This window comes from Aulonocara sp. 'chitande type north' Nkhata Bay, linkage group LG18 (assembly GCF_057382095.1).
Source record: "Aulonocara sp. 'chitande type north' Nkhata Bay isolate Kocher_YH1m ecotype deep benthic linkage group LG18, A_spYH_male_GT1.1, whole genome shotgun sequence".
Taxonomy (NCBI): domain Eukaryota; kingdom Metazoa; phylum Chordata; class Actinopteri; order Cichliformes; family Cichlidae; genus Aulonocara; species Aulonocara sp. 'chitande type north' Nkhata Bay.
This window is the reverse complement of record NC_141361.1, coordinates 13089128-13377485: the sequence shown is the minus strand read 5'-3', so window position 1 is coordinate 13377485 and position 288358 is coordinate 13089128. Positions and strand designations below refer to the sequence as shown.

Genomic DNA, 288358 nt, shown 5'->3' with positions numbered 1-288358 from the left:
GGCATTCCTTATGCAACTCGGGCCTTCTAAAACAAGTTCCTACCAGGAGGTTCACTGACTCAATGACGTCCAGGAAGACCTCATTTTTCCTGTACTTGATACCCTCTGACCTCCAGGAGACAGCGTTGGTGACTGTGGCGGGGGGTCGCGGGGCTCCAGTGTCTAGCTTGTGGCCCTCCTGAGTTATGTATCTGAGAGACAAAAAAATGTAAACAGGAGAAAAACCTGAGAAAAGGGGAAATTAACTGTCTGAGATGGCGAGTTCCCAGAAAACATCAAAGAAGAACAGAGATTGTTGATTTTATGAGGGAGGATTGTCTGACTTATTACTGTACTCATGTGGGGGAAATCCAGAGTTGGTTTGCTGCACGTCTACATCACTCACTTTTGAAAGACTAAACGGTCATTTACAGTCGTTTATGGTGATGACAGTAAGATCTTTTTGACTTGTAGGTATGCAGAAATGACGGGATAATACCACAAGGGAAAGCGCAAACTGTAAAAATCGGACATAAATAAATAAAACAATCAAATATGCTTTTTAGCACAGTGATTTGCACTGATTGAAAACCTGAGAAAATGTCATCGGGAAATTAGCAGTTAAAGCAGTAATGATTACAAATGACAGGAATTTGGCTGCATTCAGCCGCAGGTAAAACGATCTCTGTTTAAGATCTACTGTTTTTTCCACTGAGATTAGATGCACTTTATTGTTTGAGTGATTACAGTGTTTTTTTATTCAGGAAACTTCGGGGCTGTTGGTTTTTTTGTACTACGAAGGTCAATCACTTCTTAACAGGTTACGTAGCCAGGGTAACTTGTGCTGCGAACCAAACCTGCCCCAAAACAGGTTATGTCTGAGATTAAAGACCAACCTGAGAAATCCTCACCTACTGACCAAGCCGGTCTCTGGAAATTAGCGTCAGCATTCCTTAAAGACCCCTTATATTTCTGTGCACGTATAGTAGGAGCATCAAAAGTATTTTTTTTTCCTTACATGCCATTTTATTCCTTGATTTTTTTCCCCTATGATCCTAAAACTTGATACCCATTTGTAGGCATACGTAGGTTTAAGGCTATGTTTGAATTTCATTTTTGATTTTATTCACTGCTCGTTCTCAGCCAGCAGCTGAAAGGATAAAACTGTCTGTTAAACATTAATTTAATGAAATACTCAATTATAATCCACCAGATTCTCCTGCGTCATAATGACAAACATCCAGCTTTCAAATAGGATCAACTTTATTTATAAAGCAAATCTTGACCAAAGCGCTTAAAGGGCTCTAACATTCGCACGGTGCTTTTAATACTAATCTACTGTACAGTGGTTTTCCTCTCACACACACACACACACACACACACACCCACGGCTCTCGCTCAGTTAGCTTTGTAATAGCCTGCCGACGTGTCTGCAGCAGCTGTGTTACTTTCAGTCTGTATCATGTGCTTAACGTCTTTGCATTTTTCCCATAGTTACGCTTTATCTACCGTTACAGATTCCTCAGCCTCTCGTCACATGCTTCCAATAACGCCCGATTCATGTCAACACATAGGGGAAAGTCTGGCTTACTGAGCAAGTTGATAACTGGCTTCACATGACTGCTTATCACGATTGCTAATGTTATGGTAAGTGAATCCAGATAAGGAAGAGATAGCCTGGCTTTGTTGAACTCATTGTGTTTGAGGCCCAGTTGTTTATCAGCAACAGCTGTCTTAGTATGGTTAGCTCAAAAAGCACCCTAAAGTTAATTTCCAATAATCTTGTCGTTTATTCAGGCAGCACAGTGATTCAGCGATTAGCGCTGGTTCAGGCTCAGCTGGGCGCATTCTGTGTATGTTTTCTCTGAGTGCTCCAGAGACGTGCGGTATGATCTGGACAGGTCACCAGTCCATCACAGAGACATCCAACCATTCAAACTTACATTGACACCTTAAAGCCAATTCAGAATCACCAGTTAACCTAACAAGTTAACAACCTAACAAGTTAACAACCTAACCTATGTCTTTTGGACTGTGGGAGGAAGGCTCCACACACGAGCCAGTCAGCAGGTGAACTGAAACCCAGAGCCTTCTTCTTAAACTGAAATAAACTGGTTTCAAAAACATTTTATTTTTGATTAACTTTGCAGCTGTACAGATGTCAGACCTACACTGTAAAGTGCAGCATTATATCATGGAGATTATTTTGTCTTTTATTACAAGCCCAATTCTAAAAGTTGGGATGCTGTGTAAAATATAAAACCCCCCAGAATGCAGCGATCTGCAAATCTCATAAACCCACATTTTATTCACAACACAACGTAGAAAACACACCAAAGGTTTAGCTCTGAGTGAATTTGATGGCAGCAATAAGTCGAAAAATAAAGTTGGGATGAGGCAACAAAAGAGTGGGAATTAAGTGGCACTAAAAAGAAACGTCTGAAGGAAAATTTTGCAACTAATGAGGTTAACCGGCTACATGATCAGGTATTAAAAGAACATCATAAAAACACAGAGCTTGTCTGACATCATCAAACTCAAAATTTTAATTTCAACCTTTTTTTTCTTAAGATTTTCACAGATTAAACATTTGGTAAGAACCCAGATTTTCCTGTGAATAAAATCTGGGTTCATGAGATTTGAAAAAAAATCACTTTTTACTATCTTGTTTACATTTTACACAACATTTCAACTTTTGGTTAGCCCTCCCAATTGTAGGATTCAGGGGTATCAATCAATACTGGTATCAATGAAAGACTATTAATAAGTTTTCAGTCTTGGATGAGTACCTCAACCTGCTCTGTATACCTCATTGAAAACAGACTAGGTTCACGTTTAGAGAGTCTGCCATGTTGTATGGTTTCTAAAGAACTTTTTCGTAGCCACCACAACCTCTCCTACACACATTTAAAGGGTGAGCCCAAGGGTATTCATATGGTTGCGATCTGCAGTTTCACCACTAGATGGCAGTAATTTGCTTCTTATAACTGTTACAGTATGCTAGGAGCCCCATGACTTTGCTTATATATGTTTTAGTTATGAATAACTAAAATGTTATTTTACACATTTGAGTTTCTTTGGTGTAAGAATAAAAATGGACCCATGACCCTGAAAATCCAGCACTTATGAACCCTCATGTTACCTGCAGTGAGACAGCAGCTAAGAGGATACTCACTCTTGGAGAATTTTGCTGTCAGTGGTCTGAGGATAGCCAAAGTCCATCAGCTCATCCATGAGCTCATATATGATAACAAAGTTGTCTCTAATGCTCTCCTCCTCTAATTCTTTGAAATACTCTGAAAAAACCTAAAACAACACAAATAAACACGTTGCACTTGTAGCAAAAGTATATGCATGTGTTATTGTTATTAACTAAAAGCTGGTGAATAATTAAATCATACCTGAACAATTTTGTACAAGAAAGAGAAAACCAGGGAGACGCTGGCATTTTTTTTGGATGTTGCAACCACTGATGTGGCGTGTGTTAAGAAGTGTAACTACAGGACAGAGAGTAAGTACAACACATGCACACCGTAAATGTTGATGTGTTTTGAGGATTAATAAGGATACAGTAGAGATTATTGTGTTTGATCCACATGAAACGGACGCCGCCATGAGCCAGAATTGGTGATAGCGTGCCCTCTTCCTCTTTGTCCATCAGAAGGGTCATGAAGTGCTCAATCTCTGACATATCCACATCTCCCCGATAATTTCGGCACACCAAGACCTGAAAGAGAAAAACAGCACATGTGCAGCTTTCATTAATATCAGTAAGTCACTGTATTTTCACATTAAAGCTCAAAACATGCGTTGCTGCCCAAAAAAGAAAAGAAAAGGCATGAGTATATTCACTGTATCTCAGAATGTATGTAAAGCCAGGGCAGTATATAGCAACAATATCATCATAACAACAGATATTTACATCTCCATATGTGCAGGCAATCTCCTTCACACCAAACACTTAAAGTTTTTTTTTATTTAAAAGGGATTCACGTGTTATTATTACACCTGCAAGGCTAAAGCAGAGACGTGGGTGGAAACTAAATACAGGTAAACCTGATACCTTAGGAATTTTTCATGCCCTTTATGTCTTTTCCACTTTTCCATTGATTTAGTCGGATTCAAAACCGACTGTTCGTGTAAATCACAAAGCATCATCACAAGCCCCCGGGCTGTAAATTCAGTGTACAACTCCCTGCTGCTAACAGCTGGTCCCCTGGCTGTTAGTCATCGGGTTACATTTTTATTCAACGCTATCGCCTGACATCACTCCAGGTGACACCTGTCATATAAATTGAAAATTGCTGACTTTCGTTACAAGGTAAACCCTCTAAATTGCAGTGTGAACCGTTGAAGATACGCTAGCTGCTCGCTGCAGACTGAGCCGCATTATAATCTGTCAAGCAAGAATGTGCTAGCTAGGCTAACCTTAGCTTAGCATCGCCCCTCCACTGTTACTTTACCTTTCCCTTCAAATCCAAGACGTACACGGCGCTCGCAGACATCTTGAACTTATTTACACGAGCCCAGCTAAGCTCGTTATCAGTTGATAATGTTGGCGAAAACTAGTTCAGTGCTAAAAATCAAAGAACAGACTTCCATTCATAATACTGAAAAGAAGAACACAACCCTTCCCCTTTTCTTAACACTCTACATTCGCAAGGAGCGCCCCCTGTGGAATAGGAGGGAGCACTACAAGTCTCTGGCATCCTTTTTTTTTTAAAACAAAAAACATTTTATGGTTAAGTCAGTAAGACAGGAACTTAATTTAGATCATTATTAAATAATCTATATGGTAACAACAACAACAACAATAATAAAATTATAAAATAATAATAATAATAATAATAATGACCTTTAAAAACAGGGCTTATGCTTAATTATCTCACCCTTTTAAAATAATTATTAGTCTTTGAGGTAACCAAACAGCCTGCATATAAGCTGGAGTCATGATGGAGTGTAAACCAGTCTGGTGTGTAATCATGCCACTGATCATGCCACCTACTGTCATTGTTGTCATGTTCACATCCATGATAGAAACTGCTGCTCATGTCTTATCTCACTTTTGCTGACATGCTGTGAGATTCTTGATAGAATCTGAGAACACAACAAAAAGATCCGGAAGATTGAAACTGGCAAAGATGGCTAAATGCTGATTAGACATTTCCATGCAAACATGCCAGTATAAACATCTTAGCAATCTCATAGTTTCTGGTTTGTGTTATCCTGTATGCTGACACCAACTTTGCTTTAGTATTGTAGCTCCATCTTCTGGATTGATGTGTCACACATGTTTTACGATACATAATGATCACCACAAGATAGCACCGTTTTCAACTGTTTTAGTGTCCAACAGAATAAAGTGCAGCAGTGGGTCTTAATTAAATATGACAGCATCAAACAATTCAACATTTGTTATATAATAAAATACATGTTTTCATATTTATTACTAGTAAGTTAACTTGTCGATTACTTTGAATAGTTTAGATTTTAGGGGTGCACTGGTCAACACTGTCATCTCACAGCTTCAAATCTGTGAGGTTCCATATTCTACATTTGCAAAGACATGCATGTGAAGTTAGCTGGTGATTTTAAATTAGCTGCAGTTGTGAAGGTGACAGTTGGCAGTTGTCTGTGTCAGGCCTGTAATGGAGCGGCATAGGCTCCAGGCCTAAGAGGTTTCAGTTTAATTTCAGGCACTTGTGTTGGAAGGTGAATGATTTGCATTTCTGCTTAATTTCAAAGATCTGATGATGTCAAAATAGGAGTCAATACATGACACAACGAAAAGCTTTTATTTATAAACCATGGCTTTGTGCATATGGTGCCTTTAGGGTCACTTTAAACCACACCAACTGACTTCCTCAGAGGTGAAACACAAGGAGAAGTCCTGCTGTTTAATATACAAAAAATATAATGCTTATTAATGTGTCAGTGTGTCAAATTACACAAAGCTACTGCAGTGATATTGGAAGCATTACAGGCTTAGTATTAAGATAACAGAAGCCTGAGAGCTTGTTCAAGTGTGCTAACCCAAACAAACACACTTGGCTAAATTTGCATTCCCAGCTAATAGAGGTAGCTGAAGAGAGGACAATACAAAAATGCATTGTGGGTGAAAATAAAGCTGTACACAGTCCCACTTTCTACTGGTTTTGCACCTCTGCCTTTGGTATGAAAAGAATCTCAGCTGTGGGTTTGAGCAGCCCGACTGTCATCCTAATGCAAATGATCATCGTACTAATTACAACAGCTGATGTGAAAGGATGAAATGGCATCCCAGCAACAAATACTGACATCATCAGAGGTTAAAACACCCATGAAACACAAGTAGAAGTCCTGCTGTTTCGTATCATCTAAAAATATAATGCTTATTACTGTGTCGGTTTATAATGCACAAACCTACTGCAGTGATTAGGGAGTATTACACGTTTATTATTAAATTAAACTAAATCCAGGATCCTGCTTCAGTGCACGACTCCAAACAGCTGGTGTTTGTTCTTCTTTTTTAATTGATTTTTAGCACCCAGTCTCGGAGTCTTGGAGTGACTCTTTCAGCTGTGGGCTTGCGTACGAACACTGCACCCTGTCACGGTGACAAATCTCTCATCCCTTGGCTGGAGCGATGGAGTCTACACATTGTCAGAAGTCACAGATACAACTGGACTGGACTGAGTTACACAGCCAAATATAACAGACTGCTGCTTCCCTCAACCACTTCCATACTTTCTACGTGCTGTTTGTGTCTCGTTTATAGACATGTTTGTACAGAACCCTCATAGATCAAGAGAGCTGATATGTTTACTCTGGCTGACAAATCGGTTTGTCTCACTCTGAGTCAATGCATCACCCAGGTGTTACATTTGATTGTACAGGTATTCCCACCGTAAATCCTTTGAGTAGTATATGTTCTTTATTGTGTCATCAAACAGAGTACATAAAGCACAACTGCTTTTGTAAGTAAAATGAGTCCACCATTATGACAAATCCATGACATCAGCCATTTAAGACTTCTAAAAGAGTGCTAGTTTGTGTCCTTTGTGGTACTGCTCATGTAAACTTTAATCTGTTCCACCATTCCCATAGCTTTGTGATTTATACTTAGCAGGACTTTGACTCTACTCCCAAGGCGATACTGTGGCTTTTGGGGGAGTTTTTACCATACAAGGAGAAGAGGAGTTTAGCTGGGTTTCCTGTGGGAGGGTTCTGATTTCTCTCACTCCACTTCTGATTCTCTCTCTCTCTCTCTCTCTCTGATATCTCCTGTCCTATCTCTTTCTGTTCCCCTGCACAGGTTCTGCTCCAAACCTGCTTTCTCATCACAAGAAAGCGTGAACAGCGTCCTGAATATCATTTAGTGAAAGATCTTCCAAATTCCCTGATTGCAAACGTGAATGCAATTGTGTAACCATAACACTTTGTGCAACTGGCATTCTGACACACCAAATAAGGTGCACAGTCACTACCAACACTGAATGTAATGATGTAAGCTTGTGTTAACTCCAGGATCTTGAAGCTATCAAACTGCCACCACGTTTGTAAACCTCTGCCTAAAAAGGCTCCTGCGTGCTCAAATCCTGCTGGTCTCTTACTCAGAACGCAAAGAAAAGATTGAAATTCCTACAACCATATTCCATCAACTTTCCTCAACGTTACCCTGGAAAAGCCCAAAAGGCCAACTCAAAACTAAAAGAAAGAAAAACAAACACAGCAGACAGTTTTTTGTTTGACAGATTTCTTTATCCAGTCTTAACCAGCTCTAACTTCAGCTTTGTGATCACACCTTTTTTTGGTTCATGTGGGCCCAAAATTACTGAACACACAAAGGAGCTCTGTTCCTTCAGCATACCTGGAATAATGTACATTCCGGTAACACACGGCTTTCCCCAGACAGCAATTCTCCTCAGACTCAGATGGCCTGAAACACAGACTCTCAGGTTTATACAATGCTGTCTTTACCAGAGCTTGGCCAAAATAGTGTCTGTATAAAGACTAATAACAACCAAGATGATGCATGCTGCAGCTGCGCCAGTGCAACGTGAACAACAAGAGATGCATTAGTCCAAGTTTATCTTGAGATGTCACTTAAATGGCCACGGCAAGACGCACCGTTCTTCGAGTTTGTGTGTAATCTTTATTTTTAGCCAGGGCAGCTGGCACAGAAGGGCTGAAAGAAAGCAGACAGGCTTATATGCGCCTCCCAGTTACTAAAGCCATATCCATGTTTTCTTTTGTTTTTCTTTGCCTTTCCTGGGGAGTTTTTAATTTTTCACTTAACAATCTACAAATAATGTGCAATTTAGTAAAAACAAAAACAAAAAATGTCTTTTAAAGATCTCATAAGTGCATAAGTGCACCAAATTCCTGGAATCCGTCTTGAGTTATATCTCCCAGTCAACTTTTTTATTTAGTGCGCCTTACAAATTGGAGAAAACAGATCTAAGTACAGATCTGTCAAACCAATAGTAATTAAGAGGATCTTAATTGCACTGGACCTGTGGTTTATGTCTGTGTATCCTGACTGCAATGCTGTGGCTGCCTGACGTGGATCACATGCAGACAGCTCTTTCCCCCAAATTTTCTTTGGCTGGATCATTTTCCATACAGCCCTTTTTCATTCAGCGCTAGAATGAAAACTATGTCCCTTTCTAACCAACTCTGGTATTAACATCAATTTGAACATTCCTAAGTAAGAACACAGGCATATAGATAGACCAAAGAGAGGCGAGAAGCCGCAAAAATTATTAATGTGAACAATTTCCCTTTTGAAGTTTGTGAGTTCTTGGTCATTCTCCTGCTTTTTATCTGCATAAAAATCCAAACAAGGACATAGGCTGGTCAATGCTGAAATGGCTACACCATGCTGTCCCTCCAAAGAACATTTGAGAGGTGAAGTTTAGATTAGGGATGGGGTGGGGGCAACAGTAAGTTCTAGAGGAGCCAAAGTGGGGAGTGGCGAAAGGGGTAACCGGTGGGAAAGGGCTGTCACTGGGGACTAGGGCTGTCTCCAAACCTCCTGTCAAGTTTAAATCACATACAGCTCCACCGACTCTCAGTCTGCATCCTCCTCTCCTGTGCTCGCTCGCTCCGAGCTCCCTCCTCTCTGCATCTGCCAGTTGCGCTCCCTGTCAACCTTGTGAGGGCTCCTGTGAGGCGTCTTCCTCTGAACATCTGCAGCAGCTTTTCCCCGTAACGAACTACAAAACTTCATTTTCTAAAGATCTCAAGACGCTGACACCCAACAGTCACCATGGAGGCCATCAAGAAGAAGATGCAGATGCTGAAGCTGGACAAGGAGAACGCCATCGACAGGGCGGAACAGGCCGAGACCGACAAGAAGGAGGCGGAAGATAAAAGCAAGCAGGTGACGCGTGGCTCATGAGTTTAATGTTTAATACAGGAATATTAAAATGTCACAGCATATTTACAACAAATGAAGTAAATGCATCACACATGCATAAATTAATTTTAATAATTACTTTTTTCCAAAATATGGGGAATCTTCTTTGTCAAAAAATGTGGACATTTTCAATATCAGGATTATATATCTAAATGTATCTGTGAAGTTACTCATACCAGTTGTATTACAACATCATTGCGTTATTGTGTTGTTGTTTTTTTCACTTTTCCTATAATAGTTTTTTTTTAATAGTTTTTGATTTATTTTTGTTGCTAAAGTTCAGTCATAATCTAAAATACTAAATAAGAACACCAAAGCACAATTTACAGATTGCTGATATATTTCTCAGCAGGACTAAATGCTGAATCACAGGGATCAGTTGATACTGAGCTCCTTGTTCTGCAGTAGGAGACGGTGGAGGATATCCACAGAGATGGCTGTGACAAGAGCTAGGCTTATTATCCGAACTGAATCAAAGGAAAAGCTGCCAGGTTAAAACAGACCTATAGAATATCACGGTCTGACTCTGGCAGCATCCTTATCAGAAGTGAAGTTTGTATAATATAAAACCTCATAAATTTCTGTGCCCCCATATTTGGCGCCGCAGCGCTCAAGCCACAGACAGGATGATGTGTCCCAGCCAAACTTAATGACAGTGTACTTTAATTTCATACAAACAAAATAGAATCTGGAGATGCAATAGGATATCTGAGGTTTCTAAATAGAGGCAATTATCACACAGTGGGAGATGGTGTCCTCATTAACGTGGTATGAAAGGAATGTTAGAGAGCAGCAAGTTAGAGAAACTCGGACAAAGCCAGGATGAAGGATCGAGCAAGTGGAAAGTGTAAATATCCACTCTCTGGTAGCTAATGCCATAACAACTCCCTCAGAGAGCACAGGGAGCATCAGTTGTCACTGGCACTGCACATATGGACCCTCAGCATGTCTTCAGGAGCAAAGAACAGTCAGCATGAAATCCTAGAAGATTATGCAGAGCTCTTTAGTTTGTTGGGATGGCTGCAGCTCAAATAGTGCTAAGAGATGCTTTCTTTGCTATTCTTGGCATGACGAGTAGACTTTCAGAGTGCAGTTAGGCTGACGAAAGGCACTGAAAATACACAAAACTGCATGCAAAATTAACATCTATTACACACAACATCAGGCACAGACTCCAGCGGCAATTAAAGGATTGGGCCACCCAGACTCTGCAGCTATGTGTCTTTTCAGAAGGAACCTCCTAGTTACCTCACATAATCTACAGGCTTCATGGTGAATGTTTGACTCTGGAGCTTTTTAAGTGGAAAGAATAACCCGGATTAAAATAACAGCACGCATGTATTTGTTGAGAGGAGCTAGCTGTAGTCCAAAATCATGCACCCACTACGTATTTTCACCTCCTTATCTTCAAGTGAAATTCATCTTTCTGAAATACATCAGGATTATCCCAAAATAGCATTTAAGTGATCTGTAAAAGATCTATCGCCCACTACTGCTTTCTGTCATATACCAGAATTTCCTCATACTCACTTTAACTGAACAAAAATCTATATTTGATTCCTGACTTTCTCTCACATCTGCCTTTTCTCAGCTGGAGGATGAGCTGCTCGCTCTGCAGAAGAAACTGAAGGGAACAGAAGATGAACTGGACAAGTACTCCGAGGCCCTGAAGGATGCTCAGGAGAAACTGGAACTGTCGGAGAAGAAGGCCACAGACGTGAGTTCACCACCAAGACGCCATCGGAAAGGCATTATTACAGTGGAACCCCACAGCTTTTAAAATATCAGTATCAAATACTTCATATGGACTGAAATAGATATCACTCTATGAGAGGGGAAAAGGGGACCAGTAACATGGACACACATTCCTCTCTGTCAAAGCTGGTTTAAACAAAATCATTGGCTAAAGTGCTTGACTCAGATGAAGAGTTGCCTCTTATGCTTACATAACCCAAAAAAGGAAATGTCTGGACTCGCCCAATAGTTTAGTGCAGCTCGGTTGTTTCTAAAGTGCAAAATATGAACGTGAAGTGATTAAATCACTGACGGTCATACATAAAATAATACATATTGAAATAGGATAGGAATAAAAGAAGACATGAAAGGTTGTTACTTTAAAGAACTGCCTTGAGATTAAATTAAAAAAAAAATCCACCCCAATGTAAACTAATAACCCAGAAATCCTGAATTGATTATCATGCATCTTCTAACCCAGACCGTGGAGATAATCACAGAGTTATTGGTGGTTCACTGAGGTCTGTAGCTGAGCTATTTGTCAAGCACAGACACAACTTGGCCAGCCTGTTACCGACCAAAGAATTTCAGGAATGCAGCCTAAGCAAACAGAGAACCCCGTACTGCAGTTTCTAATGAAATCAATGCTTTGGCCTTTTTTGGGGCTGAGACGTTATTCTCTCCTCAGTCTAGCCTTTACAGTAACATACCTAGGCAGTGTGCAATGCTGAATGACTGCCGACCTTTGGAGACCATCTACATTTATGTCATGTATTTATTGCTTAAACATATCCTTTCCAGGAAAATGATGGGAATCTAACTCGGGATTATGCCTTATCACAAACAAAATAAATCCGGACACAGACTTGACTTAGTTTGCTTTTGGGAGTGAATCGTGACCAATATAATAATATTGATCTGACACTGGGAATGAAAAGAGTGGTTTTGAGGGTGGCTTGTGGACATTCTCTTCCCTTCAAGTCTGTGAAGTTTTCAGGAGGATTTGGAAAGTGTTTCAACTTCACAAAGCAGGTAAAAATCTGAGCTGAAGTAAGTGAGACGATCTCAAAGGTTAGAGGTGATAACAGGATTTTATTCCTCTGATGGTTTATCAGGTGGCCACAAATACTTTTTAGCTTCTTTCATACATATAAATGTAGTAAAAGAACGAAAACGTGAGGGGGAGGAAGAGTAGGAGGCAAATGGGGGCGATGAAGAAATGTGTCGCCACCCGATGGCTGCAGGTCATGTCTGCAACCAAATCAATTTACATTCCACGCCACTGCAGGTCAACAACCCCTAGTGAAAAGGATTATTACGGCCCCACCCCACCCTTGACCCTCCTCCTCCTCCACTAGAAGTAAATCTTTGGACTTTTGATTCCGGTCCTTTGATACAGTTTACAACCTGCTCCTCTCTCCTTCACCATCCCCCACTGACATTTACTTTCCTTCCTTTTCTCTCTCAGACAACCAAATCCAATCACACGATGATCCCTTAGACGTGATTCACGCTTTATCTAACAGCAGACAAATAACACAGTGCACTTCCTCTGCCTTCAGTCCGTGCAGTTGCAACACCTTCACTTTGCCATATAAGTCCACAATAGAAAACCCTGGCCCCACAAAAAAGTGACTTTACACACCTCCTTTGTGGAGGAAAAAAAAACGTCCCACATTCCCCTCCTAAATCCTGTGATGTCATCTGAGACAGGCTTCTTCACATGATTGGAGGATCTCGTCATAAATTTCCTGAAAACTCCCAGCCCTTTTTTTCCGCCGTCCCAGCACCGCACCTCCCTGATTTCCTGCCCGAGAAAAGATTTCCACAGAGCCTGCAACTTTGAGGCGAATTCATAACTTAAGTGTCTCGATTGCCGGTTCAGACGAATCCCCGTTTAAAGAAACCAAACAGTCGGAATTATGGAAGCCGTGAAGAAGAAAATCCAAGCCCTCCAGCAGCAAGTTGATGAGGCTGAAGATCGCGCACTGGCAGTACAAAAGGAGCTGGAAACTGAACGGGAACTGCGCGAAAAAGTGAGATCAGTTTGCATTTAGTCCAACTTGAAGTGAACTTCTTTTAATTTTTGTCTTGATCTGTAATTCCAGCAAACCGGTTGAGCATCTTCACTGTAATCTGGGACTGAAGCGTTTACGCACTCCTGAGAGCTGGACTTGCAAAGTAGCGGTAATAATAACGCACCTAACGCGCGAAATAAAAACCGGAACCTCTGTATACAGATTACAGTAAAAAATAAATAAATCTGTAGTTATTTTCTATACAGTCGTTACAGAGACAAGTTGAAACATCGCTGTGTCGACATTCCTCTGCAGACTTTTGTTCGGCTGTGTTATCTAACTCCAGCCCGCCCCATATATCTACCAAAGCACCAAGAAATGCTGCAAGAGTCCCCGATGTTACATTAACTGTCAGTGTGGTTGTTTGACGGTAAAGAAAATGTTAAATTGAAGGTTTTTAAAGGGTACAATCTTACAGTTACACTTCTTGTCAATCATTCAAAACTTATTCTTTTTTTTTTCTCCCTCCCTTCGCCCTTTGAGCTTTTTGATTGAATAACAGCTGACACACCGTCCATCTGAAAAGGTGCCCGGAATCCTCCTTCCTGTTCCTCTTGAGCCTCTGCACAGGAAGGAGAGAGCAGGCATGGTTATCTGCGCTATCAGTGCTGTGGGAAACGGGCTGAGGAGAAGAAAGCTGGTGTCCCCCAAACATGCTTTGGTTTACACTACAAAAGTGAAGACAGCTGTAAAATATCAGATGCCAGCATGTTTATTTAAAAAAAAAAAAGCTGTCACTGCGTTATCCTGTGTCAACATATTAGTAAAGCAGGTAGCCAGGCTGCAAAGTCCACAACTCATCAAAGTCACTAAGGCTGAAAAAGCAAATGAAACGCAAGGACCTGATCTTGACATCTTCTTAAAGCCATGAATGAAAGGGGGGGGGGATTATAGTGTAGCTTCAAAATAGATGAATGGATAAGCAGTTTTCAGCATTGAGCGTAAGTGGTAACCTTCCTGTTTTGGCTGCATTCATGTTTCCTTCCTGGCCTCTGACCTGCGACCTCCCTATCTCTCTCAATCTGTGGCTACAGGCTGAGGGCGAAGTAGCATCGCTGAACCGCAGGATCCAGCTGGTGGAGGAGGAGTTGGACCGTGCTCAGGAGAGACTGGGCACAGCCCTGCAGAAGCTGGAGGAGGCCGAGAAGGCCGCAGATGAGAGCGAAAGGTGAAAATCAGCATAGATCTGTAGATTCAGATGTATTTGTTACTGCTGTGAGTCACTGTGTGTTTTAATGTTAAGTGAAAGTTCTACACAGCCCACCGTCTTGAAGTTAACTATCACGAGCGTTTGCTGTTACCATGCAGATAGGCTTCAGCCTATTTCATGTGGCACAAAAAAAACTGAGCAAGCACACAAGTGAACTGGCTGAAATCACCCTCACTTGCTCATTTTCATTGGCTGGAAGTAGTGAGGGAAGCCTATTGGAATGTGTTGTTCATTCCCTCAGAGTGGAAATAAAGTTTGCTTGACTTAAAAAAAAAAAAAAAAGAGTAAAATAAATGAAAGCAATACTTTGTAAAACTTTGTAAAGTTTGAAGTTTTCAAGGAAAAATCAAAAACAGCAATAGCACAAAAACTAGAGGCTTAAACAGAACAGTAAGGTAAATGGCCATTAAATGGCCCATGGCCCATCGGAACTGAAGCAGGAAGGCTTGATAACAGAACTGTATACAGAGCCATACAAGTCACAGTGTGATACAAAGATAGAGAATCCCATTAGTGCAGTGAATAGATGCCATTGCCTGTCAGTGAAATTTGACAGGTAAAAAATAACTGTTGGAAATGCAAAGTTGGTGGTTACTGAGTTAAGTCAGCTTTTAGTGAGTCTCCCAGATAACCTCTGCAATGTCGAGTGTCTTTATGGTCTTGTTGGACTAAATGTTCGGCATCGTTTCCATCTTTAGAGGCATGAAGGTGATTGAGAACAGAGCCATGAAAGACGAGGAGAAGATGGAGATCCAGGAGATGCAGCTCAAAGAAGCCAAACACATTGCCGAGGAAGCCGACCGCAAATACGAGGAGGTATGAACGGACGGATTGTATTTATTTTTTTGTGAGATGTCGCTTCAGCTGATGTTCAACTGTGATTTCGTTCCAGGTCGCTCGTAAACTGGTCATCCTCGAGGGTGAGCTGGAGAGGGCAGAAGAGAGGGCAGAAATTGCAGAACTGTAAGGAGAAATTCAGTGCAGTTATTCTCACCACAATATGTGAATTTTAAATATATTCTAAGCAAGTTATTGGAAAAAAAAAACATCTTTTCTTTCTTTCAGCAAGTGCGGTGACCTGGAAGAAGAGCTTAAGAATGTTACCAACAACCTCAAGTCTCTAGAGGCTCAGTCTGAGAAGGTAAGCTCACTATCATAAAACACCTTCACACATCCACACTCATCACTGTCACCCAATACAGCCACTCAACAGGATCGGCAGCACATTAAGTGCCTTTTTTTCGTGCTCACATTCACTATTTGCATCCTCATCTCGACTACCATCACCTAAAAAACAGGGGAAGTACCCTGGTCATCCTAAAATGGCACAAACAAAGTTGTTTGCTTTTCTTTGTCTGCATAGTACTCTGAGAAAGAAGACAAATACGAGGAGGAGATTAAAGTCCTGAATGACAGACTTAAAGAGGTAAATTCATTCCCTCTGCTTAAGCTGAACCTGTGTTTTCTGAGGTAAGCTTTGCATATATATTTCAATGTGTTTACTGTTTGAAAAAGGCGGAAACCCGTGCAGAATTCGCAGAAAGGACAGTGGCTAAGCTGGAAAAGACCATAGATGACTTAGAAGGTATGCTTTCTTTCAGCCCTCATATTCTACCCTACACTCCTTCTTGTAATAAATCTTTAACTTTCTGCTCTGATTTCTCTCTTTTTCCAATTTCCCCTTCATGGCCTGCACACTTTTTCCTCTCAACCTCCTGTGTCCTGCTTACTCTGCCTTTTGACCTGCAGATGAACTGTACACTCAGAAGCTGAAATTCAAGGCTATCAGCGAGGAGCTGGATAATGCCCTCAATGATATGAACACCTTGTAAACCCTGCACTCTGCCGACTTTGCATCTTTAGAAGCACTTTGTCTCTTTTATTCCTTTGCATTCAGAGTTCCCTTCTCCTTCTTTTTGCATTAAACTGAAGCTTAATAAAGACCTTTTTATCTTTTACACTGCCTTCTGTCATTCACTGCAATCTGCTCTTCATCACTTTGCAGCTGTTTCTGCATTTTTCTCACTATGAGGCTAACAATTTTACAGTTACCTGACAAACAGTTATATTATATATTTCCTGCTGCTTTTCATTACAGAGAACCTATCACACGCAAAAGAAGAAAACATAGGCATGCACCAAGTCCTGGACCAAACACTGCAGGAGCTCAATAGCTTGTAAAATGCCAAGAAGAACATCAAATAAGTTAAAAAAACAAAAAAAACAAACAACAACTTTGTAAAAGATATTTTCTACATGCCATCCATTTTTTTTTGCAATTTCACTCTTAATTTGTAAAACACATGTAGCCCTTTTATGTATTTATGGTCCTTTTTGTTCCTTTTCCTTTTTAAAAAAATGGTTTTGGGTCCACATGATTTCAGTATTGGTGCTAGGAATTGTGTTGTAGACCAAACTCTGTGCACAAATAAAACTGATGATGACGACGGTGTTAATGCTGCTGCTGATGTTTTGTCATGTCTGCGAGCCAGTTTCAACACATCTATAAACCGTTCCTGGGAAAAGAGCTCACCCTTCAGTTTACATGTGCTGGCATGCACACTGTCCTCTCTGTGCTAGGACAGCAGCTTTTTTTCTTTTTCTTTTTTTTTTCTTTTGCAGATACTGAATCTCTTCTTTCACAACAGTAGTGCCACTGAGTGCTATAATCAAGAAATGGCACAACCGCATGAGGTTAATACTAAAGATGTTATCAGAGTATAAGTGCGTCCTCAAACTTCTTATCGAGCTTCTTGTGACTGTGAGCTTTAAAATAAACAGTTCCAGTTGCTTTATGCTGTACAGTAAAGATAATTACTGAGCAATAAATGAAAAGTTAAAGACTACATCCTCAACATTAAACCTCCACATTGTGCAACAATTACTCACTATTAGAAACACGATCCAACTCTGCATCAAGACTTATTGGCTTCAGCACAAAGTGTTGCAAAATCGTGTGAGTCTTGTTAACAGACCATGACAGAGGCCAGGCAGTAAAGAAGGCTGTGTGATCTGATGGAAAGTTTTGGAAACAACGGTTTTCGAGACGCTTCAAAATGCATTAACACAAAAAAGAAAAGTCCTACAATTCAGTTAGATTTAAAAAAAGAAAAAAAAAACCTTCACAACAACGAGATTAGTGTTCACTATCAATCAATCAAATCCTTATTTCAAACACATCAAGTGTTAAGACACATTAAAACAAATGAAAATGAACTCAAATAAAACTATTATATTCATTCAAAAGAGTGGTCAATTTTTTGAATTGACCACTTCCCATTCAAAAAAGGAGTAGGAGGAAGCAAATACTTATTAATCCCTACCACTATAGCTCATCACTTATCTGTTTTAATCATATAGTCTAATGTATACATATATGTTATAAATAAATATACCTATCTAATACACAGTCCCTCGTTACATGTATATATATCTTTATAAATGGATCTATAATTCTTTTTACTACACCTATCAAAAAAATTATATGTCATTGAATACAATTAGACCTTCTTAATGTACAATATAATATTTAACACCACTATGCATTAATGTTATTAATATAAAAATAAGGCTCCTTAAGACATGGATGCACAAAAACACTTTTTCTCTCTCCTGGTTACTAAACTAAACCACAATTCCTGGCTTATGCTATACGCCTATACCGTCTAAATAAACATGTTCACACAGAAACAGATGAATATGACTGTTCACTCAACTCGCTTTTAAATGCAACTTTTACTTTAAACAGCTATTAAAAAAAGATAAACCAGGTAAAATAATTATTGTTGTTTTGTAATAATTTAGTTGTTTTGCCTTTCATCTTTACAGTTTCCTTTTTCACGTTTACTCTACTTTCCAACCTCATTAGAAGTCCTAATTGACCCTTTTTTAGGCTGTGGTAATTTGCATTTTTTTTCTTTTGTTGAATTGTAATTCAAATGGAAGTTGCTTTTTTAATTAATGAACACAAATTTCCCTTGATTTCCAAGTATACCGAAATGTAAGAACCAATGTAATCCTGTAGTAGTAGTATTAATGTCAGTAAATGCTTTGAGTTGAAGCTGACAGCAACTCAAATAACCACTCATTGCAACCAAGGTATGCAGAGTAGCACCAGACATCAAGTCTTGAAGCAGATGGGCTACAGCAGCATAGGACCACAACAGGTGCCTCTCCTGTCAGCTGAGGATGGGAAACTGAGGATACAGTTTACACAGGCTCACCAAAACTGGACAACAGACAACTGGGAAAGTATTGCCTGCCATTGTTTGAATGCCAACCCTGCCTGTCTAGGTTGCTGGTGTTGCTGTCCATGTCCATCCATTAATGCCGTGTCAATCCCTTAATTTGTGTACCCAGCTGGATAATACATCATGTCACAAAGCTCAGATCATCTCAAACTGTTTTTTTTTTTTGGATATGACAATAAGTTCACTGTATTCAAATGGCCTCCACAGTCCTCAGCTCTCAATCTGGGTAGAGCAATTTGGGTTGTAGTGGAACCCAAAAATGGAGATTCACGTCATGAACCTGTAGCTGACAAATCTGCAGCAACTTTGTGAATTTGAACCAAAATCTCTGGGGAATGTTTGGAGCACATTGCTAAATCTATGCCGTGAAGAATGAAAGCAATTCAAAAAGCAAAAAAGAAACCCAAACTGGTCCTAGCAAGGTGTACATAATAAAATGGCAAGAACAAAACTTTATATTGAATTAAGGCTATAGTTATACAGTAGAGTAACAAGTACAGTAGATTTAAAAAAAAAAGCATAAAGTAGCACAGGTTAAATAAGTCACAATTATAACCTGGTCTACCTTAAGTAAGCCAACAATCTAAAGGCCTCACGGTCACAGTCTGAAACGCTGTTGAATTCCGGGCCAGCAGGGGGCGTCATTCCAGCTCATTTACATTGCTTCTTTGCCGGGCGGGATTTCCGCAATAATATCAAGTATGGCGAAAACATACGACTATTTGTTTAAATTACTGTTAATCGGAGACTCTGGTGTCGGGAAGACCTGCGTCCTGTTCAGGTTTTCGGAAGACGCCTTCAATTCAACGTTTATCTCAACTATAGGTGAGTATTTGGGGGGAAACAAAACCGAGCCATTCTCTGTTTACAGTACGTCAATGGGCTTCCTCGGTGAGGCCGTCTACTTGCTGGATTTCAGCAGAAGGAACTAGTTTCTCTTTTACATTGATATAGGCGGAATGTGTATTTGCTAAAGTAGCAGCAGTACGATTGACTAGTTAATTCAGTGTAGTGAAGTGAAGCACTGATAACCTTTGTTTGTACGTGTGGCGCATGTTTAAGCAGAAATGTTTTGTTGTATAATAACCTGATGCCGGGTTGCTAACCAAGACGGTTAGCCGAGTGGCACATTAGCCGTTTGGCTCCGTCTACATTCTTGGAAGACATACGAAACACGGATATTTGGTGTAATGGTTGTTTATGATCATATTCCTGTAGCTTATTGGCAGCCCGTTGGTGTTATTTTTCTTGCTGAAAAAGTAGACTTAGCCAATGTTGACAGCTAGAGCCGAGCTACTAAGCTATCGTTATGATTTGACATTCATGTTGGGTTTTTATTTTAATCGCAGGCATTGATTTCAAGATTAGGACAATAGAGCTTGACGGCAAGAAGATAAAGTTACAAATATGGTAAGTTTAATGCTGGACATGTGACATAATTTTGCCGACAATGTTTTGTATTTGTCATTGTTTTAATTTAGTTTTAATACACATTTAGTGTTGGTTGATTTTTTTTTTCAAATAATTATTTTCAGTATTTTACACTATGTATATACACTTTACAAGCTCTAGTTTAATACTTGAGTTCACTGCTTATGTGCTTCTTATACATTATCAGTGATAAGAATCACAGATGTAATCATTTTTAAAATTAATGTGTTTTAACCACTACCACTTTTTCCATGAGTGGACATTACATTGCATGGTTTGCAATGGATAATATGCCTCCACCTCACCCTAACTCTAGCATCCTCATTTTCTGCTACACCAAACCCCTTTTATGACCTTCACTAGATCCATTAATCTTCTCTGAGGTCTTCCTCTTTTCCTCCTGACTAACAGCTCTATATTTAACATGCTTTGCCCAATTTCAACTATTCCTCCAGTGCACATGGCAAAACCGTTTCCTTTTTGTCTTTGTAATAGTGTGTTCTAGTTAAAGTTGGCAGATGGAATTTACATCTGAACTGTTCCCTCAAGTCAGATTTTGAGCTCGGAAAGTTGGAGGAGCCTCAGAAAAACCAGGCTTAACAATTCAAGATGGCAACCATGAACCGTAGTAAAATTGTAATACTTGTGTAATATTTGTGACTCGCTAAATTAGAACACTGACCAGGTTGTATCCATGAACCTGCTACAGCAGCAGCTCTACTTTGATAAGTAGCTAAACAAATCCTGTTGTTGCTCCAACTTGACTACTGGAGCATGCTCAGCTCAGGATTTACATCTCTCTTGATGCAAATGAAGTGCAGCATAACTTTGTCTCTAAACCGCTCAAATCTGAGCTGTCTCTCTGATGTAGTCATATATAAACCTGTTCCTCAAGATCACTTTCAGCTCTGCCACCTCCAGCTTTGCCTCCTGTGTTTTTGCTAGTGACATCATCCTCAAACCATTGTTCTTGTATAAACTTTCCCTTTCACTAATGCCACTATGCTTCTGTTACAAATCACCCCAACACTCATCTCCACCCACTCCACCTTGCCTAAACGCTCGTCTTCATCTCTCTCATAAACTGTCCAGTGTTTTGGATGGTTCACCCCAGGTGTTTCAACTTATCCAGCTTTACTACCTCTGCTCTTCACTGTTATGTTATGTCCTCCTCTCATTCACACATGTATTCTATCTTGCTTCAGTGACTTGCAATCCTTTTCTCTTCACTGCATACCTCCACCTTTCCAAGTTCTCTTTGGCTTCCTCCCAACTCTCACTACAGATCACAGTGTTGTCTGTGAACATTGTAGTCTACAGAGACTTCAGATAGGAGTGTATGTAGAATAAAAGAAATACATTTTAATGTAATTTACACAAAAAATAAAGCCACATAACTTCCAGACTTTAATAAAGAGGGCTAAAGTCAGTTATTAGCAGACCACCTGTTAGGCTTTTTGCTTCAGTGTAGTGCCATATTTGGCTTCTACCGTTAATGTTACCTGGCTAGCTAGGAGTACCCAATTGTAATCCTAGCTAGCATAATTTAAATTTGACAATTATTGTAAGGTTGCAGATATTAGTATTATAGCTTGTTTATGTTGAAGAAAGTTTTGTGTGCCGAGATGTTTTCCTTGAATTTATTATTTGTTACATTAATGCACTGTTGCAGACTTAATACAGTTACCCACAAGCACTACACAGTAGTAATATACTGTATGCTGGTGTTTTGCTTCTGTACCAATGAAGAGGTATTTAAAAAGCCCGTTACATGTATGTTGGATGTGTTTATACACTGCCAGCTCTATATCAGCCTGTTCAACTAGCGAGTTTAAGATAACTGTTTCATCAGTTTTAATATACATTTAGTGTATTAGCTGTCATGCTTGATATTAGTTAGAAATTTGTGTTAACTTTTCTAATAATTTCCACAAACATTCAATTTGATATTTTGTCCTTAAGCTTTCAGATAACTAATGATGTTTTTTCTTTAGGGATACAGCTGGTCAGGAACGCTTCCGAACAATCACAACAGCCTACTACAGAGGTGCAATGGTGGGTATCTTCACATGCTGACAGACAGATGTGATTTACATCCTCTTTCCTGTTGAAGGTGCAGCTTCACCTGCATTTATTTATGATTGTACTGCTCTTTACAGGGCATCATGCTCGTCTACGACATCACAAACGAAAAATCCTTTGAAAATATCAAGAACTGGATAAGGAATATAGAAGAGGTACATTCTGGTCCAAATATAAACTCATCCACTTATGTTCTACCCATCAAAAGTCTGTATGGTATCATGTACTGTTTTAAAATTCAAACTCTTCTAATCCAGCATGCGTCAGCGGACGTTGAGAAGATGGTCCTTGGCAACAAATGTGACATCAATGACAAACGGCAGGTGTCCAAAGAGATGGGGGAAAAGGTGAGAAGCTTGACAGATGCATGGTCTCACATAATCTTCTCCAAAGAGTCATTTTCATGTAGTCACACAGTGAGCTCTCCCTGTGGGGAGGAATGGTTGGCTGTTCTTGCAGTTTCAGGTTCACCAGCACAAACACACAGTGAAACTGAGAGGAGAGAAGAGAAACTAGTGTTTCTGCCACTGTAAAGTTACATTAAGATCTAGTTTAAAATCAGTCCAACAGAAAGACATGTTATCATTCTGTTTTCTTGCGTCTGTGTGCATTCACATCTGGGATATCCATGATTTTACAAAAGTGTTTCTTCCTTGTTTTTATTATTGCCTGGTTGGATTTAATGCACTTTTACTACCTGTAGGTGGCAGTAAAACATCGGCTAGGTTTTAAACGACAGGGTGCACTACCAAGTACCATGTGCCAGACTGAGGTTATATGTCGCTGTAATATGCAAAGCCAATCATTATTACAGCCATCAAAGGGTCTTTTATGGATTAAATGCATATAACAAATGGAAACGAGGTAAAGCTAGCATGGTGAAAAGTCTGACACAGCTGTTTATAGTCATTTAAAAGCAGTTTCCAACTATTGGAAAATAGGCGACTTGTTCCTAGTTAATGTTAAATAGCGTGCTTGCTTGAAATGCCCATCCTTAATACACATGCATCTGAGTTAGGGTTGGTTACATGCAGGGGTTACTGTAAGTACATTTTATATAAATTTACTTCATTGATGGAAACCAACAAGTAGCCGTGTCATTTCCACCTAGATCATCAATCGAGGGGGAATCTTAGTCATTATTGCAATGTTAAAGTAATATGCTTTGAATAAAAGTGTCAGCAGAATTTTTTTTAAAGCTTTATTTATTTGTTTATTTATTTCAGCTTGCACTAGAGTATGGAATAAAGTTCATGGAGACCAGCGCAAAGTCCAACATCAACGTGGAAAATGTAAGCACTTTGTCAGCTAGAACACATGGCACAGTTAATTTGATACGTCATGTAAACATTCAGTTCAGTTTTATTTATATGGCGCTAAATCACAACAGTATTTGCCTCCAGAAAAACCCCAAAACATGTCACCTGCTTGTGTCTAATATTGATGTCATCTTTCGTGGTTAGAAAGCAAAGCTCCCATATGCACAAAATTAAGAACCTTGTTGGTGATAACTGGACTTTTCGTCCCAAAGCCAGTTGTGCCAAATGGCTGCCCCTCGCTGACCTGTTTCTGCTGGAGGTTTCTTCCTGTTAGAAGGGAGTTTTTCCTTCCCACTGTTAGCAAGTGCTTGCTCAAAAGAGGTCGTTTGATTTTTTTGGGGGTTTCTCTCTATTATTTTTGTGTCTTCACCCTATAATATAAGCACCTTGAGGCGACTGTTGTTGTTACTGTTTGGCACTATATAAATAAAATTGAATCTAATTGAACCTTGTGACTATTAGGTCCAGCTGCCTTAAATTCTTGAGTTGAATTTACGGTAGATGAAGATTAGAATTTTGAAAGCATGCTTTTCTGTTTCACAGGCGTTTTTGATGCTGGCCAGAGACATCAAATCAAAAATGGACACAAAATTGGTAAGGATAAAACTGTGAGGAAAATGATCAGCAGCTCTTGTGGCTCGCTTTATGGAATGTTTTTGCGTTTTTCCAGCTTGTGGAAAACTGTGCAGCAGATGACAGTGTTTTGACTTGTCTTTTGTTTTTCTTTGTTGTTTTTGCTGCAGGAGGGCAACACACCGCAAGGAAGCAGTCAGGGCGTAAAGATCTCAGAGCCTCAGAAAAAGACCAGCTTCTTCCGCTGTAGCCTACTCTGAGGACTGAGGCCTTTCATACTGACTGGACATAAATAGACTGTTCTTGCTCTTAGCACTTCCTCCCCCTTTCTCTCCAGCTATGGTCAGTCCTAAAAGCCCACGTAAGCCATTATATTGTCAGTAAATGGAGGACTTCCCCTCCTTGCTTCCTCTTCTGAAAGCTTCCAGAGTTTCATCTTTTCCATTTTAAGGATAAATGTTGACTTCATGAGTCATGGTGCTCTGCTGGTTGGAGGACTCAGCCAGGAGCATTATCCAGATGTTCCATTTAACACAAAGGAATGGGCTCTTACTCCAGAGTTAGTCTCTTCATTATCCTCACTCACTCATTCACACAACCGGTAGCAGAACCAGGGATGAGAAGTCATTAATAGTTTGTGGACTGGATTACAAATGTGATATATTTAGATCTATTTTTAATAGCACTCTGTCCCTTTTTTTATGTGACAAATTTCAACCAGAGGCTGATGAGCTTGAAATGCTGTGAAACAGAGCTGTACAGGTTTCCTTTTCACTGTCAGTCAAGGATCAGACAGAATGAGCTGAGAGCACTGCTCTTGTTGTCCTTGACAATCATTTTTTTGTGACTGAAAATGATTACTCCACCATTGGTGCATTCTCCTCCTTTCAGTGAGTGATGAAGAGGAATATATTATCTTAAACTACAGTTTAGGTTTTTGTCATTCTAATGATGAAAATGCAAATACTCTGTTTAGGAACATTTCTTGATGTAGCAAATGACCAGTCTTAAATTTGTAATAATAGGATTACTGTGACAATGAGACCTTAATTTATAGTTTGAAATCACAGCCTGTTTGAAGCCACTAAAGATGTCCTAAAATAATCAGTTTATTGTCACATGAGGCAGAAAAGCAGCAATCTCATTTATTTGAGATGCTGCACTTATTGGTATTTATCTTGAAAAATGACTTTTTAAACGATTTATTATTGAAGTTTGTTTCTCTCCTTTGGTCTGTCGCCTCAGCTCTTCTTTAAAATAGATTGATGTCTGAATTTTTCCTGTCAGCTCTTAGTCGCAGTTAAGCTGAATGACGTCTCTGGTTGTTTGATGAGCAGTTAAAATCACTTGAAGTTTCACACTGTAAGCCCCTTCTGCCCCTTCCCTGCTGTCATGCAGCTCTCCTTGCACTTTACCAGTAAATTGTGGTTTGTGTGTAGTCTGTGCCAAGTGATAGTTTTGCAATACAGTACAGCTATAAATTTCTTTTGCTCCTTTTGAGTCTTGGTAATATAAAGGACATATATTACCAACATTTTACAACACCCAAAGGACTTGATCTCCTCTGGTAGTTCACAGCTAGCAGTCCACTGCCCTGTTATTAGTTCTCTTAAAAACGTTTCCTTCCTCAGACTGAGTTATTTCAGCATATATCTGCGTGTAAAAGATAAGTCTTTCAGCCTCTCTTTTTTTTATACTACTGTGCTTGCCAACCCGTAGTTTAAAAGTAATATTTTATGAGTTTACATAGAGATGGCTTGAATTAAGCTAAAGATGGCCCTGTTTGGGGTATTCTGGATCCTTTTACAGGTTTGTTTTTCCCCATTGTGGACATTAGATCTGACAGCTAGGTGGCGCCAGAAGCACACGGTGCATCTTAGGTAACTGCCAAACTTCAAATATGAATCAGTATTTTATTAGAGACAGCTAATCTGGGGAGTGTGATGCAATTATGTACACTCCACCTGTGTTGAACTTAGATGTGGATTCTCAGTCTGTTTCCATTGTTTCTATGTTTATGTCAGTCTTAAAATCAAGTTCCTACATGCACAGTATTGAGGGACAATATGTTTCATGCACCTTTTGTAATATCAAATAATTTGGGACCTCATGAATACCATGGCCATTTGTCTTAACCACTAGTAATCTATTCTGTCATAGGTGAGCTATGCATTGTGAATCTCGGACCTGTGCGTGTGTGTAATGTACTTTTTTTTCAGACATACCTACAGAGCTGTACGGTTGAATGTATGGGCTTTTTGTTATTTTTGTTTTGTGTCAGTCACTGAGCCAAAAAGAGAGGACACGCTCCGTTTATTTAAAGCTGCATTGGTGCATCAGTGCAGGTGAAACTTAGCACAGCGGGGTACTGTTGAGCGGGAAGAGAGCGGGTGTCGAACTGTGAAGACGGCACCGTTTTGTTCGAGCTTTAAGTCATAAACAGAAACATAGGGAGCAAACTTTTATGGGACTCGAGCTGTATAATTTTTTTCTGAAATATGATACTTCCTCTTTGATTTTGTTTTTAAGTCATATCTTTTGTTTTCTTGAAATGTTTCCCTTTTTACAGCCATATTTTATTCCATTAGTGTGAAGTACACAGGGACAATAATAGGAAAAATCAACAAAACATTGTAAATATCACTAAAAAGTAGGTCTGCTTAAATTGTACTGTACTTTCTAAACCCATATAAAATGTATCTACAATTTTGTAGATATGTGAACTTTTGATTTAATAAAATAAGGTTATAAAACTAACCTTGTGCGTTTCAGTTCAGTGGCTTTATTGGCTGGATGTCACAGGAAACTATCAGTTTACCCACTGACTGCTTTCATGACAAATGGCTCTCCTATTATTGGCTCACTGGAATATTCTGGCGTGTTTATTGTTTATTGTCCAGTGTAACTGAACCCCTTTTGATACAAGACACAAATCCACTGTTGATAATCATAGCTAATGAGCCTTGTCTTGAGGGATTGGCCGAAGCCTCCACCTGATGAAAGATCTGCAGTCACAGCATGACTGTTGTTGTTTCTGTAAGAGAAAAACTGGACATGGACTCCTTAAAGAATGCCAGAACAATGATTTTGGTCATTTTATTTATTTTTACATTTAAAAAAAAATGATGAAGATGTGAAGATGACAGGATTTCATTCTGAAGTATTTCCAGTCCATCCTTTGGGGCTATTCCAGGTAGCAAATGTAGAGAATTGCTTCATTTGCTTATATCCTTATATGAAAAGTGCTGTGAACAGAAAGCACTTCTCATTACGAAAGTCAGCAAAAGGACAATATTCTATATTAGAGTCAATAGTTATAACCAAATAACACATCTAGTCCTTGTTGATGGGTTTACATGTTATTGTAAATGTTTACTGCTGGTTTACCTGAGGAAGTCCGGAGCTCTAACAATCATGTGCTGAAAATCTTCGAGTGACAGACGGCCATCATTGTCCAGGTCGGCCTCATCGATCACCTTCTCGCACACCATCCTCACCTCGTCTTCTGTCAGCTCGTTACGAGTCAGCTTGTTCAGCGTCTTCTCCAGGTCTGACTTGCAGATGAAGTCATCGTTGTTGAAATCTTACAGAAAAAATAAATAAATAAAAAAATATCAACAGGTCAAATAATACATCAGTTAATGAATTATTCAACTTAAGCCTTTTTGTGTCTTTGTTGGCTGTAAATTGAACATGTTTTAGACTAATCTGGTTGGACAAAAGACAGTTTTTAATATATTGTTTTGGACAAATGTGGAACTAAAGCTAACAACTTTTTTTTTTCACCTTATATTTTGTTAATGTGGCTGAAATATTTAGTGTATGATTAATTTAATGAAGAAAAGCAGGCTGTTTTTTCTTATCCTTTTCATTATAGTGTAACTACGTCACCCTTGTTAGTCTGAATAAGGAATGAAAAGTTCTCGTGTGTAGTTTCACAAGTTGTCAGCTGTCTTTTTTTTTTAACCGAGGCTTTGACGAGCTGGTATATGATCCTAAACTTTCCATTCCCCATCTGCTGTGTTTACCGATCCATAACCCTTCAGGATGAATATATATTACTGCTGATGATTTCATCGTACATTTTTTGCACAATAATCAGTTTCGTTTTACTGACAAACCGCTTCTTTAAATGCTGCAAGTTTCAAGATGTGTTTAACGCCCACTCTTCTGTCTGGGATGTTGGAAACCAAACATCCTCTTTCACAACTCAAATCAGGTGCAGAAAATCCAGCGGTATATCTGCATGGCTCTAACATTAAATTTGCCCTTATTCTAACTAATAATGAGCTTAAGTCAATGCTGTTTTCTGCAGTTTAACGTATAGCAATTTTGTTTCCATGATTGCCTTTTGCAAACAGATGTAAACAGTGCATTTAAGTTGAAATATCTCCTTATTTGGTGTAAAATGTTAACATTTAAATGTATTTTTTCAGCTTGCAGTGGCAGTAGGAAGGGTTATTCACATACTTTGTTATGTACCGTGTGTAGTAAAGTATGCACAGTATGATTTGTGAAACTGCAAAAATGTAAAAATTGGTTGGAATTAACATTGGTTTTAAAGAAAAAAACAAAAACAATGACAAGCATCCTTGATTTATGAAGATTTTACCATAAATTTTGAAAGCATAGTAGGCCTTGAGGTCCCGTGGAGCCATCTCACTGAGGACAGAAAACATGTCCAAGAAGTCGTCCAGTGTCATGTTTCCCTCGCCATCCTCAGAGAAAACCTCAGCGATCCTCTGTCGAAACGGGTTGTCCTAAACAAACAGTCAAAGCATGAACACACAAATGTTCAGCACAACTAACTTCTGCCTGTTCGATGTGATGCAGTTTAGTCCTGTTCTAACAAAATTGTGCTGTTTGTGATTTTACTTCAGTTTTGTTTTTCTATTTGAAATCCAATAAAGTCATAAAATTATCTTTAGTAATAAAAACAGCTTGGAAAAAGTGGCAACCTCGGGCGTGACCCTGATCGTGACCGGCTCACTCTCCCTTTCTTGGGGCATGTCAGTGACCAGCTTGTTAACACACCTGTTTACCTTGCTGTCACTGAGTAAAGAGGCATATAATTGACCTATTTCCACCAAGTGTGTCCTCTGGGACCCACCAACATCCTTCAAGTTTAAAGGAGTCAGGTAACATATAACCGCTCAAAGAATTCTGTCGATTAATTGGTCATTAATTATGGATTGGGAACACAGGGAGAGAGCGCGGGTCTGCAGGGCGTGTGCGGACCAGTGCAGCGGGACTACCTTCAGCTCTGGCATGCTGCCAATCAGCTCATATGGTAACTTCACATCTGGGTGGTTGGTGTAGTCAAGAGGAACGAGCTGCGGTGCCAAATCCCGATAGCGGTGGAAGAGTCTAGGAAAGGTTTAAAAAATTTACTATCAATATTGAATTACAAGATATGTCCTATAATATGTAGAGTTACACTTTAAAGGGACAAGGAAAAGTTAGAAAGGAAAAGTTAAGTTAAGAACTTGCTTTTCAGCTACGGACACTATTTTGAAAACAGAAAACATTCAACTTATACACTTTCCAGCACAATAAAAATAGCCTGTGATCTCAGTGGCAGTCTGCCCCACATCAAGACAGGTGTCCTGATAGTCTAGTTTAGAGTTACAGTATGGTATTGTGCAGAATAGAACAAAATTCAGCTCTGTCAAGCATGCTACATAAGCAATGACTCAGGAAATTAATGAGATCTGACACAACTTATCCTGAGTCCATGTTTAGTTTGATCTTTTCTGCACTGGAGGGATGTCATAAAGCAGGAAGTATAAACAAAATAACTGAAGTAATGTAGGCTCACCTCAGAATTTCCTTTCTTGTGAAATATGTACAGTCCTGTAAATGCAATTTAAATTCAATGTGAGCTGTTTGCATACAGTGATGTGTATAATCTTTACTCAGTAATAGCAATACATCAATAAAAGACACTTATTTTTACACAATATTGGTAAAGTAGAGAAGTAAACATGCAGTTTTTGGAAACAAATTATGAATTGCTTACAAAACAGGCAAAATGATCTCTGTCTGTCTATTACGATTATTATTATCATGTATCAGCATGTTGTGGTGATGTTGCGGTGGATCAAAGCAGTGAAATTTAATAATTTTTTTTAAATGGCAATTATTTTTGTGTAAATATTAATGTTTCTCCAACATTTCTCCATTACATTAGCACCAAAAATCAAATGAAAAACTTTATTTATAAATGCCTTACTTGCCATTTACCATTTATTTACCATATGACATCTCTAACTTTGCACCTCAAATTACTTCTGAGAGTTTTCTTTTCATCAAAATGATGCAAGTCAAAAGCAAATCCAGTCATCACACAATATCAGGAAAACACTGACTCTGAATGTCAGGAAGTGCTGCACCACATGGGACTGGATCCCTTTCTTTTTTGCTAATAAAAAGTATGAAGAGGTCTGATTAATCTTGTTTGTAGATGTTAAGCTAATACTGATAATGGTAGCTCCATTCATTCTGAGTGAGCCTTATCAATTAATTGATAAAGAAACATGAGTGATACCAACCTGATAGGCATCTAGCTGCTGTGCCGTAAAGATGGTTTGTTTATTTCCCATGTCTGAGTGCAGAAACACAGAGTCTCAGGTCCATCGCTGCTCCGGCATCAAGTCCTTTTTTAAAGTGGGTATGCTAGTTATGAAATACTCCGACAAAGGGAAGCCAGAGCCAAAGAGGAGATCAGGTGTCTGGCTGCACTGGGGCCCTTTGGTCCCCACTATAATGGAGGCATTTCATCGTTTTCTCCGTTGTGAATAGAAACCCCTTTGACAGTGAATAAGGGCTGTCGTCCAGCATCATGCCAAGTGGTATCAACCCCCTTTGGTGGCACACTATGGCCAACGCCTTGTTCGCCACTCAGGTTACACTCTTTAGAGACAGGGTTTTGTAGTGGGCAAATAGAGTTTTTGATGTGAGACAAGTTTTGTTTCAGTTGAGAACTTAATTGTTGTGAGTGTATATCTATCTATCTATCTATCTATCTATCTATCTATCTATCTATCTATCTATCTATCTATCTATCTATCTATCTATCTATCTATCTATCTATCTATCTATCTATCTATCTATCTATCTATCTGGTGGTAGACTTCCGCAGGCACAAGCATTCTCCACTGCAACCACTGAACATCCAAGGTATGGACATTGAGGCTGTGGACAGCTACAGGTACCTTGGTGTTCATCTGAACAATAGACTGGACTGGACTCATAACTCAGACGCCCTCTACAGGAAAGGGCAGAGCAGGCTGTACCTGCTGCGGAGACTCAGGTCGTTTGGAGTGGAGGGCCCACTCCTGAAGAAATTCTATGACTCTGTTGTGGCTTCTGCTATCTTTTATGGCGTGGTCTGCTGGGGCGGCAGCATCTCTGCTGGGGACAGGAAGAGACTGAACAGGGTGATCCGAAGGGCCAGCTCTGTTCTAGGATGCCCTCTGGACCCAGTGGAGGTGGTGAGTGACAGGAGAACGGCGGCTAAGCTGTCATCCCTGATGGACAACATCTCCCACCCCATGCAGCAGACTGTGACAGCACTGAGCAGCTCCTTCAGTGGGAGACTGCGGCACCCACGGTGTGGGACGGAGAGATTTCGCAGGTCTTTCCTCCCCACTGCTGTCAGACTCCATAATAAAGACTTTAACTGATCAAGCACACACATCCATACATATGCAATAATACTAAGTGCAATAATCCTTTCTGTCATCGTTGTATTTTTACTCAGTTGTATATAGTATTTGTATTTGTATTCTATTTTTATCTTATTGTATATTTATTTTATTTTATTCTACTGTATATAGTATTTTATTTTATTCTATTCTGTACAGTTGTGTACTGTATTTATTCTTATTGTATTCTAATTTTTGCCTCATAACTTTTGCACTGTCCACTTCCTGCTGTGACAAAACAAATTTCCCACGTGTGGGACTAATAAAGGTTATCTTATCTTATCTTATCTTATCTATAGATATAGATATAGATATAGATATATAAGCAAGTTTTGAAGTGTTTTAGGTTTTAAGTGTTCCAGAGCTCACTTAAAACTGAACTTGTGTTGACTTGTGTGCACACAAAATGAGTTCAGAAACACCTTGAGGCACAGACATAAAACTTCCCTTTGATCCTGCAATTATGATTTATAATAGCAGGTGTACAGCATCAACTTTACCTCACTCTATTCCAGGTAGGATGAGTAATAAGGATGAAACTTACCAGAACAACCAGTGATTGCAGTCATAAAAATAAAGGCTCAATAAAGGCTAAACCTTTTGGGTCATATATTTTATTTTGAAAAATCCACATCTATCTCCAACAACCTGAGATTCTTTGGTCCCGTTAGAGACCCCAAAGAACAATTTCAATGATGCTTCCATTATAGAAAATATTGTGTTTTTTGCCTTCCATACCACATGATTCACCACATCATAATTTAGGTCAGACACCAATGCTTATGACGCACAGCATAAACACCTATGAGCTGTTATAAGACATTAAATGAACAAAGACATTACATCAGTCTATTTCTTAGAAAGCTTCCTAACACTTTGACTTTAGCTTGTGTTGCGTTTTATAGGAGGTCACAGAGAGCTGTGCCATCTTACAGCTGAACACATACCTTACTGTACTGATGGGGCATCTTTAAAGGACTCTCTATTTATAGTCCAGAATATCCTGTCTTTTTTCTAATCCTCCTATTTCCTGAGCATCTTTAGGAATGTCTTTTTTTAAGAGGATGGTTTGTAGGAGGATGGCCTTTTGCTACTACACTATAAACAATCATGATTGTGCTCACTGGACCCAAAGGGAAACCCCTTTGGACATCAGTGCCCTCTAGAGGTGAAAAGGAAGATGTCCAGTGGGCTAGTGGAAGCCTCTTGTTTATAAAGTTGAATATACTCAGTGCAGATGAATGACATAAGATAAGATGCCTTCACTGTCATTACATATACAGTAATATTGCAAGTGGTGTAATAGTGACATAAAAAAATGTATTACATGCATCCATGTATACATGATAATGCAACCGTAGCTTAAACTATTTAGAGATACTGAATTCTGATGAGCCTGATCTAGCACAACATTATGAGATTACTTTTCTCAAAAAGAGGACCCACAGAAACACTTCTAAAAGGCAAAAGATGAGCTTTAATACAGATTTTCGAAAACTTACAAAAGTCCACAGAGCTGGAAAACATGGGGGGCATTGTAATCATACCAGGTCTACAAGTTAACTTTATACTTTACAAAAAGATTAAAAGCCTGTTTTGTTTTTCATATTTCGTTTGTTAGATTTTTTGTGTTTTGGTGGTTGGGTCTCAAAAGAATTGTGAAGCTTTGTAAAGCCTCACAAATGATGCAACAAACTGATGCAAGGGCCAATAAACAAGACTTTCATTTACAATATTTACAATATATATCCCAACACAAAACATAAAAAATACAGATAAAATACAGAAAAATACAGATTTACAAATTTATTTAACATTCCTTTGATTATTTAATATCATTTCAATTACTTTCATATATTATAATTTATCATTATTTACATATACTACAGTGTCACATGTAGGATTGGCCACATAATAGTTTCCAGGGTCAGCTGACCAAGCTCTGTTTACAATGTTTACAGTTTTTAATCTTCGCAGCCCGATACCAGTGACTAGTTAATGTTAGTGGCACCCACAGCTTCCAGCCACCATGTCATTATACTGTTTTAAAACCACATTCTCATCATCATCAAAGAAGAGCAAGTTGATGGAAAAGAGCTTGTCTGGCACACAGCACGGCGTCTCAATGCCTTTCACCAGCTTCAAGGCATTGATGATGGACTGGACAGTGGCGTGGTTGGTTGGTTTCATGGTCTGACCCAGAGGAAAGGGGCAGGAGCCTTTGCAATAGTAAGCGTTGTAACCCTTTGGTGATACGATCCAGCCCGACCAGCCGATCTCCTCGAAGTCTACATTTAGGGGAAACCGCTGGCAGTGCGTGGCTGCACCGTCTGCATCGTAGCCCAGAGATCGAGCGCTACGGGAAGGTGGACCGGACATGGGAGTCTGGGGCAGGTTGGACGTTTCTGCTGTATCATCTGAATCTGGAGAAAGAAATCCACCGTTTTAAAAATGCAATTTTTGAACTGTTACGAAGTACATTCCATAAACAGAAGAGGAAGCAGTGACACACAAGCAGAAGTAGAAGTTTGAATGTAGAGTGCAAAGAAATATAACATCTAAAGCCCTTAAGTGGGACACACAAAACACTGAGAGCTTCATTTTTCATCAAGTTGTTGAATTGTAAGCATACTCCCAGTCAGTCACAGGCCAGTTGTACGTGAGTGTTTCCTTCATAAGCATGCTAAATAATGGTTGCACATGTGGATGGAAATATATTCAGCACTGACCTCAGTGGACATTTAGTTCAGTCGTCCATTAAAACTAAAACTAAGGCTGTTGTGCTTATGAATATAGAGACTGGAGGCTGGTTTCCCTTTAACCACTGTAAATCTTATCCACACGGCTACTATCTTCACTTAATATTAATATCACTGGGAGTAACTGACATTAAAGTAGAAATCTCACCTTTGCTCTCAAGAGGATTAGAGTAGCGGCCATCATCAGTAAAGAGAACCAGCATGGGCTGTTTGCTGTGATGGTGGTGGCGCCCTGAGGCAAAGCGGATCAGTTTTTTATCCATTTGGCTCCCTCCCAGTGTCCGAACCACCACTTGAAGTCCCAGGTTTGTGCCCTCATCAACCATCCAGGAGCGCACCTTCAGGAAGAAGGTCATAAGTTTATTTCAGCACTCTACACTGTCCAGTGTAGTTCAAAGCAGATCTTTGTGGGCTTTAAAGAGGTGGTGATACTTACTGCATGCGTGATTGTGAAGACTTCCCAACCAGAGGAGTGCACTGGGATAAGTCGAGAGGAAAGCAGCTTCTTCTGCGTAAAATTGGTTTTGCTGGTGTCAAACAGCTGATAAACACTGACCTGAAAGAGCCAAATTAATGTAGATAGAATTAGAAACAGCCATTCAGCCACGCGGGTTTAAATACTGGTCTAGAGCTGGTCTACATACCTGGCTGAAGTGATGTCTGTTGAACGTCAAGGGTGCCTGAGGTCTCAGCTTATAAAGATGGAGCTCTGCAGCAAGAATCTTCTCTGTTCTTGCGACCATTGACAAATTGAAGCTGAACTCCACCTGATCACTGTACACTGCAATAGAAATGAGAGGATTAGGGCTCAAATCAGAGTGTCTTCCAAAGCAGCCATCCTGGCACGCATGCGGGGACACATCAGATCTTACATTTATCAAAGAAGCTGCGCACGGTATTCCCCTCCAGAAGATGCGGATCCTTGGTCACACCGTCCACGTCGGCTACCGCGTTGTACAAATCAAGCATGTACTGAGGGGGCTGTTTGTGTCCATGAATCACAGGGGGGTCGTCCATCCCGAAAACCTCCAAAAGTCTCTTTATAGCAGCTGAGCGGACTTCCTCGGACTCTGTCGCGGGAGTGAACGAGTTCTCCGGGTAGTGGAGCGACACGGCAGCGGCCGTGCACAGCAGTGCGGCGAAGCTGATGACAAACTTCAGCATATTTGTCGGTGAGTAAATTCCCGGTGAGCCAAGTCTTCGATCTGCGAGCTGCGTGGAGTGACAGTGGGATCCTTGAAGGCCGACTTTTATATCAAATGCCCCCGTTTCCTCTCCAGTACCGCCAGGCCCTCAGTAAACAGCAGTAAAGATGCTATTTGGTCGCAAATGTAAATCAGCAATGAGCGAATGTAAACGCAGACTAATGGGGGCGTTAAAAGGTGTGAACTTTCCATTCAGCCTGCGTCTGGCAATAAAGGCTCGAATAAACTACCCTCAGCCTACGAAAAGTTTAAATTCTCACTGAAAATACAGTGTATTGTTGAGTATGTTGTATAATGCATATTTAATAACCAGCAGCCTGGATGATTTTATTAGAGGCAAAAATCGAAACTTGAAGGTGGAATACCTCGGAGGTGATGTCTTGAGGACATGCACTCACAGTGGGGGGTTAACTGCGCCTAAATGAATCAGTTAATTTGGAATAGCGGGCGCAGTGTGTTAGGTGAAAAAACCATTACGTTGACAAAAAAGGCAAGTGTCGCCGGGAACACTCTGTGAGATTTACATAAGCGCTGGTTCAGCTGGATGATCGCCACATTTGCGGTTTATGTTTTTTGAAAAAGCGCCACAGTATTTTTCTGAGCCAATCAGACCAATCGAAATCATTTTTATTGCACAAATGAGTTATTGTCTGCAACATGACTATGACTGTTATTTGTTTTTGAGCTCTCACTCCTCACTGCGAGGCAAGTGGAACGGATTCTGCAGGTTTCTTCCACATTAAGTCGAATAAATAAAATCAATTCAGTTCATTTTTCTGATTTTATATTCAGGAGTAATCAACATCATCTTCTTCCACAAAGAAATATTATTTACATATTTCAACTGTAGATGGATTTAGGTCTAAATTATGCGTTAAACATATTATTTCAGAGTTTCTAGGAAACCATTTGCTCCCATTGATCTTTATGCACGATTAACCGCAAAACGCAAACTGAGGCCAAAAAGAGAAATTTGTTTCCCTCGCTGTAATAAACACGTAAAAGATCAAAGTTTTTCTGCATGACACCTTGCAGGCAGGTCATAAAACGTTTCTTTAGATGACAAAGTGGAGTGTTCACATGTTGGTATTAAAACAAAGCGCTACTTGCACGTGTTTTTTCAAAGGGACATTTGCAAAGTTGTTTTTCTTTCTCTTTTTTTTGCGCCTCTTTTCCAGGCTTCACCAAAGCTTCTTATTGGAAAAGAAAAAGAAAAAAAAACGTTAAATGTTTTATGATGCATCTGGAGAAGAACACAGACCCAAATATATTTATATTACATCATGACATTATTAGAATTAGAATTTGTTCTTCATGATATTTCAGATTTAACTGACTCACAATCATCTCAAAGACTATAGCACAATTATAAATTTTTGTCTTAGCTTACATACTTTTTTATACAAATTCTACTAAATATACATGAATTAAAAAGAGGATCACACACTAATTTTTTCAGATTAGATCGTGGATCTTAGATTTAAATCTTTAACTTTTTCCCATCATGTTTCTTTTGCATTCTCAGTATTTGTACAATGCTTTAAGCACAAGTCCTCGTTTATTGTTGTATTAAATTTATTTACAAATTTAGCATCTTACATATATTACATATGATACAATAATAAAAATTCACTTTAATATTCACTATTCCGTGGGGTCATCAATGGGCTACAGTAAATATGGGGCCCAACTGTGGCAACCTCTTAAAGTCTTTCAAGTTTGTTTGTTTTTTCCAGCAGAGGGGCCTGTGATTAGTTTCGACAATGGCAGGAAGTGATGGACAGGATTGTACGAATCTGCCCATACTGGTTCACAAAGCTGTGGCTCTCATATCCCTGAGGAACACAGGAACTGGACTGTCTTTCGGACCACAAGTGGCAGATTTCTGGATCGGATGGACTCCTGCAACAAAAACATAGAAGAAGACAAAAAGATTAAATCACTAATCACTTTATTGCTATAAGTAGGCAGCATTTCATTTATCTCTCAAAACATTTTTTTTTATAGAAAAATGTACAGAAATAGAACTAAATATAATTTCTGTATCTAGTTTACCATTATTGCCAGTCTGACAATATGTACAAGTATTTCGACTCACACATGTTGTACCATTCTGTACAGTACAGAAAGTTACAATAGGATAATTGTGGATCTTGCTATGTCTATATATGCACAACGTCTTTCCACTTCATCGAAGAAGAAAGAAGAAAAATATTTGACAAATTTGCCTAAAATTTGTTTCTAAGTAAAAATTAGATTGTTATTTTTTGGGCAAATAACAAACTGAAACCCAGTTTTTAAAATTTAAAATCTGAGCTGGCACACTTGAGTTTGTTAAGAATAAATTGGTAAAGTAAAATACTTAACACTGAATTTTCTGCTTAGGAAGGCAAGTTAATAACTGTAAGTCAGCACCTTAATCAAAAAATAATAATGTGCTAAATTTTCCTCCCTTTTTTTGTAAAACAGTAAACTAGAAGAAGATATAAATTCTTACATGTTATCAATAAAATATGATTTTTGATTAAATTAAATTAGTGAAAATTAGTGAAAACATGAAAAATGCTGAAAAATTCTTAACTTAGCCATAAACCTTGCATTGGGTGGTGGTTGAATAAATCTCTTAAATGCTGCACCTCTTTAGCATTTACCTTACAAAGTGTAGGGTAAATTTAGATGGTGGATTTTGTATTATTTTGATATGATTAAGATAAAGCAATAACACTGGTTGTCTGCAAACATCTCAAAATAAAGCAGAAGGTGTAAAAAGAACATTTGGTGTAGGAATTAACCCAAAAGTCAACATGCTGAGAGCAGAAGGCGTCAGAGCTCACAAGTAATTGTCATGAGGTGTGCATGAGGCGGTGTGGAGCAGCTGTGTTCACACATACCTGAGAAGGCATCGGTTTCCTGTAGTGCAGCTTCCCAAACATCTGCCCACATCTATTTCCTGAAGAAAATTAGCAACAGAGAGAAAGAGGAATCAGCTCACAGCTGCTCGCAAATATTTACCCAGTTGAGTTGGGGTCCAGCTGCTGCTTAGCATGTTTAGCACTGCTTTGATTCACCACCTGCAGAGGCCATTTGTGTTGGTGCTCCACTCGCACCTTTGGTTCTTGGACATGGCAGACTACCCAAACCCAATCTTCAACTTAAATCCTTACCGTCTATTATATAAATGTGATGTTAAAAATCACAGATACTGACTTACCTTGCAGTTGTACAGCTGGTGGAAAGCTTTTTGTGAATTTGGTGTTTAATCCTTATTTGCTTAAGCATGGCATACAAATCTGTGTAATGGTGCTTTCAAATATTTTTTTTCTGATATCAGTAGGGCTGGGAATTAAATAAGTCGTTGTAAAGTGAAACGTTTTGTAAGTGCAAAGAAACAGTAAAGTGTTGTGGGAGTATTGACCTGGTTTCGCCTTCTTTATGCAGTTTAAAAGAAGTTAAAATTATGCCAGAGATTCCTGCTCTCCTACAACAATCAAAGCCTCAAGTCTGTGCTTGTGCATGAATACGCATGCAGGCCATGCTGATTTACTTCACACCCAGGATGCACGGAGCCAGCCAGTGTGTTGTTTTGATTAAGTGCTGTCTTCCACTTATCTGCGGTGAACAAAGATACTTAATTATTGTCTGGCACCTGGCTAGAGCCCCATTTCCTCTTGACCTCACTACAAAAGAGTGTGAAACTGCCACCAAGCGTGAATCCTTCTTGCAGTGTGAAATGTGGCAGGGGGGCTAATGAAAGAAGGAATTATGTTTATTGTGAAGGGCTGGGTTTGAAATTAAAATCGAAGGGTAGGGATTTTGTCGAAAATTACAGTTGTAGTAATAGCTTGTAGGTGACACTTACTTTGAGCTTCTCTTCTTTGACTCCCTCTGCATGGTGGACTGTTTCATAATAATACTCCACGTATCGAACCCTGTAACAGCTTTCCTTCAGCTCACAGGCTGCCACAGTCTGTATGAGATCCACTTCGTTAGGGGTTTCCACCAAGGCTGATTCAAACTTTGTGGGGACACAGGAGAATCCATCTGTGGATGATTGATAATAAAAGTAACAGGATTATGATCTGTGATGGGAAGCAGAAATATTAAATAGACGGGATGATGTCGTCTGGTCCCAGAAGCAGAATTCTAATACTTTTTTTTTTTTGATAAGGTGCATAAAGGGGAAACATCTCTTCATCAACCGTGTGTGGGGTTTTTTTTTTCAGACCTCTCTAACTCAAAATTACATAGGCAATGTCAATTAAACTGTAGCTGTCAGGTTATCCATTAATAATATATGTGTATTGAATCTATGTGCGTTAATTTATTTCAGAATTATTACTGATTAACTTCCTGACTCTTAATATGCACTAAATAGAAAAATACTTTTGCCCTACAAAGTGGGACAAAAGGTAAACTGACTGTTTCCAAATCAGTCATTTGGAATTTTACTGGCGGCTTCATGCTCGCTTAAACACGTCTTCCTCATGTTTTTTTGTCTGTTGTTAATCCCCCCCTCACCCCACACACACACAGACACACCTGGGGATCCTCTCGACTGGGAACATCCTCCCACGTCAATGACTGTCTCATACGGTGTTTCAGAGAAGTATGTCCTCAGTCCGGGAACTCGGATGCACTGGGCCAGCTTGATCTCACAGTGACAGTCCTCGATGACCGCCACTTCTCGAGGTCCCTCGAACAGAAGAAGCCGATCCACGCGCATCCCAGTCGGCTCACACACCTGAGTCACGCCGCATGAAGGCAGGTGGTTCAGCGGACCTGCGCTCTGAGAAGCAGCGGGTCCACGTGTCCTCGTCTTTATTGAGCCAAGGGGAAATTATTGTTTGAATCAGACCGGTAGAAACATGTTCCCATGTACTCACCTGCGCGTTTGTTGTAGTTTCAGACTTATGAGAGAATAGGGGAGCACTTTATAACAATGTGACACTATTAGGTATATTTAAGGGCTTAGTGAAAAATTAGCAAGCGCTTAATTCATCATTTGTATAGCATTACTCCTCCTTAGTATGCCATTTATAAATATAGATATATTCTTATGACTGTGATAATGATTACGATTCTAACTAGCAGTGAAGTAGTAACAGTGATAGCTGTACATGGTGTAACAGTAACAGATGTTATACTAAGTAGCAGTAATGATATATAAATGATGAATTAAGCACTTGCTAATACCTTGCTAATGCTAGTGTCACATTATAAATAATATAAATGATAAGTTTGTGCAAAGTAACCCCACAGATGTTAGGCTAATGGTTTACAAAGCAGCACTTTTTCCATATTGTTATTGCAGCTATTCTTATGATAATGCAAGCTTTCACTTACTTTTTTGCTCTTGAGGAAGTCCAGCATTGAAGAATATTTTGAGTATTGCTGCTTCCCTGCTTCATACGATGGTGTTGTTGGGGCCCCACAATGTGATCTGCACATTCCTACATCTACACTGATGTGACTTCCTAAAATATCTGAAGAAAGAAAAACGAGGCCGATTTAAAGACAGACAGCACACAATGTTCATCCTTTTAACTGCAGAAGTCTAAACTCATCATTTAGCTTCAAGGCCTGCTTTAACCTGTTTTAACACATCAGAGGAAACCTTGCTTTGATTTCTATAGAGGGTACAGTGGAAAGATGTGGGATTTTGAAACATGTGGAGGAATGTGTTTCCTTGCCTTGTCCAATGTACACAAAGTGGCTCTGCCTCTTGCAGCATACTCTTTGTGTAAACAGGTTCCTGTGGTCAACGTGTTTGCTCAGCACTCCCATCACTGGAAAACACAAGAAGCAGCACACAACATTTCCCCTGGTGATTCAACATGGAACTGCATTTCAGTTACAGATGAGCTGTACAGGATTTTCTTCCAAGTCTTTTATTCATGAAAAAGATCATTCTATGGAGAAAACTTTAACAAAAAATATTACTTTTAATCTTAATTTAATTTAATTTTTAACCCATCCTTGATCTCAGCATCACACCTTCAGCTACTTACATTTAAAAGGCGATCATTTGTGTATCTGAGCGAATTTGTGTCAGTTGAGTCAGTGATTACCTTCTGCTCTACACATCACAGCTGCAGTGGAAAAGAAAATGCAAACAACACTTACAGGTCAAGTGGAGGACGCACAGAAAGAGTAGGAAAGGTTGCTGTATATCCATGGCTTTAGTCCAAATCTACTCCTCAGTTGCCAGATCCTGAGTGTCCTTCTGCCCTCCTCAGATATTTATAAGGGATTGAGCTTTAGCCCCAAATGTCACCTAAAATCCTCAAAGAGGGGTGGTGTCAAAAAAAGTGAGAGCTAATCAAATTTCCATGCTTCTCCAGCCAGAAGCCAACTTCAAAGGAAATCTCTACAGCTTTTCTGTTCCTGCTGTAAGGACACACTGGCTCGAGTGTGTCGACCGGGCCTCAGCTCACGCTAATGAAGTGCTTAAGTATCCCTGAGTCATTAAAGTGTCGCTCATTCAAAGGCATTAATCATCTTTTATCTCAGGGGGAAGGTGTTTAGCACCTCTGACTTAAAACAAAATCTGTCCCAAACACATAAACACAATCAGCATGGGGGCTTGAGCCTCACCTTTAGAAAACTCCAGCACCTTTGTGTTTATTCAACATGACACCAAATGGCCAAACCCCTCAGAACTACCCTCTGCTTTTAATCTTCACTGAAAGTGGAGAGATTAAGTACTTACAAGATAAACTTGTAGAGATACAAGTTTATGTCAATATTACTTCTGATAAAAGTGGATCTGGGTGCTTCGTCAGGTCAATAAGGCCTTCTCTCTCCTCTTCAGATATCTTGGCTTTAGCGTTCAGCTGTGTGGTAATCTTGACATTTTGCTCATTTTTAATTAGTATCTCGACGAGGTGTTAATCCTTCTTTGATGTGTTGATGTGATCCCCTCATTTTCACCAGGATCAGCGGATCAACGTGAAGACCATCAGCGCTCAGACACCTTTATTAAGGTGGTTTCAGCTGCTGATTCCTTTCTTTAATTTACTACACATCTCTTTGAAATTCTCTTATAATCTTGGTAATGTTACATTCCTAGTAGTTACTTGATTTGATTATGTAGATCAAAGGGTGTGTTGCTTTGCTTTTGGTTTTCAAAATAAGTTTCTGGCTTGTATTAATGCAATCTGGTCACATAGGTTATCAAGTTTGGGTCACACATAAAGAAGATTATGGGAGATTGTTTATAAAAGTCACATCCTGGTCAGCCACAACAAACCAGATGAGTTAAGCACATGCAGGGCTGAAGGATGTGGAGGATGCACCAGGGGTAACCAGGTGGATGCTATCTATCAAAATAATATTCATATTATTGCCAGGACCAAAGATTTTCCAGCAGATCTTTGCTTTCCAACAAGATACTCAGGGTTGTCCACTTTACCTGTCTGTGGCTTTAATGTTATGGCTGATCAGTGCAAAATATAGTGCAGCTTTTTGGCATGCTGTCTGATCACAATGCCCAGTATTAGGATCCCACCATTTCCTCCACAGATGGAGGATACTTGAGCTTGTTTTTTATGTTTAAACTTGGAAACAGCCAAAATAAAATCAGTTCAAAGGTGACTGTGACAGTAGAAAAACCTCCAGATGTTATTGGTGAGAATGACTTTCAGTTTGCGTCCATTTAAGAGTCTTTCAAAGCATTGTGCGTGCCTCTTTTACTCACATTGGGAAGTTCTTTTGAATATAAAATACACAGGAATACTTACAAACCTTTGGAGTACTTGTTTTTAAATAGATCGTTTTATAATATTTGAAGAGGAAGCATAAACCATTTTTTCTTTTCTTTCTTATAGTTTTTAAACTGCAATAGGTTCAAGTCTTGACATTGGCCCATTTGGATTACCATTAAAAAACCTTTCAATCACACAACTGTATTCAATTCATCTTATGTAATTTTAACCATATTCTGACAGATCACAAATTTCTTGTAACATAATCCTGATATTGTATCAGGAAATAGTCCCTTTGTAGTTAATTCACATTCCCAGACAGATCTCTTCTTTATTAGAAGACTACAATACACGTGCTTGGATGATCACTGAGATTGTGATTGGATTATAGAGACTCACTTGTGACACGAACAAGCAGCTTATGCACGGTGACTGCCAGACGGTCCCCGTGTCCAGCCTGGGTAGCAGAGGTTGACGGGACTGACTGATAACACACATCAGTGCGTGGGCTGTCTGGCCAAGTGTCTGTCTGGTGTCATGGTCAATGTCTGGGTCACTGCTTTGCTCTGTAGCCTAGTAACAAGGCAAAGAAGGCACGCATACTCTATTCTCACTGTTTTTAGTTTTTAGCTGACTGTAGGTGAGGGTAGGATTGTATTTTTTATTTGCAATTCTATTGGAAAACAATGAGTATTTTGAGTTATCAGTGCTGTTGTTCGCAATTTGACAAGTATGATAATTGTTTAGGTAAAATGTTTAATTGGTAATGTCAAAATGTGATCCGTGCTTGTCTTCAATAAAGGCTACAATCTGAGGGATGCATGTCCAGCTGAGCCAGCTGAAGATGCAGTAATCACCCTGCCCCAGCTGGCTGACCCCTAACAAGGATATACAGAGGTTAGTTCATGTCTAGAGTTTAAAGAAGCCTCCAAATCCTGTCTATTGTCTGTCTGCGTGGGAGGAGTCCAACACGCTGGGATTACATGGCGTTATGTTGTATTTCCAGATTATATGCGAGGAGAGACACACTGCAGCGTAGGGCGAGAGCTGGTGCAGTAGCAGCATCTGGACAAGCGGTTCATCATCTAAGAAACTTCTTCTCTGAGCATTTTTCCTGATGCCTGCAGATGATTTTCATTTCCTATCATACTGCTCATATTTGTTCAGACAATCTTTTTCCTCCGGTTGCTGTTTTGTGGAAATTTATTTTCTTGTTAATTTATCAACTTTTAATTTTCTAAAATATTCAACAAGACAGAAAACAAAGAAACTTGGAGGACTCTCTGGTGCCAGGCGAAAAGAATCATGTATTTAAACAACAAAAATAATGCCATAAACGTAGAAAGGAGTAAAAAGAACATAAAAGGGAAAACATGTGAGTACAAAGATGGGGTTTTTTTTGTTTGATTTGAACATTTTTAACTGCAGGATTGCATTTTATGTGTACATGTCAATTAGATCAAATCCAATACAGAAATAATCATTCAAAGTAACTCTTGTTGCATCTCACAGTATGATAACAGCTGGATTCCCTTCTTCTTCTCAGGGGCTCACTTGAAGACAATTCCTCGCCAGGAAGAGGTTTTTCCCGTGATGTCTCCAAATTTGGGCAAAAAGGCGGGGACAAAAGAGAATGAGACAGGGGATGAGGCAGCGATGCAGCACACGGCATTTGGAAAGGCCTTGTATGATCTGACCCATTCAGAAAAGGTGATGAATGACCTGATATTTGGACGTCGAGTAGGGCTTTACGAGCTCAGAGGGGAGATTGGGTCTGGCAACTTCTCCCAGGTTAGATTGGGAATTCATGACCTGACCAAAGGTGAGATTTTTGATGCTTTGTCTTTTGTTACCTTCATTATCACATCTTGGGTCATCAGGTAGGAAATGACCATAGGTTGTAAATTTAAAATTGTTATTATATCACATATTTACATCAGAAATTATCCAGTTTACATATTGCTTTACTTCCTGTTGTTATCATAAATAATATTATGTTATTTAAAGCAGAAAACAGTGTGTGATCCACATTCACTGAAGAAAAAATATACAATTAAAGTGCAGGTGTAATGTTGAATTGCTCAGAAAAAGCTACGTCTGCCATTTATCTCATACATGAAGCAAACACGGGCAATAAACTGAGTTGTATTTGGCTATCAGCACTCAATACATAAATATGTGCCCGATTGATCCTAATTAACTGCATTTCCCAAAGAAAAGATGTACTACAAGAATGTGATAAAGATGTAAAATCAAGCTTTTCAGGCATTTTATAAGGGACGTCTTTCTTAAGTATCTCTGTTATTTATATATGCTGCAAAGTACACGGGGGCTTTTGTGCCAAATGACCTCATTCACCTGTTAGATGTTAGATCAGTTGAATGCACAGACATCACTTCAGTCAGTCTGGGTCACTGCAGATGTCAGAAGACAGCTAATCTCAGCCAGCCACTAATCCATATTGTTTTGTGCTTAGCAGTCAGTGTACGTGGTGTAATATGACAATGATGCTGAAACTCGTTTTTATAGCAGATTATGCAGAGATAAAGAAGATTGAATACAGGAAAAAGGTAGAAAAGAAACGGGAAAACGTTGTTTTCTGGTTTCCTCACTGTTTTTTTTTTGTTGGTTTTTTTGCCTTTTTCTCTCATCTTACAGAAAGAGTAGCTGTAAAAGTCCTGGAAAAGGCGCGTTTGGACAAACGCTCTCGGGGTCTTTTTGCCTCTGAAATCTCTTGCATGGAGAAGCTGGCCCACCCCAACATAGTACACCTGTATGAGGTGGTGGGAACATTCAAGAGGCTCTACCTGGTGATGGAGTATGCCAGCGGAGGAGAGCTGTTCTCCCGCATCAGCACCAGGGGGCGCCTGTCAGACCTGGAGAGCAAGCTTGTCTTTTCACAGGTCCTGTCTGCAGTCAGATATATGGTAAGTTTAGAGAAACGTTCAGCTGATCATTGCTAAGGTTTCGTTTTGCTGGAAAATAAAACAAGTGACACTTAAAAACTTTCATGTGTTTGTATTAAAGTTCTCATATCTTAAAAAAAGTACTACTGTCAGTTATTAAATTGTAAAATAACTTTAACAGTCTTTCTTTCTCTTTTTCCAGCATGATAATAATATCGTCCACAGGGACCTGAAGGCTGAGAATATCTTTTACACCAGCACATACTGCATTAAAGTGGGTGATTTTGGTTTTAGTACATCCTGCTGCCTCAGCGATGTCCTCTACACATCCTGTGGTTCTCCACCTTATGCAGCCCCTGAGCTGTTTAAAGAGAAAGGCTACATTGGTCAGTACGTAGATATCTGGGCAATGGGTATTTTGCTTTACTTTATGGTGACTGCCACAATGCCATTTAAAGCCAGTAACACAGGCAGGCTTAAGTGCTGCATCCTGCAGGGCTCTTATACAATCCCCTCTTATGTACCCCAGTCATGCCAGGATATTATCAAGGGCCTCTTGAGGCAACTTCCACTGGATCGCCTAACTATGACACAGATCATGAAGAGTGACTGGATGAGAGGCATTGAATACCCTCAGGCCTATGCACCTTGTAGATCTACCCCCTTTCATCTGGCTGAACCCAACTACATCCTGACGTCAGATGATCTAAATTTAAAAGCAATGCTGGAGGATCTTGGCATCACCAAAGTTCATCTTCTCAACAACAACCTAAACTTGCAGAGCCCCATTACTGGTGCATATCGGATTTTGCTACATCGAATTCAGAAGAGGAGGTCTGTGGAAGCTGTGGGTTACATTCAGACATGCACCAGAGAGTCTCAGAACAGACTCAGATGGAGAGCAGGTTCAGATGGCTTGCTAAACAAGCGCTACTCTGTGGTCTGTGTCATCATGTAGTTTTTGTTTCTTAAAGAAATTAAAGAGTACAGCTTTGGAAAACTTGGCTTAGTTTCCTGAAGAACAACCATGAGATGAGAAGAGGGGTACAATTACTAGGATCCTAGCTCAACAATAAAGACCTGCAGACCAGTGAATGTGGCACCATAAATGTCTTTATTTTTTTTATTTTACATACTTTTTCATGTTATTTATCTTCTTTTATCTTTTTTTGTTACTGCTAATTCTATCTATCTATCTATCTATCTATCTATCTATCTATCTATCTATCTATCTATCTATCTATCTATCTATCTATCTATCTATCTATCTATCTATCTATCTATCTATCTGTCTGTTGTCATATGGAGCTGCTTAAGGGGTGAAATGGTTTCATTTTTGAGTTGTTTTTGGATAGGACGTTATTGTAAATGCCAGTGTACACACCGACACACTCTGTGACCATACTTGGCACTCTTTTGTAGCTTTAACGAAGTGAGCATTTAAGCCAAATGAGCCTGACAGAAATATTATGAGGGCTGACAATGACCCAGGTTCATCCATCGGTAAGGTAACAGGAATGTGGAAGTATCAAAACCCATACATGTTCATTTTTAAAGGAGCAAAGTCTTGATTGGTTTTAACAATACGTGCATGTTTCTGTGTTTTGTTTCACAAGATCATAATACTCCTTATATCTGAATTTTATAAATGATTTTAATGTGTTTGTAGGGTTTTCATTCATCTTTTCCCGAAGCTTAGATTCTTTGTTTTATTAACTCTTTGTACTTTGAAAAAAAATGAATTCCATGTTTATTCATTTCAAATAAAATTACAAAGCAAAATTACCTTGCTGACGCAGTAATGTGTAGCTTGCCCAACAATGTTTACTTTTAAAGTAGACACAGAGATTTATATCTGAAATTAGAGTTCTCTCAATTGCAATTTTTCTGTCCAATTTTAGTTTTTTTTTTTAAGTCTGATCTCCCGACACTGATTTTTGCAGATTTCCATTTTCTTTCTAAAAGCCATAACTGACCATTTTTAATGCAAAATATTATTTTAATAACATTATACTTTTCCTAAAACTGTATTAAGTTAGAGGATCTTCTCTCAATTAAAAAACAACAACTTAAGGGCTCTGCTACTGGAAGTTAGCGCAACTGAAGATATCAAGCTGAAGCTTTCTAAGCATTTACTGTGTGGCTTCCTGTCTCAGAGGATGCAAGATGTTGAGGAAATGACTTTGAGATTCAGTAATTTTTACAGCTTTATGTGGTTGGTCACGGTTTTGAGTTATGTTGCATTTGGAAATCTTGCACCAGCAAGATTCGGACAAGAGGGCACAAGAGGGCATTTCGTTGATCCTGAAACATTTCCAAAATCTTGTTTTTACTTGTGTCAGGTATGCTGCGGCATTTCTGTAGTTTTCAGTCCTTGAGTCCCTACAAGCCGACCCTTAGACAGCACTGTTTCTAAAATAGGTTGAGATGCTGTGTAAAATAAAACTACGACTTTTTTTTTCTTGAAAATGTATATACTTATTTTGAATTTCACACCAGTAGCACTGCAAGTGTTTGGAAACTGTGACTTTATTTTTTGCTTTCTAATGTTAAAATTGTTTATAATGCTGTGTTTTCTGGGATATTTTCTTCAGCGTTAATAAAGTAAACATTTGCAAGTTACCCATGCCAGTGTTTGCAAAGCTGCCCTGAGGACACAAAGTGAAAGTGATATACATTTCTAACAAAAAATTTGAATTAGCACTGTGTAACTGATCCTCAGATGATTGGATTATCTTTTTAAGAACATTTCACACAGCATCCAAACTGTGTGAGACAGCGTTGCATTACTGCTCAGTGTATATAAAACTCAAGAAGCAATATTTCTACACAACGAGTGAGCAACTTCACCACATTTGGACCATTGCAGACATGTAGTCAGGTAAAAACGTGGGAAATAAAGACATTAAACCCCTTAGTCTCTCTTCATCTGACAAAAGCAAAACTAACCTTTGTCCAAGACAAAGAAGGAAGGAAAATAATTATGCCTCAGGGGATTTCTGCAAGAGTGTTTTCACAGTGGTCAGCTCCCTCAAAGCATCCTTTTTTCTTTTTTTGTATTTACTACACCTGTGTTGGCTTTTGAAGTCTTTTGATTTTTTTTCTTCATGCCATATAAACAACCCTTTGACAACTTTTTTTTAACACTGTCTCATAAAGACATTGGCGTTTGACTTTACTTCCTGTGTTGACTAGAACAGATAAACTATCAATCCTGGCAATGCATTTGCTTTGTTTCACTGCAACAGAATTAAGTAAGATGTATGTTTGCTTTACATTATTGAGATCTTTGCTTTTAATTTGTGTAGCTTGAGTGGATTTGAAGTAAGAAACCAGGATGGACGAGTGTAACACATGTACACGTAAAAATCTAGGCTTAAATTTGTTGACATTTAATTTTATGTTAGAGAGCAGCTTTTGGTTCATAACGTTTGCGCCACATAGCAAAGACTAAATATTGTCAGAAGTATGAAGTGAATCTTCAGATACCAGCAGTCCTTATAGAAGCTGTTGGTCGCCCTTTAAATTCTACTAAGTGTTGCAGTGAAAGATTGGTATGTGTTTACTACTGCTGGATCATCGTCATGTGGTTACTGTAGCCAACATCTCCGCTTAAAATAGTGACTTTGTGAGCCAGGGCACTGCTGTATCTTCTAAGCTGCAGATGCAGCTGACCAATGTAACATGTATTTGCCTCCACTCAAAAATCTGTTAAAACATCCGTCTCAAATAACAGGAAGGGAGTGCACTCAAAAATAAAGTTGTTTGTGGCAGCCTTGTTCGAGCCTACTTTAGAACTACGGGCACTGTGTAATTTCTGCATAGCTGCACTCTGAGTAACTATACGACAACTTAAACCACATTAAAGTTATTTGTCCCCAAGGTGATAATAAGTATTCGGACCACTAAGATGACTTCCCGATTCCAGCCAAATGATTCAAGAATTTTTGTAATCTTGACTTTTGCATCATTTGCTGTATGTCATCTTGGTTTAGGCCAGTTGTGGAGATGCTGTCATACTGTAGTTCATAGAAGCTCATAAAATGTGTTTAGTAGCTATTACTCAGTTTCACATAACATGCAGAAAATCTTCTACTTTACTTTCCCCTTTACTGACTTTTCTTTTTTTTGCATAGTTTCAGATCACCAAACAAATTAGAATATTAGACAAAGGTAACCAGAGTAAATACAAATACAGTTTTTAAATGTGCTGTGTCACCTTTACCAAAAGATTTTTGTAAAATAAATGTCAGTTACTGACATCCTTTACCAGTGTGACAGGACGTCCACCCTCTTCTCTGTTTTGTCTTTTGTCCGCTTTCCAGTTAGTGCTTTGACGCTTTGCTCATACCTAGGTTGCTAGATCTGTACTCTGGCCAGCTCTAGCTTTAGCCATTAGCTTTTAAAAAATGTTCATGTTTAGCTGTGTGAGGGTGATTTAAGCGTCTGATTAGGTTTGATGCTAAACCATATACTTGCACAGTTGTGTGCATGTTATGCTAGCATGAAATACACCGCCTCATAAGCAGACTTACGGTAGGTCAGTCACCATTCTGGGCTGAGAAAGCTGAGAAATTGATGGATTGCAGTTCCTGGGCAGCGCATTGGTGCAGCATGACTGAAAATTATTGACTTAGACCAGCGGTGGGAAATTTTCCCAAGGGCCCATATGAAGCACCAATAAACTGAAGTCAGTTCAGATCAATATTAATTTTATTTTTTTATAAACCACTACTGGTAAGGGTAGATCTTACAATTTAGTAATGAAATTGTGAAATAGCATAGTAAAATACCAACATTTCACTATTTAATCAACAACCAACTGTGAACAAATGGCCATGTTTTCTTTTGCAAAATTTCAAAAACTTTCTGTAGACTGTTACTGCACATAGTTTAGGTTTTTCATTTTTTCTTCTTCACTAAGAGACATCTGGTCTATTTTGGTCTTGAACAAATAGATTAAAGCCGCCTTGGATCACCCAGAGAGGTGATCATTACAGAGAGAAGCTTTGTATTTGGATTTCTTGAACATTATCACTGAAATTGTTTGTTCGTATATAAAGGTAGATCAAAAGTTTATTTTAGTCACTTCATCTTGGATCTGCTTCAAAAGTTTTCCCTGTCACATTTGGACAGCCAGTGGTTGTAACACATGTAAAACAAGTTTGTCCCATTTCAGCCCGAGCCTATCAAAACTTACAAATCACTCCTTCTTGTAGTCCCTTTCACTGAGTGCATTGATGCCAGCTCATGCATGATCTAAAAGCCGGTCATTATCCAACATACAAAGATGTGCTGTGTCGTGAACATTGCAGCTCTCATCCAGAGCCAAGGAGAAAAAGTCAAATTATCTCCTTTGTTTATGAACTGAAGCTCCAGATTTCCCACAATATCCTCGATCTGTTTTATTTATTTATTTATGTATTTATTTTGGTTGCCTATGAAGCACTCTGGTTGTTTTAAATTCTTTTTTTCTTGGGCCATTATAGTGCTGCAGAGTCCACCAAGCTTTCTTTGATAAACACCTCAAGTTCTCCTTTTTCTCCACAAAATAAGCACAGCAAGTTTACTTTCAAGTTCAGTAAATAAATATGTAAAAGTCCATGTATTCTTAAAAACTCTGCATTTTGCCTCAGTCTTTCTTTTTTTAATGTGAACCGACATCTCTCAGAAATAGCACTCTCACACCTCTCATAAATAAAAGGTACAAAGTTGTGTTGTGATTTCCTTCCTTCAGGCCATTCTTTGATGGGAAATCTACCAAAGAGTGTTTGGTGGTTGAAACTGCACGTTTGTCCAGTCATTACAGTTCTGTTACATATTTGTGTCACATATTAGACAAATATTTTTCATTCACTGCATTCACTGGTCAGAGTGAAAGTAAGTAGCTGTGGTGACAAGCTTAGGAGTTTGATTAAAGTCTTAAATTATCACAGTAATAAATATAATGTCAATTTCAAATAACTTTTCTATGTGTAATCTTTTGCAACTTCTTTCATCTAGGTACTTGATTTGTTTCCCTTTTTTTTACATTTTCATAATAACCATGATTTATAGGCATCACTCATGTCTCTGGCACCAAATCTGTTTCACTTTTCAATTTTTGGAAACAAAATGAACCAAATGATGAATGGGATTCACACATTTATGTTTCCGTTGTATTTTAATGACTTCACAAATAGATGAGTGCTGCTTACCAGCAGCAGTTAAAAAGCAAAGATGAACAGGGGAAAAAAAGTCTCTACTCAAGTTTTTTTAAAACATAAATTCCTCTGCTTCTCTAATATGTGTTCAAACACCACTTTTCCTGTAATGCATCACTTTTGTTTCAGCATAGAGTGATTTTCCACATGTTTTGATTTCATGTCGTCCCCCCCCCCCTTAAACAAAGATGCTAAAATTTCTGCTCAGGCTGCCAACCAGCCAGCTCTTTCTGCCTCAGCATGCACATTCATCAGCATTACTGTTGTATAAACACGAAGGAACAAAGCCTCAGCAACGAAAACCTTTTTAAGCTGCAACCCAATTCTTTGACCTCCGATGGTGGTACAACTACTAATCATACTCGATGCAATTTTGGATGTCCATCAATATTCTTTATGCCACTGATGTCTCAGTAATTATTTTGTATTTGTCAGACTATCCATCACTTTTGCCTTTCAGCTAAGTTGGCAACCTTTTCAAACAAATACTTCGACTGCATGCAAGGAAGATTCGATTTTTAAAATCTCGATTGCCCTGTGCTAAAAAGTTTTTTTTTTTTTTTAGCAATACCAATCATTCTCACTTCTTTCTCACGTGCACATTAGCTGTCGGCAGTGTTCGTATTAATTCTTTAATCAACAAACACAAGAAAATTAGTACATGAGCCATACTTTACCAACTTGCTTCATCTTGTTGCATGTAAGAAAAAAAAGGTCTCTGCAGAGCAGCATTGTGTGAAAGCACCTACATTACTCACAGCGAGATTTTATCACTTGCAAGTCTCAGCAGTAGCACAGATCAATGAATGTGCCCAGCACTGTCAAATCAGATCATACTGCTGTTAATCATCATTCACAGATACTTCATTGAAGATTTGCCTGTGCCTGATTTCTTTCTCAAGAATTTCCTTTTTGTCTCCCTCCTTGTGTCAGAGGATTTAAATCTTGATATTACAGTCGCTTATTTTGTTATTATTAAACTGAAGAATTTGTGCATTTTGTGCAATTTGAAGCTCCACTAAAAGGAAAAATAGAGAATGCAGCAATTTTATTTGTTGGAGGTGGACAAAGACTATCAGAGCATGCAATGGCAAACCATGTGCATCCATCACTCTAACATAAACTTTAATAGTAATCTCTGTACTGCAGCCTTCTTTGTATTATTGAAGTAGTAGTTAAACGTCAAGGTCTTTTATGATTGGGGCTGTTTACCAAAACTGATGTTTAGGACTGCACACCCAGGATTAGAAATGTTTTATTTGAATTAAGTAAGGGAGGAGCATTAAAACAGCCTCGTGAAATCTCTTGAAGAGACCGCACATGTAGACATAAATACTGGCACGGATGGTACGCAGTATGAAAATAATATGATAATATGCATTTACCAAAGGTTTTTAAGTCCAACTTGTTTATTTACTCAGACTTAAATTCATCCCATTCTGCATATACTGTGATTAACTGTGTGACAGCAAGAAAACATCAAAGCCTCTGTGACCATGATACAAAAAGTTATGTTTATTTGAGTATATATACTGTAGTAAAACGTGCAAACAAAATACATGAAAATATATGAAAAGATTAACATTTCAAACATGGACAAAATTATGACTATTTTATTTTTGCTGATTTCAAAAAGTAATTAAAGACTTGTGTTTGAAAGACATCTGGACACATTACATAAGAGCCAGCTATTCTAAATAGTACAACATTTACACTCAATGACAATTTAGATTATTAAGCAGCTTGTTGAATATCACATGTCTTAAAAGGCAAGAAACAGTAGCAAATATTTTCAGTGAATTCATTGAAATATTTCCAGCCATGCATTGATATTAATTCTTCTGTGGCCATTTAGCTCGAAGAGTCCAACCCAAAAAGAGCAAAGTGCCGAAACTTAAAGCGCTTGACCCTTATATTTGCACAGAGTGAAAGCAAAAGTAATGCTACAAGATTTCTTGGCAGGCTTCCACAACTGCCTCCCGTAAGACACCATAAAAACCACCATAAAACCACACATTGCTCGTTTATAAGATAGCAGATGGCAGAAAGATGAACGGGGGCCAATGTTAGCTGGCAGCTGCCCTCAGCCTCTCCTTGAATGTCGTCGATGTCGCTGTTAAGAACAGAGACAACAGTGTGAACATCAGTTTTTCAAATGCGCAAGCAAATCCTCAGGCCGCAAAATGGTTTTAGGGATTACCATATCACTGAGCTTCCATGGTCTCTCGTCAATTTTTTTCATCAGATCCTTTACCCACGTTTCGTTTGGGTCTGTGCAGATGATACGGCCCTTCCTCATGGTGAAGCTGAAAGATAATTGGCACAGGTGAGGATTATTTTTAGCATGCAAATAAAACAGACATGGGTTAAAGAAAAAATCACTGCGAGTTCAGAGAGGTTGCTGTGTTAAAGTGCTAAAATGGAAGTTTTGTATGTACGTTCACTTTCCACTTAGATTTTTGCTAGTTTCACTGTAATTATCATTATTATTATATAACAATGAAGGGGTATTTGTCAGAGGAACCCCCTTAAAGACATCATGTCATGGGTGTTACAGTACAGACACAACCAGAAAAGCATTTTTGTGACTGTTTATTTAACAATAATAACGTCACTATTTGTTGTACATCCACTTACATTACAGCTGGGATGTTGCAGCCTCCATCTGTCATCTGATGTCTGTACTTCACTGCGTGTTTTTGAGCAGCGGGCTTCATTGATCTCACATACTTTAGACAGCAGTTATCATAGGGCACTGAAAACATAAAATCACCATTTAACAACATGATCAAATTTGCACAACAAAGATATATTGTTTAAGACAAGTACGCAGTGAAGCAACATCTACCCACGCACACACTTCAGCAATAAAACAACCTCCTTTATCTCTTCATGCCTCTTTATTGCATGCTGCATATATGACACTGTTTTCAGATTTCTTTCTTTAAAATTGCTGTACCTTGTGCCAATGCCAGACAGACGCAGGAAAGGATCAGCAGGAAGAACAGAGTGTTGAACCGCATGGCGAGGTCTGTTGTGGCAGCGCTGAAAAAAAAAATACAGGTTTATACATATAAGAAATATAAGTTTTTCCCTGCAATCAACATTATAGGCCTTATCACTCTGTGGTTATGGTGCCTCAACCCCTCCCATGCGTTCATGATTTTCATCTCAAACCTTGAACCTTGAACAAATATTGTACATTAACTGGACTTGTTACCGAAATGTATCATTAATCTTTTAAGCTCAGCTGGTAAAGAAATGTTACCCTATTTGCAAAAATAGGACTACTTAGCTTTGGCCATTAGACCACAAAATGTGAATTAATATGCATCCATTGCCCAAATGTGTTAAGGAAACAAGATTCAAAACAAATAAACAACAAATCAGTTTCTATTTGAATCTATTCTATTATCTATTTAAATGATTTTATAGCAAAATGTGTTATAAGATCATTACTTTCATTGAGGTATTCTTACAAATACTGCAAAACTTACTGAAACTAATCAAATGCAATACTAATATTACTATACTAATAAAATTAAATGATAATAAATAAACCTATAATTAGTAAAGCATTCATGTGAAAACCAAGCGCAATGTCTGTTTGTAAAAAAAGGAATATGATAACTCACCTCCTGTTCTCCAGGTGTAGACTGAAGCTCTAACGTTGTGTCTATCAACTTGTGCAGGCACAGCACTCTTATAAAGACACTCAGGGGCAGTATCATATTTCCATAACCTTTGTACCAAGACTTTTTTTAAACTCTTGTTTGATGAATGCCTTTAAGGCGTCAGCCTCAGGTTTCTTGATTGGCATTGCAATTTTATGTTTTGCTGATTTTTTCCAAAAAAAAAAAAAAAGTAAAAACACTTGAATGAACTTGCACTGATAGAAACTTGACTTTTTGCATTTTCGTGCAAAGGCACGTGTCTGTGAGGGATCAAGCTGGTCAGATGCAATGCACGCTGATTAAAAAGACAAGATTGGGCCAATATAACGATAAAAGGTGAAACAAAGAGTGACATGTCCCCTAATACTGATCAAACAAAGACAGCAGTTAGTTTCCAGTAACTAGGTGGATCCCAGTTTATTTCTCATGTTGTTGACATGCCCTACTTTGGTGCCTTTAAAAAAGTTCACGCATTAGATCATGTAATTTTTCAGTCAGTCATTACCAGCAAAAAAAAATCCAAGTTAGAGCACGCTTAAATAAATGCACAATAAATGCAAAAGTTTGTGCTTATTCTCTTTAGAACAAAATCCTATTTGTTTCGTTTCATATCTTTCACGTGGTTGTCAGTGCCACACCTGCCTTAGTTGCATTCAAACAGACTGCCGGCGTGTGAAGGCGGAGGTTAAACAAATGTTTAGTGTCTACATTATGCTTTATTTATCTGAAATATACGTCTCTAACTATAACATTTACTCCTATGTTGCTTGAGGCTCTTGTAATTGGAGTGTGGCATACTGTACTCTAAAGGTTTCTCAATATGTAACTGTCACACTGACAGTTACATATTGAGAAATACTGTTGAATGGCTGCTGAATGAAGGTGTTAAGTGCATTCTTACTTGCGTAACTTGTTCTCAATTCTTGTCCAAAAAGTTCTGCTGGGGAAATCCTTGTACTTAACAGTATTTAATGACATTAACAGAATAACAGACTTGAACATGGGAACTTTTTTGGTAAACTTTAGGTGAATATCTACAGCAATGATCCCTGGGCTTGGGCTCCAATACGAATCTGTGGCTGTTGACAGTTACATAGGTAACATCTAAACTGTGAATCTTGACTGTTGCTGAGATATACGGGTGGTAAGGTTGAAATTTGGTCTTGACAACATGAAGACATGGACCCAACCTGCTAACTAAAAATTCATGATAGTAAAATTAGAAAAAGACTGAACTAGTAAGGCTTGTCTGGAAGGGTTGCTGTGTATAGTGTGTAAGTCTATTCTCTCTTAAAAGAACAACTTAGGTTGGCAAAGTTACACCTAAGCAAACCATTAAACATCTGAAATAATTAGACAGATAACACAAAGTGGAAATGTGTGGCTATAATCCACAGCATCACATTTGGAGAAAACCAGACACAGCGCAAACATCTCATTGCAACTGTCAAGCACGGTGGTAGAGGTTGGAGCTTGTCACAGGATCTCCAACATCTTGCAGTGACTGAGTTGACCATGAACTCATCTTTATATCAAAGTACTCTATAATCAATGTGAGGTCATCTGGCACGGTCAAAGGTTGGTCATGCGACAGGATGATCCTAAGCACAACTGCAAATCTACAACAGAATGGCTAAAAAAAGAAATAAATCAAAGTGTTGCAATGGGCCAGTCAAAGCACAGACCTCAACCTGTTTGAAATGTAGTGGTGGTAGGAGAGAGAGAGCTGTGCATAAATGAATCCCTGCAAACCTCAATGAACTGAAGCAACACTGTAAGGAAGCGTGGGCCAAAATTCCCCTACAACCATAAGAGATCGATGAATCTTACAGAAAACAGTTACTTCAATCTATTGCTGCCCAAATAATCAATCGTGGGTTTTACTTAGTTTTTCTACACACTGCTTCTGATTTATTTTGATTTTGTTTCTGTTAAATAAATAATGGCACAGTGTAACATGTTGTGTTGTGTCATCTAAGGTTTTTTTTTAAATCATGAACTGATACATAAAACTTTAGAACTGAATGAAGGCGTACTTTCTTTTTACCGTCACTCTCAAATTTGGTAGATATTAAAATGATTATCAGTTATAACACTAAAAAAATATGGTTATTATATATTATACAACATACAGACGGCACAGGCAGTTCATCTAAATTCACACACATTAGGATAAAAACACAATCATAGAAGCAAAACTGACATTTTTTAATATACGCACAGCACTGCTAATAGTATACCACATATGTCATATTTTATATTTATTTTATTGATAAAACTATTTGTAGATATTTTTAAAAATCCAAAAGAAAACAACAAAATCTACAAGTTGGCCACCACATGCAAGAGAAAATTAAATAGGTATAATTAAGTAATGAGGTTAAATAAACAAAGTATCCTACTCTCCACTGAGCAGGAGCAGACTATTACCACACAGCCATTATGGTGCAAAGGGCTTCTGCACTGGAGCATAAGTGCTCTTGCATAATTGCTGATTGTATCAAACTGCAAAATCAGAGCAGTGGCTGCCACAGCCATAAAAGTCAAATATCCAACTAATAAGACATTTCTGTTCATGTCAAAATAAATTACCCTTTAAACAGAAAAATAAGGATTTAGTTGAATATTAAAATTCCAAAACAGAAAACCATTCCCATTTCTTGGGTCTTTTCTTTCTTTGGAAACTGGCAATTGTGTAGCTTGATAAGATCTTTCTGACACGCTAACAGCATATTTACTACATACAAACATGAGATTTTCCTTTAGATCGCTTGATAAATTCATCTTAAAGCCTCATTTGACTGAATCACTCTCAAACACTGTAATCCTTTCATCTGATAACATAAATCTTCACACCCCCACCTATATTTTAAGAGCACACAGTAAATGTATGGTGTTTTTTTCTATAGAAAAAGAAACATTTTGATGTCTATCACAGAATAAAGACGAAAGGTTTGTTGTTGTTCATTTACTCTTAAATGTGTGGAAATTCCCTGCAGGTGTTACGCAAAGTTTTATCGGACCATAAAGACTTTATATCAGCATAGTTCACGAGGCCTTCCGGAAATATGAGAACTCCATTTTGACCCTTGAATCTTACCAAAAAGGGGACATAAAAAAGAGACAACAAGTCTTTGTATTTTCAAGTCATAAGTGCAGGTTTATATAACATTAATGTTGCCCAACCTTACATGACAATAATAATTGCCTTTTAGGCTCAGATATATTGACTTCAGAAGCAATATTAGTCTGATATGTGCGGTGTAGGGATACATGTTAGCGTAACATTAAACGCTTGTTTACATTCTTCAGTATTCTCAGAAAACCTGACTTTAATGTGGGAAACTTGAGCTGTAAGAGTACATCAGGATGTACATGCATCTTCCCTACAGTCATATTAAGTTCTGACAGATGATAAACTTTGCATTAAAGATACTTGTCAGAATCCATCTATGCATATCCACCCATGTTAATTCCTGACAAGAGGCTCCTGCGGCACATTTAGAAGGATTCTTTTTGAACGCCCTGTGACAGGTACTAATGAGCCTCAAGCGGCTAAGTGGACATCTGATAGCACTCTTCGGTGTGAAGCGTGCCACTGACCTGTCCCTTTCTTTTTCTTTTGTGCCTGCAGGATACTTGTGCTCACTTCAGTTATTTACTGCTCCCACATGCAACCTGCATGTGTCGTAAAGAAAGAATCTGCATTTGATGCCACCCAGGCTCTAAAGACGTTTACATACGTTCAGATTGCTCTGATTAAATTGTCTCTATTTTTTTTTTGGAGGGGCAATTCTGGTCTTGCAGTGAATATTTCATGTTAGATGTGCGGGTTTGATCACAGTACAATTCAACTGAACATTCATTGGCAAACCAATGAGTAACTTTCTAAGAAAAAAAAGGTTGTTGGCTGTGCCGAGCTCTGTTCCTGTATGTGACTGCATATTTGAAAAATCCTGATGGATTAATGGTATTGAGTATTTGTCAGAAGATGATGGTCTGCTGCCAAAGCTACTTGGACTCTGTCTGTGCAAAGATGCACAGTGTTGTCTTCAGCATTCCCGTCAGATAATGTGATATGTTGTTTTATCCCTTCATTATCGCTGTCATTTAACATCTCCAAGAATACATTTATCATTGTGTGAGAAACTTTACTTTGGCACGCAGTACAAAAAAAAAAAGAAGCAGCAGTATAGATGAGGACAGGGCTTTTTACTCGCTGCAGACTGAATAATGATACTGATTTAACATTTACTTCTCTTGCAACGATCCATTTGTAAACTGCAGTGTACCAAAAAAAGGAAAAATGAAAGCAAACACATGGGAAAGCTATCCAAAACAAGTTAGCTTCTACTATTTCTTTTTCAGTTTTATTATTATTGCTTTATTTTGAAGCAAAGGTCAAGCAGTTGCAAATCCGTCCTTTCTTTCCTTCCTTCCGCTCTTCCTTTCTTTTGGAAGCATGCCTGTGAGGAGGCCTTCAAAATTCATTTGAGGTTTAAATTTTAACTGACTGCTTTCTGGAAGGAAAAATAACCGTGTCAACATGATCAAAAGGTTCTTTAATCTCAGGGGCATTGATTTGTGCCGCAAACGTCACTATGATTCGGCCTTTTTGCTTTTCATGTCAACATTAAATCAACCAGGACATGAATACAACAAACAGGCGTAAGTTTACTATAATCTTACAGGCCTCTGCAATAACAAGTATTTTTTATTGTCTTTTGATGTTAGGTTAGGACATCAGACCTTCAGTAGCCAGTTGCAAGTGCAATAAGGAGATTTTATATATTCATAAACATATATAAACATACACAAAGCCACCTCTAGAGATGCAACAATTTCCCAGAAGTTCCGGGAACCTTAATGGCCAATTTCACAGAACATTTATTGCAGCATCAAAATAAAACCTGATTGTGATGGCAGAACTGACACAGACCACAGTGGCAGACAAATCTATGTGTGCATGTTATGTAGTGATGTGGATAGTAAGATTAGGTTGATGCATATTCCTGTCCTGTCCCAGACCTGTAATTTATTCCATCCATATATCAGCGATGTACTTTGCTGAGTGTTGCGGGGGCTTGGATTTTGTTTGAGCTATGACTGTGAGACTGTGAGAGGCAAGACACGGGTCACCAGTCAATCACGAAGCTGACTCTAATGATAGATGAGTAATTTTACACCTGCAGGCACTTAGAGTTGTCTGTCAGAGTCTGGAAAAATGTATTGCAGACTCAGGGAGAAAATGAGAACACTTGGAGAACACTTCAAACACATTTGGCACACTAGAAAACCCAAAACAAATGACCAAATATGCACTTTTTTTGCGGGATTAGAGTTGAAATGAAAGACAACACTGCTAAACTTTATGGACCAAAGAGTATGGCACATTACAGCTGTAGACCACGGACTATGGAAAACCAGAGGATGAAGCTCCCAGTGCACTGGATTTGTGCTGATGTTAACGCCAGAGGAGCTTTGAAATTTCTAAGCAATATATACCTCATCACTCATCAAGCTCACTCTGTAACTTTACGGTGCTGTGGTTGCTAAACATTTCCACTTTGCAATAATATCACTGACAATCAATTGTCGAGTATCTTGGAGGGAATCCTGCAGCATTACTATGGTTGAGCTGTTTAGAATGACTCATTCTTTTACAAATGTTTGTAAAGGCAGGCTGCATGGCTAGGATCTTTTATATGCATGTGCCAATGGGGCAGAAAACAGCTAAATTCAAAGACTAAGACATGTGGCCCAATACGTTTGTCCATATAATGCGGCTACGTTGAGCATTTTTGGAGATTTTAATTTTCCCCTAGCGGTTTTATTTTATTCTAATGTATTATGCAATCAGCTCTGCCCTTCAAATGACAAGTTTCAGTAGATAAGATCCAACATTATACCACTGAACAAATAACATGGTTTTGGATTTTGTGGAAGAAAGTTACATAACCATAATTACCCCCTGTTTTTGTAGGGGACTCCCCCAAGGGTTTCATCTTTAGGTATTAGTTACAAAACTCTGGAAAATGAGAAGCCTGTTATGTAAAAAGTATTGTGAATCTTGGACTACTTCAAAGTAGATGTTATCATTACACAGATATTACACATATCAGGAAGGCAGAAAGTCAGGTTTTGCACCACGCATGGATTCTGACTGAAAGACTACTTTTTACCCTCGTAATAATGCTACAGGATCTGCCATGATGGGTTTTGACTCGTTATGATAGAAACACCATCGAATGCATTAGAGTTTGGTGAGCGTTACAGAGCCAGTTTGCTATTCGTATGCGGGGGAGTGTGTTCCAACTTTTGAGTGAGGGGTGTTTGTTGCCCGTAGACGCAAACACAGTGATGCACAGTGGACATTCGCCACACCAGTGGATAAGTACAAAAGAGAAACTGATATGACCCAAAGCAGAAGCCAAGCTCGTCTGATGGATGACAGCCCTCAGCAGCAAAGAGTATAAACACATGCAGTGGCTTGTTTGAGGGGAGCCTGAGGGGAAATCTCAAGCACGATTATTTCGATTATTATTACCAACTTTTGGTCAACTCAGGCAAACTCTTATGAAATGTCCTCTTTTCAGTGTTCCTTAACCACATTTGAGCAAAGAAGGCAAAGATCTGGTTTGTATTTATGACTGTGTTGTATTTAACTATTGTTTTATGCCTAACTTACATTTCTTAATCTAGTTCATAACTAAGCAGATGGCTCAGCAGGGAAAGACCATTTATTGGAAGATGAAAAGCAGGGGTACTTACCATTATCACCAAATAATGAATCACGTAATACCAATATTCCCACATTACAACATTTCTAATCGTAACAGGATGATTATCCTGTTATCTTCAGGAAGAATGTTGTATTACGATAAGAGATGGTCTGGAAAGTTTAACAAGTGCTATGGGAAATGCAATTTCAAGTCGGCTCAACTTACAAAAGGCTCTTGAAAGCTGATGAACATATAGCTGCTAGCAAAGGCCTTTTAAAAGAAGGCTAAAATTATTAACATTTTATTATTAGAAATAATTTCAAATATTTTCAATTTAATTAAACATTCTCACATAGTGTCACAGCTTTGCCTTCACTGTCTGAGCATGCACTATCTGTATTTTATGATACTTTATGAATGTTTAAGCTCTAAGAGTGATTCTTGAGCCACTACAACCACATCAACACTTGTAGCCAAACTAAACGTGCACATGTACATTGTCAGCATTACGCTTTTTTAAAGAAAGTTTAACACAGTTGTCTGTTAAACATGCAAAGAAAAAAGAGAAAAGAAAACAACTCAGTGCTTTACATTTCACTTCAGGCACTTTACAAACTGCCAGACTCAACTCCACAAAGACTATGGCCTGAAGGGTGTACTGGAAAGTGAGATTAATGGCCTACTAAGCTATGTTGGGCTTAAAGTTGTAGTTTCTGTGTCACAGAAGTGCTTGTGATAAATTACCGTGGTAACTTATGCCAAACACATCACCTGGTCAGGTGCATGTTATGTTTCCCAGTGTTAATTTAAAATCTTATGGAAGCACCATAATTTGAATGATTCTTTTATTTACAGCATGCAGTATAACGCAATATAGATTCTCTGCTGGAATATATTTTATATGTGCAAGAAAACCACACAGTAAAGTGCAAACTGAAGGTTGCATACTTGAGTCGAATCTACAGCTAAGTCTCTTTCACACTACTTGAATTGCAGCTAAAAGAACACAGAACACACACCAACTATACCGCTTCAGTCAGTGAAATTAATTTCCAATTGACTGGCCCACAAACCACAGCTCTTAAGTGTCTAATGTGTAGCCACACCTTAATCACTTAACCACCATTTATCTTCATGATCCTCTGATAATGTCTCTGATTGGAATAGGCGTCACTCATAGGGATCATTTAGTGTAGAGGAGTCACGACCTGTGAAATGCCCCATTATATGTGACCACGCATACAACTTGAAGCAGAAAACCCGGCTTAACAGAGAATATTGACAACCCCCATAATTATACTTGATAAATCCAGGTGGGGCTTTAAGTTTTATCAAGCTGGCCAAGGCAAACAAGATGCACAAATAAGCTCAGAACTTGCTTTCGTTCTTTCTTTTTATGTATAGCACAAATCTTTTTGTTTTCAACCGCTGTGGTTTTATTGTTTTGAAACTCCTTCAGGAAACAAAGGAAATACCTTCCGCCCATATTTTTCATGATACTGTATCCAGAATAAACATATGTAGTTTACACATTTGGATATCTGCGTGAATGCTTGCTTACTATATGCACGCCAAAATTGCTTTGTACAAAGAATTTGCAAAAAGTACAAAATGCAAACAGCAAACCCCCACGAGTCAATAATTTTATTTATACTGTCACTGCAGAGTTGGTACTTCATGCACTTGTGCAGTTTATGGTTTGTGTTTAACTCATCCATAGGAGAAAATATATATTTTATATATTTATTTATTGTTTTTTAGAAAACAATATGAACTGCTTTTGTAGTTGGTGTTGTAAAGTTGCCTGTAGTTTCAAAGCTTGTCCCGAAGCCATCACTAAAAAATGCAAACACTGCTTACCTGTAACAGATTTGCTCAGTTGCAGTAACAGTTCGCCCTCTAGTGGAAGCAAAGTGGAACTGCACTGACAGGACACTGGAAAAGGACATTCAACGTTATTGCACATTTCTGTGCAAAACACATAGCTGTGAAAATCTCCTGACAGCTGAAAAAGTCCACACGTCTAGAAAACAAAAACAGAGAAAATGGGCAGAATTTAAATTCATCCTTAGGAAAGGATTTAATCATGACCTAATCACTCCTATAATAATACACTTCATGTAAATAATGTGAGTCATGATCACACAGTGTTTTGGTTACAGGCCTGGTAAATTCCAAGTGCTACATCAGCACAGAGATTGTTTAAATGTTATTGATCTATTTGTTTGTCATCTTGGTATTGCTCATTTGAGTTATTCTTTACTACTCACGATTTTCTTTTACTTAGGCGTGACGTTTATGGCGTTATCTCTGTACTGCTCTAGCACTTGAAATTTCATTGCTGTAGGACTAATAACAGAGTCTGATCTTATACTTATGCTATCTTAAAGAATACAGTTTTTGCGTGCATGTGTGTGTCTATCAAAGCCAATTGGCACTGCAGTAAAGTCAGTGGTGTTGTCATGTTTGGCACTGTAAATGTGGCCTTTACAAACAACACCAATGCGTAAACCCCAGGAGAAAAAAAAAGGGGCAATAGATTCAAACTAACAGGGCTTTTTACTATGAGGTGACCTTGCATAAACCATGTGTATAAATGTAAGCACAGTGATTACGGGACACACATCATTTAGAAACAGGAAATATGAACGACGCATTGGTTGTTTACCTTTACCGGGAATCTGATTAAATCACCACTTAACACTGGCTGTGGCGATGCCTTTGAGACGTGCTCGAAGGCTGTATTTTTGTTTTTCCGCCAAACCACTGTTTTCTAGGTTAAGAAACCTGAGCCATTCATGTCATCATCTGGTGTTTGTGCAGCTTTATCGTAGTTAATAATACCTTTAAAGTCTGTGTTGGTACACAGGGGCCTGGGAAAGCTGTAATAGTGGGTTAGGCGACCCAGGCAAACTTCACGTTCTTCCTTTGGGCCAGCTGAATTATAAATAAGCACATAAACATATCGATAAGCATGGACATATACTAGAGTTTTAGATTACAAAAAGAGTCTTGGCGAGGGCAGGGGTCGCTGGCTGCATTAGCAAACGGGTGTCTCTGAGCACATTGCTGCCTTGACTGGTGTTATCTGCGCGGTGGGTTGTGGGTGTGTGAGCGTCGAAGTAAAATGGCGGACTTGGCAAACGAAGGTGAGTAAGTGGCAGAATGAGAAAAACAATACAGCTACTGTGGCCATGTAAAGCGTGTCTGTTCGTGGTTTGCATATTTGATAGCTGAAATCAAGCAACTGTGGCACACGTAAATGGCGACTTCAGGTGGATTAATAACGTCGCGGCGTTTATAAGGTTACAGCGTTAGCAAACAGGCTAACAATGCTAACGCTGGGCTTGGGGTAATACCTGGAATGTCTTGGAACGCCCTCCAGTTCTGCCTGTCAGTTAGCCGGTTTACCTTCTAACGCTAGCACCCGGCTATTTATAGTCGGTGTGTGTGTATTTGTTGCCATTTGTGGTGAGCTAAACGATCTAAGGTGATTATAAACGCCAAACTTGGCTAAGCCACATTTGAAAAGCACAGCGTGTAACGAAGCTAATATGTAAGAACAGCAGTGATTGGAAACAGTGTCCGTGTTTATTTCATGTTGTTAGCTTTACGTTTTAGGTTTGCTTGACGTTCATTTAGGCGCGTAGAGGAAAATGTCAGCCAGTCAGACAATGCTTCGGTTTAGCCTCTGCTTGTTTGCGCGTTTTCTTATTCCATCAAAATCAGATTGTCATCTTGTTTGGCTTCTAATATGGGAGAATGAAGTGAGGACTGTAGTGACATTGTTTGTCAGGCGACATGACTCATGCTGGTTGGAGCGCATTAGCAGGCTAACTAGCCATCGAGCTAAACCTCCCTGGGCTTTAAGGAACAACCAGTGGCGCCGACTATTTACTGAAAAGGGTCAGATGGGTATATATGCTAACTGGTTAACATAAGCAAGGGACGCATTGGGGCTACTTGTATTTCAGATGTGAATAGAAGTGTTTCATGCCGGAAATCTTATATTCATTGGACAAGTTAGCTGATTGTGAGACAGACAGCAGATACAAAGGTGGGGGTAAAATGTAGGTCACACAACATTTTCTTTAGTTTCACACAAAAATGATCAGCTTAAACCATGCGGAGCGTGTGTCAAAGCGGTGATTGTCGCTTCAGGAAACAATCGTGGCTATGTGCTGCCGGCTTTTGGCTGATATCGCATGCATGCATGTTTTGCGCAGCTACAGCGATGCTACACCTGTTCAGTGTGCAGGCCTGACCCAGACAGAGGAAAACCTTTGTCTGCTAACGTTATAGGATTACACATCTTACACCAGGGTACAGTGTGAACATAGTCGTTAAGTGGCTTGAGCTGACATCATGTTATCGCCTAGCCTGGCTTTAGTTATTCTTGTTATGTTATGATCATAGATTATGGAGGCAAGAAAATACCGGTGGAAAGCGTCATAATTTCTCATTTAGTTATTTATTTATTTAAAATTACACAGTCTCTGTCTAGTTTGCCCATTCTGCAATACGTGTATTTGCATATCTCACATTTGATCACGTTATTTAGTTTATTGTGGATTGTTCACTTTAGGTAAACTTAATGTGATTTAATTGTTCCAGGAACTTCTAATAGGATTGTATGGTTAAGTTTAGTGTACTCGGTTTGATGGCATGATTTCGCCTGGCTGGTTGACACAGATAGAAATCAGATTGTTGTTAAGCTGCATTTTTGCAGGTCATCTTTTTAAGTTTCTTACATTTAAATTAGTTGTGAACAGTTGTTTAACTCACTGGAATCTTGACCACAGCAATTTTTGAAAAGTTAGACTTTTTATTTTTAATCAGCTGTACAGTCTATAAAATAGAAGATGTCCAAATACACTTACTGCTGCACACCTTAAGTTAGTGTTTAGATGACTAGCCTACATCTTTTCTTAACAGACAAGCCTGCCATAGCGCCCCCTGTGTTTGTTTTCCATAAAGATAAACCACAGAAGGTAAGTTTCTGTTTTGTTTTGCTTTTCTTTATCTATAAGGGCTAAAATTGCCTTTTTGAGTTTGCAGATGTTATTTATGCCAACATTTAGTCAAGCTGAGTTTCTGAAAAGCACACATCCTAGAAAAGTTGTTGGATTCAAATTTGTCACTGTTAGCAGCATTTCCTGCAAAATCAGCGCACATCTTTCTTGCTAGTTTGTTTCTAATTTAATTAAGTCAAATTTTCATGCATTTAAGAAAGCTACCTAGGATTTATGAGTAATGGTGCTCCTTTGGTATAAATAAAACCCCCCCCAAACATTTTGCACTTCCTTGCAGAGATCTGCTGAGGGCTCAAGTGCAGAGGATGGAGAAGGTAAATGAAATATCCAAATTGGCCACTTTGTTTGTCCATGTTATCTTTCTGTTTAAACTGACATACAGTCATTATCATTTCACTTCATTCAGATTCAGATAAAGATGAGGGAAGCTATACTCCCCCTGTGAAAAGGGAAAGGACCTCATCATTCCCACCCCCACATTCTGGTAAGGGCACGTGATGACTAAGCAAAGCAGAGCGTTTACTTTATGTTGCTTCTTGCCTGTGGTGTACACATTGATTTGTATGCTGAGTGCAGTGCCTGTCTGTTACTTTGCAGTTCCCAAGAACAATGTATTCATGCCCTCAAGTTTCTGCCAGTCTCCGACTGGGAACTCTGACTCCGAGCCAGGTGAGCAATCTAGACCACTATTAGTTTTCCTTTCACAGCTTAAAGGGCCCCTGTGGTTAAAAAAAAAAAAAAAAAATCTCAGTATTAAAAATCAAACGCTTCAACAATTTAAGGCAGTTGGCACAAGACGCTCACTAAAACTGGTAAATAGTAGCTTTTGCTCACTTAAAGATTTTAAGTCACAGATCATTTTGGTAATTCTAAAAGTGTCACAAACTCTTAACTCTCACCAAGTTGACTCTTAGTTCTAGTTGACTCTTATTTAGCTATTTTACTCTGATTTTGTCCATTCAGTTTTGACTGCTGTCCTTTCAGAGTCTTTACTGCATAAACATAAACTGAAAGCAAATTTTTATAAATGTAGTATTGGTATTTACTTTACAACTTTTTGAATTATTCAAAATATTTCTGCATCTTGTTTTTGTTTGGCTTAAATTTAAGTCTTTGTATTTAGTCTGGTTTGAGATTTCACTTCTCCTTGCTCATTTCTCATTTGGCTCTCACTGCTCCAAAGATCTGTCAGTTTGTGTCATGTGTTGCACAAAGACCGTTCAGTATACCAAGCAGGGAGAAGTCTTTTTCTATATTTTGTAATTTGCCGCCCTCTCAAAACCTTCAGTAATACAGAAAATTTGTTTTTCTTTTAAGTTATAAGAACAATATGGCCTTGAGTCGCTTGTGATCCTGCCTCCATGCTCTGAACTGCCAGATTCAACTGGAAAACAAATGTGTGATGCTTGAATTTAAAAAAGGCAGAGTTAAGGTTAACATTAGTAAATACATAGGGTTTGTTATTATGATTTCCTAGTGTCATGTGGTGATAGCTGACAGCAATTTTCCAAGTGCCACTGCTACAGAGGACTAGCTTATTGGGTATTAAAAGCTAGTTTATTTAGCGCCGTCTTAGGTGTCTATGGTGTCTTTCTATGAATACAGTATGACTTGGATATAATAGCTGTTCCCACATTAGATCCTTCTTTGTAATTGAAGTATTTCTTTCTTTGCAAATGTATAAAATATAACCTGAAATTCTAAACAAGCTGCAGCTGGTAGGTTAGGGTAAGTTGGGCTTTAAACTTTAAAGGTTTCCGCTTCATGACCTTGCTTGTGCAAGCTCCTTGCCAGGGTTAGAGGTGTGTTTGTGTCAAACTAAAATTTGTCATTTTTTTATGTTGTTTATGCCCTTTTGTTAAGTTAAAAAGCCATGTAAATCCCCCCACCCCAAACAATAAATTTAGTCATTTGCAGTTTATATATCTGTTGTTCATTTGCACAGGAAGTCTACAAGGCCAAAAAAGTAGTTATGTTAGTTGGCATAAATTAGGCTAATGGGAACAAAAACATATGCATATTTGTTAAATAAGAAATTAAACAGTAACTGTAAGGAGAGGAAGTTAGGGTGAAGCTGGATTAACAACATTGTTTATCAGTAGCATATCTCTAACACAAAGCTTGTAAATAATTATCTTGTGGTAACTTTGCTTTGAACTCAGCAGCACTCGTCTGTGTCTGGTTTTCCTGCCAAAGCATAATATTTATAGGATGTCTGACCAGTAAATTTGTTGTATCACTTTAGATGTTAAATGATTTTGTTTAATTTGTGAAGCTCAGCTTAATCAGTCATTTGCCGAGTAGCCGTTCATACTTTAATTTGTTGAATCACTTTCATCAAGGTCATATTACACTGGTAAGACGAGTCAAAATGGGGGAAAATATCATTATGAAAAATACTGACTAGTTAATAGAGATATGAAATTATTATTGCAGAAGCACTTTAAGGGAGAATAAGGAAGTATGATTTTTATGGATTTTTTTTTTAATCCCATCTCTTGTCAAAGATAAAAGTGACCCAATCTTCTTTTTTTTTTCTTTTTTGCTTTAATGGCTTGAGCTCAATTGAAAAGTGACGTAGAGGTTTAAATCACTAGTCAACAGATTTACGGAGAGGACTTCCACTTGAGCAAACAAACAGGCTGTAGATAATAACTGCCTGAAGCATGTTACATAATGTGTGTATTTGAAAGTAAAAATAATGATGAACAGACTCAAAAAATGTTGTTAATAGGGACGCAGAACTACACTGTGCTGGAAGTTTGGTTATTTTAGTTGCATTTAAAATGTTTATAGTGCTTTTATTGCTTGTGTGGTTTTTTTCTTCATTGTTTGCATGCATGTCCTGAGAGTTGCTGGTTAGTAAAAATGTTGAAAGATATTCACATTCATTTATATTTAATTATGCAAATACTTAATTAGATTGAAAATGTTTTTCTTTAGCATCTGTGTAATCTAAGCTTCACACATTTATGCACACTGGAAGGGTCTCCTAAACGCTGAGGACAAACAGGATGTGGCTTTTCGCATGTGCTTTTGGGTTTCTGTTCTAGTGCTGATTACTTGATGGTATCCCAATAAAGCCACTGAGATGAAGAGACGGCGGTAGAAATAGATCAAAGGCCCTAGAGCCCGCCATATTACTGAGATTCCAACACAACTCTTAAGGCCGTACAATGGTTGCTGTGGTAACTGGCTCTGTGGTTACAAAATTTGCAAAGACAGAAGCGCATGCTCACATTAGGTTGTTGTGCAATACCTGAATATGTTTTTTTTTTTAACTTTTGCTTCTTTTTATGGTTTGTTACACCAGAGGAGAAGCCCGTGGGGTTCCGTTTAAAACCACCGACTCTCATACATGGACAGGCACCAAGTTCAGGTAGATGTTTAACATGTTTTTGTGTTATTTTTACTATTTATACTATGGTTTTGTTATATACCTGACCACAAAAATCTGGCAAGTAGCTTTTGTAGTTGGTTCAGTTTTTCTGTTTATTTGCAGTATAATACAAAAGCTATTGCTGGATTTGCATGAAATGTTTTTGCATTAGGTGTTACTTGGTCCACACATACAAAATATTTGGAAAAGGTTTCTACTGTTTTAGATGGAGCAAAATTGCATCATATCTTCACAATTACTTTAGATTTGTTACTGAAATAAGAAAAACTGGCAGATATCATCAGATATCATCATGAGGCTCAAAAAAACCCATCTAGATGTAAACTCATTGTTGATCCAGACACTCAGTTCATGCACAGGGTGGAGGGAACTTTCATCCTTGGCAGATGTTTACTCAGACCGATCCTGTTCATTATGCATTATCATTTATTATTCAGGCTTTATCTGATGAGGACATTTAATCTTAATTATCAGCACTGACATTGGTACAGTCCTCATGAACAATTGATATGATTATACAAGTTACAACTATGTTTGAAAGCTGTCACAAAAAGTCAAGCATTTGAATGCAGGTTATGGTCTGGAATAACATCAGATTGTGCAAATATGCCCCCCCCTCAAATGAAGGGATCCCAAATGACTACTAATGTCATATTGACCTACCCCTTACTTGTACTCTACTCCCAGGCAAAGCTTTGAATATTTGCAGATTATTTTTAGTGAATCCAAAAAATTCTTTCTGAGCAGCCCACACATCAACATGTACATATAAAAGATATAACTGTGTGTACAAAGCATGAGAAAAACTGCCTCGGTTGCAGGTGTCCCTAGTCAGAAACCCAAGGAGCAGCAACGCAGTGTCCTCCGCCCTGCAGTTCTCCAGGCACCGCCCTCTAAATCACATTTAGAGTCCAGTGAGTAAAGCTCAGAGTCTTACACTCATTAGTTAATCACATGTAATTTAAGATATAATTGCAGTCGTTGTTCTCACTGTGCAAGCTGTTTTGCTCATGAGGTGTGTCGCTTCAAATGCTATCAGGATAGGTGAAAAGTTGGAATAATTTCCCTTTTTTTTTCTGTCTGTAGATTCCAGTTGTGGAACCAATGGTGTGAAAAAGTCCTCAGATGGTGCACCTGTGACCCAGTCCCTCTTCCTGAACAACACAGAGCACTCAGCCACGCTGACTAAGACACCGGTGAGAAGAAGCGAAACCTAAACAATTTATAATTAGGAGACAGAAATCAAACATGACTGCATTTCCTGCAGTTTTTGTTTGTTGAGTTTTTGTATTACAGTTTTTGCTTGTGTGTTTTATTTGTCCTGTTGACATATTTGTCTTTTTACTGTGTTAATAGACACAAGTCATAGAATGAAAAGCTCCAGCATAGAAAATTCATGTTTGTTTTTTTAAAAATGTTTTTTGTTTACATTTGATTAAATAATATAAACCTATTTATTAAAACATACATGTGTAAACTGTTACTACAAACATGTTACTACATTGCAACACTTGCTTTTCTGTCATTACCTCAGGTCTCCATCGTTACAGGGTTTTTGTTTGTTTGTTTCTTTAATGAATCTTTCAGCCACAGCTGAAAAAGGCAAACATAATTTGACTAACAAAGAGAAACCACACAGGTTGCGTGAGTTTGCTCCTCGTAGTGTTCAGAACAGCAGTCCAGCCAGTTTCAGTCATTTGTTTAGGCCAAATAAAAATTTGTGCTGTGACTGTTTTTAATAAATTAATTATGATTAGGCTTCGGTTTCAGCACCCAATAAAGTCCAAATGACTTCAAAGTGATGACTCATTCACATGCGTATCATTTGTACAAGTAAAGCAAACATTTTGGCTTCATTATTTCTTAAGTCACAAGTATGTTAGAAATTCTGATAATTGAAGAAATAATGAAGCACAGATGTTGCTTGGACACATTTCTTCAAACAGCATGAAAATGAACGAGACCGCCTTGGAGTCATTTGGCCGCACATATATGTGCTTCAGCAGGGTTAGCATAGTTGTATTCAGTTTCCCACAATACTGGATATTACAACCGTTGATTCTTTGTAAGGATGAATAAAGGAAATTGTACGTTTTTATCCTGTGCATAGACCCTAAATCCACTGTTGTTGTCTGCAGCTGGCCCTTCACTAGCTCTTCAGAGTGTTATTACTAGCCACTGTCTAAAGCTATGCAGCTGGATTTGCAGTGAGACCAGAGACTCGGGCAGCTTGCTGATTCTTATTCTTGATTCTTTATGATGGGAACTTCACACTACATTGCATGAATTAACTAGTAACTAAATGATCTGCAATGAGTTTCATCCAGAAATATTAACTATATTGCTGTGCCACTAATAGGCTTGCTAGGTAAATGGATTTGCATTAGGAAAATTAGGCACGTCTTGCTGCTGTATGCCACTTTTCTAGTATTTTGGCTACATACTTGACAATGACCCAGACTGCTAAAAGTGCAATGTCACTTTTTTCTAAGTGAGACTGGGTCCCGTTTGTTTTTATGCAATGCACAGTCAACTGCAAACACAGTTACGGTGCAAGTTGCAGTCAGTGTGGTTTGTGGAAGATATTAATGAAACTTGCTGCATGCAGGGGAAGTTCTTGTTGGTAAAAGATCCTTCAAATCTGATAAAGGCTCAGTGAACACTAGTTATATTAGTTGACCCTGCTGCTCTGTTTCTTCCTGTTTCAGAAACATGAAAATGAGGAAGATGGCTCGAGTGGTAACAAGGATGGAGAAAGAAAAGAGAAGAAAGAGTCAAATGTAGCAATATCATTTGTGTTTGGTCAGAATATCAAAGACAGAGCAAAGGTGAGTTTTCCTTCTGCTGGCTGTGAGCAGGTGAATTCGAAGCAAGAATTTTTGTGTCAAGCAATAGTGTGTGTGTTTGGTGAAATTGGATTTAAAAAATTAAAAAAGTTTCGCTGTGCTTGTGAAAAGAAAGATTTAACTTCGAAATAACTGGGGGTTAAACCTACTGATCCTATTTTCTGGGTATGCACTCTGTCGGCTGATTGGTCGCTCGGTCTGTACACCGACCTCATGAGATCAAATCAAATAGTGGGGAAGGTGCTTGACTCCAGCTAGTTGGTTCAGTGAACATCTGACTCAAACAGGCTCTCCCTCACACAGACCTATTTTACAAAGTCATCTACAAACCTGAGCATTATGGCTAGTTTTGGTAATTCCCGTTTCAGTGCAGCTAGCCAACAGTGAAGAAACCACTTTCTGCCTATGAGACAGAGTGGACAAGATATTCTAGTTTTTGTTTTTAACATAAAACTCATTGCTGCAGTCAGGGGCACCATAAAAGTGAGCCTTAGGCTGCTTTTTAGCTGTCACAAGTTATATGCTAATAACCAACCCACCTAATGACATCACATTCTTCACACAAGATGGCACTTTTTTTTTTTTTTTAAGAGTAAGTGGAAATATTTATTGTGAAACTTTAAAGTGGACATGAAACAAGTGCTTACTTATTGCTTGGACCAACATGATGCTTGGATTACATCATATTGGGTTGGTTAAGGATTGTCTGTAGAGATTTCTTAATCTACTTTCTGTCGTAAGATTTCCTTCCTGTGTGTCTCTCTCTCTCGCTCTTGCTCTCGCTCTCTCTCTCTCTCTCTCTCTCTAGTTGGAGGAAAACAATAAAGAAGACAATTCAAAGGACGGCGTGCCACTGGACTCTCAATCAGAGGGCACAAATTATTTCTTGCAGTACATCTCTACCACAAGGTAATTAAAAATGTGTTCTACTTCTACATTTTTTTAAAATAGTATTTCTGCAAAATTCAGTATTAACTTTGATCAACGCGTTGATGCACACTTGCATTTCTGCCTTTTCAGTTCAAAAAATGCCACAAACAGTGCAGACAGTGGAGCAAAATTTGTTTTCGGGCAGAATATGTCTGAACGAGTTCTGGTGAGTTAATAGGGTGAATTCAATAGTCTGTTTACCTCCTGCAATACTGCAGAATTCCTAATGACTACAATTGAACGAGCTGCAATGATTAACTCTGTTGTGTTTTCAGAGTCCACCAAAGGGTGACTCTTCAAATGAGGAAAATAAAGACGTGTCAGCTGCCCCTGCTTCAGAGCCCTCATCGCAGGAAGCCACCCCAGAGAAAGGTAAAAAACCCACCCCTCCTATTATTTACAAAAATGGTTGCTATTTGGATTGATTACTAGTAGGTGTAAGCACAAAACTTTACTCCACTCAAGACAAAAACAAGACCTGTGGGCTTATGGCTGTATATTCGTTTTATATTGTCTTAAACTTAAAGTCCACCTAAAAAGAAAAAAGCTTGATTTATGTCATAGAAGCAAGGTTTTAAAGTGTCCAGGGTTCGTGTCTTAACATACAAAAGGGGAATACTGAGTGAGAGAATATTTTACTTTGTTCGGTGACTTTGAAAAATAATTTACCATTTCATAGCTACTCAGTGCCCAGGCAATCATAAATGTGGGCGCAGAGCTCAAGTGCCTCTGCTCTGGAAATGATGCAGAGAACATTATCAAGCTTCTCTGTTCGGGGATGGAAGACAAGCTCCTTGATTACCCTGCAGTAGCACTGTTTCTGTGTTGCTAAAGGATCAGTTATATGTTTGTGTTTTATTTCACCAGTGAACAACGTGTCAGAGTCTTTGGAGGAGTCTGCAGCAGCATACACCAAAGCCACAGCCAAGAAGTGCATCTTAGAGAAAGTCGATGTGAAAACTGGAGAGGAATCAGAAAGCAATGTTTTACAGGTGAAAGACAAGGCGGGGTATTTCACTTGAAGACGTGCAGCGAATAACATGGTGAGAATGTTTTATAATCTTCTTTTTTTCCCCCTCCTCTTTTACTTCAGATGCAGTGCAAGTTGTATGTTTTTGAGAAGACTGCTCAGTCGTGGATAGAGAGAGGTCGGGGTTTGCTGAGGCTCAATGACATGGCATCGACAGACGACGGCACGCTACAGTCCCGTCTAGGTAAAAGCACCTTCAAAAAGCTGCTGGAGAGAGGAAAAAAAAAAAAAACCCTTTCTGTTATGAATGTGCACGTTTGTTTTTACAATTCAGTCACCCAAATAGCTTTAGCAGACGAAAGCATCTGATTGTTTTTACTGTTATTCTACCGGGACAGGTAGGGGCGACTATTATCTCAGTAAACCAAAACATACCTTTTGTTTTGATTACACGTGTTATGACAAAACCTAACAATGAACACAAGAGGGAGTCTGTTCCTACTACATGGCTCTGTTGACTGGCCACCGCAGTAGTATTGTGGTAATGTTTATATATGGTGGTTTCATTCAGACAAATCAAAATCTAAGTGGACAAGCATTCTGAAGTTTTGTTTTTAATGAATATTCAACAGTTTCAGAAGTTTCCTTTCACTGTATCCTGGTTAATATTTGACTAGACTGTGAAATCCTGGTACAAATCACATTCTCAGTGACAGAACAGAGCAGTTTCTAGGACTATAGCTGTGTATTTACTGCAAATACTAGTTGTGCCTGTTTAGTGAAGAGATTTTACAGTCAGTGGGCTGAAATGGTAAACACGTGCATATTTGCATCTGTATGTCACCGCTGTCGTGTGTTGCAGTAATGAGGACCCAGGGCAGCCTCCGGTTGATCCTCAACACTAAACTTTGGCCCCAGATGCAAGTGGACAAGGCCAGCGAGAAGAGTGTACGAATCACTGCCATGGACACGGAGGACCAGGGTGTCAAGGTCTTCCTAATATCGGTATGTGTTACTAAACGTTTAACATTTGAACATTTCATTTTTCCAAAGGGTGTTAGCTTTTAAGTGTTTTTCCCCTCCCTGTGTATACATCAAAAGTAAGAAAAACACAGAAAATTGTAATTTCTTTTTTTTTTAACAAGCATTGAAGTGGTGAAACATATTCTGCCTCGGTTTCACGCTGTCCCTTCCACTGTTAATGCGTCTTTATCATCGGTCTCATTCTGTTTTTGTGTATTTTTCCTCTTTAGTAAAGGGTGAATACATTTCCATGTTATTAATTTGATCAGCTCAGTATTGTCCTGTGATATTAAAACATTCAATGCCTACAGTTGGTACAAGAATACTGCTTTCAAACATATTATTTTGAGGTAGTTAAAAACTGTTCTTAATAAAATGCATTACTTCCTCCCCCAGATGTTTAACATTCCAGCCGTTCTGTGGGTTTTGGAAAGCATTTAATCTGAAACATCTGCGTATCGAAGTGGCAATTTTATAATTCATATAACACATTTCATTAAATGTAAACTCAGTGTGCATAACCCAAACATGAAAAACATAAAAACAAATGTAGGCTTACTTAAGTCAAAGCAATAAAAAACTAACTTTACAAGAAAGTTTAAAAAAAGAGGCTTTAAGCTTGTTTTGTAAAGTGTAAACAGTTGTAAATGACCTCAAGTCAGCAGGCAGCTTGTTCCAAGGTTCAGTTTCCACAGTAACTGAAGCACCCTCAGCACACTTGGATCTAATTCTGAGAATAGTTAAAAGATCTAATTAGGTTATAGATACTGAGAAAGTCAGAGATGAACTGGGAGGGCAAACTACTGAGAGCTTTATAAGTTTGTAGAAGTACTTGTACAGGTAATTCTGTGTTGAACTGGGAGCCAGTGAAGTGACTTCAGTAGCTGGGTAATATGTTGAAATCTGTAAGGACTCTGGCTGCTGCGTTCTCAACAAGATGAAGTCATCCTACTGATAATTTGGAAAATCCTGCAAATGGAGCGTTACAGTGTACCAATGCAATGTGCATGTGTCATGTCCATGTGGCTGAATTTTGTTTACACTTTTGCATATTTAGGGTAGCTCTAAAGACGTAGGTCAGCTGGCTGCAGCGTTACATCACCGTATCCTGGCCCTGAAGAGCAGGGTGGAACAGGAGTCCGAGACCCCGGCAACAACCATCCCCGATGCCGAGGTACCGCAGTCCAACGAGGATGACAGCGACGAGGAGGACAATGCCTCTGCCTCCGCTTCAGCCTCTACTCCTGCTACAAGTCAGTGATTTGTATTTCTTATTTTGATTTTCTAGTTTTTACTGCAGCAGCTCTTGTTTGTTTTTCAGTGATTCAACTAAAATACCTTTGCTGACATGTTGCGACTCTGCTCCTGCAGGTAATTCAGAGGGAGGAGAGAGCCAGGCAGCTGGAAGCACATAGCGTCACTCTTGGAAAGCCTGCTGAGATGCCGCTGTAGAAGCATTTTGCTGCAGGCATCTCCATGGACACCCCATGACCAACGTGGGTCCTCCAGACCAGTACTTTTGGATATTAGAAGTCTAGCTCCAGGAAATAACCCCCTGTGCCGGAGTGTCTCACCCAACTCGTGCAGTTCATCTTCTCTGCGTTCAGCGTAATATCTGGAGTCGTTTCTTCCCGCCCTCTCCTGTTTTTGTGTTTAATTTTTGTTCTCGAGTATTTTTTTTTTCTTCCTCTCCCCGATAGCAAAAATAAAGACTTCAAAGCTTTGGTTTGGGACTTCTCTGCTCATCATATTGATGAGTGTAAGGGTGTTTTCCTCTACATTTTAAAGTATGGCACATGTTAAGACTGCAGTTTCTACTTTGGGACCTTTATACTCACTCTACAGCCGTACCTCTGGACACCACACATCCAGAGGAGCTTCATTCACATCGTATTTGACTCGTCATCCAGTCGTTTGTTGTTTTTTCTTTTCTTTTTTTTTTCTCTTACATCAAGTCCAGCCTTCCTCTTGCCCCCCTCATCCTGACCAGTCTGTGCGTTAAGTTTTGGCAAATGTAATTTATTTTGGGCTGTCATTTTCATGAGGCATCTCAACACATATGTGCTGTTTGTAATGGCTAGCCAAGACCACTCGAGTTGTCATTAATAGCAGTTTCTTATATTTCCTATTGACCTATATTATAGCAAATAAAAGACTGAAACAGTGCAGTTTCCGCTAATGTGAGTTAATGATTTGGGGACAAAAGGGCAGTTCACCACAATGTTTCGTCTAGATTTCTACGATGTGTTAGTCATTCAGCGTCTGGTTTTTACTTTTTTCCAAAATTAGAAAAAACATGAACTCACCCGTCTACATTCTGCATGTAACTGTTACTTTTCTCCTTTTCCAGCATCCCAGGGGTTTATCGTGTTGATTCATATTTTTATGTTGAAGATTTTTTTTTATTTTATCCATTTACATTTGGAAAAAAGGTTTTGAATGAAAGAATTCATGTGTGGAAAATTTGAGTGACAACTGTAATACCCTTTGAATGTCATGTACATTTGAATATATCATCATTTAGTAGCGCACCATGTTTTCTCATCTCCAGCTGCCCCCTTTACAAAATAAACCATTTTGGACTGACCGCTATTGTTCCCTCTGAAACTGGGTTTTCTGCACTAGCAAGAGGGGTATCAGTATAGTATATGTAATACTTAGACATTGTCTCTAGTGATAAGTAGTACCTGTAAGCAACAGTACAATAATGAATAGTTCTCTAAAGAGGGAACAAATTTTACCCTTGGACATAATTGAATACGTGGAATGAGAACAGCCTATCTGTTTTGTATTCATGTGCTGGATCTGGCCTGCAGGTTGATGAATGCTGTGCTGACTGCACTGAGCAGGAATCAGACTAAATCTTGTTTATATACAGTATTCATCAGGCACAAGGTCATGAATATTTGATGCATGTACCTATCATAACAGCCCAGCCTAATCGTATACATCCAAACTAGAAACATAACTGCCACTGCTCGCAAATTCTTAGCCTTATCTGCCTTTCTGTGGTGACTCGGCAGGAAAGCATTTTTCTGCAGCGTCTCCCGTAAATGATTGCAGTTGTGTGGTGAAAGTCAAAGCTAAACACTCCGAGCTTAGATGCTGGGCTAGTGTAACAAGTCAAGCACTACTAACTTTTTGGAGTTTTACTTGAGGCCTTGACGTGCGCTGCAGATTCTCTTTAATTCTCATCAAATGTGATTCATCTTCATGCTTTTCTTTTAAAAATCTAAATACTGGTAACAACCAAGGGCACGCATCTTTATTGTGATGGTGTTTGTTTGAAAGATTGTTGACTTTGTGAACATGTCGTTAAAAGCAGGGTCGTCGTCAGCACAAAGGATCTTCGCCTCATTGAATTCCCAAACATTAAACTTCACACATAAACCATTTGGTTTTCACCTGAAAGATTGGGCCGCAAACAATAGAAATCTTCTTAACATTTTCTCAAAGTACTTTAAAGTAGTGGGGAAGGAGGTGAGATAAGCATCAGAGAGGAAAATGAATTGCACAACATGCATACCCCCAGTTCTAAAATCAGAAGAAAGCCACCAAAGGTGATTTAAATGGAGACACACTTGAATAGTTTTTTCACCTGGCTTTTGTCAGTAGTGAGGTCAAACTATGTAATGACTAAGTTATAACCGCAATGCGTTTTAAAGTTAGTTATACGAACAAAGCAGTTAGTCAGGTTGTGATTCAGCTTGTTAGGTCAGAATAGAGAGATTGGGACATGGTCTCGACTTAAATGGAGCTTAAAATTGGGACTGTACTTATCAGGGTTTTCCACTAACACTCAGCTACTGTGACTAAAAGGGTTTTTCTCCCAGAACTTCTTGGCGATTGGTATCTATGCCAAGGTTTAAACTTACCATAACACCATCAAACTGATACATGAAAAAATGGAGGAACTAATGAAACAATGTGAAGCATAAATTTATTACTAGCATAATTACGACAAGGTTAGAACAGTTTTTTCAAGGCAATTCTAAAGAAAGACAGAAAATCTTATTTCCTGTTGTCTGTTTTTGCAGAAATAAAATATTTCCTTAAATGCATACCTTGTGAATAGTTTGTTTTAGCCCTGCATCTGTTCTTCATAGAAAACTTGCTGGTCCTGCACAGATTTGGACCACATTTATTTTCCAGCTGATCAAATGGATCACAAGCACTTTTTAAGGCTGAAGAAATATAAGACCACAGTTTTCTACTAGAGTTGGCAAGCCACAGACATTCAAGAAGAAATTTAGAGCATACTAAAACATAGGTGAAACATAAATGTGCTAACGTGGTTTCCACTGCTGAGTCTGTCCTCTTATCTTTTGTAGTCACACTGGAGCTCTAGCTAGACTTTTCATTAGGCATCTCATCCTAGTTTCCATGTGTTATCTTGGGGATGTCTCCCAAATATAGTCATGAATTCTGCTTTGCAGTAAAAAAAAAAATTGAGCTCCAGTTCTTCATTTATCTTCACATATAATGAATAATGAAACTTGAGCATGTGGATCCAAAGCACTGGGTTTAAATGTATTTTGTAATGCTTTGTAATGCTGTTAGACTGGCATTAAATTAAGATTAATTTTTTCCCATCATAGGATGATGAGAAAAATCCTCTTCTCTGCAAGCCTGTGTTGATTTATGGGGTTTGTAGATAGCTTTCCTTGAAAAAAAAAGTATTAAATAAACAAACAGTAATCCCCTGGAAAAAGTGGACTTAATATTGACAAGTGGTAGGTTTTCAGCTAGCTCCCAAAAAAAAAAAGCGTGTTCGAACATAACTGGTGCTCTGAATCACATCTTTTATTGTTTGCTTTAGGCACTGGTGTCATAAAGAGGTAATAATAATCACAGTGTTTCCATAATCGCCATGTATTGTGGATACTACTAGGCAACACTTTAAGGTAAATATTTTTGATATATTACAGCAGATGATACTTGAAGTGAAATTGGTCTGTTTTGCAAATGTTCAGTCTACCACATCGATCCAGATTGTTGTGTCACTGCAGCTACAGAAATACGCGGCTACCTGTAGACATACGGCGCCAATTTTGGGAGTCAGCATTTGACTCGAGGCTTTTCAGGAAATATACTCCCATCAAGAATTTGTCTGTTCAGACTGTGGTTAACATTGGTAAGGTTGTCGTCATTTTGTCCAGCCTTTTATTTTATCCATCCACTCTCACTTCGCTCACATATTTTATGATGATGGGATGATGAGTAGAACTGATAAATTCAAGAGAATTGCTAACTTGGTGTCTTTCTGCTCCCCTTTCTTGCCTTAATACATGAAATATATAAGAATTAAATACACATTAGTGCTTTCCACGCTCATAGCGAATGAAAATTACTATGCAAGGAGCTTAAACCCTCTTCTTACTTCTCTTAAACGTCACCATAGATTTCCTGACTCTTCATCTGTTCTAACTGAATTATTCCTTCTCAGTTTCATCTGTGGTGTGGTCACACAGAGTGTTTTAATATGATTTCATTTGAAGGATAATTCGTCATTTTTTTTAAGGAACCTTTTGCAAGGAAATATTGTCACAGGTAACATGCTGAGATGGGCTCCACCCTGCACCGCAACCGTGATTTGAACAAACCGTTAGAATGAATGAATGGATGAAATTTGTGTGGCAAATTTGCAACAAACAAATGTTAATATTAGACAGCGATAACATGAATACACACAAAATGCAGTTGATGATTTTATTTATTAATACCCCGTCTTGTGTAGAAAAGTATTTGCCTCCTCTTGTTAAATCATACATTAACTGTGATTAACTAAAGTTTTTGGAAAGCTCAGCTCAGTTTTACTAGCCACACCCAGGCCTGATTACTGCCAGACCTGTTGAATCAAGAAATCAGTTAGAGTATAACCTGTGTGGCAAAGGGAAGTAGGCTAAAAGATTTCAGAATGCTGCGTTCTAAAGAAACTAAAGAACAGATGAGAAGCAAAGTTCTAATTTCCAAGGTTTTGAAACCACATTGAGACCCATTATCCACAACTCATCCAGGAGGTCACAAAAGAACCCAGAGCTTCATTTAAAGAACTGCAGACCTCACTCGTCTCAGTTATGACCAGTGTTGATGATTCAACAATAAAATAAAAAAAAACATGGACACAAATGTTTTAAGCCAAAAAAGAACAAAGGTTCGTCTCACATTTACTAAAAAACATCTGATAATCCCAAAGACTTTTGGAAAAATATTCTGACAAGTCAAAAGTTGAAGTTTTTGGAAGTTTTCTGTCTCGTTACATCGGGTATAAAACTAACAGCATTTCATAAATGAACATTATATCAACAGACAAACACAGTCTGGGGCTGCTTTTCTGCTTCTTGGCTGAGACGACTTAATTGACGGAACCATCCTTTCTGCTCTTTACCAGAAAACCTTGAAAGAGATTGTCTTCTCAAGTCTCAAAACAACAAGGAGTTTGTTTTGAAGTTGCCTACTCAAAGTCCAGACTTAAAATCCAATTGTGAGGCTTTGGAACAACCTCAAACAGACCCGTCATACCTGAAAGCCCTCCAATCTGGCTGAATTAAAGACATCCTGTAAAGAAGAGTAGGCCAAAATTCCTCCACAGTGATGTGAAAGACTTATTGCCAGTCATCACAAATTGCATTTTTAGTTCTTGTTGCCAAAGGTGCCAAAGGGCATAACCTGCTATTAGTTTTACAGGGCAATTACTTTATCACTAAGTAGGTTTGGATAGTTTTTTTCTTCCCAAATAAATGAAATAATCACTTAAAAACCAGATTTTGCATTTGCTCAATTTATCTTTGTCTAATATTAATGATCTGAGGCATGCAAATGTGACAAATATGCAAACAAATAGGAAATCAGGGGAAAAATATAGTTTTTTCTCATCACTGTAAAAATAAAAATGTTGCCCTCAGTTTGCACCGTTTCAGGATCAAATGAACACTCAGACTGATGCTATTCGCCCAACAAATGCAAATGGCGCGCTGTAGAAACACATTACTTCAGACCAGGTGGAAGCTATTGCAAAGTGATACCGCACCTATTATGCATTGTTTAGGAAAGTAAAAGCTCAGGAATGAACTCTTATATCACCGCTGAAAAAGTTCCCTTTAAGAATTCCTTACAGAGGACAAATTACAATTGCTAACACAACACTCGCTGCTCTTCTTCATGGAGTCGGCGCTGGTGTTGTAACTCACATGGCACTAAAAGGGACGCCGTGTCTTAAGACCTGTTATCACCCGTGAGCTGAACCGTGTTTACAAAAGGCAGATCTGTAAATGAGTCATGTACTTCTAGCTGATCCGAGAAGTTTTGGCAATGCTTGAAGGACAATCTTGTCAGAGAGGATTAAGTTCTGAGGTAGAAGCTGATAAAAGATTGTGATGCAGGAGAAGGGGGTTTAGTATTTTAATGTCAGCGAAGAGAGGTGAGTATCTATCATAGTCGTACTATATCCTTCCTTCTGAGCAGATTAAGTGAACAGCAGGTGCCACATAAAAACAGCCATCAAAACCAGAGTAATATTTATATGATCTCCCATAAAGAGGCGCCGATGATTCTTTATTTGTGTCATTTATTTCCTTACAAGGAATTAAGCCATTCCTAGGAGGCCAGGGAAAATAAAAATCACTTCAGCATTCCTATTTCAAGTATGAGACATTTACGAGCAGCATCCTCCTCCGGGATGGAAATGTTGTATAAATAAAGGAAAAATATTGGCCAGAATGAATGAGATGCAAAATGGTGTGGAATTTTAGCCAAATGCACAAACCCAACCTAATGATCTAGCATGGTTTTTTATTGTAAGTCTAGACACTAGACAAATGGCTTGTGTTTTTTCTCCGCGCTGATACCCAGGGAACGTTTGTCTGGTGACAAACACTTGTTTGTGTACTGCAGAGCTCAGACAGCAGTACCGACAGCAGAAAGCATCACAGATGTCGAGGAATTGTTTCATTATGCATGAGCCGCATTCAATTTTGTCTCTTTTTCCTCCTAAATTGTAACTACATCTGACTCCTCCTCACTACATGAAGTTTAGATGTTCAGATTTCCATATTCAGAGCAGTTGAAGGATTTCTTTTCAAAGCATTTAAAATCTGGGAAACAGCAGAAGGACTAGAAGTTGTTTAAGAAAATGAAATATATATATCATCCCTATACTTTTTGATAACAGGTGTAAATGCAGCATGTCCTTAAAGCAGTTGGACCTCCCGGGTTTTTTTTACATTTAGATATAAAATCACATCATATACTGTTTTTTAAGCTGTCCTTCTTCTATATTCCACAAGGTGGGGCTGTGAAACGAGAAGGATGCCTCAAGTTCAGTGAAACTTTGAGGTGAAGCCTCTATGGCAATAAATAAATAAATAAATAAATAAATAAGAGGCCACCTTGCCTCTGTAAATATTTAACAATAATAATATATGAATAACAAACCTTTTTATTATTTAAATCTGACAATAAATTCATTTAAAAAGCTTATTCGTGTGAAAAATAACAGTCATTACTTTATTAGCAGATTAAATCTGCAGACTAAATATCTAGCAGCAACTTCCTGTATACAAGACAAACAAACTGTAGTTTAAAATTGGGATTCATCAGTGTAATTATGACCCTAAAAAAAGAACATTAACATCTTGGAGCTGAAGTGTGCCGTAAGCTCATTGCTTCCTCTGGCCTTTCAGACCTACACCTTTCCTTTTTTCTTCCTCCCCTCCCTTTAATCCTCCACTGTTCCATCAAATCCCACCACTCCCAGTGATCACCCCACCCCAAAGCCCCTACAAACACTCATGCACACTACAAACACTCACACACCCAGCATTGAAAAATAAACATCCCTGCACGCACAGGCCTTTTAATATCTGACTCAAATCAAAAGCATTTTAACTTAAAACACCTCTCCCCTGCCTGTTTAGTGTGTGAACTGTGAGAGAGCCTATAGTTTACAGATTGCAAGGTGTGGAGCGTATCCTTATCCAGATGGGAACCAATCACTAAATGGAACACTAAATAAACAAATAAATAAGAGCACCACAGCAAGTAGCACAGAGAGCATAAAGGAAGAATGCGGAGGCTGAGAAAACACTGTCAGCTTTACTGTCGATGCCTGACATATCTCAGCATGCTATCGGCACCGTTAATGTTCATTGCTGAAGCTCGCCCAGCTCTCAGTAGCATCTCTGCAGCGACATTCCTTCAACACGAACGAAACACTTCAATAGAACCTGGCTGACAAAGTGAGGTAGGCTAACAGCCGAGTGTTCACTGCTTGCAGAGACTCACACCGGAGGACATCACAAGCAGAAAACAGAACATCCCCAGTTCCATAAACTCACGCCAGCCTGCCCGCAGAATGGCCGTCATTAGCTTCAACAGCAGAGGCAGTGCAATCCAAGATCTGTTTAGAGACAGACGTTGCCAAATCAAGCCACCGTTTCCCCACTAGTGCAGTGGAATCAGCTCAATCCTGCAGCAGCCCAAGTGGATCTGGTTACGATATTCTGCCCCTCACTGTGATCATTTATGCCATATGCAACATAAACTAATCACAGACTAAGGTCTTTTCTGAAACACAAAGTGCGACAAGTGTTTTTCAGTGATCCACCGTATGAATGTAATGAATTATTAATGATTATTTATGTTTTAAGCACTTAAATATTTATGGATGTGGAAGGCAAAATGAACATAAATTATGAATGAAGAAGGATGTACAACTGCATTTCTATGACTCATATACATCGATCTCTATGAGAAAATGATTTATCCATGATCTAAAGTACCCACCCCCCAAAACAAATCCTATATAAATCAAGTAATTTAATTAAAAATATTAACGCCCAGTGTCTTAGAGTAAGCATACTGTTATACAGCCAAGAAGAGATTGTGCTAATTTGTCTTTGGAGAGTTCAGGGTTGCTCAGGAAGAGGAGAAACACCTGCGCGCTGCAGTTGTTCAGGCTGTTTTGGGTTCTCCAGAGTCATCGCTGCATCCTCCGTGCCTCTATCTTCCTCTAAAACTGTCTGAATTCACCAACACGCTGCAGCTGGACATGGGAGGGGGGTTGTAAAACTTTGGCATGTTTATTGTAGATCTTGTCAGTGCCGTTAGCAGCAACAGATGCACTAACACTATTAACCCCCAAAACACTAATGTTGACAGGAATATTCCGGGGTTTTCCCTTAATTCTGCAAACACAAACAATCGTCTGTTTCGTCTGTGATGACTTTCTCCAGCACGCGGACAGCTTACACATTGCACAAGAAAGGTCCAAAAAAGGCGACATTAAGGAGGGATTATTGCGGTTAAAATGGTTTAACTGAGCGTCGCTCAACATCTTCTTGGTTCAGTTTTACTTAGCTGTCGGCAGGAGGCTTCCCTTCTTTCAATTTAATTACCTCCCGCTGGCCCGAAGTCTAACCTTCTTTTAACGCTCCATGAAATCACACAAGGAAAAACAAATAGCTGTAATGATTATTTCTCTGAAAATGTCAAACCACGGTGCAGGAGTGTTACAGATTCCTCTAGATTAATCATACTTTGTGATCAAATGGGTGCCATGTGTCATTATGTAGTTTACATTTCTCACCAGTGTTGCTTTGATTAAGCAGCTATCAACATTTCTTTCCTGCAGGTCTTCCAGTTCTCTGCTGCGGATGCATGTGCAGGCGCTTTGGTTTGACGTCCATTTGCTGAAGTGGTAAGTAGCGGAAATATCTGTTTATGTCAGAGGTACAGATTCTTTTTCAGTGCAGCTATAAACATTTTTAAGCACATTTTTGAGGGCGCAGTGTATGAGAAGCGATCAGGAAACTGGAGAAAGAAAACAATGTAAATGCAACATGCATGAAGTTTTTCTCTTCACTCTGGTGGTAACTGGAGTGAGGAGTTGTCATTTCAAGGGTGAAATTCTTTATATTTCAGATCTAATTGCATCCAAATGTTTGAGGGTACTGTGTGTTTCATGCAACAGAGGCATGCACTTCCCTGCTATTCCTGAAGCTTGACTTTAATATAAGAAATCTTTCAAAATACAAACTGTTGAAATCATTTCACCCCCACAGCTGTAGTAAATACAGTAAGTCCCACTCAAGCTCAAACATGTGCTTGCTTGGCCAAATAAAACCCAAAGGGTTTTTTTTTTTTGTTTTTTTAACTCACAAATATACAAAAGTTTTCACTGACCGTAATCTCTAAGAACTGTCTCTGTTCAGCTCTAAACTCAGATAACTGAAGCCGACTCCTCGGTTAACTTCAAATTCCTGCAATCACGGTGTACGGATGAGCTCCAAGAGGCGGCGTTGCCTCATTTAAACCCAGCAGAAACTTGTAGAAGTTTTGGCGTCTGGAGTTTGCTGGGATTTGTGTCTCCTGGGTATAACAAGCACTTCATGCATGTATAACTCAGGAAGAGCTTTTCCTGCTTAATTTAGTGGATAGTCGGAGGATGAATAATGGCGACAACACATTAAATTTTAGATATCTTGCAGCCACGGTGAAATCCAGAGTATAAATTTTAAGCAAAACAAGCACACCTGACATACATTACCATGATTTCTGTCCACTACAGCCTCACTGCACTGTTCATCATAATAAGTCCGAGCTGGCATCTGCTCACCATGCAGATACCTCAAACAAATACAGCTCTTGAATTACCTTCCCATGAGAGGTGTATTTCCAAAATAATACAGTATATACTACACTCGTGTTGCCACATGAGAAACCCTCTGACTTTAAGTTAAAGCCTACATGACAGCACAGATGCTCATTTAGAGTTTCAGGAACTGTTCTTAATTAGCTTCATTGATTAAACCACATTCCCTTCTCCGTCCTTTTTCCACGGCCATTTTTTACAGCAGGAATATCATCAGTAAACTGGAATAAAATAATGATGTTCCATTTCAGAATCCCAATAAGTCATAGCAGTGAACCCATTAAATAAAAATAGTAAACACAACTGTTCTTTACCTACAATAACATGAGACAATACCAATCAATCCTATGTCCTACAAAGTTCCAGGACTCCACCATAGAAACCCAATGATGTAGGATTTTTACCCATATTTGCTGATTCAAAACTGAAAACTTTCAGGCAAATGAAAGATAAACAGATTTTCCTAACATTTGTTTTACGTATGTAGTTATTAGCCCTTACCAACGATTACTTGTTGAAACTGTAGTTGGTTGGTTGTTGTGCTTGTGGCTGTTGCTGCACAGTGTCCTCTGGTGGACAAACTATGCAACACCAACACTGACAACTTAGCTGAAGGGTGTTTCTCCCGTCTCTCCTTTACTTTTTAAATGTTCATTTATTGGCTATTATAAATGCAGGTACTGATATAGCAGTACATCAGTATAGAGGTATTATCAGCCTCAGTCGAGCTCTACTTGGATAGCAGCAATGTTTTGATGTGATTGCTGTTTTTAGATTTACTATGCTGGCAGACACAGGAAACCTTGGAGAGACACGTATGGATATGCTGTCCGGGAGGAGCTGGGCTGCATGTGCAACAAAGCTAAACTAGACAAAAATCAATCAGGTAGGATATGGGGTGCACGGAAGTCTATGTCCATCGCCTCCAGTGCTCCTATTGTCACTGTCTTCTGCACCAAAGCAGGTAAAATGGAGTCACAGTCTCACAGAGTCAATGCTTCCCATCAGGACAAATAAATACCGCTGAGATTTAACTGATTTTGTGTTATACTGTGAAAATAAAGTGTTTGAGCAGTGTATTATATGACCAAACATACTCAAATGCTCACACTTAAATAGGGTTGGATTAAAGTTTGCTATAGCATCTTAACAAAGACAAAGTTCACTTTTTAAACACAGCCTCACTAGAGACTTATTTGAAATTACATCAGTTTGTTTGTAATTTCAAGTAAAAGCTCAGTAAATGCAAACATTACTTAGCCTATTGATGAAACAATCGAGCAATCAAGCTTAATGCATTATTTAAAGTAACTACATTGGAGGGTATACCCCATGGCCTAGCCTACTGATCTTCCCAGCCATTCAGCTACAAGTTGTGGTGATGTGGATGCCTAAAACTGGTTGATGGTAATGTACAGTGCAAACACAGGATATTTGTATTACAAAGATGATACCTCAGTATCTAATAATAGATTTTGTCACTGTAGACCATAGGTGTCAAACTCTGGCCCGCGGGCCAAATTTGGCCCGTAGCCTAATTACATTTGGCCCGTGAAGCCATAACAAATTACTATTAGAGCTGGCCTACTGGTATTATACAGCTAATATATATATCGTTTAGTATTAAGCTTTGCTTGTACCATATTCAGTTTTTCAGCAAAACTTGTTTGAGTCCATAAGAAAAGATTCATTCTTAAATCTGGAGGAAGATTTTGTTTTTCAATAAATATTAATGTTAGCCCGCAACTTTGTTCCAGTTTTGAATTTTGGCCCACTGTGTATTTTGTGTTTGACACCCCTGCTGTAGACAAATGCTGTTCAAATGCTCAGAGACAATTCTGAAGTCTTGTCAGTTTACTACATTTCAGCAGCTGTCCATGCAGTATTTAACTTGCAAGTTTAATTTTCCATGGCAGAACATTGCAGGCACACCAGAGTGCAATTATAAATGCAAACAATGCTGCCCGCTAATACAGGGATTCAAGGTATACAAAAGACAACAAGCCCTACCTTTCTGGATTCTTCCACTAATACTGCTGTTTGGTGTCTGAGTCACAGACGGGCACAGCTCTACTCAGCAGAGAAGAGACTACTATACATGAAAATCCAGTACAGAATGGGGCTTCCAGGTCAACCTCCAAGGGACTAAATTTAAACTAAAGGTATAGTATTTAGGGTTAGCTAAGCTATATTGCTGCTGTTTTACATATGTGCTATACGTTAACAAGATTGTCACTGACCAAATTTAACAAGCTAAGCTATTAGTTTAGCTAGTTAGCTATTTTTTTGCAGTGTAGTCTAGTTAGCTAACAGTTTTGCAGTGTAGTTTTTAGTCTTGTACTGGAAGTAAAACCAAACCTGCACTTAGTATCATTTTGTACTACTGCTGCTACTACTAATAATAATAATGCTTATTATGTTTCTTATTCTAAACAGAAAATGAGTAAACAAAGACATCAGTCAACATTTCGAAGTGAAAATGAAAAAGTTAGGGGATTATTTATTTTACATCAGAAATCCTTAAGCTGTAAAATAAATAAAGGGCCCTTTATGTAAAAACCTTCCCATGAAAAAGGTTATGCCCATTCTGTAGATTATCCAGTATAACTGGACTGCTCTTTCTCATGAATTCTCGTGTGCAATGTTTTCTGTTTGATTTTTCAATGCTACGAGCACAAACAAATTTATCTCCACCTACACTGTATTTAAGTGGAGGCAGATGTTGAGAAGCTGGGTAAAACCAAACCTAAACTTTCTGCTTTTCGAAATACTATCGGGTACTGACAAAATTTGTTTTGTTTTAGTTACAGCACAGCGTTGAGATAAGCGTACTTTTTAAGGGTATTTCCCTGTAAGAAAATGCTCTTCAAGTGTTAAGAAAGCATTCTACTAAACCAAAAGCTGCATGGTGGTCAAAGAAAAAAGTAAGGTTGTTTACTTCTACCTGAAAAAGTTTACTTCTTGAGACAATGTTCTGGGCTTGGAGGGATGCATTTATGCATCTTAGAGAAAAACATTCCCTGAAGACTAGCTTGCTTATAAAGAATTGTGGGATTTCACTGAGAGGATTATTTGATAGTGTTTTAAATTCTCCCCACATCAAAATCTCCTCTTGACTACTGTTTCTGCAGCACTCTGCCCCCAGGGTCTCCACTCCCAGTCAGTTCCTACTGATAACTTTAAAACAGGTCTCAAATTTACAGTTTAGCTTATTTCTAGTTGGTTAAACGGTTTCTCAGACTGGAGTAAACAATAGATCTTGCCGGGGATTATGTTGTCCCTCAGATTTACACGTCTGAATTATGATGTTGTTTTTTAACGGCAGGATGGTGTTTGATGCATTTTTAATACTCTTTTGTTTAGTTTTTGTGAAGTGCTTTTCGAATGTTTTGACAAAAAACAACATTATAACCACAGTGTTTCATATTGAGATGAAGACCGGCCTTACTTTCTTTATTTTCTAAATCTCAATAACTGAAAGTAAATACATTCACAGGCAGTACAATGTTTGCTGTTTTGTTACTCCCTGTCACTGTCTGGGTGAAAGCTCTGTGGGCTGCCTCGTTCAGCACCACAGAGCTGCTATAACAGATTACAGTGCTGTGAAAAAGTATCTGACTCCTTCAGATTTTGTAGTTCTTTTGCATATTTGTCACACTTATAGGTTTGAGATCATCAAACTAATTTTAATATTAGACGGAAGATAACATTCAAAAATTGTTTAATGATCTCAAACACGTCATCTCAAACATTGTAATAGTAGACTACACTAGTAGGATGATGTCTGTGCATTATTATGCCGGTACTCTGGCTTCCTCCCACAGTTTAAAGACATACAGTTAGTAGGGTTAGGTTAACTGGTGATTCTGAATTGCTCATAGGTGTGAATGTGCATGTGAATGATTGCCTGTCTTTTTGTGTTACCCTGCGACAGGCTGGTGACTTGTACAGGGTCTACCCCACCTCTTGTTTTATGGTTGCTGGGATGGGCTCCAGCCTTCCCGCAACCCTGAATTAAACACGCCTTAGAGAATAAATGGATGGGCAAAGATAACCTGAGTACATACAAAATGCATAGAAAGACTTACAAAGCCATTTCTAAGTCGTTGGGATTCTAAGGACCTGCGATGAGACCCATTATCCACAAATGGAGAAAACTTTATGCGCTGGTGAACCTTCCCCGGAGTTGCTGTCCAACCAAAATTACTCCTTAAGCACAAGACTTGGGGGGGAAAAACATGTTCACTGACCAGACAAAAGTGCTACTTTTTGGAGGGTTTGTGTAAAACTAGCCAGCATTTTATAAAAAGTCATCATCCCTAAAACAAGGTGCTACTTGTGTAATGATCTAGGACTGCTTTGCCACTCAGGGCTTGGATAGCTTAGTGTAATTGATGAAACCATGAACTCTGCTCCACAAAATCCTGAAGGTGAATGTCTAGCTGTCATTTCATAAAGCACAAGCACATTCAGTTAGATTCAGCAAGACAATAATCTGAACATATCAACAAGTTCACCTCTGAATGGCTCAAAAGAATAAAAGGAAGGTTTTGGAGTGGCCAAGTCAAAGTCCAGACCTAAATTTGATTGAGATGCTCTGGCACGACGTTAAACAGACCACAAAAACCCTCCAATGTGGCTGAATTAAAACAGTTAAAACAACAAGAAAAAAAGTAGGCCGAAAATTCCTTCACAGTGATACGAAAAACTCATTGCCAGTTATCATAAATTCTTGATTGTAGTTCTTGCTGCCAAGGGTGGCACAACCACTCATTAGGTTTAGGGAGCAATTTACTTCAACATTGGGCAGGAAGGTTTGTGTAGCTTTTTTTTTTTCCCTTTAATAAATGAAATGATCATTTAAAAACAGAATTTTCTTTTTGCTTTCACAGAGCACTGTATACAATATCATGACAGTGGCGCTGCATATTTAATCTTTATTTCTTGTAATATGATCATAAGCCAATCCTGCCTTCACCAAAGACGTCACCTTCTGTTTGAAATTTCTGCAATTATCAAGAGGATGATACATTGAAAGTTTATTGTTTTATTTATTTTCTATTTTAAATACAATCTGAGTACAGAATATTTGACACCCCCAAAATCAGTGACTTGGGAGAAACGATAAACATCCATACGTCTGAAATTATATTTATTCAGCAGTCAGTATAGAATGTAAGATAAACATTTTTGGCACAGTTTCTTAATGATGATAAGCTGTCCCATTTCTGTGTGGTAATCTAAATAAATATGCAAAACCATAATTTATTTCCCAAATAAATACAATAAGAACAACAACAAAAAGATGCACCGCATCTCCATTTCACCTTCCCGGAAAAAAAAAAAGTCAAAAGGAAAAAAAACCAGACAGACATAATATGTTTTTACTTCAGCCAGTTGCTATGGGTTCAAACCAAATAAAAATCGGCGAAGGTGAAAAAGATGCTTAATGATTCATTTCAACAGCTTTTTCTCCCCTAAAAGTCAACCAGGCAATACAACAAAGGAGGCATTTGAAGGGCCAGTGGAAGGCTGTACTGTGGGTTTTGGATTAGAAAGGTTACATGGTTTTATGGAGAGGTGCGAACATCACTTCAGATCCCAGCATCTACTTTGCCAAGTTTTTAGTTTTTCACTAAAACCATTTTTCTCTTTTACACCTGCTTCTCAAATTAGCTAATGACCGTGCAAGTGTAAACATTCACAAATGACACCCAGAGACAAAAATGAAACGGGTTATATCACCGGCAACCTGATACGTGCGATGTTTATGAATGTAACTTTGTGGATTCCCGCGCGTGTTGATTTGACTTGGTGTGTTATGGCAATTATTTGGGGAAAATAATTCCTGAAAATTATGGGTAATTGCGTATTTTAGACTGGGGTATTTTGAGAAAGTAGAACTCAAGGGAGCAGATGTGTGAAATGTTTAAATTGCTCTGTTGCTGTTATTCAACACAAATCGACATACACTGGAGTTTTTAACGTGAGCATGAAACCTGGAGCTATAGATTTGCATTAGCAAATTCTAATCAGTAACACTTTTTTCTTTTACCTGTGTAATAACACTGCAGTTAGTAACATTGCATAGAAGTAGGGAACCAAAGTCATGGCCTGTAATAACAACACGCTTTAAGCCAGATCACAAAACATTATAATCAGGCCACGAGGCTGAAGTGTCCTGTGATTAACACCGGTGGGAATGAAGTCCAGTTACAGCACTGATCTGGTCCCCTACAGCTTATAAATCATAATCTGTTTCATTTACTACTGAAATATGACATCACAAACAAAACCTTGCTACATTGTTGTTACACCACAGTTTACAGTGTTACTACATGGATAGAAAAGATAAAAACTTGTGATTTAAGCAGCCATTGTCTGCCTTTGTACATGTCAAGTCTTGGTGTCCACGTGACACTGTCTCAGCTTGTGAAGACTGATGGTCAAATGCCATAGTCTATCTGTCCAACAAAAAAAAATAAAATTATTATTTTAAAAAAAAGCTGCTTTGGAGCATCCAGGAACATATTCACATCTTCCTCTCATTGAGTTTATACTCCATAGATTTTCTGTTAACAGCAACCATGACTCTTCCATCAGAGAGAGAGAGCAGCATAAAGAAGTCCATATCTCTGGGTCATACACATCCGCAGTTCTTTGCAGATACATTGTGTATGTTCTGATAGCGGCTGGGGTTTACTGTTGTGTCCAGGATGGTAAAGTCCTCAAATGCAATCGGTCGGCAGCAGGGCTGAATGCTAACTTTGTCCCTGCGGCCCTTCTTTCTGAAGCCCACTGTCATCATGTGCTTCATGACCATGTCATAGTTTTCCCGGTGTTTATCGCATTTGCCACTGCAGTAGCGCAGCCGCACAGTCTCTTCGCTCTTATATTCGAGACCCAGTTCATTAACTTTCACTTCGAGCGTCCTGACGGTGCACGACTTGGGCTTTCGGGCCCTTTTAGTCCTGCGGCCCTGGGTCTTAGCAAGCCGCCGGCTCTTCCTTCGCTTAGTTTCTAGCACAGTTCCGACCATGTGCTGAAGCTCGCCCTCGGTGAAGCTCTGCAACATCATGGTAACTGACAAAAAAAGGGGAATAAATCAACAGAAAGTGTTATTGACAGGTCATGAGGTGGGATTATCTGGTTTCTGTGTAATTTTGTGTCTAACATTTTCAACAATCAGAAGTGTCAACAGAACAGATGGCTCACACAGATAATGCACTGACGTTGGCATGGAAATCAAAGTCAGGTGCAAACAGAGGACCACAAAAATGTTATCTATCGTAACAGCAACAAACTATCCTTATCAGCGCTAGCTAAACAGAAAGTGTTTAAGTTCCACAGAGCGAGGTTTGTTGATGAATGTCTGTCACTGTTGCAATGTGAGGTAAAAAAAAGACCATCATCTTAGAGGTTGGAGATGTTCTGTGGAGAACCGGTGAACTATGACCGGTGCTAACTGACATCAGTGTGTGAACAGTTAAACCTGCTCCGTAAGCAACAGAGTCAGGTGCTGAGTGTTTTGTCGGAACCCTTTCACAAGCTTGTGAAGATGAAAACTACAGCTTATCTTACACTCTGAGAGGAAAGATTTCATGTCGTCTGTTGAGCGTTTCCTCCGATGCAGATCACCCATCTGTTGGGGCACTGGCCTTGATTCTGAGGAGGGCGATGACGATGATGGCGGTGAGGTCTTGGATGCTGATTCTAATAATGCAGACGGTCTCGACGAGGGTGAAGATGGATATTTTGTGTTAAGCTTGAACTGTCTGATGGTGGCCATGTTTCTAATGAGGATGGTGGACAGGGCTGCAGCACAGAGCATGAAGGCAAAAGTAGCACCTTTCCATAACTTCATCTTAGAACGTGGAGGAGCATTGAAACTCTGCGGAGAGAGCGAGAGAGAGGCAAAGTGTGCAACATCAGACATGTTTAAACAGTCACGCCTTCAGCCATGTACTTTTGAACTTGTCACGTTAAAGCACAGACACATCAGTGTCGAAACTGCTATATCTACCACCATCACATTGCTGCGACCTTTCCACAAATCTACTTCTCTCGAGTGAGGCTTCTGCAGCGGGGCTTTTAATTTACCACCGGTTTACTTTCTCTGATTTTGCTGCCAGCTCATTCTCACTATAAGTGAGGTCACGATCTGTGAGCTCGACATCACTCGCTGACACCCAAGAATGCAGATGTGTGGGAAAGTGAAAAAAGTAGAAAAAAGGAAAAACAACACGACTGCCATTCCTTATTTGAGCTGAAGACAAACGGGATGCAACCCCTGCAAACCTGCAGAAAATAATTTATAAAAATACCTGATGAGAATGAGCATCTGAGTCGCCTCCACCCCCAATTTCTAAAACCTCCCCAAAAAACCTTTGAAAAGAGGGAAAACACATTCCTTCCTTTACAATGTCTCAACCACACCTATTTGGAATTCTATGTATGATAGGACGTGCAAGCTTGTATACCCTTTTATCTTCCCTCCCTTCCAACAGATGCAGCAACACTGCAGCCACAAAACTCAATTTGGAGGACTTATGTGCCATGTTTTCTTTTTTCCCTTAATGTCAAACCACTGGTATATTTTTTTTTTTTTTTTACAAGCCCACTGCTTTGTTCTCTTCACATCTTGTCAGCAATGAGCAAAGCATTCCCCCAGAGCCGGAAACAGTACACTGGCAGTGACTAACAGCAAATCCAGACCAGCTTTAGAAAGTGCTTTGCCAGGCCGGATTCTGCAGGGGAATGTATGCAGGCAGTCGGATTGTTTACAATGAGAAAACATGTTGCATGGTTGCCCGATATTTTATAGAAACAAAACTCTAAAATAAGTGTTTTCTCTAAAAGTCAGCAACTCCTATAGATCACAGGACAGAGACAAAAACAGTAGGAGCATTGCAGTTTTCTCATGGTGGTTGAAAATTCCCTGCACTCCTCTGCATCTGCGTGATTCGGACAACACAGATGGAAAATAGAAAGGGACTGTGCGCATGAGCTGCAGTGGTGCAAACAGCATATAAACAGGTATAACCAGTCATATCAGCCAAAGCTTGAGTCATCACTCATAATTCCATATGTGTTTGACGTGGTAAGCGGCTTCTGCACAATGAAGGGGTACGACGACAATCATTTGAAAGTCAAACATTTCACCTAGCAACCTCAATTGACACACAGTCTAAGTAAATCAAACATGGAGGTGGCGTGGTAGCTGTGGCCGAATGTTACTCACTGACTGGCCATATGTCTGACGCTTGTTTCTCGCCTGCGAAGGCCTCAGAAGTTATATATGGAGGCCTAAATGGGAACTTTCATTTTGTTTCTTTGACCCCAAACCCTAACGGCAGAGAGCTCGGTCCACAAGGCATTAACTTGTGGAATTCTCAGTTTAAATGAAGCCGTTTTCTACTCTACACAGCTAAGGATGAGAGCTTTGTTTTCCTATGCTATTAATAGGCCAATTTTGGGCAGTTATTAATCCATGGAGTTAGCGATTTCACATGGCAGAGATGCATCGGTGTCCTCAGCCTCCGTGGCTCATCCTGATAAAACAATTACCTCGTAAAGAACAGATAAGTCTTCCACTGTCTCTGCCACTGGATGGAGATTCATCATCAAGCACTGATCTCATGTCCCTGAAGACACTTTGATTGTCATAATTGCACCACTCAGAAACACATTAGTCACATCTGCAGTCAATTGGCGCCAATAAAAGTGCCAAGGATCACACTGCAGCTTGTTCAGATGTTCACGGATGATTAATCAGCACAGACATTTAATATGTGTAACTGGCCCCCACCCCTGTGGACATATATATACACTTACTGATAGAGAGAAGAGGCACCTGCGTTTTCTTGGGAGAGCAATGGATATGTAAATGAGTAGCTGACTTCCTGAGGACAAATACTGCTTTTTTTCGTTCCCTAGCAAACAGAGAAGAGCAGTAAACGCAGAGAGGATATAGTGGAAGCCCTTAGGACTCTGTAGCAGAAGGAAAACTCATCCTCAAACAGAGGTATAAAAGTGCAGATGACTCGCAAAAACAACTAAACCAGCTCCCACACAACATGTCTGGCCCTCACAAAGCATCATGATATGCCCATGCATGCTCCAGTGTGTGCATATGAAGGCTGGTTGATTGTGTCAGGCCCAAAACAAAGGGATAAAATCTTCTATTTACGTCGAGAAAACAGTCTGAAGCCATGGAAACGGCCGGAAATGAGGATTTTGTGATTCTAGAGAGAGTGTGGGAGTGATAGCACACCTGACATTTGCTCTGGGCCATATGTCACCTGAAGAGCTACCAGCAGAGAGAAAACAGTCCCAGAAGGCTCTTAACGTGTCTGAGGCAAACCATGAAAGTGAACTGTTCATCCAGAAATGCTTAAGTCTGTCAAAGCCATTCCCGAGACATTATGTATTCTCTAACGCATGCATGCACGCATGGCGCAGTTGGAGGCCGATCTGCAGCGATCAACTGAGCTCTTGTGGATGATCTGAAAGATCGCATTCTTTCAAATGACACAATAAAATCGACGTTTTCGGGGAATAATTGGGTCAGTGGCCTTGGTGCTTCTAAGCTGGTGGTAATGTAATTATATAGCAGCATGGCACCCGTGTCAAACCCCTCCTTCTCTGGCCAGAAGGAGACACTCAACAGAATGTCACAGCCTACGGATGAAGTAGAGATCTGTCAAAATGGGGATAAGCGGCGTTTGTGGTTTTTACTTTTGAATGAAGACAGCAGATAGGGGGGCTTTCCTGTCAGCCAGTCTGGATCGAGACCAGTGAGACACGGTCATTGTGACAGAAGATCACAGAACAGCAAAAATGAAGAGCGTCTTTGTGCTGGAAAAAAAAGAAGCAGATACCAACTTCAATGTCTCACCATGCAGCAGCATTTGTTCCTATATATTCTCTAAATACAGCCTCTTCTGTTTCACCCTGTCTCCCTTTCTCTCTGTGACTCATACATACCATAAACACACACGTACAGCAGTTGCGTGGTTTCACTCTTTCCCAGTCATCTGACGCATGCTTGTCTAGAAATTTAGACAAAGTACAACCTTCAATTGTTGGCCAGACACCCACTTCACTTCTATGGTGTACACATGCTAAAATCCATCACATAAGACTATATTATCTTTCTTATATCATCTTGCTGTTTCTTGATATCAAGAAATCTCTCCAGGTCTAACCACAGTGTGTTTGCCACTGCATAAACGTGAGGCCTGTGCCTACAGAGCACTGTTAATGCACCGTGAGTTGCGGCTTCGCTGGAGCCATGTGACTGGCTGTTTCTGTATTACTCTGAACACACCCCGTAAATACCTGCACTCGTAAGATAGCAGTAGCAAACCAAAGAGTGGGAAAGGCACCTACTATGTTGCTGCAAAGAAACAACGTGCTTTTTGGAGTCCTAGAGAGGCTTTGTCTTGTCTTTTCCCTCTTAAGTGACCATCAGGAGACCTGGGGACAGCTAGAGAGTGCTTGGGGAGGTAATAGGGACATATTCCAAAGATCAGGGCGGGATTAGCACTAATGCCTGCCGGCTTTATCTGCAGTCACGTGGGTTAACACCTGGCTGCAGTGTTGGTGGCAGAGCACAGGTCTCGCTCTGTGTGTGTGTCCGTATTAATCCGTCAGACACCTCTAGCTCAGAGGTTAGCCCAGCATGCAAGGTCCACAGAGAATGAGCACCTGCAGGCTCTTCCACCACTAAATCCCAACCTGCCCACAAAATGCCAGAATAATGAAGAAGCAAAGTGACAAACTTGGTGAGCCAGCTTTGTTGTGGTGGCACCAGGGTGGGCTAAGAGGTTGTAAAATAAAGTGGGATTTCAGAGCCAGGATTGGCTGTTCTATATCCGGCCCCGGTTCTAATGCAACCAAAAAAAGCCTGTGGTGTAATTTTGCTGGTAGCCACATCGGTTGGCTCGTGCTCTGTCACTCAGAGACCATGGGGTAATCAAAACAAGCCTGTTCCTTGTTAGCTAGAAAGCTGATGTTCATTATTGAGCAAAAAGGGAAGCTTTTGAGCAATGCCGGAAAAGTTGTGACAATTTTTGGTCACATTCTTTGAATTTTAAACACGATTCTGGTATCCTTTTTCGTCCACTGGATTTGGGTAAGTGGCTTAAAAAGTTTCAATTTTATTTTAGAAGGCCTACTATCGGGTCCCCTGGATTAGATACGGATTAATCCAGTGACCCAACGGCTTAGCACGGAATCGCACAACTCATACCTATTGCTGTTAAAGCAGGATTATTGAGGAGTGAGGTGAAGGTAGATTTAAAGATGCACATTTGACACCTGTCTCAGTATTTCTGGCCTGTGCTGTTATGGGAGGAGAGAGTCCAAGTGCAGTGCAGACATTTGAATCACCCTTTTGATGTGAAGCGATTGCATTATTCTTGGCAGAGAAACACAACGTTGCCTCATTTTTTTTTTTATGTGCGTCTCAGCTACTTTCTAAAGAGTCTATCCTGGCTCTTAATCTGTCTCTGTCGGATCCTCTTTTAGCACAACAACATCACCTCTAAACCCATGTTAAACATGTTGATGTTGCTTTTACAAAAGGCTGGCGGCCATCTGGCACACACTGAATAACACTTTCGAATATGACCCACGCCAGCAAGCACAAGCAAGTACAAACATCCAAAATATGTTGAGATTTTGCATTTATTGACCATACTTTCTTTAGGCTAGCAGTGTCTGCATTATATGCATGCAGCACGTATGTACTGAGGCAATGAGGAATAGTACATGTGTTCAGCTTCCCCATCAGTTTATATGAGCAGCTTTGGGAGGTTATGAAAGTTGAACAGCTCAACTGACTTTAGGCTTAGCCGCTATCCCTCCTCTCGGAGCACAGCCAGATACAGTATAATCTCCATGTATGATATGGGCTTAGTGCAAAAGGGATCATCAGTTCAGTAAAAAATGCCAAGGATGAGTGTCATCAAGCGCCTCTATTGTGATCCTGATCTTCTTAATTATTTAAACTATTAAAGGTGCGGAAATCCCTGAAATGATTAATACAAAAAAAATAATTAGCCAAATTCCCAGTTTCTTATCAAGTCTAAGTAGGGAACTAAGTTTTTTTTAAAGGAGCGTGTATTTAGAGTGCACTCATGCATTAGAATGAGGCAAACCACCATGTTGGGCAAATGACAGGCAAAGAAAAATATTCCTCCCTCGCAAAATAAACTCTTCTGAGTGTTGAGAGGTTGCAAGAAAATCAGAGTGCTAATTTATTTTTCTTTTTGCTCTTCCAACAACACGGGATACCCCCTTTTGCGACCAGTGAGCGGTTACTGCTCTGCAAGCATTTTGTGACAGGCCGTAGTGCGCTATTGTCATGTGGCTCTACCGAGGAGCCACTTATTGACACGGATAACGTGTGTTTTCTGCCACCCCAGCACTTGGAGAGCCATCTCTGTCAGCAGCACCTAACGCCTTCCTCATAAGCTGCTGGCTTAGACTAACAAAAGAAGATGTGGTGTCCTTACCGTTCGGCCGGCTAATCCAGACTTAGCTGCGTGGCGTCGTCTTCAGCTGACCTCCACAGGCGAGTGCTGGCTGGGTAAGTCCATCATCATCACAGGCGAGGAGTGAGGACAGTACTCCTGCTTGTTTTCTAAAAATCATCACAACTCCTTGTGCCTGCAAGTAGGGGAGGTGTCCTGACTTGATTCAAGCCAAGGGTGTATTATTCTTCCATCATATTTGCACTTCCATAGAAATCTTTTAAGTTGCAAAGATCAGAATCAGCATTCCTCTGAATATAAGCATGCATTTCATGGCATTCAGCCTTATCCATCCAAAAAGAGGAGAGCTGGATGTTTAGAGAAGCCACTGAGTGGTCAGTTTTACTTCAGAAAACTCATGTCTTCATGCTTCCCCATACAGAACTGGTGGTCTTCTTTGCAAACTTGAACCTTAAAATGGGAGAACAGAGCAGAACCAGGGTACGGTGGCATGTAATAAGCAGATCTTAGAGATTTCTTTACTTTTATCACATCTGTTGTGAATTTCTGTGAATTTCTGTTGCCTTATGATTATTTTTTCTCCAAGGAACAACACCGATGAAGGATAATGCACATTTCCTTACCCTTTTTTTTCCAGCAGCAGGTCTCCTCTTCAGCTCAAGCAAGAACAACTCTGTGGGTCGTGAAGATGGGTTAGGGTGAGGAGGGAGAGTGTAGTTACCGTAAGTGGAGCACAGAGCTTCTCCGATGCCTCCGAGTGCCTTCCCCTTCAACTCATGCTCCTCCTCCTCCATAGTTGTGCTTGTGGGCCGAGTCGGATTACTCCTGACATGATAATCTCTCTCCAGAAGCACTAAAGGATGCTTTGGCCTGAGTAAAGGCTTACATTTACCTTCTGCCGCAAGAGAGCGTGCCATCTTAAGCAGGCAATTGGTAATAGCCTCAAATGGGCAGATCAGTGCAGTTTAGCGGGGTCTGCTAAAACGAGTGTCTTCCAATCTTTTAGTGGGAATTAAGAAAGTTCACAATTGGTTTAAAGGGGGCTAAGACAACATAAACTCCGAGTAAACAGAATTATCACAGCAGAGGTATTTCATGATAACCCAATCTACAGCTGGCTGGAGATAAACCCATTGATGTTGTTGTTCAGGATCACATCCACATCCCCTCCAATACAGTATTTTAGCCTTGAGTGGCAAATGAGGAGCAGATGGTTGTGTTTTTGGAAGGTATCAGGCGCTCCACACTGTAATCTAAATAAATACCCTAGCCACAGGGGGAAATGCTTCAGGTGTGTGGGGTCAGCGATGTATAAACAAACGGCGATCAGTCGGGAGACAACTGAGGGGGATACGCGAAGCCTCACAGGTGCTGTCGTGGAGCGGGTTGCATTAACCTACAGGTAAACAGGATGTATGATCCAGAATCGTTTCTGGAAATAAAGCAGCACAGTAATAAAGCCAGCACACCAACAGGAAACTAATTATTTGCTAACAAATATCTCATTCTCACAACATGAGTCATTCAGATTTCCTCAGGCCAAATTATACACAAATCAAAGCTCCACAAGAGGGGTGGAGATGTGGCCAAAGTGTGAAATTTCTAAGACTTAAAATTCCTTCATCGTTGCGTGGGACAAACCAAAGGAATCTTTGCCCAAAGCTTTGTGTCGTTTGTGTATCAACAGATATTATTCTAAGGTTGTTATCACAGTGACCTGAAGGGGTAGATATTTCTTTTAGCCCAAAAGTTCAGGCAACGCATTTTAACACAACCCTCAGCAACTTGGAGAAAAGCAACAGAACAAATGAAGAATGGAAAAAAGAAAACGTCTTTTCATTACAGTCGGCAGGTGCAAAATATTATTATTACACTAACTTATTTAACAGACATCTCAATAACTGGCCTGAACAGCCTATGTAAAGACATAATGACTTCCACCTAGCAGGGAATATTGTGCTTTTCCAGCCTCAAAAAGGAGCTATCTGCACACAGACATTTCCTAACATCGGACAGAAACATGCCTACTCTGTACATATTGTTCACAGATGTGTAAAGTTTTCATAGACCTGCCTCAGCTGCAGCATAAACCCAACAGCTGTTAATTGCTAAATCAAGCCAGATACAGTACGAGTGAAAGGCTTGATCTGTATACACGAAAACGTCTCGCTCAAAAAGTTACGATTACATTAGTCACGAAGACAGTCTGACACATGAGAATACTCGAGGTGGGGGGGGCAACATAGCATGTTTCCAATTTCAATATGATAGAATTCCATACACGTTGTGATTGAATCTTTTCCACTAGGCGTGGATAAGTGAAGAAACACATTTTGTTTAGTTTTGGGCACGATTTTAAGGAAGCCCTCAATCAGTAACACTATAAACAGACCATTCCAGTTGAGGTGTCATTAGAAAGGCTGGAAATAAGGCACAAATGTTGCTACTACGCACGTCTTGCACAAGACGTGGTTTGATGATTGGACAAGTAACCTTTCGCCAAATGTCATCTCGGCGAGTGGAAAACTGCTTTTTAGAGAACCAAAATCTAAACAGAAAACGATGCACTCAGACAATGAGGGCCTTTTATGAGTGTTTCATGTTGAAAGACAAGCCTTCTGTCTAAGGAAAGCGGTAAAAAGGTAAATCCATCCCTGCCAGAGAACAAATATACAATACAATTTGCAGTTGTGAGCAGACAGGCTGAGGCCCCAGAGGTGCAGAGGCCACTCAGGTTTCAAAAGAGGTGTGCACAGACTCTGAGACACTTTCATTCCAGCTCTTAAAATCCTGAGTTTGGGTTAAAAATTTAAACTTCCTGCTAAAATGTATTCAATTCAATTTAGTTTTATTTATATAGCACCTAATCACAATAACAAGGATTCAAGGTGCTTTGTATTGTAAGGTAAAGACCCTGAAATGTACTGATTTCAATGTACATGCTGCGTTTGCAGTGTGTGTGAACAAGTGTGAACGTGGCTAAATGCTGCCCCCATTTGTCAGTGGTTTATAACTACACCCCCCCCCGAATGAACAAGGTCTTAACAATCAAGATGCAAACATTTAAAGAGCGTGTGCTGTTTATTGCAAAGCAAATATTTTTGCTTCTCAGCTTTTAATTCAAACATTTTTTTAAATAAATCTGTTAATGTCACTTTTTCCGAGGGAGGTCGAGCTGTTCCCGGTGCCTCACTCTGAGCTGAAAACCACTGGTGCCATCGGGGCCAAAGGGCTGACGTATTACCCTCTGAATCGAGCTGGGTGCGTTCGGGTGCCCGGTCTCTTTGCGGTTCAATTCAAGGGCCGCTAGTTTACGCTTGAGCACCCACGGGCTCTGGGAAATTTCTTTATCGCAGTCTCCAGAGTTCCACGTCATCCTACTGTCACTATGATTCCAACCAGGGAAGGACTGGCCATTGCAGCTGCTGGAAATCGGGTCAACATTCAGCGGTGCAGGGTTATCCGTGGACGCGTTTGGCTGATGTGTGTCTGGAGGTTCATCAAAAAACGCAGTGGGTGAAGAATTCTCCTGCTGGACTAAGTTCTCTGGGATTTCAGGTGGATTTTCCTCCTCGGGAAGGATTTGGCTTGCTTCTTCTGGGGCTTCGTCCTCAGTGAAATGATGCATTGACTGGAATCCCATAGGTACAACACACATGCCTTTCCCGTTAGACTTCTCCTCTTCTGCTTTCAGGGCACTGTAGGCCTTACGAACGGTCTCCAAACTGTCAAACTTGATCACCGCACATAAGTGCTGGCCAAGCTCCTTGTGACGTTTCCCGTAGCACTGCATATCTGCGGGAAGCTCCCTTCCAGGTGGCAGAATCTGGAGTGAAGTAACTCTGCCGTAAATGCTGAACTTTTGGAGCACATTCTCTGAGAGCGCAGCGGGCTCCGGGCCTCGGGCTGCACCGTCGTCACTGCTTTGCTCCTCGGAAAAGTTCCAAGCGAGGAGGTGCTTGCTGGTGGGGGAACACATCAGCCATTTGGGAAGCGGCTCTATGCGCCTCACTTTGGTGGACTCATCATTCACCTCCAGAAGGTCTGAGTACAATGCTCCCACCAGAGTCATGTACCAGTTTTTGGTCAGGGTCCTTATCTGTGGCAAACACGGGCAACCTCAGCTTTGTTCGTATTTTACTGGATTGTTTTCATTCAAACTGCTGGAATGTAAACACCACAGAAAGCACCAAATGTTTTTTGTGTTTTGTACCTTTTTCAAAGAAGTGAGAAGCTTGAGACTGACGAAACCCTGCTTGTTCTTCTGCACATGTTTGAGCAGGAAGCCGTCCTCTGCCAGGTGGCTGTCAGAGAAGAGCTCCTCCAAATGGGTTTTGATCTTCAAACACAGCACCTCACCTTCACAGTCATCTTCACTTTGGAAGCGCAGTTGATCAAATCTGTGACAAACGATTCATAATCAGCAAGCAACTTCAAGAGAAACATTTCATTTTGTAAGTTTTAGATTTCCTTACCTAATCAGATCGCTCATGGTGTGTCGTAAGGATTGTGATAGCAGAGCAATAAACTGTTGTCTTTGCTATTTCCTTGGAAATGAAAGGCAGCTGTAATTAACACAGAATCAAGCAACTGTTCATATGAGCACAACAGCCTCAGTTGGTTTCTAAGGAATCCAAAAACAACATTTTGTAAAATGCTATAGCTGAAATTCCACATTACAAAATTAACTTCCACCAGCAACAACAGCACATTTAAAAACAAAGAGAGCAAAAAAACTCAAACAAAACGAAATCCCAAAATGAAACAAAAAAACCCATCATGAGGACAAACTGTTTGTTGCTATACAAAATATTACCAGGGCTACAATTAAGGGCCACTGTGCACAACAGAAAACCAGCAGTTAATCAGTATTACTATCAGCACTTAAATCATTAGAGATGTGAATTTAAAGCAGTTAAAAGCGCACAATCAAATCAAAAGGAAAATTATGATGCCGTCTGACTTTCAAAAAACAAAACAGATACAGCAGCACATTACAAACAGCAACAAAAATGATCCTTTAAATCCATGCTCGTGTGCTTTTGTCTTAAGCTCATTCATCCTTTTTAGCGTGGGCCTGCTACTACACGCTGAAAGCAACAACAGATCCATCACTCGCACGAGATGGTTTATTTCCATGTTTTAGTCAACAAACTTGATTAATTATAAATATAAAACCCTTTGCAGGCTGTTCTTCAGCTCCACTCACCCCCCGGCCCCCCGTCTTATTGTTATGAGGCATCAGCAGGTGGTGATTTAGCAGTCCGTGTGGGCTTCTAGTGAGGAGGGGAAAAGGAGATGTCGGGGTGTTCCGAGCACATCCGCTGACATGGATATAAACTGGATATACACACGTGTGTTAAGATTACAAAGTGTTAGCTTGAAATTGTCTGCACTGTGTAAAAATTCGAAACTTCAACAACCGCTTCATCAAAACTCATCATTATTCAAATACGAGTGACAGCAGCATTTCCATGACAACAGGAGCAAACAACCACCAAACTGTTATTAGGTCTTGGGTAAAAAAAAAATCACTCCCTCAGTGACTCATTTCCTGTATCCCTCCAAGGTATGCAGCAAATTGAGCTTTCAGGCACTGATGAATCAATGTGATCTTGAATCATCACTGACACTCAGATGTGTTGCACCTCTGATTGCAAACAGAAGGACCTGTTCGTGACATGGATACTCGTTTTTTCCTCCACTACGAAGGAAAACAATACTTGTAAAGGTGGAGAGGGTAAATGCAGAGCTCTAGACAGAATAAATAGAGGGTTTTACCACACTGAAGCACAAGTAAACAATTGCTGATCATTCCCAATCAGACAGGTGGACAGAAACAGGCCGATAGAAAAATGTGACGATCCATTTGAACAGAGCACTCCAAACCAGCAGTAAACAGAAGTTCCTCCACTGGCCTCCTGAGGCTCCCTCCAAGAGCCCCCGGGGAAATCAAACCCTCTTGACTGTCGTGCTGGGATGTCAAACTTCTGAGCAGAAGTAGTTTTAATTTCAACATGTTTTTCCATTTTCTTCTGCTTATCCGATTCAGGGTTGCAGGGGTGCTGGAGCCCATCCCAGCTGTCAAGGGGTGAGATGCAGGGTACACCCTGGACAGGTCACCAGTCTGTCGCAGGGTTAATACAGAGAGATAGACAACTATTCACACACACACACACACACACACACACAACTATGGGAAGTTTAGAACCACAAAGTAACCTAACCACATGCATGTGTTTGGAATATGGGAGGAAGCTGGAGTACCCCCAAGGAAGGTCATACGGACACAGGGAGAAAGGCTCTGGGCTGGATTCAAACCCAGGACCTTGTTGCTGTAAGGGGACAGTGTCAAAAACCTAACAGTGTGTCTTCTCCTTAAAAACTCACGTTTACACTTTTTTAAAGATTGAAAGTTTTTATATTTATGCCAACAGAGACTGTAGCTGTGTGCTAGCCCTCTCCTCTGCTAATTTGACAGTGAAATGTGTTTGAGGCGTTGGTCCGTTTTCATGGAATTAAAACAACATGGCCTGCGCTATGTAGTTCATTTTACTAACAGCACGTCCAAGAAGTTTCTCAAGTTTCTATGAGTAAAGTACTAGTATTTTCCATTATTTGGCACTAATAACCAGCTTCAGTCTGTGAGTGAACCAAGGTGCTAAACAGGGTTACTAGTGGTCATGGCTAAAACGCTAGAGTTGAGGCTTCTCAGGGAGTTACTGGTCATGTCCTACTTTTATAAACAGTTTATGCTACAAATCAGACGAACAATACACAGTTAATGTGAAAATTTGCTAAACACTGAATGACTACTCTTATATAACATTTATTCACTAGTCATCACTAAAATGGGCTTTGGACACTTAATAATGATCACTTTGTCATTTGCACCTCACTGCAGCTGTTAAAGTCAGTGAAATGTGGCACATTGAAATGTAAAGCCAAATATACATACATAAAAAAATACATTTTACAGGAGGAAGATGAGACATTATACGTATAAATGAAAAGTCTGAATTTGAGCTCATGTGCTTTTATACGGGTGGAGTTCACTCTACAGCAACAGAAGCAAGGATGTCACAGCCCCGCCCACTTCAATCCAGCACCCTCCTCTGCTTCAAACCAAAGAAAAACAAATCAAGCGTTCTCTAATGTGAAATGAACCACATATTTAAACACTTGTGGAAGCCTTGAGTTGTGCTTATTTTGCCTTAGACGGTGTACAAAGGTATAATCAGAAGCTGATTAAGAAATTAAGAAAACTTTTCTTTCCAAAGGGGTGGGGGGAGATTAAAATCTAAAAAGTACTAAGGGGCTGGCATCTTTCACAAGTCAGAGACTCTCCCCACCACTCCACAAACACACTTTTAGAAATACCTCAACACAAAGGAAACTCAATTAACTGCAACTATAGCAGCCATGCATCACAAAACAGTTGTGAGCGACCACATGCTCAGTGGGCGATAAGCAGGCACGGTCACAGGTGTCTCTTTGAGCGCGAGGTAAAGAGCATCTTGTAAGATGTAAACTTTTCACTTTTAGTAAGAAACAAAGGATCACAGGCCAGTCTTTGTACAAAAACCCAATTATGTAACTTTATTAACATCAATGGTTTTTTTTTTTTTATCATCAACAGTTTCTTTTGAAATTCCAGTTCTTTATCAACAAATAGAAAACAGACTGTGTACAACAGATCGAACCCCTACAGCACTAAGCATTCACAAGGTAAAAATGAACATTTGTTTTTTTTGCCAGCGTTTTCAAGTCCCCTCACCCCACTCCCTCCCATTCCTCCCACCACCACCACACTTAGGATCTTTGTGGATCTGAAGCTCCCCTCCTGCAGTTTGTGTGGGAGAAGCTGTGTGCTTGAGCGGTGCGATGCCCGTGGCGAGTGAGGAGTCGTCCATTCGATGGGGTCGGGGTGTGCGTGGGGGGGTTTTGTGCTGTTTTTCCTCATTCGGGCGAACAACCGGCTGTCAAAGTTACTATGGTAGTACAGTAGATACAACGGGTGTTTCCATTAATACACACGCTAGGACAGCAGGCTCTCTGCGGTGTCTCTAGGTAGATCAGCAGAATTTATCCTTTTTAACAATATACTTTTGAAGCTGTGTATATATCTATGTGTAATTGTACATATATATAATCAATCATATATATATATATATATATATATATATATATATATATATATATATATATATATATATATATATATATATATATATATTTATAGTTCTATTTCTGTATAAAATAATATCAGTCCAAAGGGCTGAGTCTTTTTCCCTCTGGTAGGAATGGTTGATTCTGTACAGGTACCAACGCTGATGGCTCTGCTCCTCAGCCCATATGAACCACTTCCGCTCCCGTCTGGTCTGCGTGGTTCCACTCCAGCAAACCGAGGTTAATGGTGAGTGAGGAGATGGGAGGGACTTGAAGAGCATCTATGTTCAGAGAGCGGAAGTTTATATTCTGTCGCCTACCCTTTGGGTATAAAAGTCTGTCTTTCCTCAGGTAAGTTCTCCTCAGTGGAGTATGAAGGCCTCAATGCCATAGGCTTCTGATGAAAAAACCCCCAAAACAAAACAGGAAAAAAGAAGAAAAAAAAAAAACAACAACCCAAAAACCGTACAAATAATGTGCTTTCCATTTCTGTACAACTCTGATTTAGTCTCTTGTTAGATATTTCACTTGTGTTTTTAGCTAGCTACCACGTTTACAAGACAACTACAGCAAGTCTGTGCTCTGAAATCAATTTTCTCAGTTGATTTTTTTTTCCGTACACTTGAAACGGCAAGTGAAAAGGCAAAATTTGAGCTATTGAACTGAGTAAGACCAAAAACAACGTTTATGACACATAAAATGATAAAAACAACAATGTGATGTGACAAAAAAACATCTGAGAGCAGCTCAGAGAACAGTGGTCCTCCTGTATTAGTACCTAGGAACATGTTAAAAACACATGTCCCCTCTGCTAAAGTACCCTATAAATGATTATGAAAATAATGCATACCCGAGGCTGCTGGGCAGTTTAAGACAGAAGAAATGCATGATATTAAAACGATTATTAAAAACAACCCCCAAAAAATGTATATTAAACAATAACGTTTGACAAAATGAATCATAAAAACACAATAAAAACAACAACAACAAAAAAATGAAAATGCTCTCTTTGTGCTACCAGTAGCCTTTGACAATCAGGGAGGATTGGCTTCGGCGGAGCAGAGAGACGAGCTGCCAGTCTGCGCCGTCGGGTCTGTACAAGAGTTGTCATAGTTGTCAATAGTCACTGTAATGTTTTATTATTTTAAAGCAAAAAAATCTCAGGTGGTTGGTTAACTCGGCGTGTATCTCTGTGATGGATAAAAACCGTCAACGGGTCAGCAAGCTCATCCCTTTCTCCGCCCCTCCGGTAGCTGCGAGGGGACAGGGTTTGTAGCGGGGTGGGGGCGGGGACTGGGGGGGATCAAGTGATTGGATGGCGGCTGAGATGGGACACTTGGCACACTCCTGAGAGGTCTGACCGGGGAAGGTGCTCGGTGGGAGTGGTTACGTTGCATAGTGGTCAAAGCTCCCCAGGTACTCCAGTGCTGCCCTGTAGCACAGCTGGTACTGGTCCTGTGGAGAAGAAGGAAGAAGACGGTGAGAAAGTTGTCATCGAACTTCCTGCTGTTAAATATAATGACTGGTCTCGTCCAGCCAACAAAATATTCATTAACTTGGTTTAAAGCAGCATTTCTTGTAATCTGCATTTATCAAGGTTTCTTGTAAACAAAGCTTTAAAAAGCAGGCCAGAGGTTTTCTCAAAACTAGCTGTAGTACTTTTCAGTATTTACACTAGAGGCGCTACAATGTTTTTCCTTTTCTTTTTATATCTTAAAAAGACATTTTTATATCATAAACCTTAAAAGGTTTATGAACTCATTTGAATTCACATCATGTCTTTTTCCCTCTAATATCCTTTGTTATGTAACGTATTTACGATTTCTTCACTTGAAGAGAATCTGACGCAGGGCTGCTTTGATAGCATTAGTTGAATTTGCTGTGGGATTTCTTACCCCCCTCCCCTCCTCCCAACAACCTTTTTTTTTTGATTAAGGAAGGATTTGTCAGTAAGTCTTTGCTTTTATGGCACCAAAATGAAAAGGGACACTTCAGACTGCACAGAGTTTAAATCAGAGAAATATACAACGCTGACTTTCAAACGCCGTCCTGTCACTGCGGGAACAATCGCCTGATCAGTACATCGCCCTTACCTCTGTCTGCACCATGGCGGGCCGCTGGGTGCGAAGCGTCTTTACTGTCTGGAAGAGGTCAACCACACCTTCGTACCTCATCCTCTCTAGCACGATGCTGAGGGTGATGAAGACTCCGGTCCTGCCCACCCCGGCACTAGCAAACACACACACACACACACACACACACAGACAGTATTACTACACCTGCTCTCTAAATATTCTGAAATTTAAGTCGTGGTGGGAGCAGAGTCCAAAGCACAGTCGTTCTCCTCACCTGCAGTGTACAGTGATTGGTCCGTCCTGTCCAAACTGCTCCTTGGTTTTGTGCACTTGTCCAATGAAATCTATGAAGCCTTCTCCAGTTTTTGGCACTCCTTGCTCTGGCCAGTCGGTGAACTGGAACTGGCGGATTGTTCTGGACTGGCCATCCTGAGGGGGGAGCAGATATGGAGCTTCAGAGAGAAGTTTCATTTAAAAGAGAGACCCGATAGCTCTCTGCTGTACTCTGGAGTGTGCGCTTCACAGATCTCGCTGTGCTTTGAACTCAAAAGGGGGGAAAAATAAACAACAACCCAGCAGAGGGTTTCATGTTGAGGTTTATGAGTATCCTGTTGGCTGTCACTGCAGCCGTCTGATCATCAAATATCTACCTCAGACGCAGTATGAATAAAGCTGACCACCTGGATCACAGTGACAGATTTGTGGCAGCGTAGTGTCAGAATTATGCGGAGTAAATGAGCGCATTTCTAAACATATAATTTGTTCAACCTTTGTTTATACAGGATTGCAGAAGGGACCATAAAATGTGGCCCACAAAGCGAAAACATACATATAGACAAATATTCAGGTCTGCAAACTGCAGAGAGGAACATATATTTATACACACACACACACCCATATAAAAGAAAGAGTGGATGTGGGATTAGAGTGTTGCTGTGCTGGGAGCCTTCAGATGACAGTAAAGTATATTTATAGCTCATTGAAACTACTGCATCACAGGGAGTTGCAGTACTGGCCCTCAGGGATTGAAGGCTATGCTTTTCATGTATTTTCACAGCGATCGTGAAACACACATGCACCGGCGTGCACGCGCACATACAACACACGCTCACATCTAGAAGCACAAAAAACGCGTACGATTCATAGCACAAGCACGCTGATGCTAAATCCGGGTGAAAATGTTTGATGGCGCATTCACTTGATGTCAGCCTGTCAGGAAAAATAACACAGAGCGCGTTCTGATCATCTCTACCTTGAAATTACAGTCGGTATAATTCTTAACACTTAGCGTGAATGTCAGCGTTCGGATGAAAACCTAAAATTAAGATGGATTTTTGGTTGGACGGCTGTATTTGTGGAAAATGCCAATGAACCTCCCCACCTCCACTGCCTTGAAGACATGTACGTAGACATATTCGAGTCCACACACACACGTGGGCACATATGCAGCGTTTCACACACACAGAGTGAACTCACCCTGGCATCTGTGACTTTGAACTCTCTGAGGATGTACTGAGGCATGTTGTACTCAGCCATCGGATCCACCACAAAGTACTGGTACCTGGCTGACCGCTCTGCTGGCCAGTACTGATGACACTTCTCCTACAAGAGAAAAAGAGAAGGAAGAAACTTTCAGCTCTTAAATTTAAACAACCTTTCTCCATTAGGGGAAAAATGACTGCTCCGATTTGTTATTGGTATGTTTTTAGGACGGGTTACTGTACGTCATTAATCATTTGGAGTCATGAGAACGGCTCTGCTTACAAAAGAAAATCCTGATAGACTAATCTGTGGTTCTGAAATATTACCTGATTCATCTTAGGTGGCAAAATATTTACATAATTTGTTTGTGTTCTTAACTACAGCGATGATTTGCATGAGAGCTTTTTTCATCAGCTGTGATTACGGCTGAGAGGGTGATAAAAGCTGTAAAATGCAGTTGAGTGCTGTCAGAATCACCTGCATAATCACAGAACAGCTCACAGTAAGATATTATGGATTTAATCAAATTGCTGCCAAGATGAGTGTCCCATTTCTTTCCCTGTAAGGAATGTGACTGATGATCTGAGAGATTTATTTGCCATTTCGCTGAAAGTGAAGTTTAGACAATATGATTTTTATGCTGTACCCTTAAAATTTGGAGCCAACACTTGGTTATTTTAACTTGTCATTACAACTGAAAAGAACCAACTTCGCACTGTTTAAAGGTTAAGAAACAAAAAAACCTCCAAAACAGTCTAACAGTACCTCTTTGAGGGGGCGGCTAACGAGCGGTATGCCATGATGGAGCCTGACTTGCGGTTTGCCCCCGTATCCAGCCTTTGTGTTACGCTAAGTGTTCCCCGAGTGCAGCTTTACAGTCTATACTTCGCAGGCATATAATTCAGAGAGAGGATGCGCATCCTAAAACTAAAATCTAATTCTCAAAAGTAGTGACGGCGTTAGACAATTTGGAGTTCAACCCTTGAAAGAAGAAACTAGCCCACGTATAGACACTGTCATCTCATTTTTAGTCTGCGCTCGCGTCTTACCCGTCCCATCTCTCGTAGCTTGGTGAGCATGACAACAATGGTGGAGTTGTGCTCCCACAGCATCCTCCAGAAGTCTTCAGTGGTTTCAGCCAGCGGGCCCTGGGTGGCCAGGTAGGCTTTCTGCTGTCTGAAGATGCAAATTCACACAGAGGAGGCGAAAAGTAAAGATCACACATAATAATTATAAATTTTATGGTGCTTTTACAAATGGCATTAAGAAGCACATCCCAAAGCAGTAACCAGAAAGGATTAAATGATTAAAGAAGAGCTGTGGCTGCAGAGTGGTTAGCAAAGGAATTATTCCCACTGTGCTTCCAGAAAATTACGTCTTACAAAGTCCTTGAATACTCAGACATGAACTTATTGAAATAAAACTTAAAGGGCAGAAAAACAAAAACCCAACACATTTGCATGACATTTACAGTATATACACATTTACAGTATATACACATTTACAGTATATACACAATGTGATATTTAGTAAAGGTAAACAAAAGCAGCTTGAAGCTGTTTAGCTGGGTATTTCAGATCCTGTTTGCAGGCTTTGTATATGCTGAAAGTGTGACAATGTCAACAAGACATTTCCTGCATATTTACTGTACATGGTAAATAATTGATGGCAGCTATCCTCAATCTTGAGTAATCCAAGCCTGTAGATCCTCTGACCCCCTCTTTCCTCTTTGAAACACAGACTTAGAGAGAGAGAGAGGCAGCACTTGATATGCTCACAAAACGAGAGATGAGCTCATCCACTGAGGTGCCAGAGCTGTGCTGGTGTCCTACGTGACTTTGGTCCAGCTGAGCAGTTTGTTTTGTCAAACAGCAGATGGCAGCAGAGCGCCGATCAACAGAGAGCAGTCTCTGAGTAATCCAACACACAAACCCAAGCAGAAGAATGCATGTGCGCACACACTCTCACATGTTTGCAACACATGCAAACTGGCATTCAGGTGTAGGCATTTTTGGGTGCAAAAGTTCTGCAAGTATATTCACATGCAGACACACGCACGCTGAGCCATGGCTGAACAGCTAATGAAGGTGCTGCAGGCAAAGCGCTAATGTGGAACTGGGAGATTAGAATGTACTCTGGGCCTCGCTCACACAAACACAGAAACAACAGATTGGGGGAGAAGAGATGACATACAGAGAGGGGGAGGCGAAAAGAGTGAGGAATCAAATTAAAAAGATGAAAACGGGGGGAAGAAAGCGCAAACTATACAGCAGAGATGTGCAAAGTACTGAGAGGATGTTGAGATGAGATGAAAGAGCGAACGCTGCTCTCTCCAGCTGGTCATCAGAGTGCAATGTAGGACTCGCTGCCGAGGACGAGGAGGGTGGAGGGAAGAGAACAGAAGAGAGGAGGCAGGGGGAGAGGAAAAGGAAGAAAATCAGAAAGCAGGAAAGGGGGATTTGAGAGCAGCAGAGGAAGAAAGGGAAGCAAAGAAAAAGCAGAGCTAAGCAGGGGATGAATACTAAAATTGAAATTAATAGGGTGGACCCCTCTAACCCTCCCATAAAATGGCCCCTAACCAAAACAAAAACAATTCAAAGTGTATCACACAATAACAACTTCGCTGCAGTGTCCCAATGAGTGCACAGCCAAACAGCACAAAGCACTCTCTGCATCATCCCACATGACTGCAGTGCTTCAGGACATAGTGTTTCATTTCAACCTCATTACAATGCTAAAACTCCAGCCCGCATCGGAGCATATCCAGGGCTTGCGCCCCTGATAGCATAGCTGGAATCAATGGCTCGCCTCTCATTAGCTTAGCATATTATTGGCTTTTCTTGAAGGCGCTGGGGTGAAGGGCACTGGAGGCCCCTGTTTAGTTTTTATTTATGCCCGCGTTTAAAAGCAGCTTAATTACACAGTGCCGCTGGTGCACACAACAGGTCCCCACCCGGATGTCTGTCTCTGCCATGGTGTTTGGATGGAAAAATTAAGATGGCGAGTGGGAGAAAAGGGTGGGAGGAGATAGAGAGAGACAGGGAGAGGGGGGAAAAAGTGCAAAGGAGACAGATTAGGGAGGAGAGCAGAGAGAGACACAGATAGAAAGGGGTAAAAATAAAGAAGGAAAAAGACAGAGACGGGCGGGGAAAATAGAAGAGAGAGAAGAAAAAGGCAGGGAGGGTTTTAGAAATCGCACTTCATTACGATACTCTCTTGCTGCAATTATGCCATTTACACAGCAACAATGGAGGGTCTGCCTCTGTGGAGCACCTTCTCATTAATAACAGGACTGAAGATGGGGGTGGGGGAGGGGGATTTGGGAGGTGGGAGTTGAGGTGTTGTCTCGGTCACGGCCCCCATATGGACTAAATGACATTTCATGCTACCTGACTCTATCCGCTTTACTTCCACCATAGAGGAGCCATCTCTGCCCATGCTTGTATAGATATAAAACAGAGAGGCACCTTTTCATCTTCCTTCCTCTAGGAAGCAATTTGGACTCACAGAGCTCACGGGGACAGCAGCAGAAGCCTCAATATAAAGGCAGCAGTGGCTTACTGAATGAAAGTCACATTGACATAGCCGGGAGTAATTCTTACAGCTGAAACTGCCCACTGCTGCCTCATCTTCCAATCCCCTCCCATACGTTTTATCCACTCCATTGTGCCTTCCTATGGTATTCTTTACACCTGTAACAATCAGTGATGCCAAAAAAAAGAGAAAGAAGGCTGCAGGCCTGCTACATGCAGTATAGTCAGAAAAGTATCAGCATAGCGATGCATTGCTTTGCTGTTTTAAGCCGGGACTCCAGGACACTGAATTGGAGCATGGCTGCAAAAGAGTGTTTACATACAGGAATGAATGAAAACTTCCAAGTCAGGAGACAGAGGCTAACTAGAAAGGTTAACAAAAAAGTAATTATTGTATTTAATATTTGCTTGCAAGTCCCGCTCTATCAATGTCTGCCTGAGTTCTAGTACTCATTAACATTGGCAGACACTTCCCTGGTGATGCTCTGCCAGCTCTGTACAGCATTCATCTTCATTTTCTGCCTTCAGTCTGACCCTGTGTATAAAAAGGGTCTAAAAGCCTTTTACTGTTACCACAAATTAGATGTGAACACCCTCAAACAACCACAAATGGTTTGCCTGGTGTTATTTTGTACTCTCTTAATGTTTATGAATCCACTGACAGAAACAAAACCAACAATTTCTTAATTGCACTAGTTTTGCATCTGTTGCCAAAGCCTGATACAGTTCATTTTTTTAATGCATTACATAATTTGTTTTTGTTTAAAAACTGTTAAAAACACATCAACCTTTGAAATGTCTCTTAATTACGATTAGCATTCAAATTGTAGTTTATTTAGAGCCAATCCCACATACAGGCAGGGGCGCCAACAAGGGGGGCACAAGAGAGAGGAAGACACCCTACAATAAGTTGATTAACTTGTTATTTATTCCAGCATATATAATTTCTGCCATTCCTATTGTGTCACTCTGTATGTCCCTCACGATTTCCCATCGTCACCCCCTCCCCTCTCACACACACAGACAGAAGGTTGGTGGCACACCGTGTGACACCCCAATATTCTAAGTGGCCCTAATATGCCTAACCCATACAGGGCTGTCCAAACTAGCAATATGAACAAGCAGTGAAAGCCTACACACAGCCTGTCTACAGACAATAAACAGGGATGGTGATGTGCAGATGATGGTGGTGAATTTTGGGAAACACTCATAAGGACACTTCAAAGACAGCGTGGGAAACTCTTCTATTACTTGGTGCTGTTTGTATTTGGGGATACCAACAGTATCTGAACAAATTACTCCATAAATTCTCCACTTAATCCTGTAAGTTTTCCTTAAAGTAATGTTTGAAACAAGGCTTACATTTTGTTTTAATACAATTTTCTTTTGCAGTAGGAACAAACAGGCTTGGAAATGTGAGTCAAAGACACTGCAGTATTTGTAGTGAAGTTAGTGGATGAGTGGTGCTTAGCTGGTTTGGATTTGTTGCCAGAAAAACACAATAACGCCACACTCGCCTTTTACAGCAAGCGCAAGATCAGCTATTTAAATTCACAGCTGCTCAGATCTCGAAGACGAAGTCCTTCACTGACCTGTAGCCATCGATGCAGCTGGCGTTGATATAGTCTGAGCCCTCGACACCTCGGATGGGCTGCAGGCAGACACGCGTGGATTCGAAAGGCATGATGTTCACCAGGCGGTTCTTGAACTTGTTGCAGGGCAAGTTGGCGCTGATAAAGCGTGACGTGTGGGCTTTGGAGTTGGCCAGTCTCTGTTTAAGAAACGGTGGGAAGAAAACAGGCAGGGAAAGAGATAGGGAGAAAAAAAATCAGTCAAGTAAATAAACAAGGATGCCTCTCTATCCATAGTTTCTTTTGATTGGATACCCCTACCAAGTAAAAGGTTTAAAGAGCAGGTGGGCAGGGTTACATTGCTCGCAGCCAGAATTATGTGTTTAAGATGATCATAATAGGGATATCTGCTCTCTTTGACATTACAGAGTACCAAGAGTTAAAAAGAAAACTGTTTACAGGAGTCTGAAGCACAACTCGCCACATTTACTATGAGCATTAACCACTTTAAGGAAAAAGCACAACAAGTCCACTCAAAAGTTTACTCCTAACTAGAGATGGTCTGATTCAGAAATCTGCTGTCTGCAGTAGACTGTCTCCCATAGCGTCCCAGAGCTTGCTTGAAGGACTGTAGGCGTGACATGCTCAGTGCTGGCAGTGGACAGAGCACAGATGGACAGCACAGGAGCGTGTATGCCCAGTTATCGTACTCCAGGAGAATTTGTGCGTGTGCGATGTGGCCAGACTGTGTGGGCATGGAGGCTGTGGCCCCCACGTACGCCACAATCATTCTCTCACTCTTTCATTCTCTGTTGTTGGCAGGAGTGTAGATGCTATTATCACTTCAAACAGAATGGATCATGGTCATAAGAGGGCTAATGGCAGAGCCGCGCTGGGAGGAGAGTGCGTAATAACATCACAGTCAATGGCTATTGACAGAAGGTGTGCGCGTGTGACTGCGACCTTGAGCACCAGCTGTGTGTATGTGCGAGTGTCAGTCATTTTGTAACTCTCCATGTGTATGTGTGCTCACGTGTTGGTGTTTATGTGTGCTTGTTCTTGTACATTTGTCCCTGAAACATGTGTTGGTCTGTATGCAGTGATGCTGCCGTGCAAACGGCTGTGATGTCTCAGCGCTGATGTCACTGATTCAAAAACACAAAAAACCCCAAAAAGAATACTTGTGCAGTGGCCGATTGGGTGAATTAATTATTTGTGACACCGACACGGATTTTGCAGCTGCAATCTGTTGCACCTTTGACAAGATTCCACCATAAAAGTAGCAGAGCAAACAGGTTTCGTTAATGTGAGGAAAAACAAGGAGAATGGTAACTTTATTTTGTAACTTTTGTTATTTATTACCACTTCCTGTGCAGCAATCCATTGACTTTTACACACTCTTGATTACAGTTAAATATGCTTATGTAATTATGAAAGAAATTTATTTGATGTGTGTGCGTCAATCACCTTGAACTCCAGCTCCATAGCGGTGACCGTCTCTCCAGGTGCGGGCTGGGTGAGTTTCTGGATGTGGGCGTAAAGGTTGCGGGCTGGCACCTCGGTGTTGCCGCAGGTAGCGGCCTCCAGTAGGGCTTCATGAATAAAGATGTACTGGTCCTCAGTCTGGACCATATAGTTCCTCTGGGCACGCATGCACGTCACATGGCCGTATATGTCTACAGATTTCTCGTGCTTCATGCGCTCCAGCATGGCATCAATCACAATGAAGCAGCCAGTCCTGCCCACGCCCGCACTGATGGAGAGAAACGGAAAAATTAATATGTTTTCCTGTTTGTACAGACGATCATCATGCGGTGGAAAGACATCATTAACACAAAAACAAACATGCAATCAGGAGGACTGTAGAGTATAGTAAGATTCCCGGTTCTTTAATGTTCTCTCTACACTTGACAGCTGAACACTCAGCATCTTATCATCCGGGGTTAGTTGTTTTACACCTGCTAACAGTAACAAATTACTGGGGCAAATTAATATATCATTACTCTATAATAATACCATCAGCAAATTAATATCAGTGTCCACAAGAACAACATTTTATCATCTCTGTTGCAAATGATGTCCTTTACAGAGCAGATTCATAACTCCTGTTGTTACAAGTTGTTACTTCCATTAAATATATTTTAATGGTATTTCAGTTTTTAGTATGTATCTATTATTCTGTTTGATTAATGCACTACTAAAAACACAGCTTGTTTCTTCATGTTCCCACCTGCAGTGGACCACCATGGGCCCTGCATCTGGAGGATTGCAGGCTTTTACCCGCCGAAGGAAGGCCAGGATCGGTGTGGGATACTCGGGCACCCCGTGGTCTGGCCAGGCCATGAACTGGAACTGTCTCACCTCCCTCTTTTCACTGGAGCCATTCTGTGGGTGAATCAGTTTAGTCAATAAAACAGGAAGCCTAGTGGGAGATCCTGGCATGGTAAAGTGTAACTGGCTCCTTTAAAGTAAGACATTTTCATCTTTAATAAGTAAAGGTCATGCTGTTTTTTTCATGCGATTCATCATTCTTCATCGTTCACGTAAAATCTGCAGTAAAGTCTGAAAAGCACATGTGATTAACTATTTTAAGGTCTCAAGTTAACGCATAACTTTGATAGCAGTACATAGAGCGCTCTACTTTTAGGCCTGTGATCATGCTGCAAGTGTAGGTGTAGATAACGTGTATAATTTTGGAACTTAGCCCCAGCGGTTTCTCTGAAGGGGTTTCTTGGCATTGTCACCATTTCTGATTGAAACCAATTAATTGTTCCAGCCAGAGACTTGCATTTAATTAGGAATTATAATAATGTTAGAAATTATAACCAAGTGATGGAAAAAAGAAATGGAAGAGGAGAAATAAAGGACAAACCATTAGTCACATCATCACTGCACTGAAGTATACGAATCAAATTGAGAGAAAAAAGTGCTTCTTAAAAGAAGAAGAGATGAATGTTGGAAGTTACAAAAACAATTACAATAATGGAAAAATTATTCATGTATAATAGCCTTTAACTGTCTGCAGAAAAATGAGGAATTGCATTTAGACTGCAAATGAAAAAGGCTACTCTACCTTGTAGAGGGCGAAAGTACGGACGCTGTACGTTGCCAACTCTACAGTGTCCAACATGGTGACCTGGATCATCCCATAGGTCTCTGTTCCACGCGATGGCCAATACTGGTCACACTTCACCTGGCGAAGCAAAAGAGAGGGCACGCTGTCAGGAGTGAACTGCTGCGAGTATGCACCACGAGGCTAGTGAGAGGCTTGTAGGATCACACTGATTAACAAGGAGGGAACATTAAAGAGGTCAGATCAAAGGCTTTGTCCACTGTCTAATTAAAAACTGAAGACTCGGCATCAGCTCAGGTATCCGCTACAGAAAAAAAAAAAAGAGCACTGCAGAAGCAAGCTTTTGCATGAGCGTTCATGTGTGTCCACATTTGAAGCGGGCTTCAATCGAGCATAAAAAGCCCACTTTGTCTTTTACCAGCCTGTGATCATTTTCAATTAGCTAACTGTCGGGTGGTTCGCACTCCTTTGTCATGTATGCTTTTGGCGCATTTGTGCTGATCGGGTGCTGCATTGTGGAGGGAGATGTGTCTAAAAGCCTGTTCTGGCCAGCCGTGAATGGACAGCAGGTTCGGCCACCTGGCTCCATATGTGCTCCATATCTTTGGTCTCATCCACAAACTTCGCTGTGGATGAGACTAAAGATTCTCCAAACACTAGCACCGAGTGTTTGTGTATCTCTGAAATGACGACTGGCCTTCATTTTACTCCTTGTGGCTTAGCAACGTGTAGTTGTCACTACTTTAGAATAAAAAAGAAAATGTTTCTTTTCACAGCTATTCTTCACTCAGAAATAACCTTTCCTGACCAAACTGATGAATTTAATTGCTGAAGGTAACTTGGCAAAAACTGGACTTACAAAAATGCAATCACATAATCAGTCATTTGATATTTAGAAATGCTTTCATCGCCTTCAACAACTATTGAACAAAGTTTAATGGTTAAGGTGATGAATCACCTTGATACCTAAACACTCGGAATAGCCAGCCTGGTCTTGCCCAAGTGGGAAACGCTCAGGCAGAAACATGAAGGTAGTTCATTCATCCCAAGGTTATAGGGGCATAAACATGGGGTGGTTAAAGATCAAGAAAGAAAGTCTGAAGCCCAATCCTAAAAACAGAGAAGGTGTCTGTCTCTGAAATTCAAACTGGGAGTGGTTCCTATTCTACTTCTGGAAACTCACAACAAGGGGTCTGCACTCAGAGTGATGTGCTCTTTTGAGATAACATAAGATATTTAAGACATGTTTATAATATCCTCTCTCTTTAATATACAGTCTGTGGTCTTCCCCTCTAGTTCCTGGCCTGTCTAAAAATGTCTTTGGAAGCACTTCATGTTCAGTATGACCCTTTCAAGGCTTTTTCCCCAGTCAGTTACAGGCACGGAAACAACTACAGAATCAGCTTTAACGTCAGGAATCCTGGGACAAGAACTTGCTGATATTGATTTGGATAACATGAGAGGAAGAGATGTGGCACGGGTGAGCTAATCATATTGATACTGCAGTACAGAGCTGACATTTGGAAGCACTTTGGCTGTCTCAGAAAGCTGGTAAAAATTGACACACAAAATGCACTAAAATTCACCCCCTCACATTTCACCTCCCCCGGTGACAGTTTCCATTCAGAGGCAGAGGCAGACCTCGCAGGAGAAACTCAATTGAGTGATGGGGAACTGCTTGCCGTACAAACATATGGATTAGCAGTCACCACTGTAATGAATATCTTTGTGCTGCCTGAGGTTGGGTGGCATATTCTCCTACACAAAGCACTACAGAGGGACACGAACACACACACAGGCTCCAGGTTTCACTATCATCTGCTTCTGCTTTGAACCTTGCTTTCTCACATGTCGTCACCTGGCCTTTTGCAGCTGGCATAGACCTCTTATCTACACACACACACACACACACACACACACACACACACACACACACACACACACACACACACACACAAGTGAGTAATACCACTGGTCTCATTTCGAGTCCTGACCTTTTAGGGTTTTACTAACTAGTAATGCAAGAGGAAGCAGAAATTTTTCCTGCGGCCGGATCTCATCATTATATTTGTCAAGCAGCTGCTCTGTTTGGCATGAGACGTCAGTCTAACTGGGTGGTGGGAGGTTGACTCACGCACCATATGCGCCTGAGTGCATTTGCGAGAGAGACGCAGACAAATAAAGATTGTGTATTTATATAAAAGGAGTGGACCTAAAAAACAAAATTCCCTGAAACAGTGAAGTAAATCCATGTGTCTAATTAGAAGCACAGGCATTATTTTGGGATGATTTTGCAAATGTATCAATGCATTTCTCTTCATTATCACACTGCAAACACTGTTTGTTTGATACAGTTTGGAGCCTAAGTGTTCAATATTATTCCAAAATTAAATTAGGGAATCTAATCAGTTTAGCTGACTGTTGGCTGTCTGATACCGTTTTGGAAAAAGCCATTTAAAAGTTGTCACATACATGCAGAAGATTAAACTAAATGTTTAATCTTCTGTATAGAGAAAGACTGCTTTGATTTGGATGCACCACGTGTATCACAATATGTTTACAAAGTATTACTGCACAGCTATTTGTGAGCGTTAAGCTATAAGCTATACTGAAAATAGAAGTTTGTGGAAGGTTCATGCAAAGTAGAAATGATTTTGGAGGGGCTAACACTGCACCGAGACACCACCTCCTGGTTCGGAAATGAAACTACACCCCTAAAGCTTCGTCCACCACTCTTGTGATGTCACACACAAAAAAATAAAAAAAATCCAATGTAGTCTGATATGATTTGGAAAAATACTTCCACCCCCAGCTGGTTGAAGGCGGGTTTGGTTCTTTGTGTCTCTCTCCATGGTGTTGGCAAACCAGCGGATTTCAAAATGTGTGTAGGAGGTGGGGATTGGCTCCGAGGCCTATTCATTTTTCTTTAGGTTCCTCGTGTCGTGGTGTTTCAGTTCTTTATATCCTTATGTATATGCACAGCCACCACTCTGGGCTCAAAGAAGGAGAGCCTGTTTATCTGTCACAGGGCTCTGAAATTGCCACTCAGACGCACTAAATATACCAAGAGGCGTTTGTGAATACAAGTATGTCCTCCCCATCAAGTGAATGTGCAATAAAACTCATCTAATCAAGCTGAATATATTCTCCGAGGAACAAATAAATGAGTTCTGTTCTGAGAAGACATATTGTGCTCACAATTTGCCTAAATGATTGATTGCACTGATAGCTTAAAATTAAAACAGATGATATGTTGTGAAGGATAGCAAGTAATTTAAAGCTTGACAAAACAATTGCGAAGAATCAGTATAGATGAACTCAGCTTCAGGTAATGATCTTCTCCCCCAAAACAGTTGAGTCTGGGATTTTGGAAACAAACTCTTATTTATACTTCTTCTCTTCTCCCGTTCTTCATCTGGAGACTGTCTTTTATTAGGGTACTGTATGCATACACTAATAAAACAGCACATACTGGCAGGGCTCCATGCTGATATTTTCTTCCCCCTCCAAGGAATTCATGAGCATGATTTTGTGATGGTAATTAAATAAACCCAGTCCAATTTTGAATCTCAAGTTGTCTGGTGCTCTTTCTCTTTTTTTTCTCCACTTCTTTTATTAGCATAGATTTATTTTAGGAGCCCACAACTGTTGTTAGATGACAATCCTTTTTCATTCCAACTTCAGAAATTTCATTATAGTGCTGTGGCTTTCGTGGTATTACTATATGTATGGAACCTTGATAAGGAAGTGCCAAAAATAAATACGCAGAAATCGAGTATTGAACAATTTTTAAATAATCAAAGAGTTTGCATTATCAGATTTGAATATATAAGCAGTGCACATGCATCACTTTCACGTGGGACCGTTCAATAGCAGGATTGCAAAGTTAGACGCACAGTTGCCAGGATAACTTCATCGTAAGTGACAAGCAAACAACAGGAGGGGAAATCGGAAACGGTACGAAGGTTTGTGCTGTTACCTCACAAACATATTTAGACAGAGTTCACGCAGAAGTTTTTTAGAGATTGCCGAAGACTGCGGAGAAGAGCAGCAACATGAAGCGATACTGTCCGCAGACAAGCAAAATATCCTTTGAAGTCCTTGTGACTTTGATCAGGCTGACAAATCCAGCTTTAAAGCAGGACTGGGTGTCTATATGCCTTCAGGCTTTGTTGGGTGTAAAGTTCCTCAGTGTGAAGCTACATAAATATATATACACAGGCCATTTGTGTATCAGAAAACTCCATTTCTGTCCACTTTTTGACTTCCAAACGTCAGCTGATGGTTGGGTTTGTTTGCAGCATTGTCAGCCTCGGTGGCTTTAAGTTCTATACAAGAGTCCTTCGTTTTGCTCTCCTCTCTGCACCAATAACAGCTACTGGTTTGTTGATTTGTCACTCAACAGTGAACAAAAAAGATAAACAATAATATCAAACAAAATATTTTACAACTAACATATTAACAAGCATTAAACATTATGTACCACTTAAAATTCATTATTATCATTGCAATTAATAATTTATTATAATCACTTTTATGGGGTTCATTATTAATAAATTAAATTAAATCAATGCATGATTAATGCTTTGTGCAGGAATTGTTGAGGAATGAAGTTGCACATTACAATATTTTTAAGGCTTCTCCTTACCCTTGACTTTTCCTCCAGTCTGGTCATCATGACAATGGTGCTGGATCTCTGCTCCCACACCATCCTCCAGAAATCACTCAGTGTCTCTGGCAGAGGCCCCTGAGTAGCAATGTAGGCATTCTGCTTCCTGTAGCCGTCGATGTAATTGGCATTAATGTAGTCACTTCCTGGAACGGCTGCAAAAAAGACAAACAGTGTGCATAAAACTCCTATTAGACAGTACAGTAACTATTATAATATTTCACTGTTCATTTATGGATATTTTCCCTTTGTACACTGCCAGAAGTCAAAGACAACCTGTCAGTCAATCACCTAGATTACACAGGTCTTTATGATTTACATGCTTAAATCAATACGGAACAAAAAAAGATACTTATGTGTGCAAAATTTTCATCTTTTAAACCTGCACCTGCAGGCGTACAACATGTCCTTGGAAGTTTTGAAGGAGGCCTCAATCGATGGCGGTGTCAGTCAATAGCTATCTGAGGGGTTAAGTGGTTACGTGAGCTCTTACCATCAACGGAGGTGAGCACCACTCTGGAGTGGTCATAGGCGATTACGTTTGCATAGCGGTTCTTTGGCTTGTTTACTTCCATGTTTGAGTTTTCCCAGGTAAACTGCTGGCCTGGATCAATGGACTGTGAGACAGGACAGAGGAAGGAGGGAACAACAAAATGAATAAATGAAGTACGAATGATTATGAGAGAATGAACAGAGAGCCACCGAGCAAAACGAGAAGCTGTGCTGTGGATACCAGCTTACAAAGTGAATCCCTGATGCTTGCTGCTCTGCAGCTGCTTTTTGTGGATTAACAGTTTGGTTATCTGCGTGACATTTGCTGTCTTATGCTAATGAAGTACAAATATAAAGGGTCTCAATTTTTCATAGGCAGAGTGTAGAAAGGCTTTAGTTTTAGTTGAGAAGTTAGAAAGGTTTTAAGTTTGCAGTCCACAATTTGACAATTCCACTGAATTACCTTATCCTGGGAGGTCATCTGCACAATTTGGTGCAGTGTCCACAACTGTTTGTTCTTGTCTCTATCGTATCTTCCTGGCTTGTGTTTTTGTCCTCTCTCTTTCTGACCCTCTTACGTCATTTGTCTCTTGGGCTAACACGACAGCAGGCTGCATATATATCGATCCGGGGAGATATGTGATGGCCTCTTATCCCTTGCTAGATAATGTCACAGAATCTCTTGTTATGCCATATCGATCCCCCACAGCTCACGCCGGAACCATGTCCAGTAATTCCCCGGGCCTCGTGCCTCACAAATCCAGCAGGAGTTAAAATGACACATTCAAAATTAATTCTCTAACTTAATGCAACTTCAGTAATTTAACTCATTCACTGCCATTGACGTCTATAGACGTCAATTACGTTTTTCAATGGGAGGGGCTAGAATACAACCTCGGGCAGCTTGTCAGTGAACATCAGACTGCTTGAAATGTATTTTTCACAAAAAGCTCGTTTTCTCCCTTTTTGTGGTCAAAACAGGCATTTTTGGTGGAACCCACCTCTCTTCTACAGCTGATTACTAAAGAATGGAAAATGGTAGAAACAAGCTTTTTTTTTGGATGGAAGAAGAGAGTCTGTTCTTCATTTTGGTAGGTTCAGCGTTTATATGATCATAACACACAGTTTTCTGTGGCTCTTCAAAAATGAGTAAAAATGCTCAAAAACCCTGGCAGTGAATGAGTTAATTATTACAGGTCATTTTACGTCAAAATGTTACAGCACAGCTTTCATGTAAAAATACTCGGATAATGGACAAAATCTATGGTGCAAGGTGAAGCCTCGAGAGGAGGAAAATAAAGATCCTGGGCCATTAAATGTTTCTGCAAAAAGTCCTTATACGAACAAAGCAGGTGTAGTTCTCCTTATTTGTAAATCAAACGTACAGCAAATTGCCATTCAGCTGCTTTCTTACAAACACAATGAACTGATAGCGTTCCTAAAGTGGCACCTACATTAGTATAAATGTGGCTTAAAATTGAAATTTAAGCTATTCTGCACTTTTGTTTCTGAACAGGACATAAAAATGTAAAATGCTCATATGCAACTACAGCTCCAATTTGCTCTGCGGTGAGAGTCACAGGGTCACAAGCCTATTGCTGCTGATGAGCTCAGCACTGCCAATTTTTCTGTCCGTGGCCGTCAGTGTGAAGAGAAAAATTTTATTTGCAGTCAAAACATGTCATATCGATTTGAGAGCTCAGTGAACACAGCAGGCACACTAGGCTGATGACAACTAGCAAACAAGTTAGAGGTAGAAGTGGCAGAAAGAGGTGAGAGGCAAATGCCCAAGGTACTCTCAATGACACAGTGGAAATATTTTAAAATAAACATAATGATATTGCTATGACGACGGCTGCATGATATTGCTTCCTGCGATAAAAAGACTGTCAGGGGAGCTGCAGCATGCCTGATTGACAAATTCTGCTCATTACCCAGTGTGCTCATTGCTCAGTGTGATGAGAGGAAGTGGCAAAGCCACTAGATATTCTGAGCCTTGGGGTAAGACGCAACGGGAGCAGCCGGCGAACGTGACTGTGACAAAGCGCCATGAGCTCTGCCACAGCGCCATGGCTGGCACAGAGATGGATGGCCATCTGCCGGGCGATGGAGGGGGTCTTCCCTGGCTTGGAATGACTGGTGCAGGAAGGGAATGGTGCTGGGCTGGTTGCCTGCAGTCATACAAGCCACTTCTCTGGCTTGATTCGTTTACACTAACTCAACAGGCCGGCAGGGTGATGTTGTAGAGAGGCACTGAGCAACACAAGGAAGAACTTAATTGAGAGCAGATTTTTACCAAGGCCTAATTATCTCCCCGGTTAGTTGTTAATTTCACAGCGAGTCAGAAAATGTCCTTTAGAAACATATTCTGTACGTTATAAAATGAAAAACTTTGCAGACAAATGTATGCATAATTTGTCGTGCACTGTTAACGGCTACTTCTCAGAGATATTTGATGTTTCAGTGAACAAAATGTCCATTTATCCATTTTTTAACTATTATCTAACTTAGGATCGTGGCTGGTTTGAGTCCATCCCAGCTGTCATTGGATGAAAGGCAGGCTACATCCTGCAGAGGTCGGCGGCCTATCAAAACATTTCTCAGTAAAGCAGGTCCTGTAAACTAGAACCTGCAAAATTCCAACACACATTTTCAGCTCCAACGTGTTGCAGCAAAACACTAACGCTTTCTAAAGAAAGGATTAATCACACAGCTGCTGTGTTAGTTTTAGCTGGGAGTATTCCAAAAAATGAAAACTGAATAAACAAGGCCTCTATCATTCATAAGGCAAAGTACACAAACACTACATTTTCAAGGAAGAATTTTTATAATTGTATTTATCTAGCTTGCTTTGTGGGTCAGCAAGTGTGTTAGAACAGTTATATAAAGCTATCAAATTGATGTCATTTTCCCCGTAATCACTGGACGGGGCAGATAGCCGATCAGCTCAAATAAAATGTTTGCTATAGTTTGGGCTTATGATGTTGCGTGGGAAATGGTTATGAGGTTGGCAAAATGACTCTGCTGTTTCTCTCGGGGTGCAAAATTGCACAGAATAACATCTTGATGTACGGTCAGGAACAAACTGAAAGAGGCGAGAACATGACCTTCTAAATCGATGTAAAACAATCAGTCCAAAAAAACAAAACAAAAAAAAAAGACTTGTTGGACCCATTGATGGAATAAAGCTAATTAAAGAAAAGACATCAAACAAATCAGCAAATAAATAAAAGATGGCTCTTGTTTTTTCTGCATTCAAGGATGCCTCTCCACTTCATCTGGCCTTGCTCAGTACCCAGACGAACAATGTGCCACTTTAAATGCAAATTTGCTTTTGTTTTTGTGAGGAAGAACACTAGACTAGAGATAATCTCTCACCGAGGCTGCCTGTAAAATAACATTCCTCAGGAAAACATCAACACGCACACAGATTGCTTAAGCAACTTGCCACCTATTAGTTTTGTGAAAAGGCATCTCACAGCATTTAATGTAAGTGTTGCTTTCCTAGTGAGATTGGTAATAGAGTTGTAAAAATGACTGAGGAATGTCCGCGTAAGAAGGCTTCCATAATCTATTAGAATACATGCATATGGGATCAAAGAGAAAAACTTCCCCCCAGATATCATAACAAAGAAACACATTTTCACGCTTGAAGGAGTGAAAATGTCTGATACAGCATTAGTGCGCTGCTCTTACCTCGTACTCCTGGGAAAAGCGGAGGCCGTCATTGGCCTTGAGTCGCTCTATGTGGTCAGCCAGGTCAGCGACGGGAATGGGGGGGTGCTCCCTCATTCCTGGGAGAGGAAAAATAGGGGGGCGGAGAAAAGAGTGAGACCTGGCTGTTTTTGCGTCAAACACGAACACTGACTTGCACAAACATTGGTAGGACCACAGGGTGAGTGAGGCTGCCGGTGGGACCATGGGGTGGCTGTGTAACAGTGAGGAGTGTGCACTTTGTTCAACAATGCATGAGGCGAGGGAGAGAAAAGAGAAAGAGAGAGAGAGAGTGCACAAGTTGAAACAGGCTGGTGACATTTGGTGATATCGTCATGCTAAGTGAGTAGGACAGAGGTGGGGCTGATACGGAGATGCACATGAGTGACTGGGTGAGCATGCTCCTTGAAGGAAGCAGGAGACAGACATCTCTCTGACTCCACAAAGCTCAATTGGTGGCAGAGGTGGGCCCAGAGCAAGAACCCGCAAGTCTCTACAAATCAGTCACACTGTCACTTCCTACTGAGGAAAAAAACTGACTGGTCACCAGCCAAAACTCATTTCTTTGAAAATCCCTTTCCCTAAAATAGACTATCTTTCGGCCCAGCCTGGAGCGCTCGGGCTGGATTAATTTCAAACAACCCCCCTGCCGCTCTCTAGATTTCTCATCGCTGGGTTATTGGATGATTTATTGCTAATCTACCGACACAAATTCCCCCTGTGCCTCTGAACTTGGCAGGGCTATGTACTTAAAGGGATTGCTGGGAACTTGGCTCATGTGTTAAAAGTTAACTGTATGTAATGCATGAAGACACTTTAAAGTTATACACGGAGCATCATTAACCTTACACACAGCCTTGAAGTCACACAGATCAGACGCTTTAAAAATGCAGATATATTAACATTAGTGCCTTTGGCTGAGCACATCTATAAGGTCATGGGTCATGCTTTCAGATGAGAGACCGCTCCAGCCCTAATAATGCTCTAACGTTAATGGTTAATGGCTAGTAACTATGGCCGCTGTACACGATGAGACCTGGCCAATTACCCAAATTGAATTCTATCACACAGAGGAGCCTATGAACACATTAACATCGGTGTACATGTGTTTGTGCATTTTCACCAAGGTTTTTTTTTTCTACAGCAGTGTTGTTGGTTAAATGGAGAGTGAAGCCATAGATAACAAGGCTAATGTAGAGCATGTGTAACTGTCCGCACTGCTCAACTACCCATGAAACCATCTAATCCACTGCTTCTATCATAAAGGTGTTGTGGGAAGTTCACAACCAAAAGAGGACATTGCAGCATCCTTGGAATGCCAGAAGCTGTAAGCTTGTAGGCTCATGATGTCTGTCAGGATTGCAACGCGGGAATGGGTTTCGGGAGAGAGGGAAGAAAGACTGCATGTGTGGGAAATACACAGTAGGTGAGAAAGCAGACTAACTTGGAGTGTTGGGGCAGCGATGAGAGCTGGGACCTGTGGAGAGAGGAGAGTGAAGGAGGAAGGAAGAAGAACACTCAATCAATGGAGGTGGCTCAAGACCAGACTAGGGCCAAACAGTATCTGCAAATAACCTTTCAAGCTAGCTGGAGTGTGCAGCAAGTGCTGTTTGCCCTCTTGGGACAATTCAAGTAGTGCAGTTTACACTGTTAAACAAAAGTGCATACAAAGCTTGACTTTAAAGTACTCTCCTGTGGCAGGATGTGTAAACTCAGTGCACTGCATCACAGAGTAAAGGCAACTAGATGTTTCAGCTTAAGTGTCAAGAGGAAATGTTGACATCTGGTTGGTGAAAACTTTACTTGAAGGTAAAGGTTTTGCTAAAATCCCTTTCTGTACGTGAATCATTTGCATGCACAGGTACCCACCCAGTCAATCGGGAAGCCAAGCAACTGTGATGAACAACTTGACAGAGTGGGTAATAATTAGACTTTTTCAGTTAAACTGAGGGCTGGTTTAAATTCCTAATAAGAGTGGTCTTTGCTTCATTAAACATCTTTTTTTTTTCTTTAATGAAGTTACCACATTCCCCACATAAACAAGTGATTTCCTATTACTTTGGCAAACTGTCTCCAAGTGGTACTTGATGCTATATTTAAAGTGTTAGCAACAAATGACCTTAAGTAAATATTTGCAAATACCATCTGATCCACGTCTGTCAAGGATAAATCAGGTCAGTTACTCAGAGAACCACATGACTGCTGCTGGAGTGCCAAAAAATGCACAGCCGAAAGCCTGTTGAACAAACCAACATGCCGGAGACATGAGCTGCAATCGGCCGGACCGTTTCGACAACAATCAGTATCAGAGCAGGAATGTTCACCTGCTGGGGGCGAATCAAAGAGAGAAAAGAGCGACAGGACAGAGGAATGGGCCGTTCAATATTCTCTCAGCTCAGGCTTGGAGTCTTCTATGATTTCACAAGCTAGACACAGCCTTGGTAATTTTTGATAATCACCACTCTTGAAGCAAAACAGCGAGGTGGAAAAGGAGAAAAAGAAGGAGCTATTGTTGACGTAAAGGGAGAGAGAAAAGGGGGGGTGTAAGGGGAGAAAAAGAAAGAGATTACCCTGCAGGGGGAAATGGAAGACAAAAGACGAAAGAGGTGGAGTGGGAGGATGGGAGAACAGAGCTCTTTCAGAGCGACAGCACTGCTTAATTCCTCTGCAGGGGTTCATAGGGGCTCTGTGTGTGCGTGCGAGGGAGTGTATGGCAAATGGGATCTTTAATAACCCGTGAGAAGAGATACACACGCGCTCACACAATCACACACACACACACAGGAAAAACACACAGAAACGTGCGCGTGCACTGAGGTTGACATTTTGTCTCAGCTCCACTGTTCCGTCCGCCTGGCTCACCTTGACATCAGAGGCAGCAGGACTCATTATCAGCTGGGGGGAATGAAAGGAGCTCATGGAGGAAGGAGGAGCAAGAGACCAGAGGAGGAGGAGGAAGAAGATCAGGGGGAAAAGGAAGAAGGAGGATGCCGAGGCGGGCACCCTTACACGACGCACACACAGACTTCAGCAGCGTGTGCGGCTGGAATTTGAATTCACTCAGCCTGACTTCACTGATACCGTCAGCTGGGTATGACGCGATCACAGTTTGTTGATTTCTGCTTGCTGCCCTTTTTTTAAAGAATTGGTGAAATTTTCTTCCTGACAACAAATCAAATAAGCCGTACGTGTGAATGTCATAAAGTAACACATGCTACAAAACACTAATAAAGAAGAGATCCATCAAAGGAATGAGTAAGGAAGGCATTCACTGCAGAGCAAGATTGCTTCAGGGAAGGCTGTGCAGATTCGAGTTGGGGGGGGGGAAAAAAAGCAATATCTACTATTTTTCAAAAAATCTTGAAAATAAAAGACATTAAAGAATACTATTAAAGATATGAGTGACCTTTATATATTCTTTCAGCACTGAAGATAAAATCTGTTTTTGAGTTAACGACTGATGAATTTTAGGAGCGCTTTCATTTTGGAAATGACGCTCTTTCAAATCCCTAGTCAAAAAGCAGAATATCCTTTTTTCTTCATTTTGATATTAAAAAACTGAATTCTTTTCCTGCAAAGCACTGATTAAAAAATAAAACACACATGTACAAGTTTCTAGGTTTACCCTTAAACAGACCCATGAGAAGAAGTTGAGGCTGATGCCTTTTTCCCGTCTTATCAAAGTTACATCGACTTGTAAACATCAACCCTCAAGCTTTAAATTACAAAGAGAGCTTCGAATGCTTTATTAAAGCAGAACTCTGTAAGCTTGCAACTGTCTTAATAACACGGATAACTGTGTCACTACTGTCTTAAACCAGAAAGTTCAGAAAGTTCAGAGCGGAAAGCAGAGAAAAGTTTACATAAACTCTTTGTTGTTCCTTGTGTAGCTGTTTGTTACCTGGGGTCTGGTAGTTGAGTCTTCTCATCTCTACAGGGTCGGAAGAGTTGCCCAGCAGGGAGTCTTTCACCCCACCCGAGTGCTCGTCTTTAGGTAAGGGTGATGCACGCTTCCTGTGGTGGTAGAAGCAGACAGTAAGAGCATTTCAAGCTGAGCTCTAAGCTCAAAGTTAGCCGTACGCTGAATAAAAGCATACAGGCTGTATGCAGAAAGATTCAAAATTACATCAGTGATTCCTCTATTCAGAACAAAAACAAACAAAAAATGCACACATTTTCATGCTGTTTCACACTTGATGAGGTTAATGACATAGTTGATGGTTTTCAAAGCTACTTTTGAGGACCACCAATTCAAGAGATAGTATGCATCATCCTCATTAGTTTGAAAAAACTGGAGTTTAATGTGTTTGAAGAAACACCGTAATTTTCCTGGAGTGGGCTAGGTTTGGCTTGTTTGCGGCTGGATAGGTGACAGCTGCAGTGTGAGAATGTGTACATGACTGCCTGTTTGTGTGTAGTAAAGACAGAAATGTGTGCTTTCCGCTGCTGTTTGTGTGCGCGAGTGCTAACAACACATTGTGTTTACTGGCTTCCAGATTGAGAGGAAAACAGGCGGAAGCTGTAATTAGCTCATCAGCTGGGTGGCACAACACAGGGTAATTAGACCAGTTCTGCAGCACCTGTGCTGCTGGGCCCGGCCTAGCTGAGTCTAGCATAGCACAGAACAGAGCAGCACAGCTCGGACTGGCTCAGCTCAGTCGACCGTGAAAAGGAAAAGAAAGCATGTTTTCAGATAGCCGGCATCTGTTGACATACACACACAAACAGGCACACAGATGTACGCTTTCCCATCTCTCCAACTTTTACAAGTACAAACACACAGAGACACTCATACAGATACAGCTGCACACTCACAAGCCTTCTGACTGCAAATGGAAATGGGCGGAAGGAAGCATCAGGGTGCCCTGTGGAAATTTCACATCTCATTGCACTCCATTTGCAAGTGGCAAGCGTGGGTTTTAGGAAAGAGCAGGGCCTTCTGTTGAAGCCCAGCGTGGTGAGAATACACAAAGCTGCTGGTGCACACACAGCCTTAACCCGGTCCACCTCAGCCACTGGGGCTGGGGGCCTCTCTGCCACCTGTTATCTTATGCTGCAGAGGCTTAAGTTAATGCTAGCTGCATGACGGTTAATCTATGACAAGCATCACTTCCTCTCCAGCCGAGAGCTGAGCCAGACCGTATCTGGTTTTCCCAGAGTTTGCTCTTAGGCTCGGCTAGACTGAGGGAGGGGATGAGAGAGATCTGTCCTCTGCACACCTCATCCATACCTCTGACCCACTCAGATGCCAATCAGTGCTACATGACACTTTAGTGCTGTCCTAAAGTAAATGTGGCTCATCTTGGGCTCAAAGTGATGGTTAAAATGTGAGAATGTAAAGTAGACGCACATGCACACTGTGAGAACATGAGTGTGTTTGCAGTACAGGGTGTGCTTAATGAGGCTAGAACAGGCCCCTTTGTTGCGACTCCTGCCAAGGGGAAGCAGGAAAAGGAGGGGAAAAAAGGCTAAAAGTAGAGGAATGGGTCTCAGTGGAAAATGTCAGCTTAAAAGATGGGAACATTTCTTTTTCAGCAGTTTCTCTGTCTGGCATTTACTTCACAATGGCCCATTCAGCAGCAGGTGATGCCTTGGCATATTCAGATGGGGCCAGTCTTGAAGGGGCACGCTGACACTGGCTGGATAATGAAACGCAGCACGGAGACAAACCACAGCAGACAGAACGATCTGTGGGAGGAACGCTGGGACTAGATGTGAAACATGCACCGGTACACATGACCCTGGAGCTCCTCTGACCTCAGTTACCCAGGGCTGCAGAGTCTGCTCTTTCTCATGTATTGTACAATTTCTTAAAGTTGAACACATCAGACACAAAGATGATTCCTGAGATTCCTTTGAGATGATGCTTTTGGTGTGCAATGTCAATTAGAGATGAGAGACAGCCAACTCTGCAACCCCATAGAGATGATTAATACCACCAATTTCACAACACGGATGAAAACGACTTGGGCAGTGGGAGATGAAATTGTGATGGATGTTTCAGGGAAAGTACCCACCTTTCCTGTTTGCTGCATTCACAAAGGCAAGAAAGAAGTCGGGGTGTTAATGTGTAATAGTTATGCAGAAGTATTTTTTAACACATATCTTGATCTAACTGGACTGTTTTCCAAAGACTAAAAAAAAGCCAAATATTGAAAGCAAATGATTTTTAAAAAGTTATCGTAAAAAAAAAATCTCTCGAGCCTTTTGAGAATAATCATGGCTTTGTTTGCTGCTAGTGTTGGTCTTGGCGACTCTGCAGGTAGCAATAACAACCAGAGCTACAGTGTGATTATTCCTCTGCACATTTACTGCCAGTCCGCAGTGAAAAGGGCACGCAGCCACCTCCCCACAGTCCCTCCTGTCAATCTGTGTCTACATGAAGAAAGGGCTTCCAGACAGAGGACGTGCTACTCAGCAGTGAGCTGTCTCAAGGCCTATTATTAACCAGTCCCTTTCTAAGTCTGCCGGAGACAGCAGCCACATAGCAAGGCTGCAAGGCTGAGGATGGCAGGTGAGGCACGTATGATGTGAAATTAAGATCTTGTAATGGATCCATCAGGACAAGATAGTAGGTAGGACTTAATCATGAAGAAGTGAAGTGAGGGGAAAGAGTCCTGCAGCCAGTGCAATATTCTTTAAAATTAATGATGTACAAATAACTGTGCATGACTACCATGCTTGAAGAAAGGCTGGTTTTATAGAGCTGCATGAGTTACTTTTTGGTTATTTGGGAAAAAAAGGTTAATTGTTAATTATAGCTCCATTATTTTGTTATTGAAAATCTATAATTGAAAGTCATGTCTGACAGGACAAAAGTCAAAGATGTTCAAAGTGCAAATATTCATTAGAATATAGCTGGAAGTCTTCACAGCTTATAAGCAGAACTGAGCAAATGTTTGGCATTTTTGTTTAATAAATCACTTAAAATCATTAATTCTAATCGACTAGTCGTTTTAACATTAGCCATTAAAGTTTCTCCAAAGCACCTCGTTGGTCTGTACATAGTCATGGTGTGCTGCACAGAGGCACCCGAAGTGCTTTAAAGAGATATTGACTAAGCGTTTACTTGAGCCCTCTGTTGCACCCTTCTGTTTCTTATTTCAAATGACCAATGGTGTTGGCAAAAACACATTCCTCACTCCTAACTAAGAGATTTTGACAGCCAAGCTGTGCTTTTTATTAGGGAGGCAATGTCAGTTGCCATTTCTGCTGAGACTTCACATAGTACTGCTGAAAATAGCCAGCTGGGCCAAAATATTTTGTATGAAAAAAACAAATCAACGTGTCTTTGGCTCTCCTCTTATTACCGTGTATATTATGCAAAGGAAAGTGGATGTTATAGTTTGGTGTGCGAGGAGCCTGGTGCAAGTGGCAGGAAGAAGCACGTCTCATTACCATTCCTGATGCAACCATAAGAAACCTACAATCACAAGTGTCACCGCATTTCAACCTCAACCAATTAATAATCAGAAGCATGGCTTCTTACTTCTTAAAGATGAGGATGGCGATGACGATGCTGATGATGAGCAGCACAGCCAGCACTGGGCCCATGACCCACAGCATTTCAGACTGCTCCATCCCTTGAGCCATACTTGAAGTGACCTCGATTGGATCTGAGTAGGGACTAGCTGAATATGTCATCTGTAAGGAAACAGAAAAGAGAGTACAGGTACATCAGAGAGGCACTTCAGACTTTTTAGTATGTATGCAAGGTCTCCCTTCTCATTTAAGTGTAATCTGGATTCCCTAGGGTGTTTAAAACTGCCTAAAGTTAAAAAAAAGAAGCTCAAACATCAAAGGAAAAGGCACTGGACTCGGGGAGAACGAGCATGTTGCTAACATGAATTTAAAATTCTACACAGGGTTCAACTGTAGATCAACCACTTATATACTTAAAGGACAATTAAAAAAGATACTGACACTTTGAATATGTAGCACTTTCTGTGGCTGAAGTAACAAAACTGGAAACAAAGTTTTCTACATAAGAGATAAACCAAATATGTCACTTCCCATATCTTGTTTCTGGCACTCGGATAGTCAAGTTGTGTCAACTTAGTAATAGATGACAGTCCAGTGATGAAGCAGAGCAGGCCACAGAGCTATCGACCAAACTCAAATCAAGTTTATATATTTCTGTTAGAAAAAACTAAGACGGCTGATGACAGAGCGACTGACACCAGAGTGAGGGAGGTAGAGATGGAGAGGCAGGGATAAGTGTGCATGTCCCTTGGTCGCTGAGATAAATGGGGGCACAAGAGAGGACTCATCTCTTCTTCATTAGTGTTCACACCGTGACAGAAGAGGAGGAGGTGACGACGAGGGTGCATTTCCACCTTGGTTGTAAATGAGACATCTTTCCACTCCACGTCTCTGAATGATGGGGGAAAGGGAGGTGGGGAGGTATGCATCGGTGTGTATGTATCTGAGGACGGGGTACCCGAGGGGATGCAGTATGGTGCATGGTGGTAAAAAAAAAAAAAAAAGGTTTGAAGAAGAAGGAATCCAACTGTGAGAGAGCAAGCTGACAGATGAGAAAAAGGGAGGCGTGAGGCATCTGTCATTAGAACTCAGCGTGACACCTATTGAATGACGATAGGAGATGCAGGTTGGGATAGGGAGTACAGAGTGTGGAAGGATATGGGTGACAGATCGCAGACCTCTAAGGGAATTGGGCTCCCAGCATGCAGTGGGAATGGTGGGGCAGCAGGCAGCAGTAATCCGGATCATTAGCTGCACAGCAGCCTGCTCTTCAGTGCACAGGCAGATATTAATTGGAAAGATAAGCTGCGATGAGCTCAAAGAGTCCTGCGCTCTGTCATATAGTTCTGTTATCACTCATGCTCTTGGACAACTGCCATGAAAACTTACACTTTGGGTGTGTGTGATACGGCACGTCTCAGTGGTGTACGTGCAAACCACCATGCTCTCATAGTGGGCCCGGAAACATGATAACTCAAGCAGGAAAGTGAAAAAATTCACATTTTCATGACAGCAATAGTTTACAGCAGCAATGTTTCACATTTGTCTCTGTCTCTCTCACACACACGCACACAGACAGACACACAGCAGGGACATGAGACCAGCTTTCTACCATTCTGAGCGCCTTTGGGAGGAACCTATTATCCAAGAACAAAGAAAAACGGCACAGCAATGGGACGCTGCTGATGTGACGACACCACAAGGCTTCCTGTTCTTTTGGGAAGGCCCGAAAAAGGCTGTAGGATATGGCCCTGCAGGGAATCCTGGGAAAAAGTTTTTTTTTAATGAGGTAACAAATAACTGCAGCTGTGCTTTCAGAGAAGGATAAGAGAAGAAGAGCAAGAGCAGAGGAGAGGGCTGAACAAAAAGAGAGGGCTTTTTGTCTGGTGGTCACGGTGAAGTAGTGGGATCATCCATTTGAACGGCCCTAATATCTGATAAAAGCTCAGTCACGCAGCTCCTAATGCTTCTGCCCTCGCACAGCGGTATCACAATGGAGCAATGGTGCAGTGAAGGAATGTGCGAATCTGAGAGTGAGTCAGAGACAGTGAAAGACATAAGTGCATCCCTTACAACTCTGGATCAGTGCGCGTCTCTCTGTAAAGTATGGGCATGCAGTGTGTTTGGATATGCGCGACGTACACATGGAGTGAATACATTGATCATATTGTTACACTGCTGGGAAACACTGGAGCCTTGACGTTTATATGGATGGTATTTTGTCATGTATCACCCACCTAAATGTTGAAACAGAACAAGGCCAAAGAGTTTACCATGTTTATTTAAATTGCATAATTTTTCTTTTTGTCCACAGAGATGTAGCAGGATCTACATCTACAGGAGGGGCTACAGACGTGGGTAAAAACACAGAGAGATGAAGCTAAACACATTTTGCAGTGCAATCGCATTTAGAAAGTGAATTGGATGCTGAAAACAGATTTGATAAAATTCTATTAAATGCCATCCCCACTAGAGAAGAGATAGAAGAAAATGACAAGTAGAAGAGAATAAACAATAAAAGAAATACTGTAGATAAAGATATATACAACTGTAAGAATTATCAGTGATGTATTTGGTTGCGTATGTGTGTGCGACTGTGTGCAAGAACTGCAAACAAAAGCGTGTATGTTTTTGTGTGAGCACACCTGGAACATCAGTTTTTCTGAGCCTTTTCACAAACTTCTCTAAGCCTGCACGAGTGAAGGTATTTGTTTTGGTCGCAGCCACTAGCGAAGAGTGTGTGTGTGTGTGTGTGTGTGTGTCTGTGAGAGAGAGACTATATTTGTCTGAGACAAAGTAAGAGAACAAGGGAGAGAGAGAGGGAGATAGTGGGTGATGTGAGATGGCAGAGAGAGGAGACAGAGGAAAAGGTGTTGTGGTAGTAGCAGTGTATCGAGTCTGCTATCTGGCCCGTGAGCTACACAGCTTCCGCAGTCAGCCACTGCTCCTCCATCCCCTGAGCACAGAATCCGCTATGCACAGCGCAGGCAAATTTGTTTCAACTCGCCGTTGACCCCGCGAGCTCCTCAACTCTCCAAAAGTGGCTTAAATAAGCTGCGGGGTGCGCGCCAAACAAAAAACACAAACGCGCAAAGACGCCTATTATGAATCCGCCGCTCTCTCTGCCTCCCCGGGGAGGCTGAAAAGCCCACACGCTTGTCATCACTGCATGACATAGGGGAGGAGAAATGAAGGCACAAAAACTTGAGGGGGAAAGACGATAGTATGTATGAATATGCCTTTATCCATGAAGAACAGAAGTGTGGCTACTTCGTACGATGACCTCACTATTTCATCGGTTACTTTCTTATCCATGCAACCATTCAGCACCAGAAACTACATGTATTACTCCTTTCTAACTGTCTGAATACCAAGCACTCAGATATCTGGAGGCATTGCTACAGGGGAATACCTCCAGGAGTGGATGGGACACAGTGCATTTGAATGGTGACTTTGCCTTTATTTAAACTCCACTCAGTGACTTGAATATGCTCATGTTCCCATCTTGTTTTCCTGTCATAATTCTCTTTTTAATATTATCTGTCAAAGCCTTTTAAATTATGAAAAAACAACCCCGTCCTCCATGCTGAGGGGATTGTGAGTTCATAGCACCGGCAGATTTAGTGCTACAATATCAATTCTTTTTGGGAACGCAGGAAATGCTTGGGTAGCATTGCAAATAGCAAAACACCCCATTATGATTTTTTTTTCTCTCTCCCAGAACATCTAATTTCCCTCAAAATAAAAGCGCACATTAAACACGAGCTCCTCCTCAAACATTCGTTCACTTCCTCTCATCTGGGCTTCACAGGCTGGACAGGACGCGAGACACAATTTTTGCTACCCTCTTTTCCTCTATCAAACGCCACCCCTACTCTCTGTCTCACATCACACAATATTTCATGCCTCCTCCCTCCCTCACTCTCTTCTCGCATTAAATGATACTGTTTATACACACCCAGCATCTATCATCCCATTTCACACCTCCCCCGGCTTGTTTATCCGCCTTGGGTGCTGGGGAGACATAAAGGCACCCTCTCTTCTTCTGCCCCTCTCTCTTCCTCGCTCTCTTCCCCCTTTGCCTTCCTTCTCTTCTTCCCTCCAACCACTGCTGGCTGCTTGTGGCCGTTGATATACGAGGGCTTATTAAATCCTGGCGGTCTTGTTTGATCTACACTGGGGGAGTTTGGGTGGTTGCGAGAAAGTGTGGTAAAGACACAAGTCATTTATTCCACTACTTGTTGTCTTATTCTCCTGGGTCTGGTGAAGATCCTGCTCGAGGCAGCTTCTGCTAACTGCTCGATCCTCCTGCATGCTTTACCTTCTGTACCCGTGTGTTTAGTAATAAACGCTCGAAAGCGGCGCGTTGGGGGTGACAAAAACAAACACTGCCGTGTTTCCCAAGGAGTGCAGTTAGGGGATTTGTGCAGAAATCAATGACTGCAGTAGCCACCTCACCATTCAGTATGCTTAAAAGCACACGTGAAGCCAGGATAGGAGAAATGAGAAAATCAAGGTGTTTACATGCTCTATAATAATCCTGTTAGTGTAGATGTTGTGCTTATTATATGGAGCAGGCCAGCTATTGGATTTTTTTTATCCCTTATTGTATTTTTGAACCATGGATGGCATATTTTAAGTGAATTTGTGAGCTGTAGCCTGAAGTGGGTTTTTTTTCTGTCAGAGCATTTTGACAGTTCAGTTAGGGGACATGATATGTAGAAAAAACTGACTGCTTTCACGATCTGTATGCACACCTCTGTGAATGTTTTCACAAAAGCACCAACGTTCTGAAATGGTTGTCAGCTTATTTTGATTTAGCTTCAAAATGTGAGTTTTAGCCATCCACACTCGAATACTCATTTTAGGGCCAAGAATGCACTGCCACGTCTAATGATCTCTCCTTTAATCTTTGTCACGGCAGCACTTTCTCTGTCTAAAGTCTTTGTCATGTGGCGCCGTAAAATGTTTTTTTTAGAAAACCATTTGTGTTTGTACATCAGAAGTACACTGCAGCATTACTATTCATGTTTGCTTTAATCTGCTATCCTAATTCAGGAAATTAAGTGTCCTATTTACATACATTTTAGGAAATGAGTTTGCTGCAGAAAGCTGAAGTGAAGGTAAACACACTGGCTGACTCACAGAGTGAGTGAATCTGATTGATCCAAGTGATTAAGTTTAAAAGCAGGTGGGTACGACGCAGTTTAAGGAGGGCAAGTGCACAGAAAGAGAGAAATCTTGAGCGCTGCTGATCCAGCATGGTGTATTTTGCAGGTACGGTGAGAGTGTTGTGCAGTGATGGGATTTAAGCATCTGCTTTGAAGTAAAGTATACCGTGGTTGCCCGCTATAGCCTCCCCTGCATGTCCCTCCTCTTTCCTGAGTGAAAGAGTAGGGGATTACTGGAGTAGGGTAGTGGTGGTGGGGGGCTTTAGGGACATGTAAAGCAGCATTTCAAGGGAATCAGGCCTGCTTTACAGACTCCCGAGACCCTGAGACCAGGCCCTCATCTCCCTCTTAACTTCAGCTGCTCTAATCAATCTTCTCTGCTCTCTTCATGGTAGAGAAATGTGGAGAGGGTGAGAGAAGCAGAGAGAGGGGTAAAGGAAAAAAGCTCAGAGGAGGGAGTGAAGAGAAAGAAATAGGTGAAAAGTCTGGGATTGGGTTTCGGACTTGGAGCGTTCGCTCTCTTCCATTTAAAAAAAATAAAATAAAATCACTCAGGGCACAGCTACTGAATATACATGTCCCGGGTAGCGGTGAAGCTCCGAGCAATCACAGTCGCTCATTCTTTCTGCTGTGAAGTTTACTCCAGACCGTCCCACGGAGAACTGGGCCTCCATGTTGGAGCTGTTTGACGAGTGCATTGGGGCCTGGCTGAGAAAGCCGAGAGTCTAGTATTAGCATTGTAAAGAGATGTGCGCAGGGCCCTGCTGCTGCCGAAATGGCAAAGCTGGATCTCTGATGTCATTGTTAAGTGATAAGGGAGTTATCCGGACAAGCTACAATGACTTTTAGAGGCAGCAGTATTAAAGGATAATTGGCAATAAAAACAAAAACAATTAGACTTCCCACTGCTATTTTGGAACGCTTTGAGGAGCAGAGTGATTAGAGTTTGAGGATGGGTGATAAACTTAAATAATCTGTCCGAGAAAAGAAAAATTAACATGTACCAAAATACAGAAAAGCTTCAGTGTTTAAAAAACAAACGCAAGTTCTTTACTAAAAAGCAAAATAAAGAAGCAACTTACGCCATCAAGGCTGGATGTTTTACTTACATACTGAGCAGTGCTGTCAGTCCCTTCAGATTGAAGTTCAGCCAAGACAAAGCAGAGATACTGCTGTGAGCTCGTCAGGGGCTTGTTGAAGAATTCGTCGTACCTTTTTTCATCACCCAGCATAAAGGTGGTTGGAAGTGACGCAAGCTTGGCAGCAATGTAAGGCTTGGTGGAATCCAAGTGACGTCGGTGTCTTATGACAGAACTTCTACTTGATTTGAGCAGCTGGGGTAGAAAAAGAGAGATTTCTCAATAATACACAACTTTGGCTCTTTGGTCAAAAATCTCTCTTCCATATACACAATGGCATCCAACTTCTCTAAATTTCATCAACTCCTCCTAAAGTCTAAAAAAAGCTTTTGCACTGGCACTAGACATCCAGGTTTGGTTGTTAGCATGCCTCCAAATAAGAGATAATGATTGTGCACAGCTAAAATGGCCTTTGCACAGCAATATAACTGCAAACAATGCAGCCAATCTACGAAGTGAGCAATTAGCACTTGCTCTAGCACACAAACTCAGCATGACTGCCAGCCCGGTTAATAAATGAGCAGGCACATACAGCACTGCGGCATTGTGTTTTCAGCAGCATTTTGTTTTCTGTCAGTGATGTCTCATGCACTGCTCCAGATGTAGCTTTATTAAATCATTATGTCGGAGGGAGGAGACAATGGCCTGCTCGGTGTTTAATGACTCAGGGAGTCCCATCTCTCTCCCTCTCAGTCTCTTCTGTTATTTCTACAGGGAGCTTGAACAATAGCGATTCAGACCAACGAGCCTCGCAGTTTACTTAAAAATTATGCTATTAATATTTAGGCATGTCATTTAGCTTAAATTCCCTCATGGACAAGGAAGACCTTTATTCAATGGAATAATAAGGCAGTCATAAATCTTTGTCCTCATTTGAATAACTCATGTAAAACTTTGTCTACAGGCGGCAAAGCCTGACTATAAACAATTTAAAGAAAAATATAGAGGTAGAGCAGTAATTCTTTTGACTACAATTGTGAAAATGACCACACAGTTTGATTGCCTAACATCTACAACAATACAAATAATTAAACAAAGACCAAACTATTTTATGTACACACAAATTGCTATATTCAACAAATGGGCAGTGTCTGCAGACCTGGCATTCACTCAGGACACTCCCCACCTAGCTGAGTGAGTCATTGTTTAAAATCTCTTTCTTCTGGCGCCCAGGAGGGTAAAGCTAATTAGTTTCCACTCATCACTTTCTACCCAGTTGGACCAGAGAGTGCTATTTGGGACCCTGACCTGGCACATTAGCCAATCAGACATGGGCTGGCACTCACCTCATCCATGTCCATCTCGTCTGGATTCTTCCACTTGCGTGTCACCGGGGACATGGGCACCACAACGATGTAGTACCACCTGCCGTGAAAAATAAAGCTTGTGTTAAGAAAGACCGGCCGATGCACGTACACACTGAGAACAAAGTGGGCCAAGTGCATTAATAGCACAGTCAAAACAAGGAGGCGTACTTTGACGGTGATCCTTGTTGGGCTGAATTCAAAATTTAAGTAAAACACATGTGGTTCCGACCAAGGTCGAACACCAGCAGATTGGCAATGCATTCGCCAATTAATTGCTAATCACTAAGAACATCTGCCATGTAGACTGGAACAAACACAATCCCAGTGAGGGGAGCCTTCAGCTAGCATAGATCCCCATAGGATTCCTTAGGTTAATAGAAGCAGCTATGTGACTACTCGTGTGTGTTCTCCTGCTTTCAATAAGAAGACCAAAATAGAAGGAAAAGAAAGACATTAGTAAGACATTTAAGACTTTACAGTCAAGCTAAGAGGCTAGGTGATGAATAAAGGAGAATGCTTTGGAGAATGCATTAGGTTATATATGTTTCGTCTCTGCCCCGACTCTGTCTCGGGTACAAGTTTCCCCCCCGATGCAGCATTTGACTACTTGTAAAATCAGGTGCTGCTGACAGCAAAAACAGCTGCTTCTCTCCAGACCTCAACTCTGTGATTCAACAGTCACTCAAGTCTAGTAGTGGGAGAAGAGACGTATAACAAGACTCCTCACCCCCTCCCTCTTACCTACACACCCCCTCAACCCTCCCATCCCCAATCACAGGCACTCCGTGGCTGTCAATCTGTGCTGGACCTTGGCCAGCCCTGACAGCCCTGTAATCTTTTTTACCAATCAACCCCGTGTACTCCCCCTTTACACAGACGTGTCGCTATGTGTGTGCGTTCGAAGGAAAAGGGTCAGGTGCAGTTCTCCTCTTAACAATTTGCGTCAAAAGATAACACAGCTCGACCTGATGTTAAGTCTCAATTATCATCAGCTGCCGTGTCACAAAAATGGCTCAGAGTAAAAGTTGCAATCCTAAGTTCTCGAATAGTTTTAGTAGCGATCAGACACACGTGTCGCATTAGGTCCCAAATTTACAGTTTCGTGGCTGTAAATTTTTGTATTAACATCAATTTTAAAATGATAAATGTATAACTTATATGCATCACAATCTGTGTACATAAAAAGCAAAACCTGTTTGTTACTCCTGACTAATAACAATCATTTTCTAGCCCAGAGCAAGCCTGTGTGGTTAGTCCCTATCAGTACGTACTTGACACGAGTGGTGGTCTGGATCTTTGGCAGGGTGATGTTCATCTTGCCACCTTGAGCATGATGTGTCCTGGGCTTGGTCTGGATCAGGTCAGGGGCAGTGCGGATGGACACCTGCTGCTGAAGACCTCCGGCAATGTTGCCCCTGCTTGTCAGTACAAAGGAGTAGTCTGTGTCTGGCTGCAGCTGCGTGATCAGCTTCCTCTTCAGGTTTCCCATCACTTCCACGCTTTGCTGGTTATACAAGATCTGTAAGCACACGAGGGGAAAACTTGGGAGTTGTGATTTACGGCAGCACAGATATACAGCCTGAATATCGTTTGCTCACACGCACCACTCTCTCTTCCCTCTCAAACGCACACACGTGGAAAAAAAAGAAAAAGAAAAGAAAAGCAAAAACAGTATGGTCCTAAGGGAGATGCCCATCTTATCTGACACCTCATCTCAAGTGCTTCAAGCGTCGCACTCGCCCACTGGCGCATATCCAATGTTCTTTTACACCTTAAATTGTCTTTGCTCCCCTATCATTTGGGTGGGAATTGATATATCACTTTGACAGATTATTACACCTCATAAACGAGCATGAATTGGGATTTTCATAGTTTTTGTGCAAATACAAAAAGTGACTCAATCATATTGTGATAAGTGTCAGCACCTAATATTGCTTTTTCATATTACAAATGGCTGTACAGCATGTCAGAACATGTTATTGAAGTAGAATAAGAGTTGTTGTTTTTTTTTAATCCAGCGTTTTTTAATTTAAATTGTACTGCAAGTATTTTGTCTGTGCAAACTCAGTTCATATTCAATCTTTTTTGCACCTCGTGTCAGCAATGGCCGTCTACCTGGCTGGTACTTACCTTAAAAGGTGCTTGGGGTTTGTAGTTTGGTGGCAAATCCCAGGTGAGCAAGACGGACGTTTTCATGACAGCTTTGACACCAAAGTTCAGGGTGGGGAAAGCTAGGATGAGGAAAATCCACTCATTAATACCTCAAGTAAGACATCTTGTACACCACAAAAAGTAATCTCTGTGCATAATTTCATTTCACACTACTATAAAGCAGCACACGAGCAAGTCGCCCCTTCAGTAAACAACGCGAACATATTCTGCTGTAATTCCTTATGACCAAACCTGAAAAGCCACAGGAGTGTTCAGAGAACATTAACAATCGCATTCACGCTTGATTACAGATCATACAAAAATAGACTCCATTTCCCTGAGCCTGTCCCATTTATTGCCGCCCATTCACAAGACACACTCAACAGGCCGAGATCACTGTGATTACCAAGAAATGCATATGACATGAGGAGTGGCAACATGTGTCTTAAAACAGGCATCGTGCATGGTTATAAATAAGAAATCTTTCATTTATAAGATTATAAAATGCATGAGAAGCTACATGCTGGGTAACATTTAGATTTGTGTGTAATGGGAGGGAGGACGAGGAGGCATGGTAATGTGACTGTAGCGTGTAATGAGATTAGTACTCTATAAATCAATAAACACAGTCATGTACTACAGTATGCTGAGTGGAAGATGGGAAAGACACAGCACCGATAAAGTTTAAAACAGAAGCGAGTGACATGTGTTTATGGTGAGCAATGACATGACTGTGCGTCTAAGAGTGCCAATGTTTATGCAAGCACGTCATTATGTTTTCATATTAAATATCTCTGAAGTGTTTATGTATAAATGTTAGTCAGATGTCCTACCACTTATCCTACCATTCGACATGGTCCTGCTCTGGATGCTGGGGCTGAGGGGTCCGCCGCCCTTACTGGTGAATGCCTGCACCCGGATGTCGTAAGTGGTGTCAGGTTTAAGGTCCTGGATAGTCATGTGTGTTTCGGTGGTGCGGTTGGTGCCGTTTGTCTGACTGTTGATGTCCCTGTATACCACCAAGTAATGTGTGATCTTGCCATTCCTTTCCGCTAGCGGAGGGGGCTTCCAGGTCAGCTGGGTGCTGGACTGCGTCAGGCCCGTAACTTGGAGGTTGGACGGGAAGCCTGAGGGCACGTCTTCGGGTGTGCTGATCTCCTTAACGTGAGGTTCGCCGATGCCTGCACGGTTACGCGCGCTGAGGCGGAAGACGTAGGTGGCGCCTTTGTGCAGGCCAGTGACAGTATGGTGGTCGTCAGTCTTTCTCATCTCGCGCGAGGTGTAGGTGTCCTCATCGGTGCGCTTGTACTGCAGCTGGTAGCCCATCAGCTCCCCCACCATATCCTTGGGGGGCTGCCATTGGAGCAGTGCTGTGTTGCCCATGGTGGTACTAATCATCATACTGGGTTTGCCTGGCACTGGTTGAAGTAGAGATTTAAATAGGAAAAAATTACTTGCACTTTAATTGCTTTATAAGTCAAAGACATATTTTTCAATTCACATCAAATTTGTGGCACTTAATGAGTAAAAACCTGTATTCTATCTAAAGGCCACAAGATGGCGATAGTTGTGATTGTGACGTCTATGGAAAAGACTTGACCTCTGTAAACACTTGGCTGCTCTTAGTCACTCGTTTTGGGTCGTACTGAACAAAATACATTTTGTAATCTTTGGTCGTACCATGTTTCAACAAGTTTGATTTTCTTTGGTATTTTTCAGTCGTTCATTGTCAATCACAAATCATTAGCCAAAGTCATTACTCAATGAGCAAATGATTTCCAAAGCAAGACTCCACACTAACAGACTCACATGAAAACCCCACTAACACTGATTCTGACCTGCTCCAGTTGTGGTGATGACTTTAGCTTTGCTACGAGCACCATCTCCCTTCAGGGTGTATGCTGCTACAGTTACAGAGTAGGTGGTTTCAGACTGCAGCCCACCAATTATGGCCTCCTGTAAAAGTGAAAAAGAAAAAAAAAAAATCACAAGGTCAGATGTTAACAGGCGTCAGTGAGCCTGAGCGAAACCTCTCCAACCACCCTCTCACACAAGCTCCGATCCCCTGACAAACACACAGCACCAAAGGAAACCGCAGTAAGATTAACCCCCCTTCTCCAACCACGTGTGGGTTCTTGAGCAATTAGCCTAAAAACAAAATATGTCAAACTTTTAATCAGAGAAAGAAGGCACACAAACAGGCCCAGGAACTTTTCTTGGTACTGAAAAGCTCCTGTACCTAACTGTAAGGGACACGCTGAACCCATTAACTAACAAACCAACTAAATTAATCAGAACATCACCCGTGTGTCAGTTTTCATGCCTGCTGCATGGATAAGCATGAGATAATACCCAGAGGAGCTTAAGTTCATCGCTAAACAGACTATTAAAACCCACAAAATAGTACACCGACTGTGGGACTGCTGTTAAAACTCTTTGAAAATAATCCTTCAGATAAATAAACATCAGGGTGATTAAAAATTACTTTTTTTTTTAAGAATAAGATTATTGGTACTTATTCTCCTCTGGCTGATTGCCCAAACAGTCTCTGCACAAAAACACAGACACACTACGGTGAATGAACAAATGAGTAACTCAGCAGTCAGGAATGAACAGACAGAAAAACAACTGAGGTAACACACTGTTACGGCTAACCTGCTGCAGTGCTGGCACTCACTTTACCACACTGCATCAGTCTGAACAAAAACACACCCACACGCTGGAATTAAATACTCTTGAGCTTGAACAAAGCCCATATCCAAACAAACAAACAGAAACACACACACAGGAATACACATACTAATATACATAAATGAAGGATACACACAGTATACATGCACGTAAAATGTGCACATCAGCACGCACACATTGGTACACACACACACGCACAACAACTTAATGCCTTCGGCTTGAGCGCACATGCAGGAGTTGTCCGGTTCTGACTGGAGCCGCTGAGAGGACGAACACACAGATGCCTACGAGCCTTCCTGCCGGAACTTCTCACAAACTTCTCAGACGCTTGGAATATTATACAGCCTTGCCCTAACGCGGTTTCTCCAACTAATGAAGTTTTAATTTCCTAACCATAGAAGAACATTAAACAGTCTACATAACCCAGCGCTGTTTGACGGTGGTTTTTACTGCCTCTCTCTTTAAGGGACATTTGGTGCTCCCCTGCTAACCTTTAAGAGGGATGGGGGGGAAAATGCTAAATTACTGTATCATAAAGCCATTTTAACTTTATGGAGGAAGTCTCATTACTTTAATCATGCAAAATGGCTTTAACAATCTCAGCAGTGGCAGCTGCACAGATCGGTCCTCTCTTCATTCTGACAAGGTTGATTCAGTTCTAGCAACACTTTTAAAACTCAGCAGAAAATAGAAAAACCCAGGCTTCAAAGTTCCCTTTAGAGCAAATGCTTAGAACAGCACCAAAGGGCATTACAGAGATTAACAAGTCGACTAGTTATAGAAGTGGATTCTTCTCTTCAAGCCTCTCAACACCACTATCCTCACTAGAGTGGAAAAATACCAAGAGAAAAATGGGCTGCGCTGTTAAAACAAATCCCTTCAGATAACTTTTTGCTCAAGATTAATATTTAATGTCCTCTATATGCATCTTTTGCTTTTTAACGCCAGCCAAAATTTCCCGAAAGCTAAAAAAAAACTCCCTGAGAACAAAGCCATGGGTCAGTAACGCAGGCTTATGTTTTCAGTGTTGACATCTGCCTCGTACTCTATTAGCTACCAAGCACAAAGTCTGCTGTGGCCTAAACATGGCTGCTGAAGAAATAATAAAGATGTGTGAACAGATGTCCTCCTCTGACAGCGTGTAGCTCGCTGTCTGTCAGGTGTTAATCAACGCATTAAGCGGAGAGGGAGAGGAGGCGAGCCTGACTCATGCCATGTGGGTGTAGCTTGAGGAATCCGTGTGCCGTGCAGCCAGGTTTCCGTTTAACTTGGTGCTAATAGCAAATAAATACGACAGCGTGCGCACTTCCCACTGGCTCGTATACGAAACTAACTGAAATAATATATAAACAGATGAAGGAAGAACAAAAAGAGATCAGCCTCAGCCTCTACAGGTGGTTACTGATTCATTAAGTTTTCCATTTGAAATGTCGGCAGGTGAAAAAAAGGAGTGAAAATATCCCAAATGAATTCTTTTTTTGGACTTTATAAAAGCTGAAAACCTTTTTCTTAACATATCTTTGCCCTTGTTTATACACTGAAAATAGGATCCGTTAGTCTGGCAGACTTCTACTGAATTTTTTGACTGGCTACAGTAAGTGGCTCTGCATTTATGCCAGTGCAATATGACGTCTAGGGGGTAATAAGCCATAACAAAGAGCTGCTTGACAGCCACGTAGCAGCGAGCTGCAAACCAGGCACGTGAAAAGAACATGAAAGGCTGGTGGCAATTTCGGAGATGTGTGGAGCTGATAAAAGTCACAGCTCCTCCCCTCAGATAGACATGTCATCTGAAACAGCGGGGAAGACAGCAGGTTAGGCGAGGCCGATTAATGTCGGCATCACACGGGGATAGTGACACAAAGCCTTTGACTACACTGTACTCTCAATGGGGGAAGATGCTTCATGCGCTCTGTACAGAATTGCCTCAGTTCACCTGCAACTGCCCAGCTGTTTCTACAAGGTTCTTTCTTCTGGTAAAATAAGCCTGCATCAGATCTTGCTTTGAAGTTGTAGGAGCTCTTAGACTAAATCACACTAACTCTCTCTCTCACACACACAAACACACGCGCGCAAACACAAACACACAAAAGAAAACATTTGGACACACGTTTCGTGCTGCGGTTATGATCTTTCCTGAGGGTTCACACAGAGTAGATTAAAGTCACACACCTTGCACAGAAATTAACACACATCCACACACAACTCATAATCCAAACACACAAGCACCCCCAAACTGCAAAAAGGAAAAGAGCTTGCCCTGCAAGAGAACCCAGCAGCACACATGTGGGTTACTCACATGCTCGGTGGATTCCTCAATATTCCACTGATGGAGAGAAGACACAGGACACAGGGTGGGGAGAGAAATGAGTCAGAAACAACACAACAGCCATGGAAAAAAAGCGCTCGTCTTTTTTTCACCGACAGATGAATGTAGGTGTCAGCAGAGTCGTGTGGTGGAACAAAACAGTGGGATAGAGTGTGATGGAAGAGAAGGAGTAAAAAAAAAGACAAGTTGAGTGGCATACAACAAATTGCGTAACCATAATTGTAATTTTTTTTTTTATTGTTTAAATGCACTGCCTTGTTTTTGGTTTGCCTATGAATCCAACAAAAAGCCCCCCTCTTGCTCAATCAGGAGACTTCTATTCGCTATGATGACTATTACACTTTGGATAAGAACTGTAAACTCTGCACAGTCCGTGAAGCATTTCCTTTTTTCTTACAGAAATTGAGGGAAGGCCTTTTATTCATTATATTTCAATATGTATTCAAAATGTTCTCCTTGCTCACTGTGCCTGGCCAAGTGATTCCTGGGGGAAGTGAAAGCCCATTTCGTGCCGCGGGGCTCCGTCAGTGCCGAGCATGAAATCCTATTACCAGTGCTGCTATGCTAGCCCTGTGACATCAAACCCCATCGATGCAGAACGCCACCGCTGGCGTTTACCAGCAACGTGCTCCACAGTTCAGTTCCTGCAGAGGGGTTCACTGATGGGTGGCCCGGCTGACAAGGGGCAGGAGAGATGACACTGTTGACACTGATGAGGGACAAAGTGGAGAACAGAAAAAGGGGGTGGGAGTGCGGGTGAGGACGGTGGAGTGGGGGAAAAAAATGTTATCATTAGGGTGCACGAGTATTGTCACAGCTGCTTGTACCACAGAGGCGAACACTCAAAGGGGAGAAGCAATTGACGTGGCTGGGACAAAAATCAATATTTAACCACCAAGAATTACTGTGAATGGGCCGGTGCCCCCAAATGTATTACATAATATTAACTCCAGTGGCGTTGTACTTGCTAACACTTGTGTCCATTAACTATACAAACAAGACCAACTTAATGTCATGCCTTGTCAAACACTGAGAAAACACACGAAGAGCTTCTTCATCTGCCCAGCATCAACACTTTGCAGGATCATTTTATTAACATGACCAGAGTTTAACCGGGCAGGAGTCTGCAAAAAATACAAATACTTGGAAGTAAAGCCGGTCCTCCTGATCACCCATCACTCCCTCCTTGCTATTCTAGACTTTCACAAACAAAAGGAGCAAGCCTCACACGCTGCTGATTTATTGTGCGGTGGGGAGACTGTGTTCATCATCCTCTATTGACTGTTGGCATATGAAAAGACAAAAGACCCAACTTTTCCTCCTCCCTGTGGATGGTCTTTATTACCAAGCAGTTAAGTGAAGTATGAGCAAGGCCTCTGTAAGGTCTCAGTTGTGACTGGTTGAGGCACACGGCACATCAAAAACTGCTGCCTCATGCTCCCCAGACATAACGGGGCACTAAAGAGTACCATTAAAGAACAGCTGCTGCTTAACTCCATGAATAACAGTTTGCAATGTTCCTAATTGCTTAATTTGTTTACTGTCAACTTCACTCAGTATGTCAACAGAGCAAGCAACACATTAAGGTTCGCAAGAGTTCCTATCTCATCTTGGGCTTAATTCCTTCCTATCGGAACTGCTTTTGCTTCTTTCTTTCTTTTTTGTTGCTTAAATCCATGGGAGAATTATAAATTATCCTCCATTTATATTTCAAATGCCAACGCAAGCTGAAAACACATCATTGCTGATAAGCGTCGTTTGTGGAAACGGAGCGGTATAATTTGCAGGCGGGTGAATGCAAATGTGATGACATGGGCTGAGATGTGTGGCTATAAAAATGGGAACGAGGGGGGAACGAGTGATGTGGAAGAGAAGGAGCTGTCATGATTGATGGAGTGAAACGGGCTGAGGTGCTTCTTTCTCTTTTTTTCCTCCCCCCGATTCCCATTCAACTCCAATCTGAGGCGGCGAAGGCCGTAGAGGCAGTGAAGCATTGCCTCGCTCACACAAACTACAAAAACGCATGAGTGGTCAAACAAAATGAACGTGGAAAGTAGTGCTGAATAAAGGCAAACTTGTGCAGAAATGTATGAAATCACAGACAGCGGCTAATGGCTTCAAACTCAATCACAGCACTTTCTGCACACTTTTATGGATGTGTATATGAAATACACTGCCACAGAGGTTGCCGCAAGTGCACCGTGATGGAGCAGACCGTGTGGTGTGGGAGCTGCCAACTCAGGTCCAGGCCACTTTTCCAACAGAAGTATTTGCAAAGGGGTCGATAACATCACACTGTTAACATGGCCTCTGGTTTAAATTTAGCAGGGAAATGAGGGCGCTGTGTGGGCTCCTGCTTGAAAAGAAAAGAGGCGCTTAAACCGCCCACGCACAGCCGAGCTCTCCTAGCTCTCCTCCCAGTATTTCAGCTAACCCTGAGAGAGGGTGAAAAGGAGAGGAGCCAGAAACACAGAGACAAAGAGAAGGGGAAAGGTGATAGCCATTTTGACAGGATCTGCAATTCAATCAGTCGGCTTAGAATCGTGATTGAAGGTGAGGCTCAGGTATGATGTGAGAGCCCTGGAAAATTTGGATTTTTCTTTTCCTCTTGGCAAGCTTACTGTGAATCCAATTCAGGTAAAAAGGGTGGATGTGGAACCGATTTCACAACACATTAGGGAAATTCATGAGAGAAACACTATGGGATGTGCCAGGATAGAAGGATATTGCTTTTTTCCCGTTTTATTCATCATCAATTACAGGTGTGCGTATGAGGGATTTGCATGTCTCTAGGATGACTCATGAACTCCTCTCGACCAGCTGGAACACCTACTACAAGGTCGGTCTAACAAGTGATCGTGTTTGCGCATGTTATCTTTGCTAGATTTTTTTTTCTAGTTGTTGTGGTGCGTGAATGGAAAGATGTGTGACAAAGAAGGGATTGTTCTAAAACCAGTTGGGCGAACAAGGATAAGGGACCGTTGGCTGACTGTGTGGTCTTTAATGACGTCTGGGCAGGTCCTTGCAGGTTGGTTACTCAGTGCTGTCTCAGAAAACAATCTGTTGAGATGACTCAATCAAGGGTAACCAACCTGCACGCAAGCCTCTGGTAATTACTCAATCAGCTTTTTAAGCAGCGAGAGTGCAAAAGGAGGTCACGGCAGAAAAGGAAGCAAACCGAAGGGAAGGAGAAGAGGAAAATAATAGAAGGTGTGAGAAGAAATTTAGCCGTCTGCCAGGGAGGGGACAGTCTGTTTGAGAGGTGTCCTGGACACTAGACTGGAACATGAGAGCTATCCTGGGTGCCAAATTACAGTGCGTCTTTGTGTTTATTGTGTGAACATGGCACAAATGAGACATGGCAGGGAGAATTGTTTGCATAACAAGTAGGGTCATGTTTAGTTCAGTTTTTCCACAATGCAAAACAAAATCACGCCGAACATGTCGACGTGGAGAAAACACTTACAGGAAGACAAGCAGCCACCATGTTTTCTCCCTTTCCAGATCAAGCGATGCTGTCCTGTCTGTCAAGCACTCTTGTAGACAGTCTGATAACAATGAACTGTCAGTAGCAGCTGCCAAACACTACTGCTGTAAAATAAAGGCTGACTGTGCTCGGGAGTCAAGGCAGTTCTCTTCGTCCAGGTGAAGACATCGACGGGCTGTACTGCATCAGTCAATCACTTGCTGTGGAGACTTGTGTGAGTTTGACAGCCACATATAAATGATTTAAGATGTTTTTCTGTTTTTTGTTTTTTTTTTTAAATCACAGAATATGTCATTACACAACTGGAATCCACAAGCTCCTACTTATCATCTCTTGGGATGTAACACACTGATTCATCACATTGTGACTTTAACAGTGTTTCCACTTGTGTAATGATGAGACACAGGACAGCAAACGAGGGTTAATAACTCTTCTGAAAGGGCAAGGCAGTTTGCACTGCTTGGGAACTGAACCAGCAACTTGTTGGTCTGCCACAGCTGCCATTTATCAGCAAACAGAGCTCAGATAATATATATATATATATGTGGGTGGTTTTCTTGTGGCCAGAGAGCACTTTCTTGTTCAAATTAGATGCTTTTGTGGAAGACCACTGAGGGCGGGAGTGAATGCGTGCTCGTGCAAATGTTACTCCCGGCAAACAATCAGAAGGAGGTTCTTAAGCTGGTCTCTCCTCTCTCAAACACAGAGAGAAAAAAAAGCAGTACGAGTGCGGTTTTAAGATATTCATGAATCTCTGAATCCCTCTTAAGGATTACAATCTCTCATCCATCTCATGGCGTTGCACAGCTTTGGGCCATTCCAAGCAGCTTGCATTAATGCGTAAAGGACGGTGTCAGGAAAATAGCTCTAATTTATAAACATGGTAACAAGGCAGTGCATATGTATTACTGCTAAAACCGCAAAGAGAGGTGCATTGATTCCACTAAGCCACGTCCTGATGTAACACATAAAATATTTAATAGCTATTACTGCAGAATTAAAGTGGATCTTATTAGGACAGCTAATCTAAAGCTGTAGGAGCAGGGTACCAATTTAGAGTCAAATGTCACATGTGGAGATAGATAACAAAAAAGAAAAGAGGGGAGGATGGAAACTCCAGTTGACAAGATAGAAAATTCCATGTGTGTCACCCAGTATGGGGGAAATGAAGTGTGAACTCAGACAATGGAAGAGAATAGGGAGGCAGTGGGGAATGAAAATAATGGTAAATGAGCATAAAACAGATATAGACAGTGAGGAAGAAGAGCAGAAAGACCAGGCAAGAGTAAAACATCATGCAGTACCTGGGCCTCTGGCAAAAAAACATCCATGATGTTAGGCTGGCCTCGCGGTTCTCCGTTTTCGAGCCGGGAGAAGACGACCTGGTAGCCTCGGATTTGGCCGTGCTGCTTCCCCTGCAGGGGTGGCTTCCAGGTGACTCGGATAGCTGTGGAATTTATGGCCTCAACCTCCACTTTCCTCGGGGGTGCTCCCGGCACTGAAAATCAGACAAGGACGAAGGGCAGATTAAAAGAGTAAGACAGAAACACAGACAGATGGAGGGACAGTGGAAAGGATGACATGTTGGTCAGTCACAGGAGCTCGTTCAGTGAGAGACTGAGATTACCGAAAAGCACCACTGAACGACACAGGAAATCATTCCTGCCTGTGGCCATCTCCCTGTACAATGCATCCACTTAACACACTGTTTGCTGTTACAACTACACATGTTTCTTTTCCAAATATTTATTTATAAGTGACTTATGTATGTATGTATGTATATATATGTATATATTGCACTATTCTTAGTTAGCGTATTGTCTGTCTTGTCTTAATGTTGGTTTAAAATGGAGCACTGTAACAAAAAATAATTTCCCCCAGGGATCAATAAAGTATTCTGATTCTGATTCTGAAGAGAGCAAAGAGAAAGAGACGAGGTCGTGACTTATCTTATTTTACTTCGTTTTGTAATGACAATCCAAAACAAATTCTGGGGTGCTGTGTATAATGAAGTGATACATGTACTGACCATGAATTAATAATTTCTAGTCACTTTAGACCTTCTAAGACTACTGCGTCCCAAAAACATCCCTTGTGGGACAGCATGTGGTCTAGCAATGTCTGTAATGCTCTTAATTCCAGAATGAAATAAGCTGTGTTGCAGCAAACTTCAAACACATTAATTATAGTCGACACTCTCTTAGGAGAAGCCGCCCTCTATCACACTGCAAACAAAACGAGTGAGAAAAAGGGGAAAGAGAGACAGAGTGAAAAAGCGGGAGATTTGGTCCACTTTCATTCCTCAGAACAGTAAAAGAAGACAAGAAGCCAGTGAAACCAGAGTGGTGGAGAACTGAGGCCTGGGAGTGATCAGTCTTAACCCACAAAAGGTGCAAAGGCCATAGACAACAAGCTGGGAAGAGGAGGAAACAAAGAAAAGGTGACCCCTGCTGTCACGACCACCACCTCATTATCTCAAAATTCATCAGCAGGACGAAGGAAATTGTGGTGTAACATCTGAAGAGGGTGAAAGACAATCGTCAAAGGCTGCCGCAAGCAACAGAGAGGAAAACAGTTTGAGAGCACTCTGCTTCAAGGGAAGTATCAACCTACCATCCTCTTTGGTTCTCATCCTCACTGGGGCACTCTCAGGACCTGGGCCCACATCAGTGTGTGCCCTCACCCACACTTGATACTCAGTCCACTTCTCCAGGCCCTCCAGCACATGGCTGGTAGCGTCTGCACCGATCCCAGTGACCTCGTGCTTGTCCGTGTCCTCTCCAGCCAGGGCCTGGTAGCTGACTGTGTAACGCACTATGGCACCATGGCGGCTAGCGGCAGGTGGTGCCACCCAACTCACCTTGAGGCTGGTGGAGCTCAGGCTGACCAGTTGTACGTCCTGAGGAGGGGCGGACGGGGCTGTAGGGGGAGGGGAGCAAAACCACACGAAGGAAGGGCACGGATCAAGCAAACAAAAAATAAAGTACAGCACAAGCAAAAAAAATAAGGGAAAATCTATGGAAGCTTTTTGTATAACAGTCAATATCAAAATTTGAAATGTCATATTCAGAATCACAAGATATTTTTTATATTTCAAATTTGTCATTATAGTGATTTGGCACTCTATACAGAAAACTGAACTCAAAATCGTCTATGTTCATGTTAAAGTACTAATGTACACACTTATGTATTTGCCCTGCAATTAAACAAGCTAGTTTAATGTAAGAATGTAAAAAGTATAACAGGATTTGCACACCACACATTTGTATAAATTGTAACCAAACTGCTGTTTTTCCAAAGTAGTAAAGGCTCATTTAGAGTCCCTTTGTGCATGGGAAATATATTTATCAATATATCATTACACGTCTGAATATGAAATTTAAATTTTTTAAATTGTGACTACAAAAAGCTTCCATACTGCACAGGATGCTGCCTCCAGACTGAGAGATTGGATGCAAAAACACATTAGCGGACCGTTGCTGAAGCTGTGTTTGGCACTGCATTTATGCAAGAGGCCATGAGAGTGCAGGGTGAGGTGAACAGAATATAAAGTACACCAAAATTCTACAGGGCAACGTTTTTATAAAACCGTAATTTGTCCCTTACTGCCCTCTGTGTCCCCTCTTGCAGGAAACAGAGGGAGAAACAAACTGCCACAGATTTGTAAGTGGTAAACAAGTGCCTGATAGTGTTGACTGGTGTTTGCACATTCATGCAGAAGCTCTGGGCCTGATTGCAGCACTTGGCTGTAGCTGAGCTACACTACATATTTAGTTATAGATAAAGCTATAATTTTATAATCAATAACCGTTAGAAACATTACAGGCACTGTCCACGTCTGGTTCATACTCACTGCCAAGAAAAGCTGATTTTTTTTATTTCTATCAGATGGGATAAATTCCACTCCTCGCTAGAATCACAGCAGGAACGTACCAGTCCACCTCACCCTGTAATGCCTTATAATGTAATGGGAAAATGGAGTCTGATAACATTCCTCAAATAAATAGTTATTGCATAAAATTTAATTATGAACAACAGCTTCAGCTTAAATACAAAAAACTCTCAGGTCAGGAGGTAAAAATAGAAAACTAATGACATACAAAATGAAGAACAAAAAGGGAAACTGAAAAGAAATGATTGCATTCAGACACTTCATGCAACTAGCTAAATCTAGAATTTCTTTATTCTGCGAAAAACAACCTTCAAATCAAAAGAGAATAAAATGAACCATGAAAATTCAAAGCAAGATGTTTCCGTAAATGCATGCCTGTGAAATGTATTCTTTAATAAGCAGAGAAATGAACAGTGAGCTCAAATATTATTCCAATAAACTAATGCCCGAATATAAAACTCCACCTTTACAAAACAGCACTTGACAAAAGAGGAGTGAGTCTCACCAGGTGGCCCCTGATCCACCAGAGAGTAGACAGAAAACCACGAAAACTTGACAACACCACATGTATTAAAAAATTAAAAAGCTACACACTGAATCAAAACAGTGCTGACGATTCTCAGAAGAGATTGCAGTGGTAAAATTGGACGGGGCAAGGACACCACCACAAGAAAATGCCTCAGAGTGAAAAAAAAAAAAACAGGGAACCAAAGAATGGACTTAAGAAGGAGATGCAATTATTGAAGTGACAGAGCCCAAAACCCCGTCTCTATGACATTATTACGACCCCGTTTCTGTCAAATGTGAGAAAAATAGAGACACATGAAATGTTGAAACTGGTTCCTTGTTACTTTGGCTCTGTATGCCACCACAACAGAAATGGATGACGTCACATCCATTTTTATACAGCGAGCTCTTCCTCCATGAGCTGATTTTTAGTATTATTAATGCATCTTAGTGTTTGATGTGTTGAACCCACTGCAGTGTTCCTACCACCTTTTTTACTAGTAGAGCAATGCACAGCAAAAATATTTAAAAACAAAAACATGAATAGAGCTCAATACTGTTCATTTCTCTGAGTCTTCAAAAAAATGATACTAAATATTTAAATGGAGCACTAGAAAATGTCACACTTTCCCACCGCCTGCTTGCCTCAGAACCTTCCCAAAGCTGTTGCTTATTTCATGCACACGATCCTACCAGCGCCTGAAATCCAAATTATTTCCGCCAAATTCTGTGTCTACTGACAGCAGAAGGCACAAGGACCATCAGCACTCATGGTCTCTGCTTACAGTCATGTGCAGCTGACAGAGGTTAGGTTTTCATTTATTTTCTCTGTTCTATGGGAGAAATTTAACTGCATATAGTACATATACTGCAACGTCACAGGGGTCCTGTGACAGGAGTATTACTGTTCATCTGATTTTTAATTTTTTTTTACATTTTTCTTGAAATTTTTGATGATCTGTGTCTGTTTGTATGTATAACGTACAGAAAATCTAAATCTGATTCTTACTTCATTGTCCCACTTTCCCCTCCTGCTGCAGCACTGCTTGACAGGCAGGTTTATGTGGCAGATACGAGTAAACGTTAGTGTTTGACACCTGATAATTGTTCATTTACACCAGTGTTCACATTCACTATTTATGTTAATTTTTTGATCAGCCTTAATCTTGAACCTTTGATCATTTTCCATCGTTAAACGTATCAGCCTTATATCCACTCTGTAAGCTGGCGTCGGTACTGCGCTAAAGAGCTTTTGTGAAGGAACAAACTCGTGATGTAACACCTTTGTAAAACTCTGTGCCTTTTGTTCCAAATCCAGCAGAGTGATAAATCTCCTCTCTAGTCGTCTGTAGCGCATCAGTCAGTTTTAGGAGTCACTTTCTCAGGAGTTAAACTTTTATTCACATAATCGCTACAATTAAAAGTTAAAAGTGACATTTTTTCTGTTCTCAGTTTTATGTGTGAGGCACACACGCACTGTGGGACAAGCACCGTGCCACATCAGCACAAAAATGAAATAAATAAATAAGAAAGAATCAGTCAGCTGGCAGAGAGTGACATTTTGAGTGCTGGCACTGTAAAAGCACATAATGATATGAGACAAAACAACAGCACAGCTCGCAAATGTGGGAACCAGACACATTAAACGTACCTTTGACACAGGGCCTGCCCTCAGATAGATGGACATGAGGGTTAGTGTTGGTGACAGAGGGGAGGTGGTGGAAGCATGAAGCTGACCGGGATAGCTGCACTGTCAGCATTTTATGTGGCGCTGAAATTGACTTGACATTCAAGTTGCCCACGCTCTTTGATTTAAGCGCTATAAAACTCTACTTTTGTCTCACTCGCTCAGTCACTCGCTCACACTGAACAGAACAACCTAAACCTGCAGCAGCCGGCTGAGGGTGGCTCTGAAATCACTGGTTAGTGAATAAAAAGTGGGAAGAAAGAGGACAGGGACAGCTTCAAGACAGACGAATGTGTACTTACTGGACTGGGCAGTGCGGGCCTCGATGGGCTGGGTGTAGACACCCAAACCCATTTCAGAACGGGCGGCCAGGGAGAAATAGTACAAAGTGTCTGGCTTTAAGTTCTCTACAGCATAGGAGCCTGCAGGGTTGAAGGTCACGTGAATCTGGAGGGTGTAACAGCGGAAGGAAAAATGTCAGAAGAACTCATCAGAAGCAAAGACATTCACACAAACCTACTCACGGATTGAGCTGTTTTCCTTTAACAAACTGGAGTTACTCTGCCACTGAAGAGCACAAGTTGCTGTCTCTTATTGATACATGCGTTCATATTTGAGAATACGGTCAAATTTGAGAGCCATGTGATTCAAAAACAATTTGCCCTCAACTGGTCCAGTTGAATGAAAGGACAAAAAAGAAACTCTACATCATCAACGGCAACATTCATATATCTGCAGACTCCCTACAGATATAAGAAAAGACTGACAGATAGATGCACGCATAGATTTTTATTCTAACCTTATTGTCTGAGCCAGCTTCCCAGTACTGCAGCTCATACTTGGTGATGGGGTCCTGTACGGGCCACAGCCACGTCAATACAATGCGCGTGTCCAGCTCAGCTTCAGCCTCAAAGCTGGATGGCTGGGCAGGGACTGGTAAAGAGTAGGTGAGAGGGCGAATGTTAAAGAACAAAAAGAATCAAAGAGAGGATGTTACTAAAGCTCCTGCAAAGATCACCTCCATAACTTTTACTGCGTGGCAGATGAACCTGTGCACAAATCACCTAAAGAGCAGTTTCCCAGACACTCAGTATGCATAATGAACACAAAAGCAAGAAAAACTACAGAGCTTCAACTCATTGTATATGCTTAATCACACCTTTAACCTTGTATGTGCATGAATAGAGATGTTAAAAACACTGAAATCCAGACACAGTGGTTGGTTGCTCACCTCCCTGCTGGGTCTTGACTTGCAGGATGTCAGATGGTGGCCCATCACCAACAGAGGTGAAACCCAGCACTCTGAGGCTATAGGTGATATCGGGAGTCAGTCCTGAGATGGTAGTTAGGCTGCTATCGTCTGTGTTGTGTTTATGCCAGGCGCTGAGTGGCGCTGTCATGTCAGAGCTGTAGTAGACTCTGTAGCCCCTGATTTGCCCATTGGGTTCCTCGGGTGGCTCCCATTGAACTAACATTGTGCTGGCGCTCAACATCCGCGCTTGGACGTGTAGAGGCGGTGAGGAGGGGGCCTGTTCACCTGTGCGTGTCTCCACAAGGTCGCTGGGAGGCCCGTGGCCAATGTTATTAACAGCCATGACACGAAACTCATATTCAGAGTACGGACTAAGCCCGCCGATGCTGTAACGGTTGGTAGCCACACCTTCAACTTCCTGGAAGCCATTGTCGGAGGATTTGGCTCTGTACTGGATCATGTAGTAGGACACAGGTTCTGGGTTTCCAGACTCCCATAAGAGAGTCACACTGGTAGCTGTGGTTTCAGTCACCCTGAGCGAGGTGGGGGGTTTTGGTAAGGCTGAGGAGGGAGAAGCAAAATATTAGCTTTAAAGAACTGAAATGAATTACTTAAAAAAACAAAACAATTCTTGTTACCTTGTGGGGAAAATACATGGTGCAGTGCTACATTAGGTAACTCCTAGAAAATAGCTGTGTTTCGTGGCCTAATTTTTATAACAGTCACCACCAATATTCCCCAAAATAAAGGAAATAGACTGAAGTCATTTAGTCCAGCCTGTCCATCTCTCAAAACACAAGCAAACTGTTCTGTGGTGACAAATGCAAACAAAACAAATGGTCTGCATCATAGCTTCCTTAAAGGAGTTGGCCTGGATTGCCGCGGTCCCTCTAATGACTGTGGCATTTTGTGTATTGACCAGTAGACTGGAAAGTAAATCAATGCAGACAAAAACTGATAAGGCTGCAACAAGTAAACAACACAGTCACAATGTTGTAAACACAAAGACGGTTGGGGGCGCATTCATGTCGACAGATAGATACCGAAAAAGGACAGGAAAAAAGTCTGCTTCGAACTAAAGGAAAGAAGCAAAAGTGAAAATGGCCGACCTTCGGGTTGAACTGTAGACGGATGAAGTGCTTTGACGGGGGTGAGTGATGGAATGAAAAGACACAAAGTGAAGAGGAAGACAACAGAGTGAAACAGAAAGGTGTTTCAGTTGACACAGCAGAGGTTAGAAACATGAAACAGAGATCCAACGTAATGCACCAGGGAGAGAAACTCGCTTTTAAAACGTACTTAATATTTTTTTTACTGTTTGTACACACTCAAAGTAACAAAGTGTGGAGTCTTTGAATACTTATTTGATCATTTTAGACTCAAGCTTAGCATCCCGGTTATTATAACAGTGTGATACTGTCAATTTCATCTCATTACCCCACCCCACTTCTACACAGGGGATGCTAGATATGCTCCAGTGCCTTTGTAAAAGTCTTCATTAAGTGACCTGAATTGATTAGCATTCCTCCTAGACACACAAATATACACAAATAGAGCAACATAAGGACACTTTGGTGAAAGAAAAGTTGTGCATTGTGCAAAGTTGCGCTGCATTTTTACAAAAAATGACCTGAGAATGCAGAGAGAAACATAGATTATTGTATTGGCTTCAGTGCTGCAAAAAACAAGACTAAAAGCCATCAACTTTTATTTCTCAGTATCAACAAAGGGTCCTCGACAAATAAACCTTGGATTGAGCACATTCAGAGGCATGTAGATGTGGCTTATTAAGTGCCATGCAACCTCAGAAATAAACGGGCACTAACTGGTCTGAAAACAGCGCTCACCTTTGACAGTAACCTGAGCAGTGGCTTCAATCATGCCCAGAGAAGAAATGGCCACGCATGTGTAGTTAGTCGATTTGCGAATGTTAGTGACCTCCAGCACATTGCGTCCCAGTGGCATGTCTTCTTCCTTGGTTAACTCCTCGTCAGGCGTGGTCCACTTGACGTAGGGCATCGGTGAGCCCACTGCCACGCACGTCAGGTTGACGCTGCCGCCCGGCATCACTTCCTGATTGGTGGGTGGAATTGAGAATCTGGGTGGGACTCTTCGCACTATGGCAATGGAGAGAAGAAGAAAGCGACAGGAGTCAATAGGTAGGAGATGTAAGGTGAGTATTATTCTTTTTGTTAGTGAGAATGATCGTGCTCTATACAACACCACAAGGCTAAAAGCTAACTGAGAAAAGCTAACAGAATGCAGGGTGATCGCTTTTGTCCAAATGTGCAGGCGAGCACAATGGGAATAATAGGACTGTCACAAAATGCCTCTGGAAATTCAGAGGAAATCTTTGAGGGGGTGTTTTATCCTCTTGCCTACAAAAGGGAATATAATCAAAATAGCCCAGTTTTTGCTGGAGACTGTGTCTGGCCCTCTTTTGTTAGAGTGTCAAGCAGTGGCGAGAGTTGCATCATTGAGAAACCCTGTGGAGATGCTATTGTTTGATTTCTCCTCTCGCTGCCTCTCCGGCTCCTTATGCTCAGCCCGTCTTTCTCTCGCTCTCTCTCGCTCCCTCTCTTTGTGCGGTTCTGATATGCAGATAGGCTGACATTAAAAAGGGGTTCCCATGGAGACAAGAAGGGCCCGTTGACGTCGCTAGGGACAAGGCAAACACCAGTGCAGAGGCGCCATGCAATACTGAAAAGCTAGCCTAGAATAAACAGGCAACCAGGATTTACATATGACTTGTTTTCTATTTAAATGAAGATGCGCGAGAATGCATCCCATTTTAAACATTTTAGATCTTTTTTTGGTAACTTTTGGCAACTACAACAAAGTTTTTCACTTCACATGAATGCCTGACAGCGCTACGTGAGCATCCATCAGTGTCAGACCTGTTACATTTATGACATGCAAGAATATCAATATAGTGCGTGCTAAGAGTAAGAGGAGGGAGAGCTCTGACTTCTTTAACCTTCAATACAGCTTGGCCAAATATTTAGCTCACCGCAACGGATGCATTATTACTGTCCCATTACAGCTGGATGTATGTTTTTAAAGACAACAGCATGAAACTATCCCTGCAGAATTCATACTGCATGTTTCCCCCTAATACACTAAAATATCGCTGTCTCTCTCTGGAAAAAAAAAAGCCCTTGACTGTAATTGCTCTTTTGCACCGGTCTACATGAAAATGGATTTTCAAATATGAGTCTCCCTCCACCTCCACCTCCTCCACCCCCACCCCTTCCTCCCCGATCTAATTTGAACCGGAACGTCGTTACAGCCATGCTTGTTATTCCCCTCATTATGTGGTGAAATGGAAAAACACAAAAGCACCTTTTGAGATTCCAGTCAGGAAAAAAGCTTGTTCTCTGGACTGCACTATAATAAGGGGGACCTGGTTCATATTCATCTGAATTTTCCCATAATAATTGAGGTGCTGTATTTAGACCTTCTGCTGTTTTAATCAACAGAATCGTCTGGGGCTAAACTACTTTGCTCAATACCACAAAAATATTAATATTCCTGGTCTGAGGCACAAATAGAAAAGAAACCACGGATGTGTTTTCCTGATAACACCGGGAAGACTAAAGAGGTCGTTTAAGCTTCAGCACAATTTACAATCAAATATTAGATGACAGTTTAATATTCGTAAAGTTAGCGAAGGATATCGGACAACTTTACAGAGTTAATACATTTTTGGAGGAGGAAGAAATTAGCTTAAAAACTTCCACAAATGAGTACATCTGATATCAGGGGATATTGGGAATATGACTGATGACATGCAGAGACTGGACAGGCAGAGTGTTGCCAGGGTGGGAACTGGATGGGTACGACATTCTCAAGCAAAGCAAGCACGGGAGCTGAGGAAAGATATGGAATAGGATAGCGAGTCTGAGTATGCTGGAGGGAAGAGGATAAAGGAGGAACTTTGCACCATTTTCTCACGTTAATGACCGAAGATCTGATTTCCAGCATCGTTAATTTGCAACACCTTTGAGAAAGAAGTGTCAGCATCCCGTTCATGCTGGTGGCCACCTGTGTCTTCCCACACAACTGCAACGCCCTCGAAGTGCAGCAATTTTTTTTCTTCATATGCTTATGAAAAAGAGAAACCTGAGAGGAGCATGCCTAATGTAAAACCATTAAGCTCAAAGTATCTGTTATTCTTTCATCACTCCATAGACTAAACAGTGCTAAGAGCAGTCTGTCAATGGGGTCTGCATATATTGAACACTTAATGTTGTGAATAATTCATGGTGTGCGGTTAAGTTTGGAGAGGTGCTGTGGAACAAAATGACTAGAGGGCAGGTAATTGTTATCGATTCCCCCGAAGCCTCTCTCCTGTTGAGAGCGGTTTTGGAGAGATGGGCTCCGGGACTCTATCAAAACCACAAAATAAGCGCAGTCTCCACTCCTGCCTGCCTGCTTGCTGGATACCTATAAATTTAACTGCCTTGACAAAGTGCCCAAGGATAGCAGAACCTGTTCAGTCAATCAATATCTGGCACACAATGGCACAGATTCACAGCAGGCTCTCTGGGCTTCCTGGCAGCAGCACTGGGCTACCATGATGGCTGATCATCCCCCCTGTCAGCACACTGCCAGCTCATTCTTATATATCCTACAGGTCAGCTCTTTGCACATCAGCGTTTTGCAAATATTGCACGAGGAGAGACCATTTCCAAAATATTACCTGGGTTGTGGACAAAGCGAATATAATCATTCATTGATTTTTACGATTTTTTTCAGCCTGTAAACATGGGACCGAAAGTCATAGTTATAGATATATATAGCACGTTAAGCATATAGGGCTTTCGGCAAGAGTAAACATACTGTATTTCTTGCAGTTAAACATCATTACCTTTTTCCAAACGTGTTCTGGGGAAATGTCTCATTACGCTAACATGTCTGTCAAATCTGTCAGTCTCTGGGTGGAGGATGCCCATGGTAGTAAAACAGACATAATCCCCTGAGAATGGCTTTGTCAGTTCTGATACCCATGTCCCTCAGTGGGAGAGCAGAGGGGTTTCTGCCTAAATACCTGACAAATCCGGTTGCCACCTGAATACCGGAGTAATCCATCACACACCACTGATGGGCCTACAGAGGCGGATGGAAAGGCTGAGGGTTAAAGCAGCTATAGCTTTTAGTGGAAGCATTGGACAGGGACAATATGGGTGTGGAGGGGAGAGTGAATAGCAACGTAACACAACACAACAGACATTTAATAATGAGTTAAGCAAGCTGCTCAGGACTCCTTTGTACGTTTTGGCAAGACTAATCGAAACAAGGTTTTGGGGAGCGGCAAGGGAAGGCATGCAAGAACTATACACAGATACATGCAAACAACTCGACAACACACATTTGGAGTTCAGGGGATTAGGGGGAGCTATTTTTAAACGAGTTTTTTTTTTTTGAGTGTATTCACGGAGGGGTTGGGGTTGCCCTCACCTAAAGCCTGCTTCAAACTAAAGGGAAGGGACAAAAGTGAAAATGACCAACCTTCACGCTGATCTGTATGCGGATGAAGTGATTTGATGAAGGTGAGCGATGGAATGAAAAGACACAAAGTGAAGAGGAAGACAACAGAGTGAAACAGACCAGTGTTTCAGTTGACACAGCGGAGGTTAGGCACATGAAACAGAGATCCAACATAAAGCACCAGGGAGAGAAACTCGCTTTTAAAACTCACTAAATGTTTTTTCTACTGTGTAGAGACCTATTTGACTATTTTAGACTCTAGTTTAGCATCCCAGTCATCATAACAGTGTGATATTGTTAAATTTATCTCATTATCCACCCCTCCTTTACATAAGGGATGCTAGATATGCTCCAGTGCCTTCGTAAAAGTCTTCATAAAGTGACCTGAATTAATTAGTTTGCAAGTTTCCCTCCTTGACACACAAAAATACACATACATAGAGCATCATGAAGATACTTTGGTGAAAGAAAAGACCTGCTGCAGCACTTTATCCTCTGTGACATATTGATATGTCACATGGATATATGAAGGAGTGCCAGCAGACAGAAGCTGACATCCCTCCTCCGTTGTGGGATAAGCGCTTGACAAATGAGCGGTCATGCACAATCACAGCACGCTCTCGATTCTGCCCACGTTGATGGAGTCCTCCTTGGGAGGAGGGTCACACAAAAAAAATAAAAATAGGGAGCACACGCACTCGCACACCTCCAACCACGCACGCAGTCCTAATGGATGAGAAGTGAAAGGACATAAATAGATATGCAGACATGAAGGGGAAAAACAATCCAGGAGCAGACCTCATCCACAAAACCACCTTCTCCTTCAGTCTCACAGTCCCCACCCACACACAAATATGAGGGCATCACTCTCTGTTGGCTGTGAAATGTCAAGACAAGGGTGGTGACGGCAGCATGTTGTGTACCTGCAGACAGGAATCGGATTGGGCGGCGACGATGAGTGGAAAAAGCACAAACACATTTGTAGACAAACCCACAACAAGCACATTTAATGCGAGTCTGACAGCAGAGAGTGTGCGCTTGTGGGAGGGTGTTGGAAGGGTGTTGATAGAGAATAATAGCATTCTTCCTCTTACAGCAGTCCTTTTATATTTCACGTCCGAGCAGCACTAACTTTATTGGCATTTCAAGATTACAAATGATCTCGCGACGCACGGCAGATAAAATTTTGAGAAGGAGCTAAATTTGATCAAGTGACAGATTCCTATTTTCTAATTAACTCACTGAAAAGTCAGAGTGAACACATATCTCAGCACTTAATTTCCATTTATTTACTCATACTAGTGAAGGCTGAGAATAACAATTTTATAGCTTTGTAAAGCGTTTGGCTGACAGCAAACCTCAAAACAGCCAAAATCTCCCCTCATCTCTGAGAATTATATAAACTAGAACAACAGGAAAGGAGGAGAGGCAGGTCAAAGTGCACTCGTCTGAAGTCCCATATGTTTTAAACTCAATCTAGCAGCCCAGTGATAGCATAGCCCCAGGTCTCATCTCCTCGTTCTTGCAGCGGTAACAAAGATGGTGAAAACATGGCTTGAGCCTTTGTTCTCTATCCCAGACGAGCACACTTTTAAAAGGTTACGGTTGGTTTGATTTCTATCTCTCCACTGGTGTGGTGAGGCTGGCGGAAAAAGTTGGTGTTAAGGCCAAAGGGTTGACAGCTACCTGGGTGGTGTTACAGAGTAGCTGGGCCTGGGGGTCTTGCTGGCGCCACAGCACACAACTACTGTAATTACCTCTGAGGGGGGGGAAAAGGCAGCGTCTGCACCTGTGACAGACAAGTCCTGATTAATAGACAAGACTTACATCCCTTCCTCGCCTTTGCTGTTTGGCTGACTACCTCTCCCTGTCAAGCTTTAAGATCTAAACCTTGTGTTCAGTGTTCAGTCTGTAAATTTGATTCCTCTCTTATCCTTGAGGAGAATTTTACCAATTCCTCTGATCCAGCAGGATGTTTCTGCTGCTGTAAAAACCGTTATCTTGGAAAAATCGGTGCTAAATATTAGTAGAGTATATCTGAGTGACAATGAAATTTGTTTAAAAAGGTCATTTCCACTCCCCAAACTGGTTTGATTATGTTTTTTTGGTGTGGATTAGATGGAAAACAGTGGACACTTATTCACTTATTTTATCCCAGTGGATAAAAGGGAGACAGTGGAATCACTCATCCGTAAATGAGCCTCTATGATACACTACTGTGTGCTTTTAACAAAATTATGAAATGAGAGCCAAGCGTGTCTTTTTCTTACCATAACACTTTCACTCACTCCCTCCCTCCCTCCTCCACCAGCTTTTCTGTTCCATGTACATCAGACATGGTGGTGATATCTGCAGGGGCTGACCCGCACTACTCTCTCCCCTATACCAGCCTTTTCCAGTATGGGTGCAACACTGCCCTCGCCTTGCATTAGTCTGCTCACAGAGACACCGCAACAAAAACAAACCCTGAAACTCCAGACTCATCCATGCCTTTAAGAGCTCTGGGTTATGCGGGGGGAATAATGGAGCCTTTCGATACAGTCAAAATAAAAAAGAAAGGAGGCCTGGCATCAGTGCCAACAGAGGAAATGGCTTCAATGCAGCTGTTTTCACAGAGGCTGCACCTGGTGGAGTTTGCAGCCAAACAGGAGGTTGAGGTTAGTGCAGCTCATTGGTAAGGAAGGAATGGCATGGCGAGGATAATGCTGAGAGAATTGCTTAAAGGTGATACACAGGCAGAGAGAGTGGGCATAAATGTGGTAAATGAGAATTACACAACAGTTAAAGGTACTGGAAGCGTTTTTGCTCATCTTGGCTGATTGGAAGTCTCCTCCTGCTGAAGGTCAACTGAGCTAAGCTGGAAATTGCTCAATTCATTAATAAGAATTTAACAATCAATAATGAGATGTAATTTGTCCCATTTTGTCAGAGGCAACCAAGGTTGGATGAGAGGAAGGAAGCTGTCAATAAAACACACTCTGCACATTCCCACACAGCAGGGCTTAAATCATATCGTGGCTCGATGAGGCACTTTAAAGGCTTGCGTGGTTTCTTGAGATAACGGAATGATTTTAATGATTGATTAACTCCACGATTGAGAGAGACATTTGACTTTACCTCGCACGTAGAGATTGGCAGGAGCAGAGTAACGGGTCCCGGCACTGTTCATGGCGACACATTCATATTTCCCCTGGTCCGACTCCTCGCTGTTCTCAATTTGCAGGGCTCCTGCATAGAGGATTAGCAAATTTAGCTGTCTTGACAGTTGTGCAATAGGACACATTACTTGGCATGAAACCACAGCAGATATCTGTACAGTGACTTGCTAGAAACTCTGCAGACGACTAGTTTAAGCCAGTTCATGCTCAGACACGGACACAGATCAGTCAAGAAAATACTTACGGCAACACAAGTACAGAGCAGATCTGGCAAGTTTATGACAAAAGATGCTCTTTCTCTTCGTTGTGTTAAAAACAGGGCTCTGGGTCAATATTCATTTGAATAACATGTCAAAAGCATCACGGTCTAATTAGGTTTTCTGCTTTGGGAAATAACTGACAAACCAAAGAGATTACATGATAAAGGATTATTCTCAGCCAAGTTATGCCAAATGGACTCAACATGTACATGCACAGTCACGCTGCTGTTAGGACATTATATAAACAATGTAACTTTAATTTTAAGTTGAATGTAAATAATGACATATAATATAATAATAATAATGACATAAATAAGCATATTTCTCCAGAAAGAAGGCTTCTTTTCGTCACTCATTGTTGAGTACACATTAAGCAGTGACCTCATTACTGACCATGTCCCACTGAAAGGAGAAGCTTCAGCTGCCAGATGGCTTAGATTAGTATTCATAATCCTGAGTAGCTCTATTTATCAAAGAGAAGACTAACATCTTGTTCCTAACAAAGCATAAAATCCCAGGAGACCGGTCTTACTTAGGTCCTTCTGACACTCCGTGCCGGAGCTCTTATCTGAGAAGTTGAGAAAGAGCAACAGCACACTTACCTGACCCACCTGATTTCAAATACACTACAAACAAAGCTAATTCTCTCACAGGTATACAGTGAGTGATAAAACGTATCACATCTCCAAGCAGCATGGCAGAAGGACGAACGGCGGCCAACCACCATGCAGTTTGAAAGTGACAAAGATACTCAGCATAAGATGACGTCAGGATACATTCTTCACATCATGCAGTATGAGATGAATGTAGCAAACAGGTTCACCACCAACCATGGAGGACTCGACTCCAGACAAGACCCCAAAAGCAAAAGAAAAAAACTGGAGTTGGACAGGGACATGTGACAATATCACCTTAGATCTCGTGACAACACATCCCTCCAAGGTGTTTACTCTGCTTGCTGAGCTCATCGCTGTCTGATTCAGCACTGACATGTACCTGCATACTAATGCAGATGTCACAAATCTGTCAATCTGCCTGTTCTACCATGGGGGAAAACAGTCTGAGTACTACAGAAATGTAGAAGGTTACTGCTATCACAGTTGTCAAACTGCAACACTAAACCCCATTCAATAACTTCCAAGCACTAGAACACTTGTGGATTTCCTACAAGGTCATGTCACTGTTTTATAGGGTACAAACTAAGGGGCAGCGTGGCTGTCATAACATAACACCAGCTCCTAAATAGTTAAACATCTAATTGAATATGGGTTTTATCAGGACAAACAGACACACAGAGACTCTAAAACGAATTCAGCTTGCCCCACAATATCCACTATTGCTGTTCTTAAAGGGAAAATCGTGCTTTCAGTTGGAAGATTTCCATAAAAAGGCGTTCAAACTTCCACCTTAATAATCTCAAGCAGGTATTTTGCGCCTATGCTAGTGTGTGTGTGTGTGTGTGTGTGTGTGTGTGTGGGGGGGGGGGGGGGGGGGGGTGCATAGGCTGTATGTAAATGCAGCCATTTCACTTCACATTGAGTCTGCACTGAAGCGACAGGTAAATCCTCTTGTGGTGATGGTGGCCTTTAGTTGAAAATGCGACTCCTCACCCTTTTTTTGCTGAAAAGCCATGAGAGAGGCAGAAGCCGAGAGACGTTTGTTTCTCTGAAATAATGTTTGTGTGCGTTTCCTCACGTGTTGTTCATTCTTTACAGTATGGGAAGGTCCTTCAAAAGGCTCATTTACAAGATAACACATTGGACTTCATTTCTATTCTCATGGCATCCGGGTTGGTGATCATTTGTTTGTCAAGGAGCAGACAACAGACAGAACATTTTGGGAAGAGATGAGGGCAGAAGTGGGTGGGCAACAACAGCACTGATGAAGTCGGTGATGTCGGTGGCGTAGGGGAGAAAACAGAGATCTGATGTGGGTGTGAGGGAATGGCGTGGATGTGATATTTTCCAACACACTTTCCATCATTCTTACCTCTAATTGGTGTACCACCTAGGTGGGAGTAATTTCGATGCAAACAAGGTTGAGAGATTAGTTAGTAATCCACTTACAACAGTGGCAGAAAAAAAACATGGCTTCTGACAGGCCACATATAAAAAGATAAAACAACCTGATAAAGAGTAGAAGCCACTTAAAAGTAATGTAATGCTTAATGCTGTGAGGCAAGGGTAAATTTTGGACTGGCCACTGAAAGAAAAAACTGCTGTTTGTCAGAAGGATCCCGTCTCTTAAGCAAATATTTTGAAATGCTCCTACAAAAGCTACAACCACATTTACCCTTGCTTTACAGCAGGATTATAAAATGATGAATTTGAAGGTGATATATTAATTAAGCTTTCAGATTTAAGATGGCTCCCACTCTGCAGACAGCAGTTAGTAAAAAATGGGCAAGAGCGATTAATGAAAGTCATAGACAGTAAACAGAATGGCAGATAGCAAGAAGTATCAAGACCAGAGGTATTAAACTGAAAGAAAGTTAGTATCTCTATAGAGTGAATGAATTGGATGGTGTGAAAGAGAAAGAATAAATGTGGCTGCGCGCTCAATAAAAAAAAAAAAAAAAAAAAATCGAGCTTGTGTGATGCAATAGAAGTGGGTCTTTCTTTTCTGTTAAAGTGTGAAAGCAAATTAATGCACTTTTTTCCCGCTATTGCAAAATTGGCCTCATTTCAGGTCACAGGCAGTAATGTAAATCCTGATAGAGCAGCAGATGTCAAGAACAGGCTAGCGAATAAAAAAAGGATTGTTAGTCCGAGGGCATTACACATCAGCACATTTTCAGGCACTTTCAATATACGCAAGGAAGAAAACTAATTAAAAAGTTTGCTCTTCCAAGTAGAATTTTTTTTAAAAAAAGGTTTGTGCACAATTTAAACGTTGCACTAAAATGTTATCAAACAATTAAGGAGTTTTGTTAGTATCTACTTTGTAGGCATTCGTATTTAATTTGGGTTATTTTGATGCAGCGCGGCCAAGAGCCAGCGTGGGTAAGTGAACATGCACGAGTGCCCCGGCTTCTGCTGTGCAGCTCTAATGCCAGTCTTTTTCTGGAGTAGCTCTCATATTTAATCCCTGGGTCTCAGACCTACAGCCAGGCCTCATGGCTCATAACCTGCTTTTAGACATGCGCTCCCTTTCTATTAATGCAGTGGTTTATGAACATATAGGCTTCTATATGAATGGATGTCCTGTCCTGGTGCAGTGTGTAAGTCTGAGCTGCATGCGGGAGATTACAGCCTGCACTTGAGGGGCAGGGACATCTCTCTCATGTTACTGTGCTAACTAAATCTCCAAAAGTGTAATTATACTTAAATAGGCTCTATGTTGACTAAGTAACAAGTCTTATGTACGTGTGGAAAATACTGGGGCTCTTTTGTTGTTCTTGTGAGGAGGGACATACTATATGTCTGGATGACAGACAGATACTTTTAGTCGAGAGGTGATTGCACAGGTCACCTGGTTGGACGCAACCTATCTCGGTCCGACTCAGACTGCAATCACTCTCAAACAGGCTGGAGAGGATTTGCAATTAATCACCATCTAATCTATAAATGCAGGCAGATTGCCAACATGCTGCAATCAGTCATAGTCAGTCTGCACTGATGAGTGCAACTCGTCTGTTCCATCAAATAATGAAACTTCAAATTGAGCTAAGTTTTACAGCAAAAAGCATGTCTTACTTTGTGATGTGTGTGCAATAGCTGCCACTAAGAGTGTTTATTTATTATTTATTAAAAAGGTAGAGAGATTGTGAGTTGATTGCACAGTGATTTTGGTCTAAAACTACTGTTTTTCCTGGTTTAATGTAGCCCTAATGAAGGCATCTAGTATGCAGATTGGTGCAAAACCTTTGCCATCTGGCCCAGGCCAGGGAATATGTCTTCAGTGATTAACAGAGCAACTACAGTGAGTGAAGAGCATTCACAAAGTCAAATCCTAGAAAATGCACCACTGGTTGGCCGTACTGTGACCCAGCTGCATGTTTAACAAATAATTAAGGAATGTTTAATGTGATGAAAATGATTTTTCTGTATTTTAAAAGGTTACAGGAGCATTCGTCGCTGTCGAGCATCCCAGATTAAGACGAGAACACCATTCCAACTCCTGAGGTACTTTCAAAGTGACTGCTGTGCTGTTGTGAGGAATAAAATTCTGTAAGAACTCAGCCAAGTAATCAAGGTGACAATGACAAGTTCAATAACACTTTCATGTCCTTTGTGATGAAAGTGAATACATGAAATCATATCAGAACAAAGGCTGTTTGGGTTTTTGTTTGTATTTTTCAGAATCTCCTCATGTCTAACATGATTTATGTGTGTTGGTATGCAGAGCTGCCATTGCAACATTATATGTATGCCATAAAGTTCAACTTTAAAGGTAATAAATCAGATCAAATAAAACCGTACCTGAGCGAAGTTGTTTGATGCGCCCGTTACTGCTGCTGATATCCACAGGAAGCATGTCCTTGAACCATGAGATCTCTGGGTCTGGGTTTCCACTGGCAGCACACAACATTGTGGCAGTTCTGGTCTTTTCGACCACCTTTAGCTGGGGGCCCATATCGATGGTGGGAAAGCCATGAGGAACCTGGTTCTCTGAAAATGAGCAAAAAGGCAAATTTTAATTTTAGACTCTAGACAGAGAAAAAAAGATGTTGAGAAAAATATTCGGAGAAAATATATTTTCAGCTGTTGCAAGAGGAGTTGAGTGCAACAAAGCTGTTGAGCTGGCAAGGCCAGAGAAGAGGTTGAAATAGAGCAAATAAATTTCAGGTGCTGCAGGCCTCAGAGTAATCAGACCACACGCACACAAAAAAAAACATTGTGCAAGAGCAGGCGATACTACTGGGTAACACTAGATCTGGTACTGATTTGGATTAGGTTGGAAATAAGAATGCTGTTTGCGATTGATTATCATGGCGACTTATTACCCAAAACAAGGAGTCTGAGGTTTAGACAGAAGGAAGATGGCTGCAATCTGCCTCTGGGTACCCATGCATAGATGAGCTGCCTTAGGCTTTGCAAACTAAACAAACCCATTTGAATAATCCAACTCATCATAATGGATGTAAGAGCATGACAACAAGTAAAATATAATCCCTAAACCAAAATTTGGGATCCACAAAAAAAAAAAAAAAAAAAAAAGGCTTTTTCCCCAGTGTATAGCGGCAGTCTTGACACATGGGATTCAAATGTCGCAAAGCATACAGTCCCTACCATCCTGCTCCGTTTATGCCTATTAGAGTAGCGAGGGGGTGGGGGATGGAGCCTATCTGCGCTACCATAGGGCGAGAGGCGGTGTACACCCTGGACAGGTCACCAATCAGATGCAGGGCTAACACATAGACAACTTTTCACACTCACATTCACACCTCTCTACTAGGGCTGGGCGATATGACCCAAAATTCATATCTCGATATTTTTTAGCTGGATGGCGATATAAGATATATATCTCGATATTTTTTTTTAAAGCCATAAAGTAAGAACAAAAAGAGAGTTCTTAGTCAAAGCTGTGTCCCAGATGTCACACAGGCACTTTTATTAACATAGAGCATAGATGTACATAAAATGTACTCAAAAATAAATTGAGCATTTATTAAATAATAATGCTACATAAATAAAAGAAAACTGTTGTTTTTGTGCATAACAAAAAGCTCACAATTGTGCAGTCAAAATGTAAACTAAAAGACGCTGAGCACAATAACAAAGACAGATTTCACAGCTGCTCTGTTCCCAACTTCTACTGCGTGACTGACAGCCTGGAGTTTGAAATCCACTTCGTAACCATGTCTCTTAACAGGTGCCATTTATGGTCCTTATTAGGGCTGCCACAAACGATTATTTTGATAGTCAACTAGTCACCGATTATTTTTGCGATTAGTCGACTAATCAGATCATCATCCATTGAACGTAAAAGTACAGCTTATTGCACCAGCAGCATCTGCTCTTATATAACTATCATTAGCTTACAGCTTTAAGTGGTTTAAGGTCTGTGCTAACTAAAAATAAAGACAAGATGATAGTTAATTGAATTCTAATTAAATGTGCAGATTGTTTCGGTGGAGTTTAATAAACTCAGCCGATTTACTCAGGAACAAATAAAATACTGAAAAAAGCCAAACAATAACATTTTTAAGTTATCTAAGTGACTTGTATATGTTTAACCTGAGTAGGGCGGTGGGTTTGAAAACGATCTGCCGGGAGTCCGGTGCTCTCATGGCCCCCGGCTAGCTATCGAGCTAGTGGGTAACAGACGCCTCCGAAAACGTCGGAGCGCTTTTGAAAATATGTGGTGTCTTGATAAACTGAGCAGATATTTGAGGTTTACACAGCTACATTCTCGCCTGAAAATATGTTAAACGTTTATTTTGTGACCCAGAAAGAATAATAAGAGTAATATTAAAACTAACTAGCTGCCGCCATTGTTGACAACTGCGCTGGGCCGCGCTATGAATTCTGGGACACAGTTTCTTCTTCTTCGGGGTTTAACGGCAGCTGGCATCCTTGTACATGCAGTGCTGCCATCTTCTGTTTCAGTCCGTTATTACACTCTTAAATCCTGCTACTTATTCCTGCTTTTGGGATCTTACAAAGCTTCAAATGACGCGTCGACTATTAAATCAGTCGTCGACGATTTTGATAGTCGACGTAATCGTGACTAGTCGACTAATCGTGGCAGCCCTAGTCCTTATACACACACAATACGGTAATATTACGCTGAAGCACAGTACGTATCACTCCGCGAGGCTCAGCCGTAATGCTCCGACAATCCATCAAGCGGTGCAGCTCCGTAGCTTACCAAAGTCGTACTAAAACATTTTGACAGATTGCTGAGCGCCGTGTACCACATAAAATCGGTTCGCGGCCATCAAGCACAACCAGAATTCATACATAAGGCGCGCTGTCAACTTTTGAGAGAATGAAAGGGTTTTAGGCTGTGCAGCGCCTCTGGGCTGCATGGCGTTAGCGTGGTTAGCTCGTTAGCGTGGTTAGCTAGCTAACACGTTGACGCCGTCCAGCCCCACACACGGGGCGATGCGCAGTAACTCGTTAACGCAGATTTGCCGTGTCCATCTTGTCGCTTCCTGCAGGTGAAGCGATGGGGGAGGAGGGGGAGTTGTATTCAGTGAAGGAGGGGGGAGGCCGAGTAACGCTGCGTAAAGACAAAAGTGGACGAAAGAGAGGCAAACTTGCGGCTCCACAAATATAATTATAACGTAACATAGACTATATCGATATAAAGGATATTGTCACAGCTTATATCTCGTATAAAAATATATCGATATGTTTTAAAAACTCGATATATCGCCCAGCTCTACTCTCTACCACTGCTAATTAAAACTTGCAGTATGCATATGTGGCATTCTAGTCATGTGAGTCAATAGCCATTTTTTCCCCTAGCAACCACTTGTTCGCCATCGCAGTCTTTAATAAAAAAATGTGTTCTAGCTCAGATGCTTTCAACCTCATAATAAATCCAAATTTAACCTCAGGACAGCAACAGTCAAGAAGAAACATGATAGCCCTTGAGAGATCTTATTATCAGCTTGCACTTGAACCGGTAATTTAGTTTATCTGTCTCCCCATATGTAAATGTGTCATGGGGCCATAGTGTTGAGTTGAAGTAAGTGCTAATGACTGTAACTTACCTTTGGTTCACCATGAAAAGATTTTAAACTGCAGGCTGTGTAACAATAAGCAAAAAGGCTGCTTTATGGGGGAAAAAAACATTAATACGAGAAGCTGGGAAATATATTGTCCGGACAGGAACCTCGGCTCATGTACTCATTCTCTCTGCAATTATCTGTGCACATGGTCATTCCAGCTCACCTCGGGTTAGAGGCAGGTGAACCCTCTGCACAAGGTCGTGCTGACTGAATATTTTACAACACCTGTGGATTTTTTTTTTGTTGTTGTTCTATTTTAAAGAATGACAGAAAATCTCAAGGCTGTCCATCATTCTAACAGATCAGAACACAGACAGTGGCTTGACTGTAACATTGAATAATTCACTTGTAACACTACACACAGTGCTGGCAGCGTTGGCGGCCTCTCTCTTTCATAAAATTACAATAAACACGCACTGCAGAAACCTCCATGAAGATTTCTTGGCAGCTCCTTCTGCATGAGGTTTACCTCCTTGTGCAGAAGAAGCTGTAAAGTCAATGAAGTCCCACATTCAGAGACTTCTGAAATTTCCCGAGTCATTTAAGTCAGTTTTACAGTCAGGAGGAGGGTTAATCCACTCATCTGTTTCTCGCGATGGTGATACTTTTTTGTGTATTAGTAATTGTGACTGAGTTATTCTTAACAACATGATGCCATTAAATATCTCTCATGATCACTAATCCAGGGTGACCCAGCCTTGGATAAGTGGAAGAAAATGGATAGATGGATAAAAATCACATTATTGTGGATTTGTCTATGACCCTGTAACTCAAAAGGACAGGAAATGAGAACGTTTTAATGGAAAAAAACAGAATGATCTGCTACAAAATCATTAGATCCAGGGTGTCTGGGGTAAACATTTAATCCTTAACCACTGGAATAGTCACATATATAAGACTGTGACAGTAAATATATACACGCATCAATAAAAAAGCCTGACTTCTTTCCAAACTTGTGATTAATGGATCATCAAAGAAAAACACATTTTATTTAGATCCTCTAAGGACTATGTATCACTGATCAAATGCAAGGATTTGTATGAGAAATGATGCCACAAACAAAATAAAAGCCATTTTTAATACATAGAACCCGTGAAACCCCATTAAGTAGGCTGCATAAGCCCCTACTTGCCTCGTCTGAGTCAAAAATCCATATGTAAACCTATATGACGAGCATTAACACGACCACAGGTTTTTTTAAATCTATTCCCGAGCAGAGCAGTTGTTTCTTCTTTCACCCTTGTTTTTGGCCTGTAGCCCAAATTGTCTCATATTCAGATGTAGCTGACAGATCTCTGCAAGGCCTCTTATCGTTGTGGCAAGGCTTACTTCCTGTCTAACGATTTAGAATCAGTTTTCAGACATCCCAACGGAAACCTCTACAAAAGAGGATACCTCTATGAAACACACAAATACAGCACAATGAAATACCGCTGCACCGTTTGTCACTGTATGAATAATGGTAAGAGTATTGTTGTGCCCCGTGTTCCTTTGTGGTTTGTTCTCACTAACCTTCAAAGAGAAAGAAAAGGAGCCAAAGACAGGAAGTGAATAAGGCCGAAAAATGCCTGGTAGAAAAAAACCCTACATAATGTTGAAGCGGCAGTAATTTTTGATACAAGTAAGGAATCCATTCAGTAGAGTTAAAAGTTGATAACTAACCCCAACCCCCATTACTCAGAGAAAACCACTAATTAAGTTAAATGTGCAGGACTCTGAACTCCTGTCTGACCTTAGAATACGTTCATAATGGATCATCTGAGAGGAAATCCCTTTGTGCCTGCTCCCCTGGGTGCACTCACTAGCCAGTAGGTGTGGGTTGTGGTGGTTGTGTTCAGGACAGCAGGTTGTACTTAAGGACTACATTAGAGGCAATGCTTGGGCAGTGATGGAGCAACACTTTTCCACAATGAATTTTCTCAAAAGTCTGGACCCTCGTAAAAACATTTCATAGATTTAATGGAATTGAATAACACCGTCGGTTGGTTGCTAACGATTAATCATTACACACAATTACACAAGGTGGAATACGCCCAAAAAATAAAATAAACAGAAAAAAAAAATCAATATGCGGCCTGTCCATCATCCACCACTGATTTCCAGTGTTCATGAATCATGCAGTGCCAGCTGTTTGTGCATGTAGCACATGCTCAGACCCCCTGGTGTCACTCAGCCTCAGCCAGAAAATTGTGGCTTCTCTCTACACATTGAAAACCAACTGATTCCCTGAGACATGACACTGCAGTTACAATCAAAGATTCTTAGAAAATTATATTAAATTTGATGCATTTCTTTGACATATTTCTTAAAAAACATTCATGCCTTACTTGGAAGAAATTTATCTCTGTTATTATACACACATAACTACAGAACTATGCCTTTCACATGAGAAACTGGCATAATAAATGACAGTGCCCACCCACCCAACTCTGTGGAATTGCTGCCTATAGAATATTTATGATTAACACTATTGGCAAACGTTACTGGACTGTGAAAAATAAACACCATTGGCAAAACTGGTCGAAAGATCCCAAAGGAGTTCTTACATGATTCAGCGACTCTGTCGTTTCAGGAAGCACAAACGGGGAATAATTTTAAAAGCTTCTGCAAAGCCTAAAGATTAATGTGTCTTTGATTTATGCTTAATGTTTGCATTGCAAGGGAAAGTGCACTGATGTGGAAATTTCTACATGGTAAACTATTAAATGCTACACTGTTCAGACTGCACATATAGAATATGCTTTAAATATGAAGCACCGCTCCGCTTTTGTGTTGCTTCCGTAATGTGTCCTAAATGGGAGCGGGAAATATCCCAGGTTAGTTAGAAGACAGTAACACGGCTCTTCTTAATGACCAACCAAAGCAGGTTTTGCTTGCTACATAAATTGTGCTCATAGGAGCACGAAGGACAACTGAATGGTTTTAAAAGCAACATCAATAAAAGTGATTCTAAGCCACATGTGCAACGTTTTTCCTAAGAAAGGAGGCGAAACATCTGATGTCTTTTGATAAATTTAAACTGCATGTCCCATATGTTATTGGACTATTGGACAAAAACTGATGACTGTCTTTCCTTTTAACTTCTGCAGGAGCACAAGCTTAAGATCACAGAGAATTGATTATTTAAAAAAAGAAAAAAGAAAATCACTATCATTTATGCATAGTACATCTGCGTAAGAATAAATATCAAAAGACTTTAAAGCACAGTTAAGCTGATTAAAGTTGTTCATTGTAAAATCCCCATAACTTTAGAAAATGTAAAAGCTAATAACAGCTAGTTATTTCAACTTACTTTAAACATAAAGCTCACTGTGAAAAGGTGAAATTTCTCCAGCGGCTCTAAAAGCATTCAGCCTACATTTTACATAAAAAGCTGGCTATGTCCTTGCCTTTTGGCAAAAAGGAATAATTGAAACTCCTTTCTATGCGCTCATCAAAGATCATATCGAGCTATTGGATAAGATTTGAGCCCTGTCTGTCTATTTCTATTATTGCAACTCCTGCAGCTGGCCTTGTCTGCCAACTTGTCATCCCGAGAAGACAAAGACATGCCTTTGTTCAGTCCTCTTTAATTTGGAGGAAAAAGAAAAGATGGGGAAATTTGGAGAGAAACCAATGAAACAGTGCAGTCGTTGCAGGTTGATGTTTATAAAGATAGAGGGAATTTTTAATAAAAAGCCTCTTTTATGCCGAAGTGTTATTCCTCAAGAAAAGCTCGATTCTCTTGTCTAGTCTATGCAAGAAAATATGAGCAAGGCAAAAATCCTGTGATAATGTCATACAGGCGTTCAGTACTGCAGCAAAAAAAATTTAAATAAAAAAAAGAATACTAAGATCATGAGCTCCACTTGTAAGGAGATTAATGTGTTCTACTTTTTTAATCTAACTACTGCATTGGTAATTTATTCAGTTTGCATGCAGACTTAACAATCTGCAATCACGCATGCTGGGTACAAACCTTTATTCTACCACTGATCTAATATTGTGCTGCATACTGAAGAGCTTTAAAACCGGTGGTATTTACTGGAACTTTTGTTTCACTTGCAAAGTGTTTCTGTGCCAGAGTTAACAACAAAAACCAGTAGAAACGCCCTGGATTTGCAATGAGTAAGGCCAGAGGCGGTGTCAGGCGGGCACAAGATGCAAATGTAGGTACGCGTGAACAGGTTCTTCCATGTTGTGATAATAAATAGGACCATTGTTCTCTCAACAGCAGTTTATCACGCACAGAGTCATACTGCAATGTGAGCAGCTTAGCGCATGAACATAGTCCGCAGTGGTTATCGCAGCGCAGAAAAAAACTGAATGGGCAGAAGGGGAACACTTAATGTGGTTTTGTGATCGTACTGCTCAATTAGAATAGCAGTGGGAGCTTTGATTATACACAAAAGGCAAGGAGAAACACTGGAAAAATAATTTAGTAAGAGAAGAGGCACTGCTACTATGTTAATTAGTCAAATTAAGAAAACTGTAATCATAAACCCTTGTGTCGAGGAGGAATGCCTCTGCGACAACCATAGGCAGGTGAAGTAAGATTTAGATGAGAGATGAGGAGAAAAAAAAACTCAAAAGGGACTGGGGAAAGGAGGAGAAGAGGAGGGAGCAGGGGAGGGTTGCATGCCAACCTCCTGCCAGCTCCAATTACCAGTGCGAGTGGAGCGTGGCAGCTAGGGCGATGGGTCTAATCAGAGCCCTGCTGAAAGAGACCCATCCCTGTCCTTTTGTCCCACTGGGAGGCTGCTGGAGCTCAATCCCGCACTAACGTCAGCCAGCGTTTTTCCCACAACCAAAACATACTAATCTCAATGGGGGAAAACACTCCAGACACCCCACTTCCTTTGTAAGAGGGGAGCCCTGACATAGTGGCACAAGATACAAGACTTGAATGCCTGCCTCATTTCCATCTCTGTACGCCCTGGTATCTTCCTCCGTACAGCGCTAAGGACACGATGGTGGAGCTGCTATTAATATTTTGAAGATTACATAAGAGAGAGGCCCGTTTGGAAAGAATATACAGTTATGAAAAACGTGATCGGGGATTACATCAGCGTGCAGTGTATGAATAGTTAATCAAGTTCGGCGTAATTGTTCGCCTTAAGAAAGTAAGGTTAAAAAGTGCGCCTTTCCAGAGGTGCTCGTTTCATAGATTCAATTCAATTCAATTCAATTCAATTTTATTTATATAGCGCCAAATCACAACAAAAGTCGCCTCAAGGCGCTTCATAGATACAGAGAAAAACCCAACAATCATATGACCCCCTATGAGCAAGCACTTTGGCGACAGTGGGAAGGAAAAACTCCCTTTTAACAGGAAGAAACCTCCGGCAGAACCAGGCTCAGGGAGGGGCGGCCATCTGCTGCGACCGGTTGGGGTGAGAGAAGGAAGACAGGATAAAGACATGCTGTGGAAGAGAGACAGAGGTTAATAACAGATATGATTCAATGCAGAGAGGTCTATTAATACATAGTGAGTGAGAAAGGTGACTGGAAAGGAAAAACTCAATGCATCATGGGAATCCCCCGGCAGCCTACATCTATTGCAGCATAACAAAGGGAGGATTCAGGGTCACCTGGTCCAGCCAGATCTGAGCCAGTCGTCTCAAAAAAGAAATCTAAGGCTTTATGATCTCCACATGTGCCTGTTTGCCAAGTGATGGATGACAACAATTAAAGGTGATGTCTGCTTTGATAGTGTGAACCAAAAGACCACAGTGGCAGCCACACAGCCACTTGCCTCATGAAATATTACTGCTCTAAAATCTACCCTTTCTGAGCATACATCACTGCTCTGCCTTTACAGAGAACACAAAGGCCATTTTAGCTTTTTCATTTTCAGTGTTGAAATTTGTAGCTTTTAACACTTAAGTGACGGCTAAATGTCTGACAAAGGAATCTATTTTAATATATTATTTGTTTGACATGAGCACTAGAACCATTATCATCTCAATGTTTCCACTTCTTTTCTTAATTGTTCACCTTTCTGGCAGCCCAACCTGTGGGTGAAACTAAATATAGTGAGGAGACCGTTGTCGATGTCTCAACTAGTCTTGAGTCAATTTGGCACCGAGAGGCAGATGAGCAGTCGGCGGAAACAAAGCACATGGCCTCCAGCTGTTTTCAGCCAAGAACATCAACAGACACGAGACAGACATTTGCATCTGCCTCAGACATGGAAGTGTGAGAGAGGTGTCAGCGCCAGCAGAAGGTACAAACAGAAAGCCAAACAAGCACAAGTTCAGCCAAAAGAGCTTTGCGGGTAGCAGGATGCAGATAACGTTTTTAAGTCCACCGTGAAAACATAAAACTGCAAACGTAATGGCGGTCACACACTCTGCTGGAAAGTAGTAATGGGCAGAAATCTGGCGATAGCAGCATTTTAAGTTTACAGTAAAACACACTCCCACAGCTGTTGCTTATTAACATCGCCTGCTGTTTAGTAGACTTTGACCTTGTATGTGATAGGAATGGGAGTGTGAAATATGGTGACAAACAGGCAGTGACTAATTTGTAGCTACTCTTGTTCTTTTGACTTGCAAACTGACACAATGTCAGGGTACAGGTTTTTCTCACATGTTGTGCCACGAAGGGCATGTGAGCAGACCTTTCCTGCTCTTCAGAGGAATACTAGCTGGCAGAGCTCCCACTATAGAGGTCTCCTCGGTAGGGATGGTACGGCACACCCCAACATCAAAGGAGGCCATTGATGTAATACTGTTGTAATGACATGAAAATGGTGAAAATCTCAATGGAACAGAATGGAAAAAAAACAAAACAAAGAAAACAGGATGCAAAGTACAACCAAACAATTTTTTTCTACAGATTGATGATGTGACTAATGTCGCTGTGGTTAATTACATGACAACTAGACTGACAGAGAAGTCAGTTTACTAGATTTGCTACTATAGTCGTACTCTGAGGGGTGGGAAATCCATACAAAGTGCACTGAAATATCCATTGAAATCCACATGTTGTCAAGCCAGTTGGCTCCAGTAAGCTCTCTCTTACACCAGGTGTTATGGCAGTTGCTATGGAGATAGCAGCGCATCAAACAAGCAGTCCCTTAGGACACGTGAGCTGCATGATAGACACACCTGCATTCAACGGACCATCACAAAAATACAGCCATAACAAAAACACCACATGCATGGTTGCTAATGCACGCTAATGCACTACATGCTAGTAGTAGTACATCACTGCGCAGTTATTCTCTTGTTTATCCAACTGCACTCGAAGTAAAGAGACTGTAATGCATGCCATAACCTTTGAAATAATACACTTTTTTGTCTGGCTGAGCAGAACATTTGGCCTTACGTCCTCGCCTACAGGCAGATAATCAATAACAGTCATCTAATTCCCCCCAAACTCCTTCCACTCCTTCCTTCCCTCCCTCTCTTCTTATCATCTCTCTCTCCACTTCCCTATTTATCTCTGCTTCTCCCTCTTTCTCCCATCTGATATCATACTTCCACTGTCGTCAGTATGATCTACGGCCCTGCCAGATGCCCCGTGCCTGTTATTTATGCTGCGGCGCACCAGTTAGTACATCACCCTGGCCTCTGACCCATTACTGCAACCCAAGGGTGGTCTTCTGATTTCAAATGGTTATGCTGACCGAGTCACCTTCTGGGACAAGCACTGCTGCACAGAATCACATCCTCCATTAACTGTGCTATACGAGTAGCACAGCTGTAGGCTTTCATTTTGATATTACAGCTCCTCTTGCCTTGTGGTCCTACTAACAGGAGTTTGATTGAAGACCCTTGAGATTATGGTATTACAGACTACACGGTTTGTGGTTTACTACTTATTTTAATGTAACTGCCTCTAAGATGGAAAAACCTGAGGGCTCGTGGTAAATGTCTGCAGTAATGCGATGCGGCTAATAAGACAGGCTATTCCTCCAGGTGTCACGGGAAAGAAAAACAAGGACAGGATCAAAAATCAGGAAGCGTGACGGTTAATGAAATCGCTGTACAAAAAGAAGCAGTGCAGCGGTTCGCAAATAAATGAATTAATTGATCCTCTCCGCTCCTCAAATTAATCATCGGCAGAGCTTTATTGTGGCATGTTTAGTGTAATTATCGCAGATAGGAATGGCTTTTATGAGTTCTGAGAAAGGCAGTGGAGTGGATGTAGTGGAATGTGGCAGGTTCTGTTAATTAAATCCTCACTGACTGGGCTTCTGTGACAGACTTTACTTATTCTCTCACTCAGAGATAATGAATAATACACAGTCTGTGAGTCAATGTCGACAGCTTCAACATTGATTATGTAGAGGTTTGCAGAAGTGCTCAAAAATGAGGTGCCACTATAGTTCACCTGGTTGAGCAGGCGACCCATATGCCGTAAGCCTCGGTTCGAGTCCGATACCATCTGTGCGTCATTCTCCTCCACCCTCTCCTTGCTTTCCTGTCAGTTCTCTACATCATCCCGTCTCATAAACGTTAAAAGGGCAAAAATGTATTTTTTAAAGCGCTTAAAAACATCACACTGCGGCACAACCCGTTAACCACAGCAGATGAAAAACTGCCGTAATTTTAATCGTCAACAGCAGAGAAGAACCAAGACAAACATGACCTTCCGCTGCAAACGCTTTGACAGCTGGTAACAGTTCTGCAGATGCCCAGTTTTCCTGAAGATAGCAGCGTTTTAAAGCCAATTCGATTCACACATTTTCATGGCTAGACCATTCCTTGTAGCTGGTTTAAACACCAGCCTCGACACCATCAGGAAATACCAAGTCAACAATAAGGTAAAAACATAAGTTTACCTCAGGAATCATTAAATAACATGTTAAGCTTATTACTTGCCGTGAACATGCCCTAACACTGAGTGCTACAGCAGGCACACCTATAACTGCGCACGCATGTTCAGTGATCCGTTTCTTGCAAAACAGGTTTAAAATATAGACAGAGATGTAATGGATGCAAAAACCAATGGAGCCTTTGACAGCAGCAAGCAGACCAATAAACTACAACCTTGAAAAACACAGCTTGGAAGCATAGAGGGAAATGGGACTATGCCAAAATGGGACTATTCCTCTTAAACATGGGGGAAACGTGGAGCTTAAAGCCAGCCTATAAGGCTGATAGTGAGTCAAGCCCTTCGCCTCTGCCTTGTGTGGCCCAGTGGATAAGCCAAGAGGGCTCGGTGTGTAAATGTGTGAGGAAAAGGGGTCAGGGTGAAAGGACTCCCATTAGCCAGCTCATTGAGTCTAGGTATTAGACCCCTTGACAAGCAGTCAGCCCATCCATCCATAGCCAGTCAGGGCCTGGGGAGATGTTGACTCATTGGCTTACAGAGCTACACGGTGGGCTTGGCTCTTGGTACACGCAGTGGTAGAGACTCAGGGTGGCGTTAGTAAGTAAAAGGAAAGAAAAACATCAGGTTAGTCTTTAAACATTTTTTTGTAACTTTTTTGTTGGACTGTATTGTTTCATTGTTATTTCGACAGAGAATACAGAAACACACATTAGCACAAAATGCAGTTCTTGCAAAAGAAATAAAAAAGTTACATCATATTTTCTTTAAACTATGTTTCTTTAAAATTATTTTTAAGGTACACTGTACTAAATAAATAAGAAAGCAAAACATTTAGACCCACCGCTGAAAATTGATGTACTTCAACGCAACACTCCCAACAATTGTGGGCTAAAATAGACCATAAAAGTAAATCAATTTTCAAGGTTTTTATATTAGATTGTTACTTGCTTTCCATTCAAGAAGGATTTTCCTTTTTTTCCCCTGGTGTCTGTTTGTTGTCTAATCATTGGTTCGGCATGACTCACAGACAGACAAAGACCGAGACAAGCAGCTTTCACTGTCACCAACATCAAAGCGTTTGGATGACACCATTTATACTAAACCAATCAACAAAATATACAATTATGAAGTAGGAATTGTTATATGAAATATTTGTTTGAAATCGAAGAAATCAAAAGCAATTCTGCTCCAAGGTCGACACAATGTCAATAAACCACATGTAATCATTTGGGCCTATATCTAATTTACAATTTATAGGGCTACGCTTTCTCCCTGACAAGGAGAGGATATTAAATACAGCAGAGATCATGATTAACTTTATAAGAAAACCAACACAGAATGCCAACAAGCCAGGCTGAGATTTTGAACTTTTGCCAAGCATAAAACACTTTTTTTACTAAAGCACAAAGATCAGCATAAAGCAATGAGTAAATTGATTTGATGCAAAATTACGTTATAGGTGGTTGCAGGGCTCAGAGCTCTTGGGTATAAGTACCTATTAACTTGAATTTGACCCTTCAAATATCAATTTGATACGGGGCACATTTGTGAGTGACAGTTTTCATCAACCTGTGTTTATATTCAGAGAGACTCCCTATATTTCTAGATAAATGTTAGTATCACATTTTTGATGTGTGACTTTTTCTCCCTACATTTTTTTTTTTTAAACTGGTTTAGCTTGAGATATGACACTACAATAAAAACTAAAAAATGCTTATACTTACATTCTAGTAATCCAGTAAAGGAAGCAGGCTGAATGTATGCATCGATGTGGGAAATTACCCAATTCACTAAGGCTGTGGTCCCACAAACAAATTTTTTAGTAAAGTCTGTAATTGAATGATAAAGGCCAGTTGCAGCTGTTTGTGGCAGATATTTAATAACAGATGACAATTCACAGATATCCCTGTCTGTTCTTGACAATACCCAGACGTAAACGGATGTTCATGTCTTGTCACATCTCCAATATCTTCTGAAATCCAGGGGAAAATGTCCAGATGAGAAGTGCAATCCGTCCTGACAATCATGAAAGGCCATAACTTCATGTTTAATACAGTGACAGATTACAGCTGTGGTCTCATGGCAGCAGCCAGATGCAACAAAGTTTCAATGTACAAGCTATGACACAAGAAAACAGAGCACTATGGAACCCAGTGTGGCAGCAGTGGAACAAATACTGGGAAATTAATGATGTTTTATGACTTTTGTTTCCAGTCTGGTGTATATACACATATACTATGAGATGGTCCTGTTTTTTTTTGCTTAAAGTCGGTCATTCCGACTTTAAGCCAAGAGAAACAGCGCTTTGATGCCTGCATTTGTTTAGCCGATTTCTTTTTCCTGCTTTCTTGAGCTTAGAAGTTGAGCAAATGTGTTCTTTGGGAGAAACTGCAAAGCTCACATGTACTGAAACACGCTTTGAAATGAGATAAATTCATCCATCATTAGCCTTTTCTTAACATCTTTCACAATGTCAAAGTTTTTTAGCTGCGCGCTTGAAGTTGTGAAGTAAATTAGAGAAATGTAAATTCGCTCTACAGTCATTAGGCCAGTCTGCAGCTGTGTTTTGGGGGTTTAATACAAATTGATATGCTTTCTATGCTGAAGAAAGTGGTGGGAAGCAGACAAACGCTGTAATGAAGCAGGTAACTTTTAAAGACCAGGTGAAATTCACTTAACTGCACAACCAAAACCCCCACACAAAAATGGTGCAAAAACAACAGCGTTTTGGTAGTAATAAATGCCTGACTTGTCTGGTTCTCCATGCTATCCTCTGCCACCTTTCTCTCTCTCTATCCCCTAGGGGCATAGACAAGATCAGTAATGATGGTGCAGACATACCAGACACTGCAGATACAGCTTGCCAAAAGCACAGAGCAATTGATGGACAAGTACAGATGATTAAAGGCTGCCTCAAAGCAAAAATGACTCCATCCAGATGTCTTGCATGTAACATAAAATATTGAGTCCAGCATCAAATAAATTTCATGGAATAGAGCGATTAATCAATGTCGATTTAATTGGTACATCCAATGTGTATATACAACAAGACTGAAGATAATGACTTTTTTGGGGCGGGATTTTTAGAAATCTGCAATGATTGATCACACAAACAGATGGTAATTCTTAAAGTTTTTCACTTGCACACCTATAAATTCGTGCCAGTTCATCATCTGTATACTTGCACACAGGACAGACAAAGCTGGCTAAGGAAAATGGGAATGTGGTAGTAGATGTGTCGGTTTTCTTAATTTTCTTCCTAAACAACAAGCAGCATAAACATGTTTTAACTCTAAAAATCGACTTGTCCTACTTATAATCTCCAAGTCCTTGGAAGCAAGGGTGCAAGGATGCAGATTGGGTGGCCAGGAGAGTGACTCTACCCCGCCATATTGTGCAAGTCCTTGGGAGAAGCATGCATAGACAGATGCAGTTTGTTTCTGTCAGACTGGATATGATCTATGATGCTGGGCCTCCAGCCAGCAGATGGTAGGAGAAATTAAATCTGTGACACAGACTGTCACAGTGGACCACAAGAATACATCGGACGTATGTGTGTGTGTTGAGTGTGTGTGCATGTATGCATGGGTAGGTGACAATGGGAGACACCTGTAGATCAGTGTGAGTGGGAGCATGTCCCTGGACGGTTTTGTGAGCATGCAGGTCTGTGCTACTGTCTTTTTTCGTCCTATGGTATGCAATATTAAATATGAACTGACTACTGATCCTGTTGAACAAGGCAGGTAGATAACACTTTAAATGGTAGGAGAAACCCACCAGTAATGAAAAAAAAGAGAATCGCAGAGAGTGGAGAAGTAATTTGGGAAATAGCAGTTACACAAAACTGCTTTATTTTGGTCATTGTGGGTGATCTGAATAGCGAAGGAAAGGAAAGTATTAAGTTGTTGGAGGAGCAGGGTTTGGTATTAAAATCATTCCGATATAGCTTCTGTATGTATTTATCTTGCCCGGGAAGAGGCGCAATGAGATTTCTATGCTGTTTATCCAGTCAGGTTTGTTGTCCGCACTTGCCTGGCTCCTGAGATATTTATTACTGGCATTGTGTCGCAGTCATTTTCTGCCTCTGCACAAGAGACTATAATGCATGGCAAGCAAATAAAGCTCTTTCTAACCAGTGAGTCCGTAATTTGTTTACTGCCACCAAATACAGAAGCACTAAATGCAGTCAACGCAGTAAACCTGGGACACTGTACTGAATTATACTTTCTAAACTCTGTGTGCAAAAAACAGATGAGTTTTCAACACCGCTGTATAATTATGGTCTCCTTTCTCCATTTTAAGCTTAGAGAGGCATAAAATTGACTCAAAGGGCAAAACTCTATTAATATTAAACAGAACTACATGACTCCAAAGTTTGATGTTTGGCATGTTTTCATCAAGGAAGGAACTACTTTTTTCTTTATCAACTACAGAAACTCCAAGTCCTTGCATATTACTCGCTTGACCTTTCCAAAAATTACATTTTTTCTCGATATTGCATGTTCAGAAATGAGTTACCAGGGAACTTCAAAAAACTTGTGGTTTGAAAGGGACCCTTTCTAATTCACACTCTGACAGTGGAAGATTCTGGTAATGACAGGGCTTTTGATATGGTACCATTTAATAAGGTTCCTCCTTTCCTTTAAGACCTGTCTGCTCTCTCCCAAAGGACAGGAAAATGTTCTCCAGCACAGCACAGAAAAAAAAAAAAGCAACAGGATCCATCTTCAGTTTCAGCTCATGCGGTCATGGGAAGAACTACAGATATCAGTTTGGCATTTTAGTTTGTTTTAGGGTTTTTATGCTGGAGAGGTTTTGCTTAAACTACCTAATGCCAGGGAAACTCATTGTTAGTGAGTCAAAGCAGAAAGGCATTATTCTCAACTTACTTTGGTTTGATACAGTTTTTGATTAATACAAATAACTACAAACAGTTTTCTTCATGCTTAAAAATGAATTACTGTGTTAATACAGAGAAACTGTCTGCACTTCTATATGCCATAAAAGGAAACAAAAGGCAGCATTAGGATCTATGGACTCTTATTTCACTGTGATAACTGATCTCTAATTAAATGTTACTGTAAAATCTCTGAGCTAAGAATCTTTAGACTGATAATGAGACCACTTCTGTAGGCCTTTCCCAGAACTTGGCAATTTTGCACTTCCCTGGTAGCTATTGGAAACCAATTAAAGTAAAGCACTTTTAAGGCTTTTGCTCAAGGCGATTTGATCAAAATTTGGTGTTGATTTTGGACAAATCTTGTCGACATGCAGTTGCGAAGACTCCATCAACTGGACCACAGAGACAAATTTGTTTTTAATAAATTTTGTCATGACGTGATTCTGACACCGCCTTAGTCCTTTCTTGATCTGAGTCGTTGCATTTTAAATTTCATCTAATGTTAGCGGTGATAAATATGGATTATTGCCTTGACATGGAGAAGTGGCATTTAAGACTGATGTTGTCAGCCGAGATGTCTTTTCCGGACGGCAGTAGTTTATTTCATACATCACAGAGACAAGCACCATTTACCTGGACATTTACTGAGGCAGTTCAATTCAAGGGAGGGGGGGAGGTGGCGCTCAAGGTCAGACCATTGGCATCGTTACCCATGTAATGAGTCATTGTTCTTCTTGGTCATCTACTACCTCACTACAACTTCAATTTGCCACCACACTGTCCACGGCAGTGACGCAGAGCAGGCAGCGAGACAGAAGTGGGTAGGCACAGAAAAACCATTATGAATGCAAACAGATGAAGGAAATATAAATAAATAAGAGTTTGAGAGAAAAGAGGAATGAAAGGCTGACACAGTATTTCTCAATCACAGCTCTGCTAGCAATGTCTGCATCATCATTTAGCCACATAGGTCGGAGCTGCAGACAGGCAACCAATTCTCTCTCTCCCCCACACACACGTGTACCCATAAAAATGACATTTTAGATGTAAGGCAATTGTTCAAAACACTGCAGTTAAAAAAAGAAGACTTGTAGTAAAAGATCCTCACAAGCTGACTTATGAAAGTCTGGCAGTTTTGTACTTATTATTACGCACCCGTGTGTGTGTTTGTCTCTTGCACACACAAAATGAAGAATGACTAAGCTGACTTTGGGCCCGTATGTAAGTCTCAGTGGTGTGACCCCTCGAGCAGGGGCGTGAGAACTGCGACGAACAAAGAGCTGGGCTGTTACAGCGTGACAGAATTACAGAGCGACTCGAGACTCATGACTGCAAAAGTGCTAAAGCCCGACTTGGCTAGCGTGAAAACGTGCCTTTGCAACTCCCCGCAGGTGAGTATCCGATTACATAACATCTGTACGTAGGTCTCCAACAACAAGTCAGACATAAAGTGAAATAACTCTCATGAAGTCTTGATTTTTTTTATACAAAGTTGAGTAACTCAACCACAGAGTCACAATAAGTGACTGCCAGTGAGGTCAAGCCTAAATAAAGTGTAAGGCAATGACTTATCAGGCCATTTTTTAAAGAGCCCGAGTCCTTCTGTTACCAGTGCTCCACGTCTTGACCAAGTTTCTTTGCATTTTGCTTGATAGTTTCTGTTAAATCTTGCCCACAAACAGCAAGACTAACAGAAGGTACTGCTCACCTACTTCCGCAGTCACATTGTTAAGTTTTTCTACTCAAAAAAAAAAAGAAGAAAATACAAGCAATAAAAAAATAAAAAAATCCTTCAAGGAACTTGTTGAAGTATCATGTGGTGCCACAGGACACTGTTACTACTGACACAAAATAAACACGAACCCCAAAAAACACCCTAAAAATCACAGCAAGTGATCCAGACAATAATGAACTGCTGAACCTAGGTGCACACAGCATGGTGTTCCTCTGCCAACACAGAAAGCAGGTGTAAAGCTGCTCTGGCATGACTGTCATAATCCATATTTTGCACGACTGGCATAACAAAATAAAGAGCCAGTATATGAAATAATCGTAATTAATGCTCGACCTTCCTTTGCTCTGCTAAAACCTATAATCCAGATCGACTTATAGCTATAATGACTTCACCGTTCTCGCTGCGTCTCTGAATGGGGGTGCTCACAGCACTACGGCAGCTTCGTGGGGATGCAAAGTCACATGCACTTGAATTCATGTGGAGAGTATGAGCTTCCTCGTAGTGGAAAAAAGCAAAAACAGGACTGTTTTGCTTATGAAGACATTCTTTCGACCGTGGTTTCTTTTTCCAGTGAGGACAGACAAACCCGACATGTTTGCAACAGCACATTTACCGAGTAGCTCTGCTGGTTTTGTGCCTTGCTCAACGACACCACAAAGATTTCTGGCTACAGACGCCTTCACTGTTTCTTTCCCCAGACTTTATGATTTGTTCTCGATGTGAAAAGGCTATGTATATTCTGATGTGACACCCACGTTTCAAACCTTCAGGCTACTCCTGGCCCATTAAAAGCGAGGGTCATTAGTCTCCATCTGTTTGGTGCTGCCCCAGTGTTTTCTTGTGCTGCTGATATGAACTTGATATATCACTAGGCTACAAACAATAGTCTAAAAATAGAGTGGAGCTGACGTCATTGCTCTGTAAGGGAATGCGTGTTTGTTCTGAGTGTGTGTTTGACAGTGAATATCTGTGCATGTGTGTTTGTATGAACAGTCAGCTCATCGTAAGGCTTCAGGCGGAGTCGAGTTCTTTATTTAAACACGATGCGTGGTTCTGGTCTTTGACAGGTTTTGTGAGAAAGCGTAGAGAACAACTTTTACGAGATGGCTTGTTCACAAATCAATCATGCTAAACATCAGTGGTGACTAGATGGCATCCAATAAATTGTTTAACTAATAAATACAATAATTCTAACAATGTTACTATTTTGTTTTTTTTATTGAGAATGGACAGAAAAGTTCAAAAACAATATTACATCACTGTTATTTACACTTGAACAGCTGTTCTCGTACGTTTGGTTGCTCAGCTCCAACACAAACAAACCAACTCGTGATAGTCCTGCTGGAGTACACGCTCCAAAATAAAAAAGGTATTTGTGTCTGCGCTGACAAAGACTTCTTTACTTTGGCTGTCTGCCATCTCACCTTGGACAGGTAAGTAGATGGGGCTTGCATCAGTCTGTACACCGACAGGACCTGTTGTTATGAGCCTGTATTGTTTTGCTTTGTGCAACTAAAACAATGAGCCAAAACTGGTCCAACCATGCAGAGAGGTGACAACTCAGGTATTGCTATTTCACTGATATGATGACTATAGCACTGCCAAACACTTTCCCTCAGTTTAATATAACAACATATATTAATGCATGTACACATAAGTATATGTGTCAATTTCAAAAACTGAGGAGTGTATAAAATACATGTTTCATTTCATTGTGAAAAATAGCAGTAATTAGAAAAATACTTGGCAACTGACTGGATCTGAATTACAAAAGAACCTAAAGTGGTGAAGAGGAAAAAGAATATGCAGTTTGAGTCTATAAAAGCTACCAAGCAGTCAGTCTAGTATGAAGTTAGCATGTCATTAGACAATGCTTGCCATCCTTGTAACAAAAAATAGCAGTTGAGAGGAATTAAAAAAAAAAAAAAAACAACAACAACAACTTGGCAGGTGATCAGACGAAATATCTATATTTTCACAACTGAAACACCTCAGCTGTGACTGTTGGCCATTACATTTTTATAGGACAATGTGTGGTTTGGCTTCACGTTCACAGCTTGAAGCCTGGCACAATATATTCCCTCTTGATTATGATATTGCCAGTCTCACGAGTATCAAGTTCCCTCACAAGGTAACACGGTCATAGTTTAAGGTCTGGCCACTACTCCATGGTGAAAATGTGTGCAGTAAATATGTATCAGTACAGCCTAATAGATAAAAGCATCAAATGGCATGAACCACAGATGAAAGAAAGAAGACAGATAGAAGATGCTTTCATGTAAAGTAAGTCTGCTGGTATAAACAGCTGCTCACTGTCGAGTAAGATCATTTTCCGTATTTCACTGAGTGAGGGACTCCAAACTTGCCCCGTACACAAAGACTATGATTAAGCTAATCTCATTCATATGAGTTTTATGTCATATTGCCCGCATAAACCTATTTGTTTATGAAACAGCATTCTTCGTGATATAGTGCAAAAGAGGGGTAAAAAGAAAACCTTTCTTTGTACTGAAGAAAAGCCCCTACGGGAAGATTATGCAAGCCCAACCGATGATATCACCAAATCAGCGTGGACAGAGAAAAAAAAGGAAGGGTGGGTGTAAGGAAGATGGGATTCAAACTGGGGATGGAAAGGCTGATTTTGAATGAGAGGGGATCTGCTTTAATGCCGGTGTAATGGCTATAGACGGCCTTAATCCTCCCTCTGGCTAGCTCTGGAGCTTTTTCGTTTCCTTTAAAGTTTGTAATGAAATCTACTCCTGTGGTGACTAGCTGCCACATGACAAAATTACAATCAATTAAAGAAGAAATTCGCACCTCTAGGCCCATATACTTTGCACATACACATACATTAACTCTATAGGCAAAAAAAGGAAAAGGAGGTCCATGAAGGTCAAACTAGCCTGCGGGCACTGAGGGTGCTTGTACATGTAGAAACCACTCAAACATCCAAACATTATTTATATGCCTATAAAGAATTTTTTCTTGAAGTTATGTGGACTGGCAGAGAATTATTGATTTATAAACGTTTATATAAGCCATACATGTTAGCATCAGGCAGTATTTACAGCTGCTTTTTTAGATGATTGTGGTTTTGTTTTTAAAAAGTACTCAAATCCAAGTGACCAGCTGAAAGATCTCGCGTTATACCCAAAAACTGTATAAAATTGTCAAAATATATAAAAACATAAGCTAAAGATTGCAGCTCACACATTTGCTGAGCCACTAGCTTATTTAAAAAAATGTTTAACCTTGCAAATTAAGATACTGCAATACCAGGAATTTCACCAATTTCATATGTATGAATTATTAAAGCAAACACTCCTATTTCCTTATATATTGACATAAAGGATTTGAAAACCACAAGCAGCAGGAAAAAAAAGGACCACAGTGAAAGCAAGTGTGGAGAGAGAAACCAAGTGGAAAAAGCAGGAGACTTATCTTACCTTCAAGCACTGTAAGCTTGGCACTGGTGTTGATCTCGCCGGCGCTGTTAGTGGCCGTGCACTCGTAAATGGCTTCGTCTCTGTGCGTGCGCAGAGGTTGGATCCGCAGTACGGAGCCCGAACCGTCGTCAAATTCAATCACCTGAAAAAAACCCCACAGGAAAGTAAAGATGCAGGAACTCCATTTTTAGTGGCCTTGATATTACACTACCTTTATTATGCGATATAAACAACATACATTCCTACATGCAGATTACTTGATTTTTTCTAATGTGGGAGGTGAAGCATTTTTTATTTGTCATTGGTGCTCTTTTACTAGTTTCTATGTATCCCTTCAATCCCCCCTTAATCAAAAGGAAAAATCAGCTGAGGTCACGTCTAAAAACACTGACACAGAACAGAAGAAGTACAAACCAATAGCTCCTCAGGTACCACAGTTATGTAATGTCACAGAGGTAGGAGTGGCCAGAAATGGCGAGAACCCCCAGCTAAAGTATCCCCTCATCTTCAAAGGGGAGCACAAGTGGGAGGGGAAATACATCACATACGTTACAGTGGTGCGTGCCCAGAGATGGTGTAGCCGGGGGACACGGGGGAAAGGATGAGCGTGTGAAAAAACAAACAGAGATGAAACAGACTACATAAATCAAGATGGAGGGAGATTAAAGAGAAAGGAAGATTGTCTAGGTTCCCTTGGAGAACTGAAGAGTCGGTGTGATGCTCAATAACAGGGGCAAGCCATTGTGCGTCCTGTGTGAATGTGTCATTTGTGTGAATGCTGCCAGTCCGCACGCATGTGTGGATGCGTCTGGTCTCAATGAGAGGTTATAAAAGCAGTCTAACGTGCTGTGTTTGCTCCTGCCTGCATTATGTTTGTACATGCAAAGGTGCTCAGAGATGTGAAAGTCACGCATGAGTGCCCACCTCGAAGCGCTGGGAGCTGACTTTCTTGCCTTTCTTCATCCAGGTGATTCTTGGTTTCGGCTCCCCTGTGGCTTGGCACACAAACGATGCAACTCCGCCCGAGATGCCCGTCTGATCCTCAGGGGATTTGACGAAACTTGGCAAGCCTGAGGAAGACGAGGTGAAAGGGATAGAGTAAGGAAAATAAGTTATTGACAGGGAAAGAGGCTGAGACTAAAGGGAGAACTTATCTATCGGTGTCACTTTTCTCCACACAAAGGCAACCCTGAGAAAACCCACACAGGCATTGTTGCTGTGCACACCTGCAGCTCAGTCATGAGAGACACGTCTAGTCTTTGTGTGCTTGTCACTGTATCATGTTCTTACCTTTAACCTGACACATGGTTTAAAACACGACGAAGTTTCTCACTAGAAAAAAATACACTTCTGTTAATTGGGCTGTTTAGCTATCAAATAGTTGGCATATCCCAAAATTGGAGAGTGCCAGCTATGATTTGATACTGTACTGCCGTGGAGAACACCTCCAACTGTGATTTCTCCCATTTGCCTTTAGGGTTCTACAGGGCAACACACTCAGCACCATTGAAACACTCCATTGTCGTATGTACAACAGCCTGTCAAGGCTGACGTGATGCTACAATGTGCATACCTTAGCTCTACGTAACAACTGCAATGCTTTATGCTTTATCTACAGCCTCAGATGTGCATAATCTTGTCTTCGGCACCATGACACAATGTCCCTATTGCAGCTCTGTCAGCTCGTGTTTCATCTCCAGAGTCATTAAAAAGGGAGGTAGGGAACACCTAGACCACAGATGAGCAGACTGCCCCATGGAGACATGCACAAGGGGGTAAATCATTATGCCGTGTACACACAGGAGACGCCAGCTTCCCATTTCTGAGTACACGCTGGGGAGAAATCCAGCAATGGCTTCCACCACTGTTTCTTGTTATAGCATAACATTTGTATTTTTTTTGGAAAAGAAGCATGTGGGGAGGTTCACTATCTGGTTAGCACAACGCTGTAATTTTTTCAGAAAAAGAAGCTCCACCTGCTACATCATCACATTCTGCACTCACTTGGCTAAAGAGAGAGACAGAGGTGGTGTTGGCTGTCCTTGCTTGAGGACATATCCACAGAGGTGCTTCCTTCAATGCAATGCAGCAGTTTTACAATAAAAGGACACGGCAAGCCTGCAGGCAGTTGCGTGTGCATGCATACATACCATATGTTACACATATTTAAATTCAACTGGTTGGAGGAAGAAAGGCACTACCACGGTGTGAAGCACCACAGAATAATTGATCGACATGCAGATGTCAATATTTTCTAGTGACCTTTGTGAAAATATGCAAATTCTATTGATTTGAGGTTATTTCTGCTAAAATATCTTCAAAATGAAATCTTTTGACATTAAAATTTCATGAAATTTAATATTAATTTCAAGTCTTGACATGATATCATGACTTTCTTAGTTTAAAATGAAATGAACAGCAAGCACATATTTATTCTTTCAAAGCTGAGACAACGTTGCCAGTACTTAGGATAAAAAATATAATATAACATAACAGCAGTGTAGGTCAAATAAAAGCTAAAAAACTCATAAGAGTGTGTTACGAAAGGTAAACGTGTTTGTCTCTTGTGATGATGTCATGTTGTTTAAATGCCATGTAACGGCACATAACGGTCATATAACTGTCTAAAAAATGTAACACCTTAAAAAAACCCAAACAAATCAAATGTACTACAGCACAGTAAAGTGTTAATGGGAAGTCAACCTGATGTTGATCTTGTCCCCAAACTCACCTGACATTTGAATTCGATTTTTGATATTTTTTTTTGTCCTGGTTATTTTCAGGAACAAGTTTTAGAAAACAGATTCAGCAACTGCGAAAGCACAATAATCTATAGCATCAGAATGTGGCTGTGACACACATGCATGTGGCGGCAAGACACCTGAGTTAACAAGTCCACCCTGATAAGCATTAAGAGTGTATGCCTGAGCATGCCTGAGCCTGCGCTTGGGTGGTGCGTTGGAATGCTCAAACCCTGATTATCAGCCATCAGTCTTAGAAGAGTTGCTGCCAACATCTGTCTGTTGCAGCAGCATTCAGACTGATGTCAGGGTTTTCACTTTGTTGCACGGATGAAGGATCAGACAGTATTAAAATAGTTCAGCGCACATGATTCAAATTAAAGGACATAAGCTTGTGTATTGCCACACTCATTTAAGTTAGAAACTGCTGGATCTTAGAAATCTTTAGGATTTTAAGGATAAACAGAAAAACAGTGGAAACTGGACTCATGGAGCTTTTCCCGTATTAATCCTCTTAAACAAGCTTCCCCTGAATTTCGATAGTTGACCTGTGACTCACGGGCTAAACTGTGGCAAATTCAGAGCTCTCATCGTTAATCCAGATCTCACCGAGCATCAATCACAAAATCACAAGTCACTGCGGTGTTAATGGTGGTCCTACCACACTCCACTGAAAGGACAGAGGCATTTACTTTTGAACTGCGAGAATTGGTGTTCCTCTGTCAGCACAGCCACCACTGAAGGGTGATATCAAACTGTTGGGTTTGTCAGTTCTTTTCTTAGACAGACAAAATCCAGACTCAACCTTTTTTCTTTGCCTGTGTCCCATTTTCCTGGCTGTCAGACAGTTGTCACATGAAAACAATGGCAGGGACGAGGTGGAAAACACATAAGCCTACCTATGCAAATCTTTCTCTCAGCCACTGACTATGAGTTTTGGGCTGCACTCTCTTTATGCTTTGATACAATACATTCAAAACTCATATCTTGACATGCGCTCTTCTCTCTGGCAATGTGTGGCAAGTGCTGCCATAACCGTCAGGCATAGTGCTTTGCTGCAAGCTGCCAGAATCGTAGGGTTGGGGTTACTGGCTCACGAGTATTGCTTATTTACCAGAATTTGGCCATAATAGAACAATGCTTTAATTAGTATCACTAAACTGGGTTATCAAAATCAAAATCACTCAAATGACTGTTTTAATTACCAAATAAATAAACCAGAAAGATCCTACATGCAAAACAGTGCTGCTGTACACAAACAGCAGCCTGGTTGGTGGAACTGAAAAAAATGTTACTAGAGCAAAAAGCCTTTCATGTTAGAACTAATGAATGGAATAAATGAATTAATCAAAGCTCAAAACAATACATGCAAGTGAAAAACACTCAGTTTTGGACTAATAGGTGTTTCTGGTGTACCCCCACAAATACAGAAAGGCATTAACCTCATTATCAAACAAATTGAAGGGTTATTAGGGAAACAAATGCTAGGCCTTTTTGTTCAAAAACGTCATATAAAGTGCCAGCTTAAACAAGTAACAATATTTAGCATTTATGATTAGTGTGGTGATTGAGTGTATTGAGTGTAAGGTGCATTTTTCTGCACTACTAATGTGAAATTTAAATATGACCTCGGGCGCGGGGTATTGACAAATCTCTATAGATCCTGCTTTTAGAAAACACCAAAGGAGCCTAAAGGCTATGTATGGAGGGGGGATTAAAAAGCTTCTCTCATTTAACCCAAAGCCTGCAGCAGCATTTGTGAGGTCTGAGGTCATTAGACAGATAAAAGGTATTGGGGTTTCTGAACTGCAGGAGGGCAACAGATCTGGGTTTGTCCTGGCTCAGAAATAATCTCAGTGACATATCAGTCAGTATGCACAGTAAAAGCAATGAGCTGTGCTTTGTGTCTCATGCTTGAGCTTATAAAACTGAAAGACTGTTACAACCTTCATTCATTTACTAGTGATATTTTCTTTTGTTGACTCTGGCTAACACCTTTTGTATGCATCATACTTTCCTAAGCAGCCATTCAGTTTGCCTTTTTCCTAGTCGGGGGCCTCAGAGCAATGCTGGTAATAAAAGCAGAGACAGCGGGGAGAGTTGCGTAAATGGCACTTGTGTGGCTAACAATTAGTCTATTCCCAAGCTTGCCAGAGTGCCCAATGAGAGCTACTCAGTAGTGTAGAGTATTAGGGATCGATACGCACATGGCACAGTGAAAACCATTAATTCTTATTAATAATGGATTAGCAAGTTATCATTTTCATGAGGCAACACTTAGTGTAAATTTGTCTGATGGCATCAGCACTGGTTGTTTTAATGGAACACTTCCATTAAGGCCTTTTCAGCCCATTAGCAGCCAACTTGTTTGCAATTAATGCCATATAAAGCTGCCTCCCCTGCAAGTTATTTACCCCGATAAAGTCAACTGCACTTCAGGCTGTTTGTTTAAACCAATAAACATCATGTGTGCTATCTGCACTATGGTTTTTACAGCTGAATGCCAAGCATTGTGTTGTACATAGCACATTTTACAATTATCGGGGAAGAGCCATAGGAGTGGAAGTATGACGAAGCTTTACTATCGGGGCTTTTAAAAGCCTTAAACATCGATATAAGGAGACAGAAGTGCAACCGTCTCTGTGCAAACAGTGCAGCAGTTCAACAGCTATTTAATTTCATGCAGTGTAAATTACGGCTGCAGCTCATATTTTTCATCAATTAATCTGCATTATTTCTTCTTTTTTATCATTAGAAAATGTCAAAATGCCTATTCTAGTCCCCCAACTAAATGCTGCAGTTAATATGGTGAACAGTGCAAAACCCAAATACATGGTTTTAACTACTATTACTACATGATATTTCATGCAAAACACAGAAAAGCATGAAATCTTCAAATTTAAGGAGCAGAAACCAATAAAAGCTTTGACCTTTTTTCCTACCAAACAAAGAAACAAACATAATATATTATATGGACCGGTTCTTCCTATGTTCTACTTTACATGATTTATACAACATGCCTCACCCACGTATCTAACGGTCGCAGTCTGAAGAAATAAATCAGAGATCAACTTGTGGTTCATGCAGACTGGAGCGGCCAAGGATCGAACCACCAACCATCTGATTAGCAGATCATTTGCTACTAACTACAGCCACCGCCGTAATCTCAAAACTGTAACCAATTTATTTTTGCCTGTAAGTTCACTGTCTAGTATTGTCACCTTACTTGGTTTCCGACCCAAGAAACGCTTTTGTGGATGGTGCACTATCATCTCCAGCTCATTAATAGTCAGTTCACGCTGCAGTCCCTTATGATAACACAGACACCAAAGGAACTTACTTTCTTAGAATGGTAGCATAGTGGCTGAAGATTGATGGAGCTTTATATGTGTTATCAGAACGTAAGTGAAATCTCAAGAGTAATGCGATTCATCACGACCGAGATACTGTACTTAAGACAAAATGTCAAAACCTATAGCAGAGACAAGAGAAAAGAAAAACATCAAACTTTCAGTGCCCCCCTGGACCACGAAGACAGGCTTTCTATCAGGCCTTCCAGCTTTCCCTGAATTATTCAAGGCAGTGGAGAAGAAAAAGAACTCTAAGTGCAATTATCCTTCATTCCTTTCTTCCCAGTGTAAGCAACATTAATGTAATAGCTTTCATCTTCTCGGGCCGATTAGGAACGAGGGAGGTATCTCTCAACCCTGTGCATCTCTTCTTGACTGTCAGTCAAATTATGACATTTGAAGAAAGAAAAAAAAAACAACAACCATGTGCTGTGGTGACTTCTGCTTCGAGTGGGCATTTATAGGAACTGTTTAAAAAATATGGAAGGATAAATGTTTCATTGTGTACTTTTTGATGGTGAGAATGTGGGTGTTCCTGATATCACACGATTGGGAGTCTGAGGTGTTTTATTACCTGTGGCATTTAAACTGGCGCCTAACCTAGATCTAGTCAAAGATGATTCACTACCTGCAACTTCTTTCAACCCACATGAGTCCTTAAGGTAAAGATTTCACAGAGATTAGATAAAGGCAGAAACTCCACTATGATTTCTTTGTTGCGCTCTCTGAAGATAAAACTATTTTTGTTGCAGATGCTGTTTTCCCTTTTTTTTTTGAATTATCATTATGAAATGAGGGCAAACCATAATATGTATTTTACAGTTTCCCTTCCTCAGAGCTAACACTCATAATTGCTTGCTGGTGGGAGACTCATTACATTATTTTCTGAATATAACTGGCACAAAGTCTATCACATAATGTGAATGATGTAAATGTGAAATTCAAAAAAAATGGTCCCCATCTTCAGCGAGTACGTTTTCCATCTCGGTGCCACTATCCCACCTACTAGAAAAAACATGCTACAGTAAGGTGTCAAACTCCAAAGCTCATCTGCATAACCCTGGGGCAACATCAACTCACATGTTTGTTTAGTTCGCTTGCTGAAATGTTCTCATTTGCACTGTCACTTAAGTGTCTTTCCCCTCTTTTTGAAACCAAGAAGGATAACTCACTGTTGCATTTGAAGGCATGTGTGGGTGGTAACCTGGGGATACTCTGTAAAACAAAATATGAAGCTGGAGAAGGACATTCTGAAACCACTGTGAATATATAATAAAGCATATTGAAATCCAAAGTTTCTACCAGCACAACGTGCAACTCATTGACTGTTGGGGGGCTTTGTTAATGCTGCTAGTTAAAGTCTATCCTTGGCTCGGACCCTGACATTAATAGAATAGCGTGCAGAAGATGTTAAGTGTGTTAAGCGATCCCGGGAGACGGTGTGTTTGGGGCTCAGCTGCTGAGATGGCTCCTAGCTTCTTCAGAGATTCCATTTTGGGGTGAGCTCATCATCCATCACCGCACACCCCCTTGCGACCCAACTAACCTCATTAATTTGCCTCCCCTAGATTAGCCTTCCCTCTGAGACCACAAGAGCCCCAACCATTGTTTCCGTCTTCACACCCACATGGCCTGGAGGTCTTAAGTAATTCAACTCTCCACTAATCAAAATTGAGGGGGAAATTAAATTATGTTACAGGAGGAACATAAAACACAACAACATGTGGTTTTAAACGGGCGTGCATGTTCTCTGGTGCCCCCCTTATGATTTATAGTCTTAGGTGATCATTTGCAAACAAAATATATCCCACTTGACATATATTCAGGCCATTAGGGTTGAGATAAATGCCTGTAAGCGCAGGACACTCTGAAAGCAAACAATACATAGGTGTGCGCCTCTAAGTTGTCTAATTGTGTCTAATTTAGAGCCAGCTACCATGAATTTCAATTTAACACGTAAAAGGCCTGTAAGAACTACTGTGGTACATTAAGGGAACTAATGTTTCTTTTGGCAATAAGAATATGACGATGATCAGAGAACTGCAATGTCTTTTTCTCATGTGCCCTTCTCTGGAAGGACACTAGACACTAGGAAACGCCTGTCGTCCTGTGGCAATTCTGAAACCAGGACACAACATAAGGTTTGGGTGACTGCCTGTGGCTCTGCTGTTGAGCTCCCTAATTAAACTATTAATCTCACATCATTAACCTCTGATGCCCCTTTCCTCCCTCTATTCTGACATTGCTGCGCTGGCTTATGAAAACAACTTCCGATAATTCTCTCCAACCTCTAAGATTTGTTCCTCGGGCACTTCATCTTATACATGTTGTCCTCTTACCCTATGATGCTTTTCGCAGCTGCTTCCTCAGAGTACATTTTGTATTGTTTGCCTCCTCTCTCATTGTGCCTGCCTGTATGATGTGTGTGGACCCCAGCTGTGCGCTAACTGCATTACTCTCCAAGTGGCTCTCCAAGGTGGATATGGTTACTTTTAATTAAAAAAGAATCAATTTCTATCCCTGTCAGTTTCTGAACTGGGTGACCATATGGATACTTAAAAACACAATCCAATTTTTGCCCCCCCAGCCCCCCATCTGGTCACCCATCTCCAAACCACTTTGGCATCAGTCCATTGTAGCAAATTTAGAAATCACTCTGTGAAGAGTGTTTCATAGGTTTCCTGAGCACATTGCATGGATTTAAAGGCTGTTTTAAAGAATAATAAAAAATTCTGCGCCTTGTTAAAGGGAAAGCCTTTGTTTAAAGCCAAAAAGAACAAAAAACTACTGTTTAAATATATAGCATAGATTGCACATGGGATACCTGTTATTTATGGTTGAGCCATTGTTCAGTAACAATGAAACAATAGTTAAAAGCACTGGTAATCTGTAATTACTCTATTTGCAGTGCAAGGATCATAAATAAGAATCTCAAAGATGCATTGTGGGACAGAGAAAAGTTATTTTAAACTTGTTAATTATGATACAGCTGAAGTAGAGTGACAAGAAAAGGCCCGGACACAAAAGAAGACTCAGCAGTCTTGCCGCACCTCACATGAAAAGCAACCCAAAATTATAACATGAGAAGAGCGAGAGGAGACACATACATCAAAAGCTTATTAAAGCCAATGAAATAACTCACAATGACAGCGCTACAAAAAGATAACCATTACATTTAAGTGCTGGGTATGTGACTTTGAGGCTGACCTTGTGGGCCAGAGGCCTATTGTGTAGAAGGAGGCTGTATAGAGAGCTAGTTGATTAGGCAGAGCTCCCTGGGGATCGATGGGACGTCTGTGATCAGCACTCAGAGTAATCACTCTGTATTGTACACCTATTCAATGATGCTGTAAGATGAATGATGTCAGAAGGCTATAACACTGATAGGGCTCGTGGAGAGTTTCCTGTACCCGTGCTGCTAAATCATGATGAATTGTGCCATCTTTAAGTGTCATGCCAAACAAATAGTATGGAAACAAATTTTGAAATGTATCAGATAATAAACTATATATATATATATATTTATATAGATAAAGACTAATGTATGGTTTCTATCCAAGGGTGTGTTCTGACACTGCTGACACATGTTTGCTACGTGTGGTTTCTCTGCCCGCCTAACTTGTTCAAGGGGGAGACAAGAGCATCAGACTGAATCCATGTAATCAGAAACTTGCCAGGTACTCCGCCCATAATATCTGTCTGGTGTCTGCTCTGTAATACAGGAAATCCAAACCCAAAACATCAGGCTCACATAACTGAGTTACATACAAATTATAGGCACAGAAATGCACACAAACCTGCCATTAGTGGGAGGTGTTATTTTTACACCCCCTCTCACCCCCCAGTGTCTTATTTTAATTCTATGTCTGTTTGCTTTACAGTCTGGATAATAGTAGTCTGGGCCTTTTTCCCATATGTGCTTACACTAACCTACATGCGTATTTAACCCCAGACCACAGTCAGGCTTTTCTGTGAGTTACTTTATGATGTGTCCCTTATTTGTCTATGAATATATGCACATGTGCCAGCTCGTCACATCAGACTATATTTGTACTTTAAATTAAATGTTTCACACTAAATAAAACTAAGACAGAGACAGGGGTGGGGTAAAAAACAAAACAAAACAAAAATAATGCTCTGTTTGAACAGATTAAACACTATTCTGGTTAGCTGTGTATATCTCCGGCCCGTAGAACCATCCAGACTGGTGCGTGAAAGAATCAGCACATTTATATACCATCTTAATTTCTTCTATGCCCATGACGTTGCATTTTTTAACTTGATGATCTCTAAAAAGCACATGCTTTTACTTGTGGCATAAACAGCACAAGTATACAACATAATATCACAGTTAACAAGGTGCACGCACGCAAATAGACGTCTGACATTGCACGTCTTTCTCCCTTTTTATAGAAGAGCACTCTGCCAGGTATTCAAAGACCAAATATGAATTTTCTTTATAACTTCCAGCAACTCATACTTTTTTAAAATTTGGATCAATTGTTAATGATTTTTTTTATTTTGTAGAAGGATACAGTAGTTTTATTTTGGATCATCCACAATTAGTATCTAAGTTGAGCACTACAGCTTCACTCAAGATTCAATTCCATCCAATCAAACTAGAAGCAGAGCAGAGACAGACTTGCCAGACCCCAAGAAAAACAAAAGGCCTGTAAAACTTTTCTGCAAGGTCAAGTTCAGAGCGATGCTGGTCAAGAGTAGACACGCCACAAGAGACAAGGATGATAGCACAGAGCCGAGCGGGAAAAGACAAAGGGTACAGAAAAACAAATCCTATTCGAAACATGTTTGAAAGGACAGGGCAGTGGCTGCATTCGGGTGGGGGAACAGGAGGGGTTGGGGTATAATTGAATTACAGTGACCCTATGTAGTGACCCACTGTAGGTGAGGTCATGTGTTGAATTAATTTCGTCCCTGACCCCGTCTTTGGCAGGGCAGTGCTTCTTGGCTGCGCCCGAGACCCAAAGGTACAGCTGAGGTGACATATCTCTTGGAGCGCTTTCTCTGAGCCAAAACTGTCACTCGGATTGACAACCGGGCACAGAGGCCGATGGATCTCCGCTGCCTGCATTGTGTGCTTATTTTTAGTTGAGATGTTAAAGCTCTTTATACTTGGGGACACGCATTAGACAAGCAGCTATTTCTGTTTGCTGGAATCCACTGAAGGCATGAAATGTAAATGGAATCTATATTCTATTTTAAACAAAGCTCTGCTCTGCACAGCGTGAGAGCTTGCTCTCCTGATGTATTCAGTTAAAGTGCACCTTTGTCACGTGTTAAATTCCACTTATAGCTACGGCAGTCCTTTTAAATCAAGAGAACGCCTCTAAATGAAGCTTAATGTGTTATTAGACGGTGGGAAAGCCAGGGCAGAACTTCACAGGTACATGAGCATACTTACTGTCTGCTAGAGAAGAGAAGACTATGCAGCTGAGTAAAAGCAGGAACAGCAACGCCCCTCTGGGGAGAAGGGGCCCTGCCAGGTGAATATTAGGCACCATGTTCAAAGTTGGCACTGCTCCCTCCTCAGTCCCCTGCTAGACGCGTCCCACTCTGACAGGATCAAAGACTAACACCTGGGAGAGCAAACACATGCAGAACAGGGGTACAGAACCATTAGTATTCAAACTCACGCTATATTTGCATATATTTGAATGAGCATAATAACACAGTAATGCAGAAATATCAAAAGCAAGTCTCAAAGCAGGACCAAAGACACAGAATCTTTGTATACTTGTAAGAAAACAACAGCAAACGTTGCTGGAGATCTTTGCTCGCGATCAACAAGGCATCTAGTACCCACAACAAATCCTGCTCGGGGCAGGGGGAAGTAAGCAAAGTGAATGTAACACAAAAAGTACATCAGCAAAGGAGTCGGGGGGAACAAATGCTGCACAGTTTTACAGAGAAATTATTGGGAAAAAATAAAAAGAACAAAGGGGGGGTGGAGGCGAGCTTAAGCCTCTCAGCGCACCTCTTACAAAGGGGATCAGTTAAAACCCCAGTGGACCAACTAAACACAACTCCCCAAAGACCACCTTAATGTTCCCCCATTAGGAAATTGAAACGGTGACCAGATGGGTTCGAATCACACAAAGTGCAGGGATCTCAGAGTGACATGTATGCATACATAAACACTTAACATATAACACACCCCAAGGGGGACATGGCTGACCAACAAGCCTGCAGCAGGTGTGCCACAAATGAACAACAATTAAACGAGACAGAGAGCATTTCTCCTTTGTGTTAAGTGGAAACAGAAAAATCAAAAGCTGTCCCTCAAATGGAATGGCACAAGAACCGATGCTTTGTCTTTTCAGGAATTAGATTTAGTGAAGGAAGATTACTAAGCCAACTGATTAAGAATTTAGATATATGACCTTAAGTTTGTTACAGCCTCCAGTTTCGATGCCTAATGCTATTATAAACAAAGTAACTGCGTATCTCCATTAATGAGCTAACTAAATTTCTTATCCCTACTCCCTTGCCCATGGCCATCTGCGATGAGTAATCATAATGCTGTAAAAGAGAGCACAATATGGTATAGATAGATATCTCTCTTTTGATGGAATTAAAGCAGAATCTCCAGAGGACTTAAAAAAAACTGAATTTAAATGAGAAAAGTTCTGAAAGTTTGACTAAATCTACTTTTGTCTTAAAGAGAGCAGCCTGGTGATGATTCTGTACAAAGCTTCTACAAGAAGAACTGAACAGAAAACCCCAAAATCTAAGTCGGTCTTGTTCAGTCTCACTGCTCAGTTCACTGCGGTGGCTACACAGTGCCGTTTGCTGATATGTGTTAAAAGACAAAGCGCTCACAAAGTGGAATATCCTGAGGCTGGGTGGCCAGTCAGCTCCAGTCTATTCAGTTTAGCTAAATACGTTAGAGCATCAGGAACACAATGCCTCCAGTATCTCGTGGAGGAAAAAAAACTCTTAATGCTGTGGGCTCTAATCCTGTGGAGGTGTTGAGCAGCCCATTACTCATGTGGCTGTTTCAATGCGGGTAGAAACAAATAAAAAAATAAATAAAAAAATGCACACAACGGGCAACTCTTCGACCGCCCTCTTTGTTAAACAAGGCAGCTGAAAACAGTCTATACAATAGCTATTAGATAAAGTTATTTTTCTTTATCTGAGATCTGCTTTCACCTCCTTTGACATGTCACTGGGCAAACAAAAAAGCAGGCACGACCGAGTTAAAACTATGTGAAGGAATGCACGCGAGTCCCTGCTCATGCCTCACCTGGCCACAGTAGCAGACAGCCATCACTGACAGCTAGCTCTTTATCACCGTTTGTCACTTAAAGGAATGTTCCTCTAGGCTTTTATGTCTGCAAAGCCAATCTTTTTTTTTTTATTCTTAACAAACTTGGCGTCTAAGGAATTTCCAAACACCGTGTACAGTCGACATCATCTATCGTCAGTGAAAGTTCAAGCTGTGATCGTATCAAACTGTATTATACTCCTCCCTGCACGCAGAGTTTTGGAGAATACCCACAAGTGCAGCGGAAATCATTTAAAACCCCTGTGGCAAAATAATTTAAAAAAGAAGCCTCCCTCTGCGCCTTTCACCTTAACTGGTAATGAGAAAGCGGTTTATTGTCGCTGTGTTAAAGCTGTTGCAGTGTGGGGAAGAAAAAGATACACAAACACTCGGCTCGGGGTGCCAAAGAACTGGATCACACCACCACTCTGTAACTGGTATTAAAGACATTTAGAACCCGTTTTTATTTCAAGCTAATACCTCAAGTTAGCTTTGCAAAAAGAAAAAAAGAAAAAAGTTTGTTGGCCGACAAATTTGTTTTGACGTTCGTTTCTGTGTACACCAGTGCTGCGCTGGTTCACGTTGGTGGGTAGAGAAAGAGCGAGGCTGATAGAGCTGGCTACTTGCCGTGCTCCAAACCCTTAGCGGTGGAGGGATATCTTTCACAGCAGATGCCAGAGAGAGGCAGATGCTTTTCATCTTCAATAAGACAAATTCCTAGAGCGAGGTTTATTCTTTATTTATTTACCTACTTATTTATCCCAGTGTAGCCTGGTCCCTCCCTGCTGCACACGAATACTACGGGACAACACTTGCCACTGTGTCCATTTGTGTTCTGGCAGCAGTGCAAACGAGAGGAGGACAGGGCACCAAAGTGGAAAGGGTGCAGTGTGATTCGAAATCTGAGCAAGTGGCTCGGCACACAAGGGGGCATTGTTTGCGAGGACGTGGGAGAGCGCGAGAAAAACAGTAGAAACGTTTAGGGGTGGCTGTCTGCCCCCGTGCAACTGTATATGAATCCTTCTGTCTCGCTAATGATTTCACCCCAAAGCCTGATTTGTGTGCGCGAAAGAGTGACAAAGTAACCAGTGCATATTTACTGCTTAACTGATCGTCCAGATCATTTCAGCTGAGAGACGATAATTAATGTTCACAATAATTAGTCTGCTAAATTCAGGAGATAAACTGTTTTACAGCAACAACAATTAATCCAGTTTGAAAATGAAGTGCACAAACAAAGCTGATTCTTCATGAATTACAATGTGAAAACATGCATCGAAGTTCTGCATATTTTACATCTGTCAAGATTAATTTTCTAGCTAACAATATTTGGTTTGACATTTCCTACTTATATACATATATATATTGGTTTAAACCAAACATACTCCGCTGTCAAGTTAAAGCAGTTTATAATGAACAGAATTTCTACTGTAGGCAAGTTTATGGAAACACAATTAGCAAACCACCCATGACAAGGTGTCCAGATACAGGGAAATAATAAATGCGGCAAAGCCATAGATTTGTTTGTGTCCTCCACCTCATTATCACTTGTAACACACACACACACACACACACACACACACACACACACACACACACACACTTTAATAAACTAAGGGGAGGCCAGGATTAATAAATTCCAGTCTCAAATTTCCTAGACTAGCAAACTGCTGTTAAAGTGCAGAAATTCTCAACAAACCCAGACTTTTTCTTTCTTTCTTTTTTTTTAAAATTTACTCCACATAGTTTGAGATGTAAGTAATGATTCGGAGGCCCGCAGCTACGTGAAACAATTTATGGTGCGACTGTGGTTCTCTCCAATTTGTCAAAGTGCCAAGACCACGCATCCTATAGGGAAGTGATTCTGCAGGAATGGCAGTTTGGTGAAACACAAAGGGAACATGAAAGAGAAGAATCAGTTATTGAACTGATGAAGCAGAAATGAGCCTAAATATAATGCTCCCATTCAACAGGGCATACAGTGACTTACTTCTTATGGAAGCTTTTTGAGCCTTAAGTGTCTGTGGAGCTACATACGATACAATAGGCAGAAGAGTAAGCGGTTTAGTGATGTAAAGAAACAATGGCAGGGTAATATCTAAAATAGTAAACTGTAGAGGACAAAAGAGCTTTGAGTGAGCTCAAAAGGAAGGGGAATATAGACACTTAACAGACACCTATCCCGGTCGCCTTGTTTGTCGTCCACGTCAGTTGCTTGTCATTTAGGTTATTAGTCCCTGTGAATGTGTGTGGCAAGGGTGTGGCCACCCATACAGAAATGTCAGTTGGCAGACAGACAATGCAGCTGCACACAGAGAGAGCCCGCAGCCTGAGTAAACACTACTATTACGCTAACTACAGGTAGCATTTCTGCTCTCCAATGTCTCTAACCCTCCTACTCATGTTCTCTATTTCTCCGTCTCTATTTAATGGGTCATCCTGAACGCTGGGAGGTGGGACAGCTGAGATATATGGCTAGCAGCGTGGGGAGCTAATCACGGCCGTCTCTGGGGCTGATAAACCCAGACCAAAGAGGTTTGTGTTGGCGTAACCTGCAAAGGCTCCATAAACACAGTTACAAGCTGAATTTCAACAGCGGTGTTTTGGCCGTTGATTAGTTTTCCATGCCCTAGAAGGCTCACACTCCCTTTTTTTTTTTTTTTTTTAAACCTCAGCAGTGAACACAATATCACAACACCTGTGAGAATTACTCAAGATGGTGAGCACCATATTGTAAAATGAAAGTGCAAAGTAACCAAATTAGGTTTTCCCTCTGACTCGAAAAGCCTTGCTGTGTCTACAGACATGATGGTGCACGTCCTTTTTACAGAGCTGCAACAAGACTGCACTGAAATTCCCCCTAACAAAGGGTAATGTCCTGTGACCTATCGAATTTTACAGCCATTCTGTTTACAAGCTGATACCACAAAGTTAATTGTTAACACATTATTGCAGAGCTCAAGATTACAAGACTAAAAGACACCTACAACAGACTTGTGCACTTAAGTTGAGCAATAGAAACGATGGCGCACTGATTGTGCTGACCTACAATGAAAGCATGTGTAATAAATCAAGGTATCTTTCTGTCTAGAAGTTTATTTACCACCATTTAATAATGAGGCAATATAGGAGATGTGTAAATTTTAAGTCGACATTTACGCACAGTCTCCATGATGCGTTTTGGCGTCATTTGTGACGCATGAGGGGCAGACGTGATGCATCACGCTACTGTTATTGTCTAACGCAAGCGGCAACTTGCCTCTCAGCAGAATACAAACACCACTGCATATTGGCTTTTCCCATATGATACACTATCATCTGCAATTTGGCCTGATTATATGAACATTTAACAAAAATTCAGACACTTCCATAAATTTCCAAGTGTGGATTTACAATCGGCTCTGTTGGGCTACCAATCTTTTCAACTGCAAATCAATCTGGGCATGAATTACAATGATATGTACTACACATAGTAGAGAAGACATACCAAAGTGTCACTTCCATTTGAATTTATTGAACAAGGATTATTGGCGTTGTGGAGCAGCACAGCAAAGAGAAAATAGCTTACACAACAAAGTGCTTGCTGGCCAAAGGGGTCTGCAATAAATCAAAAGGCAGGCTCAATGTAAAACATACATTCATCAAATAAAAGAAATGCTGCATGTACATGAACCAATCAAGTGCATTAAATAGCAAGTTTTTCCTTCCTTAGCACCCATTTAAACCAGCTCACTTTAAAAACTACAGTCCAACATTCAAGTAAGAAGGTGAATTACAAAAAAAATGTGTCACTCTGTCATCTAAAGGCCGTTTCTTAACTCTACAAGCCTTGTATGGAAAATTCAATGTGAATTTTAGAGATTCTCTCATAGTAAGCTACAGTTTTTGGAGAAAACTACTATAAGCAGAAGGTTTTTCCAACAATTTCAGCCAGATTTTTCTCAGTTTTAAGCTTCCTTCAGATGCTCCCTTATTCGCAAGGGCTCGTCGCAGCGGATGAATCGGCATGTTCTGATTTGGCACAGATTTTACGCTTGAAGCAAACAGTTCCATGGATCTGTGCTTTTTCCCAGTTTTGAACTGGAGCTCTTTCACATGTTAGGCAAATGTACTAACCCCTACATTAAATTGACTGAATCTGGTGCACAACTTTGGATGGTTAGAAGTTTAGAAAAAGTATTGGAAAAACTAAAACGTTAACAAAAGTTATGTGTTCCAAAGCTTCTGACAAAATTAAATACACAAGACCAAAAAAAAAAGCAAAAAAATAATCAAACTAAAAAGGCACAAAGTTCATGTGTACAAACAGCATGCAAGTATAACATCCATGGGGCCAGGCTGCCTCTTCTTTCTCTTAGAAAGTAGAGGTGCTGAAGTCCAACATAGATTTGTGGATAACGCTTCAAAAGTGTGTGCAAAAAAGAGGCCTACAAACCTCGCTCGTCTATATCAGCTATGTTAGGAGGAATGAGGCAAAATTCCAGAGTTATTTGTGAAAAGCTTGTTGCAGAATAATCAAATCATTTGACCCATGTTAAATAATTTAAAGACAATGCTACCAAATAAGCATAGGATGTATGTTAACTTCTGACACCCGAGGAATGCAATTTATTAAATAAAAGGTGACATAAATAATTCTAAAGCTATTTATCTGACATATCATATTCTTAGAATAAAGTCAAGATTTTAAATAACCCAAGGCATGGATTAAATGTCAACCAATGTTAAATATTGAGTTTAAATGTAATTGGCCAAGGGAATAAGCTTCCAACTTCAACTGAACATAAAATCTTAATGTTATTTAGGCCAAGCTAGAATTGCTCAAAGTGGGGGCCTAAAAACTGAGCATGGTAAAAGCAAAGCTTTCTATTTACTTCAGGGTCTCTAATAGTGTATAAAGCCCACAGCCTTGCCCTAGCTGAGAGATTTAAATAGGTTTTAAGATTTCTTTTTGTTTAGTATTTATTTTAGTGATGTCTAGAAATGAATTAGTGAATAATTAATTGCTTCTGTGCAAATAGCCAAACATTAAATTAGCAATATAAACTGAGACACATTCTCAACAGCAGATGTGCACATATATATCAAAAGAAAATTCGCACTGTCGGGCAAGAAAGATGAGCTAAGACGTCACTACTTGACAGTTAGCTTGTGGACAGATGGTGCCATAAAATGACTAGGCAGGCAGCACAGAAGGCATGGACCCCCCACTCCTCCACCCCTTCGCACCACGCAGAGGACTTCAATCCCCCACCTCCTGGGCAGAAAGCCTCGTCTCCGTCAGCAAAAGACAAACAGAGTGAAGGCATGTGCACCCAAAGACTGGTAAATATAGAGCTCCATAGATCAATAACTGGCCAAACAAGAGGCAGTTGTTCAGGTTCAGCTCATCCATGGATATAATGTGGACAGACTGCAGTGTCCAGAAACAGCAGAAATTTTCCAAAAGGGAAATATTGTAAGAAGTTTAGTTTTAAATGCATATATTTTTTATTTTTTTACATTTGGCACTAAGGTGGGAATATGGGAGCAAGCTTTGTATAGTGTATGAGGATTTCATACTATTCAGCGGGTGTCTGCACTGTTCTAAATCAATTACCTCTAGTCAGTCACTGTTTGGGGTAGGGGGTATTGTAAATCAGCTTGGTGTCAGCCCAGATTAGTAACTGTAAAGCGCTGGGAGTGAAGTTCTTTGGCTGGCATGGACCCTCCAGAGGCCGACATGAGAAAGAAGCTGTGGCCTTAGTGTTCGATGACAGCACAGCAACTGGTTATTGTTTGCCACAATGCTTAGTAAGGTTGGGGTGTATGAGGATGTATATAATGAGACTGGCAGATAATTTACGAAGCTTCTTCCCTTACTTTAGTGTATCCCATAAAAAGAAAATAATGCAGGACTTCAGAGACTATTGGATTTGCAATTTTTCATAAAATTAATAAAATTCTTTGATGTGTCTAGAACTTAATTACACTGTTTTTTTTTATTGAGAGGTATATCTATATTGCACACCCTAACTTTTGATTGCACATATTCACCAGACTTCTACCGATGACTATTAAGAAAAAGTGGTCATTCATAAATGAAGGAGTGAATGTTTATCTTGTTGCGATCTTGCAAGCAGCTCCTTATCTCACTACATCTGTTTATGCAGATCTACCTCGAAGGAACTGCTAAGTCAGCCACAATAACACCTTTGAAAATCAACCGCTAAACACAGACGTGAGGGTGCGCAGCTGTAGACTGTATTTATTTTATGACACAGAATGTCCTTTTTTATACAATAGCCTACTGAATGGGCTTTTGTGTTCTCAAAGGTAAAACTCACAGATGAAACTGTGCATTGACATAACTTATTATCTATCCCTACATTAGGGCATGTAGGAGTAAAAGGGAAAACAATCCACTGCGGTCTGAGGTACAGAAGAACAAACCCTGTGTTGACACAAAGAATGGTTAGACTAACTCGAGGCATAGTGGGAAAAGCACCTTGTATACAAACAGGCATTTATACCAGGTGCACAAACAAGAACACAAACGAATGCTATTCTGAGCTCTACCCTGAAACAAAAACTCCAGGTGTTACACAAAGGAAAGCTAAGACTCATGGCCAACCTGAAACAGTTAAGACTGGGCAGATTTAACTTGGGTTAGCTGCAATTGCAAATGTGGAAAAAACAAAATCCCTCAAGGTCCTGGTCCAACTTGTGTCCTGCCTTGGATTCCAGGCGGCTATCCTCTCAGCTACTGTCTAACGAGTGAAAAGAGGCAGATTCTAATAAGCTGTTCTGTCTTTCTGTCAGTCTCCGTTTCTCCATCCCCCTGCTTCCTCCTCTCTCTCCCTGACCATGCCTTCTTCTCTGTCTCTTTCTCTCTGTCTCAGCCACGAGCCAGTCTGCTGGAGCAGATGGAACCATATATCCCCATCGCTCACCAGAGGCCGGAGGATTTAAAATGTAAAAGAGATGAGTGTGGAATAGACAGAGGCCATTCGATAAAGGGCAAGAGAAGCAGGGACTCTCAGCTTGGGCAATGTTCATCAAATGAGGATAATGCTAGCAGGAAGTAACTATGCTCTAGAGCTATCAATTAGGAAGATGTAGGCTCTAAACTAACTCGGCATGTCTGCCAATAAGTTTCTAATCTAACATATTCTTCTACATGATATGAACATGAGATATCGACAAGTGTCAGGGTAGACAAAACCAAATTTTACAATACCAGAAAGTTATTAATATCAAATATAAACATCAGTTAAATGCTGTACGTGCTTTAACAAGAAACAACAAATTAACTTGATTTAGCTCATAAGATTAGAACAATGCCTCAGGTTCTTTGCTGGGCTTTTTTTTTAGCCGAATTTTTTGTTATTAAAAATAATAATAATAATAATAATAAAAGTAGATGATTAGTTGTAGTCCCAAACCAACTGAATTCTGATTGGTGCTTACTAGTCACAGGCAAAAAATAAATGAATTACAATAGTAATAATTAATTAAAATAGTACTTGGCTATCTGCTCAGATTGTGTTAGATGGAAGTTTGGAGGTAGACCTGCCTTCCTCTCCTCAGGCCACCTTTCAGGTAATGAGAAAGTATCTGGACACGGCATCTGTCGTCTGGGAAAAGATTCTGCTTCGTCCTCCATCTCTGGGTGGCAGGTTGACGGACAGGAAGAGTGAAGAACAACAGGCGGCCGAGGTCGTGAGCAGTACAATCGATCGCCAGCTGACTAGTAAGGTCCATTATACTGACAGGCCAGAGCCACAACACGACGACCTGCACTTCACCAACGTCCTCATTACTACCTATGAATCTCTCTCTGGGACCAATCTCTCTGGCCCTCGGCCCCTTCTTGCTCTATCTTGCTTTCTCTCTACGGTCCATCTCTCTGGGTAAAGCACAAAAATCATTTTCACTGCCAGTCTGATGGAAGCGTTTCAAAGGAGGAAAAAGCCACACTTAAGCACATGCACTTTGTGTTTATGCACTAGTTTAAGGAATAAATGCAAAAGAAAGACAACATGGGGTATTACATATTGTGAAACACGGGGAAATAAAGCTGAAATGTAAATTCAAGCCTGTGCTATCCTGGAAAGAATTTTAAGTGTCTGCAAAGGAAAACCTCTACCATATTAAACACTTCTTCAACCATCACCCTTTGCCTCTAGTTATACTGAAATCCTTAGTCCTTGGAAGACTTATTTATACTCTCTCCTCTACCCCACCCCCTTCCACACAGATAGGATTTACCTGCAGCTGAGACAGCCCGTAGACTATCAATTACCGCCAGTGTAGAGTCACTGTTCTGTAGCTTCACTAACAAGACGTTGACACAAAACACACACACAGTACACACAGTGTGATTACAGACCTCATCGACGCATCCAGTTAGAGAAAATCCAGGCTGACTATGAGTCAGACGATTTTAATGACTAATCAAATTGTTCGGTAAGAATCCACTTCATAAAATAATAATTAGACAAGGGCTTCTTCAGAGATTCAGTGCAAACTTACAAATACATCCAATGCAGTAAACTGTTCTAAAGTTGACATAGACAGACTTTCATTTGTGGTTTCACATGTTACAGCAGCACAAAGAACAGGAAGAAAAGTGAAGTAGAACATAACATGCCACAGATTTATTGCCATTTATAGACGAAAAAACACAAAAAAAGCTAAAAAACCAAGTAAACCTCACTCACGGTCTAACCAATCTTTATAGTCACTAATACACATACATGCTGCTCAAAGACATCTTGGGTTCGTAAAAAACAAAAAAGACATGCAATGTGGGACCTTTACTGAAGTCACTCTGTTTAGATGTGATTTCAGACTGTTTGCAAAGTGCTCAAAACAGAGATCTCACCAAATTTCTGCTGACATGTCATCTCACTCTGTGACAACGATTAAACCGAACACCAGGACGTTCCGCGTACAAGAAGACGTGCAGGGACAGGTCCTGTCAGTCATCTCAACAGATCCACCCTGACGCCTAAAGTGCTTCTGTCAGGTCAGCAAATGAAAAGCCATCACAGCCAATGTTGCAGTCGCCATGATGAGGTCATCCCGTAGACTGGTTAAATGCTATCTTGCCAAGTCCTGTTAAACTTGGCTGAGCATGTTTAGGCTGAAGGCGTCAGCTTTGATTCCCAGGCTTAGCGTTTTGTTGATGCACCATCACAGGAGATAAACAGTGAGCCGGGAACCAGAAATGATGCAGGGGATGTAGGCTAAAACCAAATGAAACACTTGAGTCTGCAATCAGTAATGCTCGGTCACGTACCGAGTCCATACAGGCCACCGTAATACTGTGAAGTAAGATCTGAGAAAGCGAATTCCTTTTAAGTGAGCCATCGTGTCTAGTCGTGGCAGTAGCATTGGAATAACATATTCGGGTCAAAAAGCTAATGAATGTGCATTAACAATGACTTTTATGGAATCGCTCTATAAAGCACAACATTTTCACAGCTCCCCGTCAAACCATTAAAACCACAAAGCTCAAGAGATACTGAACCAGAGGGATCATTTTTATAAGACTTTGACCAACAAGTACAAAATGTGTTATGCATTATTTACCTCATGCAAGAAACAGATCGCTCTAACAGCAAGTTTAAAGTCCTTTCTCTGGTATAAACAGTCAACTTGGCATATATTTGAATTTAATTTCATCGCACAAAATGCAAAGGGGCTTTCCTCACTGGTTATCCATATACTTCCCCCTTCCTCAACCAGTCCTCTTGTCTAACAGTCAGCCAAAGCGGCCAAGTCTCCCATGTTTACTAATGTAGAGGCAACCCCTTTATCAGGGAAGAGATTTGTAGGGAGGAGGCAGGGGATTAGCCATCAAATTACCAGGCAGACAGCATCCCTGCTCCAGGGTTGTGAAGCAGTAATCTCTAAGGCTAAAGGGGGAGATCCAGATAAAGGTTTTGGGATTGGTGCTGTGGAACTCCAAATTGTGCATAGGCAGAATATACAAGTGTGTTTTAGGGGTTCAATATTTTTAAGCAAGCTTTCCCTTCAGTTGTTTGTTATGGAAACTACCTTCACAGAACAAGACAAGACCACATCGCATGCTTTCATGATGTTGGGCTTTGTGGCATCACAACCAAGCCCAACACCCCACAGCGCAAGTCTAGAGGAAAAGCTTTTAAGTAGGAATGCTGTAGCTAGGCAGGGCTGGTGGAATTAAGATTTCAGTGGCATTGCCCATGGTTCTTGTATTATCACCCTCCCTTAAACAAGCAGTGCTCTCCTCAGAGAATACCCCCTGGACACAGGAATGTTTCATCAATGCCGCAGCCTCCAGCATCCTTCCCGGGCCACAGTGGGCCAAGAGGCGCTGCGCAGGCAGGCTATAAATAAGTCAGGCGTTATAATGAAGCCAAATGAATCTCCATCCATCTTCCCAAAACAAGCCTGGGACCCAAGAGTTCTGCAGGAGGAAGAGTTATTACCTGTGTTTGAGGATTGAGCCACAAGATGAACAAAAACTAAATGTTTGATCTTGAACGCATCCCACCACAAAACACACATTCTGTGCTCTCCAACGCAAGCATGTCCAAATCCGTGTATGAGTAGCCAAGAGTGTGAAGACTCGTTATTTCATTAGAAGTGACACGCGTGGGCTGATAAAAGAAGTGACAGGAGGGCTGATAAAGTAATGAAGCAGAATGTCGGGTTTAAGCACAGCAAGGCATTAGAAGAAATTGGGAGGCTGAGCAAACAAAGGTGCTGGTGGAGGCCCAGGGATAAATCAGCCACATGATTATACTTCCTGAACCAAGCACAGAATAAATTAAGCCTACATTTTTTTTTTTTTTGTGCAGTTAAGCATCACAGTTATCCCGCCATAATGAAGAGGAAGGTAAAGCTGCAAAGTTCATTTCCCTTTAATGGTCGTCCAAGAGGAAGACATCTGACCTTGTTTTACTCCAGTGAAAGACACTACCTCAGCAATAAGATCAGTATCAGTGTGCCATGGAATAACTGAGTGACATAACAGTTTAGTGCATGAATACAATCATGCAACAGAGACAACAGTGATCTCTAGCTTTCTCCACTTTCAGAAAATAGTTTAATGCATTACAGAATTTCTATTTGCCATGGTCACTGGACGTTTCGGACCTGCGCCGTCGCATAGTGCACATATACAAGCGTGAGCTTTGGCCTTGTCATACATGCAGACTACAGAAAAATGCAGCTACCCCTGGAAATGGAGGCTGTTTCAATCAATGTGGAGGCGTAATGGGATGATGTGGAATTGAAATGAGTTTTGTGCAAGGGGGAAAATGTCCTCTCTGACAAAGCGGATTTGTGTTCCCGTTGAGAAACCCATGGCTGTAATGCAAAAAGCCAAGGTTTAAATGAAAGGTGCAAGGCTATGAGCACAAAACAGACCTCTGATGGTAAGCTGTAACAGGCCATAAAAGATACATTTAAAATGCAGAATAAAATATATAATGTAAACAGGAGCGCGGAAAAGGAATGAAGGGGAGGAAAGACAAGAATGTAATCTACGCTCCGAGCGCCCAGATTCGCTTCAGTTCACTTTTAACAATGACCGAAAGCTACTCTTTAACGGATGTAGTGTTTGTTTGTTTGTTTGTTTTAAACAGGACTATTTCCATTCATCGCTTACTTACTTACAACAAAAATAACAATGCCATCCCTAAAATAAACCTGTCTCGGATATGATCTCGTGTCAAAACCTCAACGTGTGTGCGGATGTCAAAGGATACGCAAAGACCTACTTCGATCAAATGAGCTCTCTGCTTGGGGCAGCTGAGAAAAGCATTCTTGTCAAAACACTGGTGATTTTAGTGGTAAAGAAGGGCCTTTTTTTCGAAACCTTCTCCTCAGCACCTGTCACAACGAATAAGTCGCTGTCTGCAAGAAGGAAGTGTCACAAATAAAAGCACAAAGTGACTATCAGCACAGCTAGCACATCACACAGGCAGTGGACGCTGATTGACATCGCACGTTATGCGGGATGTATCTGTCACACTCATAAACATGTTAACTGTGTAAACATGTTTATTTAGTATTGAGAATTGGGCCTCGTCAACATAAAACAACTACCTATGACCTTGTCAGCGTCGGGCAACAATTGCTGACACCCAACGAATGAACACCCCCCTCGCCTCTGCCAAGATTTTAAAGTCTGAGACCAAAGAATTTGTTTAAGCATCAGCATCAAAGCTTTGAACTTGAACAACCCAACAAACCCTTCTGTGTTTTCTATTTACAGTATGTGTCGCGGCAAATGTCTTGCTCCACTGACACAGCCGCCTTCACAGAGATTGATCTGTGATTGTAAGCAACTTCTTTCTTGTCCCAACAGGCATGAGAGTGATTAAGCAAATCTGTCATGCGTTAACAAGTCATTACACATCACCCAATCCACCAATGATGAGAAATCAAGTTCTATGGAAAAATCCATATGCTCAGCCCATAATTACTTTTGAGGAATCCGTTAGGGAGAGAGATTGAGTGACTGACTGTTCCTCACAGGGTAATTTATTCAGAAGGAAAGACTTCAACCAAGACACCCTTTTGAGCAAAGCATATTATATAGGCCATGTTTGGTCTGGGAATTTAATAAAAGAGCAGTGGTACACAAATGGCTGCAGTTATTTCCTCAGGACATCGCTTAATGTTTCTCTGGAACGTTAGTGCTGATGAGGGGGCTGAGGCACAGTCGCAAAAGAGGACGGCCTGCCCGGCGGAGGTGAAGGACATCGACTTACAGATCACCCAAGAGGTGGACAAGGGTCGCTCTGTTTCAACAAATGACCACAGTTGACAGTTTGTCATTTTTGTGACACTACAGAGCTGCTGAGTGGACATTTTGAACCAAACTGAACCATCTTTTTTTTTTTTCAATTAAGTCTAAGGGAACCACTTGAGATCAGCACTAACAGAGGTAGATTCCACACTGAACAAAAAAGAAAAAAAAAACAACAACCGATTTTTGGTACAAATAGCACAAAGTTCCCATTACAGCAGAGCAGACTTATGGGGACGTCTGGCCCTTTCAAAGGCCAAACAAAATGAAACAAACATGCTGTCTTGGCTGTGTTTTTTGAAAGCTTAAGACAGCTTTGATGGAAAAGGTCAAAGTAAAAGATTTTCCCACTGACATCAACCCTCCTTTTGTGCTCCAGAGTTACTGAGTAACAACTGCCACATTTTCTGTGGCCAAGATTAAAAAACTCGGTCAAAAACTTTCTCAGTTGAAAGATTTATCACACAACTGCATCTGAAGGGAACATTTAGAGCTGGTTAAACGGGATCAAAAAGAGTCCTGCAGATTTACTCATAACGGTGTACTTCACAATTATAGGAAAAGCAAAATTTGAAGACACACAAAGAAACACCCATTACAGCATATGCTTTGTGGCAACCAAGACTCAACCATTTTCCACAAATCACATTTTGTGACTTTCAGAAGTTCTCCTCTGCAATTATCTGGGATTTCAAAGCCTTTCGTAGCCAACTTCTAACTGAAATTCTTGTTCCTGAAATTTTACCCTCGAGATTGCCCAGGGAGATATAGACAACTGAAAAAGCAGGTTGTTTAGCCTCAGCGTAGGCCTAATGCAGTAGAGCTGCAGGGTGTCTAACCTTAGCAGCGGTAGCTAAGGGACATTCTATGGCCCTTCTTTTCAAAGTCCTCTGAATACGTAGGGGAGGGCTTGCACCAGACAAGGCAATTTGCCAGAGAGCCAGCCAATAGAGCTAAGCCAACACGAGGTTAAACTATTGTTTTGGCTTCACAAGCAAGAGTGAGCAAGGACAAAAGTAAGGGAGACAAAAGAGTAGTAAGAAAATACCTGACCACTGAAGTGTAACACATCAACTTATATTGTTACTTTTATTATACCAAGCAAGTTGCAAGAAGTTAGATCCCAAAACAAAAACCAGGGTACTGGGAGAGGGATACACAGGCAAATGAAATTCACACCATCTTACACAGTTCACCCACTTTCAAAAAAAATGCACCTGTGCCTCTTTACTTGTTTTAGGAACTAAAAAACTGTTTTTTTCATGTCAGGCTGATTATGTGGCAAAAAATTCGAACTTACCCATGTATCTAAGGTAGGTCCACTTAAATAAAGAAATATTTTAAAGAAATACTTTTTATTCCTCTTTATTGCGAGGCACTTATTCCAGAAAGCAAGTTTCCAAATCCTACAAAAGAAAATCCAGCAGTATCGGAAAAGATTATTCCTGAAAGTGAGAGATACCCTGTGTGAGAGAAAGTCGTCTCCAGTTCCTGCTTAGTTATTCCATTCACAGCATTTCATTAAACCAGAAGAACTGTCTTTTTGCTCTCCAGTAATAAGTTTCCAGCTGTGGCTATATCGCAGAGTAGCTTGGGAAGAGATCCTTCAGAGTCACAGCTTGTTCACACACTGAGGGGCAGTCGGGGACTGCCTGGGAGAAGCCAAACCCACCGTGTGATGTCATGGTGTCAAATTTCAGTATGAAAAGGGAGGAGGCTTTACCTTTTTGAACTCTGACCAATGATCATCTTGTGGTTTACCTGCACGTAGAAGGGAAGGAGTATATGTGATTGTGATGCACTCCCGCTGCTTAGAGACTGTATCTGGCTCTTATCTATTGATCACCTTCCAGGGAAAAGACTGTCCCAGTGTAAGCTCACACAGGCTAATGAGCCCTCACTCTTGCTTTGAAATGAAACTCAAGCATCTGCCCTGCCATTATTAGTGAAACTTAACTGGTTAACTAAGTTTGACCTTGAGACTTAAACAAGTATTCCCCAGGGACTGTGATAATACATGCCCGCCAATGTGTTTTGTGGATAACGTAACAGTTACAAGAATATTTTTTCCTTCTCTCTATATATTGGAAAAAAAGGAGAAGATGCGTCAGGGGGGATAAATATGCAAAACCCTCATTCTTAAAACTGCAAGGCATCGAGTACACACATACACGACTCGCAAACACACTGGTTCTCACTCCCCCTGGTCAAACTCTGCTAGCCATGGAGCTAATCATCCACAACAGATGTTCAGAAATGTTCAGTCGGATTTATGACGGAGCTCAGAGGAACAGCCAAGTCAGCCTCTGGTGCTGTTTTCTCTTCTGTCCTACAAGGACAAGGGATTGCACCGAGAGAGGATGTCAGCACAACCATTCTCTTCCCCAAAAACATTCCCTCTCTCTCTGAGCTTCGCCATGCGAGACGCCCGTGCCTTAATAGCTCACAGAGCCTCCGGACCTTGGGGAGAGGTTTGCTCATTTATCCCAATGATACTGTGTGGACTGTAACTTGACTCATTGAACAGCGCTTCAACAATGTTTCACCCTCCACATAATGATGTGGGGGGTTTTTTTGTTTTTTATATATATATATATATATATATAGTGGAAATGCTGTTCAATGACTCAATGAATTCAAAGAAAGGATAAGATTTTAAAGACAGGCCATCATTTTGCAATAATATTTAAATGATTCATATTACTTAGATTTTAATGTAAGTGGAACTAAGTTTTAAGAATTGGACTGCTGTGGGCTAGTTTCATTCTGGAAAGTGCCAGTATAGTAACTTTAATAAACTAACATAACAAAAGACAATCACAATGAGATTCTATAAAGGACAAATAAAGCTTTTTACCAAGAGTAAGAATGTTGAATCTGTTCCAGGCTTAAACTTTACTGGAGGAAATGGCAAACTGCAACGTGCTCTACATTTCTCTTTGTTGTTAACAATGGAAGACAGTCTGATTTTACTGGAGGCTGCAGATCTGAGAACACAACAGACATTTCTGCAAGAGAAAGAATTGTTTTATCTTTAACATTCTTTCTAGCTTATAACAAATTGGATGTGGGTCATCTGATTAAAAAGTGATTCAATTTGAAGGGACTAAAATATAAATATATTTCAGCTGCATGGGCTTGGGAAAAAAAAAAAAAAAAAAAGGAACTGAAAGACAAATGGGGATATCATGCATGCACCGTGGATAGAAACTTACTGAAATCTACATCACAACTATCTGCAAAAAGGAGAACAGAACAATCTGGATGTTTTGGAAGCCTCGTATTTTCTTAGACTCTCTTGAGAGTTTGAGAGAACCTTCTGGAAAATAATTATTACACCCACACATCCCCGGGGAGAGGAGAAAAAGTATATCTGTGGGTGTAAACAGCTTGTGCCACATCAAATGTCAAATGAATCTGGGATGAAACTGTTGAACAAACCACACTTAAGTAAAAGGCAGGAGTAAAGATCATTGGTCGGTGGTCCCAACAGCAGTGTGGGAGAGAAAATTAATTGTAAGCTACAGTCATGTTTGCTACTGTATTGTGTCAGCTGCACAGCATGAACTGTTTCAAATGTAATCTCATTTTAATGTAATGTAAAACTCAAAACACAGATGGAACCTGAGCAGTAAGAACCCCCCCGCCCAGATGCAAGATTAAAACTGTTGCCTCGAGTGAGGTTTTGAGGCTCAGGCTGTTTTAGGACTTATCTTTGGCCCCACCCCCCACCCCCTTCAAAGAGCTCGGATTGAGTTGGAAGCACCCCTACCAAGAGAATTTATAACATTGTGACAACCACCCATCCCCCACTCATTTCATTAGGCTGAAAAAAAGGGGTTGACAACCTCTTCAATCTGAAGGAGCCAGCCTCTCCTTGATTTAGGCCAGTCTGCAAGCCTCAGTTAATACATTTTAGGGTAAATTTGATTTATTTATTTTTTAAGATAGCTTTTTTTTTTCTGGCTTTATTTTAAATGCATGGATAAAATCTGTTGTGCAACTCCAGGATTATTTGCAGGTGAAGAGCCAATGAATCAAACTATCTTAACTCAGCTTCTCTGTGGTACCTTCATTCATCTGATGGGATGCTGCACTGGCTGCTGCAGGATGGGATGAATCACACTGGCCCTGGGCTTTATCAATATATCTGTCTGCACCATCTAACAAGTCTCCCAAAACATTTTAAGAGGGTTCTGCTTCGAGGTAAGTTTCTTGGTATAGATCCAGCAGAGTACCAAGCAAATGAATGACCACAGCATTACAAAAATAAGACATATTTGTTGAAACACTGCAGTCTAAAATAATGTATAGCCGTATGTAAACATATAATTTCTCCACAAAAATGTAAAAATCCTTAAAAAGCACTCCAAACAGATGTGGTTTATTTTCCCATTCAGTGGAATAGTTGATGGACAGAACTGTGGCTGCATGCCAGTGAAAAAATGCTGACCTGTGTCGTAAACACTGAGCTGTGAAAGTCAGTGTGCTGCTGCTGCTGATGGGCTCTTAAGACTAGCACTATGTCATCGTGCCCATAAGCACAGCTGGGTAACACCTGTTAGTTTAGAATTCCCAGTCCAGTTCACAATTTAGTGAGGCTTGGTTACTGCCATTAGTCTGTGAGCTAATTCACCCCCAGATAGTGCGCTGTGGTATTTACATTACATACATGGTTCATATCATAACTTAAAATAAATCTGCAGGAAGCACGTAGCAGCAATATATACAAACATACACATATACACTAATATATACATGAGGTCACCCAGGGGATTATAAAAAGCAGCTCTTGCACAGAGTAAGTAAACCACAAAATGGCTAGCTTTAAAATGCAGCACAAATGTATCTTTTGCGACTTCTGCCTAACAGTCGCACCACCAAGGACGCACTTTTGGCCCTGATTTTTTTCTCAAGACTGTCTGCAGATAACACTGGCTCCAACACTGAGAGGTAGTGATGGTACATGGCAACAGGAGGTGTAAAAAAGACAAGGACACAGAGCACATAAAAACACAGATAAGATTGGTCTCATGGAGCTGACCTTCAGTGGGTACTGGCGTGTGTACATGCTTGTACAACTATAGGCCCATGTTATGTAGTTCATGTGAATTTGTGCATATGTCTCTGTGCCTCTTTGCCCTATAATGTCTCCATAGCGCTGGGTGTATATGCTTACTGTTACTGAGTGACAGAATCAAAGTACAGAAAAAAAAAAAAAAGGGTGGAACTTCTACAGGAATGCACCTCTTGTCTACTACTACTGGTTGAAAAACAACTAGCGCTCTCCATTACACTGTGCTGCTCACAACTAGCAGGGCAAGCTCTCTAAGGGGGAACAGCAGAGCATGCCGCCGAATGCATGAGACAAATCATTTTTATCTGGGACCCCGGCGGGTATTGACAAACCGGGGATGCATTTAGATAGCCCAATTAAAATGGGGAAATGAAGCGACATTGAGGCACTTTACAGAGCTGTGGCCCTCTCTACCCTCTAGCCTTTTGTGCTCCTTGAGCCCTCCAGAGTATGACTTCCTTGCATATGGCACTCGGTGAGGGGGTATGGGGGTGGCAGGCAAAGCAAAGAAGCGGGTGGCTCGGAAAAGTTGCTTTCGGGTGAAATATGCAATATGAGAAGCAATACTGAGCCCGAGTGACATTGCATCATTTATACTGTTTCATCTTGCATGCCTAATTCTTGCACAGTGCTGCTCCCGAGGAGTTGTACTGGCTGCTCTAGCACTAAGATGATCTCCAGTGGGTGAAAAGGCATATAAACAGGGTCACAGACAGCATGCAAGACAGGGAAGTCAGTGCATGTCTGCAACTTCAAAGGGCAAACTGGCAATCATTGCTATAGATACTGGCTTCACTGATCCAAACGTATCACAGCAGGTGACCTTCAGTGTCATCCACTCAAGCATACATGGCTTATTTCACGTCTCTTATCACCTTTATATGACTGGTCTAATTTTCCGACCTCTTTTTGTCTTTTTGATCAATGTTCATTCCACAGAGATTACCGTCACATGCATTTTTTTATTTATTTATTTTTTAGAAAAGCTACACCCACACCCACACACAGAAACAAACATCCATCACATTCTTGCAAGTATACTGAAAGGTTACAAGACCAGGATGCCGTTAGATGTTTCACCTTCTGTGTAGGTGGAGAGAGTGATAGCAAAAGCAGCCTAGTTTGTTTTCCAATAAAGAAAAAGTCAGCGTGGAGAAAGCAATGCTGTGGTGTGCTGCGACCAGCTGTTCAGCAGTGTTACATTTCACAGGCTGTCCGCAAAGATGCAAGCTGTTTCTGCAATGCATCCAATTTTGTGAAGATGTTGTCAATGGAGAAATAGATATCTGTCCCTGAATGTTCTCTGGTTTTCACTCCACATTTTACTCAAAATGCAACAAACTGCCATTATTTCTGGACAGCAGTTTTTCAAATTAATCATGTAGATTTTGTCCAGTTCCAAGAGAACATTTCTATATATATGTAAGCCGGCATCCAAACGGGTAATAGAAACTCGAACACAAACATGTACTAAAGAATAGTCTCTGCAATAGCTCAGATGCAGCAGGTATGGCCTGCGCCGAGGAGACTTTGATAAATCTGAAAAGCTTTCAGTGAGAAGCTCCTAATAAAAGCCCCACAGAGTCGTCTCTCCCAACCAGAGAAGGCTACACTTTGTCTCTGACAGGAACGCCTTCCAGATGCTTTCCTTCAATAAATTTCCACCTCAAACAGAGCACACTGTGCTAGCACTCAAGAAAATGATTATCCTGACTGGCTACGAAGAGAAGTGTCAACTGCTTTTCTAATACACTCTAGGCTTTGTGCGTGTCCAGCGTCAATATGCATTGGACTTCAGCCACACGAAAACAGAACGAAATGTGCTTCTCGCATTTCTAAGGAATTTTCCAGAGAACAAACCCAATTTTGTTCAAATAAAGCATTTCATTGTCCTAATAATTTGCCAATAGCATTTAGAAAAAAACAACTTTAACACAACAGGATGCTTTCAAAACCACAAATCAACGTCAACGTGGTTAATAGCTCTCATTAGTGAAATCTCCCGAAGCTTGCTTTGCACCACAGTACATCCCGTTGCTGGAGTAAAAAGAAAGGGGACGTGAAATTATTCCCTCTGTTAGAGGAGGCTGTGTTCACTTATGAAAGAAAACAAACCACAAATTAAATAGAAAAACAAACAAACAAACACCAACATGTCCTAGTAAGCCACCGAGTCACAATGTGCCCCCAGAAGAGGTTTGATAAGCCTTTATATTGATTTGACACGTTTCTTAAACACATCTGGAGAGATCAAACACCATTTCTGAGAACTCCCAAGGAGGATTTTAGCCAGAGCTGAAAGGAAAATCAACAGCACAGTAATAACATTTTTTTTAACCTCTTTGGTTGAATAGGGTTTCATTTACTCAAGTATAACAAACATGAGCAGATTTCTATGAAAATAAGCCTCGTATATGCAGACCATTGTTCCCTACTTATATAGTCACTGCCTAAAGGTCTATTTTGAGCCACGATAATCCTGATAAGATATGATTTGCATCACTTTCATGCTCGTCAAACCAATCAGTGACCCCTCGTGTCCTTTTGTAGGGAGAGACTGTCATCCTGGAAAAGACTGCTTCCATCAAGATAGAAATGCTTCGCCGCAGATAAAAGCGATCACGCAGGACAACTATGTTTTCATTTGCAGTGATCCAGCCGTCAAGCAAGCCACATTCCCTGCGGAACATAATAACCCTTTCATTTGTCACCCATCTTCTTGTTGCATGAATAGCTGATGCTGGGCTGATTGCTTATAGCTTTAGAAGTGTTAATGGTAGTTAGTTAATGGAATTGCCACAATGCAATTCAAATATATTTAAATAAGTATCCCAATGTAGGAGACAACACAACAAATTTTGCTTAATAATAGTTTAAATGTACCCATTTTTTAAAATTTGGAATATTAGCAAATGACTACATGTAATTCAAATTCTGCATGTCAGCCTTAGACCTAGCATGCATGGATCCCTTAGCAAACGCACACACATACTTTCAGCCGAAGAAAAGCCTGTCAAATAAAAGAGTAATCCATCACTTGGGCCAATTTGCATTATGCAGGGTTGCTCTCTCCAGCAATGGTTGACTGACAAGGAAAATAAAATGGGCCCTCTGTTGACCAAAATGGGGGGAAAAAATGACATCATCATCACTCCACAGCTTAAAGCAGCAAAAAGAATTTAATTTTTTTTTTAAATTTGTATTTAGTATAAAATAGTATCATTTTTAAATGCATCTTTCTTTTACTGCAGCAGTGTTAGATTACTCAATAGGTATCTTTATCTGTTTAACTACAATTTATCTAGATTTAAAGGAGACCTCAAAGTAAGACGGATTAATATTTTACAAATTTTAAATGATAAGCATGAGAAGATGATGGCCCTATAAGTTAATGCCTAGTGCTATTAAATATACCCAACAGTATAACTAAATAACTGGCCAAAGATAAACACTAATCTAAGCCTTCCACAACTTACTGGAAATCTCAGTGCTTTTCTCCTCAATTAACAATTCATAGCATGGAGTAACAAATGGACTTCAACTGACTAGAAAGCTATCCCAAAATAATTAAGGAAATGAAATATTCAATACAAAACTTCTTATTATAGCATCAGTACCTCATAAATTTAAAGGGAATAAATGAGTGGATTAATCTGTGTGCTAATGGAGAAAAAAGCCAGTCATTTCGCTTTCTTCCAATTCAACTCCATTTAGCCTTTTAAGAGTTACACCTTCTATTACTTATCTCTGGGATTTCTAGCGCATGGCAGATCAGGCAAAATGGGTTTGAGGCATTGTTCTCCATCGTTATATAAAGAGGACTCCGTGGCTAAAGAAGCCAGCTAATAACGACAAAGATCTGAGCTTAAGTGCCCCAGGGGGAAACTGTTTTTCCCCCCTCGCTCTTCAAAATGTTCAGAGCTCTCTGTGCCACTTTTACCTTTTGAAGGGGGAGTTTTACTAAATGTAGAAGTGCTAAGTGCAGGGCTGAGGCAGGCACAGAAATAAAAAGTGTCCTAAGAAAGAGTTTTTCCACAAGACCGAGGGGGAAATACCTGCACATCTACGGTAATCCTAAATTCACAGAGAATTTGTCAAATCCAAGCATATCCAATTACTAATGTTTGACTGGTTTTTACATATTTCATTGGAAAATTTGTACAGGTACCAACCATACAGCTGAAAAAACAATCCCCAGAAAAAGTCTTACTTATATTTGTGCCATCAGCCCAACGTCTAAGCTTACAAAGACTTCTGGGACTTTGACAGTCAAGTCAGGGCAACTGCCGGCTCTCTCAGACTCCAGTGGATCATATGAGGGAAAAACCCAGGCACTTCAAGGACGTGATCAGCAACACAAAACAGAAATTAAAAGGTACTGAAACCTTTCTGAGTTTAACTGAAACAGCAGAAGACTCGGATGTTCTATTCTTGAGATAATTTGTTATGCTATATCCAAGTCCCTTTTAATTTTGAAAATCCCATTTCATGTTGGTTACCCTTAAAGAAATATATTAGTTGCAATGAACATAATCCACTTGATACTAGCTTTACTGACTGAGATATCATCTAACTGCATACCAAATGCCAGTATTTTGGAGGTTTTCTTGAGAACCCTCATAGGTCACATCGAAAATTAAATTAGATTTATTCTTATTATGGGTTTTCTGCATTAGAGTGTTCACACTGGGCGCGGCAAAGAGATCAGCATTCCTGGAGTTACTAAATTCCATCAAGGCTCCCCACTGTCTGAAGCACCAGCATGGCATAAAGTGGGACACCACGCTGGTAACACTGAAGCAACGTTGTACTAGCATACCTCCCCAGGCTGAATTCAAATATTTTAGGCAGAGGTCAAAGCCATAGCAGAGGTCACATGGTGGGTATTACTACACGGCAAACACAGCATGCCACCGTGATCACAGATCAGACTTTTAAGATTCGCAGCATAGTTTAGAGTTAGACTGTAAAGGTACAGCCACTACGTCCACTATTTGATCAGTTTGCTCTGAGCCTTGCGGCTGATCCCATCGGACAGCCCCAAACTGAAATGTTAGGTGAACCGTGATGCAATTTCCTCCAGCATTTCCTGATGCATCCTCGCCTATAAAACGGCTTCCTGCTCAGAAAATGTTCAGATCTCTTCTGAGCTCTTTAATGAGTTTTGCCCCTCCAGTTATATTCCTACTAATATTAAGAACAGCATTATAGTGGACAAATGCCACCTCTCATCATGGTGCGACAACGAACCAGGCTACACTTGTCTTTTGAGCGTGACCTTTGAGTCTAAATGTGTCAAATGTGAAAACGTGCCACCCTGCTCATGAATCCACATTTGACTTTTAAATGTAAACTGTATGTATGGATCTGTAATAAGATTTGCATTTTAATATATTTCTAAAAAAATCAGGTGCAACACGCTATGTAGACTACAGTCAAAAATGTGTCCAACTGATAATCAACCCCGACAGGAAGGTTACTGCAGTTCAGGCCTGATTTCATATTTCAGGTATATACAGCAGACATATGTAACCACAACAGAGGCGTGACCACAATGAGGGTGCTGTCTGCATCAGCCTAAACAATTTTAGAATAAAAGGTGCATTACAAACAAAGAAGATCAGATCTCTATAATGAATAAATGCATTTATTTGTGTTGCATTTCTCATTCTGATTTATGCTATTCAATTATCTGCACATGTGGGCTAGGTTTATGCTTGAGGGCTCAGTTGGCAAAACAACAGCTACAAAGAGGGAAGAGCTTAGTTTCTAAAAGTCTTCCTTTGTTTTTAATAATAATCGAATAATCTGATCTTTATGACCGTTCGTACTTTAATGGTACACTGGGGCGATTCTGGGGATGAGTGTCCCAATAACAGTTCAACACCACACTAGGAAATCTAAAGATTAAAACCAAGAGTTTTAATGGATGACCCGGTCTATCGCCACAGTCATGCTGGTGAATATTATTATTACAGATAGCAGTAAATGTTAAGAAAATATAATAAAATATATTTTGCGTTTCATGCAAGTCTTGAGCAATTGTTGTCTAACCTTTCTGAAGGCCTCCCAAAGTCTTTCTTTGGACATTGGCTACTTTTTCACTCATTTTCAATCCAGTCCTTGTACTTGACCATTTTCAGAGGAATTCTTTGTTTGTTAAGCTACTTAACGTTGACCCACAAATAATGTTGTGTCTACAAAAATTCCCATTTTCTTTTTTGCACAGTGCTGAATACACTGTTAAAACACACGTCACGTTCCTGGGTCTGTTGACCCAGCGTTTTAGTTTTAGTTTATTTTGATGTTTATGTTTAAGTTCATTAAGTTATCAAAGTTCATTTGTTTATTAGATCCCCCTTGTGTTTTCTTCCCCTGTATTTAAGTTTCTCTCACCCTTTGTGTTTCATGATGCGTGTCTTATGTTATCAAGTTTGTGTTATCATGTCTGCGTCTCATGTTTCCTGTTTTATTTTGAAGGTCTGTGTCCTATGTCAGTATAGTCAGCTTTGCTTCCTTTGTCTCGTTATGTCAGATTAGTGTCAGCTGTTTCCCCATGTGTTTCCACTTCCCCTCATTACCATCCATTCGCTACCGCTTATCCTTTTCAGGGTCGCGGGGGGTGCTGGAGCCTATCCCAGCTGTCATAGGGCGAGAGGCGGGGTACACCCTGGACAGGTCGCCAGTCTGTCGCAGGGCTAACACATCGGGACAGTCAACCATTCACACTCAGATTCACTCGCACATTCACACCTAGTGGCAATTTGAATTATCCAATTAACCTATCCCCACAAGCTGCATGTCTTTGGACGGTGGGAGGAAGCCGGAGTACCCGGAGAGAACCCACGCAAACACGGGGAGAACATGCAAACTCCACACAGAAAGACCCCGGCCTGATGGTGGAATTGAACTCAGGACCTTCTTGCTGTGCGGCAACAGTGCTAACCACCGTGCCACCGTGCTGCCTACCCCTCATCACCCTTGTGTGTATTTAGTCTGTGTGTTTGTTCATTCATTTTCAGGTCGTCTGTTGTTCCATGTCATGTTTCCAGGATTTTTCCATGTTTAAGGTTTTGTTCTTTGTTCAGCATTTAATTTTCCCAGTTTAGCTCTAGTTAGGTTGTCTCCTGTGTGCATCTACCTTTTGTTTTTGTACCTTTTTATCAGCCATATTAAACGGCTCGCTTTTTGTTAACATTCAAGTTTTGTTCCCTGTTCCTTGGTGTCTGCATTTTGGGTCTTCTTCGCAACTTCATACAGAGTGCTGCCGCACACTGTGACAAATAGCCATCCAGTTGACTTGGGAAAAAATCTCATCATCATTTATTTCAAGTCAGCTGTATCAAATTTCATTAAACTGTACAGGTGTATATATTAACTCAGACATATAAAAATGCATTCTTGAGGGAACCCTGTGATTAATTTTCAAGGGGAGAGACTTTGAAATTCTGTCACCAGATGGCCAATACAAGCCACCATGGCAGAAAAATATGTTCACTGCTGAATTAAACTAACCCCGTGTCCCTTAAGTGACTATGCAAATTAGTCTAAATGTCAAATACCTAAACTAAATTGGCAATTTAAATAAAGTAGCTAAACAGTAACTGAATAATACAAGTGGAGAAATAGGAATGGTCTCTGGGGCAAAATATGACTCAAATTTAAACAGCAAGTTGGTCTGCCACATAAAATCTAAATCATTACTGAGGGTTTATTGTTATCTAAATATTGCATATTATGTATCGCCCAGTTAGGCGTGCCATTTGATATACAGTATTTGCATAGGTTTCTCCTTCTGTAAATATTACACATACACTAACAGTGAAATCTGCTCAAACTCTTGCAGCTTTTTTTGGACACAAAAACACACAGGCTTTGATTTGCAAGTGCAAACACACGGGTAAAATCCAATCAATACACATTATTGGCTTAGTGAGAGTAAGGTTTAAAGAAAACAACGATCCCATCTAAGGGAAAATACTCTGAAATCATTGAAATCCAAAATTAATATTTCCTGTTAACTCTACTGCAAACCTTTTATTCCTAATTTAGGTCAAGTGGAGATTGCACCACAGTTCTCACGTTTAAAGGCTAAATGACACCAGCTTACCACAGGCGCAGCACCGTTGTTAAGATGAAAATAATCAAAGCAGACAAGTATTTCTAAAAACAAGCTACGACCTTTCAAATTTGAAGGGGAAAGGCTGTGTGTACATTTACAAAACGCGAGGGGAAACGAAAAAAATCCTATCACAGAAATTGGGGTGTGACTAATAGGCAGTGAAAGAGCTGGTCTGTAACCTGAACTCCAAAATAATCTTGCTCAAGTCTCCATGGCCACTTTGGGGGAGCAGTGGGGGGTTTGACAAGGGGAATGGAGGACCACCTGCACACCCAGCGGAGCCAACACTTTACTGGCACCACCATTTGTTACGCTCTAGATTCCCATTACTTGAGAGCTAGGTTGGCTGGGAAATCCATCTCCTGGTGTAAGGTTTATCAAACGTCTATGCAAACTGCGAAAGTGGAAAAGGGAGGCTGAAAGATCACAGACGTGCAAGGAGGCACCGAAGAATAGAGATGTCTTCACTTAAGCTGCGAAAAATCCCGTACATCAGTATTCTGGCTCACCTCACTTTTACCCTGTGTTTTTACTAATAACATGAAATAATAAATATCATAATATGATTTTAGGACACTGTAGCCAAAGATACAAGCCTCCGCATTAAAGTTATAAGTAGCGGTATAATATGCATGCAAACCAGCCTTAGCAAGCTTACTGTCAGCCCTAAATTTAATAGGCACTTGACAAAGTGAAAGCTGCTAACAGAGGTAATATATGCTGTTTATTAGAGGACAGCAACAGCCAAGTCTTGTTGGAATGCCAGCAGTCAGAGTCTGTGGTAACAACTTAAATCTCCATTAGTTTCACTTGAACTAATAACTGAAAACCTACACTGCATTAGACCTGAGGGGCTTGTGATGTGCTTTCCTCAGTTTACTGGTTTTAATCTGAAGTCAAAAATGATTAGTTACTGAATTAATTGATAATAAAAGAAAATTAATAAGTCAGTGATTGTGAAAGTAGCTGTTGTGATAATTGGAGTTCTGATTTACTGTCTTAGTAACACAATGAGTTAAAAGAATGATCCTAATCATTTTGAAGTCTACATACAAGAACCCTGCCTCGAGTATACGTGTAAATGTTGGTGACCTGACACATATGGCATACAGATTTAAAATTTGGGCCCAGTAAATCGTTGTTGGTAATGGTAATGGCCTGTATTTATATAGCGCTTTACTAGTCCCTAAGGACCCCAAAGCGCTTTACATATCCAGTCATCCACCCATTCACACACACATTCACACACTGGTGATGGCAAGCTACATTGTAGCCACAGCCACCCTGGGGCGCACTGACAGAGGCGAGGCTGCCGGACACTGGCGCCACCGGGCCCTATGACCACCACCAGTAGGCAACGGGTGAAGTGTCTTGCCCAAGGACACAACGACCGAGACTGTCCAAGCCGGGGCTCGAACCGGCAACCTTCCGATTACAAGGCGAACTCCCAACTCTTGAGCCACGATCGCCCCACAAGGTTGGGTTCACAAGGTTAGAATCTGGGGCCAACAGAGGCTTTCCTCCATACATAGAGACAGACATCCTCGAGGGCTATCCTTTCTACATGGTTCTCTGCATCAATAATACAGACTGACATACACAAGATACTCTCGAGGAGAGCCAGTCAGTTTGCGTCGCCAGAGTGCTTGCTGTGAAATAAACAAATGAGAACTGACAATCCTTGTGATAGTCCATACATCCTCATGAACAGGATACATCCTCGTCTGCTATATCCAACCCCGATGGAGTTTACACAGAATCCAGGTGGCTTTGTTTTCCACAACAAAAGACATTACGGAGACAAAAGGATCACCTCCCCAAAGATATAAAAACAGTTCAAACCTAATTGAAGGTTCTTGGCAAATATATATATATAAAAAAAAAGAACATCAAGTGACAGTGAGCGCATTCTGTAAACGACTATGAAATACACATCAGACGTACCGAGCATCTGGGAGAAGCAGCACGGAGAACGTGAACTAGGAAAATGTCTGTCAGGAGTTGAAACAGACCTTGAAGAGCGTAGAAATTCTATTAGTTACAACAATGTATGGCTCCCAGTGGGATTTTGCAAAATGTGCGGGAAAGAGCAAAGATGTGCTAAAATGTATTTAACCGTAACAAAGAAAATATTTGTAAGAGATTTTCCACAACAACGTTTAAACAAAAAACTGGTATCTTAGCAGATTACCAAAAATGAAAGAAACACACGACATCATTAGATCTAAAAGGCTATACCATAAACTTGGCAAAGCATTTAAAAATGTCTCCAATACATGCAGTTTACTGCTTCTCTTCAGTTCCAGCACATCTGTTGAGATTCCAGCATTTTTCTGTGTAAACTCCATCATTTCTGAAGAACACCGTACACTCCCGATAATTACGACGGATGTCTGTGACTCCAATTAAAGACATTTTCCATATCAAGTCTCCTGCCAAAGCTGTTCTGCTCGGTACACTAGCGTCTAGTTGTTTGATTTCAGTGTGAAAATATAGCTAAAAGATAGAAAAAGAAAAGAGGAGAGAAAAAAAAAGAAAGTTTCGTCATGATGCACTACTACAGCTTCGCTCAGAAGTCCCTAATTAGTTGAGACATTTTGCTTAGTGGCTTGGCATTTTAGCCACAGGGGGGATGATACAGTAGATTGTATTGGACATGCTAGCAGAGGGACACAACCTAAAAGGCTGAATCAGCAGTCTAATTCCTTTGCTCTACTAAAATTGTGTTAAAAAAAATAAAATAAAAATAAATCAAAAGTCAACCAACCAAGAACATGGAACACAGCAGTAGAATTGCATGCTAAATATGATAAATATGATGGTGTAATTCGTTGTCCTTTGTGCAAAGTGCACGTTATTTTAGAGAAAGTGTGGAAAATAAGCATTGCACTTACTAATATACAGACATAAGCAATTTGCAGAAACAAGCAATTACCCTTTTTAAATTTCATGCAACTCTATCCTGCATAAACTTGCTATCACAGAAGTCATTCGGCAGCGGCAAGGCTCTGATAGAGATGTTCATTAGCCTATTGCTGAGACAAACACATTTGATGGATTAAACAGTCAAATATAACAAGATGCTTGAACTGCTGTCCTGGTTGTTAAGTGAGATCAAAGTGGGGCCTGGGGGTCTGGTAAGTATGGGGAGCAGGATTGGTTCAGCAAAGCTCCAAAAGAACAAGTGCTGGACCAAGGAGATATGACATCAGACGTGTGCACTGCATTCCCCGAGGCCTGTTCTTTGGAAACTGTCAGACTGCCCTGCACCAAATGAGCTGTATAAGAGGAGGGTGCAAACATTACTTCAGAAAGCACTTCTAATCTAACAATGAGCTTCATTTGGTCATGTACCATCTTAGTAAAGGAGTTAAATATGGAATAAATCAATTTAGGGTTTTTTTTAAAGGCACCTTGTGTTAACTCTCACTCCATTAATAAAAATGTGACACATTTCAGGGGAAATAAGACTCACAGGGGTAAATCGCAATTAATTATCCCATTTATGTCTAAAGTACATGTACATACAGCATACCAGCGCACGCAATAATGCCAAAATGTTTGCAGTTTGAAAAAAGCTTTTAGCAAAATTACATGTTTTGCTTTAACGGAGACCAACAGTTTTGAATTTCAAGCCAAGGACACCAGACATCATGGACATTAGACATATGGATGTGTGTGGCACTCACACTCTGCTGGGGCACTTTTCTCAGTGACGCACACTATATTTGCTGGCTGATAGATTGCCTGTCCGGCTGTGCTAGTGCACATAAAGTAAGGAGACAGAAGTGCTGATAAAATGCTTAGCTTTCAAGCACATCATAACATACAGGCCTGGGTTGGCAGTTTCCATAACATCTGAGCAACACAGTTTAGTACTTTTTCTAATACAGGTTCTGACTCTCTAAATTAATTTGGCAGGACTGTGTATATTTTTCCTCTCCTCTGCCGAAGGCCAGAACACACTCAGAATATAGTCTTTGGTCAAACAGAGTTCTAGATGGCTCTCTATCACAAACACAGTTACATAGTTTAATGGCACAACGCACAGGAGTAAATGTCATATTGGATTGGTTCTGAAACAAATGGTCAATTAATTGACAGCGATCCCAACAGAATAGAATACCTATAATCGTGAGGATCAGTGAGAAATAATTTACCAGGCAAGCCTGCCTGACATTTATTTATTGATTCCAGTGTCATAAATATAAAGATTTACAACTCTGAATCATCATTATACATTAATTATTTTTGCTGTCTGTGCAGCTGGTTAAACAAACCAGTTGCACAAACAATTCATCAACTAATAAAAGAAAAATCAGTTAACAATAAATATAATCTACTAAGTTTATACACTGAATTGAATCTAGGAAGGGGTTTAGAAACTTCCATCTAAATGTAGACCAAACCCCTGTTTATTAACAGATTTTCATCACATCTTTAACTGCAGCTAATTCCAAGAGCATAAAACACTTAGTATATTAATGAAAACAAAAGACTAAGAGAAGCCGTGCAGCAAAGGAGTGAAGGATGTTCTGAGAAAATCAGCTGCGGAGCTTGTGCTGGTGCATTAACTTGACCCACCAAATAATTTTCCTAATGTGCCTAAATCCTCGCAGGAATGTATGAAGATATGTCTGAGGAAAATGGCATGCAGTACAGCATTGTTATCACATGAGGACCTATTACTGCCATCCTTATGCAAAGTGTGACCAATCAATTTTACTTCCTCTTGAAAAATAACACCCTGAGTGGGGAAAATCAGCATCTGCTCTGTCCCACCCCTCCATTATATCGGTGGATCATTCAAAGAAGTATGATATCATACATGCTCCGTTTCTGAGAGACATATACAAGGGAGCAAGAAAGAAGAGGAAGCTGTGAGAAAATGGAGGAGATGGAGGCTTTTGTCTCCACATTTCTCACGGTGGGTATCGGAAACAGCCAGATGCTGTCAATCACAACTGAAGGCCAGAGAATAGACTGGCCTATTTATCTAATGAAGAGGTCAAGGGGCGGAGGTGGGGGGTAAGTGGAGCAAAGCCAAGACTGTCACAATAGGCAGTTTTTTTTTTTCCATCGCAGGAACTAGTGGGCCGTTTAAGGGCGGTACGCATCTTTGTCCATGTTTTGACCGCACGAACTGTCACGTTAAACTTTGGCGCCGTTTCCAAGGGAGGAAAAAAAAAGGACCTTCTCTGACGTAGACCTGTGAGTGCCTCCGAAGGACTATAGAGCAGGATTCAGAACAGTATGTGCAAACTAAATAAAAAACAACAATTCAGAGGAACCGCAAGAAACTACCCAACCCTTGTACTGAAGTATTTATAAAAAAAAATAAAATAAAATAAAAAATAAAATAAAAAAGACTCATTCTGGCTGAACTCATTCTTAAGTAGCAGGACTACATCTTGCACAGTACAGTAACTACTGTAGGGGAAAAATGTGTGCATGATAAAGGACTGAAAAACTAAGTAATTCTAAGCAAAGCTCTCCCGTTAATTAGCCATTTAGTTATACAGTTTGTATTGTAGCGTTAAAAGCTGACTAAAACCTATTTCTTCAGCTAAAGAGAATCATCCACTGTCTTGTAGCCAGTTCCACTGACTGCTATGGTACTCAACCAGTATGATATATTGATTCTCTGTCCACTTCTCAATGAGTACTTCCTCTCTAACCGGCAAGATGGCCTGTCCCAATGAATGGTGAGAGCCCCAATGACAATTTGCAAGATGTTCAACTGCTTGTTAATGCAAATATGGGATAATCCAATTACATTGCAGCAACTCAATATATTTAGGCATAAAAACATGGTCAAGAAGACTTGTGAAATTTAAAACAAATAACAATGTTGAGCATCAGATCGAGTTACTTGATTTATGTTAGTTGAAGATGTGGTGGTTCTTGGTGCCAGATGGGCTGGTCCAAGTATTACAGAAACTGACGATCTACTGAGATTTTTCCATCCATTTACAGGAAATTGTCACAAAAAGAGAAAAAAGTTCAGTAAAATGTGGATGGTAGGGTCAGAATTTGGTGTAAACGCCATGAAAGCATGGATCTATCCTGTTTGGTATCAATGGTTCAGGCTGGTGGTGGCATAATGGTGTGGGAATATTTTCTCGGCACACTTTTGGCCCCTTAGTACCAACTGATCATTGTTTAAATACCACAGCCTACCCGAGTACTGTTGCTGACTCCATCCGTTTATGAACACAGTGGGATTATCGGCCATGTGTGCAAAGTGTACCTAATAGTACCTAAAAGTGGTGAGTGCACACTGTGTACACTGTACACCTTCGCAATGAAAAACTGTGGTGAAATTTCCAAAATGAGTCAACAAGCTCCAGCATCACCACCACAGGTTAAACTTCTGTTAGGCGTGTGCAATATTTCACAACACCATCACACAGGAAGCTGAAACTGTGCCTGCATAGAGATGATGAATTTGAGTTTCCCATTTTGGCTTTTGGGGGATACTGGTGTGATATGACTCAATAAATCCTATATTTAGCAATACCGAGTTTTCCATAAATCCCTTTTCTAAATTGTTTTCAGTAGTTTTTTTTCCTTAATCATAACATTTTTCATGTTCTTTTTGAGATTATTGCTTTATAGACTTTTGTCAGAGAAAATGTACAAAAACAAAAAAAACCAAAAAAAACATACATGTAGATTTACTGTGGTTTATTGGCCATAAAGTGCGCCAGTCAAAGTGTGGGCAATTTATGAGAGAAATTGAGACAGCTCAAATAAAGCACTTTTGAGACAAAGTTAGAGAGGAAAGGCTGGGATGGTTTGGACTTGTTATAGATGAAGCTCGCAGGCAGGAGGAAAAGAGGAAGACCACAGCGAAGGTTCACAGATGTAGTGCGTGGTGTGACAGAGGAGGATGCTAGGAATAGGGTGAAGGTGGAGGTACATGATCTGCTGTAGTGACCGTTAAAGGAAAAGAGGAAGAAATAGCCTTAACTTCCACATCAAGCGCAGCCCATATGGCTATGACTAATTAATGACAAATTACAAACTTTGATTAAATCAATTAGAGGTCAGAAGTGATAAAGTCTGAATGCTATCATTAGCTCAGCCTACAGTTCTTCCTGCTTCACAGGTGGATTCTGTACAATGTGTATCATAAATTACAAGGCAGGCTTGGGTCAGCAACACGCAGCCAAATGCACTGGAAAAACTTGGCAGAAACAAGGCCTATTCAAAAATAGACAGGAAGCTAAAATAAATCGTGTTTAAAAGAAAAACAAGCTATGAGAGATAATGCCGTTACAACAACCTGGCAGTTCGTTTTTATAGCAACTCATTTTCCACTAACAGAGGTGATGGGGGAATGTGGGACAGGTGTGTAAGTGGGTGCAGGGAATTGGATGACTAAACTGCCAGGAAAGGGGGTTGGGGGTTAGGAGTAAGAAGGGAATGAAAAGATTAGAGAGTAAATAAAGAGGCAAGAGCAGGAAGTGAAAAAGCATAACTGTAACAATTAAGTTTAACAACCACCTCTTTTATTAATTCCTCACTCATGTTTATGAGGGTTGCCTTTTAGGGCATTTCTAGGAATAGTTACTGCTGTAAACACATGTTTGGTTTCAAAGAACGAAACTAACCAGGACAGAAGTACCCTGAACAGACCATACTCTGAAACAGCAATGTCTACAATAACATTACAATAACATTTCTCAGATCTCTCCAAATAGCATGTTGACTGACACTCTTACCTTTCTTAGCTGTAGGCTCCACGTCTGAAGGAAAACCTCTTGAAGGACACATTTTCTGGTTTTCCAGGAGAGACCCACGGGCCCTTGTCATCTCCATTGTCACCATAAGGTCAATACCATACAGTGCTTAAAGCTTAATGGCCACTAACAGCAAAATGGCCAACTCGTCTGCACCACCCCTTAGCCTGCCCGACAGGATAAACACAAAATGTCTTTTGAATTGCCATGTTCCATTTTATGCAGCTTCAAGGCCGGAATAAGCAGCGGAGATTTAGATAAAAACTTTCAAACAACTCAAGAGGAGAAAAAAAAGAGAGTCCAAGGTTTAAGCAGCTCTGATTGAAATAGCTTGGCCCTTCTACAAAAAAACAGATGATTGAATTCCTTATGATTGCTCCGCAGGCCGAGTACATTTTCATAAAACGAATCTCAAGCATGGATTTGGGGGGGGGGGGAAGCAGACAGTTTTGAGACCTCATTTCAATAAAACTATAAATAGCATCCATAGAAAGATGAACATTTGCAGAATTTCATAACCACTCATTTTTTTCTTCATAAAACTCATAAAACTTGATTTCCTCAGGTAGTAGAAGCTGTATACGGTCCTTGTGCTACCTCGCAAGGTGTTACATTTATTTGACTACAACATCTGCATAATGGCTATTACTGTAACCATAGTAACACCTGTGATTGATGGCTTTGTTAAAAGGAATAGTTACACACCATTACACTGGTGTAATAGTGCATGGCAGTCATCTTAATAACCTGGGACAAAGCAATTACCAAGTCATTAAAAAAGGAATAGACTAATACAACATGGTGCACACAAGTGACGTGCCTTGAGATCAGCCAGTGTGAATGTTTTCTTTAAATAAAAATGAAATGTGTGTACAGGCTATGTGTTTTGTGTAATCTCTTGGGATTATATTTTTGTGCAATCTAAACTCATTACCTTTGCAGAGATGCTTTATTTTTTTGTTCAAATCAGTCTTTGTTTCATGAGCGTTAAGGAAAGTTTGTCTGCTATTTCACGTCTTGTCTAGCTTCCTCATTTTACACTACACGTGCTCTAATAGTGTCATTGTGCATGCTAATTTCCATAGGGAATAGATTCAGATAACAATTTGATGGCTACATCAGGAACACTTGTTCACGGGAAAATCATCCTTCTCTGTACCTAGCAAGAGAATGAGCACAGCAGCACTGGCAGAGACTGAGACAATTCAAACTAGAAAAATTTGCATTTCCTGCGAAAATGCTGTGTGGATGCCTTAACGCTGAAGATTTCTGCTGAAAAGAGCTGAAAAAGTTGGAAAAAAAAAAAACATTGCCCTGAGCAGGATTCGAACCTGGCCCTTCTGGTCTCAAGGCAACTACTCATCTCACTGAGCCAAACCGATTCTCACAAAGAAGATGTGGAGAGACTGACAATTGTGCTGAAATGAGCAGAAGCGGCTGAGAATTGTGCTGATAAGAGGTGAAAAGGCTGAAAATTTTGCAGAAAAGAGGTGAATCAGCAGAATTTCTGCTGAAAAGAGGTTTTTGCTGAAAACAGCTGAAAAAGCTGAAATTTGTGCTGAAAAGAATTTAAAAAAATTTAACTGTTAACTGAAAGAAATGTTGCCATAAGCGGGATTTGAACCCGGACCTCCCAGTCCGAGAACGGATGCTCATCTCACTGAGCTAAAACACAGCTCAACCAGGCAAGGAAAATCAGTGACCCCACTGATAATGTGGCAGAAATGGGCAAAAAATATTGCATAAAAAATTCAATATCTCAAAAAGTATAGACGTTATGAGCACCAAAAGTCATAGTAATAATTAGCAGAAAGAGCAGAATTTTTTAAAGTTTGAACAGTGCAAATAGCATGAAAACTGAGGGAGTAGTTAAGCGGCAAAAAACGTACGGAAGCAACCAGAATAATAAAGAATAAAGAGAAACAGGAACTTAATAGAGAGAGGAGATTGAGTGAAACAGATGTGCTGTTGCTCAGAGAGAGCAGCATACATACAGGATAAGAGCCCACACCACGCACAAAGCTAAAAACACGTGCGCAGAGTGCAGGGCCACTCGATCGTCCTGGTCGAAGACCAATCAATCTATTGCTGGTTGACTGAGATCCAATCACCATTCCCAACAGGGCCACAATGAAAGAATGGCAGACAGCCTGTGAAGACGCTCACTCTCTTGTATTAGATTGATGGGAGAAATCTTGGAGAGGTTCATGAGGCATCAAGACGAACATGCCAATAAAAACCTTGATGCCATTCAGCACTTACTGTCCGACACAAAATCTTTTCTCGTAGCTATAGTGAAACAACTTGAAATGCAGCTTTGAACCTGACAAGTACGCAAAATGAGAAAATCTACTTCTTCGGTGAGTTTGCCAGCTTTCAAGTCAGTTTCATGAGGATATCTTGCTGCTAGACAATATAGGTGACTCTAAGTTCTTCAGACATGCTGTCAGACCAAATTGGAAATCAAATGTGTTTAGTGTCGTCTCTAATGGTCACACTGGGAGGTGGAATGAAAAGCCAGACGTCATAGAGACAGGATATCACTTATAATCAGCACAAACTGACAGAAGTTAACTTTATGTCTATTAAAGGCACAGAACAAGCAGAAGCATTTGTGTGGCATTTTCAAGACTACAAAGGTCTAAAAATGAAGAAAGGCTTTCAGCTGAAGCTGAAGATTTTGTTTTCACTCTAGCACAAGCAACCAAACGAATTAATGACTTTGAACTTGTCAGATTAATCCTTTCATTAATTAATATGCAGCGTTATACTGGCTGTTTTACAGGGCAAGACAAAGCCTTTGGGGAAAGTCCTTGGGAAAATCCGTCCGTGTTGCTCTAACTGACTGTGAATAATTTAAAATATATTATTTTCAACAACTCCATAATATTAATTGGTCCTTGCTGCAAATTTTGTATTAATGAGTAAGCCTAACAGAAGCCTTTCTGTAAATATAATCAGCAGTAACATGGAAAATCACAGAGAATGGCTATTCATACGGATTCGTTTTGCCAGAACATTACTGGGACCTGATGTGGGGGCGTGAGGAAGCAGCAATGCCAGCATACAAACAAGGTGCTGCTGGCTCAAGTTACAGTATGGCCATTTAGTCTGTGTTTGCAGTCATTTTCCTTAAAAATCAGCCAAATACATCTGCTGCGCGCAGTAATTGGTGGAACATGTAAACTATAGGTCGTTTTGAACCATACACAATAAAACCACTATCTTGATTGCTTGATAGCAGATTGTCATATGTGCCCCAAAGTGCCACTCTGACTAACAGCGAGACTGCGAGAACAAATTTCAATATTCAAATTTGTGAATCCAAGATGAAAATCAAGCTCAAATTAACACATTTCGCAAAATACTTCAAACTCTTGTTTGTTTCCCGTGCACGTGACTCTAAGTGCTTTCTGTTTCATTCTTGCAGGCAGTTTCAACAAGAACGACTGATTCCTTTATGTGGAAGGGAAAAATGTGCATTTAAATCTATTTATGTTCTTCCATTTATCTAATTCAGGGTAGCGGGGCCTGTATCCCAGCTGTGATACAGTGACAGGCAGGGTATCCTCTCAAACCCTTTAAGAAAATCAACACGAAAACACTGTTTTGGATCCATTTGTATCATGTTAAACAATTAATTGTATCGTGCTTGAATGCATCACTAATTAAGGGGCACAAAGTCCAAAGCAGCTTGCACAGGTTCATCCACAAAATTACATTTCATTTCAGACTGAGCTTTCTGATGATACAGGAAGTACTTAAAAAAAAGCATATAAAAAGAATTCTCACACGTTTCTGTTACTTTTCCTACCCTTTAGATTTTTGTAAATAGAGAATTTCAATACCCATTTAAAAAAAAAAAAATCAGTATTCTTATATTAATACCACATTAAACTCTGACAAACAGCAGAAGAATAAAAGAACGAGCAGCTTGAATACTAGCGACCTGTCTGAACTTGATGTTTTTATCTGGGGGGAAAAAATGGGGGTGAAAGACTTTTGGAGATTTGCATTAGGCGCCAAGAGGATCCAAGTCAAGCATTTAAATGTGGTAATAATAAACCAGCAACAAAATATGCTCATATAATCATGTAAAATTACCAACACTAGTTTTGTACAGTAAATGAAGTGTTGTTTCTGCATTTTGTGGCTCATACCAGGTGTATTATAAAAAATAAAAAAAACTTCAATTAAGCACAAAAGACTTGAGAAAAATTTAAGTGGCTTTAGAGTCAAATTAGGTTTTTAAGACGCTTTAATGCTGATGGAGCTGGTTGGAAGAGGGATCAGACAAGTGAAGCATGGCAGGCGCAGCAGACTGGGTAAATATTGAATTGAAGCCATAAAGTTTTGGGTGGTTTTTTAGAGTAACTGGCCTCGAGTGACAGGTCGATTGTTTTTGTCAAAGCCTGCTGGTGGGTCTAATCCTTATTATGAAGATTAATAACATACACAGCAGCCAAGATACTATATTATTGGGTGCTACCCTGAGGCAAAACTGTCATTTACTTTTCCTGACTTTCTAGATTGACAGAAGCAATATAATCCTCATCTTCCCTGGCTGTTTATTGACGTGTCCAAGATGATCCAGCCGTGTGCGCACACTCTCGCTGCTCCTACTGTGTTAGCATTGGACACAAACATGGCACTGACTTGTTAACAGCTTGGTCAAATGGAAGCATCACTGCTGCTAATGCAAAGAAGCACAAGCTCACATTAGAGAAGTGCACCACAGCGAACGAGGGCCTCAGGATAGACACCTACTGAGCTCTGGACCTGTGGCTGCCGCAGCACTCTTCAGGCTCCGGCATGAACCCTGAAATGTCTGTCTCCTCCATCGTTTAATGACGGAGATAACCTTGAAATCTATCACACGTGTGAGGAACTGTTTAATTTCACAGCTTTTTGTGTCTAATTCAGAGTTGGGCAATTTTTCAAGTGCTCGTCAGGCTTTGCAGTGCTTCTATTCTGCTCATTTTGGACACAGTCACTTAAATCGCTCCCCAAACAAGGCAAAAATGCTTGTGAGGTATTATGATTTCTGTATTACAGAACAATAGCCCTGTGTGTGTGCATTTGGTCAACTTCTTGACAATTGTATTTGACTGTAAAAATATATTATTATAAAAGCACCCTAAAGCTACTACTCCATGACTTTTGCACAGAAAATAGAGTGAGTGATGAGGCTTTTTTAAAAATAAAAAAGATTAACCTGATACAAATCTACTGTTACTGCTTGACAATAGCTGAAATGCATCCACGCTTCATAAAGAATGAGGATTGTAAAGATGGCTTATTTCACAGTCAATATAAACACAAGCTGCAGCTAAGGAGAGAAAAAAAAACAACCTTTTCCTACTTCACGTTCATCATTTTGGCTTTCTAGTGTTGGACTTTCCCAAGAGTACACGAACACACCACATGCCATTGCAAGTGCCAGCACACAGAAAGCAAAGCCCAGCTGCTATAGAGCTGCTACATCAAGCATCACGAGCACATATTGGGTGGGCTAAAACATGCAAAAATGCCAGAGTGGTCTTTAAACATAGTTACAGAAGATGCACCAGTGCAGAAGAAGCAACAATGAATTCATCATTCTTTTGCCTAGGGTGCTTGCAGCAACACAGAGGAAAGAACACATACACAAATATGTAAAGCACCATATTCACATCTGCATATCCCTGTGAAAAATACAGTGCATTTCTGCCACCACAAATTTTGCTCAAAATATGTAAACAACTACAATATGTCACTGATAAGCCTTTTCTTTTGCTGGCTGTTTCACCTAAAAAATTTCATATTTATTTTAAACCCAAGAGGCTCAAATAATATATTCATTGGTTGCATTAATATAGGTCTTCAACATCTGTGTTTCCCCCGCAGGTTTACTGCTTTTCTTCTATCACATGGAGAGAACATCTTCTGCTGCACTTCCAGGAGGCTTATTACTTGTCATCAACTGAAGTAAAGCTATTTTCTCTCTTTTTGTCTCCTGGCTGGTTAACTGCTAGGCAGACTGTATGTATGCAGGCAGTCCCATCCAGCAGGGACTCTTAAATCGAGGCACATAAATTAGGTAAATAAAGTAAATAAAATGGCTTATTTGGGATCTGTCTGTTAAGGTTTGTTTTTTGATGATTGAAGTACAGCACAGAAGAATTCAGCTCATCAGTTTTTGTGAAAGTCACACTTTTCTTTTAACTGGCTAGAAATCAAGAATGATGTGATTTCATCAACAAATCGTTGCGCATTTGACATTTCATAACATTCGCACTTGTTGCTCATATTTAGGTTGTCACACATCCAACGCAAGACATATTTATCAGCCCAGATGGACTGACATATTATTGACAAACATTTACTTGCAATTAACATCTGTGACAAAAGAGTCCTGCAGATAAAAGCTAGAGGGAGAGAGATAATTGGCAAGCATCTTCCTTCCTTACTACTTCATGGTAAAATACATCCATTGATCTTGCTAATCTGTGATTAAGTTATTAATGCATATTCAGAAACAATTACAAAATACATGCTAATGTTTTTGTTGCCTTAATTTAGTTTGAACAAGGTCAATCACCGCCATGCTTTAGATTTAGAACTGAGTGACTACTCATCTGCTCCCAACACAGGTCAATTTGTCTCTAATCAATAGGCCCATCTCTTTCCTCAAAGAGTAAACTCATTGCAATGCTCCAGAGGTTCACAGGAGGAAGAACACACAGTCCTTGACCATGATATGCTGCTTAAAATGTAAATGAGTCTCTGAATAATGGGACAAGTCAGCAATGAATATGCAGACGACCACAAATAATTTTTGCTTATCTTATAAATCATTTTAGTTTGTTGGCATTTTGGAGGACTTCACTTTATTGATTCTGAACCAAAACCAGGGACTGGAATACATTTCACTGCGAGCTATGGAAAGTCTCTGGGTCTGTGACCTTGTTGCTACCTATGTTTTCCTTGGGTGATCAGATCACAAACGTGCAGCTACAAATCTGTACAATTTGTAAAACCATTATGTTCGAGTCCCTCCAGACAAATTACGACAAAGTTACAATTTCCTGTGTAGTCAGGACAAGGTCCTGGATCGCTTCCAACCCAACCTTTTTTTTCACCCCAGTGGAACATTGTAAGCAGTACATAATACTATCCAGCCCACTACCTGTCAGAAAGGTTCAGTTATTCACAGTTAAACCTCTGCAAATATTACCTCAAGTACAATGACAAAAGCCAGAAACCTGCACTTACTAAGACTAATGGTTACTGGCATTCAATGGTTTATTTGTTCATGGGTTTATTTAAGCAATCCAGAAGGTCAAATGTACCACCATTTCTTTAAGCAGCCAACTGATCAGAAAGAAATTCTTATTTTTCACTAGCTACCTGGCACAAGGCAAAGCTTCATGAAAAAAGCTGGCAACATACTACAGGAGCAAACATTTCAACATTCCCGCTACCTATATACAGCAAACACTATCCAGACACTCGTTAATATTTCATTTGCAAATTAATTATTAAAAGGTAATGATAATCATAGCTCATTAAAACAAAACTATAGAGCCATCAAATACGTCTAAAAGAAACACTGATCTTAATTTACACCCACATGAAGCTGCCCGTGAACTTTGTAGCATTATATAAGAGACCTGACATATCTGATTGGAATAATCCCAACGCCAGAGGGCTGGTGCACGGATAATAAAGTAACAGGCACAAGGACTAACATGGGCTAATACGGTTCATTAAAAATTTCCATCTCCGGCTGTAAAGAACATTATCACTTTGACCAGTGAAAATGGCAGCACTAACATGTGGATTCGTTTTATTTTACATGATGCAAAAAAATAACCTTACCAAGACATTTACCAACAATGCGACACTGTCCAAAATATAAGTCAAAACTATTCTAAAAGTTGTGCGTCATTTCAGAGAACCTAATTATGATAACTTTGACCAAACTGTGGCTACCATATTTGCTGCTTTCTATCAATATTATGCAAAGGTTTTCTCCTGAAAGAGTCATTTAGAACTCCAATTATTTTTTCAATTAAAATAATCTTACTCATTTCCCAACTTTCTACTTTGATGTTTGTTTGTTTGGTTGTGGTACCTCAGCAGATAAAGTATGCCTGAACATTACTTTCAGATTAGATCAAAGTGGCTCAGCTTTGTGCAGGTACAAAAGCATAGATAAGACCTGAAACAAGCAAATGTGAGAAATACCTTTTTTCTGGGTTATGACGCTTCATAATAGTGAATGTCTTGTTATTCAGTACTTGCCTTAGCCTCATTTTTGATCATTTTTAGAACAAAGATTTAAGGCATGGTGTCATGCTAGTAACTACGCTCTGTGAAAAGGCAAGAATAAAATATTGGGGAAAAAAGGTTGTAAAGACTGTTGAAATATTGCATCGGGCTTTCTTAAATCAAACGTTTATGATTTTCTCAATCGTTGAGAAGAAAAGATAACAAAAACTTTAACAGCTTTTCTTTATTTTCATTGGGTCAGACTCGCAGCATGTCTCATGCTTTTCACTTCAAACCCCATCTCGTAAGCTTTGTATGGGTGGGCAATGACGCTTGCCTCTATCACTTCAGAGCTTCATACATGAAAAGCAATCACAAACAGCACTATCAATCTACTTTCCCATTTACTTTGAAAATACTCAGTGAAGACATAGCAGAGTGATATCCATGGGAAAAATGCACTTTTCAGCTAAACATTACCTTTGCCTTTCTTTATCCAAAAGCACCGCTCTCAGTGATGGGGCACAACAACAGTAAGCTAATCAAAGAGTTAGAAAGTGGTCCGAATACTTATTTGTCTGAAATGATAGCCTGCCTGACAACTATATATTAAAAAAAACAAAAACATATCAGATGTGTAGAAAATGGACTCTACTGGTCTGTGCCGAAAAGGCAAATTAGTGTCTGTTTTCCCAACAGACACACTTTCAGGTTAAAGAAGAAAATCAACACTAAAATAATAACAACTGAGAGAAAAAATGCTTGTATGTAGAGAATTTACTTTAAGAGTATTTCATCAAACAAGTGCTGAACAAACAAACATGACAAAATCTGATGTCAAGCACTCAACTTCCTTCATCCACTGTCATTTATTTTACACTTGAGGCCAGCCACTCATAAGCTTCAGTGCTTTAATGGGGCTCTCAATGGTCTGTTGTAACGCTAACGATCTTCACACAGTCAAGATACACTGAACTCTCTCTTTCTATCTAAGGGTAGTATTTGATCACAGTTTTATTGTTCCGAGTCAGGAGGCTTAGCTCAATGGGCCCAAACGAGCATTCTCAACATTCAGCATCACCAGCTAGCTAGAACTACAGTTGGTAGCTTCTCATGTCTTTAGTTTCCTTTTACATAAAAAATGAACTCGTTTTAATATAATAACGTAGTCTTATCTTATCAGTTGATGTTTTCTTAAAAATATATTTCTACTGGAAAATAAGTTAAAAAGTTCCCTAGCTTGGCCTATATTACACGACACGAGCTAGCTCAGAAACCTACACACCAAAGCCAGGGAAGGGGAGAAAAACAAGCTAATCAACATGCAGACACAGGAAGCCAAGTGAGCCAGAGTCAAGCTGCCAAGCCGCCAGATAAAGATCTGTCTGACACGGGGACCTTTTAAATAATCCACTTGTAAGTACACCGTTTACAAACTTTAACAACCTGCTTGGAAAAGCTGGTTTTCTGATGAGGGGCTGGGGGTGCAGGAGAAGATACATAATAGCTTGGACAAACATCATGCGGAGACTTCTAACACAGAGAGACTTTAAATGTCACTCATTAAAATCCAGAGTTACTGCTGCTGATCCTCTACTGAATTCCAGAGGCTCAAGATTTGAGCTCACATTTTGCCTTCCTTTGGATCTTACGTAAGAATGGTGAGACAGAGCTAGGAATCTTCTAAAAAGGGGTTTGCTGCAACGCTACAAGCAGGTGATGTTGGCTAAAACATTCACTGTCAGTTTGCATTTTAGACGTTTCACAAACTAAGTCATATCTAGTTTGTGTAGCCTTATTTGTAATATGATTTCCCGATTTCTGGTTCTGCCGGTCCCTACAATTCTATAAGAAAAGGCTAAATGCAATCACAAGAAAGGACATGTTTGATGTCGTTATGACCTTCAATTACAATCCGCCTGTTCATACGCAGTCCTCGTTTACCTGACAATGTGACTAATGCCCCTTTGCGTGTGAAGCATGAGACCATTTCTATATGTTACATAGGAAACAGCATGGGAATCAGAGAGGGGAGTGCCTGACTTAATAGGGACTAGAGAATCCTGAGCCCTTCCGAGAGGCACGGTGATGTTGTTTGCCACATTAATTGCTTTGTGACAATTGAAGGCTTTAAATAAATGGGCACCATTTCAAGGGACTCAAGCTTTTCCAAACATTTTCAGATTATGCCGTCTTATCTCAAGTACTGTATGCAATATTACCTGGCTGGAACAAATTCAGAGCTGCCAAGAGGATCCAAAGATCAGACATGGAAATACAACTTATTAGGATGGGAAACACTCAAAGAAAATTCTTAAGACTAAGCTGTCCAGAGAAGCTTAACTGCACTGTTTCACACTATTTCTGAAAGAGGAGCTCTATCTTCGATTCAAGATAAAAAGGAATAATTTTTTTCGGAGGCAATTTCTATTTCTTTGACAGTGGTTCCAACTTCAACTCAAGGATAAGGTTCGTATCTGTATATACGCTTTGACAAAGAAAGATAAAGGTAGAAAACTGCTTATCCTTGGGCTGACATTAAGAACTACAGACTACTTATTCTGCTCTGATGTCATAAATTTACTTCTGTTTCTTTTCGTCTGCTGAAAACTTCACAACTGCAGATTGAACGCAGTGAACTGGGCGAGGTGTAAGTATACTTGCATTTCTGTGTGCATGTTTAGGCATGCGGTGGTAGTAGGGGCTCATACTTATGCTGGGAATGAGAGCCAAGCCATTCAGCGCATCTTGAGCTATAAATCAGCCTTGGTCAACCTGGCCAAGAGCATTTTCAAACCCATTTGCAGAAGATAATGCCAGCTATTCCTCCCAGCCCCAGGGACAGAAGAGCTAGCCTCATGAATCATTGCCCTTTTAGTGGAGCTGTAACATGGATCTCACCTTGCTGAGTCCATAGGGTCCTCTTGACTCTTCCTGGTAGGCACAAACAAAGGGTGTCAGTAAAGTAAAATGTTTGAGCTATGACTAAAAAAAAAAAAAATCCAAAAAATTTAGTTATAAATCATAATGACTCAGAGCTGACGAAAACCAGGTTAAAAGAAAGAACAGACCCTCCACCGCAAATTAGTATGCAGGATAGGAATACAATACTACAGAACACCAAAAAAAACAAAAAAAAACAATTAATGACACTGACATAATATAACTTATAATATAAGCCTAAAAGGGATGTCTAACAAAGGTCTTGTTCAACAGCACACAGTTTTGTTTTTTTTCTTCCAAAACACTGCTTGTTCTATGTCTGTCATCCACATGCAAATGCAGTTTTAGGTCATAGACCTTTGGGAAAACTCCTTCCAGGTCAAATATGTTCAGAAACTCTTGCAGCATTGACATGAAAACAAAACTTTTTTCTAGGCTGCTAATCATCAAGAGACATTCAAAAAAAAAAAAAAAAAAAGAAGGGAAAAAACACAGAACATGTAAATGTGGACTAAGACATATCTATTCCTGTGAAATAGACATGTACTGTTTACGTATACGTCACTTTTTCCTGAGGGAAACTTTGCAACTTGCTCTAAGACAAATTTGTTCAAGTTAATTTAATCAAAATCATTTTTGTAATAGTAAAAGAAATGTTTCCAAAAAGATTGTGGATTAGCTTAAACAATTTGACTACACTATTATTTTATAACACTTTTTAAAATTTGCAACTGGCAATATCTCATTAAAGTCAGGTTCAAAGAAATTGCCAAGTTTTAATGCCATCATTAAATCATTAAATGCAAACTAGCTCACTTCTCAGGTGTATCTATGAAGACTAAGAATGCCTTAGCCTTCTTCTTGTAAGGGTTTACTATTTTATTCTTGCAAGAATCCAAAATTTCCAAGAATTAAAACTAAGATTGAAAATAAAGTCACATTTGTTGATCCAGTGCACGTAGTCATCAGTCATCAGGGACTTTGCATCCTTCTAGGGAACAGGTTGGGTATTTTTTAATATTTTTGTAGTTTGTCTTGTATAATAGCGTATATGTTGTGTACGATATTAAATACAGTTCTAAGTTAAAGCAAAAATCTATCTAGCAATAAAAGCTGAAAATTAGCTCCAGCTTTAATACTATGATATGCTGTATTTTGCATTTTATGCTTGTGTATTTGCCACTATAAAAAGAAACATAAAAAAAATGAGTAAATAAATATTTATTTATTTGGAAGATCTACCACACCCATGAATGTGCGGTAATGGAAAATAACCTTTAGACCTTGTTGAAATGGAAAGCAGTCTTTTATCCAATGTCCATAGACATTAAATCTACAATAAATTCCATTTAGTACCAACAGAGCCAAATGAGTTCCCCTCCCTCCACCACCTAAACCACTCTGTAACCTCATGCTGTGATATTCCATTACTTTCTGACTACAGTTAGGAAAATTCGACAGGATTTCAGCTGTGCACTGCAGTGTGTAACCTTGAAATGTACTTATTGTGAGTCTGATGAATGTTGGTTATGTGCACCTACACACAGGGCCATTTATATTATCATAGCCCATATTTATATATAAATGGGATCCAGGAAACAACTTATCATGTTGGTCACTGCAAAGATATTCCATTAAAAGCAAGTTCAAAAGTCTCAGCGCTTCTCCATTCCCTCTTACTTTTACTTCACTGCAGAGAGATGGGAGTGAAACACTAAAACAAATCCCTCAAGGAAAGTATCAGACACTACAGCTTTATCTGTTGGCAATTTTTAAAATGCAATTTAAAAATTTAAAGTTTTTTTTTTTTTTTTATAATATCAGAGAAGGTGGACTTACACTAAAGAAAAGCATATGGTTATTTACTATTGTTAAGGTCAATGGGAATGCGTCCCATTTGCTCTGGACTAGGCATTTTGAAGCCTAATGTTCATTACCATTTTGGACACTGCCAAGTTAATATTTTGGAGTTAGTGCAAAGTTACAGACTGATAAAATACTAGAATTTCCTTCATTAAAACTGGAGCACACTCCTAGGACAGTCTGTAGCACACAGCAAAAGTATTACAAATATTGGTCCATCGAAATGCTCCACAAGAACCAACAACACAGACTCCAGTTGAGTGACTTGTAAAGTGATATCTGAAGGGGGGGAAACCAAAAAGGTTTTTCAGACCAAAACATAAAACCCCCCACAAAAACCCCTATGCTATTTAATGATGTAGAGTTGGGCATTTTAACAGAAGAGTCTTTGGTGAGTACTTTACGATTGATGCTTTCAGAGCCAGCTTCAAGTGGCCACCGAAGGAACTTTTTTTTTTTTTTTTTTTGCATTTCCACATTGGCTTTACAGCAGATTTTGTTGTTTAGTGTAAAACTACCTCCACATGTACATGAATATTTTTGAAAATGCAGCTTTTTCTATGTGTTTGGGCCTTTCATTCACATGTCAATGGCATTTTGGATAAGTGAAACTAAGACTTCTAAGGTTTTGCTTACTCTTTCCCTCTCCGGCTTCAAGACTTCTGATTGGCCAACATTTCTACGCGGTTAGGATTTGGCGCGTTCTTAACAGTGTTTGACTTAATTTTTTGCATTTACATATGGACAGAGATATTTTTTCAAATCTGCGTGTGTGGACCGGATTTAAAAAAAAATAAAATAAAATCTCTGTTTTCAAAACTACCCGTGTACGTGAGGCCTAAATGTACAAAATTTTGCAGGTTTGTCCCCCTGTTGTGATTGTTGTGGCCATCTTGTTATCTTACTCGAATAACATCCTAAAGGAATCAAACTATCATAAAAGTATATAAATTAAAAAAAAAAGAATAAACATTCACATATGTTTGTGATTGTTATCACCTGTTTAACGCCAGAGACCCTAAAGATGCTATCCTTTATACTCTGAATATATAAATACTTTACACATTTCAGTATTTCACAAGTACAAGTTAGAGACCTGATGGCACATTATTGGCAGCCTCATATTATTAGGTTTTTTGGGGGGTTTGTGCAATGCGCGACTAGCCGTGGGAAAAGTCCTCGTTTAAGCATTGCTCAGCCCTTAATTCATTTACTGAATTATTTCATTACATGGCTTTATTGGAGTCACTTGTCTTCACTTGTGTCATAACACTAGCTTTCCCAACCGTCTCACTCGAAGGAAAGGCCAAAAGTCAAGATGAGATTTAGACAGCACATAATTTAGTCTTTTTGTTGTAGCTTGATTGTTTTTGTATTCTTTGTGATTTATTTGAAGTGGATATTTCTATTTCAAATGAAGTGTTGGGTCTGTTCAGCTTTTATAAACTCTGACAAGCCTTCCTGCAAAACATAGGAGACAAAAATCTTCAGACTCACATTACAAAATCCAGTTTATTTCTCAGTGTGCCATTTTTATTTGCTGCTCTTAGTTATTCACTGCTTCACCGTGAGCTGCAGTGTGACACGATGACATGCTGTCAACACTAATGGTCGTTGATGGCATCAAGGCTCTGTCAGGAGGACACAATAGGTGCTCAGAGCCAAGGCCCTCGGTAGCCCTCCACAGACGAAGAGCTGTCATCTCTGTCCCTCACTGCCAAAGAGCCCCACCCCCACTCCCTAAAATCCTATCCATCTGCCATATCAGCGAGGCAGACTGAGTGCAAGGCATGCACTTTTCTTCCATTAACTGTTGTGTTTTAGCATGACCAGTTAGTGCCAACGAGGGCTCATGTGTCACAATTCACTTGCCACAACCATCTCAAGGTCAGTTACTCAGTTTTTGTTTACGTGTGAAAAAAAATGTTTGTCTTGTCTTGACACAATTTCAATATTACCAAGCCTCTAAAAACCAAACCAACTGTGAGACTTCAACTGCTTTTACAGAGGCTGTACGCTAAAAGGAATTTGACGAGTGTCCTCTCTTCATACTGATTTCTTGCTCTTTTTCGGAAGATTTTTGCACCTTAAAGAGCGCCCAGAATCCATGTCCTCGTATAACCATATTCTCACCAAAGCTGGTAATGGACTGGACAGTTATTCCCTTGAGCAAAGGAGCTTTTGGGGGAAAAAAAGAAAGAAAGCTGGAGTGTACTAACATCCATCTAAAGAAAGAACGCATGCGAGATAAAACTTGCAAAGTCATGATTCTTAACATAACTGGAAAATTGCATTATGACTGTCAAATGTTTCCCATTATCACTTAGGCAACTATGCTGCAACATGTCAATGAAGAACAGTAAAGCACTAAATGAAAGATGGGCATGTCTCCTATTTTTCTAAAGATAATTTACCCAGTGTTAGTGTAAGGCAATATTTCTGAAAATCGAGAAGTCAAACCGTGTTTAGGGTGAAAAACTAGCTCGTTGTGAACTGCACTCAGTGATTAATCTATGTATGTGACATTTAAATCAGCTTGATAAGACAGCTGACTGTTTGACCTTCATGTAATGTTCTGCATCAATTCAGGTACCAATCTGTGTGTTTGTGAGACTATGTGAGTCAGTGTGCCCTAATTAGATGAGAAGCTGAAAAGAATAGGTAGTCAATGACAAGCGCAACGAATGACACCAGCCGCTGAACTGCTGCTCTATCCATTTGTCCCCATCCAGCATTTGTCTAAAATGAAAGAGTGCGTCATCTGCAGACTTCTGCTGACTGGGCAGATGAACGGCCAAGGCACCGAGGCCTTAGACGTGCGTTGCATGTTCCTGTCAACAGCCCGATACGTTTACCAGTACACAGGATGGGATAATACCCTCTACAGTGGCAAAGCCCGAGCCTCAGCATCCACAAAACTGATGTCAACGTCTCCTTCAAAAGAAGTAATAACCCACGAGCGGCAAGTGTAGAGCACATGAAGCTATTTGGACTCTAATTCATAAAATTCACATTTGGATTTGATGCATTACAGTGGCATTACAATTTCATATGTTTTCAACACCGCAAAAATAAGGTCTGCCTGAGGACGAGTCTCATGTTTCCATTTTCAATTTACTATGATACCATCTTTATGAAGGCATAAAACTACGGTATTCGAGAGCACAAAGTGTAACAATGGAGTTTAGTCTCTGCAAGAGGTTTCTCAGTGGGATGATACAAAAACAAAAGCCGCCACATACAATGCAACAAAAACATTCTCATGTAGTGCCAAACCACAAGACATCGCTTCAGATGAACAACCATATCACTGCTGTTGAACAGATACTGAGGAAATTGCATGGTCAATAGCCTGATTTATCGCCGCACTGAGTTATGCTACATTGTACAACGTGTTGCTACAACAAGCATGTTATACGCTATAATTTAGCAATCAGAAAAGCAGAAAATATTTTTTTCTTTTGAGAACACAGAGGCAGTGATATTCAGTGTATTTCAGATAGTAATTTCTAAGCCACTTTTCCATGGATATATTATCGTAACTTAACTTATTGTATAAGTACTTACGACATTGTACTGTACATTTTTCCAAGCCATCAGCAGCATCGTCATCAGTAGGCCCCAAACTCATTATTATTGATAATTCTCTACTTAAGAATCACATTCCTCTTAATAAAAGGCAAAAATAAACACAATGCCATCATTAAGAACAAATCACATGATCCTGATCTTTCTCTTTTGCTTAATTGAAAAGAAAACATACAAAAAAGCAGGAATGCTGACATAGGACGTTTAAAAAAAAATAAAACAGTTACTAAACTCAAGACACCCCACTTCTGTGTGTTTTGGGGGTTACGGGTTTTAATTAGATGGCCTTTTGAGAATGCAGAGCCATCTGGGACTGTCTGAGATCACAGGGACAGCAGATGAATAGCAACAGTTTCTACATCTCACTGTAGACTTTGTTATGCATACCAATGGGCAGCTAACTGCACATTGTGTGTATGATGTCCCACAGTTGTCCAGAGTTTCCATTTCTCACATCAGAAAATTTGTTAACAGGGAAAAAAAGAGACGGTGATGTTCTGGGCTCTCGGGATTTTAAATCTTCAAAAGTTCTTCAAAAGTTGCATCAAAAACCCTTTTAAAGACAGTATTTAATTATAGTGCAGCAAATGCCAACCGTTTTCACTGATGTTTGCATCTTTGCTTTAACAAATGTTAAAATATCCAGCTTTTATTAAATATTTTTAAATAATACAAGTGAGATACAGCAACACTAACTCAACTTATAAAGCAACCAATAAAGCCCCACTCCACCAGAGTCACTGGCCTCAGCTGACAGGTTTGTGAAATTACTGCAGCTTTTCTTGAGTTCTTGTCATAAATAGAGGCAATAACAGATCACTGATATCCTTAAGGCTGAGCCATCAAATTCCAGCATTCTTCACTCATTAGTCTTGGAACTTTTCTCTGAAAACTCGCTTTTTCTTGCTCTTCAGTGACACTTTAACTGTGGAACGAGTCGATTTGTGCTTCAAAGTAAAAACTCAATCGACGCTGCTTGGTCCATTTAAGTAATAGCGATGTTTTATGTATACACAAGTGCAAGTCAAGTTACATACATGTCCATAGGTCTCCACAAACAAATTGGACCATGGCTCTAATTCACTCTCAGCAGCTGGAGAGAAAAGCTTTACCACTTAGGGAAAAGGCTGCCTAATCAAAAGCAGATGGACCCCCTATATCTCCGACTGCCTAAATGAAAACAGACAGAACTGATTAACCTAACATATGACCTTTCAATGTCATCTGTATTCACTACTTCACTCAGTAGCACTCACATAGTTTGAAGTAAAAAACAACAAACCGCACAAGGAATGGATAAAAAAAAAGGGGGGGCACATGGTAGAGCAGGCCATTTTTAGCCCCTGTGTCTGTTTCCACTTTTCCAAATGCAGAGGTGCCCTGTAAAACATTGGTGTAAATGGTTTATAATGCCACCAGTGGACTCTGAAATGGTAGACCTGGTTTCAATCAGCAGTCAAATTGCTCCTACATTACCCTTGCAGACAGAGTAGTAAATCATTCTTTGCCTCTATGCTGCTGACGTTAAGGAACAGGCATTGTTAAAAATCCACCATGCGTGCTACTAAGAGCACCCTGTCTCTATGTGGGGATGGGATGCTAAAAAGGACAATAGCTGCTGCTTGCAGCATCCCCATAGATGCAACGGCAAGATATCCTGATCCCCTAGGCGGAAAAATCAGCACACCTCATATGTGCATGTGAATCTGAACCCTTATACCTACAGTTACTGACCTGATTTGCAGCTCTGATTGTAAACTTTAGCTTACAGACAAACAAATTCTATGCCAGAAACACATCACAACCAGTTTGAACCAGTTTGAGTGGTTTAAAAAAAAAAAAAAAAAAAAGAGTTTTGGTTTTTCTGTGCCAACGCCCTGACAGTGGGCCAGTGAGGCATCTCAGAACAGTTATAATCCCCTATAAACCTGAGAAATGCTGATCCCGCCCACCACAGACCAACGCACTATGGGCAAAACCTCTCATTAGAACTTCAGGGCCCTGAAATTACCAAGATTTTACCCATACTGAAAGCATGAGAAAGCATCGGCGGGGAGAGGGCTGTGCCGAGTGGTTTTTCAATGTGTGGCCACAGAGGAGCTGGAGCTCCTTAACAGTGCCATTCAGCCCAGCCCCTGCCAGGGAGTACCGGCATATGAGGGAGCTGAGGCAGATGCTCTGGCTACTAGCCCCAAACCAGGCCTGCTAGGAAATACCCTACACAAGAATACACAAATCACCACAAAGGCCAAAGATGTACTGAGGCCAACAAACACAACAAATCAACAACATGAAAAGGAAAGTAAATCCTCAGTGAAAAACCTCATTTTTCACTCAAATATTTTAAAAGCAGGTTAGAGTATCGTTACTTTTACTTTGTGTGTGTGTGTCCTTGCTAAATTAATTGTGACAGCTTTCCACCATTTAAAGGAATACCAAAAACCTGAAACTATCATGTTGATAATGATTGCCTACAGGCCTGCTTTAGATGTATAGAAATGCCATGCTTTGATAAAAAGCCTTTTATTTGATGTGATTTATTTGTAAAATCAAATTTTTTGTTTTTTTCCTGGCTTTGTGTGTGTGTGTGTGTGTGTGTAGGAGGGGGTAAATCCAATCACTCCCTTATCTTTTTCAACTTAAATCTTTGCATTTTCCTGTTTTGTGTTGTTTATTTGCTTGTTTTCGATTAATACAAATGCCTGAGTATCCCACCCGAGGAAGTGACATCCTAGGTATTCCAATCTTTAAAAGGAAAGTGGATTTTTCTTCAGACCTGGATGAAACCTCCCTGGGTGGGCACCAAAACTTCCTCTGCAGTATAAACCTAAATTCCCTTGCTAGAAAAGAAAGTGAGTGTCAGCTTAAATCAGCAGCAAGCCAGCCGATTCAGATTACCAGCACATCGATCGGTGCATCGCTACCACTGAATGCAAGATGTCCCCCTCATCACAAAAGCCCATTCTCATCAGCAATGCAAGCTTCAAGTTTCTGGACAACACTGTATATTTCCCAGTGGACAAGGATTATCTTCCAAACTCGATGCGATGTCACAAATCCTGTTCTCAGAATTTGGGTTTAAAATGGCTTTAAATGGCTTTAAAAAGTGTATCTAAAAACACACACTTAGGCAAGCTGTGCAGGTATATTAATGACTGTCCAAGTATTGCAATATTTTGTAAATAAAAATTTTATTCATTTATTTATAGATACTCTTATTTTGAAAGCTCAGTTGCTACTAGCCATTTAGCCCTGGTCCTTCCTGTCTAATGTTTTCCCTCTGACAGATCGCTGTTGTGGTCCTCAATGTCATTCAGCAACCTTCCACCATCTCTGACTGCATCTGCCAACTGTAGCTCTTGTTCTGCTCTGAAGCTAAACGGTCATTCTGAAGTAGAACCTGCAGCAGGTGGGAAACACCTGTTGGTGCTGCTACGCTGAACTTGCTGACGCTGGAGAGCAGGACAGAAGTCATTGTTTCTACCTGCAGTTCCAGACAATTAAGATGAAGTCAGTTCAAATGATGTGAGAACGACTGAAGGAGAACCAGCAAAGTAATGATCTCTTATCCTTTACATACCTCAAACCCAGTCTAATTCTGTGGGAAACACTGCAGAACACATCTTTGTCTACAGTGCAGTTCAAGCTGACCAAAAAGTATCTTAACTAAAGCAGATTTCTTAGCTAAAGTTTTTTGATCTGCTTAATATCTGCTCTGAAAACTGGAGAATAAAACAATGAATTTTAATCAGCAAAGAAATTAGCAAAGTGCTGATTGACCTCAGTAATAAGAACTACTTAATTTCAGTGTGCACAATGACGTCACCGCCTAAGGGCCTAGGATATTTTCCTGCACACACACACACACACACACAAAATCCAAAACAAAACAAGCAAGCAATCGTGGGCCAGAGTATAATCCTGCGGCAATCACAGTCAAATAAGTCACGTCTTTTCTTGGGGGGGGGGGGGGGGGGGGGGAGATGTGCCAGCATTCAAACAAACATATACCATGGTCAAAAATACAAACACACTTCACTGAGAGCATTAAAAAGATATAGATTCATTCTGCAATAGCTTTCACAGCTCGCAAAAAAATAGAGTAAACAGGAAAATGAGCCAAGATAAACACAGCAAAAAACTCTAACTCCCCTACAATCCATCCAAAGCAATTTGAAGAAAATCTTAACGCTCCAGCTCTGTCAACACACGCTTAATTGATAACATGTCTGTCCACCAGAATAATTCAGAAACATGGAGCCAAACAGAAGCACCATCAGAATCACCTACTTTGGGAAAGCAATGACATCCAAGTTTGACAAATCCGTACGTTTGCTGGTAAAATAATCTATATGCATAAGCCACACACCATCTATAGGACAGCTCACTACAAATGTAGAATAGAAATACACCGGGTCACTTTTTTTTCAGCTGGCAGTTAGAAACCCAAACATGCAGCAGGGCCCAGGATTTGGTTGCAGAGAGCCTCTGATGCAATTCCAAGAAACTAACTCACCCTGTATCATCCTGTTACAGTGTGGCTCATGGTTAGCTCTCCTCATTGTGTCTGTGACAGCTTTAAACGGATTCGTGTATTGATAAAGCACGGCCATGAGCCCACTTCAGCATATAACCAACCCTGCAAAATTGCTTCCAATCCTTTCTTTAAATAAACCCAACAGGGCGAGGGATTGATGCAATGCTGAGGAATCTATATGTATATCCACCCAGTGAAAAACCAATTGACATCTGTTCACGATCTGAACTGGCCTCGAGGTTATCAGATGATGTGGCGCACCTGCAAATTGTAAACGCTGTCATAAAAATTGCTCCACAATTAAAGTCTCTCATGAAGAGCTGGTGATGAAATCTATTCTTTTTCTTGCCAGAGATGCAAGGAGCAGTTTCTTGACATGAAACCTTCCTCTGCAGCCAGTGCTGCAGCAAGTGTGAGGGATGAGACACACATGACAGGAGCCTCTGCAACTGATGGGCATACAAGGACTCACCGACCTGTCTGGTAATGATAAATAAAGACAGAGCAAAGATTTCATATGCCAGAGGGGGGGTGAGGACTCACCGACGTGCCCGCGCACTCATGCACGCTCGCACGAAGTGAAAAAGCCAGGTCTGGAGACAGCTAGGACCTCCGGGCAAATCGTTCTTTATTGTAATGATCAAAATGGGATCAAAATCACCGCATCGCAATTACACACCCTGCGAAAAAAAGGAATGAAAGAAGAAAGAAAAACAGGGTGACGATGGGCTCGCAGCCCAAAGACCACCACTGCTCCCCCCGTTTATTCTTTCATTAGTAATTGTCGACAGATTTTCAGCATGGTTAAAGATTTCGGTCCTGCGAAGACTCCTGCTCACTGAAAAGTGCATGCAATCTATGAAATGCGCAGGTTTGCGCTTACAAAAAAAGAAAAGGAAAAAATAAGATTAATATTCCACCTCATCTTTTCCCTTTTACCTACATCTGAGTGGGTAGCTTTCTTTATGAAATGAGAGGCAGGATATTTCTTGGACCGTCTCTCAAGCGGACCACATATTAGTCGCTCTCATTCGGCACTGAAATAAAAGTTGCTGTTAGCTATACATTTAGAGTTAGCATGTATAAAACAGCAACAAACTGTGTGCGTGGCTGTCTGAGGTTAGTCGGAGCCCCATTTCCCCCCCAAACGGAACGACAGCAGTTCACGTAGTGCACCTTTAATGCCATTTTTTCTAAGTGTTTCCACTTTTAACAAACAAATTCGTGAACGTTTGAACAATAAAAAAAATCCGCAAGTTATGCAACTTAACGGCACCGCTAAAAGCCGCGTCTCAAGTTCAATGGGGGACATTTAGACAGAGATAACGTGCACTTACTGAATCTCCTCTTTGTCACGGCCGTTGGCATTTCTCTCCGTCTCTCTACCACAACGTTTAGTCCCGGTTTGAGTTTGTAGCGAGCACAACAATCCACTTCATGTAATTAACAGCCACAAAACGGGAGTTAGAACCAGTCCAAGGAGTAAAAGAAGCGAAGGAGGGGGGGAAAGATACGAGTCCAGTGCGAGAGGAACACGAGGTCCTATCCCGGTCAGCCGACCGGGGTCGTGGATACTGGATCTATTCGTGGCAGCTCCTGCGTCTCGCCGCTAACGGGTTAACGTCAGCTTTAAGTGCTCAGTGTCGCTGCATGCATGTGAGGGGAAAAAAACCCGAGACGATAAGAAATGAGACTTCTTCTCTTTTGTGTGAATTTTCTTCTCTGGCAAGTTAATTAGTAAGCACAAGTCTGCGCACAGTCTCCCCCCACAGAAGGAGCTGTGGAAGGTAGGGAGTTGTTACGTCTCTCCCTTCACAGTCACGCTTCTTTCTGCCCCCGTGGAGAAAACACATACAGGTCGGTCAGCAGGATTTTCGGATTCACTCGGCTGCACTCGCTTCTGTGTCCATTCATCTCTGTTCCTGAAGTCCTGTAGCCTCTGAAGGCACGCACTAGACACAGGGGGCTCTCAAAACAGTCATTTTGATTTCTCTATTTACACTATACGCAACTGCTATGGAAGACATGGCATTTTTCTGCAACGAATACGCGAATTTGGAAGTTAATTATGGTTCAGAAGGCAAACACAGAGTTCTTACATTAAACTGTCTACTAACTGCTGCAACGAGCAAAGTCGTGAATTACCACCGAGAATAGAAAATTTACTATTAAGTACTGCCCTACTCTTCAGCTAATAAAATGCATCTGCATCCTCAAACCTCATCCTTGATCTCACCTTGTGAAGGCTTTGTACAAAGGTACAATATATATATGAATATAATTTATAAGTGCTAAGCAACTTTGTAGCTCTTTCACCACTAGCTGAAATTGTTTGTTTTTTTAAAAGGCAACCTTGGGAGATGGTGGCAAGAACAATTCCCCACTGTGCAGTGACACCCAAGCATGTTAACAAGTTTTCTTTGACAACAAATACTGCACTGATTTTAAAGCAATCCACAATTATTTTTAAGAAAGATTTGCAGACTGACTTTGTGGTCTGCAATCCTTGTATATTACGCTATAATTTTTTATTTCTGATGGTGATCACTTTAAATCTGGACTTGGAATCCAGTTTAATTGTAACCCACTGGCAATCAAGGACAGTTTTTGGGACCAACAGAATTCACGGGGACAGAGAATGGGCTCTGCTTACAGTGCAGCCTGGCTGTTAGTGCATGAGCACTCAAGCGACACAGCTGAACGTGCAGGTCATGGATACTGTGACCCCCAGTAATGAGGACCTAAATATCTTCAGGGTTCTGACAACCCATCTACTCCGCCTTCTAACCTTACCATGATCAATCGTTTGCTTGGCAGAACCCCTGCTGTACTGCAGCTCCAACCTATCTGCCACACCTTCCTAATAACTGGTGCAAATGACGTTTACACAAGGTTTTACCCTGCCATAAATGTCTCTTGCAATTGGGCAATCAAGCAGGTCCTGAGTTCACCACACACACAGAGGCTCACGAATATATTCACCTCTACTTCAACAAAATGACTTGCTACCTGACCTCTGAGTGATTGAAAGGGAATTCTGTTCCTTTTGGCTGACAAATGATAATCACGGTCTAATGCATTGTTCCAGGAATAGAATCTTGTTGCACAAATAAGAGGCCGAGCCAGCTTTATTACACTTTAAAGGAGGCCATTGTTTTGACACAACAACCTTCAGTATGTAGGTGCCACAGAGAGAAAGTGGTGCATGTGTCCAATAACGCCATTACATATCTCTGGTGGCCAAAACCAGGCCTGTTTTTCAGTTTTAGACATCTCTCGTGGACAGTGTTAGAGACCTATAAACAATCTTTGTTTGTCAAGGTCAAAGAACATGTCTAGTGGTGTGTGTGTGTGTGTGTGTGTGTGTGTGTGTTTGTTTTTTCAGCAGTACTGCTAAAGAGTTCTAAAAGGGCAACTATACTTTGTCCTTCCAAACATTTGCTTAGCAGTACAGTTTTGTACTGTGATGCTCTTACCAGTAGAATATCTTCCATTTTTTGCACATTAATGTTATAATTATTAAGGGCTAATATACATCACAGAACCTTAAAACCATTTTTTCAGTCAATTGAACAATTACTTTCATCATAGTACTGGAACGAACTCTCCCGTCTAAACTTCTTTCTCTTCATAATTATTGCTGTGATTTGAAGTTGATTGGTAGCTAAATTAGTGCAAATCAAAAAGTGTCTGAGGTACCATATCAGCCTTAAACCACAACACTGCTAGGAGGAAGATTCATACAGTACATGGATCCCTTTATCAGTTGTTCCTCTTTATTAAATTTTTATTGAACTCTGTGGGGAAATTAGTCAAGAGAAATTACTTGTAAAGAAATTAATTTCTATCTAGAAGACCCTCAGTTGGCACTTGATGGTTTTGAGGCTGACTTAATAGTTGTACAAAAATAGAATATGGACTATGACTAAATGTAAACTGAACACACAGATCTCACACAGGACTAATATTAACTTTGGACTTCTAAGAAGAAATAGTGTTACTTACCGCTTTTGGCATGTTAATTTACTCATGCTGTGGATTTTTCAAGTGACTAAAACAAATGCATTCTGTGTAGATTAGGGAGGTTTTATTCATCCCAGAAGCAAATGGGAAATTTTCTGATTTGATATTAAAAATGGGTTTTCTTTAAGTAATAACATTGTCAGTCAAGACACTGACAATAAAAAGAGGCTGGCTTCTGCTGGAGAATTATCTAAAGTATTTCTCAAGATTCACTATGAACTACTTCAAGAGACACTGAAGTTCTTTGAGTGGCCCTCACTGTTCCTTTACTTGAGAATCACTGATGTGGGTAGAGCTTATGCATGTTGTATGCACAAGGAGTTCCACAGTGGGTAAAAAATTTCCATATGAAGGGTTAAAAATAATATTAAAAAGATTTCTGCATCAGGTTTTGGTACTTTTACCCAGAAATGTTTACTGATGGGACTGATCAGAGGCATTATTGTGACGCAGCCAAACACAACCCCCCCCCAATCCTAACATCTTAATCTCATTCAGACTCTGCATGCATATACTTGTCCATACGAGAGTCTGCTTAACTTCTCTGCTCTATTTTCTTATCTATGCTGCTATTAGAATTAAATTGGCTTTTTATGATAAAATATAGATGCTAATTATTTCAAAATTCATAGAGAAAATTGTTTCTCATAAGAGACTGTTACATTATTACCACAATCCCCCCAGGAAAGTCTGTGATTCATATAATCTGATTTGGTTCTGTCCTGGTTCATAAAAGTTCCCCGTTAAATATTCTTAAAATGACATCGACATCTCCCTGCACTTGTTTGGATGTTTCCATAATAATAAAATTCAGATTTGACTCCTGATACTAACTGTTTCAATACATGGTGGATAGACCATTTTCGAAATATTTCCAATGCAGGCATAACTTTTGCATCCTACGCTTGTCTATTGGAACTGGATGTAGTACAATATGTGTCTATTTAACATATTATATGTATTACTGCAGCTGACGCATCCTAATGAAAACATGTTTTGGATAAGAGCTGATAAATAATGATAGAAAGACGTAACGCGAACTCCATATAGCAGGATACTTTTATCTTATAACTGTTGTACAATTAACGCAGGATTCAATGAGGCAGGAAAACAGTTAATGGAAGTTAATGATGAGAACACACAGAGTTCTTGTATCATTAACCAACATGCAGTCAAACATGTTAATGATTGTGTTTACTATCCCTGCAGTCAGAGAGAATAAAGACCCAAACTTAGATACTTACCTTTGCATCTCATTCAAAAGGAAAAGGAAACTGGTACTGAGAATGTGGTTAAATGTGGTTTCAAGGTCAAGGTCAAGGTTCTTTATTTGTCACATGCATAGTTATACAAGTATAACACACAGTGAAATGTAGCCTGACACGCTCCTCGACATGTGCAAAAAAATTGGGGGGGGGGGTGTAGAGGAAAAACATTATATATATATATATATATATATATATATATATATATATATATATGTAGTATATACATTGGGTGAATGTGCAGTAGTAGCAGCAAGCAGGTGAATTCTGTACATTAATATGAATAGACATCTGACTATTTTACAGGATAGACAATGTAAACATATTTAAAATTAAAGGAATTGAAATGTACATTGTGCCTTGGTTTAGTGTCTGGAAGAGTCCTGACTCAGTCAATTATAGATGATGTGAGAGGGCGGGTGTGTGTGTTTAGGGCACGGATGGCTTGGGGATAGAAGCTCCTCTTGAGTCTCTCTGTCCTTGCCCGGAAGATGCGGAACCTTCTACCAGATTGCCGAAGTTGGAACAGTTTGTTGCCAGGATGGGACGGGTCCTTCAGTATCTGCGCTGCTCTAGTCCGGCATCTCCTGGTGTAGGTGTCCTGAAGCAGGGGGAGAGCAATCCTGCAGCAGCGTTCTGCTGTACGGATCACTCTCTGGAGAGCTTTTTGGTCCTTCACACAGCTGTTCCCAAACCACGATGTCATGTTCTGTGTGAGGATGCTCTCCACAGCGCCTGTATAGAAAATCCTGAGGATCTTTGGAGAGACCCTGAACTTCCTCAGTTGTCGTAGGTGATACAGGCGCTGCCTAGCCTTTTTGGTCTGGACCTGAATGTGGGCAGCCCACATTAGCAATTTTAGACAGGAAATGCATGTGTGACATACACGAATTAGCAGAAAGGATTCCCACTGTGTATATTTCTAGTTAACCCAAAGACACAGGAAAATAGCTCTTCCAATATATCTAAGAAAACATTCTATTAGTCAGGATTTTAATGTTGATAATACAACGTGATCCACTAAACAGCATGTAAATGTACACCTCTGAAGCCATGAGAGAGAGCTGTGAATGATTTGAAATACTCCTCTTCTTCAAAGACTGGAACCATAAGAAACACACAGCAACGTTTTCACAGAAGTTATATTTATAAGACGAAATGCAGAGAAACGAAGAGGAAGAGACAGTACCGGCAAGAGACAGAGAGTGGTGGGTTGGAATTGGATGAAGGACGCATAAGCTCTCATTGAGTTGGCAACGGTGAAAAGAGCCCTTGGTTATTGAAAAAAGAAGAAATCAAAGGCAGAAAATTCCTGCAGAGGGATGGGGGCAGAGAAACAAGCCTGTCCTCCTCTTCTTTGTTTTTTTTTTCCCTTCCTTTTTTCCCAGTGTGGTTAGAGTAGTTAGCCACTCAGCAATAGAAGAGAGATGCATGGCAGCCAGCAGGTTGGCAAGGCCCTTAAGCATAAGGATCTAAGAAGGAATAGGAGGCGACACAGCACAAATTGTTTTCTATTCTGCAATGTGGAGGATTTTGCTGAGTGTTGAACACTGCTGAAAACAGTGACACTATTTGCCTTTTTGCAGTGCAGCACTTCCTACGGCGGCAAACGTGCCATCTTATATGATGACATAATTACTCATTAAATGTTAAACATCTACAAGACGTGAGCGAAAACGCAACATTCTGCTTGGTGTGAGTCATATGTAGCTTCCACTATACTGACAGTGCACTGACAGTGCATACATATGTAAGGACGCTGGCAGCAAGGTCAGGCGTGCTTCATGACGGCTCAGGAATAGACTGCAGCTTTTTACGGGGGAGGTCATTTTGTTGTAGCCAGCTGTTAGCTGTTACAGATGCGAGTCGGTTGTGATGGATGTGATGGAGAGACATTATTTCTTTGTTACTTCCTGCCATCACAGTCAGCGTTTTCCCTCCAGCAGATTGGGTTCCACAAACCGGCCCTTGCAGGCCATCGCTGGGGGAATCTGCTGTTTCAACCATCCACAGCATCCCATCAGACAAATGGATAATAGCTAGTTAATTTTTAATTCCTGAGATGCAAGAGAGACACACTCTTTCACGGCTGGAAGGAGAGCTAATGGGCCCGGATTAGGTATCACGGACGGATATCTGGGAACGGCCCCTTGGGAATGATGTGGTTCTCTCCATTGAACACCATTAAGAGTCCTGAAGTAAGGCAGAAAGCCTCTCAAAGACACACTGTCCAGCTATTGACCTTTTGGCAGCACAATGGAGGTCCTCGCTGAAGAGATATTGAGTGGATGCTGAGAGTGGTTCATTAAACCATGGTGAGAGTAAAAACATGGCCGCTGATAAGGTTTGTACCCAGTCTAACACAGTCAGACATAGATTTCTGTTTCCCACTAAACAAGTTCCCCGGCCCACCAAGAGAGCTCAAACTGCAGCATCTGCATGGTCAAACAACAGCCGGTTCATTGTGAGGCAATTGGCTTTCACCGCTGAAAAAACCCTGCTGGGGTCATCAATGTATTCACACAAGACAAATACAGAAGATCAAGACTGTAATAGGTTGTCTGGCTAAGTGCACATCAAGCTGCTCCCTGGACAGATAGATTCAAACACCTAAGCCATGTTTTCTTTGATGACCTAAAATAATTTCCTTGCTTTCAGTAGAATTGGCAGTGATGATTGTTTTTATTGACTTAGATGTTCCATTAGGGGAGGAGATGCTTGGGGTAAATGGCTCCTGACAGCAGCACAGAGCAGGCTGATGATGCCCCATCACTAGACCTCACACTAGGGTTATTAACTGGCCGCCACTGCAGCAGAGCACCAGCGCTTCCATGACAGTGATGCATACATGGACAAAATCAATGCTGTCCTCATTTTCATCCAGCAGAGCAGGGATGACATTAGATTGCTGAAGATGGGGATGACGGTGTTTTGAGATTAACGACAGCCAACTGAAGCTAGATGACAGTGGCACATAGTATTTGTGTTGTACATTCTGGATTGTTTACAGCGACGTTGTTGATTTTGAAGGGAGCTCAGATTGCTACACTCAATGACATAAAAGGCTTGAAAACATCTAATTAGGTGAACATTTTACCAGAGGAAATAATGTAATTATATAACAGCTCTTTTAACGGTGATGTAAGGAGAGTGAAAAATGCATCAACAGAAAATCTTCTAAGACTGCACAAAGTGTTTGTTTTTTTTTAATTTGATTCCTGTGCTGCTTACTGTTTTTAATGAATCGATGAGGCAGTTAAAAAAATGCTTGTCACAGAGCCCAAGGTGAAAAAGCTTGTTCTGCCCAAAAAGCAAAAAGATATTCAATTTCCAGTGTTAAAACACTGAAGCAAGTGGATCTTCTGTCTCTTTTTCTGGATAAATAACAAAACAACACACTGGGGATTTGTACCCATGTCCTAACAACTTCTTTTTCAGCACAGCGTTATTCAGGAACCTAAAAAGTAGTGAAAAAAATACGAATTTAAAATACTTTGTAAAAAACTGGTGGTTAAGACCACTGCCATTTCACATCAGCATTTCCGCTGTAAATCAACATGCTGAGTAGAGTGTTTACCACCTCATCCTGTCAGCTGAACTCAACTTGAGAAAACAGACATGCAGGTGCAGCGCAGTGAGTGACAGGTCGCATAGATGTTCACATTGGGAAACATGCGTAGACACACACACGTGAACATGTGCCTTGTCAGCATTTCTGATTTCGCACAAACACACAGAGCTCGGTGCTGTCACTCCATGAACACCTGTGTGTGGCATCATTACTGCCTGTGGTACCAGATAGAGCCGTGCTGTCACGCAGGAGTGATTAGAGCCTCCCTTTATAATCTCCCCCCTCTGTCCTTTCTCCACACATCATTACAGTAATACACCAAGCTCTATTACCCCTCAGCATCCTGTCAATGCCCCGCAGCTACTTCCTCCCTCCAGCCTCTGAGGCAGGCCTCAGAGGGGTGATGATGATTGTGGGTTAAGGAAGGATCCAGGGTCCCTGCAGCATGGCAGCTTTAATTTCACGCTTTGTTAATGTCCCCATTGCAAGTGCTTGTCCTGCCCGATGCCCTCCACAGCCCCAACCAGGGCCGCATCCGTCCTGGCTGCCCTCTGGCCGGCTCAAGGACTGCACCCAGCAGACACAACAGGAATTCTTCTTCCCTTTTTTCCTTTTTTTTCGCAGTACGACTGTCACCCATTTCTTGAAAATCTCTCCCTCACAACCTCCGCCCTTGCTTATACCTTTATCTTATTCTCTCCCCGTTGTGCACTCTGTCACTGTCTGTTTCACTCTCGACCGCCCCCTCTCCCATTCCCTCCGACCCGCGTCGATTATCTATCTCTCTTCTATTGCGGTCTCTTTCTCGTTCGCTGCCTTCCTCTCTCTGGTAAACAGCTCCTTTTCTCAGCTCAGCCCACTCTCTGCCCATTCACTGTATCTTCCAAGTGTTCTCTCACTTCACCTCAATTGCTTCTCTTCATCTTGTTCCCTCTTTCTGTCCCATTATCTTCTCCTTTAATTCAGACACACTCTGCTTTCATTTAGGTTTGCTCAGTGTCTCAGTTCAGACGAACACGTCTCATTGCATCCCACCCCCACTCCTTCCCTCTGTGTCTCCGTCCTTAAGCCTCCATTTACACACCATACCATCTGTATTTGCTAGGCACTGAGAGGCTGCGAATCATCATTCTGTCAACCTGCTTCTTCTGCATGAGTCGGCAGCCACTTTCAGGCGTCCCTAAAAATGCCACCATAAGCACAAACTTGTTGAACCATAGTTTCAGAGTCAGCTTAAATACTTCCCTAAAGGGGTGAAACAAAGGCCTTCAATCTGCTGCTCAAAAACAGTGTCCTTCCCCATCTTTTTCTTTCACTATTATTTTTTACATTGTTTATCACACTGCCCCACCATTCTAGTACTAGACTATAGCTTCAACATTAATAGACTCTATTAACAGACATTAATAGTGCCACAAAGCCATCTATAAACATCAGTAATCATACCTGATTTAAATTTAAGCCATCTCCTCTTAAAGGTTGTGTTGTTGTGCAACTCTGGACCAGTTCCAGCTTAGATCTCTCTGGAATTCGTGTTCTGACTATGTTTGTGTGCGCTCTGTGATTTTATTGTGCACCTGAAGCCCCGGCAAGCCGGCGAATAAACATCACTTTTTGTGTCAAAGTGGCCTAAATTTCCCAAGTGATATCTGTCTTGAGTATCTAAGAGACGATTTGGTACATTTGTTGTGATAGAGTCACTGTTTCAACACATAGAAGGAAATACGGAGGATCTCACATTCAGAAGTAGCATGGCAGATGGCTGCCCCTCCCAGAGCCTAGTTCTGCCGGAAGTTTCTTCCTGTTAAAAGGGAGATTTTCCTTCCCACTATTGCAAAAGTGCTTGCTCATCGGGGGGCCATTGTAATTACCTTGTAGATTTGGTATAAATGGTAATATTATTATTGGTAGTAGTGGCTACTTTTCAGTGGGATTAGTGACACAGGCAAACAATCCATCCATGCATTTTCTTCCACTCATCCAATTCAGGCTTGCAGTGGGGCTCGGGCCTGTCCCAGCTGTCACAGGGTGAGAAGCAGGGTACACCCCGGACAGGTGGCCAATCTGTCACAGGGCATTCACACCTGTGGGCAATTTAGAATCACAATTAACCTAACCTCACTAACTGCATTTGTTTGAAATGTAGTAGGAAGTAAAAGTAGCTGGAGAACCCAAGCAGACAACCATGCAAACTCTACACAGAAAGGCCCAGACTGGATGCAAACCCATGACCTTCTTACTGTGAGGACACAGTGCTCACAGCGTGCCATTCCATCCATTACTGCTGCCGTAAAGAAACCGCCAGGTTAACTGGACTTATTTGGCAAAGAGAAGAGGAAAATACAAGTAAAACTGTTAACCAAAGAACCCACTGAACACAACAGCAAATTGAAGATCAATTTCAGAGACAGCAAGAGACAGGTGGGCCTCTTATTGATTGTTATTTTCTGTACTTTCTTTTTTCTCTCCCCCCCCCCCCCCCCCTTTCTTTTGTATCTGTTTCCTTATTAGTAGAGAATCCCTACCAGATATGCAGGTAGCGCAAAAAGAGCGAATAACGAAATGAAGGTCCCTTGAAAAGAAAGCGGTTGAAAAAAAGCACTTTTTGTAAAGAGGTGTCTTGTTTCCCAGACAAGAGGGAGGAGGTAACAGAACCTCTTTGTGGGTGAAGACATGGGGTCTCCTGTGGGAGGGCATTGATCGGAGGTGAAGCACTGAGGAAAAAGGGAGCACCTATCAGATTCTACCCACACATAGAAATACGCACTTGCTCCACACACATACACACTCACACATATCCATTATACACACACTCGTATTGGCATAAAAGTCAAGCTGCAAACTTTTTCTTGTGCTTAACACCCCTTTTACACACACACACACACACACACACACACACACACACACACACACACACACACACACACACACACACAGAGCACCAGAGCTAGACACCAATACTTATCAGTGTCAGACAAACATCTATTCATTAGTCTTTGAGAGGAATATTTTTTAACCACAGGCTACACTTGAACAAACACACCTAATGCTACAAATTAGCAACAAGTTGCAACAATTTTTGATTATTGTCGATTTCCAAATCGTCCTGCCACACAATAGCTCACAGTTTTAGCTTGTGCTAATGGTTTGGCAGAAGCAGTTGAGCAATTAACACCACAATGATTGTTTGTCTCTAAATTTGACTTCCCTCTCTAAGCTTAATCATGAAAAATGGAATGAGACTGGCCCACAGAACGAAAGCCAGAGTTAGTGTTGAGTTCTCTCTAAGCCGCTTGTTGCTAGGTAACCGGGATTTATCAGCCCCTTCTACTATTTTTTATTGTACTTTTTTTTTTTTTTTACTTTTATTGCATGTCTTAAGTTGGTACATCCTACAATTGCTACAAGGCCTGTTCCACATTCGGAATATTGTCTTTTGTAGTTATTGTAACACATGCCAGATAGAGCTTAATACCTCGGGCTATGGTGCTGTGACACATCAATACTTAATCTTGCATTATACTTGTCTTAGATGATACTCTGCATGACTGTCTTCATGTCTGTGTGTGTTTGCCTGCATGTGTGTGCACTGTAGACAGACTCCAATCCCTCACGTGAATCAGCGAGCAGGCAGTTTTTATCTCTGCAACGCTGTGGAAAATAATATCGTTTTTGCAGAGCATTACAACATCAACATCCTCACTGAGTTTATCAGTTTTCTACTATTTATATTGATACACCCAGAGATGCTCCTGCAGCTAAGATATATGGCAGCATGAAGTATGGCCTTGTCCACAGTGAGAAGGTACTGAACGCTATTTTGTGATGAGATGGGGACCGGGCCAAGGTGACCCTTCAGTAATATATGGGCTGCGGCTGCCAAGGCCTCCCAGGAAGGTATTTGTCATCAGTGTCCCCCAAGTGTAAGGTTACCAGCAAATCAGGTTATCAGTCTACTGTTTTTGGCAGGAATGGCACAAAAACACAGATTATCTTTTCAATATGGCTCAGCACAGCGAAAAACAGACACAGATACACACACACACACAGCAACAAAACACACACACACACACACACACACACACACACACACACACACACACACACACACACACACACACCATTTAAGGAAGCTCTACTGGTGTACATTATCTTCACTCTCCAACCGCTAACCCTCAAACTCAGTGCCAGGCCTTAACCTTTACCTCAATAAGCAAACTAGTACAATACCTTCCACAGCAATTACTTGATTGCATTAAGTATTGCTGGTTTAATCTGATCTCTACAGTAACAAAACTTTAACTGAAGAAAAGTAAGACAAAGCAATGTTTAAAAAACTGGGAGAACAGTCAATCCCTCCTACTTAATATATTGTTACTGTCCTTCCTGGAAGGCATCGATCATTGGTATGCTTCGTTTATCTCTCTCTACAGCCTGGGGCAAACAGCCACAAAGGATAATCACACCAAGAAAGAACTGTGCTTTCATAACTCGGAATATGAAAAATATTTATTGAATAATGAATACGTCTGCCAGTGAGGGTGTCGGCCCCGCACCTCCTTGTTGCTATAAAAGTGAGACTGCCACTCCAAAGAGCATGAACTCTCCTCCACATCAGCAGCAGAGCGTGTAGGCGGGAAAGGGGGGGTGACAAATGTGCAGCGTTATGTGAGAGGAGGCAGGAAGCTACACAACATGTCAGGATACAGATGCTTGCATCTCCCTCACATCTCCCCTACTGATGTGTTTCAACCCACAGCTTTAATTGTGTTTGCCTTGAAAATAACTATCTCGCTGGCTGCCAAAGTGGTGGCAGAGCAGGGGTTAATGCAGCGGTCAGGCGCCTCTACAGTAAGTGGCGTATGGAACTGCATGGGATTGTGCAAATATTAAGTTACGTATCTGCTGTATATAGGTATACCAGGAGGTCAGTATCGCATGCTGCAGCTATTATAGAAGGCCAGAGTCTGTGTTAGGAAATGTCCTAAAAAGTTTTGAGTTTAAAAAACAAAATCAGATTAATGCTTTCCGGTGTTCACTGTTGAACATGATGAGGATTATGGACGCATTAATGAAAAAAAAGAAAAAAGAAAAAAAGATAGAAGCATTTTTCCATTGTTGTTCATTTTGATTATTTTACATTTTGCTATTAAACTCAAAATGCTATTTTGAGAATAAGGTTGAAATGTGGAGATTAAAGTTGTTGTTTTAACACAATGAAAAAAAAATAATTCTGTCAGTTTGTTAGCAGTCTAGCCTCCACAGTGTTGAACATATAATTTTCAATTTTTTTTGTGATAGTTGATACCAACAACAGCTCTGATTTAATTTATTGGAAAACTGGGTCAAGATCAAAGGTCAAGGTCACACATAATCTGTAAAAACTTTATATTACCCACATTTTTTTTTTAATGAAAAGGTCTTTTTGATGGATTGTCTTCAAACTTCACAATACAAAACAACAAATACAAACAAAAAAACATACTATGTAAGGTCAAGGTACATGTACCTTGACCTTCATTGTTAAAACTGACCTTGAAAAAAAAAATCACTTTATTTCTTCAGTTTTCATTTTTTTCAGTGTGCCCTATGGCATAACAGGCTGACATCATATGGTAATAAACACATCAGAAAACATCAAAGTTTTATTATAGCCCTTGTCCTTGTGGCCTATCAGTGCTCTTGTTTCTTAATGTGGCTCTAATACTTTGGTGTACTATTCTCATGTGCTGAGCTTTGGAAAAAAAAAGGCACAGTGTCTTTTTAAATCTAAATTTAACCACCTAAACCTTGGACAAGAAGCAGTGGGCAGCCCAGTGAGTGAAGATAGAAAGTCTGTGCTGGCCTTTGTCTCTCTAAGGATGTAAGCTGGAGCAACCTAAGTAGAGAAATAAGCCCTTTTGGAAGCAAGAGCATGACCCATAGAAGCTAGGTGACAGAACTAAAAAAAGACAAAAGCTGTCAAGAGGCTTTGTGATGAGCAGCTGACCATACAATCAACAGATGGCTCAGTGTGCCAGGCTGTCTAAGCAGGTTATTAGCAGGCCAGGCATGTGTGTTTTCATGTTTGCTTCTGTGTCTCTTAAGGTCATGGGCATCAATGGGCATGCCTACTTTTTGGGACTTATTTATTTATTACAGTCTCGAGCTGCTTGCATCTCCAGTTTAGGGATGAAAAACAGGTCTGTAAGCACAAGAAAGAAATGTTTTCCTTCAAAAGTATCAGACTGTTAATGAAATATGCACTAAACCGCATAGGAGCAACAAAATATTTTTCTGTTAAGCTAGCGTATACCAAAGCTGTTGTTTTATTACTGCAGACATATAACCTGTTTGTATTCAATGCATAAAATTCAAGTCTAATAAGTCCCGGCATAGCTGCCAAAAGTGCACTCCAAAAATAATAGAAATCACAGGGCCATTAGAGCAAATCAAAGGCAGCAGAGATTGCCGTTCACTTCAGCTGACTAGCTCAATCACCACCTCACAACAAACCAGACCGGCTGAAGATATGAGGAGTAATATCATCCAGTAAGTGGGACACAGCTCTGGAGTCATGGAATACATCTAAGCAGATTGAGAAGATCCTATTAAACACAGCTTCGTGACACCTGCTCCTCTCAGCTTTGACCAGCAGTCTACCAGCTCTTCTGACCTGTGTCCTCATCACACGAGTTCGAATCACTTCTTTGTGGATCTCCGCTCAAGAGGCAGCCAAAGGAAGGTGCTAAAGGAGCACGGAAGAGCCGAAGCCAGTATTTCATAAGGAGCATCGGTCTGCACTTTTGTGATCCTACATCAGAGCCTTTCTGTCTCAGCTTCTGTATGATGAAATTGAAAAACGTAATGGGGTAATGTAAAGCTCTTTTGAAATGGTTCTTTATACAACTGAGCTGAAATGGCTCTAAACAGAGAAAAAGAAAAAGGAAAAAACAACCTTTGAAATGCATGAAACTGTCCAAATGCAGCAGAGGGAAAAAAAAGCCCTGAATCTGTTTTCTTTTTTTTTTTTTTTCTTGGGTGGGCTGTTCGGAAGTAATTGTTCTTTAATTTTAACAGTTCCATCAAGACCAACTTTCCTCACTAAGAAAAACTCTTATCAGTGCAGACTTGAAATTGCTTGAATAAAAAAAGTTTTTTAGGCTTTAAATTGACATTAATTGAAAGTTCTTGTACTAGCATGAGCTGATTTGAAAGATCATTAACTGCTCTGACTTATAAGCTTAGTTAATATTAGCTAAAACCCTCATTTACCCTGCATTTGTTTGCATTTGCCCGCTCATTTACTGCAGAGTAATAGTTTAAAATTTAGATGTTTTAGCACTCCTTTTGCCATTCTTTTATCTCTGTTAGCCAACCATTCTCCCACAGGGCATGTGCAGGAGCTCTGCACACATAATCATAACAAGCTCTGTTTATTCTACAAACACTATTATGAAAATGGTCTCGCAATAGGTTATACCCAAGATGGTTGAAGGTGCACAAATAAATGGTCTAAGTTGGATTAAGGACAGGATGAAGTGACTCGGAACAAATATGGATGGTGGGCTCAATGTCATCAATGCCTCTTGTAATTGAGCCGATGACATATTGATCTCTGGGTTAATGAAGATAAACTGCACAAGAGATAGGGTGCTTAAATACACCATGGTTAATTCCTGTGAATCGTAGCATGAATCTTAAAACCTTTAATGTGCACTGCATGAATGAGAAGTCTAAAAAAGGTACATGTTTTTGTGTCTGAGGGGGAAAACCTCAATTAAGAACTGTCTTTGTGATTATGTTTTTAACTCAGTGGTTGATGGGTTGGCCCAATTGACCATTTTCTAAGCACCACAAAGTTTCCCAATCTAGCTTTAAGTGTGTTCATATGTAAGGTGTGGTGTTAGCAGCATGTCACAAACACAAACATGAACAGTTTACAAAGAAGACTTGAAGCAACAAAACTGCTGTACAAAAATCAGTGGTTTGAACACAGGTGACATGAAAAGCATAGTTTAGTCCGGTGCTGAAAAATCTGGGAATCTGTGTAAAATGAAAATAAAAACTGATTGCATAACCCCATATTTCATTCAAGAGAACACCAAAACATCAAATGTTTAGACCAAGAAAAATGACCAGTTTAAGAAAAACATTATATCATTTTAGCTAATTTTGAATGTGATGGCAGCAACACATCTCAAAAAGGTTGGTACAGGTTCATGTTTACTAAAGTGTAGCATTCCCTCTTCTTTTAACAGCAGTCTGTAAATATCTGGGAACTTAGGAAACCAGAATCTGGACTTCTTGAAGAGGAACTGTGTTCATGCAATGATTTCTGTGACAAAATTGTGCCTGTTTTTAAGGCAGTGCCATCTGAGGACCTAAAGATAACAGGTACCCAGTACTGATTTTCAGCCTTGTCCCTTTGCACACAGAGATTTCTCCATATTCAGAATGTTTTGATGATATAATGCAATGCAGATGTTGTTATATTTAAAATAGTGCTGTCAGCGTTAATCTCGTTAAAATGACGTTAACGCCATAACCGCATTAACGCGGCAAAACTCCGTTAGCGACTTAGCGTGGATCGGCCTGTGGGTGGGGCTGCACGGTGTCAATGCGTTAGCGCGGTTAGCTCGCTAATGCGTTAGCACCGTGCAGTCCCAAGCGCAGGGCGATCCGCACTAACTCGCTAAAGGAGATTTTCCGAATTAATGCAGTTATGGGGTTAACGTCATTTTAATGAGATTAACGCTGAAAGCACTAATTTAAACTCTTGAAAATGTTTACATTATTTAGATTCCCCATAATGTTTAGAATACACTGATTCTAAATCCTCGTATATCCCTATATGTTGTCAATGCGAACAATCACAGTAGGAAACATAGTTTTAATTAATTCTATATAGCATTATTATCACTTTGACCTTCAGTTCAGTTCAAGGAAAGTTCAAAGGTCAAATGTGATACAATATTTTAAATCCTCATACAGTACTCTCTCTATGTTGACAGCACACTTGTAAAAATCCTTCTTTCTAAGGCTTTTTTCAGTGTTCAACCAATAAATCATTAAGATGACCTTGAAGACCTTGGTGGATGTTAGCCAAATTTTACTGGATTGTTAACATGACCCCATGCTACACGCCTGTAAAGTTTTATCAGAATTCATTCAAAAATGTTCGAGCTGATACACACACAAACACACACACACACACACACCCTCTGAAGGTTGATAATGATCATTTCCATAAATGATGTGGCGTCCTTTCTTTCCTAACATGTGACCAAATCCACATCAGTGTGTTTTCTTCCCCCAATGAAATCTGATGTGTTTTTAAAACGTTCCTTTTTTCCATTTCTTGAGCCGGGTATATTTGCAATATTGATAACATTAATAAGGACAAGTAAGTTCCTTATTTTGAAACCATATATTGAATCTTGAATGATAACATTTCTGCTGCTTGCTGCTAGCAGGAAAAAAGAGAGGAAGGAATAAAGTTGCTCCAATAATTCATGTTGCTCATCAGGGAAATACAAAGACTTTAAGACAAACTTTGGAAAAAAAAACCAAACCTTTGATCCTAATACCATCTCTGCACTGGCAGAGACGCTATGGGGTCTTCTGGGAGTTGCAATGCTATTTTGCTGAGAACTTATTAGTCAGTAAGCGATGATACTTGTTGAACTCTTATCTCAAGCATAACCTGCTCCGGAGCAGGTCAGCTCTGTAGCAGAAGCCATCATGAGAATGAACCCTGGAAAGAAGTTAACCACATTTGAAAAGTCGGGGTTAAAACTGGAGCAACCTTGTTAAGCCTCACATCCTGCTTCACAGTGCAGCGTGTATTTCCTCAGCCTCATTATGTAATTTTGACCTCATCATTTCTCATTAATAACCACACTGTATTTTTGATCAGTGTATGAATATGAAGTGCTGGTGGTTCCTCCATAACAATATGGATTCTAACATAGTGGTTTACATCTGCCCACTGCTCTGGTGTCCAACTATGAAAACAGATGTCCAGTCTAATAGGCCTGTATCCCACACTCTGACGTGTGCTCTGACGTTTAACACTGCAGCGCTCACTTCTGTGTGCAGTCATAATGTTTTGGCTCATTGGTGTACATAATGGTGTCTCTCCAATATACTCGAACTGTCTGTGTAACTTCATATTACACTCACTTGTGTCTATAAAAGGCAAATTTTTAACACGATTCACAAATACATTTAAAAAATAAGCTTCTGTAGGTTCACTTAACTAGTGTGCATAAGTGCTGAGCGAGTGTATTTGCATAACACATCAAATGTGTCTGAGTAGAATTGTCTATAATGTTATCATGATGATTTTAAGTGCTGGCTAATGTGGAATTACAGCAGAATGGTGAAACGGTGCTTTAATAGCTACCCAATACTAGCAAACAGTTCTTACAACAGAGAATGACAGAGTGCTTCCATCTACTTGCCCACATTTTAGCACATGGTTCCTGTCACTGGCTGAGAGCTGGCTAGTGAAGAAAGTGTCACAGAGAGCAGCTGTCCGTGGAATCTCCAAGCAGCAGGAGCGATGAGATAGAGATGAATCATGACTCCGTCCATTCCTGCAGCTTTCAGCAGGGATCAACCCGCGACTTATTCCCCTCCATGTGTGACTTCAGCAGGGGCACGACCTTCAAAGATCACAAATCTTGCAAGTGTCACCAGTCATTAACCAAAGCAATATGTCCCGAGTCCTCTCTCTGCGGCCAATTCCGCCGCATTTCACAGAAAGAGCCCTGATAGGCACTGTCGCGCTCCCTCATTTGTACATCCATCTTTTCCATGTCATGTAGTGGCAGTAACCAGTAACCATATCCAACTTCTTAATAGCAATGAACTGGTCTGCATTGGTGCATCATATCTTTATTCTCTTCCCCCTCCTGCCCCCCCTCTTTCTTAAATAGATAACTATCATATCTGATATCATATCTCACAGTACAATAATATTGAATGGGTTGCATTGTTGTATTTTGTCATGTTTCTCAGGTCTTTGTCTGAATTTCTACGAACATTATTGCTAAGGATTGTCTTATTGCATTGGAGTCACACTGGGTTAAATATGTACACTTGGGTTTTAAGGGGTATTTATTATTTTCTTCTTTTTTTTGGGTTGTATGGAAGCCCCAAACGCAATTTCATTGTTCTTGACAATGACAATAAATAAATAAATACTAAATACTAAAACGGTGTGTAATCTATGACTTTGGGACAGTCAGCATCCTGAGGCAGCATGGACCAGCAAGAGTATTCATTTATGTTGTATAACTTACATCCAGGTTTTATAATTGCCTGTTTTCCCTCTGCATACTGTATTGAAATTTAAGCAGCATATATAAATGTATTACACCGCCACCCCTTGGGCTTCATGACCCCTCAAATATCAGCAATTCTCTAAATATACCTCATTAATAATTCATGGAAAATATTCCTAATCAATTCATCATGTAGCAGAGCAGAAGTCTGGCAGATGTAAGCCGGTGAATACATCACACGCATTAAAACAAAAAGTGGGATTTCAACAATGTCAGTAACACTTGGTTAAGCTGAAGAAATTGCTGCCTTCCTCTTTTGTACTTTTTTAATGAACTGTTTTGGG

General features: G+C 40.6%; 12 protein-coding genes across 37 annotated transcripts in view; 4 read left to right on the top strand and 8 right to left on the bottom strand.

The window, feature by feature from the left end:
- ap1m1 (adaptor related protein complex 1 subunit mu 1) overlaps window positions 1-4631 on the bottom strand; it is a 17050-nt gene extending 12419 nt beyond the window's left edge. The window contains exons 1-5 of one of the 2 annotated variants that reach the window (XM_086271557.1): window positions 4443-4631; window positions 3550-3706; window positions 3381-3448; window positions 3155-3285; window positions 44-191 (exon numbers count right to left, since the gene is read on the bottom strand). In XM_086271557.1, the coding sequence (XP_086127683.1) occupies window positions 44-191; window positions 3155-3285; window positions 3381-3448; window positions 3550-3706; window positions 4443-4484 (546 nt within the window). In that variant the 5' untranslated portion in view covers window positions 4485-4631. Of the gene's footprint in view, window positions 1-43; window positions 192-3154; window positions 3286-3378; window positions 3449-3549; window positions 3707-4442 lie in introns of those variants that run through there. The other variant, XM_086271558.1, reaches the window with a different exon arrangement.
- A 4375-nt stretch (window positions 4632-9006) lies between these two features.
- Window positions 9007-16857, top strand: tpm4b (tropomyosin 4b). Of its 4 annotated transcripts, none has more exons than XM_086270637.1 (9): window positions 9007-9343; window positions 10971-11096; window positions 14226-14359; window positions 15100-15217; window positions 15294-15364; window positions 15467-15542; window positions 15765-15827; window positions 15917-15986; window positions 16151-16359. In XM_086270637.1, the coding sequence occupies exons 1-9, from the start codon at window positions 9230-9232 to the stop codon at window positions 16231-16233; spliced, it is 855 nt and encodes a 284-aa protein (XP_086126763.1). In that variant the 5' UTR covers window positions 9007-9229; the 3' UTR covers window positions 16234-16359. The 4 variants fall into 4 exon arrangements, with proteins under 4 accessions (XP_086126763.1, XP_086126762.1, XP_086126765.1 ...); XM_086270636.1 differs by lacking the exon at window positions 16151-16359 and adding an exon at window positions 16500-16857 and having other exon boundaries at window positions 9011-9343; XM_086270639.1 differs by lacking the exons at window positions 9007-9343; window positions 10971-11096 and adding an exon at window positions 12878-13149.
- Window positions 16858-19287: 2430 nt separating this feature from the next.
- On the top strand, window positions 19288-26813 carry LOC147308136 (ras-related protein Rab-8A-like). Its single transcript, XM_086270699.1, has 8 exons — window positions 19288-19476; window positions 20001-20061; window positions 22077-22137; window positions 22242-22319; window positions 22422-22511; window positions 23391-23456; window positions 24027-24077; window positions 24227-26813. The coding sequence occupies exons 1-8, from the start codon at window positions 19353-19355 to the stop codon at window positions 24314-24316; spliced, it is 621 nt and encodes a 206-aa protein (XP_086126825.1). The 5' UTR covers window positions 19288-19352; the 3' UTR covers window positions 24317-26813.
- A 370-nt stretch (window positions 26814-27183) lies between these two features.
- cib3 (calcium and integrin binding family member 3) lies at window positions 27184-30702 on the bottom strand. The gene is made up of 6 exons (XM_086270698.1): window positions 30608-30702; window positions 29875-29909; window positions 29312-29423; window positions 28669-28816; window positions 27444-27639; window positions 27184-27301 (listed from the first exon to the last, which is right to left on the bottom strand). Exons 1-6 carry the CDS (start codon window positions 30656-30658, stop codon window positions 27280-27282), a joined length of 564 nt encoding a protein of 187 aa, XP_086126824.1. The 5' UTR covers window positions 30659-30702; the 3' UTR covers window positions 27184-27279.
- Window positions 30703-33357: 2655 nt separating this feature from the next.
- On the bottom strand, window positions 33358-36453 carry admp (anti-dorsalizing morphogenic protein). 2 transcript variants are annotated; one of them, XM_086272486.1, is made up of 5 exons: window positions 35394-36453; window positions 35166-35302; window positions 34958-35077; window positions 34670-34859; window positions 33358-34185 (listed from the first exon to the last, which is right to left on the bottom strand). In XM_086272486.1, the coding sequence occupies exons 1-5, from the start codon at window positions 35683-35685 to the stop codon at window positions 33764-33766; spliced, it is 1161 nt and encodes a 386-aa protein (XP_086128612.1). In that variant the 5' UTR covers window positions 35686-36453; the 3' UTR covers window positions 33358-33763. The 2 variants fall into 2 exon arrangements, with proteins under 2 accessions (XP_086128612.1, XP_086128613.1); XM_086272487.1 differs by having other exon boundaries at window positions 33358-34179.
- Window positions 36454-36639: 186 nt separating this feature from the next.
- On the bottom strand, window positions 36640-42137 carry pnhd (pinhead). Its single transcript, XM_086271571.1, has 7 exons — window positions 41850-42137; window positions 41417-41512; window positions 41070-41209; window positions 40266-40542; window positions 39586-39767; window positions 38618-38676; window positions 36640-37628 (listed from the first exon to the last, which is right to left on the bottom strand). Exons 1-7 carry the CDS (start codon window positions 41899-41901, stop codon window positions 37478-37480), a joined length of 957 nt encoding a protein of 318 aa, XP_086127697.1. The 5' UTR covers window positions 41902-42137; the 3' UTR covers window positions 36640-37477.
- Window positions 42138-44232: 2095 nt separating this feature from the next.
- LOC147308132 (serine/threonine-protein kinase NIM1-like) lies at window positions 44233-48436 on the top strand. The gene is made up of 5 exons (XM_086272884.1): window positions 44233-44326; window positions 44436-44804; window positions 44976-45251; window positions 46088-46356; window positions 46538-48436. Exons 2-5 carry the CDS (start codon window positions 44735-44737, stop codon window positions 47291-47293), a joined length of 1371 nt encoding a protein of 456 aa, XP_086129010.1. The 5' UTR covers window positions 44233-44326; window positions 44436-44734; the 3' UTR covers window positions 47294-48436.
- Window positions 48437-54029: 5593 nt separating this feature from the next.
- On the bottom strand, window positions 54030-56308 carry ccl25a (chemokine (C-C motif) ligand 25a). The gene is made up of 5 exons (XM_086271374.1): window positions 56174-56308; window positions 55498-55583; window positions 55176-55293; window positions 54739-54844; window positions 54030-54651 (listed from the first exon to the last, which is right to left on the bottom strand). Exons 2-5 carry the CDS (start codon window positions 55559-55561, stop codon window positions 54622-54624), a joined length of 318 nt encoding a protein of 105 aa, XP_086127500.1. The 5' UTR covers window positions 55562-55583; window positions 56174-56308; the 3' UTR covers window positions 54030-54621.
- Window positions 56309-65964: 9656 nt separating this feature from the next.
- On the top strand, window positions 65965-79723 carry ranbp3b (RAN binding protein 3b). Of its 3 annotated transcripts, none has more exons than XM_086271330.1 (17): window positions 65965-66083; window positions 67870-67925; window positions 68245-68281; window positions 68374-68451; window positions 68565-68636; window positions 71281-71346; window positions 72189-72281; window positions 72454-72563; window positions 74076-74195; window positions 75022-75122; window positions 75234-75309; window positions 75419-75515; window positions 76011-76135; window positions 76237-76357; window positions 76976-77118; window positions 78194-78389; window positions 78508-79723. In XM_086271330.1, the coding sequence occupies exons 1-17, from the start codon at window positions 66062-66064 to the stop codon at window positions 78549-78551; spliced, it is 1557 nt and encodes a 518-aa protein (XP_086127456.1). In that variant the 5' UTR covers window positions 65965-66061; the 3' UTR covers window positions 78552-79723. The 3 variants fall into 3 exon arrangements, with proteins under 3 accessions (XP_086127456.1, XP_086127457.1, XP_086127455.1); XM_086271331.1 differs by lacking the exon at window positions 65965-66083 and adding an exon at window positions 66136-66424; XM_086271329.1 differs by lacking the exon at window positions 65965-66083 and having other exon boundaries at window positions 67827-67925.
- A 14020-nt stretch (window positions 79724-93743) lies between these two features.
- On the bottom strand, window positions 93744-103013 carry LOC147308129 (neurturin). Of its 2 annotated transcripts, none has more exons than XM_086272568.1 (4): window positions 102909-103013; window positions 102307-102735; window positions 96368-99643; window positions 93744-95869 (listed from the first exon to the last, which is right to left on the bottom strand). In XM_086272568.1, the coding sequence occupies exons 3-4, from the start codon at window positions 96720-96722 to the stop codon at window positions 95427-95429; spliced, it is 798 nt and encodes a 265-aa protein (XP_086128694.1). In that variant the 5' UTR covers window positions 96723-99643; window positions 102307-102735; window positions 102909-103013; the 3' UTR covers window positions 93744-95426. The 2 variants fall into 2 exon arrangements, with proteins under 2 accessions (XP_086128694.1, XP_086128695.1); XM_086272569.1 differs by having other exon boundaries at window positions 93746-95869; window positions 96368-96677.
- Window positions 103014-105341: 2328 nt separating this feature from the next.
- Window positions 105342-107716, bottom strand: LOC147308128 (la-related protein 6-like). The gene is made up of 4 exons (XM_086273270.1): window positions 107495-107716; window positions 106761-106909; window positions 106499-106685; window positions 105342-106384 (listed from the first exon to the last, which is right to left on the bottom strand). The coding sequence occupies exons 2-4, from the start codon at window positions 106775-106777 to the stop codon at window positions 105437-105439; spliced, it is 1152 nt and encodes a 383-aa protein (XP_086129396.1). The 5' UTR covers window positions 106778-106909; window positions 107495-107716; the 3' UTR covers window positions 105342-105436.
- Window positions 107717-110521: 2805 nt separating this feature from the next.
- On the bottom strand, window positions 110522-269702 carry LOC147308127 (receptor-type tyrosine-protein phosphatase F). Of its 18 annotated transcripts, none has more exons than XM_086272196.1 (35): window positions 269223-269702; window positions 211105-211279; window positions 200516-200661; window positions 199592-199733; window positions 177488-177676; window positions 175056-175073; window positions 172766-172876; window positions 166006-166275; window positions 164138-164719; window positions 163706-163839; window positions 163209-163353; window positions 159434-159739; window positions 158125-158318; window positions 153304-153330; window positions 150152-150269; window positions 149147-149731; window positions 148293-148393; window positions 147434-147681; window positions 146142-146220; window positions 144826-145050; window positions 138553-138707; window positions 134965-135077; window positions 132508-132540; window positions 131046-131143; window positions 127351-127474; window positions 126837-127012; window positions 122189-122308; window positions 121346-121500; window positions 120583-120868; window positions 119137-119315; window positions 115061-115187; window positions 114006-114131; window positions 112804-112958; window positions 112548-112683; window positions 110522-111909 (listed from the first exon to the last, which is right to left on the bottom strand). In XM_086272196.1, the coding sequence occupies exons 2-35, from the start codon at window positions 211202-211204 to the stop codon at window positions 111841-111843; spliced, it is 5772 nt and encodes a 1923-aa protein (XP_086128322.1). In that variant the 5' UTR covers window positions 211205-211279; window positions 269223-269702; the 3' UTR covers window positions 110522-111840. The 18 variants fall into 18 exon arrangements, with proteins under 18 accessions (XP_086128322.1, XP_086128324.1, XP_086128323.1 ...); XM_086272198.1 differs by having other exon boundaries at window positions 149159-149731; XM_086272197.1 differs by lacking the exon at window positions 269223-269702 and adding an exon at window positions 227058-227376.
- Window positions 269703-288358: the final 18656 nt, after the last annotated feature.

Excerpts from the sequence above, each read along its gene's own strand:
- tpm4b (XM_086270636.1), top strand. The coding sequence starts at position 9,230 with ATGGAGGCCATCAAGAAGAAGATGCAGATGCTGAAGCTGGACAAGGAG. Across the intron at positions 15,365-15,466 it reads AGGGCAGAAATTGCAGAACT|CAAGTGCGGTGACCTGGAAG; the intron begins GTAAGGAGAAAT and ends TCTTTCTTTCAG. Across the intron at positions 15,543-15,764 it reads TAGAGGCTCAGTCTGAGAAG|TACTCTGAGAAAGAAGACAA; the intron begins GTAAGCTCACTA and ends TTGTCTGCATAG.
- LOC147308136 (XM_086270699.1), top strand. The coding sequence starts at position 19,353 with ATGGCGAAAACATACGACTATTTGTTTAAATTACTGTTAATCGGAGAC. Across the intron at positions 19,477-20,000 it reads AACGTTTATCTCAACTATAG|GCATTGATTTCAAGATTAGG; the intron begins GTGAGTATTTGG and ends TTTTAATCGCAG. Across the intron at positions 22,320-22,421 it reads GGATAAGGAATATAGAAGAG|CATGCGTCAGCGGACGTTGA; the intron begins GTACATTCTGGT and ends CTTCTAATCCAG.
- cib3 (XM_086270698.1), bottom strand. The coding sequence starts at position 30,658 with ATGGGAAATAAACAAACCATCTTTACGGCACAGCAGCTAGATGCCTAT. Across the intron at positions 28,817-29,311 it reads GCAGCATGCCAGAGCTGAAG|GACAACCCGTTTCGACAGAG; the intron begins GTAGTCCCGCTG and ends CTGTTTGTTTAG. Across the intron at positions 27,302-27,443 it reads AGAGCTCCGGACTTCCTCAG|CACTTTTCATATAAGGATAT; the intron begins GTAAACCAGCAG and ends TTCTGTTCACAG.
- admp (XM_086272486.1), bottom strand. The coding sequence starts at position 35,685 with ATGCTGAAGTTTGTCATCAGCTTCGCCGCACTGCTGTGCACGGCCGCT. Across the intron at positions 35,078-35,165 it reads ACAGACATCACTTCAGCCAG|GTCAGTGTTTATCAGCTGTT; the intron begins GTATGTAGACCA and ends TGGCTCTTTCAG. Across the intron at positions 34,860-34,957 it reads TCTTCACAATCACGCATGCA|GTGCGCTCCTGGATGGTTGA; the intron begins GTAAGTATCACC and ends TTCTTCCTGAAG.
- pnhd (XM_086271571.1), bottom strand. The coding sequence starts at position 41,901 with ATGGATATACAGCAACCTTTCCTACTCTTTCTGTGCGTCCTCCACTTG. Across the intron at positions 38,677-39,585 it reads TCAAAGAAGAGAAGCTCAAA|GAAATAGATGTGGGCAGATG; the intron begins GTAAGTGTCACC and ends AATTTTCTTCAG. Across the intron at positions 37,629-38,617 it reads GGAAACCGATGCCTTCTCAG|GAGTCCATCCGATCCAGAAA; the intron begins GTATGTGTGAAC and ends TTTTTGTTGCAG.
- LOC147308132 (XM_086272884.1), top strand. The coding sequence starts at position 44,735 with ATGTATTTAAACAACAAAAATAATGCCATAAACGTAGAAAGGAGTAAA. Across the intron at positions 45,252-46,087 it reads AATTCATGACCTGACCAAAG|AAAGAGTAGCTGTAAAAGTC; the intron begins GTGAGATTTTTG and ends CTCATCTTACAG. Across the intron at positions 46,357-46,537 it reads TGTCTGCAGTCAGATATATG|CATGATAATAATATCGTCCA; the intron begins GTAAGTTTAGAG and ends CTCTTTTTCCAG.
- ccl25a (XM_086271374.1), bottom strand. The coding sequence starts at position 55,561 with ATGCGGTTCAACACTCTGTTCTTCCTGCTGATCCTTTCCTGCGTCTGT. Across the intron at positions 54,845-55,175 it reads TGCAACATCCCAGCTGTAAT|CTTCACCATGAGGAAGGGCC; the intron begins GTAAGTGGATGT and ends ATTATCTTTCAG. Across the intron at positions 54,652-54,738 it reads CATGGAAGCTCAGTGATATG|CGACATCGACGACATTCAAG; the intron begins GTAATCCCTAAA and ends TGTTCTTAACAG.
- ranbp3b (XM_086271329.1), top strand. The coding sequence starts at position 67,842 with ATGACTAGCCTACATCTTTTCTTAACAGACAAGCCTGCCATAGCGCCC. Across the intron at positions 68,282-68,373 it reads AAGTGCAGAGGATGGAGAAG|ATTCAGATAAAGATGAGGGA; the intron begins GTAAATGAAATA and ends CACTTCATTCAG. Across the intron at positions 75,516-76,010 it reads GGAAGCCACCCCAGAGAAAG|TGAACAACGTGTCAGAGTCT; the intron begins GTAAAAAACCCA and ends TTATTTCACCAG.
- LOC147308129 (XM_086272568.1), bottom strand. The coding sequence starts at position 96,722 with ATGTCTGATGTTGCACACTTTGCCTCTCTCTCGCTCTCTCCGCAGAGT. Across the intron at positions 95,870-96,367 it reads GAAATCTTTCCTCTCAGAGT|TTACCATGATGTTGCAGAGC; the intron begins GTAAGATAAGCT and ends TTTTTTTGTCAG.
- LOC147308128 (XM_086273270.1), bottom strand. Across the intron at positions 106,385-106,498 it reads TTCTCACTTCTTTGAAAAAG|ATAAGGACCCTGACCAAAAA; the intron begins GTACAAAACACA and ends TGTTTGCCACAG.
- LOC147308127 (XM_086272196.1), bottom strand. The coding sequence starts at position 211,204 with ATGGTGCCTAATATTCACCTGGCAGGGCCCCTTCTCCCCAGAGGGGCG. Across the intron at positions 153,331-158,124 it reads TTTTTTTGCCAGAGGCCCAG|TGGAATATTGAGGAATCCAC; the intron begins GTACTGCATGAT and ends TCTCTCCATCAG. Across the intron at positions 138,708-144,825 it reads CTGACAGCACTGCTCAGTAT|ATGACATATTCAGCTAGTCC; the intron begins GTAAGTAAAACA and ends GTTTCCTTACAG.